A 243,793-nucleotide genomic window follows, 5' to 3' on the forward strand; every position below is an offset into this window, starting at 1 on the left:
AAATACTTCTCCTCTATACTAAATCCCTTAATGGTCTGGCCCCGCATTATCTACAGGAACTCCTTACTCCTTACAATCCGCCGCGTTCACTCCGCTCCCAAGACGCTGGCCTGTTATTAGTCCCGCGTATTAGAAAAAACTATGCAGGAGGAAGAGCGTTCTTTTATAAAGCTCCCCAACTTTGGAATAGCCTCCCTATTAATATACGGGACTCAGACACACTCTCAATCTTTAAATCTAGACTCAAAACATTTCTATTTGCTCAAGCTTTTGAGTAATGTCTAATTACAATTTTCTTCCTCTTACAGCTTATCCAGCAAATATAAACCCTGTCCTAATCATCTGCTTTCTCTTTCTCTCCCCATGTCCTGAGCTGCTGCTACCAGTGCCCATCCCACTCCAGCAGAGTTTTATAAAACCATTCTAACCCCTTTCTCTTCCCTCCCCTCTCTGTACTCTCTCTCTATCTTTCTCACATGTGCTGAGACGCCTGGCCGGCCGGTCTTCCTGGATGTGTCCGTCTGTGGTTCCAGCTTTCAGGAATCAGCCCTGTCCTTCTATTCATCAGAATTATTTCACAACCCTTCTAACTTTCTTCTTTCTCTACCTTTCCTTTATGTTTTCTCTATCTATCTCTTTTACATGTATGGAGATGCCCTGTTCCTGATGTTCCCAGCCTGGCTCTCCACTGCCCGCTGTGTTGTTCTCCGGCTCTGCAACCCTGCACTGATTAACATTAACACACTCAGTATCTGTTTCTGTATTAGCCATAGCTCTATAGTTTGTGCCCATCACATTCTTATATTCATAAATTAGTACCTGTTATATTAGCCATAGTTCACATTAATTCTCTGTACTGTTTTGTTCTGTTATTTGTTTGTTGTTTGTTTGTACTGAGCGGGTCAACCCGAGTAGGATGGGTTCCTCGGACTGAGTCTTGGTTCCTTCCAAGGTTTCTTCCTCTTAAAGGGAGTTTTTCCTTGCCACTGTGTCACCATAAAAATGGCATCTCTGTGGTGCTGCTCATAAGAGGCGTGGACCTGTTTTTTCAGTAAAGCTGCTTTGTGACAACCTTTGTTGTAAAAAGCGCTATACAAATAAAATTGAATTGAATTGAATTGAATTGAATAGTGCAGAAAAACGGGCCAAAGAGTCTGAAAGCGGAGAGAGTGCACATTTCTAGCGCAGAAAAACAGACCAAAGAGTCTAAAAGCGGAGAGAGTGCTCAGTTGTAGCGCAGAAAAAGGGCAAAAGAGTCTAAAGGTGGTCGTAATTAAGGAGTTTAATATTAAGAGACATCATGAAATTAAATATCAAGAAAAATCTTAGTTTACACACCACTGTCAAAGATAAAGATAGTAAGTCTAGTAAAATGGTGTGTAAATGAAGCAATCAGGAACAATGTATTATTTAAAGTGGTATATTTCATTATTTGTTTTATTACAGAGTCTGTGGCCCGTGACTTCAAATATATTTTCCTTCTGGCCCCCAACAAAAAAAGTTTGGACACCCCTGCCTTAAAGAGTCACTGACTGCTGACACTAACTGCACTGGTCGTTATTTAGTAAGACCTTTGATGTGAATTAAAATATTTCAGAATGAATGTGTAGCTGATAATTTTTTTTGTTATTTTAGTAATTTAAGTAATCAACTTAGGCTTAAATGATAAACAGCAAAGCTTCACAAACAAGACATCTGTCTTTGATTAAACAGTAACCAAGTATTTGACATCATTAGTCAATATTTGAGAAAATAAGAAATTACTTGGATTTTCTGTTCCTTGAACACCTGTTAATTTTCAGCTGGAGCAATAAGACAGTCTTGAGTTCAGTGATGAATGCAGTTGGAAAGTGTGTGTTATTGCAAAATCATTGTTTAATTGACTGATCACATCCCAATCGTGTTTGGACTTGAATTATACGTATTTGTGGAAAATTAGATTGTTACATTTTTTCCATTGTTGACCTGTCTGCCTGATGTTCTCTGTGAGTATTCCTGTAAAACTCTGCTCTATACAGAAATTTGAAGAAGTTTGGCTCCAGAAGTGAAGACTTTTTTTTTTACTCATAAGCCAGTGAACCTAAATGTTGAGCATCAAATCTTTTTGAAATACTGCAGCCATGTAATTCTCTATGTATGGACCCATAAACCACTGCATGAGTTCATATTTTCCTACAGTCTCCTACAGCATGAGCAGCAGTGAGTCTCTAGGTAGAATAATATAGCATAAAAAAAAACTCTTCCAGACATCCGTCTCCCCAGCCCCCTCTGTACTTTACATAGGAAAAGAGCTGATTGGAGCAGGGGGATAAGACGGTGGTGAAGGGGAGGAGGTAGTGGAATGCGCTCAGAGAAAGCTTCACCGTGACTGAAGAGAAACCAAATTAGATTACACAATTAACAAGCAAAACTCATTTTAAAAGCTGATTGACGAGAACTGATGAGATGAAGTTATTCAACAATGTGGTCAAGACTGAATGGAGGTGAAGAAAGCCGTGTTTTTCTATTTTCCATCATTTAAATGGTGGAGTAGTTTGGTAAGAAGTTGAAAAAGCTCCCATATTGAATACATCAAACATTTCCTTAAATGATACAGCTGCTACAGCTTTGCTGTTGAAACAGTTTGGAACAATAATGGAAATAATCAACTTATTCAAAAGTTTCAGGGGCTTTGTTTGCGCAAATGGTATGCTGTTTGTTTTATCTGAATATTCCTTATGCCTGGCCCATGCTAAAGGATTTTTTTTAAACTTTTAAACAACTTAATCAATGTTGGACGTGTGAGACACAATCTGCCCTGAAAGATTAAGCTTCTGAGACGATAGTTCTTATCCTCAAAACAGGGTGGTAGGTTCTCATGGTGGTAGATGTAAACAAACATGGCGGATGACAGAAGCCATTGCTATGCTAGAAAAGGATATGACTAAAACCATGGCTGAAAAAAGGAGTCAACAGGGTTTAAGCCAAATTAAATCCATCCTATATACTTTACATCTACTGTATATGAGTTGTAAATATTAAACATGTTTCAATTGTTCTGAAAGAAGATCAGAGGACTAAAGATTGGTATATAGAAACCACTCACTACAGGATCATCTGGAAAGATCTTTGTTTACAATCACCCTGAAATCAGGTGACTTTTTGTGATCGTCGAGAAGAGCAAATCAGCTTCAAAACTGGTGTGATTAACCTGAAGTGTGGGCCTGGTGTGAGTCAGGAGGGTTAAATGGGTGGATGTTGGCTGTGAATGCTTGCTGTGTTAATCACACCACTGAAAGCATATATAGATATTGCCCAATTTTATAAGCCTAATAAATGCTTCTCTGTTCAGAGCTCTGGCGAGAATAAGACTAGTTGAATATGTTCAGCTGTTTTTGGTAGACATTGATTTGGTAAAAACTCTGAGCCAAAAATGTAGTATAAAAATCAATACTTCTTAGCCTGATCAACACCATCGCCGCAGCAGGCTAAATATATTTGCACAGATTTGTAGGCTATTTCCAGGTACATAGCATATTTTGAGGCTGTGAGATGGAGTTATAGAGAGCTGCTATTTGAGCACAATGAGAAAACCTTTGTTAGAAAATGTTTTCAGGATGTTTCACTTATTTCTTTGATTAATTTGACCTTAGACGTTGTAAGATGTTAGCACTAGCACTAGGCTGGCATGTAAAGGCTAACATAGTCACACAAAGACTTTAGGGTTAGCTTTGCATCTTTGTCTGGATAGAGAGATTTCCACAAAGGCTCCTCGGGACAAAGAGAAAAACTATGCTTTCTAGAAATGTATAAAATGTCCTGTGTAGATGGGACCAAATGTACAGCTCTTGTTGAATTGTTTATATCCTAATTTACTTTTAAATTGAAAGCACTAGTGTTTATAAGTGGGAAGGGTAAAAATATTCAGAGAAATGGAACTATACATAGATATTGCCCAATTTTACTAGTGTCAATAAATGCGTCAATATTCAGAGCTCTGATTAGAATAAGACTTGTACACATTTTCAGCAGTTTTTTGGTAGAAAATGATTGTAAAACACTTTGAGCCCAAATTTAGTAAAACAACAATATTTCTCAGCCTGATCTATGGCTATAAAAATATTTTCCCCTATTTAAAGCTTTTTTTCTGGTACATATCGTTTAAAGAGAGCTGCTGTTTGAAAACAAAAATAACATTTTGTTAGAAAATGTTTTCAGGATGTTGCATTTATTTCTTTGATGAATTTGACAGTAGACTTTCTAAGATTTTTGCATCCCTGCTAATATGATGAACAGAGATATTTTCAGAAATCAGAGTCAGAGTCAAAGAGAAAAACCTATGATTTCTACATATGTATATAATATCTAGATATGTGTAAATAGGCCAAATGCACAGCTCTTGCTTATTTTCTCCATATCCTAATGAGAATTTATTTTATTATTTCCTAAATTGAAAGCAGTAGTGTACGTAAGTGGGGAGGGGACAAAATATCCAGACAAATGGAACAATACATAGATGTTGCCCAATTTTACTAGCCTAGTAAATGCGCCACTATTCAGAGCTCTGATTGGAATAAGACTTGTTCACATTTTCAGTTATTTCTTGGTAGACAATGATCGTAAAGCACTCTTCTCCGCACAATAAACATGGTAAATTCCTAAGTGCTCATGCTCAATAAAATACGTTTGTGGTCATGGATGGAAAAAGTTAAAACAAAAGAAATGAAAAATATTCTTATTGTTTTAATCTGCTCAGTAACAAATGATGTCATGATGGTGAGTTTACTCTTACTGCTAAAAATAGTCATTGCCTTGGGAGAAGCTATTTAACACAGGAACACTGTGCGGTCTGCGCGACAAAACATCCTCAGTCGTGGCACAGGGTTAAGTCTGAAGGGCCTTTACTGGGCCCAGATGTTCATATTTACAACCTCATTACGGATTCGTTTGAACTCAACATCTCTTCACAGATTAAACCCCATAAAACCGCAGGGCTGCTGTTTTCCACTGACAAACACACTACAAAAGAACATCACCCTGGGTAGTCAATTAATTAAATTAGATCAGTATTGTGTATTTCAATGTGTATCCATCCCTACCACCTTACATATCCGTGATAATGGAAACAACATGCTTTTAAAAACACTTTTCAATCATGTGATTGGTTAATTGTTACAGTCATTCAGTAAAGACTTCAGCTAGAACTCTAAAAAACTGTCTCTGTTTCTCTGCAGAGAAGATCCACATGTACTGTAGCCATACAGGACATGGCAATAGGGCTGTTAGAAATACTGTATTAATGCTTTGGGAGAGAACTGTATTCTCTATTGGACTTCTTGGATTTGTATGAACTGTTATACACTTTTACATCAATGCTGAACCTTTTATCCCATTTTTAAAATTGCACCTGGCACTCCGTGCTACTCAAACATGATAGAAGTTCATTTTCTAAACTTTAAAAGTCAGATGGTCCAGTGATCTCTTTAAAGATGATCTGCTATGAAAGCATTGAATTTCTGCTTATGCTCAAAAATATTCCATCTGGTAAACTTAAGCTGTACAAGACTGCCAGCTTCCTGCAGAGAAGAATGGATGAAACGTCCACTGCCCATGCTGACCCTTATCATCCATAGCCATGCTCAGGAGGGAAGTGCTCTGTTCTGTTGGAATGAAAGGGGTTTCCTACAGAGTGAAATATCTGCTGTGCAGGCCTGCTCCACCAAGAGATTCAACCTGAGACTAAGGACCCACCCAGGGGTATCCAGATGTTTTTAAAAACAGAGGATTTTGCTCTGTGTTTGGGTCTTTTGTCCACATGAATACAGCATTTAGGCTGTCTGCTGTTTGAGGTTTTTGAGAATGTTTTCCAGAATGGAATATTAGTATTTTAGTGTGGACAGTTTTTTTAATGCTGGCATCACAATGTTAACTAGCACATATTTGTTGCCAAACAAAGTTTACTATTTAATTATAAGACAAAAAAAATATTGGGCCTAAATTTAGATCATTCTCAGTCTCATCTGTAGTGTGAGGATGATTTGATGCAGAAAAAGGTAAAACACTTTTTTTTAAGCTTTTTTAAGTACTAAAGTTTTTTTTTCGCCTCATACAAATCAAGTGTTGAGTCTGTGTGTGATTTATAGAGAGCTGCTGTTTGAACACAGTGAGAAAATAGTCTGTTTTGGCTGTTACACTTGCTTCTTTAAAGAAGGTTGATGTCAAACTTTATAAGACCTTAGCACCCCTGCTAGATTGGCATGGCCAAACAAAAGTTTTGGGTCTTTTTCACATTCTTGTGCTAAAATATATTTTTTAATGCTCTTAAAGACGGTGAGAAAAACCTTATCTAAAATAAAGTCCAGATATGTGTAGATAGGACCTGAAGTGAGGCTCTTGCTGATTTGCTTAACATTGTAATTAAACTTATTTGCAGTATTTTCAAAACAGGTTGTTACTTCAATCCAAGTATTTTCTTGAATCAAATTTTACCTTGTCATTTTTTTTTTCAATAGTTTTAGACATATAAAATACACTCACTATCAAAGAGGTTGTTGCACCCAGTGTAATGCTATTTGGAACAAAAATAAATGTTACTTGGAGCAATAAATAATTAAGCATTTAGATGTGGGCAACTATGCTGGGTCATAATTATTGAGCTACACACACAGTACAGGGGTTGAACAATAAAACTGAAACACCTGGTTTTAGACCACAGTAATTTATTGTCCTGACGGACAGTTCTGGTGGAAACAGGAGAGTTGAGGTGCACATTAAATTCTGCTGTGATTTGGGCAGCCGTGGTTTTATGTTTTTTGAATACGGGTTTGTTTAGCACCCGAACATCCCTTTCAGACAGCTTTCTCTTGCGTCCACAGTTAATCCTGTTGGATGTGGTTCGTACTTCTTGGTGGTATGCTGACATTACCCTGGATACCGTGGCTCTTGATACATCACAAAGGCTTTCTGTCTTGGTCACAGATGCGCCATCAAGACATGCACCAACAATTTGTCCTCTTTTAAACTCTGGTATGTCACCCATAATGTTGTGTGCATTGCAATATTTTGAGCAAAACTGTGCTCTTACTCTGCTAATTGAACCTTCACACTCTGCTCTTACTGGTGCAATGTGCAATTAATGAAGATTGGCCACCAGGCTGATCCAATTTAATCATTAAACCTCCCACACTAAAATTACAGGTGTTTCAGTTTCATTGTTCAACCCCTGTAGTGTAAATAATGCATGTATAACACAACATGCCTGCCAGATTTCCTGATACAGAGTTGTAGAGGTTCCTAATGGTGTCCTGCAGTATTCCATCTCATGCTCATCTGTAATATTCACACGTTTACAGCAGATTTTGCAGGAGGGGTGGAGTGTTGATAGTAGAATGCACATGCGGATGTTATGTTACACCAAATGCCTCAGTGGTGAAGGAATGGCGGTGGGGTTCTGTAACAGTGTGTGGCTGCATTATTCAAGCCCCATCCATCTAAATTAGCATGACGCCTGTCTCGCAGCTAGCTTATGAGAAAAAGTCTGGGGAACAGCATTGATATAAATACTAGATCCAGACAGCGGTTCAAACCACATGGAAACGCTGTATGTTGCTTCAGAGCTGCTGCAGTGCATGCATTCATTACGCTGATTTATTGCTGTGTCATAGACTCTACACTCATTAGCATGCAGTAAGGTAATTAACATCTTAAAGAGCTGTAACACCTGTGTAAATGAGCTTTGTGTGCAGGACAGGAACTGAAAGTTCAGTTTAATAAAAATAATAAAAAATTGAGTGTTAAATGTACTGTTCATTCAAAATCTTCTTGACCTCTTTTTCTATCTCTAAATATGATACCAAATGACACCAACTACAAAGACATGAATATGGATGGTCATGTCTAAGGTTAATGGCTGGCAAAATAAACCGCATTCCGCAGGTTTGTCTCCCTAGCAAAGACCAAAGTGCACTAAATAACAGTGGTTTATTAGCTAGCCCATTCATGCTGCATCAGAGGTCTCTATATACCTCCCTACATTATCCTGAAAGAGTTCCAAATCTACCTCTGGAAGAAACATCAGCTTTTAGTCAGGAGCTTTACAGATCAGATTTCCATGGCTGAGCAGTCCCACGCAAGCTGAAAATCATGTGTGTGTGATGCCAATTATATATATATATATATAGACATTTTTACATAGAAAAACTAAAAGGTGCCTTATTCAAACATTCATAATATCTTTATTTTACAAGGTGTTTAAATATAGTTACTTACAAAAGTAAAGATAATACTGAATAAATACATTTCTTATCAACTTATTAGTTAACCTCACATTTTAAATAACATTTGCAGAACTATTTATATATTTAAAATACAGTCTTCTCTGTAGTACTCTGTAGCACATAGCTCTGTTTTCTTCTGTTCTTCCTCTGTTTCTGCCTTGTCTCCACCCAAGCCCTGCCTTGTCATTAGTGTTCCCAACTTTGTCTCATTTGTTACCCAGCACCCTCGTTATCTGCTCCAGGTGTTTCTTGTCTGTGTCTGTGTATATAGCCTCTTCTTTTGTCTAGTCTTGTGCATGTTGACACTTCATGATGGTTGTATGTTTGGCTTGTTTGTGATGTATGTAGTATTTGTTTCTTTTAGTTTCTAGCATTATTTTGTTAATACATATTATGCCATCTGCCTCTTAGCTCTACACTGTCTACAGTGTAGAGCTCCATCCAATTGTGATGTAGAACTTTTAATCCAACGTCAATATCTGACCTTACTAATGCTATTGGTGTTGATGGTCCATTGATGCAATAAAATCCTGACAGCTCCATGTTCTAGCATGTAGGTTCATCTAGTCTTTTTTTAAAAGAGTCGAAGCTTTTACTGCAGAAAAAGAAGAACAACTGTCCTCATTTAAACCCTCGATTTGGAAGAAACAATGGATGAAGCAGTGTAAACAAACAATGGGACATATAGGGCCAGATGTATTTACAAGTTCAGAGTCACAGTGCAACATGTTGTCACAATCTGTGTGAAATTAATATTCAGTTAACTAAAGCTGCATGCTAAAGGAAGTCTCTCAACAAAAATGGAAAAACACAGAGTTTTTGTTTGGGAGAGGCCTTATACTTGGGGACCAGATAAAGTGGACATTTTCTTTTATAAAAGTTTAACTAAGTTTTTAAATTCAACATTTCACAGTCCACAGTGTCACAGGTTTACCAGGATTCATAAATTATCATAGAAGGTATTACCACCCACAGTGGACAGTGCAGTAAGTGGTAATGATCGAGACCATTGGTGTCTGACTAAAGTTGTCAATGCAAACAGGTAATTCAGACATTCAGTGCACACACATGTCCCACAGTTCAGTGCAGCGATGAAACAAACAAAAAAGGCAGTTGATATAGAAAAATACACACTTGCTTGTGTGAAATGTGGAGCAGCACTGACTCTTTTGATGCGTAGTGGCCCAATTACAAATACACAAACTTGAATTAACATAAAAGGCTGCAGTTAAGAATCAAAGACATGTCATGCCGTGATCTATTGTCATACATGTGCAATGGATTAGATTAAAAGGTGCAAAGACATGCCAAGGCATCTGCTGAGCAATTTCAATTTTAGAGCATCAGTAACACCACATTCAGTTTAATCTCCCACAGAACAAAACAGAAGAAGCTGATGAGAGATGAACTGCATCGCTCTGAGACTAAATGAATGGGCAAACACGCCAAACAACGGCTGCGTGACTAGCTCTTAACAAACACAATGAGGAAAATACATAACGACATGTGTGTCTGTGCGCTTGCATATGTGCCAGCATGCATATAAGCATGTGCGCATTGTGTATTCGTGTGTGTGTGTATTCGTGTGTGTGTGTATATTTTTGTTTGTTTTGCACTTCAGAGAGCTGTGGTCTTGGTCCATTTAAGATATAATAACTGGGATTTACACAACTCAGACTAGGCAGTGCACTCTCACACATGGGACAATTCATTTGGGGTGGAGAGGATGCTTTGATCCCCCTGCCAGACAGCATGTACTGTACAAATGGCCTGCTGTTCTTCTGGAATGGACATGCAGTCATGTGGTCAAGTGTAAACCAGCACTGAGGATTCAGAGTGATCTATGAAGGTCTGCAGTTATCTATGTCATTTAACTGTCAGAGCTTTCTAAATTAAATTGGGTTTAAACAGATGCACTGCAGGGCAGGGTTGGGAGCCACTGATGCAGTAACAGTCTATTTACACTCCAATCTCATATAGATTGAGGACATGATATGGCAGTTTAACTGTGACACAGGAAAAAAAACAAATATAACTAGTATTCATATTTTCATATTTTGTAAGTTTTCATCTTACCTTCATATTAAGAACGATTATATGGTTATATGGTAAAAAGTCGTTGTTGCAAATGGATCCATTATCATAATACATTAAAAAGAAAAAAAAATCAATAATTTATTGTACATTTTGAGCCAAACTCCAGAATTGACAGTCACAAATATGATTTAATAAATGACAATATATTTCAATCCATAGAAGGAACTAAGCAAAAGTTTTAGGCACCAAAGCAAATTACACTAATCCATTTATCTCAGCAATATGAGTGTTTTTAACTGAAAAAAGCACCATATATGAATTAAACAGATGCAAATAAACATACATACTGTAAAACGTAACAAGGAATTCTCATTTTTAACTACGTATGTTACATCCTGTAAGCCAAGCTGAAGAACAAAATGTAGTTTCAGATTTCTCCTGGATGCTCCTCAGCCAGCATGTGTATATTATGTTCAGTTCCGTCAGCAGCTCACCTGATTTACCACATTTACCAATTTACCAAACCAGGTGTTGATTAATATGATGAGAACTAGAAATAACTCAGATGGGGAAATTAGGGGATGTTTTAAGGAAAAAAGTGCTGTAAAGTGCTCTGCTTTGTGTAAAACTGCTGTGTGTATTTATTGTAATGTTAGCGTTTTACTGAGCTAATAAACACTTACTGCCCAGATAAGAAGCTTTTTCTTTACTGAAATTCCCACAGGTACCTAAAACATTTGCACAATAGAGTAATGTATATCACACCTGGCACTAAAGGCACTCATATTCCTCCTTCACCTGTATCTACCTGTGATCCTCTATCCCAGGATTCCATTGCCCAGACTGCACCACCCTCACACTGATATCTTTAACGCACATCCTCACAAGACACATCACATGACACCTCCCAGACCACAATCACCAGAGTATTGATCACACTGTTAGCACACTTTTAGCCATGTAGGAGTGGCGTGCGTGTTGCTTGTGTTCAGCGTGTGTACACCCATGATTAATTAAGAGAATTAGTACATGCCTTTTGAGAGTTTGGAGCCATGCAAAGCATTTTTTTTTGTGCCTTCGCAATACACGATATAAAGACACTAGACGCGTCCTAAATCAAGCTGCACAATGCGAAAATTGACCTGTGTGCTCTATAGATCAGTAAAATTGGGCCAAATGACTTTGTGCCCATATTGACAATACAGTTCATGTCACAACTTAACTCTGGTCTGTCTTGTTACCTTCTTTTCTTGGTCCTTTCTGTTCTGCTTTCTAATCTCTCTGTCCTGGTTTACCTTGTTCTGTTTATATCATAGCTTGGATATAGTAGAATTTCTTTTGATGAATGTTATTTTGCTACCTAAAAACACATTATCTCATGTTAGGTCATACTTACACTCTGAGACGGTGTCTGTCTGAGCCATTGGATAGCTGCACATATCCTATGTGTATTGGCTGTGTGTGCGTTTGTTGTTGCATGATGAATAAGGTGGCTAGGTGTAAATGCGCTGAAGGTGACTGGAGACCTTCAGCCTCTCACTGACAGGCTTCATCAATTGAAATGAGTCATAGCAATGTTCCACTACATTTAAACCTCTGCGGTTTGCCCTCATCTGTCATTTCATTTTCCTCTTTCCTGAGTGCAGAGACAGCCTCAGGCAGGAGAAAACAGCGCTTCAGTAATGTATTAATGAGTAAAAGAAAGTGGCAGTAACTGCTACTGCCCAACCCAAAGCCACACGTACACACAGACTGCGGAACGCAGCGACATCTGCACCCAAAGTAAATCTTTCCTCTTTTATGTACATTTGTTCTAATTTCATATTTATTTGTTTCTGGGTTTCCTGGCTCCGGCTGCTCATCAAGAGTGCCATTTTATGTGGAAAAGTATATATCCTGGTTTTCACAGCTTTCATCACAATTAGTCATTTTATTTTCCCCTCGATTGCCTAATATCCATGATTGAGTTTAACTAGGCCTGTTGAGAGGGCCTGCTTTCCACTGCGGGCTGGAAGACTTTAGCTCAATAGTTAGCAGAGAAATTGCTCCACATGTTCACGGTACACTTAAAGATCTGCTGATTACTAATAGAGCCAGCATGTATTTTATGCTATTGACAAGCATGCTTGTTATTAACCCCCTAAACAAGCCTTTATTCAAACAAAGACATGACAAGAAGGCGTGAAACCAGTATATAATAAGTCAGATACATCCTTTCATGCAGAATTTAATATAAGTACCTTTAGCGTGCCTTTATACATGATTCCAATCCAAGACATGTGGTACTATTTATAGGATAAATTAATTATTTAAAAATGAAAAGCTCAAATACAGAATACATTCAAAAATATCAGTGCGGGTAATGGCTTACATAGCGTGGGTGATTGCAGTAGATCCACAGATCCGTAGATCCATAGGTCCTTTCAGGACAAAATTAGATATAAGATACATATTAAAATGAACTACTTGCAAGATTTAAGTTAATAAAATGTTGAATACTTGAGTACTTCTACTTAAAAAAAACTTAAGTCTTGGTTTCTAGTACTGTATATATGTTTGTATAACGTGAGTGGTTGGGTGATTAATAAGGTGGGCAGCTGTTGGACAGGAGGCAATTACTCTCAGAATTTTTAAGTTGGCAGCAGATCCTATTATTTTACAAAAAATAAAAACTCTTCAAATGTATACATTTACTTTGCCTTTCATTCATTTTAGCAACATTTTTGAAAGGGGGCTGGATTTGTTACATTTAACATCAGGCAGATGACTGATGACAAATGATTTTGACTATCATTTATTTTTCTCTTTCGCCTCTAATTTAATACAGAACCACCTGCTGAACTGTTGCAGTAGGTCCATAAATTCAAAGATCTACACCAATTTCATAATAATTCCAAATATTGCCTTTTTTGCTTAATTGCTAATAGGGATCAGAAATACCCATTTTTTGTTGGGGGAGTTGTGTTGTTCACCTGGATTACAGCATATGTTATATTTTGTCATAAAATCCAACACTAAAGTAAAGTAAGTAATATATGTTTTTTGTTGTTGTTGTTGTTGTTGTTGTTTAATAGTATTTTGATTTTTATTTTATTTTGTTATGACCATATTTGAACTAAACCACAAAAACTAAATATTAGCCCTCTTAATGTTAGTCAGTCCTCTATATACTATTAATTCATTGATACTAGTGGTTCTAGTGCCCGATGCAGTCCTCCAGGTGGACGGTCGTTTCCGGTTGAGAGTACGGTGTACGCTATTGGCTGCTGCTTCTCACCGGTGTGTGGATGAGTGTTGATGTGTAATAATGTGCTTGTGTGTAAAACGTGTAAATTGTAAAGCATTCTTGGTTTTCTAGAAAGATGCTATATAAGTTCATTCATTCGTTCACCCTGATAGTAGCAACAAATGTGCATCACATAGTACAAATGAACTGAAAATAAAATGGTATAAAACTATGTTTTAGTCTCTGTTCAGTCAGTGTGAATGTGTTTTGTGTGACAGTAGCAGTCTGGAATGAACATGTAGGCAATAAAAAATGTAACATAATAGCAAAAGTTAATATTTTATCATAATGAGCTATTAAAGAGGAAATTCCTATTTTAAATGTGCAATTTCTTATTATGTATTACTTATACATATTACCCTGAGTTGTGACTCAACTCAAAAGTCTAACCTTCATTTAAGTTGTCATTTAGGTAATAGATTAGGGCTTTTCTGGGGAAAAAAGATGTTTCTCATTGTCATATGTCTTCCAAAGAGCATTCACCAGAGTGTGTTATGTGTTCTGTGTCCCACAGGAAATCTTTCTGAAGGAAAAGTCACCTCCAGAGGCCGTTCTTCAGATAAAGCTGTTTGTTTTGGAACTTTGGTAAGAATTTTCAAATGCCACTCAGAGGCCAGATGCTTTATCTGATCTTTTTCTCATTCCTTTCCTTTTGTTTCTCAAATGCTTGTTGTGGTTTTAGAAGAAGAGCTCTGCAAGAACCACCGGTGAACCAGAATCCACACTCATGTGCACTGAATAGTTCAACTGAAAATTAATTTAATTAATTGATTGCACAATTTGCTGTGATTAACCACAATTATTCTTTGTGAACTGTTAACTATGTTTAAGAAGAGTCAACAACATCAATACAAAGTATGAAAAAAGAAGACGGAAAGATTCTCCTTATGAATCATATCGTACACCTTGCGCAAGGCGCATTGCTTATTGCTAACTTACACCCCATCAACAGTCTATTTTCATGCCTTGCATCTGCGCCATTAAAATAGCAAAGACACTTGTGAATATATCTACGCTGATGAACATGGTGGTCTGGAAGTGAGGTGTGTTCAAGTAAATTTATGGCGTATTGTTATCTTGTTGGTGGAAAACACAGGTGCCCTACTGACTGATTAACACCTTGACAACAGTTACCTGTCAGACTTTTTTTCCTATCTTGGCAATGCAGGTGTGCCACATGTGCTCATAATCGTAAACCCCCACTCATTACACACACAAGGACACACAGCAGCTAAAACTCAACTTTTACATTAATAATAAATAGAATACAAAAAATTAAATAGCAATGCTGTTCCCGTAAATTAGCAGCTCATCTACCTTCAAAGCGTAAAAGTGCATCTCAGTTTCCTCTGCTAAAAAGCGAGAAAGGGCTGCGCCATTCAAATGTCAATATGCCAAAGTATTGTAAGGTATCTTAAAGGGAATGGCAAGTGACCACCTGATTGATTTATTTCATATTATGCCCAATACACACCCATGATAAATTAAGAGAATTATTACAAGCCTTTTGCGTGTTTTGAGGTGCGCATGGTGTGAAATGATAACAGTTGTGGTGTGAAATGATAACAGTTGATAACAAGTGATGTAAACAAAGCATGGCTGTGTTAATGTTGACAACACTACTATTGAGTAGTATTACTGATTCAAATGTATATTTTCTTCAAGTTAATAATGAAAAGAAAAAAACTATACACTATTAGGTATACAAAAAAGATTTAAACATTCTTTTATGTGAGAAAGGATTTGTTATTTGACTAACGAACAGGCCAACAACACAAAGACTGTGTAACTCAGATGTCCTTTTGAAAAATGGATGTCTTTTCTCAGAGATAAACAGATCATGGGTCCTAAGCCTGAAACTCTCACATATGGCAGGCTCAAACATATACATTCTGTGCATTATATAAACACACAATTCCCCCAAATTAATTGCTAAGTGATTCTGTATTGGCTTCTAATTTCGTTCTTCTCATTGACATTTGCAAATACTTGTTTAAAGTGCAGAGAACAGCTCAAACCCCCCTTTCTTATTTAATACATTTTTAAATGACATTATAAGTGTGCTTTATGTTGCTCTGTTAGTAGTTTATGGCTTGCTGAGACTGAAAATTAAAAAAACAAGTTCTAATAGGGAACTAAATGTTCACTCACATTATAGAGTCATCAACATCTGCAGTCTGGTTGGTCCTAAATGTTTTTTTCAGCCTACTGGCATCAATCTGTCCGTCTAGAATGTCACTATTTACGTGAGCTAAGACGGAAGCCCCTTCTTAAAGAGGTAAAGCTTTCAGAGATTTCAAAACCCCAGGGGCCCTAAACCTTAGCCTTGTGCCACACCATTTGAGTTTTGTCAGAGTGTCCTCTCGAAGTTCATTGCCTGAGAAATGAACAAAAGCCACAGAGCCGATATTTATAGAAGCCCCTGCCCCATGCCATTCTCATTAAATAATTTTATGAGTAGAAAATAAAGCTGCTTTGTTTGAAATGCCTGTAGGGTTCTCACTGTTCTATTAGCCTCATCTTCAATCTTCCTAAACTCAGCAATGTAGCTTTGCTGTGTTCTCTTAACTCTCTTACTGTAGCTGCATGCATCAGATTCAAAACCCTGATGCTGCCCTACAAATCCAAACATGGACTAGCCAGTCTATATTTGATGGAAATGGTCAAAACAACATCTGTGTTGTGAAAAGACAGACATGAAGACTTTTGTGTGTCTTGCACCATGTTGGTAAACTGTACTTCCACTGGGTGTCCAAACAGCAGTCACTTGCTGTCTTTAAACACAGACTAAAGACCCATCCGAAAATTAGCACTTATCTTCCAGGAATCAATATGGACTTTTGTATTTATCAATATCTAAGCTTGATGTATCTTTTTGATTCTAGCTCAGAATTACTTCAAGTAAACAATGAAGTACTTTTGTCACATCTGCTAAATACCTTAAATATATGTGATTGTAGTTTCCATTCCATTTAGCCAATCATAAGTATTTTGCTGTTAAAACATATAAAACAATAAACCTCCCCAATGTCTACAGAAGGGAATCAACAGGTTGCAATTTTTTTGCCCAAAACTTTAACCTGACAGTGAGACTGAACTACACTTTATTTACTACACTGTATTGGGATTACACTGTGATCTCTGATGTAACATGACATAACAAACCTCAATATTATTTTTTTTTTTTGCTTCATATAAACACAACCACTGTTAAACGTATATGTCCTTAAGATTCTTTTATTTAAATTAAATGTAGTATTGTTCCTAAGTGGGGAAGGGACAAAATATTGTAAAAAAAAAAATGTATAGGTGTGTCTCTGCTAGTATTCCTGCATATAGCCTTATATATTCATTCTAAAAACAGTGTAGCCATGAGAGCTTTTGGGGTTTACCATGGTGCTGCTAATGGCACTGATAGAAGAGCTACTGCAAACATGGAGAACAGCACAGTTAGTCTTTATCTGCTCGTTCAATCACCGATAATGATAAAAAAAACACAGAATTTCTGTCATTGCTAAAATTACTTTAATGGTTCTTTGGTTAAAACTGTGGAGGAACCCCTCAAAATTATTTGAGATCCTTTAAAAAAGCTAAATATACTTGTACTTGATAATCATGTATACTGTTAAAAGAATACGTTCGTTGAAGTTTCTACAATTTAAAACTGTGGGGGAACCCCATACCATGCTTTGTGGAACTTCCTCAAAGCACCTTAAGAGGTTCCTCCACAGTTTTAGATTGTAGAAACCTCAAGAAACTTCTAAATTTAGTAGTGTACATGGTGACTAAGTTTCATTGGAATTTGTTGAGGAGTAAACTGGTTGACACCATTCCAAAAGTAATAGTAACTTCACCACTCTGCGGTTCAGCAGGTTTCCCACAGCGCAGCAGTCGTGCGGTGATTCACTTGCAGCGAGAAGTTAAAGAAAGAAATTCTCACACTCACTTAAAGCGCTGTTCTGCCTCCAGCACAAAGATGACTCATCTGCTTTTTTGGACAACTAAGGCAATAAAAATGACAGTTAGAATAATTGCGTCAAATGAGATTTTTAATATTAACCTATCCGACAGGATATCAGTGCATTTGTTTTTAATCTGTACTTGTACTGGAATCCATCTTAATAGATCAAATCAGAGGCTTTGGACTTGAAAAGTCATGCAATCAAAGAACCTCCATCTGAGGTCACAGAACGTTTAATCACACGTACAATACTGAGAGAGCTAAATACGTTTGTGACCGTGAGCACTCGCCAGTCATTTCCTGTAATATATTGATTGTCAGCTTTGGCAGCTTTTTATCCTTGGAGGAAGTTCTGATAAAGTGAAGAACTAATGGCCTGCAATCCTGAGGCTTGTCACTTTCAATTATGAAAGCTGTCAACACAGAGTATTCTGCTTATCAAATTTTACCAAGGCCAGATTACTAATATAAACACATGCAATTTGATCATTTTTTTCTCACACAAAAACGCACAGTTTAATATGTTTCCAAATAAAACAGACATTGACACCGAGTTAAGAGTGTCATTTGTCCATCTGCCTTTTCAGAAAACCAGCAGGTTTACTCATGTATGTGGGATGTTGTGTGATGCACAGTAGCGAATGCAGCTGGTCTGCTGATGTCTGCTTTCTTTCCTGGTGTTTGAAAAATGTAGAATTCCATGCACATCTGTACAGCTGGCTTACACTGTATATCTTAACTCAGAGTGTTTGATCTGTTGTTCTTTATTGAAAGGCGGGCAATAAAAAGTAAGTTAGCCATGGAGAGCTTCAACACATGTGGGACCACAAAGCATCCTTAAGATGCCAGCAAGCGCACAGGTGCACCAAGTAAGCTCAGACAAATAAAGACCGTAACTTATGCTCTTAACCTTAAGCCACAACCTTCTATTGTTTAAAATATATCATAGCCTTTTGGGTTATTATTCTTACCTATTTTCTGCATTGAATTATGATACAAAAATAATTATTCAGTAACTTATGAACCAATACAATAACTTATTCTATTCATTATCAATTATTTTCTATATAATCTAAATACAAAGTGAAAAATAAAGTGAAAATAAAACAAATTGCCTACAATTATTGTTATGTAATTATTAATGTTTATTGTAATTTTGTTTTATATATTTTTTTACAATCATTTGATTTTAATTAGCTTTATCTAGTCAGTACAGTAAGTGGATGTGGCCCTCGCTCGTCTTCCAAAGACATTTACTGTGGTATTTTCTTTTTATTATTATATTACTGATTTGGTCTTTTACAGTAAAAATCTAACCCTGGACTTTTGCATGCGAGTGTGGCTGTGACCCACTTTGAGAAATGATCATGAGCTGTAATTACAGGCTTCTTTTTTAAAGTAAAACTGATTGCAATAATTATATTTTCCATTCATCAACAATGCTATTCCGGCTCATCATTCACTATAATTTATGAGACGCTATAAGCTAAAGAAAAGATAAATGCTATTATAATGCTAATAATAGCATTATTCCATTATTTAGCCTATAGCTTATCATTCATAATAGTGAATGATGGGGTTGCATGTATAAAAACACATTTGAGCCATGAAAACCTTAAAGACACAGTTATTGCTGGGAAAATTATCAGGCAGAAAATAAAAGTTCTCCAAGGTCTGACATTATACACACTGGCTATTGTATCAGTTCTGCTCCAAACTATTAGTATCAGACAGCTGCTATTTTATTAAACCATGAAGTGACATCAGAAAACTATATTTTCAGAATATTTCAGAGTTGTCAGCTCTTTGATTAAGAGTAAACATTCCTTTTGGCCCGTCTGCGCTAGAGAATCATCGTCCGACCCTGTAGATTTCCTTTCTGTCACATGTGGTTAGAATTAGTGGACTGGCAGGACCCCCAATCTGGAATCTTCCTCTGGATGGATATAGCCAGGCAGACTTTTACTCATCCGCCGCTGACAGTTTTTAGTGGAAAATCTGTGTCCTGTTATCCTGTTAAACTGCTCACAAACCTGGAAAATTTTCTTTATTTGTGTGAGGAAAAACAAGTTGGTAGCTTGTCACCATTTTGAGGTTTAAGATTAGATTTACCACTGGCCACCCTGACTTACTCAAGCCATGATTCATTTATATTTAAATGTGCGTCTGTTTCAGAAGTGCAGTTTATGGAATATTCCATAAAATTTCCCAGATCTCATCAAACTTATTTGGAAGATACTGCTTGTGTCACAGGCAGGGAAAATATGAATTTATATATTTATATATGTATTCTTATATGTAGTGAAAACTTAACCTTGATATAGTGAAAATGTCATGTTTTTGGAGCCTGCTTTGTGTATCTTGTTGCATTTACAGTTTTTTTATTCCACTTTGTCTAAACTAAATACATTTTTAATTTTATGCATTTAAAAAAAATAATAATAATTTCTTATTTAATATTACACATTTGATTTTCGATCCAGGGCCATAATAGTCTGACTGCATTGTATTTTGAATGAAGTGGACAATGTTTTATAGTCCAACATTGCTAATATTGAAAAAATAGAAACCCACCAGTATAGATCACAGATGAATTAGATACAATCTAAAGACCCTCATGTTATATGAATTTTAAAATCAGCTCCAGAATAAACTTCCAGCAAGTTTCCAGGATAGACTTCTCCATTCTTATAAACAGAGTGACGGCATATGAGCCGAGATTTCTAGCTTTTCTTTTGTGTTGTGATTATACAAATACACACAATCAAAAGAGAAATGAAAGCGCAGCGTAAGTTCTACTATAGACTCTTATGCTACGTCACCTAATTACCTATCCAATCAGATGTTCTCTTCTGCCTTTAAATAACGATCACTCATTCAGTACCTTGCTGCCTTTCAGACGCTGTTGGTCGTTCTTCCCGTCCTCCTTCCCCGCCGCCTCCAGGTTGGTCCCGTTTGGTTGCCCGGGGGTTGGCTCCACCCCTGTCTCCAATGTACGACAGGATCTGCAGAGCCCAGACGTATCAAGTCCTGGGCCGATGACGGGGCCTACGCCAAAGGCTCTATTCGACGAAATTGTTTCTATATAACTTTCATGAAAATATACGTGTACCTGTTTTGCTTAAAAAATTGTTCAAACATTAAATAGTTCAACTAACAAATTTGCTTCCGGAGTCGTAATAGTAAAAATAATAAGAATTTCACATTCAGCTAGGCTTAGGGTAAAGTTTAAGTTTGGTAAAGATTAGCGTTTGGTTAAATTTGTGGAAATACTTATCTGTTCTGCATGTTTGTATAGGCATTTCACAGTTGGAGATGCCATTTCTAAAGATAATATTTGTGGCCACACCATTGTTTTACAAATGCTGAAATGAAACTCTTAAACAAGACATAATATGCAAAACTCACTTTTTGCATGCTTATGTATTTCCACTTGGGCCTTGACTGTTCCTATAAACACTCCAAGCATGAAAATAAAATCTATTAATACATTTTCTGTTAATCAATTAAAAGAGTTTGGTGTCAGAAATCATATGTTTCTTTGAGCTGGTTGAATGGTTCCAACTATAAGGAAACATGCATAGAACCACCCTGGCACCATCACTCACCCATCAACCCACACCAGAGCCCCACGTACTAGATCAGTTGAAGATCTGCTATTTTGGTCTGCTGATTGAGAATGTCGGACAGTGCGCAGCATGATTAGCTGGCAGACTTTGTCTGATGGAGGGATCTATACTGTTCTACTGTTCGTAGTAGGTCAGCAGATGAGGGAGATGTAAGTACTTTCAAATAATGGCTTTAGTGTTTCATTCGCAGTTAATCATGAAGTAGCTTGTTTGTGGTAAGCACTCAGCGTAAACACAGGGTGCGGCCAGCAACAGCTTATTTTCATAAAAGTGACAGAGCTAACATGACAGCTTATTCTGAAAGAGACTGAACTGGCAAGAATAGAGCTGGTGAGACTCTTTATTTGAGAATACTTTTGGACAAATAAATTCTTAAACAAAAAAAAACATAGACCTACTCTAACTTGTGTAAAAAGATAATATGGCAATATGTCCCATTTAAGACCCATGAATACAGATTAATGGGAAAAAGCAATCCTTTATAAAAAAAAAATACACAGAAATTAGATCACAACTACATTTTTTCTCATCAGTCCATTTTATTAATTTTACTCAGAAAAGCAAAACTAATAGAGTTCACTGATAAACATGAAAATAATCAACATTCCTGTCAAAATTTTAATTATTTTATTATATAACTATGGAAATGCTTATCATTGCTGGCACTAGGGCAAAAGCTAACATCTTAGCATGTTTACTGATGTGTTTAGCATGATGCACATGCACTGAGGCAGAACTTAAGCATGAATTGCAGCTTTATTGAAAAGAAACAAATCATTGCAGGACTAGACAGAGACACAAGAACACTCATCTGCTATTTATATATCAAAACATGAAATATGACATGGCCAAGTAACAGGCGGTCAAGGGAAGTCACAGAGGAGGCCAGAGCGAGAGCTAGGAAACAGTGTACAGACATTACAGTGAGGGTAATACATCACACAGTTGTCTGTCTGTATAATTATTAGATTTTTCATGCTGTTCCCCGATGATGCGTTGTGAGAAACCTCATTAAAAGCTTCTGCTGGGCATGAGGTCAAGGTTTTGATTGAAGTACACGGAAGCAGTGAAGGAGAATTACCTTCCAGAATTTGGGCAAATTGGAAACATGTTAGTGTAAATGAAGCCAAATCACATGCAGTCATTGTGTTTTACAAGTTACATAGTTCTAGAGTTTGTTTCTGACCAATTTGGTTTCCATGGAAAGAGCATTTTCTTTTTTTCCCCTGAAAAAGCGTATTATAGCTCAGTTTATGTGGAACCTCAGTCCCGCAGTTCAGGACCTCATACTGAGTTTCAATCTGTCTGTTCATTGCTTGATCAGAGAGCAACAACATTGTTGAGTTGAGGACATGAAGCCGCATAAAGATAACCCACACTCAGGCAAGCACATTAAAATGATTTCAGTTCGGCTATAAAACCACAGCTAGATAACACACATTTAGATAAGCACAGCAATACGATTTCTCTTGCTGCAGTTTCACTATGATTTAAACAGATGTTTGCTGCCTGCTCCAGAAGCGAAGCTGTAGGCCATGCCTGTCTTTTTAGCATTTATTTAACCCAAACGAAACTGAGACAATTCTTATGTAAGGTCTTCTCAATTCTTTTAATGAACAACCTGCCTAACATTATGTAGGTCAACCCTGACTTTGGTGCATTGCTATTTCAGGGGCAAAGGTACCTGGACGTGTTTAACGCTTCTCAACAGTGAAAACTGATCAGTTTTTTCACGCTTGTTTATTCTGTTTATTGTTGATGTAAAGTCTGCACTGCTGCAAACAGGCACATGCTATGGGTTTGTGCACTGCTGTGTGTCCATGTGTGTGTGTGTGTAACAAGAGGGAGTGTACACATGTTGGGGATGCGTCTGTGTTGACATTTTGCTGCCAAGGTAGCAATAAACGTCTCACTGTTTATGTCTGTCAAGATTGTTTTCAGCCAATGGTGGACCTGTGCTCCCGTTGCCAAGATAGCAATACACCTCATCAACACCTAATTTCGAGACCACTTTTCCTATCAGTGTAGATATATTCAAAAGCCCCTTTACTGTTTAAACAATATAGATGCAAGGCATGAAAATAGATTGTTGGCAGAGTGTCCAATAGCAATAAGCATCACGACCTGCCCTTGCGCAAGTTGTAAAATAGGGCCCATATTTCCATTTGGTAACATTGTTTGAACAGGGAGAGAGACAGAAATGAGCACCTGTGAGCAACAGTCCTCTCATCGGTGGAGAACTCAGTTACCCTTTTACTCAACATCAGGAGAGTGAACAGTGCTCCACCAGTGAAACTGCCACAACTAAATCCCTTTTATCTAAACAAATCACCAACACCCAAAACCCACAACCGCCAAGCATGCTGGGAGCTCCACTCTGAGCTTCTAAAGCATCTCCAACCGGCCCCAATACTCACTCTGCCACAATACAAACCACAGAATACAGAGAACACTGCAAAAAAAATGCTACAGTAAGTAATATAACTTACTTTTTTATATTTTTGTTGGTAAGAAAATTGTACTTTTTTTTTTTTGAGAGAGAGAGTTGGAGGTGCAGTGAGCTGTCTGGAGTAATTCCTCTTCTAGTCTAAAGCAGGATGAGTTAACCTCTGCTTTCTTTGGCTGCTTTCCTTTATGAAAAAAATCTATTCCCCACAAACACTTCAGCTTGTACTTTTTAGAAAAAAAATACAAAAATACCAAAGCTGATCTTTCAGTTGTCAAGGCTAAATTCAAGTTTGAGTTGTTTTAATGTACCATAGTGTGCAATTACATCACACTGATGCTATACGAGATTAATATTATGTAAGTGTTTCAAAGCTGAACTTTCTATTGTAAATGTGACTGACGTTTATAAGAGCACGGTGGCTTGCTATCAATATGCTAAGTTTCTTTTTTCACAAACTGGGATCCAAAAAGATCCTGCCTTTGTTTAAAATCGGAGAAAACAGACAGCACAGAGCCTTGTTCTTTAATCTAAAGCAAAACCATATTTGTTTTCTTGGACTTGAAGGATCTGAGCTGCTTTTCTTCTCCAGATCAAAGCCTTTTCGAGCTTCATCATAAGTGGGAACCGTAAAATTGTCCAAATATTGAGTGGTGTGAAAGATAAGGTAGATCCGAACACTGCATGGCAAGGAAGGATTCAGCATAGTCACGGCGAGTGGGCTTTGGTGGAATGTCCCAGAAGTGTAGGCCTCATAAAAGTATGTCATAAAAATGACATCAGTATTAAATGACGTCTTAAAAGTTGGATGCAAAGCTACAGGACATGGATGTTTAAAAGGCATGATGTAAAAGATGGAGTTTTTCCACAGGAGCCGAGGGATAGAGCTGCATTTTACTGACTGTTTTTGCCATGGAGACCACTGCTGGAAACAAAACCTTTTTCTTACAAAAAAGACTACAAAATCTTGCATTGTTTTGTTATAAGACATTGTTATAATTCTGTGTGTAAATCACTGTGCACATGTAACATATTGATATATTTACATATTTTACAGTGGTGTGCAAAAGTGTTTTTTCCTAAAATTAAACATTTCTACAATTTCTAACTATCTAGTATATTTGTATCGTATTTGTTGTTCCATGAGCCAGATACACGTGATGATGAATTTGTTTTTCACTCAATTTCCTTCAGTTTTTTCAAATATAATGTATAAATTAGTTTTTTTTGGTACTGCTTTAAAAGTAATGAACATGTATTTATTCAGACATCTATAGATTTTATCTGTTGACATTTAGTTGATAACTTTGTCAATTTTATTTACTGATATGTTCAGCACAGACGTGTTTCTGTTTTACAAAAGTTAAGAGGTTTACAAAAAGAAACAAAATGTAATTTATTTAATATCAATGTACTTAAAATGAGTACGTTTTAAAAATGTTGAAAAAGAGGGGAACATGAAATTTGTGATAAAGTGTGTCTTATATATACTGCCTTTTAAAGTATTTAATATCAAATTAAAATCAAATATTTGTTGTGATAAATATGCAGAAGTTGTTTTACTGTAATACTAATAATAAAAACAGTAATGTGATTATTACTGTGATAAAAAATACAGTATGTTTTGGTAGTGTAATTAAATGTACAGTATGCATTCTGTAGAATTCATTACATTAACTTACTAGCTAGTTTTCCATTTTCCAACACATTTTAAACTACTAAATGCAATTTCTTTATTGACTATTGAGTCATTTGTAATTTGCTGCTGAGTTGCTTGAATGGTGTATACTGATATGAAAGAATCTGCGTGATAGAAGACAGTATGATGGACAGTGCTCATATGAGACCAACTAATAAACCAATGAACAAATAACTAACAAAACAACAGCTTATTTTTTCTACCCACACAGATGATTAAGACCTGTCCACAAAGACTAATATGGTGCAGATATACTGACTTTAAGAGGGTTAATAATTATACCGTACCCATTACTTTGTAAGAATCTGTTTTTACTTCGATATTAATTATATTGTATTTGTAAGTTCTATTAAAATCCAAATTATATTGATCATTATATCATTCATAAAAGCAAAAAAAAGGAAAAATGTCTAAAGCAATGAATTTTTGTAGGCAATGAAAAATATGTGAGCTTTAAAATAGATGCATTTACTTCACCGTATTTTGCTTATTCTTAGTAAGCACATGCTTATATTATGTGTGTGATGCACCACTGCGCCACATAACCGCGAGTCACTTGGAATCTGAAGTGACTCATCTGAATAGAAAGGGAAAAGGCTCATGTTTTAATAGCCTCAATCTAAATGTGGTAACAAATTCCCCAAAGCATTTTCCATTACCTCTATATCAGGCAAATCTGTGTGATTTAACAAGACGTGCCCCGGTCCTTCCACTTGGCATAATGGGTGGAAAGAAACTCTACACTGGCAGGTTGTTAAAGAAAATTAAGAAATTCACGTCTAGACATGCATCAGCAGTTCACTGCGCGGAATGATTTCAGATTTCTTTTCGATGACAAAAGTGATCCGGATTTGATCATAGCTTTGGATTTTTCATTTCGTGAAAAATCGTCTAGGAATCACACCGTGACCTACATCCTCACTGCAACTGGTTCACAGCATTACGTCAAAGATGTACCCAACACCAGATGATGTAATGGGCTGAGCTGTCACAGTCAAAAACAAATGAGAAACAACAAAAAGTGTGGAAAATATAGACCTGTATTATAAGGTAGCATAAAGCTACAGTTTGGAATTAAGGGACTGACAGACTTGGCTGGAACTGATTATGTGCATCACCTGAGGTATCAGCATGATCATGTTGTATTGTGCTGTTGGCTGCATTAACAAAAACTTTGTATAAAGTTCTCTGCAGTTGAAAGGTGTACTGAGTCATCTAATTAGTTGTTAGGCAGCCGGCTAACTTAACTAGAGTGTGCTTTACATTGTTTACCCCCCTGGTGTTGGAGTGAGGGTGGATAAGAGCTCTGCCCATGGAGTACTGCCATTTTAAGGAGGATATAATGCTGCTCACTGAAGGTCACTTCATGCTCTGTCTCAACAAGCCTATAGCCTGGCATCACTACTCAACTACAATTACTACAATAATACAACTACTACAATTTTGGTTATATTCAAGTAACATTACATGACAATGTACATGTAGTGGGTTGTCATGGATGTTGAGGGATGAGAGGCTGAACGTGAGGGCAGGTATAAAGATTTATTTAAACAAACAAGAGTAAACTAAACGAAAAACAAAATGTAGGGTAACGTAAAACCAAATGTACAAGATTAAAAAAACTCAGCTAAACTACAAAGACAAGACTAAAGAAAACACAAAATGTCATTCTGGATAACAGCATCAACCAAATGCTATAAGTATATGTACAAATATATTTACAGAGTAATGAACTGTTGACAATGGCATGCAATGTACTGACAAGGTTACTGTAAAGTTTTATTGGAATTTATTTGGAAGGGTGGCTGTCCATTAAATGATGGTGTGTCCATTAAAACACAGGAAGATGAGCAGACTTCAACTGATGCAGTGTCTTTTACAATGATGCAGAGCAGATATTGGATGGATGGATGGATTGATGATCTAATACACAAACATTTTAAGATCAGTAAAACAATACAAACAGTGCAACAAAGGAACTACAAACCAAGTGAGCAAACAATAGAAACAATCACAATCAAAATGGACAAATTAACATAAATTAGTAATAAAGTAATAGATCAAAAACCTTAAACAAAAACACATTCAATGGAAGCCCACTCCTCATTCCAAACCATGCGAAACAGAGAAAATAAAAATGTCCGACAGCGATCTTTTAAACTCTGGGCCCCACCTTATCCCGCTGCAAAGGATTATGGTCTTTGTAGTTTTTTACCTGCTCCCAGGGAATTTCCAACAGTTACACTTCTGACCCTTTTTTTATGTGTTCCAACATCAATGAGACAATTTTAACGCTGTAGTAATAGTAAACTGCCATGCACCTAACACACAGACATGATATTAACTAAGGACTAAAATTATTTGCAAACTTCTTCATTCTACCTCCTTTACAAAACCATAAAAGACTCCTGTGTCCTGACTTCTGTTCTCTATGTGTTCTCATCTCATAAAAACCCTCACTTATATCAGATTCTGCAGTTTAATAAAATGGAGTTGCACTTTTGCCCTGAGCTGAAGATTAACTGGGGTACAGTCGTTCTTTTCTGAGCAGTGAAATGAAGATTAAGAAGATGTTCTGCTGTGTCCAGATTGATGGTGAGGTGTGAGAGGGTTCGAGCAGTGTTGGGGGGGGGGGGGGCAGCAGCCCCTCTCTTCATTTAAAACACTGCAAACATTTCCACTGACATCATGGCTGTTGGGAAAAGGTGAAGAGTGTAAATTAGCTTCTGCACCATGGCACAGGGACCCTGTCAGATCAGGATCACTTCTAGCCATAATTAACATCAGCTGCTGTACAGGCACCGCACAGTACATTACCTCTGTTCCAGTCCTACCTTCCCACCTTCTCCTTTTCACAGCTAATGAACATAAGTGTCTAATGTTCGCCCACATTATCAAATTAACCAGTTTCCATTTAACACTTTTCTCAGCACTGCTGTAAATGAGAGGTGTTATGCATCAGATCATTTCTGCTCCAAAACAAATCTTAACTAAGGTAAGAAAAATGTGTTACTTTTTTTCTTTAAACTTTTCTGTGTATGTGCTTTCTATAAATTACAACCCTAAATCTGAAAAAGAAAATGGCTTAGTGCAAATAAAAACAAGTGCAGTGTTTCTCACATTTAATTTACAAAAGCAGTATCCACAAAAAAAAAATATTGAGGAGAAAAGATAGGCAGAGCATCTCCAGTTTGTAACAAATGCATGAGAAAAATTGAAAACCAAAATAAGTTTTTGATATTTCTCCCGTTACAGGCCATATTATTTAATAATTATAAACAAGGGCACTAAAAGCTTAAACCAAACATCTGTGATCTCCATGATCTATTCTTCAGATGACACAGCATCAAGAACCTTCATTCAACAACAGCTAATGTAGTACTACATGAAATAACTTTAGCAAACCTTACTCAGAACTTTACTGTTCAAAGCAGAAGCCTTACGTTATCCATGTCCAAAATGGGTGTTGACTTCCCATGGCTTGGATGCATTTGGGATGGACTGTCACACAGCAGAAATGTGTATTGTGGTCAGATGAATCAGCATCGCAGGTTCTTTTATTGAAAGAAATAAACACCATGGGCTCAAGACCAAAGATAAAATGGACCATCCAGACTGTTCTCAGTTTCAAATACAAAAGCCAGAGTCTGTTATGGTGCAGGAATGGATGTATATTAACAAATGAAATTAAGCTGGCCAGATGAAACATCAAATATACTGGGTTTACACAAATTAAAATAAAATAAAAACTGTGTGTTCCACTATCCCAAATTATTCTGATTCTTTCAATATTTTACCCTCTGCAATGTTATCCAAGCAAGTCTCATCAAGAGAATTATAGGAAAGCTAAAATAACTGGGTAACACACTCTTTTTGTGGTCCTTTTGTAAATGTTTGATCAACTTTGAACAGAGTATCAGTAACACATTAACTATCAGTGCAGTAGCAGTAGTGAATCTTCTGAACACACTGAGGTAAATATCTTGAAGATGTACTGTTGAGGTATTACTCACATTTAGTAGATTCGCTGTTCATATGTTAGATGAAATGGCCATAATATGCTACTTTCTGTTTCAGAAACATAACCCTAACCTCAATCTCAGTCCAACAATACCTAATCATAACCATCACTCTGAACCTTGTTCTAAATTTAACCTCAATCTAAAACCTAGTTTGAACCTTAATCTAAATACAAGACCTAAATCTGCCCCCCCTATTCTCATCCTGGTGTCAGTAGCAGGTGTTTAACAGCTGGTTAGGAAAGTTTAGATGGTGTGTATTAGAGCTGTTACATGATCAGTAATTTCTCAGGTTAACATCAACAGATATTAAGATAAAGAGAAAAACAACAGAATTCTTCAGTAAAAGTCTCTTGATCATCTACTGAAAGTTCAGATGTTGCTTCATTACTGATATGTTGATGATAAGTTATTGAGAGTCTGATGAGTGTTTGTTTAATTGAGAAAGGTCCACTTAAAATAAAGTAGTTCAAAATAAAGTGGTCTGCAACCAGTATGATCATAAGGAGTCTGCTCTGATGGCATAGTTCAGATTTTTTTTTAAAAGAGAAAGAAATAATAATCTACATTAAATGCTGAAATTTAACATTCTGCAGGAAGGTCTCAAGAGAGAAGTTCCCTTCCTGTAATATTTGTGACAGAAGTAAACTTTAACTACGGTTTCCAAAGAAACGTTTTCTCAGACCTGTAAAGTTACGGAAGCCTGTAAAACCACACGCCTCCTCACAAATGTCACCTCGTTTTGTCTCACAGAGGTTCTGAGAGAGCATTAAAGACAAGTCCCTGTGCAGTTTCAATTGTTTCTGATGGCTGTTTATTGAATCCCACAGGACTGTATCAGGCACTGGCCTCCCCCTGTGCTGATCGCTGTGCTGTGCTGTGCCACAGATACCTGATCTGCCATTGCAGCTTCTGCCAAGTGCTCCCACATGAGCTTATCGAAAAGTTAACAAACTTTAAAATTTGACTCAATATCATCCAGGTGTGTCTCAAGAAGGTTCATTTTGCAGTAGAGATAAAATAATTGGGTTTAAAAAGAGCTGTATGTAATACTTTTTCATTATTTTTTGTGAGCATTTAATGTTAGAAGTAGCACAGTTGTACCATGCTCAAAATGTAAAAATATCATTAGACTACATTAAAATTGCAATTACAGTTAATATAAAAAGGTGGAAACTTTACAGGTGTGATGAACATAGCAGTTATTTCCACCTTTGCACCTTTGAGTCCGAATCATTTGACTTTAAGTATCTGCCGATATCGAGTCCTGATCCAATACTTTGGCAATGCAGTAAAAAAAAAAAAAAAAGAAAAAAAAACACATCCGAAATTGTCCCTTAAGTTTTTTTTTTTTTTTTATTGTTTTTGAAACAATGATCATTTTTGGCATAAAAATAAACAAGTACTAAATAGCCATATATGTCACGTCTCTAGGCTCTCCTCTCACACACCCGAACTCTATTTCCCAAAATCCCACTGGCGATGACGTCACCGTCAGCCGCTCACTCTCACCCAATCACGTTACGCTCCCCGTTCAGAGTCACCTGTATTCTGAGAAGTTCCGGTTCATAGTAATTCTAGGTTTTGTATATATAGGCTTCAGTCAGCGTCTGTCCTTTGTGAGGTATTGCCGACTCATGTTGCGTACTGAGCGTTATTCCAAACCCATTTCTGTCTGCCCTTTTGTTATGACCCTTTTTTCTGTATTACGGATTTTGCCTTTTGTCTTTGCCCTTATCGGATTTGTTGAATTATCGGACTGCCTATCTGGCTTTGGATCTTGGACTGTTTCCTGTACTACGATTCCTGCTTCCAGTGTGAGTGTTGTTCAACCTGTTCTCTGGCTGTGTTATTCTGTTTACAACTCTGTAAATAAACCCGTCTTTACCTTTTACTCGGCGTGCGTCGATCCTATCTGTCTGGCGTTACAATATAAATGATTTCCATTTAATTAGTCATCTTTTCTTAAATATACTAGCAAAAAATGTTTTTTTTTTGGAGGGAGAAAGTAATAATAATGTAATGTGCTTTAGTCCTAGCAGACTAGATTAAGACTAGCCTTTTTTCTGTATTATAATATCTATATTATAATATAGTGAAGTTTTGATGCTTTTCAAATTAGAATATTGTAATGTGCTGAGTTATTGAGTTTAACAGGGCTTTAATGGCAGAAATAAATGCTAGTATAGCTGCATATTTTGTTTTTTTTTTGTCTTTGTGTGTGTAAAAGAGAGAGAGATTGTCTGAGATTCTTCAGCACAGCGAGACTGTGTCGACAGTTTGGAGGAAAGTAGCAGATGGCTCGATAGGTAGCTTGTAGGACTAGCCGTTGTGCTAATCAACCATAAATCAGCGTTGATAATAGCATGAGCGGCCATAAACACACTCACAACTCAAAACACGAGGGTCATGTCGCTTGTCATGGGCATTCTTAACGCGTGTGTGCAACAGAGTCTATAGTGAACATGTGGAGTAACAACATAATGTTACATTTTTGATAAATTAATGATCCAGATCTTTTCTACACGATTCTCATCCTTTGAAAAAAATACATGATCAGCCCAGATTTCTGATCACGGGATCGGATTGGGGACATTAATAATTATATTAAAACATATATGTTTAATAAATGGAGTTGTGTACTCAAGAACAGCATAGCTCTGCTCAGAGAAATAAGCTCTATTTTAGCAAAATCTTCGTGAGGAGTTTTATGCGTTGTGTGATCTCTCTAGGTTAGGGATCATTTGTGCTATGTTGTGCCACATCAATAGGAAAGGACATTATGAGCAATAAACATAGTGAGAGCAGTGATTCTGGAACTCTGAAACGCTGGAGCTGTGTAGTGACCACTTGGCAGTAATTACTGAGGCCACTTGCCCACATCTCTCACCCACTGAGACAATACCACACATTTAGCGGCGTGAGATGTTTATTCTTTGGATAAATAACAGCTGAGAATGATTAAATTTAACGTGTGAACACCCACTGCCTTGTAAAAGCAGGCACCTGTCTTTAAAATGCAATGTTTTGTTTTGAGGTTTTCTTCAGGATTTGTTTATCTGCCATCTGACACATTAAATTACGTATGCATTAAATATACATATATAATGTTTAACAGTAAAAGGTAGCTGCGTGTGAAAATGAAGGTGATTTATGTTATCCCTGTAGAAGACTGATTATTGCTGTCATTTCTTTTTTCATTATTTAACTGCAATTATATCACAGTTAGTTTTGGCCCAACAATGTGATTGGCTGAGAGATGTTACAGGAGTGCCAGTATTGCACAATATCACACGCAAGCATTACCAATACAAAAACACCAGTCACAGCAAAGCAGCAAAGGTATAATTATACAAGTTGAAATCTGGCTAAATTAATTACATTTTTACATAGTAACACAACAACAGAAATGAAAACTAAAATGAAACACAGCATCCCAAATGGAACACCTGTTCATTTTACACAGAAACTGTGCATTTTAAAATACCGTGTTAGGTAATTAGGTATGTGGATTTTGTGGTTTGAAACACAGACATAAATCAGCCAATGAGAGGGAGCATTATCTGCTGCACCATTTAAAAACAGATCATTTGAATATAGTGTAAATAAATAGTAGTAAATTCTTAATTAATAGCTTTGGCAGTGTGTAAGACACCAGGTTAATAGAAACTGTGGCTGTTGCTTGTAACTCTGATGATTGGGAAACTATGAACTGTTCCTTGACTCTTCTGACTGAAGGGCAGAATCTGATTATATGTTACTTTAGCAGCAAGGTGTCTAATACAATGCAAAATCAACCTCAAAGAAAGAGCATAAACATTTTTTCTATTCTTGATCTATATTTTATATTCTTTCTATATACTTAAGGTTTGTACTAGCACCTTGGATATTGGCAATGATATGATAAAGATATATAGCCCTCCCTTGTGTGTATTTTTGCTTTATTCTATAATTGCATTACATTTACATTCTGTATAAGCAGGTCTCAATCGGCACTTCTTTGTTTTAGTGTCAACAAATGAGAACAAAACATCTGGAAATTAAACATTTCATAATTATTGAAAATGACACATCTCTATGGGCCCGTTTTCTGAGATCTATGGATAAGCCTACAAACTTGCACCCTGCAGCTTGATTTTGGCCGCGTTAGTGTGCCTTTGCTATCGTAACCACAGGATAAGTATGCGTTGCATGGTGTACTTTTCAGTTGGCAATATAACAATATGCGAGAAATGTACCTGAACACACATACATCACTTCCAGATTACCACGCCCATCGGCGTAGATACATTCACAAGGTGTGAAAAAGGACTATTGGCAGACTATACAGTAGAAATGAGCATTGCGATGTGACTTTCGTAAGATAGGGCCCTATATCTGTAACATAAATGCAATAAAAAAATAGTAAATGAAGCTTCCACACTTTCAACAGACGTCCTGTTTGTTTTAATGAGCTGCTTAGAGAAATAGTTCATCTAAAATCCACAGCATGCTTTTTGTTATGCTACTGTGAGCTGACGATACGTATGACTGGGTTAAGAAGGTGCTGAAGAGTTCTACTAAATCACAATCACCCGGAACAGCACAGCACTAATCACCACCATTACTTCTGAGCAGTCAAACTGTTATAGTCTATTGGGATATTAGATCATTTTCCATACGGTCACCCCCGCCCTCTCAGCTGCGGGCCTCAGCTATGGTGAAGACAGCAGTCTATTCTTCCTTCAGACTAAAGGATCTCTGGAGATAAGTAAGCTAAATAGCTCCCAAGATGTATCACATGCAGCATGCTTAACGCATAAGTTGTCAAGTAAGTAAAAAATGGATGCTCTTTATCAGTTTGATGCTTTCTTCACACTGGAAGACTTTTTCCTTCTGTTAGCCTCCCTCTGTGGGATGACGTCATGGTGGAGAAACAAGGAAAGTTCTGTCGGAAGCTCCGAGTTGGTCTATTATTTCCCACCCGGCAACACTTACTAATGGGAACCGAGTGTAGCCTCGAAACCAGACAAAGAGAGTGAGAGAGAGAGAGAGAAACGAATGCAACACCATGGGAGCCATAATTCCTGTGTAGTTAGAGAAAGAAGAAGGATGCAAGACAACTTAATCTACTACGCCTGCAATCCTGCTGTTGCTACGCTCAACACAGCGCCAGATATCACAAGATAAACATGTAACAGTGTCCATAGCGCTATATTCATCACGCCATTCGGGGTTAGTGTGTTAGTAATCCTTTTCCAAACATTTATACTGAAGTTAAAACTCCCTGGCAACGAGTGTATGAAACATGATGAAATCACCCAGATAAGCCCCCAGAAAGGGTTCCCCTTTCATCAGAACTAATCTTAATAACGAAGAGGAAAATTGTGCTGCTTACATGAATGCTCAAGCAATTCCACCGATTTTCATGATTTTCCGCAATCTGGAATGCTGTAATGGATCCAATCGGACACGAGTACTTTCCAAAATTGTAAGCCCGCTTCACTTCAAACAGCGTTGTGAACAACTAGGTCATGTTGCAATTGCTTAATCAGAATCATTATATCACCGATATGGCTTTTTGAAAGATAGCAACAAAGTCCTATTAGCACCTCAATTTCATTCACCATTCGGAACCAAGCAAACACACAACTCATCTGACCCATGAGAAATAGTGATACATTGGAAATTCACTAATGTAAAGCTGTTTATCAAGTAAACTGATAGTAGTTAAAGTATTTAAAGTAGATGTAGTATTTCTTCTGTGTGCAGTAATAGGTGAAAATTGTTTTTTTTCTTGCTCCTGGGCTCCTCCTACAGTCAGAAAGTGTAATTCGCAGTTTGAGCTAATAATAAAGGACACACTTTACACATGCTTTTCTGAACAAGCTAAAAGATACTTCACAGAAAGTAAAAGATTCATGCAGACTAAAATTTACAAAAATATGACAAAAATAAGATGCAGTTTTTGCTTCACCAAAGCTACATTCTCTGGAGATTGCAAAGAAAGTAAAAATTCAGTTACAGGCCAACAGGGACAACAGGGATTCCCTCGAGTTGAATAATGTAGGCTGGCTTCTCAGTGAAGAGTAAAAACATTAAAAAGTCCTGTCAAATTGATGAGACTAGGGAATACAACAAAATTAGATAAATAACATTTTAATGATTATATTTTTAAATATCTGTGCTGAAATATCTAACTTCTGCCTTTGAAAGAAGAAATACACATAGGCTTGAAGACCAGCTCCCACAGCATTAAGTAAACTGAAGCTAGGCCATGACAGTTTTACTGGGAAGCAATTCAAATGGGTGGTAGTTTCCATAAATAAGTCTGAAAGGCTAACCCATGGAAGCTTGCAGTGGTACAGTTTTATTTCTTGAGTGTTCTTAATTTATTACGGAATATTTGAGTGTTTGTGTGAAACTGTTTATGGTTGGAATGGATACAACTCTCTTTGTAGAGAAATGGATGTATAAAACTCTGATTCAACAGGTAGGTAGATGGTAAGTAATGGAATTCCCTGCAGTTGGGATTGAGGTAGATCAGCGAATTTCCTTGTGTTTTATTCTCTTCGCTTTTTGAGCCAAAAGGCAGAACATTCCAGAGAAACCACCTGTCAAAGTGCAACAACTTACGCTGAAAGCTTTCAAAACGGCACGATTCACAGGGTTTAGTAATTTACGAGAACGCTGTCACATGTATTTGAATCATCCCCTAATTTATTCTATGGAAAACTAGACTATTTAAATGTCTGATTCTCCTATAACACATCAGATCATCTGTATAGTCTAGAGTGTTACGAAGAGAGAGATCCATCACTGCAGGGCTGTGTTTGTGCTTTGATGTCTAAGTATGACTTCTCTTCATGACATCTCTTTTTGTGTGGAATTCTCAAAAGCTGTTTTTCAACTGGGACTGTTTACGTTAGAGCTCCACAGGAGACACACAGCGGAGACTGATGACACATCTGCTGCTCGATGAGCTCATCAACCATAAAACCCAGAAACCCCTCAAACACACTCATTAGCACAGAGCGGTAATCACACTGGCCTAAATGGCCATCCCATAGGTCCACTGATCATATATAAAACTAATTCAGAACAGGAACACTCAAAACAAAGACTGGTTCAGATATGAACTGTAGACAGCTGGCCTTATCCAGTATGTAGTAATCACCCCAATTATGTTTAAGCATAAATCAATCTAAAAATAAAACTAACATTGGGTGAAAATGTCTTTACAAACTTCTGAAAGGGTGTTACATGATGAATTTGCAATACATATTTAAATCACCAATTCGATCTGAGAAAAATGTCCAAGCAACATCATAGTCTCCACATGGGAGCAATATTGATGATAAGTCAGAGTTACCATCAGTGATATCAAAAGCATGCTGTAATTCCTTTCTCAGGTATTTTTCACATTTAGCCCACTAAATAAAGTAGTGAATTATTATTATTATTATTATTATTATTATTATTATTATTATTATTATTATTATGCTAGTACGTGTTTAAGTAAAAAAGCAACTGCAATCAAGATTTTACATATGAGCTGAATAGGTGTTCAAGTTGGACTGTGTACAAATCCTAATTTGCAGAAAGGCACAAACCACATTATAAAAATTGCATAACATGCACAGTCAGTTTAAACAAATGGTACATAACTGCTCTATCTGCGGGACTATCTGCTCACTGTAGACATTTGCTCATGACACTGCAATTGTGGGTTTCTTACCAGGTGATGAAACTTGCAGCAGTACAGACAAGGTAGACCAGTTCTATACTTAGTGCAATGAAATCTACCAGCATTTAATTAAAAAAAAGAATATATAATATAAAATATGTATTTTTTTTTTAATTGCAGCGCTTTCTCTCACTCTCGTCATTGGTCTGTCACTCTCTCTCTCTGTCTCTATCTCTCTGTTTGTATCTCGCTCCTCCAGCCTTCCACGCGCTCGTCAATGCCTGCTACGCGGCATTGCTATGCCTACCCCGCTCTGCTCCAATTCATCACGGGTAACGTCGCGCGGAAGCCAGTATGTTAACTATTCTCAGCCGGACACTACGTTGCACCAGCGAGAATACAGGAGGGAGGAACTTTCTCTCGTTGAGTTTCAAAAGAGAAAACAGATGTCACACAGTTTTCAATGGAAAACAAATTCCAACGTTCATTTACAGTGATGTCTGCCGTTCATGACACATAATGTGAACCAATTCACATTCAAGTTCTTTACTAAAAAATGTGTTGCGTTCAGTTCAACGTTCACGAAAAAATGAGCGTGTTCAACGGGCGCGTTCTTTTGAACTTTTGTTTGTACGTTTGTACACTGCATTCCTCTATCAAAGTGGCACTTTGAGACTGGTCAAAAAACAAAAAAACTACCCATTGCCTGCAGATTGCAATAAAAGTAAAAAAAAACATCTTACAGGACTACAGGGACAACAGGGATTCTCTCTAGTTGAATGATGTAGGTTGGCTACTTAGTAAAGAGTAAAAACATTAAAATGATCTAAGACTGAGGCCTGTCAAACTGATGAGACTAGGAAATACAATGAAATTGAATAATTAACATTTTAACAAATATATTTTAAAAATATCTGTGCTGAAATATGTAACTTTTGCCTTTGGAAGAAGAAATACACATAGTTTGAAGACCTGTTCCCACAGCATTAAGTAAACTAAAGTTAGGCCATGGCAGTTTTACTGGGAAGCAATTCATAATATACTCGGGAATAAACAACTAGGGAGTCGGCTAATGCGGCTCTGGCCGATTGTCATATTACATGTGGTGTTGGCACATGCAGTTCGGGCAGGGTGTTGGCACATGCTTGACCCAGATGCGATCAATGCAACTCAGGCTCAACATATAGAATTTTTGCTATCTGGGAAACTACTGACATAAATAACTTAATTGGGCCATAGATATAAAGGCATTTGAAATCTTAGAAATGTGAAAACCCCCTTTTTCCACAGGTTATGATAGATGACTTTGTTATGGGATGCATTTAAACTTGGGCTGTGTCCACCCTTCTTTTTATTGTAGATAAACTGCTATAAATCTCACTGTCACTAAGGCACACATATTAAACTAATCCTGTCCAAATGCTACTGAATCTAAGTGTATAGTGTGAAGGTCAGTATTTTAGATATATTGCGATTAGGGCTGTCCCTAACGATTATTTTTTAAACGATTATTCTAACGATTATTTTTTTCGATTAGTCGACTAATCTATTCATTGAGAAACATATTTAAATAATTATTTTACGTTTTAAAGCAAACGATAAATTACTATATTTATATATAATAACAACAACAACAACAACACAAGCCTACTAAACCAAACCCCACACTTATAATCACTTACATGTACAACACGTTTAGATCTATAACGCTAAAAATGGATAAGCTCCCATACACCACAACCGTGTGTTGCACTGTTTTCTGTGACCGCTAGATTTTGTGACCACGGGCAAGTAGTTCTCAGCAGACCGGTGCACTGGCCGATTCGAAACGTGTTCGTTTCTAATGTTTACCCCGACTGGCCAAAACGGTTCAGTTTAGGGCTGAGGGTAAGGTGTAGGTATAGAAAGCTTCCGTTTTGCCAATGAACGCTCATAACCGTGAGCACTGGTCACAAAATTCCGACGGTGACAGAAAACGGTGTAACACCGCAGCGCCGACGGCGCTAGCTAAAATAACTTAAGGCAGCTAGCTTAGCTAAACACCTGAACTTATGAATAATGCTACTGTTTCTGGAAACTGCGAAATGCCATGCACAAATATAAACCAAAAATGTATAATTTCTGCCTGTGGCAGGTTTAAAACCTTTGGTAGACAGCCTTAAGTCTTTTTAAGGACACCCGCGGAGACCCTGATGTAAACGGTAACTTACTGTGTGACCCTGTTGACATAGTGCTCCTGGATGTTTGCGCTTCAAGTGCTCCTTTTGCACATATGGCAGAGGACCACATTGTTGCCCTTTTGCGTGAAATGCTCCCAAACTTTAGATGCCCGCTGGCGTTTTTTTGTAGCTGGAGATTGCTCTCCGGAGTCCAAGCTCTCTAGAGCTTAGATTCTCTGCCCGAACCCGACATGACCCGAGGCCCGCCCGTAAATCCTACCCGGGCTCCAGAAAATAGTCCGAGATGTAGGCGTCTGTTTTTTAATTATATTTTTATTAAAAAAAAAAAAAAAACGAAAACTGAAAGTGAAACTAAACTAATTTATTTATAAGCGCTGTTTTCACTACCGCAGTTCTACAGCGGGGGTGTTGTGCCGATTCTGTCCGCGAAGCGGGAGTCAGATTCAGCAGAGAGTCGGATTCGGCACAAACGCGGCGGCACCTCGCGGTCCGCGGTGTTAGTTGTAAGCGCTCGCGCTAGCCGCAAAATACGGCAGAAAACACTGAGGGAGCTGCAGAATTATGAATGGGACTAGAATATGAGCACGAGGAGATCAAAGAGAACCTTCACCTGTGAGTAGAACAAGCAAATCTCTCTCTCTCTCTCTCTCTCTCTCTCTCTCTCTCTCGCACGTGAACTCCTCCGCGTTTGACTTGCAGAACTGTGTTTAGCTGTTCTTAAAAATCATTTTAATTAAATAATAGTTCTATGCTTCTATGTTACCGTGTTAATTAACATAATTCTGATCATATTTCGCTCATTAAAACAGCCCGAAAACAGCCAGTTGGAATTTTTGGGCCGATCTAACCTCTAATACTCTCCACAGGCGCCGCCATGTTTACGACGCGCCGACGCACGTTATGCAAATCGATGTATTTTTGTAATCGATGACGTCGATTATGTCGATGCGTCGCCCCAGCCCTAATTGCGATGAGGAAACTGGCCAAAGAAAGCTCACATTTTTAACAGTAACAGTATACATGATGAGCACACTCATGATTTGAGGACTATGGTACTTTTTCATCACATTTTAGTGAAGGACGTTTTACAGGCTTACTCATGAACATCAAAGTAAAAAAGCAGTTTCTCTTCCCTTCAAGAACGCAGGAGCAGGCCTCAGAAAGAACTCAGTTTCAGCAAGCATTTTGATTTGTGTTTATATCTGGAAAAAGTCTAGAAAAGTGAAACGGCCAAAACCTTGAAACACAACATCCTGACCCACACAGCCCTCTACCATAATCAATCATCGCTCGAATCCAGCCACAGCCATTCAGAAAGAGCACAGCCAGCATTCTTTCCTTAAAGAAAAACCAAGCGCATTGTCTACCAGTGATGAAGCTCTTTGGTGTTCCCCTCTGTAAATTACCGCGGTCAGGGGAGTCCGTTTCTTCCATAGGTCCTGCAGCAGAGATGACAAAAGCGTCTGTGTTGTGGCCTGGCGTCGTGCGTATTCATAAAACATGTAAGCCAAAGTAACACTCAATCTTTAACTCCTTTCCATGTCTACGACTATGATTCCCAGAACAACAAGGGTAAATTTCACAACGTTTAAAATATTTACTTGTGGTGCTCAAAAGTCGCCATTCAATTACTTGTACCGAGCGACAAGTGACTAAGACTGCTGAGGAAATATTAAAGACAAAGTTAGCCTTAAGATTGTGTGACAAGCTCCTGCCATTGCCATTTATTATACAAATCTTTGTTTTACTGCTGGTCTTAAGTGGTATTTCTATTCAAATGTGGGTTCAAAGTTAAATAGCTCAACGGCCGCAGAGCTCCAGGGAAGCTCAAAGAAATAGAAGCTCTAAACACTTTTGCAGCCCTATCAAAATGTTTGATAACTGTTGTGTGATAGAACATTGCATACTATTGCATTACTAAATAAATCGTGGCTTGTTACAATATGCACTCAAAAATATAAGTAAATAATGGTTGTTTTTTAATAACAACAGCAAGTTTATTAAAGGACCATGTTAGTAGTAACTATGTTGGTATGACATTATTGTTTTATTTATCAATTTATTTTTAACTATTTAAACCTCCTGTTGTGTTACAATGGTGCTTGAAAGTTTGCAAACATTTTAGTATTTTCTTGCCTTCATTGATGGAACAATCATTTTCTGAATTATATCAGATAATTCTGTCAGGTCAACTGTCCATACAGTAAAACTCAAGAGAAGGTTTTCTACCAAAGAATAAAGGAGAACTCCGGTGTAAAATGGACTTGTGGTGTAGTAAAACATGATAAAAAGTGCTTACCTTTGATGAATAGCACACCTCTGTTCTTCCACAGCGTTCTGAGATCCAGAAATTTTAACAGTTTGTCCAAATCAGAATGGTTGACACGGACATAATTTGCCTCGATAAATCGTTTTTTCTACCGTTATCCAGCTCAAAGTAGCTCATAACACTAGCTTCAGCTCCGTGCGCCGCCATATTTGTATTGATAGTGTCATAGACATATACAGACTCCGCATATTCTGCCTCCTGGCGCCAGCTGCTACGCTATGTGGAGTCTGTATATATTTATGTCTATGTTATTTTCAGTTCAGTGATGGTGGCGCTCGGAGCTAAAGCTAGTGTTATAGGATGTAAACTGATCAACAGTTACAGATTAATGTTTAGTTACAGTTATTGCTGTAAAAGGGGAAGTGGCACCAGATACTGAAAACAAGATTCCCGTGTTTTTGCCACTTTCAAATATGTAATATTGGATCGTTTTCAATAAATCTCAATAAATAAATGACCAAGTAGAATATGTTTGTCTCATTTGTTTAATTGTATTCTCTTTTTCTACTTTTAGAAACTGTGAGAAAATCTGATGATTTGGATTATATTTATTCAAAAAAAACATTCAAAAACAGCCACCACTTTATGTATAAAAGTTCTCTCATCTTGATGTCTCTAATCATCATGAGATGGCATGACTTCCATAAAGTTACATTAAACTAAATCACAGATAAAACCATTTCTAATCTAAAGCAGATAATAAATGGCTGCTTGTTCTAAGATAGTAAAACTATTTTGCTTCATATCACAACACAGTATTACTCAACACTGTTATATGTCCTTTTATAATTTAACAGAGAAAAAAGCATCACTATCTGCATTGTTTAGTGCCCCGCCTGATAATCACTGACTGACAATTATCTAACTCTCTCTATGAACATAATTGCATAAGACTCAGCCACATCAGGGGACTGGCCACACCATTGTGGTTGAGCAAGATGTTTTGTTTCGCTGCAGCTGGTTAATGTCTCAGTCATTGTGAACAGAACATCAGCCAGGTTTGTGAGACACTGGGAGGCACTCGAGTGCTGGGGGAACAGGCTGAAACTGTCATTTTAGTTGCATAAACACGTTGTTCCAATACCTCTCTGCTCCAATACCAAAATGGGAAGACATTTTCTGACTCACTGGACGGTCTCATACACATACCAGTCAGCTATTTGACATGGCCATGAACCACAGGCTTCCTGAAACCACTGGTGATTCACAGTGGGAAACGTTTGCTAGATGCAGCAAATATATTGTAGTTACTGTATAGTAAAGACCCCACACAAGCTGCTGGTCTGTGCAATTGGATAATGTTGCACACAGTGAGTTTCAGAATGGTTAATTACTTACAGGGAGAAAAAATATATATTATAGTAACAGAACATTTGTATAAATTACAGAAAATCAATTAGCACATTATTAGAATTACAGTCTAAACCATCTAAAAATATTAAAGATGTAGAGATGTTTATCTAGACAGTAATTGTATTTTTTATGTGAAACTACTGTACATATTTCCAAACTACTTTTTTACTTAATTTGTTCCCAATTTTAGTAAATTAGGACACCCAATTTAAAGCTTTATTTTTTTAACATATTGAAAGAGAGGCTTTTCTGAACAATATGAAAATATGGAGGCAATATACTGTAACAAAACCTACTAAACTGATATCAAAAAAACATTACATTTATTACAGCTTAAAATGCCTAAATCTGAATCAGGTGCAGCAAATCAGCTGCAAACGATTAAAACAAGAGGAGGTTAGAGAGTATTTTGGAGGAGCCTGTATCATTTAACCTAGGCCTGGACAATATTAGACAGGCGTTTTTTAGCGGCGTCAGTTCACAATCAGCCTCCGTAGCCGGGCTATGTCAGTGCGTGATGACGTAATCATACAGGCACGTAGCCAGATAGGCTAGGCTAGGCTAGGCCTGGGTTGGCTGTGCTCCGCTCCGCACCTAAAATCTCCCGCGATGAAGCGAAACCAACCCTAACCTAGCGGATCTCAGCTGCGCTCCGCCCCGCACCTAACATCTCTCGCGATGAAGCGAAACCGACCCTAACCGGACGGATCTCGGCTGCGCTCCGCCCCGCACCTAAAACCCACCCGCAATGAATCTCCACTGCGCTCCGGTCCGCACCTAAAACCTCCCGCAATGAAGCGAAACCGACCCTAACCCGCTCGGCTTTGGCGAGTATTCAACATTTTAGATGCAGAATGAGCACACCTGACGCTTCCACAAGTGACTAAACAGAAGAAATAATTGAGGGAGGCAGGTCTAATTGAGTGGTTCAGCTTTCAAAGGTCTGATAAACTTCAGACTTCAGCTTGCTCCAAATTGTGCCGGAGAGTGGAGCCGACTAGCAACGGTAATGCATCTGTTCGTCCACCTCAAGCAGTTTCACTACACACAATATCTTCCTTATTCTGGCTGAAGCACTTTTGTAATTTATGTTGTATCTAAGTTATTTATAGGTGATAAAGCCTATAGGTTTGCTTATTTAACGGGGATATCCTGTTCCTTTTATATATATAAAGGCTTTTTGTATTCCTTATCCTGGTTAAAGCACTTTTGTTTTGATCTGCTAAATTTGTTTACAAAAAAATAAGAAGCTCTGCCTCTGTTGTAATGTAAAGGTATTTATATTGGTAATATGTATATAGGTTATAGGTTTGTGTTTGACAGACATGTTTTTATTTTGCTAAATGCAAATAAAAGTGAGCATTGATTTATTCTGATAATTTTTATTTCTAAAGTATTATACAGTTTTTGTGAGAGGAGGCTTTAAAGACTTAAATACAAATTTTAGACAGTAGAGTACAGATTTCCATTGCAGGGATTCTTAGCCTTAGCCTTAGATTCTGAGGCCTTTAAAGTATTTATATCGATATAGAAATTATATTGTATCGACCGAAATTAAGGACTATATCGTGATATAAATTTTGGCCATATCGTCCAGCACTAATTTAACCCTCAGGCATTTAGTTTGTTGAGATCCGAGATGTTCTCTGATGCCTTCAAAAAGAAGACTGCAAATGAATTTGGTAAGAGATAAAAAAAAAATTCCATTCCACTGTAGATAAAATGATTTGCAAGTGTGGAACATTTAAAACAACCATTGCCAGGTCAGACTGTTCTAGCCAGTTCAGTCAGAATTCTCCAATACTCCTAAAACTTCTTCACATGATCTACCGGTAGCCAACAGCAGAGCTACAGTTGATGCCAAAATACACCATCTACCATCAAAAACACACCAAACAAGCTGGATTTTCTTGTGTAAAAAGGAAATTCTTACTGTCAAAAAAAATACACAGAGATTAAAGTTTGCCAGAGTACACCTAGACAAGACCAGCACTTCTGGAATAATGTGCTTTAAACAGTTGAATACACTGTTTCATTATTTGAGCACAGAGCATGTTTAGTACAAACCAAACACAGCATTTTAGCACTACAACACCACACCAGCATGACGCATGGAAGTGTCATGGTTTGGGGCTACTTTACTGCTGCAGAGCAAACACTTCATCATATAATCCACTATAAACTGTTCACTGAAAAAAAGGTAAAATATCTGCCCAAAAACTGAAGCTAGGGAGGTGGACCATGCAAAATGACAATGACCCAAAGCATTCCAGTAAATTCACAAAGAAATATCTGAAAAGAAAGAAATGGAGATATCTGAAATGGCCCCGCTATAGTTTAGACCATAATCCTGATACAGGCTGTACATGTTGAAGGAACTGTGCATCAAGCAGTAGGAAAACAGTCAAAGAATATTAGCAATTTATTTTATGTTTGTCTGTAGATATTGTTTATAAAAAAAAATAAAATATGTAAAAATGTATGTAAATATGCATATTTAAAAAATATGAAAAAATATGTACTACTCTTTTACAATGTTGGTACAAAATAATATTAAAATTGTATTGTCAGTATTGTAGGGAGCACAATTTAGAGCACAATTTAGTTAGTTTGATTTGTCAATGTTTTTAATGAATTTGACAAATAAACGTGACTGAAGTACAGTACTATACTATGGTCTATTATATACTATATGTTTGCTGAATCAGAATATTAGAGTTACACCAAATAAGAAGCTACAAACTTTTGGCTTCAAGTTGTTCACATAGTAAAAATGCAGGTGTGAGAATTAAATATAATTACTTATTTTTGCACTGGCCTTGAAGGGCTAAACCTTGAATAGTAAACTGAGTAAAAATGATCCATATAGGTCCACAAAGACAGACAGACACACAGTGCTGTTCAAATGGAGACTGAACATCAGTACTTGGAGTGTTACAGAAAGCTTTTCAGTGCAAGCATGGCGAAGTTCCAGTGACTACTGGGAAAGAATCTGAGGCTAGATTTAACTCACTGCCAGCGCTGCTGACATTCTTGCCGTACAGAGTAAGATCAGGGTTGAACTGGATTGTGCTGAATTTTTCCAATGCAGTGCCACACAAACAGTCTGCAGTAGTTCCCAGAGACATTTCTGCTGCTTATATACCATTATACCATGCTTATACCATAAGCAATTATATTATATTACTATTAATTATATAATCAATTATATTACTATATAATTATTAATATTATTATATTATATTATATTACTATTAATTATAATCAATTATATTACTATATAATTATTATTATATTATATCATTATTATATTATATTATATTATATTATTTCCCGTGTCTGCGGGTGCTCCGGTTTCCTCCCACAGTCCAAAGAAATTAGTTAAGGCTAATTAGATGTCGGATAAAAATTGCCCCTTAGGTGTGAGTGAATGTGTCTGTGTGTCTGTCTGTGTCTGTCTGCCCTGTGATGGATTGGCATCCTGTCCAGGGTGTATACTGCCTTCAGCCCGATGCCAGCTGGTATAGACTCCAGCCACCAAGCATCGACCCCCCCCCCCCCCCCCCCGCACCCCTTAACGGATAAAGCGGTTGACGAGTGAGTAAATGAGTGAATAAGTTAAATTATATTATATTATATTATATTATAATGCCAACTGTGGCTTGTAGTCTAACTGGGCAATCAAACCCACGAGTAAATTATTTAAATCCAGATTAGCGATGATAGAAGTCTTGACATTAATGCTGCAAGAAATGCAATCAGTCAATTCCTGCAGATGATGCTCACGGTCTAAGCAAAGCTGCAAAGTCACCAAGTTCATCTGGGCAAACTCTGGGGTGTATCAGCTCGCAAATATCAGTCAAAAGTTGGACACGTCTCATTCCATGTTTTTTTTTTTTACATTGCTGATTAATATTAAAACCATGAAAACTAATTGACGCAAATGGAATTAGTAGACAAAAAGGTGCATGGCTTTGACAATCCCCTGACATAAACCCAACTGAGATGGTGATTTAGGATGAGCTGGAGCTTCACAGTATAAAGTACAAAACATATTTCTGTTGGTTTAAAATGTAATATATATATATATATATATATATATATATATATATATATATATATATATATATATATACACACACACAGGAACATATGTATTATTATATTATTTTTATAATATTAAAAATTATAATAATAATAAATTAATATTACTATCAATATTACTGTTAATAATATTAGTATAATATCTATTAATATAATATATATTAACAATAATAGTTTTAAAAATGTAAAAAATAAGTTTAATGTTTTAAAATAGATTAGATTTTCGAGTATTTATTTAGTCATATGTATCTTTAGGAGTATAATGTTGTTAATTACAACACATTTCTACGTTTTTAGGGTGTAATAGTGAATAAATACTGCATATTGCAGTGTTGAATCGATATTTGTGGATCGATTGAGTACGCTGTTTCGGGGGAGGAGTCAACAAAGATGTTCTTTAACCTCGTTCGTTAATTTTCACGTTGCGAAGCTCTTTGGGAAACACTCGCAGAACTGGCTCGTTCTTTACTCACGTCATTCGTTAGTTCGTTCGTTATTCGCTAAGATTGATCGTTTTCGGGAAACCCACCCCTGACTAGTGGATTTATTAGTCAACTGTGAGCTTGCCAAACTTTAGTTTCACCTTCAGCCAGAGGAAAACCATTATTACAGGTCACAGTGTCAGCACTCCTCAATCTATCAGCACTGCAACTGCTCGTTTGAAGATCATCAGTTCTACAACAGTTTATTTACATTGGCTCCACAATAACCATAAATAACCTTTTTTGAATCATGTATAGAAAGAAGTCTCAGCTGTGACCACCTGCCATAGTGTAAATGTACAATTAAGAGTACAATGAAAAAAATGTCCCTAGTGGTGCAAAGGGAACAACAGCATCTTGGCATTTAGGTGATTAACAGCTTTATCACTGACACACCACTAAAGATATTTTTTACAATTGTCCTAACTCTCCTCACAGAGGCTTTGAAGTCAGATGTTTTGGTTCTGCCTTACTCTGAGTCCGTGCTTGTATTTCAGTTGCCTTGGCAGAAATCTGGATATCATTGTCTTTTAGTGCTGGTTTGATTTTTGAATGCAGAGTGATCTATTAGACGTTGAATCAATAGATGTTAACAAAAGTCATATGAGTCAAAAGTCACAATGGATTAGAATGATTTTATGAAAGATACTTTAACAACAGAAACCCTCTGAACTGTCCTACGAGCCGGTCTTTCTGAGTTGATGGGTTTTTTGTATTGTTTTTGATTCAAGGGACTGTGTGTTACCTTTGTTATCAAATGACTCAAAAAAATGTTTTAATTTTTTTTTGTTTGGGGTTTATGTCTGCATGATTGTGCCCTGTGCAGTTCCGAGGAGAAATGTGTTGTGCTAATGTAGCAGCAGTGATGTGCAGTAAGGCCTAACAATAGGTGCATGTAAATCATTACACAATATTTAATCAGGAAATATATATTATAGTTATTGTAAGTGTATGTATATTATATATTTCATAACTTAACTAAAATAAAAACAGCAACTTATTTTAGGCATTAGTCTGTGTTTTTCAGTTGCTATGGTACTCTTATCTTATCTGACTGACAGCAGTACTGACCAATCAAAACTGCCCCAATTGTGTCTGCATGGACCCTTCTCCTGATTTTTTTGAAGGGTGTAGTAATGAGTCTATTAGTAAAGTCGTAGGACAATCTAACCAATCAGATTCATGATTTTCACTACAGGGGCGGGGCCGTGGCTGTCTAACCCCTTCTCAGCCTTCTGATAAAGGGGCAACGCATTGCTTAGTCATAATACGATAAGCATGCTGGATTAGTTCGATAGTTAGCTAATATAAACTTTTTCATATGACTGTATATATATATATATATACAGACATATGAAAAAGTTTGGGCATCCCTATTAATCTTAATCATTATTAGTTCTAAATATTTGGGTGTTTGCAACAGCCATTTCAGCTGTTTGAGTTTGAAAGTTGGAGACTAAGAGCTCAAATAGACTACAAGACCGACCCAGAGATGCTACTTTTCTCCTGAACAGGTAAGCTAACTGGCTAGCTAATTTAATCAGGTAATTTATTATCACCACTAGAGTTGCTTACTAGGGACTAGAGCTGTCTTTCACGCGGCCGACCGTGGCGCTCCCTCGAGCCGATCGTGGTGGTCCCTCGAGCCGATCGTGGTGGTCCCTCACGTGGGGCACAGCCGACCACAGCGCTCCCTCGCGCCAATCGTGGTGCTCCCTCTCGCCGATCGTGGTGCTCCCTCACGCCGATTGTGGTGCTCCCTCACGCCGATCGTGGTGCTCCCTCACGCCGATTGTGGTGCTCCCTCACACCGATCGTGGTGCTCCCTCACGTGGGGCACAGCCGACCACAGCGCTCCCTCGCGCTGATCGTGGTGCTCCCTCATGTGGGGCACAGCCAACCACAGCGCTCCCTCACACGGGGCACAGCCGATCGTGGATCGTGGTGCTCCCTCACGCGGGGCGCAGCCGTCGCGGCGCTTCCTCACGCGGGGCACAGCCGACCACAGCACTCCCTTGCGCCAATCGTGGTGGTCCCTGACGCGGGGCACAGCCGACTGCATCACTCTCTCGCGACGATCGTGGTGCTCCCTCACGCGGGGCACAGCCAACTGCAGCACTCCCTTGCGGCGATTGTGGTGCTCCTCACGTGGGGCACAGCCGACCACAGCGCTCCCTCACACGGGGCACAGCCGATCGTGGATCGCGGCGCTCCCTCACGCGGGGCACAGCCGACCACAGCACTCCCTCGAGCCGATCGTCGTGCTCCCTCGAGCCGAACGTGGTGCTCCCTCACGCCGAATGTGGTGCTCCCTCACGTGGGGCACAGCCGACCACAGCGCTCCCTCGTGCTGATCGTGGTGCTCCCTCATGTGGGGCACAGCCAACCACAGCGCTCCCTCACACGGGGCAAAGCCGATCGTGGATCGTGGTGCTCCCTCACGCGGGGCACAGCTGTCGCGGCGCTCCCTCACGCGGGGCACAGCCGATCGCAGCACTCCCTTGCGCCGATCGTGGTGGTCCCTGACGCGGGGCACAGCCGACTGCATAACTCTCTTGCGCCGATCGTGGTGCTCCCTCACGCGGGGCACAGCCGACCGCGGCGCTCCCTCGCGCCGGGCACAGCCAACCGCAGCACTCCTTTGCGGCGATCGTGGCGCTCCTCACGTGGGGCACAGCCGACCACAGCGCTCCCTCGCACGTGGCACAGCCCCGTCGACCGAGTCGCTCCCTCGTGTAACATACATTCAAAATAACGCTATATACAGGTAATAGAGGAATTTATAATTGCTGTATTTTTCGTCTCTCTTCTCGCTTGTACTCTGTTCTCTGCCTCTCCTACTAGTCTAAATTTTGTGTAGATTGTGTAGATTCAGCCTGCTGAATTTGGCAACCCGAGGTAGTGAGTTTCATGGCTGGGGAGGGGTGGGGGGTGCAGAATACTCTCTGTGGTGTTTTGAAATTGGACCGCTGTAGCCATTTCACACACTGGCTCTCAGTTTCTACAGAATGTACCTTTAATTATATGCATTTTTAAACAAATGTCTTCATTATTATTTACAACACTTTTGTAATGATTAGTAATGTCTTTACTAGTGTCAATTAATAATTAGTTGACTTAACATTACTTAATAATTGAATAGTGTTTATAACTTCATAAGTACGGTTGTTTAAGTTCATTTAGTTTTTATCCTTGGTGGATCCTCTGGGCATTACATGTGCAATAAAAAACATACATATTTTAAAATTTGAAATGAGTAATTTGTATGTAATTCGTGCAATATGACAGTTTTAAAAAAATGACTTTTAACGGTTCAGCTTACATGCCATTTACATTTTTTTTCTAAAAACGTTTTTAAATGTTTAGAAATACATGTTTTGTCTATCATCACACTTAAGAATTACAATAGAAATGTATTACTTTTAAAGTACAAGAAAAGTATATATTATGTTACCTCATGAAGTAAATGTGAAACAGGATTTTGTACTTATTGTATTCTTTTAGAACTCTTAATAAACTTATTTTTCTTTATGTTATCCATAGCAATAATCATATGTGAGCCCTTGCTGTTAGTAAGCAGCGCTGTATATCTCACTGCCTTAAGTGGAAGCAGAGTCTGAATCACTTGATTGGAGTATTTGTATTCTAATCTGAAGTGTGTGTAGGCAGTCTGAGCAGGAGGTGACAAATTGCTAACAGTGAAAAGGCTATAAACAAAGCATGAGGTCAGATGAGCTCCATCATGGAGGAAATGATCAAACCTGTGTTTCCAAAAGAGGGAGACCAAAAGATATTGAGTGATTTCATGCATTAGACAATGTGTAGATCCAGCATATTCATTCAGAAAGCACAAATTAATACTGCAAAACTGAGACTGTCTAAAGCTGTTTTCATATCTGAAATCCAGAGCTTTGTAAGTTAAAAACAGTTGGTCCGGTTAGTTTTGGTTTCACACTGCAGTTTAGAAAGCAGACTAAAGAACTTTACTACATTCCATCATCATCAGCTATGTGGGCTTTGTATATACTTTACATTGATTGCTTTGTAGAATATGGTCAGTTCTGTGAGTTGCTTTTCCAGGTGTTCTGCTGGATTTTACCTCTGCCAGAATTTGACTCCCCCTTGGGGGTACTTGCCTCCCAAAGCAGAATGAGTATCCACCTTATTCTACCACGCTCACTTTCTAGAGTTTGATTTTTTCCGCATTTGTGTCAGAATATCCGGTCAGAATATTTAACCTTATTTACAGATAGCTCTCTAGCTAGTTATGCTAACTTTTATCCACTGCCTTTCAGGGAAGAGGAGACGTGTGGTGTTCTTAAATAAGCTAAATTTAACACATTTACACAAAGTCCAAAGTCTGTGGAGGAAAACTCAGTTCTGAAGCTCCGGTAAAGTGGACGGGGTCGGTGCTGAGAGTGCACGGGCACAGAGGGTTTTATATTATGGGTAAACCTCACAGCGCACGCGCTTTACCAGAGCTTCAGAACCGAGAATCCATTTCTCTGGGTTAGGATGTTCTGGTGTTGGTTTATCCTCTATAAAATAGTTTGAGCAGACGTATGGGCATATGGTTGAATGTTTTAAATTTAGCAGTCAAATGTAGACACAGCTTCACAGCAACTGTGAGAAAGAAATGACAATTTATTGGGTTTTATTGTTTAACTTTATATTTTATTTTTACTAAAACAGGTTAAACAGGACCCGCAGTGGAGTCTGAACTAGTATTATGCCAGTTAGGTTAAGTTATACGTTAAAAAGCCAGTCCTCATGGTTTGGCCGACTGCTAGGAATGATTTAGGTAAAAAGTATATAGTTAGCTTTTTTGCTTTGTTTTTTAGATAAAAATGTATGGTGTTTAGTTTATGAAGCTTCTGTTTATCATATTAACATGTTAAAGCTAAACTGCTAAACTCTTGCTGGTTTAACATTAGCTAACCTAGCTAGTTAGCATGGAAGGTAGTCAACAAATTGAAATTTTTGTGTTAGCGGTTGTGGAACAGACAGCGTGGATGTGTTAAAAAAAAATAACAGGTTAAGAGCTATAAGATTTCTTGGTTAACAATATAAAAGGTTGTATGGGAGATGGTATTTGGGTGAGTGTTTGAAAGGGATTGTTTTAACTGAAACTCTGGTCTCTGTCAAATATTTTTATACAGAAGTGGCATTAAATTATAATTTAAAGATAATTAAATATGAAACAGTTGACTTTTCTACCTGGGATAGTCTTTTTTACTGTTAATTTAATCAAAACATAATGTTTGTATATATTAATCATTTCAACCTTAATTAGTCTTCCAACCAACGTCTTTTCAACCACTGGAAAAATAATTTTTTTCACCTTCCACTTTCAACGTTAATTACACATTGTAAATGCGTCTTCAAACCATCGTCTTTTCAAACACTGGTAAAAGATGTCTTTTCACCCTTCACTTTCAAGCTCAATGAAACAGAGTTAACAAACAGCTTGGACGTTTTTTCAACATCTCTTCAACAACACGGTGTGGGGGGTTAGTGTGTCTGTAGTTATATGTGTGTGTGGTCTACTGGGAGCAGTACTGGTTGTATGTGAGCCATGCTGGTTATACAGTTTAACAGAAGCAGGAAAAAAGTAACTACCAGACACTTAAGGAGCTCCCAGTGGTGTCAGAGTGTCCTTAATTGGGTGGGTGTTGCTGTCTATCATGGATGAAAGTTCAGCCATCATCCTCCTCTCTACTACCTCACTCTACCACCAATTTTAGGGGACACCCAAGAGAGAGCTGCCCTTTTTCAATATATCTCTATGTCTCAGAGGCCACCATACTGTTGTATAAAAGGTATTGATGGGCTACTAAACAGCTAATCTGCTGTATTAGCCATAATCTGTGTGCACAGAGCCACTTTTGTATTTTTTTTTTTGGTGGTGGACCCAATCTCAACCTAACCGTGTAACCTCAGTAAAAACCCCAGCGATACAACTGGCTGTACCTGATCCATTCATTAAAAAGACAAACACACTATCATGTTAGCATGACTGTTTTGCTATGGAAGGACAGTTAGTCCAGTAATATCCAGACAGCAGCCTTCCTGTGGTCAGAATCTGAACAGCGATGAATGAGGTACAGGGGGCTGATAAACTGTGCCGAAACAGATGGATTACAGTCTGTAACTCTACACCTATGTGGTGGAGCTTCTGTGGATATATAATAGGTGGAGCAAATAAGGACACTGAGTAGAAGTTGAAAGAAGGGATTTTTTTAGTAAACAGTGAGGATATCTTAACTTTTGAAACCTGGCCCATATGGCCTATATGTGGCCCCATTCTACAATTCCTTGCCCTCAAAAGAGCCCATGGGAATGTTTGTGTAGCAAACCCTAAGTGGGAAGATGTAAAAAAAAGTTTCTTACAGCACTCTGTCCATAACTTTAACTCATGAAGTCCCTAAGTGACATATACTACACATCCTAAATGCAGGAAAGTTATGTGAATGTGTGACCATGTAACCTCATTTACAGAATGCAGGTGTACTTAGTGCTTGAAAAGCAAACTTTAAAGATGTATTTTATGTTCCAATGTATTTAACAATTCAAATACTCTGATAAAAGGTTATACATTACATATAACTACAGATCTACCAGGAACACTCCAGATGGTGTGACATGGACTTGAAATGGAATGGGATGAAGTGAGACCTCTATTTACCCCCAGCGTTCTGAAATACAGTGCTTTTAACCAATGCTTCCAGCAGGCAAACAGTCCTAGCAATAGGGGCATAGCATTGCCCATGCAAAGAAATCACTATTTGTACACCATTAACAAGCTCAAAATAGCTCCACATTTCATTGGAAGAATTCTGAGGATAAATTCTCAGTATGTTGAAGTAGTTCTCTGGGTGCCACCATCTTGAAATTAAGTCACGATAAATTGACTGACAACCACAAATTAATAGGTAGGATGTGGCATTTTGTGGAAATGCATAATTATTATAGAGATATTTTTAGAATTCATGCATTTCTATTTAAAGCTTGTTAATGGTGTACAAATAGTGATTTCTTTGCATGGGCAATGCTATGCCCCTATCACTAGCAAGCCTTTCTAGAGAATTATGTTTCACTACACCCTAAGACATTGCACACCAGAATTCTCCTTTAACAATCAAACTGGAGTCGGTGGGAAACAGAATGGTGGCTGCAAACAGAGAAGAGTGTGTAAGTAAAAGGTCTTATAAAGTCAGAAGGAAACTAGTGATTGTTTGAGGGACGATTGACAAGTGGTCAAGTTTCCTGCTAGAACTAGCATTGAAGCTTCATTTCTGAGCCCATTTCTAGAACACAGTAATGTTATGAAATGACTTGTTGGTGTTTACAGTGGGATTTTAAAATTTCTGAAACAGTTTTTGGTTAGTAGAACATTTTCTGAATGTTACAGTTAATTTGTCAAGTTCTCATGATTTTTTAAAATTATTATTTATTGTTTGTAAACATTGTGATAATAGTGATGTAACATTACATGTGTTAATGTTTTCATTTTAGTTTCCAGAGTTTCCATAATGTTGATATTTTTGTTGAAATACAGGGCTTTTTCAGACTATTCCTCCAACAGGCAAACAATGCTAGTGAAAGGGCCATAGATTAGTCCTTATAATATTTCTGTGGCCGGATTATTATTTGAAGCAAACCATTATTATATCACACATTTTCAGAACATTTCTGGAACAAACCAGTGCAGCAAAGCCTTCCTGGGGCAGTGACTTTGTCAGACTTTGGTGTACACTGGCGTCGTGCTCTGATGCACAGCAGCCGCCATCATCACCTGGCAGTTTTGTACCAAAAAACTACAAACACAGACTAAATCAAAACACTATTAGGAAATCAAAAATTAGGCGCACTTTGTAAAAACTGGACTACCTTTTTCCCTCTTAGCCACTATGACCTCACACGAGCAGTTCAGTAATTAACTTAACTGGAGAAGGAATATGTTTCTCTCCAGTCATTAATCAACTTGGCTTTCTCAGCCACCCTTTCTCCAATGTCAACATGAGCCCAGGCCTTATCCTTCACTCCATTAGCCTCATAGCTATGCTGGACACTGCTACTGGTTTTCTGGTGGTGAGTCCCTGCACTTTGGCAGTTAGACTCTGGCTGAGGAAATAAGAGGAGGCCCATGCTGCAAAAGCACGGGGAGCTACTGTAGCTTTCCCTCTGCAGATTTTTCCTCTCTCCGTCTGCACAACTGGCTTTCATTTAGCAGCCGCCATAGAGTAAACCAAACCCAATCGTATTTTAGAAACCGTGGGTCACTGTTTGAACACATCAGTGGAGAAGTATCTCACAGACATCGTCGGTATTGCGGTTTTGACGTTCGTCAGAATTGACATGGAATTCAAATCTGTTTACAAATACAACCACCATTATGGCCATGCTTATATGGAAGCCAGGTGCTACATTTCTTTCCATGCCAACGTCTGGAGATGCCTACTGGAATATGCCATGTTATTTTTTTTCCCTTTTCCAGAGCCAAACCAGCTATGAGATTGCATCCACATGCTTGGAGTGAATGGAGCAGAAGTGAATGGAAGGTGAAAGTGAAAGGCTGAACGGCAGTAAGGCACTACTGCTTGGCCCCTGTGTATTAAATATCAGCCCAACGGAACGGCACACGTCAGTAAGACGAATGCAAATCAGCACCAGCCGCAATGAGTCATCCAGTCCATGACTTCTCTGTGTTTTCTGGAGACATGGGGCAAATTAATTTATCCAATTATCATTTTTTTTTTATTGAAATATAGCAATATATATGTTCATGTGTTTCAAATCAATAGGTGGATGCACCTTGAAACATTATGTTAGGCACTGTACTTTATCTTTTTTATGGAGCAACTGAAAGGACATATGGTGTATTTTTTCAAAGTGAAAGGGACATGGCTTTTAGTTTCAAGGGCACACCTGGTAGTATCTAAGGCTCACTGCATATTATCTGATGCTCACCACAAGGTAGCTGATGCTCACTTTACTTTCTTGTAAAAAAAAATGCTAAAGCTCACAGGTCCAACTGGATAAAAGTCCAAAAACTGTTTAAAATGTTAAAAGTAAGGACCTTACAGAGGAGTTGCCGGCACGCCTGGAGGTAAAATCTAGTTTTTGGGTGGAGGGTGGATAAGAGAGAACTGCTGCTCAAAATCTAAACCCAGTATAACTTTAAAAATCCATAATAAACATGTAAACATATCTGTATGTTTCTGCTTATATAGATCAGCATTTTTAACAACAACAGAAATATTAAATAAAATCTCCAACAAGGGTGCAGCGACACTGCACTGCAGACAACAGGGACAATTTCTGTAAAAATTAAGCTTTTAATTCTCAAAATGTGTACACGACTAGAGCAGAAATTATATTGTTCATTCATGCCAAATATGAATATTCTGTTTAACAGAAACTTCACGGTAAAATTTTGTCTCAGGGCTGCAGCATGCACAACAGGTTCAGAAGACCAGACCAGCAATCTTCCAGTTACAAGGTCTTTTCTGTAGCCTTCAGGCCACGACTGCCTTCTCTGTAAAGCACTGTGATGTAGCAGAATAGAAGAAAATCTTATTACAGATGGAAAACTGAAGCTGAATGTCAGGGTTGACCCAGGCAGAGAGACGAGGAGGCGGACGTATACACAGGTAGGGCGAAATTTATTAAATAAATATAAATAAACAAGTAAACAAGAAACAAAGAAAAACAAGAAACAGAGGCGAGCTAAAACTAACAAACAAACAAGAGGTACTAAAGATAAACAAACGGGGAGACTATAAAACTAGGCAGGATAAACTAAAACAGGGCAAGGGAATAAACTAGGGAAAACACAGGGAACTAGAAAATAACAGAATAAACAGGAAGATAAATATAAACTACAAACAAATAGGGAGGCTGACAAAAACAAACGAGGAAAACAATAAGGAACTAAACTAGATAGATAATAACTAACAAACAAAGCGGGAGTAGATAAACAAAGAAATAAACTAATAACTAAAGCTAGACAGGGCAAGGATAATTACAAGGATTAAACTAAGATAGACACGGAGAGAAACACTGAGAGAAACACTGAGAGAAACACTGAGAGAAACTCTGGGAACACGGGAAGACAAACGACAGGAGACAGTGCAGTGCAGTCTCATGCAGCGTCAGGTGTGAGTAGCGCGGGGAGCGCTGGTTCGCCGGTGAAAGCTGGCGCGGGGAAAGTCTTTGACCGCGGCTGGCTCGCCGCGCAGGGGGGCGGTTCTGCTGCTACCGCGGGAATCACGAGCTGCGGTTCGGCTGCCACCGCGAAAGACACAGGGCACGGATCGGCAGCTACCGCGGGAGGAAGTAGCGGCTGGCGGGCTGGTGCAGGAGGGCAGTCCTCAAACTCCTCTTCACTGGACGCAGGTGTGAGGAGATCGGAGTAGTCCCAGGAATAGGACTCCTCACAGCCTGCATCCATGCCACCCCCGTCCTCGTCGGGGCGAGGATCGAGGCTGACCGCACACAGCCCAAGCGCCCCCCCAAGAAAATCCTCCCCGGAAACGGGCTTCTCCTCCGGCTGGCGGGACCCCTTAAAACGTCTACCCCGAGGCCTGCGGCGTCCTTGGGGCCTCGGGGATTCCAACGCCGGGGTCCCGAATGGAGCATGGCGGATCGCCATCCTGGAGCCAGTCCACGGGCTACCATTGTGGGTCTCGGTGGGCGCCACTGAAGCTGGGCTGACGGGCTCCAACCCGAGGAAAGGCGCCGGGAGCGGGTCATCGCCCCGGATTCGCTCGGCGAGGAGGCGGAGAAACTCCAGGTCCGCCTTCCGAGCAGCATGCCACTGGTTTACGTCCATTTGGTCGGTCTTTTTGTCAGGGTTGACCCAGGCAGAGAGACGAGGAGGCGGACGTATACACAGGTAGGGCGAAATTTATTAAATAAATATAAATAAACAAGTAAACAAGAAACAAAGAAAAACAAGAAACAGAGGCGAGCTAAAACTAACAAACAAACAAGAGGTACTAAAGATAAACAAACGGGGAGACTATAAAACTAGGCAGGATAAACTAAAACAGGGCAAGGGAATAAACTAGGGAAAACACAGGGAACTAGAAAATAACAGAATAAACAGGAAGATAAATATAAACTACAAACAAATAGGGAGGCTGACAAAAACAAACGAGGAAAACAATAAGGAACTAAACTAGATAGATAATAACTAACAAACAAAGCGGGAGTAGATAAACAAAGAAATAAACTAATAACTAAAGCTAGACAGGGCAAGGATAATTACAAGGATTAAACTAAGATAGACACGGAGAGAAACACTGAGAGAAACACTGAGAGAAACTCTGAGAGAAACTCTGAGAGAGAGAAACACTGAGAGAAACTCTGGGAACACGGGAAGACAAACGACAGGAGACAGTGCAAAGACCGACAGAGGACAAGTGACAGAGGAAGTCTATTTAACTAAAACAGGAAACACACTGGGAGTGGAAACACCTGGGGAAGGGGTGGAGCTACAAATGAGACATGAGGTAATGGAAAATCACAGGCAGAACACAGGGGCACGGGTCACGTGGGACAACACAGGCACGAGGACAGACAGGAAACAGGGCCAGGCGTGACACTGAAAGCTGTTTTTTGTTTTATTTTAAAATTTAATAGAACACTCTTATCCCTAATAATCAATACAGATATGTTCATTCTTTCTTTCTTTTTTTTAGTAGAGACGTTTATTGGCAAAAACATTGTAAAACAATATACATCATGATACAGGGGTTACAATTTAATATATTATGTTTTAAATAAGATAGTGTGATACTGTAAGCAAGCTTATATATTTTGATCGTTTCAAAATTAAAATTAAATCAAAATTAAGGAATATTGTCATATATAAAACAAACCATCACATCTATAATATCTGCAAAGAAATATCGTTTATGTAATCGTAAAGGTCAGATCTAAAGACAGATGAGTATAACACCACCCTCCACATACGAGTGTGTGTAAATTATACTTTGGCTTTGTATGAACTGTAAAGTATTCAGATGCACATACATTTTTGTGACTACATGTTTATATATTTTTTAAAAAGATTAAAAACAAACCAACCATTTAAGAAGTGAATAAATAAATCTATCTATCTATTAAACCATTTATCAAAATAAATGAGCAAACATTGTATAGTGTATTCACTTTTATACTATATTTTCTGTCTTTCGAAAAAAAAAAAATCAGCATGACTCTTCTCTGGCCTCACACTGTGTGATGACGTTATGTATGCATAACAATGGGGGGTAGCTTCAAAGGGTCCACATGTGGGATTAACAAAATCAGGAGAAATACTGTATATATTCATCACACAGGTGGTCATTCAAGTCAAAGTCATTCTATTCAGAATTCTTTTGTAGAAGCCATAGGGAACACTGTATATTTAGTTCACAGTACGTCTACATTTTTGGTACAGCATATGCATAATACAATATGGTGAAACTGAGAACATTCAGATGGAATAAATCATCTCTCATCTTTTCTTATGTAACTGATACATGATATTAACACACTAGCTTTACAGAACTGTGCAGGCACTGGGAAATATATAAGGCCTTGAAAAGTGCTCAGTATATGGGTATTCCCCCACTGCTTACTTCACTTTACAGCATATTGTTTGGTTTGGCAACAGATAGGCATCAATCATGGTGTGTCTGGGTTACCCACAGACTCCATTTCTGCAATACTGAAATGATTGAAGACTAAGTAGCAGCCATTTGACCTTGCACAATCGTACTTGATACCAATAATATGTTCCATGCTTGTGATTCTACTCTTCAAGGGATTTCAACTATTGTTCTCTGGATGCACTTTGGAGATGTAGTTTTTTCACGGCCCTTGAGATGAGAAAAGGGTCCCGACTGCAGGATTTGGCTGCACTAGACTTCATCTCAATCTCAGTTCATCTCCCACTCCAGCAGTCATGTGATCAGCCATGTACCATGAGATATCCAACTGTGGAATAAATCACAAGTACAGTTTTAGTGCACTTCTTAGTTTGGCAAGTAGTGCAAAACATTGTCTCTGTTGGTGTCAGTGATGCAGATTAGAAAACTTGGCGTATTTATAAACAGGTCATTACAATCTGAAAGGAAAGCATTTTCCTTAAACTAAACTAAACTTAGTTCAACTTAGTTCATATATATTTAGTATGTACTGCCAAATGTAACTTTCACCAATAAAAATGATTAGTTATAATAACTTTTTTTGCCCAATGTTCACTGTTTCCGTCAGGGCCGGAGTGGGCCCCTTTTTCAGCCCGCGAGTTTCATGCCCAAATCTGGCCCACTTTTTCCATGGAGCAGGAATTTTAATAAATGAAACAGCAGCTAGCTCTTACAATGCCTTTTTATTGCATATAAGTACAAGTATATGTTGGTAAGTTAACAGAACACCCTTCACTTAAACATGTTTCATTCAAATTTAAATCAGATAAAGATTTAAAAGGTAAAAAAAAAAAATATTTTATGAATTAATATTACTTAGAAGCCTTTACAAAATTAATTGAAAACACTTAAAATTATTTAATTGAACATGTAATGGTCAAAATATGGTATGGTTTTTAGGCGTTTCAGATTTTCTATTTATTTTTTTTTATTTTCAGATCCATAAAATGAAATATTTATATGGATGAAGTGGTTTTGCAGCTCTGTATTTTGTTTTAAAGTGTTTATTTTCACCATGTAAAATTATAAACTGCTCCCTTTCACTGGTTAGATATTATAGAGATTTAAACCTGTAATGGTACTTTCTTTCTCCAAAGGACTGGAAACTTTATAAGAATAAAAACTACTTATTTTCTAACTTATTTTGCAGTAAAGAAGGTGTATATTCTACTCCTAAAGAAGAGATATTGTGTACTGTTGTGTTGAGTGTCGGGTAACAAGCCCCCACCTCAAGACAGGAGTGTGAGGTGAGTGCGGGGTGGGGGCTGGGGTCTGAGCGCGCGGCTGATCAAAGAGCCTGTTTTTAAAGCTTTGCTAAAAAGTACAAGCACTTTTTCGGCTCTAATTCAGGAACCTTACATCCTAAAAAGGTTCACTGTTCCGTAATTCTGAGGTTTAGGCGGTTCGAATGATGTATATGTCTGCATTGGATTAAATATAATACGTACAAAACACGCAAATATGGAAATTATGAATCATAATTCTAATAAACAAGGCATATTTCGCCCTAAATGTTTATTTCCTGAAAGGATATACAGCTAAGACAACTGAAAAGCAGGATAGATAACTGAAAAGCAGAGATTCTAGATTCCAGGGCGTGTTAAGAGGTTAATGATGTGTATTGGGCTCTACAAAATAAACTATGCTAAATCGACATTGCAAATGTTGCGCAATAGCTGACAATTCAAGATTATTGCCATATCGCTGTTTACTGGCTGCAGCTGGAGTCTGTCCTCTGGAAAACACGTTTGTTAATTTTGTACATTTGGCAGCTTCTTCGTCCATCATCTTTCTTTTTTTTATCTGGCCCTTTTTCGACTCCACCTGACCTCTTCTTACCCTCCATCAAAGTCGACTGACGCTTCGTGCTATTCTGTTGCTATATTTTATTTTATCACTCCAGAAAAGACCACTTGTGGACGCAACCAACTCAAACATTTGGGAGGGGAGAATTACTTCAGATGGTTAAACCCATCTAATCTACTGTGAAGTAGGGGCTGTGCTGTCAGATGAATAGAGAATGCATACGTAGTTGAATGGAAATGAATGCATGAATAAGATCAGAGAAGTGACAGATATGTGTCAAAATTATTTTTTCCGTCCAAGCGGCCCAAACTCGAGATTGATATGAGCCGGACCATCGGGAATCCTCCCGAATCTCCCGATTAGCCACTCCGGGCCTGGTTTCCGTTGAGAAAATAAACCAATTGACGTGCTATTATTAAATAAATATATACTCTTATATAGGATTAAGAGAGTTTTCATAACTGCATATTTAATCTAATCTTGGTGCTCAGGTAAGAATACAGTAATCACACTCAGTTACGAGCCAGAACAACCATACAGAGGGGAGGGTATCTCGATGATGTCTTAAATAACCTCTGGAGCGGTTTGTTTCTGTTGAGAATGTCATCTGACCTAATTATCAGGTGTACTCTGTTATCTCTAAAATAATATAGCATATCTACAGCTATAATCAAATGCCATATCTGCTGTTGCTCTGTGCTAAACTGCTGTGAGATATGCATTAGTCCAGAACACAGGACCTTCTTCCTGTACTTACTTTCCTGCTCCTGCCCCAGACAGATCTGACCAATAAGCAGAGAGTGAAGTGGAAGAAGGATTGTTTGATAACTTTGACTCAGTTCTTTGATGCAGAGATGCTGTTTTAGCATGGGGATGACCTCTAAATAATAACTGGGCCCTTGGGGTGGGCGATATGGCCCTAAAATTATATTGCGATATTTCATGGCATTTTCGCAGTAACAATACTCTTGGCGATATGACAAAACACTGAATTAAAAAAATAATTTCAAGAATACACTACGGCACCAAAATTACAAAAAAAATAAATACATTTATTACTGCATACGATATGATATATGGCACACCCCTAACTGAGATATAAAAAAAATTGCAATGGAAATCACTGATCCAGAATGTCATGATACTAATCATACTAATAATGCACTCCAAATATCTCTATATATCCAGGATTAAAGTAAAATGGTTGATACTGGACAGATATGATCTGTCTCTATTAGATATATAATGGGCAATGAGAACAGTGTGAATTTTTCTTTTGCTAAAAACAGCAAAAATGTAGTTCCCTGATGTGATAATTAGGGGTGGGTGATATGGCACGATATTATAGGGTATAATATTGTTCACGATATTTAAAAATGTTAGAGGCAGTAATGACTGTTTCAACAGTTGTGATGGAGTTGGAGATCTGATTGTCCAGTTCCAGTTTGCTAACCCAGTGCTCCAGGATACTTGTACCACACAAGTTTATGCATAGCAGAGCACCACATTGTTGGGCCTCTACCCAAAATACTCCAAAATACATTCTTTAGATGTATGTGAACAAGCCTTTCCGATAGTTATGCATTTTTAAAATTCTGTGTAAACAATGTTACCTGTTTTGGCTAATTCTGAATATGCCATCAGCTTGTGAATATTCTGGAAAAGGTTGAATAAAGCAGAGAGAACTCTGAGAACTTTGGGCTGGAGTTCAGACAGCTTCTGCTTGTAGTAGGAAGCCAGTTCCCACTCTTTGATAAGTAAGTGGAGACAGAGAGGAGGGATAAGAGTGAAAAGGGAGAAGACGGGGCGGTGGAGGATTGTAAAGGCTTGATTGAAGACATGTAATCAAGGTAGATTGTATTTATAGGAGGTTAGATTTGGAATACCGGCCCGAGCCGATGCTCCTCCTCCTGAACGTTTTTATTTAATAACACCAATGAACACTTTTTAGTGTGGTAGTGTGTGGTTTGGGACTGGGAGCCTGTTTTCACTGTGTGCGGCCACATATTAGCAACTGTAGCTAATATGGTAATACTTGATAGTGTTGCAAATTAGAAAAAGGGTGAGAATGGATTTCACATCACTGTTGTTGTAATGTTTTGCCTACTGTGACAACGTCTGCTTCAGAAAGTGTGAAAACGATCTATTTTTCCTGGCTGTCCTCGAAAAACTCGCTGTGGTCAGTGAAAAGTCTGGACTGAGCCTTGAGATTTATTTCCTTTTGTTTTCACTTCTTACACAGCAGACTGCAATTTATTCCAAAGTTCAGCAGCAATACAGCTTCTCTCACAGAGGAGAGGCATTGTAGAAGCAGGAACTAACTGCATCATGTTCAGCTGTGTACGGATATCATTTTAAGGGGCTGGCTTCATGTCTAATTATCCTTTAAGTGAAGGCTGTGTGGCCCGCGGTCTCTCACGTGTACACACCACTGGTTTGCATTAGCACAATGTGCCTGACCGCCTCCGCCGACCGGTCGGCAGAACGCAGGACGGCTTCAGCTTCATGTGCTGCCTGTTTATGTCTGTGCCACGAGCGACTGAACACTGGAAGCTGTTCAGCTGGACACAGCGGCAACAGCACGAGCAGCACTCACAAAAAAAAAAAAACTACAGCCAGCAGCAACAGGAGAGGGTAAAGCCATGCTATTCATCCTGCTTACTCTGCATAAAAAAGACACTTAACTTGTGATTCAATTGCAAAGATAACCTGAGTTAATCTAAACTGCTGAGGTGCTAAAAACGTAGTCTGTTGACTTCCTCACATGAGCTTCAATTTCTATATTACTGACTATTTACAGTGCTGTAAAAAGTATTTGCGCACGTACAGATTTCTTTTGTTTTTGCATTTTTATCATACTTACATACTTTTTCAGATGAACCTAGCTAATTTTAATATCAGACAAAGATAACATAAGTAAATATAAAAAGCACTTTTTAAACGATAATTTCATTTATTAAGGGACAAAAATCTATCCAAACCAACCTGGCCGTTTGTGAAAAAGTATTTTCCCCTAAATCCAATAACTTGGCTGTGCCACCCTTGACTGCAACAACGGCATGCCACAGCATGTCAATCAGACTTTGATTAGGTCACTCCAAAACCATTTAGTTTTTTAGACATTCAGAGTTGGACTTGGTTGTCTGCTTCAGATCATTGTTGTAACACTCGGATGAGGATTAAAGATGAAAATGCAGAGTTTATTAACAAAAGTCCACGAGGCAAAATCAGAGTCAGACAGGCAAGTGGTCGAAACCAGAAAATACATACAATGTACCAGATAAACGCCTTTGTGTTCTTTTCAGGGCAGCAGTGGTTTCTGCCTTAGAACTCTCCCATAGATACTATTTTTGCCAAGTTTGTTCTTATTATTAAATAACTAATACTGACTTTAACTACGGCATGTGAGACCTGCAGTTCTTTTTATGTTGTTCTGGGTTCTTTTGGGACCTCTTGGATGAGTTGTTCATGCCCTTTTGGAGAAATGTTGTGATTAGGGCAAATACTTTTCCACATAGGGTCAGGTTGGTTTAGACTAGCTTTTTAATGATTTTTTTCCCTTAATAAATAAAATCATCATTTAAAAAATGCATTTTATGTTTACTTTATTTTATATATTTAGTAAAATTTTATATTTTACTTTGTTTTTGTCTGATATTAAAGATTTTTGATAATCTGAAAAATGTAAGTATCACAAAAAAAAGCAAAAACAAAAGACATTTTTAAAGGGGAAATACTTTTTCATAGCACTGTAATGGCATTTCTTTCAGGCACACATGTCTGTAGAAAGACATTTAGGGTTATTAAGAACTATATATTTGTGTTGTTTCCTTTAATGAAAAAAAAAATAGATTTATCAGAATAATTATTGCAATTGATCACACAGGCCTCTTCTTCTAAATAATATTTTAATGTAAATAAAAAAAATAATGTAAGAATACAAATCTGAAAAAAGTTATTAAAAGTATTAATCACAACAATATTCCGTAATATAAGTATGAATAAAACATTTAAATTATAGTATTTTCCTATATTTTTGGGAGGGAGACAAAATATTAGTGCAGTGTTTTATGCTAATATTACAAGATTACTAAAAGACTACAGCCTTTTGTACGTTATTATAATAGGGTAGGGAATTGATGCTTTTAAATAAGAACCTTCTAATATGAGTGTGGGGGGAGGTTATAATCCATATTTCAGCATAAATATGAATAATTCCGTATTAATGATGTGTTAATATGTTAACATTAACTGAACTACTTAATATCAAACCATGTTTTAAACTGGAATCCAATGATGAAACCCAGAACTGAGCCCTGAGCCTGAAGCTTTTACAGAGTTACCCCAGCTAGTAATGTTAACACAGTAGTTAATGGTGCTATCTGCCAACAGGGGTTGCTGTATTTAATTAAATCCTGTATTTATAAGTAAGCTTAATGACTGCCTGAAACCACTGAGAACATTCTTGTGGGAGACCATATATTCAAAATGAAATGTTAGATAAAACGAACCATTTCTATTAACAATGAAAAGTCCTTGGCTGCTAGACATGGATGAGGTTGAGGTTTGCCCTCTGGAAAAATGACTGTGTTGCCCATTGTCCCAGAGCAGGTTTCCACAAGGTCCAGACCCCTAATAAAGCTTCGCCAAGGAAGATAGTCGCCAAGTTTTCATCAAGCTGTCAAATTAAATTCAAGCAAATAATCTCGCAATAAATGTTGTGAATTAAGCTAAGTTTCCTGCTACTCTGCAATATGAATAAAGCTCTCTACGTCACATTGTAAAACACTGGTAAGAGTTATGGGGTGATCTTTAATGTTGAGCAGTTATATTTTATTTTATGGCTGTATTTTACACCGCTGAAGCACAGCGACAATGGTTAATATAATAATCATCTGCAACACTGTTTTATGCTTTTACTGTCGAATATCACCATGAAGAATTTTGAACATATGTTTTAATTTTATGTACCAGTCAGTCCACTGGTGCCTGGAGTCTTCTGTCAGGCTTAGTTTCTATGGCGATGTAAAAATGAAAACACATGATCAGTGATATGACCTTATAATTCGCATTCATACATGTCCTGCAAATGTCTTGACATCATCATTATCCATGGATAGACTTTGAAGAAGGATCAACAGAGTGATCAAGACTTAAAGGGGAAAGAAGGGGAGATGTTTTCTGAGAGCATGAGGAAAAGAAAAATACTGAGGATCAAAGACTCAAAACAAGATGTTCTCTAAGGACGTGGAAAGAACCATTAAAAGGAACAGGAACCCACAGGTTTAGGGCGTGTCAGTGTGTCTAATTGCCACTTGCCATTTCCGTTTAGACCCAGGAGCGCACTGAATTTGGTGCATTGCTATTTCAGGGGTGAGGCTACCTGGACGTATCTAACAGAGTTCTCATCAGAAGAAACTGACCTGCTCATTCCTTTTATTTCTGTTTATAATAAAAAAGGATAGTCTACAATTACAAATACATATATCACCAGCATAGGTATTTGTGCTCATATGCCCAACATGAGAAAGAAGACAAATATGCATTTTGTCCATAATTTGAAATAGTTTGAAAATGCAGTGATGGTGAACATTTCTTGTGGAGTGCATTATTTATCAGGTAATTTTACCTCAATTTTTTCTTACTAATTGAGCTGTGCTTAAAAAGTAAGAAACAAAAATGAATGGTCTTATGGGTGAATACTGATTTTGGTATTGCATTGTTGGCAACCAGACAGAGATGTGACTGTCGTGATGTTGGTTGTATTGGTGATTGTATGGGATGCAATTTTGGGTTGCCAAAAAAAAAATCCCATGGTGAGATAGTAAAGTATAAGAAAGGACAGAACAGGCTCCTGCAGTGACAGAGGGGTCAGAATGATAGATTTAATGACACACCAGTAATGGCCAGCTTATTGTACTGACTGTTCTAAAATATTTCCTAAATAACTGTATTTACGAGGTCAAAAATATTATTAATGCATGACATGACATTTACGAGTAGTTTGGTTTCCAGTGCAGACCAGAAACATCAGCACAGCATGAGGTTAAACTGGATTCATTTAGTGTTTCATTGTGCTGTAAATAAAAATGTTAGTTTGACTTAATAATGGCATTATTATTTAAAGTGTCCTGTACAGATCACATTTATTCCAAAAGAAAGGAATGTCTTCTCTGTTTTTCCTCTGTATGATCTGTTCATAATATTATAAAGGATGACAGCCTTACAGTGATAGTTTATGAGTTTTATTAAAGGGAATTAAACACACAGTGCAAAGGCAGAGCAAAGAAGCCGACCTGCCTAAATCTGAGCTCTACCACCGATCTCAGTGAGCACACCGTCACTGTATGAGCTTTAAAAAATATATATATATAATGTTACAAAAGATAAATAAAATGAACTATAATGCACATATGCTCTCACGTTTATCTTACTTTGTTTTATAAGGACAGAGAAATTTAATAACATTTTATGGTTTTCACATCCCATGACCATTTCTTTTAGTGCTTTTAATTTTTACAAATGCAAAAGACAGATGGCATTTTTAACTGATGTGGGAAAAATTAAATCCATCTCTGTTTTGTTCTAAAGAAAATGCTTTCATGGCAAAATATTAGGATTAGTTTTGAACCTGGGGTTAATTCAAACCATCTTTCAGCTCATGAGGTGTGTTTATTTGCTGGCTTTGGTCAATTATGTTTTGTCTACACTGCTTTGTTTTCATGCCATCCAAAGTCACAGTCAAAGCAAATTACTGTGAGATTTACGTTTAGCCTCCAGCTGACCTCTGCCATCCGTTAGGGACTCGAGTTGAGGGCCTGAAGCAGAGGCAATCAGAGAAGAACTGCAAGTTTAATTTTATGCCAGGACTCATTTATCATCCTTTAGTCATAGACACACTTAAAGAGCACCACTTCAGCAGAACCTCTTTAAGAATACCTGAATCACTTCTCATTGGTTAAGCTGACGTTACACTACACGACTGATTAGCCTGATTTTAACCCCAGTTTCCAGTTTGGAGAGTCTAGTCATGTAGTGCTATTCGGCTCCATTCTGCAGACTGGGAGCTGACAGTTGGAGTAAAAATCGTGTCGTGTATGATGGGCTGAGATTTGATTTTTAGCCTCAACATCGCATCCGGCTTTTTTGTTTTTTACTTGATTTGGGGCAGAATCTTGTTAGTAGTGTAAACTCTTCACCAACTCCAGTCTGAGCCCACTCCTTCAGCAGCCAATATAAACGGACCTTAAAAAGTACAGGGGTTCAACAATGAAACTGTGAGAGTTGGGAGGTTTCATGGCTAAATTGGAGCAGCCTGGTGGCCAAACTTCATTAATTGCACATTGCAGCAGTAAGAGCAGAGTGTAAAGGTTCAATTAGCAGGGTAAGAGCACAGTTTTGCTCGAAATATTGCAATGCACACAACATTATAGGTGACATACCAGAATTCAAAAGAGGACAAATTGTTGATGCACGTCTTGCTGGTGCATCTGTGACCAAGACAGCAAGTCTTTGTGACGTATCAAGAGCCACAGTATCCAGGGTAATGTCAGCATACCACCAAGAAGGACCAACCACATCCAACAGGATTAACTGTGGACGCAAGAGGAAGCTGTCTGAAAGGGATGTTCGGGTGCTAACCCGGATTGCATCCAAAAAACATAAAACCACGGCTGCCCAAATCACGGCAGAATTCAATGTGCACCTTAACTCTCTTGTTTCCACCAGAACTGTCCGTCGCCACAAAAAATTATTATGGTCTAAAACCAACACTTTACCCAACAACCTTTTTTATTTTATTTTTTTGTTCTCTTCTTTACAACTTGCAGCACAAACAACGACTGCAGCAAAGTTGTGCACATCCATGTTGGCATCTGAATCTCCTAGGTAAGGGTAGTCACATGCACGCAGGCGAGTGCTGTCAGGTGCTGTAGTGTATCATGCCTAGTTTTGTAGTATGTTCTCTGTATAGATCCAGATTCTAAAAAAAATCAACATCAAACAGTTGTGTAGTGTAATATGTCTAGTCTGTTTATAAACTTTAAAAGTCATGTAGTGTATACAATGCTTTGGTTTTGTTGAATTTCTTAAAAGTAACTTCTCCAATACTATTTGACTTGTTATACTAAAGTGGAAATTTAAATATGCAGTACAGGCCAAAAGTTTGGACACACCTTCTCTTTTTCAGTGTGTTTTCTTTATTTTCATGACTGTTTACATTGTAGATTCTCACTGAAGGCATCAAAACTGTGAATGAACACATGTGAACTTATGTACTTAACAAAAAAAGGTGAAAACTATTCTATCTATTCTAGTTTCTTCAAAATAGTCACCCTTTGCTCTGATTACTGCTTTGCACACTCTTGGCATCATTCTCTCAATGAACTTTAAGAGGTAGTCACCTGAAATGGTTTTCCTACAGTCTTGAAGGAAGGAGTTCCAAGAGGTGTTTAGCACTTGTTGCCCCTTTGCCTTCATTCTGTGGTCCAGCTCACCCCAAACCATCTGGATTGGGTTCAGGTCCGGTGACTGTGTAGGCCAGGTCATTTTTTGTTGAGTAGATAAAATTCCACATGTGTTTATTCATAGTTTTGATGCCTTCAGTGAGAATCTACAATGTAAATAGTCATGAAAATAAAGAAAACACATTGAAAAAGAGAAGGTGTGTGTGCAAACTTTTGGCCTGTACTGTATGTATTTATACAATTTATACAAATATACTGTATATTTATTCTGTTTGTAAATGTTTGATGTTCTTAAATCCATTGCATTCGAAATGATGTCTACATTATACAATTATACTGACATGCAGAGGAGTGTGTAGATCAGTAACTCTATGGACTACAGCTCAGTGATCTGCCCTGATGGATGCAGTAGGTTTGGCGGCTCTCAAGTGAATGAAACTCTAGGCTTTTTTCCATTGATGGCAATGAATGGGAGTGAAGTGGAGGAACAAGGGATAAAAAATAAAACAAGTAAACGAGTGAATTTGTTCCAAAATGATGTCTATCGTGCAAGCGGAATTCGGATGTTTTTGCAAAGTTTTTTTTACAAAAATCGTCAAACCATCAAAAAGCTGTATACAAACCCACAGCATGCAATCAGACCAAACATTCTCGAGTTGAAACTGTGTCGATATGTCAAAAACTGTGTGGTGTGTTATGCAGTGAATATCCGGGGAAAAAAATGAAAGGAAAAGGAGAAGGATATAATTCTGATAACAGTATAGTAGTTTACCACAATTGTACCGATTGTTAAGTGGTGTGAATTATATAATGGGTATTGACAAAATATGATCACTGTACATTACTTTTAGTATTATTCAATCATTATTTTGCACATCTTGAGTCGTCTTATGTTAAATTGAACATTTTCTGGATGGAATCATTTCCAGTTCACACTCTAGCAGGTGTGGAGGTCTCTCTGTGGTGTAAAGCTCAGTGTTATGGGTTTAAGGTATAATTCCCGCAGGCGAGTTGGGTTACAGGCTTTCAGCACTGTGTGAAATGAGAGTGCAATCAGATGCTCTAACACACACGAGGTCGTGACCTCGGTCAGGGTGTTTATTTTTGTGGTTTTCTGCTGGGGGACTGGATTTCGGTCCCACAAACATGCTGAATCCTGTTCACAGCACATAGTGAATAGGATTATCTCAGTTTAAGTGAAAATATCAATTGCCAGTATTTTATACATTGCCAGAATATTGTGTGTGCACTGAATGAATGTACAAACCAAGTTAGAACAAGAACAGTATAGAAATGCATAATTAATTGCAGGCAAAATAAACACAATAAACACAATAAACAAAATAAACACAAAATATTTCATGTTTTTCAGCTAATGCAACCTTGGTAATTTTTTAATATACATCCATTCCTGCATTTCAGACCTGCGACACATTACAAAAAATTTGTGACAGTAAACCCTTTTTCACTTGTTCATGTTGTAATTCCTTCCTACAATATTAAAAAAATGTTTCTCACTAACAATATAACTATAAAGTTTTCCAGATTTTATTTTATCCCTTTCTTCCAACAAACATGTGTTAAGATGTGCAACAGTATGAGAAAGTTGTAAATTCTATATAGTTAAACCATTCTATGTGAGGGTCTGTATGAAAAAAAGCATAGAAAAAGATCTCACTGAAATCATTCATGCTGCCATCATAACCCCATGCCATAAAATACCCTGGTTTTTAAATTTGTTGCTGATAACAGTCTGGATGGCCCTTTCTATCTAAGTGTAGTCTCATGGTGTACATGGTCTCTTTTAAACAAAAAGGTCTGAAATACTGAACTGTTTTATCACAGTACATGTTTCAATTATGAGTTGGCCAATCCCAGATGCCTCAGAGTCATAGGAAGTCGACGCCGCTTCTGAACATGGTTAACATAAAGCTTTTGTTTTGCACAGTGGAATAGTGGAATTTGTTAATAAATAATTATCAAAGCTTTGCCAAAGTAATCATTTGCCCATGTAGTTCTTTTAGCTACTGTGGAGTAACAGTTCTTAAGTGATCGGAGCTAGTGTTCAGCTTAGGCTTGCGCCCTTGTCATTTACTATGTTTTATAAAGGAGGAAACACGTCAATCCCTTCCAATCCTTCTTTGATAAAGATTGCTTTTAAATATTTCATTAATTTGTTTTATGAATTTATTACAAACTACAGATCTTCTGCCCATCTTTGCTTTTCAAAGACTCAGGCTATTGTGGACACTGCTTATGTACCAAATGATGAATACAATCACCATTTTAACAACTTTTGTTGAGAATGTGTTGCATGTACATTAACAAATGAAATCAAGATGAACAAACTAAATTTTACATACCTTGTGTATTGTTTTGGGTATTTTTTGTTTGGTGTTTTTCTAATTTGGGGTTGTATTTTTTCCAGGAAAATTAAATCACAGTGAGCATTTGTATGTTGGTCTGATTGGGCTTACATAAGTTTATGTAAAATAATCACACAAATAAAATGAGCCCAGGAAGGGATTTAGAAATGATCCCAAAACAATTGCAAATCAGCCATTCTGCTATCCAATTGTATTTTTTTTTTTTCATTAAGTAGAGAACATTTAAAACAACTGCTAATATAGCCAGGTCAGGCTGTCCTAGCAAGTTCAGCCCAAGAACAGAGCGTAATATGTGTAAACAAATTTAAATCATACAGTTTTTTATTTGTTTTTTATAATCAGTGTAATACAAAATAGAAAATTACACTTTTCGCCTGTGTAACCTTCATGGAACCACTGCCGCTTATTATGGTTAATTCACAATAATCACCTGGTCTCCATCAGCTCATTACTAAAAAGCAACTTGGGCAAACACAGCTAATCTATGTGATCATATCGATATGTCGTTAATGTGGAAAGTCTGCTTCCCACACAGAAACTGACCTCATTCCAGAGGGTCTAGGATCATTTGGAGGCAACAGCCTGCGTCTCATTTGGAAAAAGTCTGCTCAGACACACCAGGAAGTTCAGCTTCTCCAGGGTGTCAAATCCATCCCCTCACCAGGACAACCAGTGATGTTGTTAATGCGGAGCCAGTTGGCATGGTTACTGAATTTCAGCCCAGTTTTGGATGATTCACAGACCCGCACGCCTCCCGAAAGCTTCCAGAAGGAGAAACGCACACATAAAGGCTTCTTTATACTCGTACTGTACTGAGTATTGAGGCGTTCCCCATTTTTTAGACTTCAGCTCCTCTAGGAAATCCATCAGTGCAAGAAACAGAGCTAGGGCTTATGAAATTCCAGAAGGAAATCCCTTCCCACATTACAAAAAGCATCCTCCCAGCAGGCCGAGTGTGTCTGCATGCATCAGGAAATGTCCACACATTCAAACTCAACCTGCTAATAGTCAGTAATGATGCCTTGGAGGGACTTTATAATGAGGATTTACAAAATCCCCACACGTAAGCTGCAATTTACAGTATTGTGTTTCTGAACACAAGAGAATACATCAATTTACATGCGTAAAAAGGCTGCAGGTGTTGCTGATGGTGCTCTGGTGGTCACACATGCATGCAAGAATTAACTTGTACAATAAAGATGCACTTAACAGACCTCTGAAGTTGGAACTTAATGCCCTTGCTCTTGGTCTCAAATGGATTATATATAACAAAATGGAAATTTGGAAATTACAGATGTCTAGCCTTGCTGTACAAAAATGTTAAAAACTCAACACCTTCATTAAAAAGCTTAAAATTAAGATTTCTCAAATTTACCCTAACCTAGGAAAAGTTGCTTCAACACTAAAGCCAAACATATCTCTCCACCAAAATCCACCAGTTGTGACACAGGTTGTTGGTTCAAGACCAGAAAGGTTATGCAGCCAGAATGTCACCAGTTTTTCAGGCCGAGAATCTGTGAGTCTGCACTTTAAACTTATGGTTCCATTTAAGATTTTGGCACCAGTAGAGGCAACAGTCAACCTTAGCATTAGATAAAGTGTACAAGCCTACTTAAGACAAGAGGGGGACCTAAGGGAAACAACTACACACTGACAGTGTGTGTTACTGACAGAAAATCACACCTTATGCAAATATATACATACATAACCATGGGAGGATTTTGAAGATTTTTACTCATACACCGATGTACTGTCCAATACATTAGACACACCCTACAGACCATCATATCAGAAAGAACTCCTAAAATGATCAGTGTGTTCTCTTTGCCTTTCTGTAGATTCCACAATATGGCCACCAATCCTGCACTGTCAGAAAAGGTTTTTTTTAAGATACAGACAGTGTAAATCATTGTTGTCCAATGAAGAACATGTATCTTCAAAACAGCAACTTTACAGAAAAGAGGTACAAGCTTCTTAACGTTCAATGGAAGTCAACCTAAAAATATCATTTATATGTTAATTTCAAGTAATTTTTTGACAATTTATATTGGTTCATTCATCAAGAGACAAACACAAAGTTTAAGGGACATTATGTAGTAAACTAAACATCAACAAAATGGAGATACATGTTTTTCATTGGACAGCGACGAAATGGACTTTTAAAGGTGTAACAGCTTCATTATATACACTTTTTTAAGGTGCAAGCTTTTTAATAAATAAACTGTTTTTATGCAACCAAATAAAAATAAGTCTGTAAAGAAAAATGATAAAATATTATTACGTAACTACAGGTGCTAATGATGTACCCTGATGCACCCGAGTGACAGATCAGTTCATTTTTCTGTGAGTGCTCTTTTTCTTAGCTACACTGAGTTTTGTGGGTGATGATGGAAGGCTCAGAAGATTGGAAAGCTGCTTCAAATTTGCTGTAGCATCATAGGTCACATTGCTGGAGCAGTGGAGTACGCATGGCTGCATTTCAGAGCGTCTTTGTTTTAAAAACATGTCACAATAAGATCCTCAGTGAACAAAGGCAGAAGCTATAAGATACTACCAGAAGCTGCCTTGGGTCCAGCCACACTGTTTCTCTTCTGCTCTCCAGGCGCAAAAAGGCCCACGGCCTGGAAGCATTGTGCCTTCCCCACACCTGCCAGGGTGAAAATGGCACGTAAAAACCTAAACAGCCTGTGGAAATGGCAGAAGTGCTGCAGTGTGAAAATGCACGGAGCTGCATGTAGTTATCCCCAGCTGTGCCCTTATGAGGAGCAATCCACGGGCCAAGACACGGGGTACAGAGGAGTCGAGCATTTATCTTCAGGGACATGAGACAGTAAACAAACACATAAAAACAGTCTAGCATGGCTGGCAAAGCTGACTGGTTAAAGAGCGTGATCATGTGGCCTTGAGCTTTTTAAGAGTTCTGGGGTTTGGGCCGTGACCTCAGACCAGACTGCAGTGTTGATGATTCTTGGCTCGACTCTTCAAGCTAATTTTCATAAAGTAATAACGTATCACCAGAAAAACTGACTGATGCACAGATGGTATATTTACACAGGCTGAACGTTGGCCTCAGTCAGAGTTTTATAGACATAAACGATTCTTGTTCTCAGCAAGAGTCACGTTAAGAGGCTGGGTTTCAAACCCATGTCTGAATGTTAATGGTTAAGACTTCACTTTTTAATCAAGACATGTTTTGTCAATGTTTTCTTAACATGTTCTAAATTACAAGTGTCCAGTTCTAGTGCTGGAGGATCCACTTCCAAGCTGCTCAAATCTTCACTTGGCTCTTAAAGTGTTCTCACACTTTATGCTGTCAGCAACACACTCGCCCCACAAATGTGAGTACTTAACAAAGTATGGATTTATAAGGTATAAAGCAGGAGCAATTCTAGAATCAGAGGTTTAGGAGTGGCAAGCACCCAATGAACCCACTTACACCGCTCCTTTAAAAAACTTAACAAAACTACATGAAGAGATTTCCAAGGAGGGGTGAGTGTGTCATATTAGAGGGAATAGAATAATTTACTTATGTACAGGGAACAGATGTGTTACTTTCATTTTGAACATCTTTTCATCACATAAGAAGATAAAACTGTTGGGCCACATTTTTACATATTTCTATCAAACATCCTTACCAGAGCTGCATTCTCCATTTTGCTAGAATTTCCCACGCCCTCCGACTGGAATAAGAAAGAAACTCAGAGGATTTGGGCAGGAGTTCGGGGCAGCTTTGCTGGAAAAGCGTGAAGCTGGAGCCCCCCCACAAGAAGAGATATGGGGAGAAAAATGGGAGGAGGAAAGAAGGAGGAAGATGGGGAGGAGGTGGGTGCGAGGTTGTTTGATATGCAGAGAGCAAGTGAGGGTTTATATAGGGCAGAGAGTGGGAGGAGTAAGGGCGTGGATCAAACTCTCAAAATTAAGTTATATTTATAACTCCATTATCTGGTCCAAATAAAGTTGCTAAAATCGCGAAGCTACTCAAAACTCAGTGTGGATTTTTCAGGGCATCTGCTCACAACCATCATTTATGTTTACCTTATTCTCTCATCTGAAACTGAAACTGAATCTGGCTCTTTATACAACCCAATATCCTTCACTGACTGGCTGAACACATACACACACACACACACACACACACACAGGATGTATCAGCAGTGGGACATCACTGTAAAAAGAGTTGCTTATTGTTGTGTGTGTGTGCATGCCCCCGCTGCGTAATCAGTGTAGAGAAAGTGGATTATCTTCCGCGTGGTAAGGGGAGACTACAGTATTTCAACTCTTTTTAAATGTTGTTTAATGATCTACTTTCTGCTTTCACTTTTGAGGAGTTGGGACTCTTTTTATGGGTGCATAATGCCTCTTAAAAAGTGCTTGTGATTAATCTATCACACATACAACCCAACACACAGATCTGGGCACGGGTAGCTTCCACGGGTAGCTTCGGACTGCACCACAGTCAGCTTAATGTGAACCATAGACCACCAATTTCAGAAGGACTAGACTCCTAGGAGCAGCTTTTACACTTGATCAAACATACCAAACCCAATTCCTGAAAAAAGTTTAGTGTAAAAAAATGATCCTATCATTCAGATACTCTATAAGCTTTATTAATTTAGATCTCATAAAGTTAGTACATGTGTAAGATATTTTATACATATTTACAGCTCTCATACACTAGTGTCTCCTACACTGACGTGTGCTCCAAAAGCATTACCAAACAGCGTTGCTAAAGTTACATTAATGTGGCTCATCTCCTATATGAAGTTTCTAAAAGTTATTTTATTCATTTAAGGATTAAGTCCCATCTTTCAACAGGAAGAGCCAATCAGCTTGTTGATTGTATTGCAAGTGGAGGAGTGTCAGCAATTCCCCTCTTGAGAAGATCTGCACAAGTGCGGAGCCACAAGTAAAAAAAAATATGTTTCTGTGTGCACTATAGAGCCAAACGCTACAAAATGGTTTTCTGTGATTTCTTCCATTTAGAGAAGTTTGGTTTCTCCCCTCACTCACTCATTCATCGTCAACCGCTTTATCTGTCAAGGGTCGAAGGGGGGGCTGGAGCCTTTTCAAGCCGGCATCGGGCAGAAGGCAGGATACACCTTGGAGAGGCTGCCAATCCATCACAGGGCAGACAGACACAGACAGACACAGACACATCCACTCACACACTCACACCTAGGGGGCAATTTTTATCCGACACCCAATCAGCCTGAACGCGGAAACTGGAGCACCCGGAGTAAACCCATGCAGACACAGGGAGAATGTGCAAACTCCGGGAATCGAACCCAGGCCTTCTTGCTGAGAGGCAACAGCGCTACCCACTGCACCACCGCACCTGGTTTCTCCCCATTTAAACTGATAGGAGAGTGTGTGGAGTGGACCAGTGGCTTTGCAAAGATGGGCGTAGAGTGAACTCACTTGCCTTTCCGCACATCCTTTGTAGTGGTTGAGTTTTTTCATCTCCACACAATCACCAAAACAGTTCCCCTGACATCCTCTGAACTCTGCATCTTGCATTCGCAGACTGAGTCTGTGGTTCTCCACCCAAAAAAATAGAAACAGTTTCTGCAAACACATCAAATACAGCGGTTAAACATCAGCATATGGCATAAAACAGGAAAAGGCTAAATTGCCATTTTGCCGGAATAAGTACCATAAATTAATGAATTCCACACTATACTATTTATCTATAGAATTTAAACATTTAGCAATTTAAACATTTTACACATATGTTCCTTTTTTTTTACTTTAAACTGAATCCACAAACATTATTACATAAGACACTGTTAGTCCCCCACATGCCATCAAACTAGCTTTGACATCTAAAGCATGGACTTTCATGTGCATTTTTTGTGGAGAACTTGCACAAGACAGTACCAAGAAATCCTTCAAGATCTGAAAGCTATAACAATTGGAGCAGCTGTGGATCAGATTTGTTGTTCCAGCACATGCCACAGATGTTTTATCAGATTAAAATCTGGAGAGATTTGGAGAACAGAGCAACACTCTCAACTCTTCCTCAAACCAAATGCTGCTCAAACCACAGCTGGACAGTATGTGCAGTGTGGCAGGATCACTGTCCTGCTGAAAGATGAAAGATTAAATGCTCAGACACAGTTTTCCATCAGCTTATCTTCCTGCCACAGTGTGTTCTGTTGCCATCATTACAAAAAGTAAAGATATACGAACATACTCAAAAACTTTGAACCAGCTAGGCCACTTTCTTTACCTCAATGAGAAACAGGCGTTAGCATTAGCACTGCTTCACTAACTTTGAGCGGGGGGTATGCACTAGTTTTGGCACATTTCAGTTGTAACCATCATTTTACATTCCTGCAACTTCTGCCAGATAGAACTGCTTTTATTACGTATTAATGAATTTTGGGCACCTAACACCCTGTCGTTGGGTACTGACCACTCCTACTATCCACCCTTTCTTTCAAGGACAACTTGCCAAAATCATCTCCTGCATCCAAAACATCAACGATGAGACCCAACAGTTCAGTGTTCTAACATATCCTAGATCAGTGTGAGTGTTTACAATGTTTTGGCTCATCAGCAGGGTTTAAGTTACAGGGGGATTGATTTGGACTGACTTCATTAGGACTTGAATCCTGCAAAATGAGTAAAAACAGTAGTTTGGCTAACTCAAAAACAATTTTATCCCCCTTACCTAAATGTTAAATATTACAATAAATGTAAGTAAAATGTAATTAAAATGATGTAAGTAAATGCAGTATACACAGTGCCTGGAAGAATATGGTAATAAGATTTCCAACACTCAATAAAGTGGATCACATCCCACCATAGTTAGTTTCATCTTTCATCTGCCAGTCATATTATTGGTCACATGTTTTTCATCTTCATTAGGGTAGCACCTGCACAAGCCACAGCACTACAGGTAAGTAGCTGCTATTTAGCTTACTTAATTACACTTTAATACACTACTGCCTTGAAGAGCTGTTTTTAGGTGCTTTTCAGCTTTTAAGGTGGATCAGAACATTCACAAACAAATCCATGTTGGTAAGTATAAATATATATAAGTAGAAATATATAAAACTCATAAAGCATTTAACATTTTCAGCTTTTAAAATTCCATTTTAAGGTGGAAGGGAAATAAACATGAAACTAAAAGTTTTAATTTAACAAGTACATGCCTATGTATGTGGTAGCAACCAAATGAATGAGGTGTTTTTGTGAGATTGATTAGCTGGTTATTTTGATCTATAATATATTGCACATAAATCCTGACTGTAAATATTATTGCGTGCTATGTGCCACATTATGTGGTGTATAGGATTTATCAGATAATTGTCATTGTGTACTTTGCACCCTGCTCATCAGTGTGTGTATATTTCATATTTTTACCTCCATACTTCTGCTTATAATCTTATGGATCTCTGATCATTTCTGGGTTATAGGATAGTCTTTGTTTTCATGCATATAAATAGAATAATTCTGTGTGCTCACATAGGAGTAATTAGGTTGTGAACTCTTAGATAAACGTACGCTTTTACGGGAGTGTGAACTTGGGAGAAGCCAATCGGATGTTTTTCATTCCACCTCGCTGTCCGCTCGTGTCGCACGCCAACTCTCACAGACACACATGTGTTCTCAATGAAGAGATTGAGTTGGTCATTTGTTTATATACATGGAATCCTTTGATGTGGCAGATGATAGCTTATTCCAAACACTTTTTCAATTTAAAAAAAGAAAGACATTTTATGTCTGTAATCAATACAGAGGAGCATTTCCTGTAATAAGGAGAAACGCCTGCCGCATCAAGGACCTGCAGTGTTACTGACCTGAACATGTTTTGAGATGCTGACAACCATGGCTGCTTATTAGTCACTACTCTCTCACACACACACACACACACACAAGTACAGTTCACCACGATTGTAACCACTTGTTCAAACACACATTTCTTAATCTAGTTCTTCTGGGACCGTGTTTTAATTTTATCTGGTTTAGTACAGACTATTTGTGGTCAGCTTGTGGTAGTGTGGGGCTATCTTTACAATATGGTAGAACACACCTATACCGGTCACTTTCACCCTTTCACCAGACACCCTCTGGGACATTTCTAAAGGTTTCTAGCCTGTCATAAAGCTACTGACTACTTTATCAGTAATTCAGTGATAAATGTGACTGCCTCTGACCTGTACTACATTCATCTGTGGTCTGAGGTCAGGTCTCCATTCACCCAGACGCTTCATTAATCCCTGTTTGTGCACGCTCTTAGATTGAAGTTTGCAGCTGAAGAAACCTCCCTGTGTCACATAGCAATCTACCCAGCTTTCCTTCAGCTACTCTTACCACAGCGCATCCAGACACATCCATCATGATGGAGCAACAGGCACCTCATTTATCACTGGCAGTGAAGAAAAGAATCCACGTGTTGTGGAAAACCAAGGAGCAAGCAGCAGGCATCTATGCACGAAATAAATAAATGACGTCAAATAAATTGTTTATGACAGTTGTTCTCAAGCTAGTGGTACATGAAGCATCTGTAGATGACCTCAGAAAATCTGCTGCACACACAAAAATAGTAAGAATTGAAATCCTGAAATTTTCCCTGTAATTTTTCTAACATTAAATTTATTTGTTTTTAATGATTAATCCATTAGACCAAGGGAGTCAAATTTAAGCATATGAACAGATATATTGAAAAATCATAAACCGTTCTGGGGGCTAGAAAAAGTATGTTTTTATTTTATTTTGCTATATTACCCGAATTGTAGATCTTTTAAATGTATCTATTGCTTGAACGAGACACTTATCATCTTTTCTTTGCTGAAAGTTTATTCTGCTTCTCTCTCTTACGGGAAGAACTCGCATTTTTTGGAAATAACTTGAGGGGTCTGAAATGTTGCCAAATCTAGTGCCAAAATAACTATGGGCTAATTTATACTTCTGTGTTGGACGTACGGCATAGCCTACTCCGAACCTACACTGTAACCGCTTAACCTATGCAGTAGCCTAACGCACACCTCCCCAGAAATTTAACTGTGTAAAGTGGACAGCAGTAGCTGTGATTGGTCCATTGAGCTAAGTTGGCATCACTGGGTGTAACCACTGTTGTTGGGAAGAGATGGTAGGAGCATGCACCCAGGTAACAAAGAACATTATTAGAACATTTAGCAATGTTTTACAAATGTTCCAAGGAGCTTAGCCTGTAATGTTACAGAAAAAAAAATCAGAAAATGTGTGACATAATAATAATCTGCATTTCAACGGTATTAGAACGTTTCCCATAATATGTTCACATTTAGATGAATACTAAGATTATAAAAATGTTAAAAGTAACAATTTAAAATTAAAACATTGACACATGAACATTTAAAAACGTTGAAACTATGAACTATGTTCTAAGGACATTCAGAAAACGTATAAAATTCTAAAAAGATAAATGTAATGTTCAGAAAAGACTTTATGCTAAACAAAAATTGTTAGCTGGGCATTAACTTGCATTGCATGATGGGGACTGTAGTGCAGTGGATTGTGAAACGAGCCAATATGAAAAAAATACCAAATAATTTTGCAGGCTGGACAAGATTTTGACGCAGGTTAAATGTGGCCTGCAAGCCTGTTGTTTAGCGTATGGATATTAGACCCTGTATGTAAACCCACACTTCAGATTAACACTTTCACCACTACAGCACTATAATTGTTATTATCAGTTTTACAGGCCCCATCATAGCCCCCTGTGGAACTCCAGAATTTCATGCATTAAAATTAATAGCTAAATACTCAACCTAGAGTTTACAGGCATGCAATGTATACACTGTAGTCCACAATACTGTGTTCCTGTTGTTTTTTGGTCTCAAAAGGCATACTGCACTGACCCAAAATAATAATCAAACATACTACTATGTTATCTTGCAGATTGCAAATGTGGGAAAATTCCGCCCTAACTGGGGAAAACATGTATGATGTATGGTGGTTTAATTTAACATGTTGTATATAAGAGTGTGTGTGTATATGTGGCATGTGTTCCTTGTAGGTGGTACTTGGAAGTTTTGGTTTGTTCATGGGTGGAACGTGGTCTCAAACGATAGATAACCACTGGTTTATAGTCATTAATGACGATTTCACTATGTGCTCCTCAGTGATGTCATTTGTTTTAAGAGAACTAGGCGTCATTATTTTGTGATTTGGAAAGAAAGGAAAGTGCTAATTCTGGCCACAAGAGGCGTACGTGTTCTGAGCAAGAGATTACACTTTCTGCCATTTTATTAAAAACCCCTCCCTTGTTTCTCTGACTTGCTGGAACACAGTGAGGGACTGTGGTCCAGCTGTTGCTTTGGCTGGATATTTTTGAGTGTTGGACTTATTCTAAACTTTGCAGTGACACTGATGTGTGTGAAAACCAGCCACACCACAGTGCACTTGTACCGGCACCACACACTGTCCACCTTTTAGATAATAACTGGACAGCTGTGTACTATGACTATAATAAAGACAAAGAAAAAAATATATATAAAATGATGTAAATATGTACGCAGACATGACAAAAGTTACTTTAAAGAAATTAGAACCATGTCCCATTTTCCCATGGAAGCTAAAGAACTCTATAAATAGCTAAACTTAAGACACACCTTAACATAAACCTAAACTTAACCTACACCTCCACCTCAACCCAAACCTCAGCCTAAATCTAAACTTAACCAACACCTCAACTTAATCCTAAAACTAAACTTAATCTACACCTCAACCTTAACTTACCCTTAACTTACACCTCAACCTACACTTCAGCTTCAATCTAAACCTAACCCACACCTCAACTTAAACCTACGACTAAACTTAATTTACACCTCCACCTCAACCTACACTTCATCTTAAATCTAAACTTAACCCACCACTTCACCTTAACCTAAACCTCCTGCATTGAATATGGATGTGATTTGTCTGCTCACACAAACAATTCTACTCTGTTCACAATCATTACCACTCACTGCACTGTCCACTGTGGGTGGTATTCACAGTACCCATGTGACACTGTGGATTGAGAAATATTATAAGCTCACACAACTTTGGAAAAGTAAAGTCCCATCAGTTTGGTACCCACTAGCCCGCGTTCAACCTCTCTCACAAGGTGTGGGTGTTCCCAAGCCTTCCTCTGAAGTAACTACTTTTGTTTTGACAGGACATTAAATAAATAATAGAGTTAAATGTAGAATGACGTTTGTTTCAATCAATTTTGACAAAACCTGAATGTTCTTGATTTGTAACTTCTCCTCCTAGTCCACACGGCACAGAGCTGAATTTCAGAACCCCTTAAGTAGGATGGAGTAGAAGTCTCAGTCTGGGCACAGAATGCTGAACACAATGCAAATCTGTTTTTGGAAAAACATTGTCTCCCTCAGTCTGCTCTCAATGCTCTGTAACAGAACTGGCTGCTGGTACAGTCAGCAGGAGAAGGCTCGTGGTTGTTGCCCAGCATCCAGAGATCAGCAGTGTGAAGAGGAAACGCAGTGGCTCCTTGAGGAGCACCTCCTATTGTGTAAACGTCCGTCACAGCCAGGCTCTCCCTCTGCCTCCTCTATTATTTCCATGATGTAACGCTTGGCAGGGGACGTGCCATGAGTTTATAGTTCTGCTAAGGGCCCAGAAAGAAGAGGGAAAAACTATATATTGTACTTTGCTGGGTATTAGAAGCAGCGGTGCGCACGTGTTGAAAACTTTCCTCATGTGACTTTTACTGCTGTGTCTGATAGACTGCGCCGGCCGCCTGCACAGTCTCACTGCAGGATTCTGAACAACTGATCACCCACAGTCTGAACACACATGACCTGCCTATAGCTCCCCTGTGACTTCTCCTATCCAGTCTGGACTCCAGAAGTATTTGCACTTATATGAGTAAAAACCATCTCAGAATGTATATGCTGTGTACTAAACCTCATCTATACCTCAGCCTAAACTTAACCTACACCTCAATTTAACCTTAACCTAAACTTAACCATAACTTCCACTTCAACCTAAACCTACACCTCAGCCTAAATCTAAACTTAAGACACATCTTAACCTGAGGCTCAACTTAACCTCCACCTCAACCTGAACCTCAACCTACACCTCAGCCTAAATCTAAACTTAACCTACTCCTCAACTTAAATTTAAGCCTAAACTTAACCTTAACCTACACCTCAGACTAAATCTAAACTTAACCTACTCCTCAACTTAAATTTAAGCCTAAACTTAACCTTAACCTACACCTCAGACTAAATCTAAACTTAACCTACACCTCAAATTAACTTTAAGCCTAAACTTAATCTTAACCTACACCTCAACCTAAACCTACACCTCAGACTAAATCTAAACTTAACCCACACCTCAAATTAAATTTAAGCCTAAACTTAACCTTAACCTACACCTCAGACTAAATCTAAACTTAACCTACACCTCAACTTAAATTTAAGCCTAAACTTAATCTTAACCTACACCTCAACCTAGACCTCAGCCTAAATCTAAACTTAACCCACACCTCACCTTAAATTAAAGCCTAAAGTTAACGTTAACCTACACCTCAACCTAAACCTACACCTAAGCCTAAATCTAAACTTTACCCACACCTTAACTTAAATTTAAGCCTAAACTTAACCTTAACCTACACCTCAACCTAAACCCACACCTCAGCTTACACTACGCCTTCACCACTTTCGCAACCTAAACTTAACCTACACTTCCACCTCAACCCACAGCTCAACCTAACCCTAATCTACACCTTAACCTACACTTTACCTTACCCTGCGTTCACACTGGAACGCGATGAGTCGCTTTTGTCATCTTACGTTTGTCGCTTGTGGGCGTGTCTAGCTTAACACATGCGTGTATCATGGTCCAGCTTCAGACAAGAAAAAAGGCACAAAAAAATTTTATTCCTTCAACGGCCCTAAATTTTTTTTATTAATTGTGTGTTTGTATTAAATACGTATTTGTTAACTAAATTACAATGTGATAGGTCCAAAGAAAATCTAGAAGCCAATTGGGTTAGAATGACGCTTCACCGCGTCATAATTCTTTTGCATGAAGTTGAGAAAATTTCAACTCCGTGTCACTTGTCTCTCTGCCGCTTTGTTGCCTCTCGCGCGTTGCGGTAACAAATCACAAATGCCCTGCCATAGGAAATGAATGGTTGCCTGTCGCGTTGTTGCTTTCCAGTGTGAACACAAGGTTAACCTCAACGTGACCCTTAACCCAAACCTAACCTACACCTCAACCTAATAGTAAACTTAACCTACACATCCACATAAACCTAAAGTGAACACCTCTATGGCGTCACATCAATGTCAAAAGTCGAGGGCGCAAAAAAAACAGGGAAAAAATTACCAACGTGTTTTAAAATTTTGCGTGTGTAAATTAACTTCTTGTGAGCACAAATGTAAAACTAGCGAGCAAAAAAAAAAGGGAGTTGTGTGCACTCTGAAGAAAATGTTGCTCTCGAGCTTCATTTTTCTCCTCTCGGGTGCTTTATTTCCTCGCACGCTCTGTGAATTACCTGCTGCAGCAGTTTGTGCTCGACTGAGTGTTTTGCGCTTGATTTTTGAAAGGGCTGGTTTTGATAGTTTGGGGTCGGGGCCAGGGTCGCCTCCCTCAGCGAATGCTATTGGCTGAAATCTTCAGGGTTCGTGACGGACCGCCTACCTCCACAAGCCGGAGGAGGGCGAAGAATGAAGGACGGCAGGAGAGTTAGCTAGCTGGCTATGCTAACATCCAAACAGCGCACACGCAAAATGCTAAAACACGCTGGTTAATTTTTTTCACCTTTTTGAATTGTTTATTTTTTTCACCGTTTTGCGCCCTCGACTTTTGACATTAATGTGACACCATACACCTCAGTCACAACCTCAGTTGTAACTGACACGTCAACCTAAACTTAAGCTTCACCCACTGCACTTCAACCTAAATGTAAACTCAATCTACAATTGAAAGGGCAATGGGGTTAAGTAGCAGTGGATAAACCTCACAGCACTCCCACTTTACCGGAGTTTCAGAACTGAGAACACCTGAGTTAGGTGTTGAGATGTTCTGGTGTTGGTTTATGCTCTATAAAGGTTAGGTAAGCTAGTTAGCCAACCGAACCAGTTAGCTTTTTGCTACTGTTATAACTGACATAAATGAGCGACGCAATTTAGCTTCAAAATGTGCTTAGCGCTAGCTACTTAGCTACTCATAGGAGCTAAAACAATCTACCTGAAACGTTCATACATTTACATTTAAGAAGTAGTTAGCTACTTGGCTAAAGTGATATCAGCACGCAATATACCCACATGTTCATACTGATCTCTTATAGTAAGAAATAGAACCTCGTGGACACAAATGTATCTGCTTTTTTATTAACTCCCTAAGTGACATACTGGACATCTTGAGAGCATCACAGGACACCGTGTGAATGTGTGATCATCTGACCCTTTTCACATAATACTAGGTGTGCTGGGTTAGTGCTGGAGATAAAACTAAATCTTTTTAAAAGTGTATTTGGTTTTTCATTCTGTAACACTAGTTCTGAAAGCATTTCTACAACAAAATGTTAGCTTAAAATACAAGTTAACCTTAAAACATACCTAGGCATGTGCTATTGTATAACAATAGGAAATAAATGCATAAATTAATTAAACTGATTTAATTTACAAGAAAATCTAGAGATAAGCCGTTTATTCATATTATTATCTCTACTCTGTTCTCTGGCTGTATTGGTATTGTTGTAGAAATGAAAATGAAAGGTGGGTCAACACCCACCTATCTTCCGGGGTACAACTCCCCTGCGTGTTCGTTTGATAGAGAGAGTCAGACAGGTGGAGTGAAGTTGAAAGCAAACCAAGTATTTATTACAAAGTACTGGATCCAGGAGAACATACAAAACCAATTATTAGCTGTCTCAGTATAAGTTCTGACCCCCCTCTAATCTGACTCCATGTTTATACCCTAAATGACGTGAAACCTGCTGATGAGGCGTTGCTAAAATCATCTCATGTTAGTATGCATATTTTCACGTGTTAGTGTTCAAGTTTCACAGGTCTGACCGGACCACTAATGTTTGGCCTTGATTGTATCCAGCCGGACAGTGTGGTATTGTTTTAAGAATTGACTGGGTCCAGTCAGACAGTGTGATATTGTTTCAGTAATTAGACAGTGCGCGCGTCCTCCCGCTTTAGTAGGTGAAGGACTTTGCACGCACAGAGAGAAAGGCCGCACTGTTCGTCCCGAAGCCTCCTTTGTATCAATTTAGTCCGTACAGAGTGCACTAGCTGATGATTGATGGCCGTTAGTCAGAGACATGCAGTAAACGAAATGCTTCAAGCATGAGCTACACAAGTCTTCACAATAAATCTCATATGTTATATGTTAATGTGTTAGTGGCGCGTGGTTAGACCGCCATATAATAGACCCTATGTGTTAGTAAACGCCTTATGTATCGTGTGGGTTAATTTGTCATAATAAAGTCTGTGTTAGTCACATGCCTGATCAAACAATGTTTTACTATATATGTAAAGAATATATTGTGATTATTGGTTAATCTTCTATATAAATGCGTGTAAAATACACTGTGAGTAATACAAATGATCAAATACAATGTGAGTATTGGTTATGCATATAGAATACAAGGTTTCACACAATGATTATGTAATTATAGATACTAAGATAAGTAATCATAATTGAAAGATATTTGTCAATACACCCAAAGTATAATAAACAGTTACTCTTCAGTATTTATAGATACAATCCGTACAGTAGTTATCATTTACAGGCATCCTTTACATGTGCTAGCTAATGCCATGGCTATTACCATTCGTATAATCACACAACACACTACGGATTTAAAAACTCTTATAATTCTTCAGAAGTGTAAAATCAAAACGTCACACATGTCCTCACATTCCCAAGCTCACACCCATACCTGATTTCATTGGCCACTGAAGGTTTGGTGCTTGAGAGTGCATTTCTGGGGTTTGGAGGTGCGTGTGCACAGTGAAGCCCCTGTTGCACACAGACAGTCTTGGAAGCATCGCTTAAAGGGATTGACCCGTGGATGTTCCCCAAGGATGTTTTGGATTTTCTCCACCAGAGATCACGTCTCAGTTTGCATTCCTCTGCAGGGCATGTCTGGATTACAGGATGACTTCAAAGGCTAAGTTTTGATAACGGTTAAGCTTAGTGTTGTCTGTCAATCACTGCCCCCACCACCCGTCCCGCTGACGTTAACAGAGCATGTGCGCACAGTGAGCTCCTCTAAATCACTGACAGCGACACCCCAAGAATGTGCCTGATACCTCCAGAGACTCACATGCTTTACTAAATCCACTAAATGCACTGAATAGCCTTGCTGCTATAGAGTGAACCTTTCACTATTTAATCAGTTTCTACATTAATCTAATCTGAACTGTGATCTTCATTTGTCTCAACTAGATAAAGAAATAAGTTAATGATAAAAATGTATTTAGTTTTTACACAAAACATAAAGCATATTTTGCTAATTTAAATAATACCCTATTTACATCTGGTCACTGACTAGTATCTTATCTATTTTATCCTGGTAAGATTTTAACCACATGTACAGTGGTTTGCAAAAGTATTCCTACCCCTTGAATTTTTCCACATGTTGTCACTTACAACCACAAACTTGCTGAACACACCATCTCCACTTTAAAACGTGGTGGTGGCAGCATCATGCTGTGGTTATATTTTTCTTCAGCAGGGACAGGAAAGCTGGTCAGAGTTTATGGGAGGATAGATGGGGTTAAATATAAGGAAATCTTCAAAAAAAAAAAAAAAAAAAAAAACTATGTGGATGCTGCCAAAGACTTGAGACTGGGAAGTAGATTCACCTTCCAGCAAGACAGTAACCTAAACATACAGCCAGAGCTACAGTGGAATGGTTTGGATTTAAAAATATATTTGTGTGTTAGAATGGCCAAGTTAAAGTCCAAACCTTAATACCCTTGAACTTCTATGGCAAGACTTGAAAATTACTGTTCACAGACGCTCTCCATCCAGCCTGGCTGAACCTGGGCTTGAGCTATTTTGCAAAGAAAAATGGGCAAAAGTCTCTAGATACACAAAGCTGGTAGAGACAAACCCACAATATGTAATATCTCTTAAAGTCTTAATAAAATATATTTAAGTGTGTGGTTAAAAGGTGACAAAGTGGGGAAAAGTTTGGTATGAGTACTTTTTTAAGCCACTGTGTTTAAACTTGGTACACAAATGCGTTGTCACATTTTAGACTGAAATCTGTTGTGTGGGACAGAATATGCAAATACACTCATTCCGTGCAATTATAACTGTTGGTAGTGGGAGAGGATTTGTTTGTTGAATGAGTTTTGGAAAGATGAATGTGTTTACACTGATATAATATGATTCAGATGCATCTCACTCTACCTCTTGAAGTGGTCAGAGTGATCAGATTTTTTAATGCATTTTGTGTGTGTTTACACTTGCATTTTTATGTGGCTTGACCTTTAGATATAATTGTGTTACTCAAGACACAAAGAGTCCTTCCAGAACAAGTTCCAAAATTACCCATTTTTTCTGTCTCCGTGTCCTGCATTTGTCCCTTTTGATTCCTGTCTGTTGTGGGTATACTGTTTAAACTGTCTGTGAGCACTCTAGTTAATCCCCTCTAGTTAACCCAACCCTGTCAATGCCAGCTGCTGTGTCTGTTAGCACTGCAGCTCCATCCCTGCCGAGTGCAGCTGTTAGCATTGCAGCTAACCCACTCCATCCCTGCCGAATGTGTTTTTTAGCAATTTGACTGACCTGCTCCAACATTGCAGATCCTGACTGCTTTTGCACCAGGAGTGGCATAAAGTTATCCATGCATGAAAACTATGATTAAAAAACAGGGTTATTCCACCAAATATTGATTTCTGAACTCATAAAACTTTATGAATATGAACTTGTTTTCTTTGCATTATTTAAGTTCTGAAAGCTCTGCATCTTTTTTATTATTTCAGCCATTTCTCATTTTCTGCAAATAAATGCTCTAAATGACATTATTTTTATTGTAGTTTATAGAAAAAAACAACAATGTTCATTTTACTCAAACAAAAACCTAGCAAAATCAGAGAAACTGATTCAGAAACTGAAGTGGTCTCTTAATTTTTTCAGAGCTGTATTTGTGTGAAGAAGTAAGTTAACTTGAGAATATTTAAGGAGGTAATTGAAGTCAGGAATCCAATTACCTTAGTAGACTGTGACCTTGTTCTTAATGTAAGTTTTTCATAAAAACAAAACTGACACCAAGTTATATTTTCAGTAGTTTTATTGAAAAATGCCTCCTCTGTTTCAGAAATAAATAAGAAAATAAGGCTGTGGAATTCACAATTTGCAGTTTTAAACATGAAGCAGCAATACTATATCCATAGTCTTGCACACAAATGCCAACTGCGATTGATACTGATAAAACAACAATGACAACAACTATATTCTGATTTTAAAAAGAAAAAAAAATGAAAACCGACAAATGTACTAAATATACACCACAGACATGCAATTCCACTTTTGGTAAAATCAGCTGTGAGTTGATACTAGGAAACTGATAAATGTTTGATTTAGGATAAAGTAATGGAGGCCATGTGTTACCATACTGCAGATGATGACAAAAACGAACATTTCTCAGGAGATGAAAGCTCATAAAATGAATGACTGATGCATATGAGAGTGTGTATAAGACACTCGTTATGATCCGTGATGAATAAAGCATTTCGTGAATGTAAATTTAAAAGCATGGGTGAGTGTAAAGGCCTTCCTGTGGCAAGCGTGTAACTACCAGCATCACTGCTGAGATTTAGCATAAGTGACACATTAATAACTCTAATGTTGTAAGTATTTAATGAAGCAGATATTTTACAAGCACACGAGGGGAGCAGATAAAGAGCAAGTTGGCCAAAAACTCTGGATTTCGTCACTTGCAACCTACCCTGCTGTATCCACACATACTTTTTTATGGTTTAAAAAAAAAAACATAAAAAAAAATATAGAACCAAAAAACAGAAATGAGAAAAATGTACCTCTGTAATATCAAGTGTCATAGATCTTCATAGTGGCATTTGTGAAAGCAACTTTACATATATGCAAAGGATTTTTTTATAGTTGTTTAGGATTTTATCCATCTTGACTGTCTTCTGGATAGCGATCTCTTGCGGCGTTCGTTGGGTGAAAGCTCATAGTCTTCCTCAGGTATTGGGACTACATGCAGTTGGGGCTCACGTGGAAGCGGCTCTGCTTGGAAATATGGTTGTGGCCAGTTGAGCATGGGAGTAACATTACACTCAAAGTCAACAAAGCAAAAAGAGCAAAACGAGCATTGTGTTACGTCTGTCAGTGCTGTAATGCCACAACCACTAAACTAAAACCACAGCAGAGACGTGTGGGAAGGGAAAAACGTGAGTTAGAAGAGACTGATAGAGAGTAGAAGTTAACAGCTCAGCACTTTTCCTCTACTCTGAGACACTGGTAAAACTTAATTTAACTGAGATCGTCAAAAATCAAGTAAAACCCTATTGTGGCTGGATTAGTTTTTCCAGAAGCCTCTGTGCAGTGTAAGAGTGTAAAAGTTCATGTCTGCGTTATTCCAGTCATTATAATATAATACATTGCAGTGTGTATTAACAGGTTTTACATGTTTGCATGAGGTGGACTGGAACAGGACTAATATTATTGGGAGAACCTCTTTACAGAAGTTCATCTATACTGTAACACCTATGCACACACTGCAGATTCATACTGGATTTAAACCACTCTACAGATATTTCCTTTTAGACTGTAATGCCTAATCACACCGTGCAGATTCATACTGGATTAAAATCCATGGTCTCCTTGGTCAGCACTTCAAGTACTTCCCCTGGAAAAACTAATCCAGCTTGAAGAGGGCCGGTCCTCATGTAACACAAATGAGCTACAGCTGGCTGTAAGAAAGCAATTTCAGCTAAAAAAGAGAATAAGATCATTTCAAAAAGTACATCTGTGTGTACAAATAGGGATTTTTTTTAAACCTCCAGGGTCACTTATACAAAAAGGCACATGCTTCAAATCACCCCTGAGCAAGTCTGAGGGTACAATTAAGGCACATAGTATAAAACAAAGAGGCATTCATGTTGGCATTCAGCAAACAGCAGGATACAATGCACAAGCTCACTATTGGTGTTAAAAACTAATTTAGTGGATTTGGGTCCATTTACAAGGCACAATTAGTTTATTTACAGATAAAAATGAAAGTTAACAGGTTAAATAACTGTCATTTTGGCTACAAATCCTCTTGGTTAGTAAGTGGTGGTGTTGTTGCTGCTGCTGTTGTAGTTTTTGCATCATGCTGCTCCACCTGCCTGTCTGCTGTTTGACTTCAAGGTGCAGACAGGCCACTACGTTGCTGCCATCACCCGCTGCTTTGGAGGTTTTAATTGCTGTGAATTGTTGTTAGTACCAGTCCACTATTTGTTTGTTTTTTTTCTTTGTTGCATGTGTTTGTTTCTCTTTTTTCTATTGTTTTCAATAGTGTTCGTTAGTCGCTTCCTTGGTGGTTATCCTCAGAATTCATCAACATGTACGAGCACAAAGCTCAGAATCAGGCCTTTCTCACGATTTCAGCGTGAAAAGCAGCACAGGCGCTTTAGAATGCTTATGAACCTGAAACGGGTCAGAGAGGGTGTTAGAGTTCAGGAAAATACATCATCAGGGTTCCATACACTGCAAAAAAATGATTTGGCAAGCCAGCTTGCAAATGAAGCTGTTTTATAAATAGGCAATATATATGCAGTACTTCCCATCATGGGATTGCTGTAAAAAATATAATAATTTTATATGGCCACTGTTAAGCCCTTAACACATACTGTTCCCTAGGCACTGTATCGATGGCTGCCCACCGCTCTGGGCCTGTGTGTTCACTTTAAGTCACTGAGTGTGGGTGTTCACTAGTGTGTGTGTGTGTTTACTGTACAGATGGGTTAAAGGGGGAGGCCACATTCCATCTGTGCTTCCAGCACAATTATGGTAAATATGGTTATCTTGTCTTGTCATAGTCTGAGAAAGCACATGCTAGCCTTAGTGCAACAGGGATAACTTAGCTAGTGCGAGGGGATTGGAAACGCCTAAATGGGTAGACATTGGGAAAAGTCCCCTTACTTGGAAACAATTTGTATAATTACAACAAATGCATAATGAAAAATATTAGAGATATGTTACATTTAAGATGCTTTTGCTTGCCAAAATGACATTTTTTTTGCAGTGTATTCCTGATGCTTGTATGCTATGTTAAAAACAACCACTACTGTAACTACAAGGTAGATAGTGCTATTCATGCACTATTCTAATACATGCCATAAATGTTATTAGCAGTGTTTTTTTTTGTGTCATGCAACAGGCACTTCTATGAGGAAGTGTACATACCTCTGTATCCCTGTCCATTGTAGGGGATACCTACACACTGGGAGGAGTCACAGTACCCAGGAGGACCAGGTGGGCCCCTGGGGCCAGGGACACCATTACGGCCAGGAGGCCCGCGAGGGCCTGAAGCTCCGCTAGGGCCTGTAGGGCCTGTTCTAGACTCACCTGGAAGGCCTAAAGGAGGTGGGGGTAAGAACAATTTAGAAAACTTAACTGACATTGCTGTTTAAATCTAGTGGATCTGGATTTGGCCAGAACTGAGAGGTACCTAACAAGTCAGCAAAAACACAAGAGAAAGAGGTTTAAAACTGGAAGAGAAAAGACTTATGCTATTTTTTCAGTCACTATTATGTAACTGTGAAAGCTCACTCAGGGTCATACCTTTGGGATGTAAAATAAATCTGTCTGGGCTAAAAGACAACGAGAACCACACGGTTTTAAAAGACCCAGAAAAAAACAAGCTCCTGATAGTGACCCAGAGCTTTCACTTTGTCAGTTTACATTATAAAATGAAAGAAAAGAAAAAAGAAAAAAAGACTTGTGATAACTACACTGACAGCTATTTAAAGTTATGTGAACAAATCAGACATGTGTCTAGTGTATGTGGGCTTGTGTGTGTGTGTGTACGTGTGTATGCATGCATGTGTGAGAAAGAAAAATCATACCAGGTGGTCCAGGCATGCCTCTCTGTCCTCTCTCTCCAACCCCAGGACTTCCTCTCTCACCCTTTTCTCCAGATGGGCCTGAGCGCACATACACAAATACCAGCATGAGAACAAAGACAAACCTCAAGAAAACACACAACAAAAGGACACCCAAAAAGCCAACCACATGTGTACACCTAAAATGCACTGATGCATTAATGAGAAACCTGTGGAAAGATCGCAATGATAGATGTAGAAAAGGACTCAATAAAGAGAAGCATCACAAGAGTTGTCTCTGCTGTTTTGAGCAAAAGCAGGAACCCTTTCATAATGTTACCATGGACTCAATGGAATCAAAAGAAAGCGGCAATTCTATACTGCATATCTATACTGTTTAGTCCTCTTTAATCAGTGTATAACGAACATGGAGGCACTGGGAAGTTTGACCCTAGTTTTTGGGCCACATTCCTTATCTGTGCATCTGTACTGGTGCTAGGCTTATGGAACTACAAACAGGAAGGATGTTAAACATAGCTAATTCTTCAGTACTGATTAAATGAGTACCTAACTCTAACCATATATCACCTATTTCTCCCTTTTGGTAGAAATCTATTATTTGTTTTACTATTGTAAGTTATTTTATTAAGTGTCTTCATGAATGATAAAATAAATAAGACACAAAATACACTGTGGATGTCCACTTGCAAGCTCCTCCCACCAATAATATAAGATACTCACTCTTAGGTTAACACATTAGTTTACGTTACAGGATACAAAATATCTTGTAGTGAACAAGAACCATGTTTATTTGTGTCAGGCTAAATATTAGGTCTGAAAGGTAGCTCTTTATTACATCTAGTGCTCAAAGCTGGTCAATTTAAGTAAACTGATTTAAATACACCTAATGCAAGTATGCATGTATGACTATAATATCATCATCTGTTTTCTTTATTGAAGATATGACAAATCTCAAGCTATTCACTCACTCAGGTTGCTGAGGTTCAGACTTCCAGTGAAGATATCCTTAAATGTGTTCACTATATGTGACACTTGATTTAAAAGCTCACTTGCTGTTAGGGTAAAGTGTGAGGAAAAAGAAAGGCAGACTGGCAGTGGCCATTAGCTTCATGCATGACCAGCATGAGAAAACATGTCCCTGTTTTCCAACCACAGTGGCTATAGTTGTATGAAGGGACATAGCACTAGTGGGGGTCTTGCCTGAAGTAACTTGACTAATTCATCAGTTGGTCAATAAGTGGTTGATATGATACAAAACAATGTCCTTTTTCCAAACTCATGCAAAACAAAATTCTTGAACTTTAGATTATGCCAGTCACAATGTAAATACTATGGAGTCAATTAAGCACAGAGAGTTCCATGTTTACTTATGACATTCATAACCTTTCTTTTTATGTCAAAGTTTACATAGGCTAGGCAAAGGCTACATAGTTAGGAGTGGTTTACTGGTTGCGTCTAACACACAGAAAGCAAATTAAAGTAAACACACCTCTGTCTCCCTGTCGGCCAGGTAATCCTGGGGTTCCTGGGAAGCCGCTTCGGCCTATCCTTCCAGGCTCTCCACGTACCCCTTGATGACCAGGTGGCCCTGGTGGTCCTGAGGGTCCGGGACTGTTACTACGCATGTCGCTGGGAATCTGGTTCAGCATGTCACTGACACGACTCATCTGACCTGAGAAAATTACACCAGTGACAAATAAACAGTTACTACAGTGCAGAAGGTTAGTGAAAGATTGATTGTGAAATGATACATATTGAATACACAAAGCTGATGATTGTACTTCTGCAAGCGCAATCTGTTTGGCTTTGTGGTAGAGCCAGACAATGCAAAAATGCATCAGTGTAAATAAAGCTTACTGTTGACTAGCTGTTCACAGACTTGTCTGGCAATGGAACGCATCATGCCCTGAGAGGCAAGATCACCCTGAGAGAAATAACATAAGAAATCAATTAAGCGCTTCTTCAAAATCCTCACAAGCAATTAAAATTAAAGCAGGGCATATATTGAAACCATAACTCACTCTTTCACCCTTGTCTCCCTTCAGACCAGAGGGTCCCTGTGTAAATAATAAAAAAATATATTCATTGTACATACATATCACCACATTTCCCCAAGCTATTATTGTGCTATTCATTTAAGTAGGAACAATCCATTCACTCACAATGAGCAGCAACAGCTCGAAGAGCTACTGTTCGAAACTCAGAGAGCTAATGAAATGTCTATGTTATGCCTGCTGTCTGTTTTTGGGGTGAACAAGGCCAACAAGAGATTGTTGCATCTCTGACAGCATAATGTTACACTGGAATGCGACTGGTTTCATCATTGCATTCCACAGTGCTAAGATATGTTTTGCAAGCAAAAGATAACTCTACAGTTCAGTAAGGATCTGGGTTAACACACCTAGTGCTCTATTTGTTATTACATTTGGGTTTAAAATGAGCTTCTTGTCAAAGCATACTTACTGGAACACCATTTTCACCAGACTTTCCAGGCTGTCCTGAAGGGCCTTGCATTCCAGGAGGTCCAGGTGGTCCCTAGCAATCACACCAATATAAGTAATGAGCCACAAAATTCATACTTGATGGTGATGCAAATAGGTTCAAGTTCAGTCAAGTTGCAAGTCTGACTAGGTTGGGCAATATGCTTATCGGTTATTGTTATCATGATAAATTATATCATTATACACACTTCATAATCTTGGGTACAGTGAGTTCTTTGGTGAATGCATGACCTGCAGAGAACCATGTAGGTTCATTAATATCAGCTCATAATATCATTACATTGTTTTGACAGACTGTTTGATTTGACCCTCCTATTTCCTGTTCCAAATAATAAAAACTAAATATGTTAAAAAAAATAAATGAATAAAATCACTGTATTGAACTATGGCAGTACTTTTTAATTTGCAGCTTGTTTGCAATCTAGAAATAAAAATACATGCTTGTGATTAAGAATGTACAATCGCTCCAATATTATATACTATACTCTGTGACCAGTTATTATTTACTTTGCTCTATAACAAGGCCAAAGATTCTGAATGTGTGTGAACCTACCATTGTTCCTTGTGGTCCTCTGGGTCCAGCAGTTCCCTCTTTTCCTGGAGGTCCCTGGATTGAATACACACACATATCAGATTTAGAGTTCTTTACTAAAGGTTTATCTGCTGATGCATTGTGATTTACTACGTGCATGCACTCACCCTCACACCAGGAGGTCCCATAGGTCCGACAGCACCAGCCGGACCAGGAGGACCCTGGGAAAAAGAGAAAGAGTTGAACAGTTAAAAGACAGACACTGCACACTTCTAGCCCACAACAGCATTAGCTCAATTATCTTTCACGAAGCAACTCACACTAGATTGTTACGCAAGAATTTCCTTCCGTGTTTAAAACAGTAAATCTTTATTTTGAGTTCACTTTTAAAAGGCCTCGGCATCTCACTCCTTCGTTTTTTTTTTACTCTCCCCTCATCAATCCCCTCCTGCCTTTGATGCCTTGGAATAAGATTTACAGGCAACATAATATATTCCAGATCCATTTTACTAGCCATTATGAACCTGGCCTGCGAACTCTGCAAGTCATTAAATGCATGTTGCTATAGCATCTGCTCCAGAACACTCACCTGCAATGCAGTGCCCAATACTGGTCATTAACACTGTGATTTTTAACTCCAGTCTCTCAATATATCAGCTACAAAATGTACAAAGTTTTGGCTTTTATTTTGTGCCTTTAAAGCTTGTTTCTTTGCTAATCTTTGATTGTCTATTTATCAAAATGTTCTCATATGATTAGGCTCGGGGTAAAGATAGCATTTGCATATCATACTATTTTGTGTGTAGAATGTAAGAAGCATAATAATTTTATGTAACTATGTTAGGATTTACATTTTTATCTAGTGAATAAACTTTCAGAGGCACAGTACCTTGTACATGCGTTGTAATCCACATCTATCTACTTGTATCTGGCATTCAGCCTCACTAAATATCCACTTATCTGCATGGCAGCAAGCAGCATTCAATATCATTAGTGCACTCGGCCCACACATGTTCTAAATAAAAACAACCCAACAAAACTGCAGGAAAGCACAGAGCCAGACACATTACAACAATTAATATTGCGCTCAGCTAATCTGCATTTTCACTCAGATGAAATCTAAGCCTATTGTTCACTTCACTGCTCCCTTCAAGCATCTCCTGCGCAGATACAATCTGGCTTTGCCATATGGAGACAGTCCAGAGTAGTAGCATGGGCCTACACAATAAGAATAATCCCCCAGTTCTCCTTTCCAAGCCGCAAAAACCTCCCTGAGCCAAAAGAGCACTCACTTTTTGCCCAGGTAGTCCAGCATCACCAGGATCACCTTTCGGTCCTGGACGGCCCTGTGGAAAATAGAAGGAAATCTTGAAGTAAAAAAAAAACAAATAAAAGTTTTTTGCCCATTTAAGCGAATGGAGGAGGATGTGTACTGTCTTCCTGCTGGAAACCCGACACATCGATCAAGTCTGCAGAGCAGGATTTGTGAGTGGGTTTTTGGGAAAGTGTTTGCTCCATGCTGCTTGACCAAAAAAGGACAGAAGAATGAACGGAAGCAGCTGAAGGGAGAAAGAAAAGAAACTGTACGTAATTGAGTTAAGGATTAGTTACTTCAAAAGTTCTCCGATATCGAGTGCAAATTTTCACAGACGTGGAAGAATGCAGGATGCTGAACCTGCTGACATAATTACTGTTCAGCTACAGCTCCTGGGAAAATAAATGGTCAGAGTAATCCCTGTTTGGTGTACAGAGGCACTCCGAGATTTACGACTGGCTACTGAGAACTGGCGGAGTGCAGAGACAGCGGATAAGGAAGGAGATGTTAAGCAGAAAGAGTTAGGAGGGAGACTTACGGCCTCTCCTGGCATGGAAAGTCCACTGGGTCCCTGGGGTCCGGGAAGACCCATTGGTCCTTGTGGTCCCATTTCTCCACGAGGTCCAATTGGACCCTACAGAAACACACAATGACAGTTTTAGTTGATTATTATTTTTTATTAGGGTTTATTAGGAGTTTTGTTTTATATGCATGTGCAGATTACAATAAATAAACAAATAACAGACTTTACAACTATTTAGTAATTAATTAATCAGAATATATTGCAAAGTAGAAGTTTAAATTAAGTTTAAAAAAGTGAATGAAATTTTTAATTATACTTTGCCCTTCACACAATATTGTGTACTGCTATTGCTGTGGACAGTCAACTCTAATGACCTCATCCATATCTGCACACACTGCACATATACACTGCACACTGCACTGTATATATAATCCCTTAGCCTTCAGTTAATGATATCCTAGTTTTTTCTATTAATACTCCATATATTATAACCTGAATATGAGTACAGTATGTTTCTATTTTGTTCAATTTTAATTTGTGTGTATATGTATGTAAGCTGCCAAAACATTCTTATTTCTCCTTCGGGATTAATAATACCTTGACTTATAGTGTCTTAATATAGCAAACAAAAATCAGAATCACCACATGACTCATTAGTACTCACAGAGAGGAAGTCATGGGTATGTGGTACTTACAGACTGGCCTTGTTCTCCTTTTTCTCCTCGAGGTCCCTTGCTACCAGGTGCGCCCTAAAAAAATTAAAATGTTAGAAGAAATCACAAACAATATATTCTACTTCCTCAGACAATCAGCTTGATTTGTAAACACAATAAGAATAACACGAATGGAAAGTTTAGTAGATTAAAATAGTTAATTAGCCTCAAAACAAGTTGAGGAATTAGGTATACTTTTGAAACTCTGTTTCGGAATTTGGACTCTTTACCCTTCAAAATGCCTTTCCTGTAAGGGTATCTTCCTAAACTGGTGGGCTTGGGTATGGGTCCTCACTGAAACATGCATCATACATTGTACTATCACCAAGCACTTTTTAGAAACGCCATACTAATACTGGGTGGGGGCTCCTTTGGTCTCAAAACAGCTTCAATTCTGTCCAATTCTCTATTGATTGGATTCCACAAGCTGTTGATATTCTGTCCCATGTTGACATGACTGCATTCGAGCAATGAATGACTGGTATTATTGGGCCCAAGAAAACATTCACCACACCCTTCCACCATCTTCATCAGGCTAGACTGCAGATAAAAGATCAGGTTGGCTCCATATATTTACAATGTTGGTACCAAATTCTGAAATCTTCTTCTGTTTTCTGTAAGCCTCAACCAAAACTAACATTCATCAGACCAGGGAACGTTTCTCCAGTCTTCAACTGTCCAGATTGGTGACATGGATTCTGCTGTTGTAGTCCATCCACAAGGTTTTTTTGTGCATTCTGAGATGTGAATATCGTTACTGTCCTATGAAAAACACTTATCTCCACTTTTGCTGATTTTTTGTTAACTACATAATTTGAACAGACAAACTGACCCTTACACTGTGCCAGAATTTCTTGATGAAAGGACCAAAAAATAAATCTACAAAATGACTTCAAATAAACTCTTTTTACATTGACTTCCATTGAAAGTTTACAAGGTTTTTTCTCTCTCCTGTAAAGTTGCTGTTTTGGAGATAAGTGTTTTTCATTGGACAGTAACAATATGCTCATCACAATTATGCAAAGTGATTATTGAGTTACTATAGCTTTGCTGGCAGCATGAACCAATCTGGGTTTTCTCTGTTGGTCTCAGTAACAAAGCTTTTTTTGTTCACAAAACGGCTTTTTAACCTTCTGTGCCAATTGCAGTCACTGTTGGGTGCTAGAAGATCTGCAGTTACAGAAACACTCAAATCAACCTGTCTTGTACAAACAATCAAACTACAATTTCAGTTTCATCACTGAGATCATTTTTTTAATTTATTCTGATGCTTGAACATTACATGAAGCTGATTCACATATCTACACAATTTTATACACTGCACTGCTGCCACATGATTGGATGATTAGGTAGTTGCATGTATAAGTAGGTGCACAGATGTTCCTAATAAAGTGCTAAGCTGTTTTTTTTGTATAAACTTACCTAATAATTCAAAGTACTTACTGGGAAAAAGGCTCCAGTGAGATGGAAAGGGGAAGTGCATATTTTAGACAATTACAATAACACTTCAAAAGCTCTTACCACAGGTCCCTGCGTTCCAGGAGGTCCTGAGCTGTCTGAGGTGCATGTGCAGGCATTGGGAAGAGGTGGACACTTGGCCTCATCTCTCTGAAATATAAACAGGTAGTGCAAGAGCTTAGAAGAGATAAGATCCTCAGTCCCTTTATGGCCTTGGGGGGAAAACTCATTCAGAATGTCTGAAATAACCAGGCAAAGCATGCAACTGTCACCAGAGTAAACAAACCCTTACCTATACCTCTCTCAGTTGTTAGCAAACATCATTATATCTTTCTAATACTGGATAGAGCCATGTTGAAAGGCCATGTGTAAAATGGCATTTGTTGTCTATCTAGCATTGATAGCATCATTGTTAGCTATATTCATTTCTGCTTGTGCTCTCATTTTCTTGTCAATAAAGCTGTATTTGTTTGCCTGTAGAGTTTCATGACAGCAAGCTTCAGTTAACTTTAAAGCCATAAATGCCCTTAAAGCATGGGTCAGTGTAGCTACAAAGCTACAGCAGGTGAAGATATAATACAATGCACTGTTCATGTGGTATTTATTGTTCCCTGCCAGAGCAAAACAACTGCTACTGCTTAAAATATATCAGTTCTGCAAATTAAGAGAATTTTAAAAAACTGTTTTTTACAGACTAAAGCCTGTTATTGATGACAGAAGTACTGCCCGCAGCACAGCCTGGACTGGATTAAGTGCAAACTATGTGATGTGCAGGCAGACTTTTTGCTGACAGCCTTTTGACAGGGTGGTACAAGTTTGTGATTCATGTGGTGCTCCTACAGGCTGCCTTTTTTAGAAGGCCATGAGTGCACTTTTAAGACGTTCCCCTGTGATCAGATACTAGGACACACTACTGAGCCTCATCACTCTTAAAGAGAAGGAGGAGGAGGAAAAGAGCAAATCAGTGACACATTCATCAACCATAGGCTGTTTTGAAGCTGCAGCTGGACTGGTTTAACAAAGTTCTTGTCCTTCAGCTGTCCGGAGCCCCTAATCACAACCAAAGCACTACAACCTTATGCCTTCAAAAGACTCACTTTTGCTCCCAGATTTAAAAAAGCTGTCCTTTTATAGCTACACATCCTGACCAGCAACCTTGTCTTTCTTTTTGCATAAACTCTTTCTTCTTGCATTTTATTCAAAGTGCTTAATCCACTGGAACCCACGCAAGCATGTAGTGGCACGGCAACCCTTCCTAAGGGTAGACGTGATTCTAAAAATATATACAACAAACTACACAACAAATATAGAAAAAAAAGATTATGCACATAATTTGTAAAAAAAATGCCTACCACACAGTAAAACTGGGTAAACCAGGACCCAGTTTCAGCACAGGAAAAATTGGGTTCAAATGCAGAGCGGCAGATGTTCATATAAGAGTTCTGTTCTTCTACACTACTTCCGTACTGATTATGTCAGAATGTCCTTCAGCAAGGATTACTCGACAAAAGCAAGGGTTAAAAACATATGGCTTATGGCTCACAGGATGTTAACACACAATCACACTCATGTCATACACACAGACAGCAAGTGCAGCTTGACAAAGACCACCCAGAAACAACTCATGTGAACACTGCTCTGTGTGAATATGCAGATAAAAGCGTTTAACATAGAGGTAAGCTGCTGTTTAGGACATAGTATGTTTTTTAGATGCCTCTTACCATTGAAGGAAGGTCGCAACATCTGTCCCGACTCGTCCAGCCCAGGCTACAGATAATATCGAACATCTGGATCTGGAACTGTGTAACACAAAATGAAAAATGTTGCTGAACTTGTCTTTGATGGAACGTTTAAGCAAAAAATTGAAAGCAACAATAAATGAAGAACATCAGATGAAGATTATTGACACATGCATCACAGCAGAAAAATAAATCAGAGAGTTACAAATTTCAGGTCAGAACATTATGTAAACATAAGTGGTAATATGACTGATTGGTCTGGCCAAAGAAAATAAATACGCACAGAGTTGTGCTGCAACATTGTACTTACTGTTGCCGATTCCCCTTTAGAGCCAATGGATTTGGACATTTTTCCTAGTACTTGATAACCATCTGCGGATGTATTGCCAGCTTCCTTAATTTCCTTCTCAGCCACTTCCTTGCAGTCTACGTTCAGTCTGACACTCTTGGAGGAGACGAGGATGTGAAGCTAGATAAAAACAGGATTGTGAAATTAAATGTTAGAAAAGAGTCACAGTGTCTGTCCAATACTCCACTAATCCTTATGCAATCTAAATGTTAGCAATTTCTCCATTGTGTGTTGCTAAACTCAAAACCTTAACTTAAGCTTTTCCTTTAGTGCATCCGTCTATAGAGAAACTGAATGTGGGATGGCACTGGATGCCACATTAAGAACTAATGACAATGAACAATATTAAGTATTGTAATATTAAAGTTAAAAAATAAATATGAGAAATTCAATTCTGTTCAACTTCATTTTGAGGGGCTGTCTTTTAACCACCCAACTGTACAAAACAGTGAAAATGAAAATACACATATTCAAGTATGGAATAAAACTAGGTCCAAACATCAGTGGTCGTTTTTAATCCAGTGCTATTTAAGTCCCATGCAATCTGTACACCGTCTGGATAACTGATGCCCAGTTACCCTTGGCTCAGCTACCCCGCGTTGGCACATCCTGTCAATTCAGGTGTAGCTATCTAACTACAATACTATCTAGACTACTAGCTGGTGTATATACAGGGCTGATTAGGTAGAATTTGGGACACAGCACTAAACCAACAGCACCATTGCTTGGTGTTTTGCTGCTATTCAAACACAACCAGCTTTAATCTCTATTGTAGTAGCTGACTGTCACACAACTGGACAATTGAATAAAAGACAAAAACATTTTACAGACAAAATGATACATCATTCGAAAATCATATACACTGTTCCATTTGAGATTATAAATGATGCTATTTGGGCGTAAGTAATAAACATAACGCAAAAAGTAAGAATTGCAAACAAAGAAAAAATCGACTACATTTGCAGTAAGAAAAAAAACGAATTATTTGCCCAACGTTTGCTTTAAAGATGTCTCTTGAGAACTGCATTCCACAGCATCAGCATAAACCAAACTGTGTTCATTTCCAGGTTAAGATCGTTTAGGATTAGGTTGAAGATGATTATGGAAAACATTTTCTCCTTCATTCTCTGCACACCCTCTGTTTCTGTTAAAGCTCAACAGCAAAGCTGTGATCCTGTTCACTCTGGCAGCTGCAACTGCCTCTTACAAAAACATTGCGATTTTAAGCACTTGGCACGAGGGAAGGCTTCTGGTCAACATCCCAGGAAGTGAATGGCTGACCACTGTTTGGATGAACAGGGACGGTGATGCTACAGAGTTCAGTCTGAAAGCAAGAGTGGAGATGTATCATTTGGGAACAAGGGGCGAACGAGGTAAAGAGAGTGAGCAGTGAGTAAATGGTGAGCGAGAGAATAAATTGGACCTAATAGGATGAACCCACTGTCTCTGGTTGAGAGTCAGAGAGTCTGTGAGAAACCTTACTCAGCAGAAGCTCAGACCCAGCTCTGCTTCATTTCCACCTCAAGCCGACATGACAAATGGAGCATGACATCATCCAGGATGCACTGCCAAATGTGTTCTCAAGCTTTTTGTCATTTGGATTGCTTACAAAACCTATGCTGCAGACCGGAGTGGAACCCTTTTTTTGACAGATTTTTGATAGTATCTTTAAAGACTATTTACATAGACAAAATTGTATCACCACATGTATTGAGGGCAAAAACTTGTGGAGTATCATGGAATATCTGCAACTGGTCAAACTGTTCAACTGTGTATTTCAGCCAATATTAGAATTACTATTAGTAAACATTACATTGTACAGCCCTCTACTGCTCCAATGAGAATTATTAAGAAATCCCCAATCACCGTAAGAGGACAGCACTTGAGAATGCTGTTCACTTTGAACAATCTAAGAAAATATTTAGAAATTCTGACAAAGTATTGTTGCTTTTGCCATGTTGTAATGGCCAATTAATGTTTAGCATGTTCTTGGGTTCAACTCCTTATCTAAGTAAGTTTTCCATGGGTGGAGTTTCCATGTTCTCCTCGTGAGAAGACTCCAGGTAATATGGACATCAGGTAAATTGGATACTCTAAATTGTCCTGGTAAGTGTGTGTGTAAGTATGCATATTTGTGAGTGTGTGTATGACTGTATGCCCAGATATGGATTGAGTTCGCCCCTTAGTGCCTGATGCAGATCTCCACCTCCAGGTGAATGGTTGTTTCCGGTTGAGCGTATGCTATACACGATTGGCTGATGCTTCTCACCATTGGCTGATTGGCTGTGTGAGTGCTGAGTGTAAATCGTTGTGTGTAAAATGTGATTGTAAAGCATCCTTGGGTTTTTAGAAAGGCGCTTTAACTTCAATACGGTGTAACTTTAGTAATTTATTCATTCATCATTCATGTTTCATGGAAGCTAAAGAATGCTGGACTGACTAGTGGATATGCTCATGGGGCCCTTTTCAATTAATGTGGATTTGATTTCTGCCAAATCAATTGCCGCACTGCACTGAGGTATACTATGAGGTACACATGACACTGTGGAATGACTAATGTTAAACGCCCACACAACTTGGAAATAAATTTCCCATCCATCTAACACCCTGACTTCACTCAAATATATGGTCACTCACAAGATAGCACCTCACAACTTACAGATGTTGGCGTTCCCAAGTAGTCCACTCAGGTAAAACTTTGATCAATTCAGTGCTGCTATCCCATGAGTTTGTGGCATGTGAATGTAGTTGTCTGTTAAGGCTCTCATTTGATTTTTTTTTAACATTACAAACAAAACAATACATGGGCACCTCTTTGGCTACCACTATTTAAGCAATATGATGCATACTACTATCTCTCATTGCCTGGCCATCTTTACAGACATTAGTCTGTCTGTTTTAGTACTCAACCACCCAGACCATTTATATACAGCAGTGTCTAGATTCTGCTCTCTGATCAGAGAAATGGAAGCTCTATGCAGTGGCTGATATATCTTACTGTAAGTAACGTAAAACCTCACTAATTAGAAACATGACACACTACAGTAATTGGAAACATAAAAGACACACTGTGCCATCATTTCTTTCCCACATGATTACTATTGAGACAATAATGGCTTTCCCATAAAATGCCGTCAAGAAAGTTTCTGTGACTCTTGCCAAATTTCATTACTATCAATCAATTTTATGAAGCATCCCAAATCCACACAGCATAGACACTAATATTGCCTTACCATCCCAGTCTTGTATTACATGTTTAATATTGTATTTTTAACTGAAATAAACAATGAGTAATGACTTAGCATAGCCATTAGAAGTTAACGCCACTGCTCAACTAAAAATAGATAAGTTATAATGAATGACTGCAGATTAACATACAATAACTATTGTATTATAGACTGAATAGTATAGAGAAAGTACAGAGAATGATAAAGAGTGTCCGAGTTCAGAGGAGAAAAGTACAGTCATATGAAAAAGTTCGGGCACTGTCCCTGTGGACTTCCATTTCCTTACTATGTTCCTCACAGTGGAAACTGACAGGTTAAATCTCTGAGACAACTTTTTGTATCCTTCCCCTGAACAACTATGTTGAACAATCTTTGTTTTTAGATCATTTGAGAGTTGTTTTGATGAGCCTATGATGCCACTCTTCAGAGGAGATTCAAATAGGAGAACAACTTGCAATTGGCCACCTTAAATACCTTTTCTCATGATTGGATACACCTGGCTATGAAGTTCAAAGCTCAATGAGGTTACCAAACCAATTTTGTGCTTCAGTAAGTCAGTAAAAAGTAGTTAGAAGTATTTAAATCAATAAAATGATAAGGGTGCCCATACTTTTGCACCGGTCAAATGTTGGTTTAATGCATATTGCACATTTTCTGTTAGTACAATAAACCTCATTTTAATCCTGAAATATTACTGTGTCCATCAATTATTAAATATATCAAACTGAAATGGCTGTTGCAAACACCCAAATATTTAGAACTAAAAATGATTAAGATTAATAGGGGTGCCCAAACTTTTTCATATGACTGTAAGATTGAAAACAGTGTGTGACCTATGAGGTGGGCAGTACTATGTATCATTCTGCAACCAGCCAGCAGAGGCACTAGACCTGTGTTGAAAAGACCTGTCTTGTTGGTTATAACCAACTCAGTTTTAGGCCCAGTAGACATTCTGGGAATCTGGAGGATCTAATACCCGATGGATTTCTGCAGCACTTAAGTTTGCTATCAACAAAAGATCCAAAAGAGCAGCTTAGTTCTCTTTTTTATCTACTCCAAAAGACAAACAATGAATTAAAGCCTGTTTTTAAAAACTGCTCTAATATTCAAGATGCACAAAACTCACTACACAACAATTTCATACAGTGAGCCAGAGGCAGTTAATCAAAAGAGGGAGTAAATGCATAGGCCAGACCTAAGCCATCTAAATCATGTTTGTTTATCCAGCACGCACTGGCAGCATTTTAATGGTTTACTAGTGCAGAGAAATACTTCTTAAGTAACAGTGAAAAACTAAAGCAGGCCAGTCCCCATTTGCTTGATCATTTTCATCATCTTCGTCTTTGTTTATTGATTGATGTTCTTCTCCAGAGAGAACAGATCTAAAGCATAACATACAGTTTTAACATTCTTGTTTACTCCCAATAAAAAAGGATGCGAAATTAAATTTAAGGTCTTCAGGAACTGTCACACATTCTAAGCACACAGAGAAATGCTGTAGCAATAATTCAGCAGAAATTGTTAATTTCCTGCTTACCACAAAAAAAACAATTAACCATGACATGTTTGGTGGATAAAGGCTGCTTCTTAGGTTTTGTAATCTAGCTATGAGGTCAATCTAGCCAATTAGCATGGAGCAAACATCTTCCCAACATGACCACATACTTGTCATTTCGAATAGACATGCTTCTGTGGTTTCAGATACTGGAGTGGTGGACAGTGTAAATAAAGCTTTTCTGTCACTAAGATTTTTTTGAGAAATCTTTCATTTGTTGGCTTTTCAACTAGTTTCTAAAGACTGTCTCAACAAGAAAATACAGTTTACACACAAGTGACAGCTTGAGACACAGTCAGGATGCAGTCCAGAGAGAGAGATCGACATTAAGCTGAGGGATGATCAATGGAGAGAGACGGACAGAGAAAGAGAGATGCTGAAAAACACTTCTACTCCACATCCTTGCCTAGCATTTCTCTAGATTTCCGATGTAATTGTTTAATGGCTAATGCAGCAACATTTTCCAGCCCTTACGCCAGAGAACAACTTCATCATGTTTTTAACAGCCTCCCCAGACACACTTATAGATTCTTGTGAAAATGAGACCTCACTAGTTCTCAGCATTACTCCCAGTTACTCTACTGGGACAGGAGATTCACTGTTATAAATTGCTTTTGACTATCGTTACTTTCAGACATTTTGTTCCTAAAGATGAGATGTTGAGTCCTTGACTTTACATCTTAGAGAGATTCTCAGAGACACTCTCTATTCTACAGCATCCACATAAAGCTTAACATATTCCACACCTTACGCAAAATATAAATGACATGAACAGACTAAGAAACTTCCAGAGCACTGACCATATGCACTCCAGACACTGAACCTTCCATAAAACTCTTCTATGAAGCTCAAATTTTTATATAGTGCATCAATTTATATAAATCTAGCAATGAGACATTTACTAGCAGAAAACATCCAAATAACATTCTCTGTTTATACCCCATTGTCCTTTACCAGTATGGTTGAGATTAGGTTTACTTAAAAACCAGATAAGAATTTTGCCTTATTCAGAAATCACACACATTTGCTTGGATCCATGAATAAAAATCAATGCTTCAGAACATCAGCAGCCAAGAGTCACTTAAAGTGTGGACAGTTGCTGAACAATTGGACAGTTGCAGGCCTGTAGCCTTTCCAAAAAGCCACAGGCCAATTCAACAAACCTCTGGAATGCAGCTACATATCCTTACTATGTGTTCATGATGTTGTTGTACTTGTAAGTTCAAACTCATTCATTCACAGAAGTCATACATATGTGACTAAAACCTCCTTCAGGCTTGTAGTTCTTGTTTTGCAGTTGAGTCATGCATTTCAGAGACAAATCCAATATGAACAGTTCCATGTGTAACTGCTATGCTCAACAATATATCATCTTCTGCTACTGCCATTTTTAGCTTAATGCTTTGATATATAATACATTTTTAGATTGCAATGATAACTACAATTTATTTGTTGTTTAAGGGGTGTGTTGACTGTATGCAGCTAACAAGCTACTGCAAGTTTATGAGACATCAATGGTCAGCATGACTGACATAGAAACTTACAATAATAATATTATTATAATAAATTAGTGCAATCAATGTTGCCCTGATACCATGATATACTTGGAAAATACTGATACTAAATCATATCAGTGGCACACAGCACTATTCATTTCCCTTATGACTAAATGACCTTGAGACGGAGTTATCCAAAATTCCCTTTATGGCAGCATCTGACTCCTTTAAATAACACATCAGGTAACACAGCTTCCACTAAAGGACAGACATCTGCTAAAGAACAGACATTACTTTGAATCACCTGTAATAATACCATCTGGAATGTCCGCTATTTCAAAACCGCATACATCCGCAGGTCACTGAATGCCAATAGGTACAACTGGAAAATTCTTTTGATTGATGTGCCACACCCCGACCTGCCAAGGCATTACTTTATGTACCAAATCACAGGGTCCCATAGGGCCTATAGAGTAAAAACACACAGCAGTGTGTTTACCTTGTGGAAGCTTCCATGGAAGATTTTCTTCACTTGATGATTGTCAAATGTGGCCTTCTGTATCTCTCCCCGCGTGTCCTTGTTATAAAATGCTACAGTCTGGCTGGAGGCTGCACAGAGAGAGTGAGAGAGAGAGAGAGAGAGAGAGAGTGTCAGATAGGCCTCCAGGTCCTTATTAGACTCATTGTCACGCAAAGATTCTTAAACCAGAACCAGCACAAACACACTTATCAGTCGAAACAGCCATGAAACTCCACACAACAAATACTAACTACATTCAGAACACCAGGGGCTAAGACTAGACTTACAGGAGGCAAGTTAGCTCAAGGTTACTTTCTAAGTGGGACAATAGACATAAGGACAGACTTTACTGAAGTCTGTATTGAGTTTTATTTATTGTATTTTTTTTTTCCTTTAAAAATGTAAATGTAACCTTTATTTATATAAATAATTACATTTAAAGATTATTGAAAAACAACGGTAACTAGACATTGTTATCTCTACACCCTTTGGATTAACGTCTTCAAGCATTTCCACTCATCAGGGCTACTAAGTTTATGAAATGATGTTCAGACTTACGATCAATGGTGACGCCAACCTCAGGTTTGTGGTTCTTGTCTGAGACCTGCCAGATGTCAAAGGCCTGTTTTGGTGAGTCAGGGAGAAGTCGGAACATCAAGATGATGGTGTAAGCTGCAGGCAGACCATCAGGATGGATGTCTCTGTAAAATTCAAAAATTAGTTAGTTTTTGTGGACCATAGTACATAAATACCTGCTGATATCCTATTGAGCCCCAAGCCTTTTTTGGAGTAGAATAATGGCACGCTCTTCACAGGTTCCCATTGGGGGGTTTGAAATCAAACCTGGCATGTCAGTGTAACCGGATATAAATGATGTTGTAGTTTGTATGGTAAAAAGATTACTGAATGGATTATAATGCTTTTTGGAACATGTGGCTGAACAGAGGTCCAAAACTCCAGTCTTTAAGGAAAACAGAGCTCCAGGGCAGGTCATATTCTTTTACAAATGTCATGTCCTGTCAGGATAGCTCTAGGCACTTGACTTAACAGCATGCTGTAAATCCACTGAACCAGTCTAGATGACAGCGGGGTCTGACTGTCTGGTTAAGAAAGACAGGGCAAGATGCATCATGTCAGACCAAAGTAGCAAAACTCAAAAAGCCTGACTCCATAACTCTTTAATTGCATACTTTTCACAACAAATTATATTTACAGAAGCAAAACCAATTACCAATTGCTGGTGCCTCATCATAAAAAACAACAAATCATATTTGTGTCTATAATTGCTTTAATCTGTCTGCAATTCCTTTGAGTGCTATCCATCATTTAAATTTGGGATTATTATCCAGCAGGTACAATAATTGCATATTCAGCTAATGCCATAAAAAACAATATATATATATATATATATATTCTAGAAAACATACCATACACTGCCAAACCAGAGAAGCATATCAATTTAAGCTTACATAATCTAGGATTATTTAAGAAAGCAGGTGTTCACTGCACAATTCTCAGTGGTGAGGTTTATATATAGAAGTATATATAACCATTACGTTCAGTCCATAACCAAAACAATAAACACCCAGCCTGTTTTGGCTGTAGGGGTATATATATATATATATATATATATATATATATATATATATATATATATATATAACTATGCATCAAAATTAAAAAAATGTGTGGTATCACAATGCAAACAAATCACATCAATAAATCATAGACAGAAGTCTTACAGAAAGAGAGATATAAAAGGCAAATATCTATTTAAGCCCTAGTCTTACTAGTATATTAATTGAGAACATACCGGTAAATAAATGTTTCTTCACTATTTAAATATATATTACACAAATATTGAATTTTAACCATTTAAAATTGGAAAAAAACAACAAACTAATGATTTTTCATTAATCCCTTCTTTAAATGCAGGGGAACCTATAGACAAATCAATTAAAGGACAGCAGGTCCACAAGACTCACACTGAAGGTTGACTGAGGAATGCGTCTTTGTGAAGCCTGTAGGCTGTGTAGCTGTTGAAGGAACCTGGCTCCATGGACACTCCCTTGGTAGAAGCGTACATCTTTTCAGTCAGATTGAAAGCCTCCAGCATTCTGAAACCTGAGAGGATACATGAAGATCTCAATTTTTATAAACTGTTCACTACATATTATCTATAAATAAAATATAGATTTAATTCTCAGTTCAATCTCAGCAATGTTGGTGTATATATATGAAAAAATAATAATTTCTCAATTAGAGTTAATGTTTTGTGTTGACCTTAAGCTTGCAGATAGAACTTCTTATTTACTTAAGTGGAGGGAGATAAACAGATAACCAGAAAATGAATCATATTTACCTGGCGATGTAAAGCCATTCACGAAGATCAAAGGACAAGCTGTAAAAAGAAAAAAATATTATACATTATAACAAATGCTTAATGTGAAACAATGCACATATTATTTCATTTCTAACGCTGAGGTATGATTAAAGTTTTGATTTTATATGTTAAAATCACTATATATACAAATGTATGTAGACACCCCTTCTGAAGAATGTAATTAGCTCTTTTCTGCTGACACAGATGTATAAATGCTCACACATAATTTCTGTAAAGTAGTGTCTTAAAGTAGTACTGAAAAATAGAATAGGACTCTCTGGAGTAGATAAACATGAACCTAATGCCTCCATTCTTAATGTCAGATATGAGCTAAAGTGAAATAAAGTCCTCGAGCATTGAGCTGTGAAGCAGTGAAACTGGGGTCTCTTATATGAAGGTGCTCAATCCAATATATTTGGGATAAGTAACAGACAGTGTTATCTCCACTCACAGGATGATGCAGTCTCACAGATGAAGGTGACCAGATTCTCTTGTATCGTGGCAAAGGCATCAAAATCATCCACAACAAAGATGTGTCGTTCACTTGGCTTGCTTCCAATGTCCTGGAGTTCAGCATAGTCCACATCAGCCACGCCGACCACAAACACACTGTAACCTAAAAAGGGAAGATGGATTAAACTCTCAACTCAGATCAACTTTACACTCAGATCTTTGTCACTCAATCTTCCAGGCTTTAAGGCTCACATTCATGTCTGTGTTACATGTTTTAGAATAAGTGGGAATGAAAGGGCCCACAAATTATTTTTTAATTTATACATGTCACATAAAAAATCCTCACTAAACTTGGACCACAAAACATGGACCAAAGCAAAAACAAACTGTCTCAAATCAAATCTTAAAATAAAAAAAAAAAATCTAAAAATCAATTTTTCTTATAGTTCTGCATTCTTGAGTTTAACAATTGTGTATATCAGGGTTCATACACGTTTTAACCAATAAGTTTCCATGACTATATGATTTTTAAAACTCCAGTACAGACATGGACAATACAACTACAAATCAACTAAAGCTATAATCAAAACTGAGTATAATAGGTCTAAAATGAATCTTATAAAATGCTGACACACAATCTTTAATAATAAAATGTGTGTCAGATCCTGAGAGCTTCATTGTGTAGGACTAAGTTACTGAATTAACTCTGAGCTGTTGATTTGTTCAAAATAGATTTTCTCCATCGATAAACTGATGGCTTTTCCAAAACTTTCTTGGAAATTTCTATTTTCAAATTCCATAACAGGTTTTTCATGATCGTACAAACCCTGGTATGTGTTTTTGAAAGATCTTTGATTAAAATGAAGAGGACATTTTGAGCATACATCTTTGTACTTAAAAAAACTAAGCCATTATGTTATAAAACAGTAAAAAGACCCTACCAGCATGCTGCAGCTTGGCAGCATTTTTCTTCACTTCATCCTGAGAGCGTCCATCAGTAACTGCAACCACAACCTTAGGGACATTCCTCCTCATTCCATTGTCTGAAGCAAACACCTTTTCGTGTACATGTTTCAGAGCAATGCCTGGATATCAAAGTCAGAAACAGACAATTAGTAGCTAGTAAAAAAAAAAAAAATTGTCACCAATCAAAATTTAAAAAGCATTTTGATTTTGATGTGCATTATCCAACATTTACTTCTTATGTAGCATTACAAGTCATTCAGTACCAGCAGAAATTTATGCTGAAAAAAAAAACATGCAGTACATGCAGATAAAGTGTGACTTGATGGATGTTGGGGGATAGAACACCTGTTTTTGTGTTTCCTCCTTTGTAGTTGATGAGTTGTGTGGCTGCCAGCGCAGTGCCCTTGTCATTGTAAGTGTTGAGCTTGTACTCTGTCTTGGCATCATCACTGTACTGCACGAAAGACACCTGTTTCCCCGATCACAAGATCACAAGGAGAAGATTAGACACCATCAATGCAAACGTATAAAACTGAGCAAGCTGCACTTTATTATTAACCTGTGTTACTCATTTTCCAATTGTAATTAATGGTTTATTAATTGACTAATTATGTAATAACATTTAAACTGTACTGCAGAACAGTAATAACTCTAGACACAGAGGGATCATTAAAAACAAGAGCAAAGGGCTTTCATGCTGACACATTCCTGATTGAGCTTGGGAAAGAATGCATTGCATTGTTTCAAGTTGAAGACTTCATATTAAATTCACCAAGTCCATACCTGCATTCCTGATGGCCCGATAACATCAAAGGCTCCCATGATACTGAAGACGAACTTTAGCACTTTGTGGAAGCTATCTTCACCAATACTCCACGATCCATCAATGAGGAACACCACATCTGCCTTGGCACCTTTGCAGACTACAGCAGAAAAACAACAGATTTGAGTGCCATGACTTCCCCCTCAGGCGTCCTCATGAAGACCAGCGCAAAGCATGGGCTTCTAATTAGAGTCAGCCAGTCAACAAAAGTTGCAGGGGGGAAAAAAGACCTTCAGAATTACACAAACAAAACCACTGACATAATGAACCTATACGTTGCAATTACTGCTTTAATTGATCACACTTTCCTGCGAAAATAAACAAACGCGAGGGAAACATTTGGTGACCAGAAGGGTAGAGAATGAGCTGAATTTAATGGCTTTTTTCAATCAAAGAGAAGCTTGGCAACGTTTTAAGATAATGTTGTATTGTGGAGCAGCTCAGCATCTGCAGTTTCCCATGCACACTCTCCAGAAAGAAAGACGGATTTTCAGTGGTTTGAAACTGTGATCTTCCAAGGACACAGCGCTTCTCTTGTCTCACTCAGCACCTGAACTGGATCTGCGGTCGTATGTAAAAAGGAAACAGACGTGGTCCATAGCACATGGCTAAATGCTGGAATGATTCTGATTTAGTAAAGAAAATGAATGTGAAGAGAGTCCAGAGTAGAGCTGGCATTCATTCAGCTCTTGTGAAAAAGCTTGGAGTTCTACTTTTCTACTTTTATTGGACTGGAACTGCTGTACAGGGCAAATAAATCGATACTGATTTTACCTGATATTTGTCCAAGATCCTTTAACTCTGTGTTTTTCCAGACTTGTAGATAAACACTCCCTACAGACACTTTAAATATCCAGGTCACTTATAGTAATCAATTCACTGTCAATCACTCTGACTATATATTAAAAGACTATCTATTCCAGTGATTCCCAGCCTCCAAATGTTAGTGTTTACCCTGCTACTAACACACCTGATCCAGCTAATTATCAAATTAACAAGCCCTTCCAGAGCTGATAGTGGTGTGTTATAGCAGAAAACCACAGAAATGTGCAGGGCATGAGGTCGGCTAGATCCAGGGTCTAATTAAAGTGATTGATTTGCTGTCTGTCAAAGTATAACACATCCAAACAGTGACTCTGAGTCAAGCACGGCATCTGGATGAACATTTGATTACCTTTGCTTAAATTGCATTTATCTACATTGGCCACAGAACAGCTGGAACTGACCGTGTTCCAACTCAACATATGGTATATTCAGACCACTGCAGAAAATATATCAAGATTGCAGTCAAATAGAGGCAGGCCCATAAGAATCCACTAGGAATTTTAAGCACAAAAGCACTCTTAAAGTGTTTTTCAAGCACTTTAATAAAAAGAAAACTGCATCATGCACTTTATTAAACTAAATTACAGCAATCTTTTACATAGCCCCATTTAGGAATACTTATAAACAGAAATATTTGACTGGACTGACAGAAGACACTTTAAAAGTCTGCTCAGATTTAGAACCCTTATGTAGCAGCAGAAGAAAAGAAAGGGTTCAACTTCTCAAGTCATTCCACCCCATCTGCCCAACACAGTGGAGAACCTGGTATGGCACTGGTATACACCAGAGGCAAAATGTAGAATTTTGGCAAAAGCTCCTTTCTCTTTTCTCAACCAACAATAAAATATTTTGCCATGTTTAAGCTGGGTCACACTGGTGCTTTCTGGAAAAAAACTCTGGACTTTCTGGATCTCCAAGCTGTCTATCATCCCATACAGGCCAGTTTCATGCAGAATTTTTTGGGATGTTGCACCTTTAATCTAGTCTCTCTCTAAACTCAATAGTGATTACTGATCTCTGTAACTTCCCTCACATGTCTAGAAAGTGGCTGGTTTATTTGATGCAGATCCAACTTCCTCACAATTGATCCAGCAGTACGCAATGGAACATCCAAACACGTGGATATTATTAGAGCGAATTCTTTTTTTTTTTGTTTTTTTCTTTTACACGTTTTTACCATTTTAACACATTTTCCCTCAGATTTACAGTCTGTCATGATACCTTCTAATGAAGGGCAATATCTTTGATCTGGGTAAACATGGAGCTTCTACAGAACAGGGGTTATATAATTAATGTTTTTGTCACTTTAAATACAAGAAAATATGGACCTGTGTCAGGCTACAGATGTTGGTTTAGATTTATGGTATCTGAGTAGGTAACACCACTTCCCTTCACATATTATGCTCAGGTTAATCCCCCCCCCTCTCCAAATACTTTACTGTGATGTTATTCAGAAGAGCCTGAGATTTTTGGGATTTTACACATTTTAGAAAGCACTTACCTGCCCAGCCAGGAGGAATGGTGGGTGGAGGTGGAGGAGTTGGGGGCAGGGTTGGCACAGGTGTTGGTTTGACCACTGTGAGAGATATAGCCAGTTAGATTACCAGATAACTTAACCAGAATGTATATGTTATTGCTGGAAAAAAAACCAATATATTTCTTACATGTGCGTTCTTTAGTGCTGACTCCAGGTCCTTCAAGGTTCGGAGTCTGTACAAACACAGTGGCATTGTACAGTGAGTCTGGACTTAGGCCATCAAAGCAGTAGTGACTCTGAGCTGCCGTGATGGTGATCTCCTGCTGTCCTTTGGCTGCCGCTGCAAGAGAATATTGAATAAAAACTGTGATGCACTGATTATAGAGCATACTGCATAGAACAGCATTTTTGGACCAATAGTGAAAATCAATACCAAATAATTTACACCACTTAATGCAAATAACAAGCATCCATCACCTGCCAGAGTATTGCATATTTCTAGATTCAACACAGGCAACACACAGGATTATATCTGAATATGGCCTAATGCTGTGCCGAACAACTTCTGATGCCATATGTTTTCTGAAGCCAAGGACATCCTAAACCTTTCTTGTGGATTATTTTTGTAACTCCTGCAATGAAATGGCATGAAATGCCAAACAACAGCTGATTGAGACTTGGGCCTTGTTCTTTCATTATTAATCCAAGACCTCTGTGGTAAACTAATTTCCTCCTTCTCAAAGTCCTCTTGGCATGTTTCTGTGTCTCGGTGAAACTGCTAGCACATTGTTTACTTCTTAGAAACTTGGCAAAAGGGGCACTGGCTAACAAGCTAATAACTACCATGAACACTTATAGATGCTCCAACATCCTGTCTTTAACAGCTACACTTAATCTATGTGTGAATATAAACCAGATGGATGTAAAAAGAAAAAAAGAAGCAATCAAAGATTCATCCAGATTAGTTAAAAAGCTGGTGGTCACTTGCATTCTTTGTTATACATCCGGTTAGAACATAAGCGGACAAAAACGCTCAAGATAAACAATCAGTCTAGACTTGCTCAGAGTCACTGACATGTTGTCATCCCTCAAGACTAATGAACGATGCAGCAAACAGAATGAAGTCTGCTCTAGTTTCTATAGCAATGACCAAAAACAACTTCAGCTATTTAGACAAACAAAGGAGAAGGAGGAGGTAAATGAACTTTTCATGTAGGATTAATCTGACTCACGATCGAGAGGGTTCAGTTTAATCCTGTAGGAAGTAGCAGCTCTGTGAGGCGTCCACTTGATGCAGAATTTGTCATGGCCAACATCGTACGATTCCAGGTTGGTCACATTGAGGTATACTGAAGAAAAAAGGAAACAATAGAAACAGTCAGGGACTGGGTACAATCACTCCACAAACATGAACAGGAAATTCATATGCTGATCATTATCTATGCTACCCTGAAAAATTATCTTCTACAATTATTAATCCAAAGTGACGTATAAGTAAATCTCAAATCTCGCATTTGATTGACATTAGTGTAATATTGGAACAGCTGCCCCATTGTTTTTTTCAGGATGATAAATGCAATTGCTCTATAGCTCTTGCTATAAACCTCTGTTGTTTTAATTGCAAAAAAATCTTGATTGGGTTTTTTCTTAATTCTTCTTAAATTAAATTCTAACTGTTGGTGTTTCCAATTGTACATTGCACACAAATGTAATAGATCCCGTTTACACTGAGTCACTTTGTGTCTTGAAAATCAGAACTGTGTCTAGATAAGGCAAATCTACATGAAAAATGCTACTTTTAAAACTGATCCACTCAAACCACTTCAGCAGGTGGTCTGAGAGGTATTTGTGCCACACTATAGCAGTGTAAAACAAATTCATCTCCTCAAGACCCCAAATTCCTTCCAGTACAACAGAAGCACCAGAAATAATTGCTGTTCAACCTGTGAATTGTATTATTTCATCCCACACAGCATTCAGATTTCAGTCTGCCTAACTGGAGACACATATGGCTTCCAATTGCAATTGCATTTAGCAAAAAACCTATCAGAATACAATCTGGATACATGTCACATAAAGAAACCACGTAGAAACAGGGTCAATGCACTTACTTATACAGTACAAGGTAAATAAACAGAAAGACTTATAAAAGACAGATAAATCTAAATAATAAACCATAATGTAACCTATGAGAGTAAAAATAAAAAACTTACATGTTGTTCCCTGTCCCATTAGCGCTTTACTAAGACCAGCATCGTACTGAGCAAACACTTTCACATCATATGTCGTTCCAGGGAGCAGGTTGTGAAGAGTGTAGGAGGTAACGTCCCCAACAAACACCTCCAAGGACTCATCTGTATCTGAGAAACAAATGTCAACAATGTTGTTAATAACAAATAAATATGTTAATAGTTTAAAATGAGGCATAATTATAGTGCATGTATGGTTATTTGATGTCACCTGAATTACAGTTTTAACATAAAGTTGAATACAGAAAATAAAAGTTTTTCCTTTACTAATACCATGAAATATTTGGCTGATTATTTTAATTGTTCAGAATTATATATTATATTATATATTATATTATATATATTATATTATATAACACGCATTTGAATCAGCATACTGTATGATTAATGAATCCTATAGTAAACATTTTTGGCATAGAGACAGTGAGTAACAGTGCGTACCTGTAGGCTGGTAGACCAGTTTGTAGCCCATCACTGGAGCTGGAGCAGGGTCCCAGGCCACACGGAAGCGGGTGTACCATTCATCAGAAATACGCAGATTTCTGGGCTCCAAAAGGCCAACTGTAGACAGTAAATTACACAATACCAGTTACTCATCAAACTCACACTAAAGAGTTGCTTCCAAAGGTTAAAGCAATCCTTGTTGGCATGGTTCTGCTGAGACTGCTACTGAATGCCCATCTATGTGTTTATCCTGCCATTATGAGTAATATGCACATTTAGTTTGGGGTTTATTTTTGCTGAGGCTTAGCTAATGTAGCTGGGTAGTGGGAAGCTCAACAGTTTACTCATGGAGCAAATCCCATCCTAACTGCTAGGAACACTGCCAAAATATATACAACAAAAACTACCTCAGATTGTGGGCTAGCAATCAAAAAGTGGGTTCTATTCTGCCAGCTGATTTCAAAACCTTTTCATAGAACACAAACAAACTGATTAACTGCAGATACACAGATATAAACTATTCAAAATTAACAGAAAAACTCTGATGTGGGTGAGAAGTGAAGTACATATAGACAGTGCTCTATTCAATATGCACTACTTACGTGTTTTCCCATTTCCAGCTAGAGAGCCTCCTGCTCCGTCCGCATAAATGGCCTGCACTGTGATGTTGTAGGGGGTTTCAGGGAGCAGGTTTTGGAGCATGGCATTGTTTCTGTTTCCAGGAACAACAGTCTGTAGATAGAATCAGCAGTTGTATGGATTTCCCTTTAACTCACTGACTTTAGGTATAATAATAAAAATGAATAATAAAATAATGCATATGCTTCAAAACAGGTCTTTGTGGCATGCTACCCTTCTTGCACAAGTTCCAAAGCTCAAAGCTTGAAAAGGAAAAGTGGAAACTATTAGAGTAAGACATGAGTCACCAGAGCACTTCTGATTGAACCCTAATAACGATTTCCTTCAACAGTCACTTGAACATGAATCAGTTAATATCCCCCTTTTAACTGGAGCTTCGAACAGGTGCTGGCAGAACAAGTATGACATAATTCCAGCTGGTCTGATCGCCCAGTAATGAACGGTCTCTTCTCACACTTCCACTGCAGTAACATTAATGCCATTTTAGCATAGAAGTGCGCAGATGGATCAAGTGAACAAATAAACATTAATCCAGTAATAATGTGCTAATGTTAATCTGAAAAATGCATGTGAAAGTTTACAAATACATAACTGACTATGTTTTTTCTGAAAGCACTCTGCATGAAGTTTTCATTATCTAAAGTCTAAAACATTATCTGATAAAAAAAAGCAGCAGCTCCCATCCCTGGTTCTGGTGTTGTCCTGAGCTGAATGTACGAATGTTTCCTTGCTCATATCTGGTATAACAAATGAACTAGTGGAATGAGTTGATGTACCAAATGCACTAGCAGTATAATATTTTAAAAATGTAATCCAAGTAATGTGTTATATTTAGTAAAATGATCATTATTTGTTAAGTGCACTTCATCCAAATAAATAGAATTGAAAAGTAAGCTAAATACAAACATTGATCACTTTTATGTCATAAACCAGAAAACATCAAAATGAGCATGTTAAAAAGTGTGTTCCAATTTATTTAGCCAGTTTGTAGCCTTCATCAGGCAACATAAATACACACAGCCTGGACCAATTAAATAATGCCACCTAGATTTAAGTAAGTAAATTGATCTTGGGTTGATGCTGCAGTTGGTCTGCAGGTCTGGGTTCAGCAACAGTATGTGCTGAAAGAATGAGGTCAGCTGACTACCTGAATATACTGAATATAGACCAGGTTATTCCATCAATGGATTTTTTCTTCACTGATGATACGTTCATATTCCAAGATGACATTGTCAGGATTTATGGGGCTGGAATTGTGAAAGAGTGATTCAGGGAGCATGAGATCATCATTTTCACACATGGATTGTTCCCCACAGAGTCCAGACCTTAATTCTATTAAGAATCTTTGGGATGTGCCGGAGAAGACTTTGTGCAGTGGTCAGACTTTACCATCATCAGTGCTGCAAGATCTTGGTGAAAAATTAATGCAACACTGGATTAAAATAAATCTTGTGACTTTGCAGAAGTTTATTGTAACAGTGCCACAGTGAATGTGTGCTGCAATCAAAGCTGAAGACGCTCCAAACAAATATTAGAGTGTGTGACCTATTTTTTGGTAGGGACTTTTTTTTCGACCAGGCAGTTTATATAATAAACCCTTCTTCATTCATTTCCAAATAAGAAAACAAATGAAATGTCCTGTACTCACAAACTCAGTGATGGGGTCTCCAGTCAATGGGGCATAAGCAATCTTGTACTGCTGTACAGGACCTTCAGCGTGGTCCCAGCCGATACTAAGAGTACTGGTGGTGGCATCAAACACACGCATGTTCCTAGGTCCGGCCCGTGGCACTGAAAAAAATGGTCAGATTGCTTACTGTCTATACAAGACTATACATTCTGAGTCAATTATCTGTTAACAAAGTTGAATGAAAGTGAATGCATTATTAAAAGAAAAATAAACTCTCTATACTATTCCTATGATACATGAGACAAGTAGAGGGTGATATGGATTATACTGCTGGCCTACATTATAATATAATCTATTTGAACAAATTAAACCTTGAATGAGTGCCAGTAACAGGATTGAGTTTTAGTAACAGGAATAATGTTTTGGTCATAAATATCAATTATTTGAACATGCAGTCAACCATTTATTTAAAATAAAGACGTTCTTTAAAGAACTTCAAAGGAGTTAGTGGACTTGCTTTTAAACATTTTTTTTAAATGTCACATGAGTTTTGTAAAAATCTTCTAGTTAGAAACCTTGTAAAATAAATAAGTAAAGCTGCATGAGTTTGACCAGCACATGTTTTAAATAGTTAAATACATGTTTTATTAGATAAGAAAAGATAAAAAAATAAGTTTAATTTGGAAAAGTTACAACAAGCAAATGGCACCCATTTGCTCGAATGGCTCATATATTAATTGTTTATAGGAAAAGTTACTCGTTCAAGCCGCAACTGGGATGCACACACAGGATTTCAGATGTGACAATGCTCTCATGCATTCCAGAACGTCCTCATAAGTGTTAGTGAGTGTGTTTACATTCAGTGTAACTGGTGTGATGGTAAAGATTTAGCTCACATGTTTTTCCATTTCCTTTGACTTGTGGTCCTTCTCCATCTGCATAAACCGCCAAGACATTCACAGAGTATGGCGTGTCAGGGATGAGCTGATCCAGAAATGCGTTGTTGATGTTGCCTGGAACCAAAACCTGCGTAGACGATCATCATCCAGAGAACATGCAGATGAGTAGGTTTAAAAGTGTGTCCTATTTTACTCAATCAGTTCTGTAGCCTTCACTAATCTGGCAACACAAATATACATAATGACCTCACTGTTAAACCCCTGTTTAGATTAGTGGAGCAAGATAACATTTCCAAATAGACACGTAATGCAAACAAAAGCTCTCGTGGGTTAAATGCTAAATAAATACTTTCTCTTCTGCGTAACTGCCTGAAGCACTGAGGGTCCATCTCCTGAGCAAGTCTAAACACATTCCCTGTGTTAAACGGCTGTGCAGAATCTTGTCTTTTACCTGTCAAAACGCAGGAGGATTTTCACACAATCTGATGGGTATCTGTTTATCTTTGGATCATTACATCACAGCGAACCCAGGTGTGAGTTAGACCAGTGACAGCCCTTAACTCAGTATTGGCTTCAGAATGGGGTGACTGAACTAACTGAATCAGGATTAAAAACCCAATAAGAACAGTCTGGGAGAGAACACTGACCACTGGCCTTACCCTTGTTGTAACAAGGTGATTCACTTTTTTTGGTTAATTTAAGGAACCGCATGAATCAATATGCAATTCTTATGATTCTTATTGAAAAAGGCCAATAAACCCAGTCCCAAAATTTCACAGCAGACTGTAGGAAGATCATCAACATCTCTTGCAGATGTCTCTGGGACATGCATTTGTAATCCAGTTGAAAGAATTCACAGAATATTCTTTACATAATATATGTATATGTAATATATATATCTTTACTTAATCTCCCCAAACCCATGTACATTATGTTAAAGGCTAAATGGCCAAAATTACACAATGGCTGGGCATCTGGGGAACTAATAAAATGGCAATGTAAGAGCATGAAGGGAAGCAGGGTTATTTTAAAGGCATTTGTTGTGAAAAAGAGACATGGACAAGGAAGATTTATATTAAAAATGCAACACTATATTTTTATAATTTGGTTGAAGTGAGACAAAATTTGTTCATTGATTGTTAAAGAGCCATTGTCAATATAGATTATTCTAGGCCCTATTTTAGCAATCTATATGCAAGCCAACAAAAACGCACCGTGCAGCTTGATCTATGGCATGTCAGTATATATTTGGTAGCGTGAGGACACAAAAATAAGCCTTCTGCAAAAGACAATGTGAAATAAACCAATTAGTGTCACTTGACATTCCCTTTAAGAGCCAGGTGTGCTGTGACTTTGGCAGATTGGTATTGTAACAGCGCAGCACTTCTTAACAGAGGAAACATTTGGTTTGTGCACTACTGCTTGTCTTTGTGTGTGTGTGTAGCAAGCGGGTGTACGTGCGGTGGATGTGGGTGTCCTACTCATGATTATATTACAGCTATGGAACAGAGCAAAGAGTAGAGACAAGTAAAAAAAAAAAGCACTGGTGTTTGGATTGAAGCTTTGTGTGTATGTGCACTGAAGCATGAGTGGGGAAACAAGACAGACATTGAGACTCACAAACTCAGATGGTCGGACTCCACTAAGAGGCGCGTAGACAACCTTGTACTGCTGCACCTGGCCTGAGGCAGGTTCCCAGCGCACATTTAGGCTGTTGGGGGTGGGGTTGTAAACCTGGATGTTCCTGGGTGGGGTACGAGGAACTGCAGGAGAGAACGACAGAAAGGAAACAGGATGTGGAATCAGTCATTAAGGGGGAAACCACAAAAATGCTCATTCCAAGCTAGGAATTTAAAGGATAAAATTTGGATGTTTAGCATCCAGTGCCGTTTCCTTTTAAAGAGGAGGTAGCTCTATAAAGTTGAGGAATAAGTGCTGAGCTAAGCAGCACAGAAAAGAAGCACAGCAGTTTTTTATGGTGTACAGGCTGGGAAACACAGAGAGGTGGGGGTGCACTTGGGCATCACTCTAAATACATTAAACTAAATACACCCTTAAAACTGAAGCAGATGTAGTCTCTTATTTGATAGCTCAACAGAGAAATTCTAAACCCTCAAAACCTTGTTGTTAGAACAATTGTCTTACTGTTGCCTCTCGCATTGGGATGCATTCCAGTAACGCATGAGGGCAAAATAAAATCTAAGGCTACTATACCACAGGACTGCCAAATGTTCGTATTGTATTATACAACATAAACTGAGTGCATTAAAACCTTCCTGATTGCTGCTGAGATGTATCAAGCATCAGGAGATTATATATTGTCATAAATCATCAGGCTGTAATTGCAATAACAGACTTGAGGAGGGAAACCCAAAAAATGCATAGTTTCCTTTACTTCTTGCACAGCTCAGCAGGGCGGTGCAGAGAACTGGGGAGTCATTTAATGCCATAAGCTTCACAGCCTTTACACTCCAGTGAAGATCAGTGTTTTCTGCATAGACCATCTGCTCAGTAAGCACTGCATGCTATCCCAGAGAAAAATAAGACCAAACAAGGTCTGGGGGATACTCATGGATACTCATCATAGTCAAAAAGAGATTCATTTCCTTAATCAGGATACAAACAGCTGCAAATAACACAGAAGAACTTGAGCTTCTCCTAGAATACTCACGTGTCTTTCCCTTCTCTGAAAGCCGGAGGCCCTCTCCCTCAGGATACACTGGAGCTACAGTTACAGTGTAGACTGTATCTGACAGGAGGTTCCTCAGAATAGTGTTGGTCGTGCCCCCAGACACTTGCTCCTGTCAACGTACAAGTGAAAGACAGAATAAGAGAACAAGGTCTAGTTAAGCTTTATTGTCATTCCCATTAAAGCCAAGTACAGTGAAAAAAGTGATGCACTTAACTCACTTGATTTTAGTGTTCATAATTTCCTCATGAATAAAATGTATCACCACAATTATTTGCCACCTGCCTCAGACTAGCAGCTAACTCAGACTGGTTGCTCACTAACTAGGCATTTTCCAACTATAGATACAGCTCTGGAAAGAAAATAATAGATTACTTAAAAATGATGAGTTTATTTTATTTTATTTATTTTATACAAATTGAAAACATCTGGAATATAATCAAGAGGAAGATGGATGATCACAAGCCATCAATCCACCAAGATGAACTGCTTGAATTTTTGCACCAGGAGTGGCATAAAGTTATCCAAAAGCAGTGTGTAAGACTGGTGGAGGAGAACATGCCAAGACGCATGAAAACTGTGATTAAAAACAGGGTTATTCCACCAAATATTGATTTCTGAACTCTTAAAACTTTATGAATATGAACTTGTTTTCTTTGCATTATTTGGGGTCTGAAAGCTCTGCATTTTTTGTTATTTCAGCCATTTCTCATTTTCTGCAAATAAATGCTCTAAATGACAATATTTTTATTTGGAATTTGGGAGAAATGTTGTCTGTAGTTTACAGAATGAAACAACAATGTTTATTTTACTCAAACATATACCTATAAATAGCAAAATTAGAGAAACTGATTCAGAAACTGAAGTGGTCTCATGTGGATGTATAATGTCTTTTTAACATGCATTTATAAGTTGTGTGACCAGAGGAGGATGGGTCCCCCCTTACATACTAGCCTTGACAGTACATGGTACATGTAAGCCTTGGTAATTCCCATTATTTCTTTCTTTTCCAGCTCTGAGGGAGTTTTTCTGTGTTGTATTTTCAATGTTTTGTCTGATCTGCCGCCCTGCTTTCACGTTTTTGTAAAACTGCTTTGTGACATCACTTGTGAATGTCACTAGTATAACACTAATAGCACTATTTTATTTAATTATTGAAAAAATACACATTCACATTAAGTACCGTAATGTGAAGAATAAGAAACAAAATGTACTTAATTTGGATCAACAGAGCCCCAACAAATATAGACTATAGAACAAGACAAACTTCAGACAAACTTTAGACTACAAACTTCAGACACTTATACACTCATATACAACATATTAATACACTAAAAGGTGCAAGCACAAACACACAGGGTTATGATTAACTTAATATAAGCAGACAGTTGTACTCCTATCTCACCATGTCTTCAGCCCCTCCGGAAGCAGGGACGTAGAAGAGTCTGTATTGGCGCACATTTCCTTCAGCAGGTTCCCAGCGCACCCGCAGTGAGCTAGTGGTTGGATCAGTCACCTGCAGGTTCTTCACCCCACCCAAAGGCTCTGCCAACAAGAAAACAATAAAGAGGGAATCAAAAACACTGGTTCAAATCCTATATAACCATCATTGCCAATTAAAAGCTTGGGACACATTAATATATTTTTGCACTCTATCAAAGAAAGCAGAAAGATTCATTTTATTATGGGTTATTATGGTTGTTCCAAAACATATGATGGCCAGTGTACAGGTATTTTAAAATGGACTATTAATGTATTTGTTTTGACTGGTACTGACTTGTCTTTCCATTCGCTGACTGTCTTTTTCCTTCCATGTCTGGATACACTGGCACCACGGAGACCTTGTACTCTGTGTCTGGTTGCAGGTTCCTCAAAATTGTGTTGGTTGATACTCCAGACACTTGAGTCTGAAAAAAAGATTAAGCGATTAAATGACAATTTGTCACAGCTGCATAACCTGATGTCTCACTCAAACCAATTAAAAAGAAGGAAAAAAAAAACATGAATGGAGATCTTCAAACTTCTAATTATGTAACAGTATTTTTGCAGGTGCTGTACAGTTTTATTTTCAGACTGTATTTTTTTGTTGTTTTTACTGTTGCAGGTTATTCTAAAACTAGAACTAGAAACATCCTGTAGTTAGTGTCTGTACCATGCTCTCAGTGCCTCCTGCAGCAGGAACGTAATATACGTTGTACTGGCGGACATCTCCGTCGGCTGCGTCCCAGCGCACCCTCAAAGAGTTAACAGTCGGATCTGTCACTTGAAGGTTCTTCACCGTCCCCAAGGGCTCTAGAAAATATGTGGATCAAACCACAATTAACAAAGACCTCCTATAAATCTCTAGTACAAGCTGAGTTCCAATATTATCAGACTTACTTGTCTTCCCATTTTCAGACTGACGTTTGCCCTCCACATCTTTCTCATATATGGGTAGCAATGAGACTTTGTACACAGTGTTGGGATTTAGATTACGTAAGATAGTTGTGGTGGTACTGCCAGAAACTTGTTCCTGAAAACAAAAAAAAATAAAGACTTTTATTTTTCAAATAACCTTTTTTTCAAAATAACGTTAACAAGCAGTGAAGCATTCAGTTCAAAACATAATTTGTCTGAAATTGGCCACATATGAAAGATTAAAGGAAGCAATTACTTTACAACAGACAGGACAGTCAAAAAAACTGAATGTAAGTTGTACCATTTTCTCCTCTGTTCCTGGCTGTGGCACGTAAAAGACCTTGTAGTTACGAGGGTTTCCATCAGCATGATCCCAGCGTACTGTCAAGGTGCTGGAAGTTGGATCTGTTACCTTTAGATTCTGAACTCCACCCAGGGGTTCTAATAAGAAGAACAACAATTATGATATTCCATCCATCCAACCATTGTCAATATCTGTCAGGGATGAAGGGGGGGCTAAAGCGTATCTCAGCCAGCATCAGGTGAAAGGCATTATACACCCTGTACAGGCCGCCAATCCAACGCAGACATTATAACAATGTCTAAGATAATTTGTCTATCACAAATACCTTATTAAGAAGTAAACTAAAGTAACAAAAAAACTAATGACTGATATTTTCATATTCAAAACTCACAATCAACAGACACAGAAGGACTGTTGCCAAAAATGAGTAAGCAAAAGTACATATCAAGTTATAAAACAGATAATCAGAAATTAGTAACCTCTACAAAAAGTCACACAGCATGTACGATTAAAGACATAATGCTCTTTTGCACATTATCTTTATGTGTGATCTATGTTACCTATTTACACATGAAAAGACACTTCCTCATGTACAGTGTTTAAACATCACCATTTTTGCAATTTGAAATTACTATCAAAACAATTTAATTTAGTTTCTCATGATTTTTTTTCTTTCTCCAATAAAAGTCATTGTTCTAGAAACATATCATTTAGACAGTTGTGTTCTTATGACATATCAACAAACTCTCTTTGCAGACCCAAGACTTACTTGTCCTTCCGTTTTCTGATAAACGATTGCCTTCCATCTCATGGTAAACGGGCACCACAGTGACAGTGTACTCTGTATCAGGCTCCAGATTTTTAAGTATGGTGCTGGTTGTGGTCCCAGACACTTCTTCCTGTTCACACACAGTGGAGGTACAAAAACAATGAGACGCAGCTTTATTTATTTATTTGTTAATGAAACCCAAATGAGCCGTGTTGTTGCTTTAAGTAAATATTTAAAAAAGAATTTTCACAAAAGTAGGATTGAAGAACAGAGATTTATTGTGTTAGAGAGTTTCCTAACACCCCAGATGACTAAAAACGTGAAATGTTTGAAATGATTCTGACCCTGTTCTCTGACAGAAAAATACAAATGGCATTATTAGGCTTCCTCACCACATCTTGTTCTCCACCAGCTGCCGGTGCGTAGATGACAATGTACTCTCTCACAGTGCCCTCAGCCGGGTCCCAGCGAACATTAAGAGTTTTTATGGTTGGATCTGTAACCCGCAGGTTCCTTACACTACCCAGAGGTTCTGCAAAAAAAAAAATGCCAAAGTTTTAGATTCAACTGCATACTGTTGCCTTTATTAAACATTCTAACTTATTGTATTCATTTGCTTGTTTTTATGTAACATTTTGAGAAAATGATAATTAGTTTATAGCTATTAGGGGTCAGCAGTGTACAAATTATATTTTTAGTGTAACATTATCACTACCAAACTTTAAAGTTACCAAACATTATTTGGATTAACAGTAATGAGAAAACATGCACAGGAGAGTGTGCACACATGCCTGGAGTGGTGAGCAGCCGCTGCTGGCACACCTGGTGAGTAATGAGGGTTAAGGGCCTTGCTCAAGGACCCAGCAGTGGCAGATTTGCAAACCTAAATATCAAGCCCACAATTGTTTGATTAATAACCGAGTGCCTTAGAGAACTACTGAGCCATGACTGCCTCACCCCCGCTGACACTGCTACATTATAAATGCTTTTATTGACTCCGGCTACTCACTTGTCTTCCCTTTCTCAGAAAGTCGTGGGCCATCTCCTTCAGCATAAACTGGCAACACCGTAACCGTGTAGAAAGTGTCTGGCTTCAGGCTTTTCATCACCAAAGTTGTAGTACTTTCAGACACTTGTTCCTGTGAAGGAACACAAGACACAAGACAATAAAATTTTTCTGACATAAAATGTCAAATTTAGAAATGAAAAAACTCCCTCTAAGAATTTTACATCACACCACCTTCAAATGACAATTCTAGACAGGTAAAGAACACAAAGCTTTGAGGATCCTTTTCTTAAATGGCAAGTAAAAATTATTTAATATTGAAGCAAATTTTGAGATTGCACGCTATGCTATTTCAGGCTGTTTATTCCACTCCATGAAAGATAGGCTCTGATCTGACCCTCTTGAGTCATAAAACCTCAGTGAGCTTTTTTATCTCTCTGAAGAAACACCTTTTCCATAATAACAAGTTCTTCTATTAATCATTCACATAAAATTTTACCATGAGTTCAGGTCCCCCATCTGTGGGAACATAGATGACTTTGTATCCCTGAACATTCCCATCAGCAGCCTCCCATCTAGCTGTAAGAGTGGTGAAGGTGGCATCAGTGAGCCGGAGGTTCCTCACTCCACCAAGAGGCACTGAGAACAAACAGTGACATGACAAGAACAAGAAGGGTTAATGTTAGAAACATAGATAAGAACTACAGAAGATCTGAATCTATGAGTAAAGTGACTCAAGAACATTGGATAATGTCCAAATAAGCTACTGTGACTAGAAAAACTCCAACAAATTTTAAATCTTTTGAGATGTAATATAACTGGAGGACACATTTTAGTAAAGTACTGATATCAGAAATCATTCTGTCTGATTTACATGGAACAGGAGATCATAACAGTAGAACCATGTATACTTGGTGTAAATTCTGTTTTATCCAAACCATCTTACCCAAATATACTTTAATGAATATAAAGTGTGAGAAGTATTGTCATTAGTTAGCGGATTTACTAAAAACAATTATTTTTTTCTTCCTTAAAACATTTTAACATACACACACCAGATACATTTAAAGGTCTTATTTCATCGTTTTTTTTTTCCCTCATTAACATTGTGGTGGTCTCTACTATGAATGAATGCCATGTGAGCTCCAGTGCTCCTGCTTTAGGCTCTGCAGGGGCGGTCACAAGCTGGGCGATCCAAATTTAAGGGGTTGAAGTCAGTTCGGTGGCTTTTCCTGATTTACTCATTTTTCTGTCTCTTTTCTTTTATTGGCTAATGCAGAAAATGCTTTTAGTTTACTGTGGGAGAACTGACTTGAGTTATAACTTGAGATGGTGTCTAAAGCTGATTGACTCACAGGTTTTTCCATTCTCAGACTGGCGTCTACCCTCAGTAGCTGGGTACACTGGCACCAAGGATACGGTGTACACCGTATTTGGCTGAAGGTTCCTCAGTACAATGCTGGTTGTGGTCCCAGGAACTTGTTCCTATTTAAACAGAAGAAAAATATTGTGAAGATGACTTTGCATTTCCTTTTTAATTTAAAGTGTATGACTACTTTGATATTCTGGGAAGAAGAAAGCCATTCAACATTTCAACATCTCCAAGAAGTCTCTTTTTAATGACTTAATCACGCTTTTTAAATGCATCAATGTCCCATGACACTGCACGTTATTTTTCCACCTTTGTAACAGTTGTTAGCTGTTCTGGATAACAATGGCTTCCAAATACCATAAATGTAAAAGTTAAATCTTGAGTAATGTATATAATACATATACATGTACATAAATGCCTCTTTTAAAAGTCTCACATAATTTAAAACAGGTTATATCAGAATTGGTGGAACTTGCAGGCTCTATCTGGATACCCAGTGTAACACCTTAGCCCATGTCTGTCTTCTGTTTCTCCCTCGTTTGGTCTCTTGTGCTCCTGCCCCTGTTCCCAGCCATGTGCTTGTGTTGTTGTTTTTGTACCTGTCTCCACCATAGCTCCGCCCCAGCCCTGCCCTAGCTATTAGTGTTCTCACCTGTGTCCTGTCTGTAACCCCGCCCCCTCGTCATCCAAGCCCAGGTGTTTCTCACTCTCCTCCTGTATTTAAGCCCCTTTGTTTGAATGTTCAGTGTCGAGTCTTTTGTATCCTTTGTATCTTTTGCATCCTTGCATCCTTAGTCCGTAGGTATCCTTGTTGCCCGTATGTATCCTAGTCTTAGTTTCTTAGTCTGAGTTTCTTAGTTTGATTTATCCTTGCCTTGTTCTTTGTTAGTTTGTTTGCTGTCCGTTATCAGGTTTGTTTCATGTCTCTTGATGTATTTTTATCATCTGTCAGTGCTCTATGTGTTCCCCAGTTTCCTCAGTCCTGTTTTCAGTTTATTCCCTGTGTATTTTGTATTTGTTTTCTTTAATAAATCCCTTTTTGTTTGCATTTGCGTCCGCCTCCGAGTCCTCCCTGCACCCGCACCTGACAGAAGGATCGACCAAAAAATGGATGCAGCAAACAAGTGGACCGGCTCCAGGTTGGCGATCCGCCATGCACCATGTGGGACCCCGGCGTTGGAATCCCCGAGGCCTAAAGGACGCTACAGGCCTCGGGGTAGACGTTCTAAGGGGTCCCGCCAGCAGGAAGAGGATCCCTTTACTGGGGAGGATTTTCTTGGGGGGGCGCTACGGGTTGGTGCGTTGAGCCTCGGGTCTCATCCCGTGTTTGGCAGTAGCCATGAGTACCCGAGGCAAGTGGCGCGCAGCCCGTGGGACTACCTGGGATGTGCGCCCAGTAGCTCCGAGGAGGAGGAGGAGCTCTACCCCGCACCAGCCCGTACTCCATTGCCGTTTCCCCCAGGGGCTGTACTCTACCCGGCTCTCGGCCGCAAAGCTCCTAAGGCCGTCTCGACTCCCGTGATGCCCGCGGCTGAATCACTGCACCCCGTGAAGCTCGAGGCTGAAACGCCGCGCTCCGAGAAGCTCACGGCTGAGGCTCCGTGCTCCAAGACCCCCGCGGCTCATCCGCGCTCCGAGAAGCTCGCGGCTGAGGCTCCGCGCTCCGAGACCCCCGCGGCTCATCCGCTCCCCGAGACTTCAGCGGTGGCCGCGCCGCTCCCCGAGAAAGCGCCGGCGGCAGCGCCGCTCTCTGAAGCTCCGGCTAAGCTAGCTAGCCTGCTAGCTCCACCGCGCTCTTCAGCCCAGCCGGCTTCCAGCTCTCCAGCCCGGCCGGCTTCCAGCTCTATAGCCCGGCCGGCTTCCAGCTCTCCAGCCCGGCCGGCTTCCAGCTCTCAAGCCCGGCCGGCTTCCAGCTCTCAAGCCCCACCTGCTTCCAGCTCTCCAGCCCGGCCGGATTCCTGGTTTTCGACTCCTGCTGCAGAAGCAAGCTCCGGTCCGGTTTCTACAGCCTCGCCCACTGCTGAATCTGCGGTTCCAGTCCGGATCTTGGCGGCAGCCGCACTCTCAGCTCCTGCTGCAGCGGCTTCTTCGCCAGCTGTGCCAGCCGCTTTCAAGCCCGCGGTGGCAGCCGCTTCCACATTAGCAGGAACCGCCGCCTCTGTTTCAGCGCTGCCCGCGGCTCCGGCCGCCTCTGTTTCAGAGCTGCCCGTGGCTCCGGCCGCCTCTGTTTCAGCGCTGCCCGCGGCTCCGCCCGCCTCTGTTTCAGTGCTGCCCGCGGCTCCGGCCGCCTCTGACTCTGTGCCCGCGGCTCCGGCCGCCTCAGACTCTGTGCCCGCTGCCACCCCAGTTCACGTGCCTGGGCTGCCCGCCTCTGCTCCTGTGCCTACTCCCAGGTCACGAGCTCCTAGGATCGCCGCGCCTGCTCAAGCTGCACCCGCCGCGCCTGCTCAAGCTGCACCCGCCGCGCCTGCTCAAGCTGCACCCGCTGCCCCAGCTCAAGCACCAGCAGCACCCGCTGCCCCAGCTCAAGCACCAGCAGCACCCGCTGCCCCAGCTCAAGCACCAGCAGCACCCGCTGCCCCAGCTCCAGCACCAGCAGCTCCCGCTGCTACAGCCTCAGCTCCAGCACCAGCAGTGCCTGCCACCCACGTGGTACCCACTGCCTTTGACCCTGTGCCCACGGCTCCGGCCATCTCTGATCCTGTGCCCACTCCTAGAACTTTGTACACCCCCAAGCCAACTCCCAGAACAATGTTTGGTCCCAAGCCCCGTGTTTCCAGGCCTGTCCCGAGGCCTCCTGACTTTGCCCCCAGTACTGTGCCCAGGCTGTCCCCACAGACTTTTGTTAGTCCTGGGCACCCTCCTGTGTATCTGGTCCCCGTGTCTCTCCCTGTTTTGGTCCCTGTCTCAGTTTGTGTCCCTGTACCCATCTCAGTCTCTGTTTCTGTTCCTGTCCCCGTCACCATGTTCGTGTCTGTCCCTGTCAATGTATTTGTCCCAGTTCCCCTGTCCAGTTTTGTCCGGTCCCCGTCTTCTGTTCGGTCTGCTGCCCAGTCTCAGTCCCTGTCTAGTGCCCAGCCCCCTGTCCAGTCTCAGCCCCGTGTCCAGTCTTTTGTCCAGTCTAAGCCCACTGTCCAGTCTGTGTTTCAACCCCCTGTCCAGTCTCAGCCCTCTGTCCAGTCTTTTGTCCAGTCCGTGCCCCATGTCCAGTCTAGGTTCCCTGTCCAGTCCCAGTCTCCGTTCCCTGTCCAGTCTCTGTCTCATGTCCAGTCCCCGGTCAGTCCCTGTGTCCAGTCCCCTGTTCAGCCATGTGTCCTGTCCCCATCCCAGTCTGCATTCCAGTCTCCGTCCCATGTCAAGTTCCCTGCCCGGTCTCCGTCTCCTGTCCAGTTTCCATTCCCTGTCCAGTCCTCTGTCCAGTCTCCGTTCGTGTCCCTTGTCCAGCCTCTGTTCCCTCTCTCTCGGAGCCTCTGGTAGTGGCGCCATTGAGGGGGGGTAATGTAACACCTTAGCCCATGTCTGTCTTCTGTTTCTCCCTCGTTTGGTCTCTTGTGCTCCTGCCCCTGTTTTCCTGTCAAGTGTTCCCAGCCATGTGCTTGTGTTGTTGTTTTTGTACCTGTCTCCACCATAGCTCCGCCCCAGCCCTGCCCTAGCTATTAGTGTTCTCACCTGTGTCCTGTCTGTAACCCCGCCCCCTCGTCATCCAAGCCCAGGTGTTTCTCACTCTCCTCCTGTATTTAAGCCCCTTTGTTTGAATGTTCAGTGTCGAGTCTTTTGTATCCTTGCATCCTTAGTCCGTAGGTATCCTTGTTGCCCGTATGTATCCTAGTCTTAGTTTCTTAGTCTGAGTTTCTTAGTTTGATTTATCCTTGCCTTGTTCTTTGTTAGTTTGTTTGCTGTCCGTGATCAGGTTTGTTTCATGTCTCTTGATGTATGCTTATCATCTGTCAGTGCTCTATGTGTTCCCCAGTTTCCTCAGTCCTGTTTTCAGTTTATTCCCTGTGTATTTTGTATTTGTTTTCTTTAATAAATCCCTTTTTGTTTGCATTTGCGTCCGCCTCCGCGTCCCCCCTGCACCCGCACCTGACACCCAGGCCAGAGTCTGGTATGCATTTGTGTTGTTTTTCATACATGAATCCAGGAGAAACAGTTCAAATTAACATCATGTTTATCCAAATAAACCAACAAAACTGAAAGCAGATAGATCTTGAGTGACCCTACCATTTCTTCAGTGCCTCCGGCTGCGGGGACAAAGAAGATTTTGTACTGGCGCACAGCTCCATCAGCAGGTTCCCACTTCACATTGAGAGAGGTCATGGTGGGGTCAGTGACTCTTAGATTCTTCACTCCACCCAAGGGTCCTACAAAGGAGAAGCACATTTTTATGTTTTACACATCAAAACCTGCTTAAAATTTTATATTTTATGTTGTCCTGACACAGATTTAATGATCCAATGCTTTGTATTTTTAACAAGCTGTATCTTCAATATGCATATGAAACTTTAAATCATATTCAGCCAATTTGTTTGGGACAAAATGACCCTTCAAACAGAGATTTTTTTTTCCAAATGCAAATGTACGTATATCCCTTGTTAAAAATGATGATGGCAAAAATATTACCATAGTTTAATGTGGAGTTTCAATGTTTTATGAGAATTTTCTTCATGACAAGCATAAATATACCAGTAGTACTTCGTCTCAGTAGCTAGCTTGCAGAGTTTGCAGTATTTAAGGTGGAACTGAAAAATAAAACAAATGAAAGCTAATAAAAGCTAATTTCTGGACCACCTGCCCCCTTTCTGGACACATACGGTGCCAAGTTTTACTAGTTAACCAGCAGCAGCTAGGTTGCTGAACTTTAGTGCTGCACTGCTTTAGCTATATCTGTATCAGGTTCTTGAAGGGTTGTCCCAATTCGTAGGGGGAGGATTTCAACCTTTCCCCTTGTAACTCTGTTTCAATGAGAATGGTTAAACTCAAAAAGAAAAATGTGATTGGGTCAAAATTAAATGACTTAAAACAATGCTTTACTTTAAACACACATTAGCACAATTTCCGTGTGTGATGTTTTTTTTTTTAATGGAGCTATGAGACCAGGAAGTAATGGATGCTTACATACATCAATCACACTTGCAGTTTCAAGGTGATTTTTTTTTTTAATAAAATGAACACTTACTTGTCTTTCCATTTTCTGACATCCTCTTTCCTTCGCCCTCAGCATACACTGGGTAGACAGTGACAGTGTAGAGTGTGTCAGACTGCAGGCCTCTCAGAACTGTGTTGGTGGTGGTCCCGGATACCTGCTCCTGTTTATTTGATGCAAAACTAATGTCAGTCCATCTAATCTTTAGCATGAATGGCTAGCACACTGACACTTTGCATTGCCAAGATAATATGACAAACATGTGAGAACAAACATTTATGTATGTATGTATGTACACAATTTCCACAGTAATCATTCCCAGAGAGAGCAAGGCCAATTATTCTCTCTCAGGGCTCTGGTAGCTGATGGCAAGCTACATAGACAGGATTCGAACCGGCGATCTCCTGATCATAATCATTCACATTTTAATAGAAATGGGCCAATTTGACAAAAAAATAGATGTAAATAATATTTCTATTTTTTTCTAGATAAATCCAAACCATAAAACACTGCGTGGATGAGAAGAGCAGCAATTGAAAAGGGCAGAAATGCTACTAAATACAAAATAATATTTATAATTTTTGCAGTTAATACAGAAAGTGCACAAGAGTACGAGGTGTATGAGAAGCAGGAAGCTAAAAGTCCTACCAGTCCTACCATGCTCTCAGCACCACCGGCTGCAGGAACATAAAGGACTTTGTATTCTTTCACTTTTCCTTCTGCCGGCTCCCAGCGTACATTCAGTGTGGTCATGGTGGGATTTAGAACCTGGAGGTTCCTCACTCCACCTAATGGCTCTGTGAGGACACAATTATCAGCATTTAGAATAATGCAGTCTGATTCTTATTCCTCTACAACTGAAATTATATCTGTCTGGCATCACTTTTAATAAAAGTGTGGCCAAAAGTCAAGACAAATAGCCTCTTAAATCACACTAACACCTTGGGAGGTTTCCTTCAGACACTTACTTGTCTTTCCTTGGCCAGATATGTCCCGGATCTCTCCGCTGCCATAGACGGCAGCGACGGTGATGGAATAAGGAGTGTCAGGAGTGAGCTTCTGAAGAATAACACTGTTCTTCTTTCCCCCAACTTGGGTCTGTTAGGAATAGATGTCAGCAGTAAGGCTCTTTGTTTGTTTTAAACAAATGAGAGAAAAAAAACCCTCTCAAAGTTTACCGGATACTCATGTCATCAGCGTAACCATTAGTTGACATGTAACACCATTTCAACTCCAGTGCCAAGCGCTTTTCACAGCAAGTCCTCTGGATTGACTCCAAGTCATCAAACTCAGCATTGCATTGTTAGCCAAACATGCCCAGTGCAATTTCACAGATCCTATTTCAGTCTTGACTTTTATGAATACAGGGAGTACAAAGCACAGTTCCTCCCAAAGCAGAGGAATTCTCTTAAACTCACAGCTGAGCGGCCATATCCTCACCATATCCGTCAACCCATTACACTTCCCTACCCAGTCATAAAGAAATTATGGGAGGTATTTCCCAATGGTCAATATTTCCTCCTCCGCATTTATGGCCTTAACAACTGTAAACACAGTGAAAATATGTTCCACATATCATGGAACTATGCTTATAAATCAGTAAATGTACATTTACAAAACTGTAAATGCAAGTTAACATTCCACTGTGTCTTTTAATGACATTTTCTTCACTGACAGTTGCTTTAACCCTACGTTTAACACACAACTGTAAGCTTATGTGATCTAAAACTGCTGCTGCACAGTAAAATGCAGTTAAATGGGTCTGCATTATTAAAGCTACTGTCTCCGCCATATCCTAAACACAGTAGGCTATCTTAGGTTGATAAATTTTCATTTTCTGTAGATTGCAGGTACAGTTCAGTCTGGTTCAGATGACACTTAATGATTTATATTAATCTCACTTGTCCCTGACCCATTTTTTGTTTAGGTTAATAATAAACTGAATTTTTTATTTACGATACCTACAGTATATCCTTATCCTGATGGCTAAATTGTACTGTGTCATTTTTACCATTCTGCATTCTGCTTCTTTAAAGATTAAAATCTGCTACTGATACATGAGGCTTTCTAACTCCCGATGTCAAACTTTGTTAGTATAAAAGGTCATCGGTTTCAGACACTGACAAAGTGTGTGTTAAATTCTGTCAAAAAGCAACAATAAATTATTCCAGAAATGTTTTTTTTTGTTTTGTTTTTTTCCACAAAGCAATGTCCATAAGGGATGTCAATTAAGTTATCACTGAGGAATGTCTGGCAGTGATGTGCAAACCTTCTCTGACCTAACAAACAGGCTGTGGGACAATGTCATAATCTAAATATTAAATTAATGATGTGAGAGAAGACAAATGGCCTGCCATTTTCTTCCTCTCTTTGTGAAGTGTACATCACTGCCATTTATTGAGTAATGTGTCAGAAACGTGTTTCTCCAGCTGTTATAAAGCTCTGTCGGGAAAGTGTTTATATCTAACTGTCTGTGGATTGTCTGTATTTATTTAACCCTATATTGTAAAGTTTTTTTTTGGTTTCGGCTTTGAGAAATATGCAGCAAAATGTAATAATATAAATTGAATAAAGAGTGTTATCCTCAGAGAATGCCTATTTACTAGTATTTAATATGCAGTTTCTATGCATGGCACAATTCATGTTCATACACTCATGCTTCTAAAACAAATGCTTCTATATAACTGATGTTGCTACAGTACAGCAGTACAGAAAGTGCTCTAAGCATTGCTGATGAGGTTACAATAGTTAACAGCGCTCGGACAACAGAAGCGACACATATTACACATTCAACATTAACAGTATATTGGAGATGTTTTTGTCCATGTGTTCTAAAGTGTGTTGAGAGGGGTAGCTTATGGTGAGACAATTCAGATTGAGAAGCTGTTCCTGTCTTGCTTCCAGCTTTCCAGTGGGTTTCCTAGTGTAATTAATAACATAAGGACTAAGAAGTTTATAAAACGTATATCGTGTTACTAATGTGGAAAGTTCTGCTGGGCGTAATCGAGTGAGCTAAACAGGCCCATTAGCTTCTGGTTGTAAAGATTTGCATGGCACTGAGGGGGGCTGGTGGTGGTTGAGGTTACTGGGTGTAGTCAGACTTACAGACAAAGTTTTTCCACCAGCCACTGGCTGGAAGTTGATTTTGTAGTTCTGCACGGGGCCTGGGGCGTGATCCCACTTTACAGTCAGCGTGGTGGTGGTGGCATTGAACACCTGCAGGTTCTGAGGAGGTCCGATGGGAGCTGGTAGCAGATACAACATTAAATTAGTCAAGTCTTTGTGCAGTGAGAGATGAATTGGCTGGGCTGTTATATATTAGGCACTGCTACATTAGCTTAATCAATCCTTGAAGCTGGATGGAGAATGGTTGTGATGAAGACAAAACATGATTCACAATATGAACACATTGCAGCCGGGCAGGTTATGTATGCACATGCATATGTAATGACAATACAGCCTAACGACACCAGCAACTCAGGACACTGATGACAAATGATATTAATGAGACATGATGGGTGACAAAAACGACAAATGACATGAATGATGAATAGTCGATGGTTCTGGAAGAATGTTTGCTGCAGATCTGTGACCACACTTTTCTTTTGCATTTGCAGCAGTGGGTTCTGAAATGCACATGCATTTTTTTTTAAAGTGTGTTTTCATCAACACTTTCATCACAATCACTAGCAACACAAGTACATGTTTTACACAATGGCAACATTTCTTCTTGTTTAAAACAACATACCAGGAGTACTGATCTTTGACACTAGAAAAGACGTCAAGAGAACAAAAGAACATTATTTCAGTTTGCTCCATGGATCGTTATTTCAGTGGAAAATCTTACGATATTTTCAAGGTGAGAAATGTGTGAGTGTATCTGCAGGACTGCATGTACTCTGTGTTTTGTTTCTCTGTGTGTTTATGTGCCTTACATGTGCGTTCACTGCCCATCAAATCCTCGCTCTCAGACTCATCTGGGTAAATGGCTGTGATTGTAACATCATACAGAGTGTCCGGGTTCAGCTCAGTGAGGACACGAGTGGTTTCTTCATTGGACAAGATATCCTTCAGAGAGACCATAGAAATCCATCTTACATTCAAAATCAGACTCAAAAACACTACTAGGTTTGACAACCAACCAAATAAACATGTAACACATTTGTTTTACACATTTTACATTTTATACAGTGTTAGCATCATACACGTATGTATATAAGATTATGTAAAACTGGCTTAAGTGGCTTAATGAAAGGTATAATGATTTAGGCATGCAGTTAAGCTAAGGTACTAGATTCAAGATTTCATTCAGTGATGGATAAAGAAAATGGAAAGCATGGAGCTTGGGAAGGTGGGGTGTTTATAAAGATAAGTAAGCTAGTAAATTTCTCATATATTCTGTTTCAAACAGACTCAGTTGGTAAAGATTTACTGTATATACTGAAATATCCATCTCTGTCTGTCCACTTCTAATGAACTATATATTAAAAAAAAAACATTGCAAAACCTTTGCCAAGAATTCATTTAATCTATATGTAAGGTATTATTTGCTAATGTACATGAACCCTGCCGGGATCTTGCTGTGTATTAAGCTATTAAAGTGTACAAATAAAAAAAAACATTCTTACAAATGTTTTTACAAAAAATTTCACATGCAATTTTGGTGTACTAAAATAGTTATCTACTGCCATGTTATATCAAAATAAGCAAATTAAAATGTTACCACACTACCTCAACATGACTTCACAGCTACTGCTATGTACCGCATGCTTTCCAACTGCACTACTGGACCTCAAGAGTTACTGTTTTAGGGTAGCTTAAGTAAACTTACATATTGGAAGTTGTTCTCTCCTTTCTTGGTCCAGCCAACTCGATACAAGGCTACATCTGGGGCTCCGTGTTCCCATGTGACTCTGAATGATGTCTGTGTCACCTCAGAAAAACGCAAGTTCTTTGGGGCAGGAACCACATCTGTGTGGACAGAGTACATGGTTACAGACATGATTGGCATCAGCTAGTCATGGACAGTCAGGTCATCAGTGAGATGCTAACCCATGTTTTTCGATATCAGGCCAAAATGCTGTTTGTTAGCCCTGATGTGCTTGTGTGTAAAGTGAAGAGGAGATTGTACCAGGGTGAAAATAAAAGAAAAGAAAAAAGGTTTTCTATAAACACCGCCCCATGCAATGACTGCTAAAAGGAATATGCACGTTTGCATTGCCTGGCGTTGAAGTGGCAAAACACATGGGAGGCATTCAGATAGCAGGGTTGACTGAAGTGCTGAAATGTCTTATAAACATCATCCAGTTCTACCCTAAGGGGACGTTTTTTGGGCAGATGCCGTCATACACATGCAGAGGCAGTATTTAGCTAGAGGCAGATATGCATTTTGAGTATTTGAAAATATTTATAGTGGCAGGTAGGTCATGACAAGCAGTAAACAAATCTTTACAATGCTTGGAGTTCAGGGAACCTTTAATGTGAACAACAATAAAGCTATACTACCAATTATTAAAAACATACACATTTTTTAAATGTACAACCAAAACATGTACAATAAAAAAAATATTGTTGACCTGTAATCTCGCTGCCAATCATTGTGCTTCCTGGACCTTCATCATAAACGGGAGTCACAGCAACATCGTATTCGGTTTGAGAACGAAGGCCAGTGAGAAGCAGGGTTGTGATATCACCCATAACCTCATCCTGTTGATTAGACCCAAAACAAATCAACCTAACATAGAATGTGCAACAGACAAAATACAAAATGCTGAAACAGTTCTCTAATTCGATATACTGTTCTGAAACAGGAATAAAATGCAAATAATTATGCATACACATTTGAGAGTTTTGTTGGCCGATCAGTTCTTTGTTAGGCAGCCTTATTAAGAACAAGGTCAATTAAGTTAAAATCATATACTGTATTTCTCCACAATGGAAATGTTATCAAGACAGGCCTGTTGATTTGTTGTTTAGATTACATTAACACATTTAGACACCAAACATGCTCTCTACTCTCTAGAGTAGAATATAAAATGTATCTTGTATGTCCACTGACACGGACATGGAGTCCCAGGCATATATTCAGATTGTGAAGCAATTCTTTATGTTCACAGATATCAGAGGTTGCCTAGACTCAACTCTGAATATTTTGCATGTCTATTTGATGTCCTAGTCAGACGATCTAAATTTAAACAGGTTTTGTACAGACAAAAAAACATGCTACTGATTGACATGATCCAGCATGATTTGAACATCTTTCTCACATGGCACGTTTGCTGACAAATAGAGAAAACGTAAAACATTTTCTGGACAAACTATGACTTAGAATCTGCACTTTTCACAACTTTAAAAGAAGTTTAGAACTAGTAAAGAACTGGTTAAGGCTGTTAACTGGTAAGTTCCTTCAGTCTCTTAGGTCGTACGTTTTGCTTAATTTTAACTGGTATCTTCTGTCTGCCAGAATAAGCCACAGCTTTCCCTTCTCCCTATCCCAGCAACATAAAGCAGTGATTCTTCACTGCTGACTCTTCTTCCCCCGTTTGTATGGCATTTCCTTATAGCTTGGCTTTGGCTTTTCTAATCTTGAGATTCTTTATGAGTGTTGAAATCTTTACTCATAATCTTATATACAGTGTTATTCCAGTTCCATTCCCTTAAGCATTGTAAGCAAACAAACTGGGCATTTATACAACATGTGTGAACTATCATCTGTTTCTGTTTATATCATTAATTGCTGTCCTTGCAAAGGTGCAAAAAGGTACAGAAAAAAACATGTAATATTGAATACCTCTTTCACATCTCCACCCTCAGGCTTGTAGGTGATCATGTACTTTCTGACATTTCCTGGAGCTGCATCCCAGAATAAACGGAAGGAGCTGTGGGTCACATCTGTGATCCGCAACTTACCCGCAGGAGGCAGAGGTACTGAAAGAAAGAGAGACGGATGAGACAGAGGTTTAGAGAGAGACAAATGAGTAAAATATACAGAGCAAAAGAAGGAAGAGAATGAAACTTTTGGCCGGAAGAGTAGGCTGACGTACAGGTAACTCCCTGGTCCGTGAGGGGATCGCTGGCTGCTTCCCCATGAAGGGCAAACAGGGAAAGTGTGTAGGCTGTGTTGGGGACCAGCTGTAGCAGCTGGACATCGTTCACATCTGCCTGAACTCTCATCTGCAGAAGAGAGAGTGAGAAAGAGAGTCAGAGACAGAGACAGAGAGATTTAGACGGAGGCCGGATGTTTGGGGTAAAAGCACAAACAGACAGCAGTTGTAAAGCAGACGTTTTGAACACCTGGTCAAAAGTGTATAGAAACACCACAGTTGTTTCCTAAGGTATGTCTGCTTTGCAATGACTGACTTCACTTCTGGGGCTATTTCTGGCAGCGCTAATTCATACGGCCCACAAAAGAAGAGGATCAGAAAAAAATACGGAGCATCTGTTCAAATTCTGTTTGGTTCATATCATCTCAATGACTTCAGGGGGGAAATTGGGCCTCATGCAGCCAACATGAGCTAATCCTTGCCATTACCTTCTCAAGTCCAGAAAGTCTGCTTTTTGTAGACCTTGCCTGAACAGCACTGTAAAAAGCGCGGCTTCCTGATTTTCTGCGATCGCTGCGTTTTGCCATCTGGAGTGTGTGAGGGGTCTTTGGCAGAAGCCCTGATCTACACACTACACCACTACACACTCTCAAGGCCTCGTAAAGTAGAAGTGGAAAGGCAGAGTAAGCATATGTACGTGGCTCATGGTCACTCACCTCTTTCTCTACGGTGGGCACAGTGGCGTTGATGGCGCTGTACAGCAGCATGTAGCCGGTGGCACCGGCCGCCTTCTCCCACTTCACACGCATGCTGGTCAAAGCCTCGTCATACACAGTCATGCGCTTCACTGCAGGCAGGGGCACTGTGGAATCAAGAGAAAATGTAGTTGATACACCTGAATAACTGTACTATACTCAACTGCCTCAGACCTGGACAGCTATCATATCAATTGTTGACAATTGTATAAGGCCAGAGCGGGACATCTGTACCATCTTATAACTAAACCATAGCTTAGAGTTTGTGGGGGAGCATAAAGTAATATACTACAATTATAGCTGCTGAACTGTACTGTGAGAATATAGACTATATGGCTATTGGTATTGCTGCACATTAAAGGAACACCAATCAACTATTGTAAAGTGCAGAACTGGAAACTGGATTTAAGGTCCAGATTTAAAGACCTCTGCTAGAGTGTCAACAAATTCAACAATACTCTTTTTGTTAAGTTATGGTTATGACTGTAAAATAAAAATGATGAGAAAAACACTGAATTGAATGAAGATTGATTACCATAACAATAAAAGGTGACTCATCTCCACTTCAGCACTTAAGCTAATTAAAAAGCTCTATGCTTATTAAAACTTTAAAAGCATTTTAGTTAACCCCATTCATTTTTACAGTATGGAGAACTAAAACTAAGAATTGTGGGAAATCAAAAAGAGGAGGAAAAGGAATAAACAGAGTCTGGCTGCTTAAAAAAAAGGACATTCATCTTAGATATCAGATTAGACACTTGTTGACAACACTGTTCTGAAAGAGAGTTTTTAGTATTTCTTTCATCTATTAGTCTCATAATCCATATCTAATGTTTTTACTCTGTGTGAAGAGGCTGGGAACCACAGCTTAATGGAAATCCACAAAGAAAGTTATTACCAGGCCACATCACACCCTTCCACAGGCGGGCAGAAATACTGCCACACATTACAAGCAGTGGTCACTCAGGGGACCGACGATCCAAGCTGAAGTGTTAGCTTAAGTTGTCAATAAAGAAAGCCACAATGACTAAGAAAACATCTGATACTTCCAAGTGGCTCAAGACAAAACGGTGAAAGAGATTTTTTATGATACTGAGAAAGGTCTTAATAGTTAAGATATTCAAAAAAAAAATTGCATAAACCAGAAAATGAGGGAGGGTAATAAAAACGCTTGGGGTATTTAACATCGCATAAATTCACCTAAGTTTTCTTTATCAGTAAATAACTAGACCAAAAGTACAACACTGGGCTGGACTCCTGGATGAAGATAAATGTTTTCTGTAGCTCCCTAATTTTCCAGCTGCTGAATCTGTGAGTTAAAGCAACAGCACTGAAATTAAACAATGAGTGAAACCATTTGTGTTACTTCAGAAGAACAGCTCTATAGAAGTGTCACTCTGACATTACAGCCAGTAACTGTTCTTCATCAGCCCTCCAAAATAAGGATGATGGTCAGAATCTGCAGAGCTCTAGAGCACAGGAAGTGATATCAGATTTAATTTACTGTAAGTGAGAAATGTTGGAGAGCAGAGAAGGGGGTTAACATCTGTATGACTTACAGGTGGTTTCTGTGCCTTTGAGAGGCTCACTGCTTTCCTCTCCAATCACAGAGAAGACGTTGACAACGTACTCAGTCATGGGGGTCAGGTTAGTCAGCACGAGAGTGTTCTCCTCCCCATCCACATACATCTGTGAAAAATTAAAATGAAGAAACCTGTCATCTTTTGTCTCCATGTATATAATGAAAGAAAGAAGATTGGGAAAGATAACAACGTGACCAAAAAACAACCTCATGGAGCAGAACTGCCATCTGGAAATTGGACATATGTGGAATCAGTGTGATACTTAAAAGCTCCAATTATTTCCAGCCTGGGAAGACTGAAATTTGATGTTCCTGTAGACCTCCCATATGCAGTATGAATTTGAGCTATTACATAACAGTAGCTGTTTCCACTGTAAGAGATCCAGTAAAGTGTAAAACTGATGTGTAGCCACTTATGTAAGATTTAACTGGAAGCACCACACAGGACTTGTGCCCTGCTTCGAAACTTTATTTTTATGTTTCTTGAGCTTATGGAAACCTATGGTATGTGAGGGTGGAAAAAGGATTATCTTTTTTTACATGAATATGATGGAAACAATATGCTCTCTTCTAGCCCCCATGTCATATATGCAATAATTCCTTATTTTGTTTATGATCTGTATTATTGTTTTATCTCCTATGATACACATAAGCAGAGAAAACTACTGATTCTTCACTTTATACATATATGTATTTATACATATAAATACAATATATATATATATATATATACACAATTAATGTATATCTGCATCTTTTTTATCAGGCTTGAATGTAAATTATTAACACCAGTCAATCACTTCTAATGATTAAAGTGTGCACAGTTTAGATAAGGTTTTAAAGTGGGAAAGATACTCTGTGATGTAACTCTTACCACTTCAGTTTTGCCTCCAGCTAGTGGGACATATTCAATGCGGAATCTCTCCACAGGCTCATCGGGAGGCATCCAGGTGGCCCGGAATGAGTAGTGGGTCACCTCTGAAGTCACTAGGTCTGTTGGTGTCCCTGGGCCTCCTCCTGTTTTTTGAGCAATAGAAATTTTGGTTTGTCAAACAGCTCTCAGTCTAAGAAATACACAAGCTGCAAATCTACCTCAGGCATATTAGATTCTTAAAAAGGCTAAGAGGGCCATATATCAGCAGCCTCTATGAAAGGCTGCTTCAGAATACACTACAACCCTGTACTTTGTGTTAAATCACTGTTATCCTCCAGGGAGGACTGAAGCTCGACCTACAGTCTCTATGACAGAGTTATGACAATGTTATGCATTCAGCGAAATCTATTTCAAAAAGAAAGAACCTGGCAAAAAGGATCAGGAAACGACATCCGCAAGGGTTGGCACACACTTGAGAAGGGGTGTTAAGCCAAGCCATGCAACTCTGATTAATATTTTTTGCCTCCCCTATAGTCTTACTCTGGTTATAGCACTACAGCAGAAGATCATTTGCAGCCTCTGCTTTAAGAGCACAATCCAGTCACTGTTTGGCATTCCGACACACTATAATAATATCACTATCAACAGACTGTGGAATGTGGGGGGAAAGTAGGACCATAGCCTTTCATTGGAAAAAATGTCTATTTCTTAATTGGATGTGATGACATGTAGAAAGTCATGATCTAATTTCAAAAGTAGTTTTTTTTTGGCATGTCACATATGAATAATTTTCTGTTGATATGTTAATAACAGTCTCTTTTATTCTAATTCAAACCAAGAGAGCTGTCTTTATTCATGAATTGGCAAGAGATCATTTCACATCATAATTACAACATGAATATCAAACAAATCCATGGAAAACAAGCATAACAAGGCTTGCCACATATGTTTTATTATGATGCATGATTCGTGTAGAAGTTACCTGGTCCTTTGACACTGTTACAGAGATTCACTGTAAGATCATCCACAATGTCCAGCAGGAAGGAGAAATCGTTTACGTTGTACATGTGGATTTCATCCGGGTCAGAAGCAATGGACCTCAACTCATTCTCATCAGCATTCTTCACACCTAAATGTTGAACACAACACAGTATCTAATGCTCTTTTATTCTTTTATTAAGGTTAAATAGCAAATTGTCCAGATTGCAGGTTTACAGTTATCTTGCCACTTTTGTGTGTTAAAAGCAATTAATTAATTAAGCATTAATAAAATCCAGGCTTTAACTGGACTGGCTGTTCCTTTTTGTTAAACATATAGAGTAACTGTGTCATGATTTATTTCTGTAAGAACAGAAGTATACAATCACCAAAGTGAATTTGGTATTAATAAACGCTGAATCATAAAAAGTTACACACCAACGGCATAAAGCTCGATGCCCTCACTCCGCAGACTCTGGGAGCTGAGTATAATCTCATCCTGAGATTTGCCGTCAGTAATAAGGACGCCGATCTTACGCGAGTCAGGCCGGAGACCAACATTTGGTTTGAAGTTGTTCTGCAGGATGTAGCTCAAGGCCAGACCTAGCGAGGATAAAAGGAAAATTAGCAACACTTTAAACAACATATTTGGTGTAAAATGTAATTACAAAAAGACTGAGACACACACAGCAGTCATCTGCCAAAACTTCTAAGAGCAAATAAAATAAAACTAAACTTTATAAATCTTCATCAACAGTCTTCAACACAATAGGTGTCCTTCAGTATTTAAGTAATGAATAATAATTGCACAAAAGGATCCAGAATGACTATTAAACACTAAAAGTGGCTAATGTACAGAAAGGTTTAATACCTGTCATAGTATTTCCGCCTTTGTAAGGTAGGTTGGCCACAGCTGCCAGTAGGGATTCGCGGGTTGGATGTGCATTGAGGTGCCATTCAGTCTTGGGGTCTCCACTGTACTGAGCCAAACCTGAAAATCAGACAGAGGGGATTTGATTTCTTCACACATTCATGGGAAGGACCACAGCAAATTCCAGGTAATAACTCAATTTGGGGCCCAGACAACTTTCACATCTGGTGTCCAGAAATATTACTGTCTTTGCCATAAACCATTTTTTTACTATTCCTCTAAAGTCAAAAGGACACAAACCCAACTTTCTGAAATGTGTGAGACTGTTCTCTTCCATTCACACATTGTTCTAGAACATTCTTATTACTTTCACACTGTTTTATTATGTTTGAATTTAAAATTACTATAAAATTACTTTTGATTTGATTTGATAAAACTCAGCTGACCCAGTAAGTGCTCAAAGTTAGGATCATGGCTAGGTTTAAGATCACAGTAAGAGATTAGAAAAGCTTGGGTAAAATTTAATTGTAAAGTGATTTATCTGAATTTAATAGCTATTCAGTTGAATTTGAATTTTAAGCTTGAGTATTGTCTTGCATGGTTAAACAAACAAATAAATGTTCAATTCATAATATTAAATAATATTTTTCTATAATGTTCTGCCTTCATTTAAAGTTTTGCTAATTTTTGCTCACTTTAAAATATCACAATTTTAAAAACAATTTTAAAACACATCATACAAAAAGGTACCAGAAGCTGAATAAGTCTTACCAATCTGAACCTTGTCAGGGCCAATGTCGAAGACTCCCACCATACGAGCGATGAACGAACGGATGGTCTTAAAGTTTACGCGGCCAATACTCCAGGATCCATCCACAAGCAGGATTATATCAGCTTTGGCTGAAGTTTTACACTGCGCATCTGGAAGGTGAAAGACACCAGTCACACAGAGACAGGAAGCAGAGTGGTAGCTTCTACAAGATCCAATTGAATGATAAAAGTCAGACTTATTTATAGGAAAAACTAAATGTGAGTAAAAAAAGACAAAACAACAACATCCAGCATCGTCACACAAAATAAAAATATCACAAGTTCACATTTTTTATTTATTTCTTTTCTTGAAGAATTAATTGACAGTTTGTACAAAGATTTATGTCTTTTCTGTTCCCCCCACATCTTCCTCTGCTGGATCCAAAGTCTCTTCTGGCGTCAGGCCCTGGAGGCCATTTCTGCTGGGGTCACAATCTCCAAACAGAAGAGAGCCTCTCCATACGAGATATACGAGCAAAGCCCTTGTCTGAGTTATGGTGCATTCCTCCTTCATAGGTTTTTTCCTTTTTTTTTTTTTTTCATGGCTCCAGACACCTGCAAATTGGTGCAAGAAATTCCACTTTGTTGGCGACTCTATGTGCTGTCTCTGCAATTGAAAACAGTTATATGAAGCTGAATAATCCATCACTTAATTCAGCAAGAAAAACAGAAGTCTGCTCGATGGGTGGTGGTTCCAGGTAAGAATATCCTGATCAGTTCTATTGTTCCCCATTTAATGCATTTAATTAAGTATGATCATCCAATGTGATGAGGTAGTATGATTTATGCTATACTGCAAGACTACTTTGATATTTCTTTATTTACACTTTTTAACCAGAACTGTATGATATTGGAAAACTGACTATAAAATTGTTTATACTCTGCAATATATATTGCAATATTAAATTTTGCTAGACATTGCCAGAAGTCAACAACCCAAAATGCTATGATATTAAATTGAAAAATTAAATAAAATTTACCTTACATTCCAGTGCATGCCCTGCAATATTAATATATATATATATATATATATATATATATATATATATATATATATATATATATTACTGCACAAGCTCACTTTGCCATGAGGATGGTAAAACGATAGTTCTAACACTTTTTTCTTCCTTATTCCTAATGGTTTATGTAGCTTATTAGTTTCTATTTTTGAACATTTTAAAGCTAACCACCAGCAGATGTTTGTTGAGAAATGGTGGCCTTGAAAAATAAAATTATTTTTACAGCATTAGTTTGTATAGTAGTCTGTGTAGTCTGTATTAAAGCAGCACAGTGTTACATTCAACACTGGAACAATAGCCGTGCTTAAACCCTGCTGTTTGCTGTTTGTTCTAAACAGGTTATGAGGGTTTTATAACAATAGGGTTCCAGAAGGACTAATAAAAAAGAAAAATGCACTGCAGTGTTTCTTGGTTGATCATTAAACACTAAACACCAGATAACTCCTGCAGAGGTCTGTTTCCACCAATTTAGCAACTTTCTTCTAGACATAGCTGTGGCAGCTCTTGAGCTGAGGCGTCAGATTCATACATTATGGGGCATAAGGGCGCCATAGCCGTTCTTTATAACGGGAGGAATTTATGTCTAGGGTCGGCGTATCTCTAGGCTCTCATAGCAGTACCATAACATTTTCCTTGCTGCATGCTGGGCTGGGGACCACTGGCAAAAAAAAAAATCCCTCCCTCTTGCTCTCCCCCTCTTTCGCCACCTCTCTCCCTCTCTACTCCTTACTGAGAGCAGAGATTTTTTCCACCATGCCTTCTACTAGCAGAGAAGAACTAAAGAATGAAGTGAGTGAGGGAAAAACAAAATGCTGGCACATTAGGAGGCGTTAAAGTATGTGGAGCCGACACAGATGCTACATTCCTAATGCTTAGTTGTTTGCTGTGGAACAATTATGGCCGTCCTGTTATCCATGCTTAAATGTGCTGCAGCTGATCAATCAGTTGCGAATAGATAGATAAAAAAAATGTAATCATTTTTATAAATCAGAGAAACACATCATCAATACAAAACAAATGATGCAATCAGTGAGTTAATATTACTGGTGCTTGTAGTTTTTTCTTAATTATTATAGACATAATGAGTACTTTGTGTTCCACAAGTGATTTTCTGGTGTGTTTGTTTGTGTGTTATAACAATAAGAGAATGTTAGCCAAACTGCTAGTCAGAAGCTTTGAGACTTTGAGAAGATTTTCCCCTCTTCTAAAACTGTTGGTTTTTAATTTTCAATTAAGGTAAATTTGCAAAGGTTTTGTTAACATACAACAATTTATTTCCCTTGATATCAAGGGTAAGTTTGTGCAAGTAATAAATTATAAAGTTATAATAAGTTGAGTTCTGAGAGTCTTTCCCCAGAGTGTAAAGTAAAATAATATTTATTACACTGTTATTACAAACTGGAAAAGTCTTTGTGTCTATCTTACGCAACATTTAGAATGAATGAGCTTAAATGAGCAGGTCAGTTTCCTCTTCTAAGAAGTGTTGGATACATCCAGGTAGCTGTGCAAAGTCAGAGCCCACCAGGCTCTTAAAGGGAATGGCAAGTGATACACTGATTGGATTATTTCACAGTATGCCTAAAACACACTCATGATTAATTCTATGATTAATTAAGATTTTGAGCTGCACAAGGTGTATTTCTACCATCGCTATGATAGCAAACAAACACTCATACACCCTAAGTCAAGCTGCACAGTGCACGGTTGACAGCTCGCCTGTAGATAACTAAAATAAGGCCCTGTGTGTCTATTTGTAAGACTCATGTAATAGGTAATAATAGGTATGCTGTGCAGTTCACATGTAAAAATCCCTGTATTTGGTTCCGTTAAAGAGGTTTTACCAGGAGGGTCCATGGGTGGTGGTTCAGGTGGGTCAACAAGGGTGGTCATCTCTTCTCCTGCCAATGGCAAACTCTGGCCTCCATCAAACATTCCAAACACTGCCACCGAGTACTTAGTTCCTGCTCTGCGAAAAAAAAGACAAAACAAAACATAATAATAATATTAGAAACATTAGAAAAGTAGATCTGGGTTAATTTGACCAAAGAATAAATTTTGTGTAACTTAATTTATTACATATATATTACAGTCAAATTGAAAAGAAGAAAGAAGCCTAACCATCTGGTACAGAAAACAGTTGAATATATTAAATTAACAAGCCAAAAGTTCCAACTGGGAGCAGTGTTTTCCTCCCTACCTGAGCTCTTCTAGGACGACTGTGTTGTCGTAGGGTCCAACTTGCATCTCTTCCAGGAATAACTCATTATCAATAGGGTGAAAAGAGACCTTGTACCCTCGAACATTACCGGGTGCAGGGTCCCATGTAACACGGAAACTAGTCTTAGTTGGTTCTGATGTCTGCAAGTTTCTTGGCGCTTTGTAAGGAGACACTGCATGAGAACAGAGACACAATAGCATCAATCAGAGAGAGTGTCAATGATTAAAAGTCCCACATAAACTTTTTAAACAACATCAAGGACAAATTTACCCTGATCCTCAAAAACAACAAACAAAAAAGCAACATGTGTCCAATTAAATATGTTTAATTAAATATGTTGCTGTTCTTTCATTTTTGCACTGCAGCTACTAAGCCAACATAGTAGTAGTAAGTAGTAGTAGAAGAAGACCATACACTACCCGATAATAATACACATAGTGCATGGCTTAATCACATACTTGTTGTGTTAGCTAAACTAGGTTGAGTTACATGCAGCCAGTGTGGTAAATGGACTTGGGTTGTAGTGAAACATGATAACAAGTAAGCATTTCAATAGCCCACCTCTGTTCTCCTCCAGCACTCCTAAATACACGCTTTTAGCCGATGCTTTCAACTGGCTTACAAAGCTAATGATAGGGGCATAGCCTTACCCATACCAAAAATGGTGTAAAGGTGTAAAAATATTTATTTCTTTGCATGGACAACACTATGTTCCTATTGCTAGCATTGTAAACCTGTAAGGAGCATCGGCAAAAAGTGCTGTATTTCAGAAGGCTGGAAGTAAACAAAGGTGGACTTTTCAACAATTCAAGTTAATAATCGTTAATGTTTATATATATAATGTTTCACTACATTTTAGTTCATTTCACGCTAGATTTCTCCAATAAGCCACTCATGTAATGATCTATTCATGCATTACATGATATATAAGCTACATTACCCGCTAACTACTTTGATGACGATGGCTAGCTGTGTAAATTATATCTATTAAAGAATCACCACTGTTAACACAATGCATCTATTGAATACATATTCTATCATATCTAGTCCTATCATTACTTGTTATTAAAAAAAAAAAAGAAAAAAAAAAAAAAAAAAAAACAAGTCATTGCAAACATAACTTGAGTCAACTAAATGTATATTCAAGACAGTGTATGTCACACTCTGTCAGCAGTGCAAAACATACAGGCATTGTTAATGACCCCCACAACAAAAGTAATAGCACAGATATGTGACTCATTGGCTGTGAATTATGGGCCAAACGTACGTGTGGTTCCTACTCCTTGCCTTGCTTTGCCTTCTCCTCGCTTGTAGATGGGGTGGACGGTGATGTCATAGGTGGTCATGGGCTGCAGTCGCTTCAGGAATGCTGTGGTTGTGTTATGTGGCACTTTAATGGTCATCTCCTTGCCGCCTAACTGGGGCGAGTACGTCACCCTGTAGCTCAGCACTCTTCCTGGCGCAGCCCTCCACCTCACTTTCATTGTCTTCTCAGTCTCATCGAACACCGTCAGTGCTTTGGCAGCAGCAGAAGCTGGAGGCAGAGAAACAGGAATAATGTAAAATGAAATGTTTTTATTTAAAGTGAGCAAATGGCAACACATTTTAAAAAAGGCAATGCCTAAAGTTCCCTTAAATGCCCTTAAGGTCAAGAAAGGTAATTTGTGCTTTAAGACACCCCTTAAGGACATGCTTTACACATGCATTTTTGGACGAACTGAAAGACACCAAACTGAAATATTATGTGAGGCCGAAAGCTAGTACAGGATTTTATATGAATATATTTTGAGTTACAGTGCATTATGCACTTCTCACAAGCGACCTCCTGCCCATTCACCAGTTACACAGTGCAGACACCAGAATGCCAAGACAAGAGTGAAAATAATATAGATCCATTATTCTTCTTCATACAAGTTAGTGGAGCATAATTATAAAAAATATTATGGAAAACAATTTTGAAGTGGTTAATTTCAAAAGGAAAATAAGAGAGGATATGGTAGATATAAAACCACAACACAAAGCAAAAAAAAAAGGAAAAACTTTCTCGAGTCTATTGGAGCTGTGTCAAATTCCTCCCTTATGCAAGTTTCCGTTCTATGTGTTCCCCTGTGTGTTCGTGAGGAACTGGAAAAGGCGCATGCTCTTTAACTAAGCATGTCCAAAGTCTGTTAGCCACTGTCTCAGACATAAGGCCCAAATTACAGACTGCTGTGCACAGATGCATGGCTTTAAAAGTCCTTTACTCCATTTCTGTGATGCTATCCCCCACCCCTGACAAACCCCCCCTTCCCCCAATCATCTCATTTTTTCCACTGAGGAGCAATCATCACGGCACAGACTGCAACCCTATTTTATAGCAAAATCTAGAATGTGAAAGCACCACCATATGTACGTTCTGTGCAGAAAAAAACTTTGATCAATATGTGTATACAATTATTCTGGTAGTCTGTGTGTGGGACGTTTAGGAGTACATTGGGCATAGTGGTGTCTGGTCTAGACACACGTAAAAAGCTCATGAGTTTATACTTGCCAAATAGAACAGGTTTTTTTTATGAGTGACTGCCTACTAATTTATATTTTGTTCTAAATTCAAGCATATTTCTCTGCAAATCCCCCACATGAAAGGATCTTTGGAAGTGTCAACAGAACAACAGACACCACTGTTCAAGTTAGTTTATTTCCTGTTTGTTTCAGGCTATTTTTATGTATAATATATAATACATACCATCAGTGGTCTCCTCTCCGACTAGTGGCTCTCCCTCTCCGAGGCCATAGGAGGCGAAGACAGACACCTGGTAACGTGTCTCTGAGCTCAGGCCCTCCAGCAGAGTGCTGGTCACATCTCCAGGAACCATCTTCTCTCCAGATTCATCACTGAACTGGGACTTCCAGCGAACACGGTATTGTCTTACCCGCCCCGGGGCGGCAGACCAAGACACCATAAAGCTGCTGTCTGTCACGTCACTGGTTATCAGGTCTCTGGGGGAGCCCAATTCTGTGTAGAGAAAAAAAAACATATGATAAATAAAATATACATACCTTTCTAAAAACTATAAAAGTTTTATTTAAGAAAGAACATGTTTGGTGATGTTTAGTTTTGCACTGGAGCTAAGTGGCTAATGTAGAAAATTAATAATGCAAGCTTGTCCCTCACCAATTAGTATAAACAAGTAAATCCAAATGACAAACCTGTGCGTTATGACATAATTTACCCAACATTTTTGTATGTCTAGAATGATAGTGATTCTAAAGTTTCTTTCTCTTTATCAACACAAAAAATACACTAACAAAAATTAATCAAAGCTTTTAGAACAGAGCTCATATATTCTGATAATCAATGTAATATCAACTGATCTGGTAAACAGGATTCTGGATGTTTTTTTTTTTCCCCAAAACATCTGCTCTACATATTCAGTATATGGTGTAATGAACATTACTGGAAACTCAGGGTGTGTGGCCTCACGGTATGACATCAGTTAAAAGCTAAATTGAACAAGGGCTTTTCCTCATTATGTACAGGAACTTGTTTCTATGCACCTTATTATTCTATTTATACACTAATTTCTACACAAAAGTTCATAAATGGATGTAATGCTGATTGACTTCAACTGGCTACAGAGGATTTACACACGCTACAGACATTTACAATTGACTATAGAGAATTTGCATTCTACTATGAAGTAAAATTACAATTAAAAATTATATTTATACAGTTTTAAAAGAGACTTGTGTACCACTACTTAACATCAACACTCTCCCAAAGATTTTATTTTCCATGTTGATCATTAGTGAGCTAAAGTATGACGTATACCAAAGCAATAGCTTCAATATGTTCTCATATAAGTGGCTAAAAGACTTGCCTGAAAATACAGCCAAATTAACAGAAGGTTTTCTCTTTCGAAGATTCTTTTTTTTTATCTTCCATTTCTTATTTGTGATTCAGATAAAAAAATACTACTATACACAAAAACATGACTTTTCATCAGTTTATCAAGATGAACATATGTCTTCTTTAATACCAAAAATAGATGGAAATGAGCATGTACTCTTTTTTCGTTGTATTATGAGAGCTACAGAGTTTAAGCCTTAAAGCATGTGTTTCATTTTATAGATCAGCGAGAAAGCTATATCTGATTTTAAACCAAGTCTTTCCAACTGCAATGCCAAAAATAATCTATCACCAGTGTTGGGAGTAACGGCGTTAAAACTAACGGCGTTACTTTTTTCAGTAACGAGTAATCTAACTAATTACTATGACTGTAACTATAACGCCGTTACCATTTCCGACACCCCGTTACTGCACGTTACTTTAGCAGCTCTATGAACTTTTTTTTTTACTTCGCTTTGCCCTGGTTAACCCTTCCTCTGTCCGGTGAACTTGAGCTTCTGGCCGCTGTGCCTGTAGGTTTACGTGGTTTGGCGTGGTGAAGTGAGGCACAATTGTGACGATTTGCGTGCTCTAATCAATTCAGTGATTGCCGTGGACAGCCCAAGTTCCGAATTAAGGACGTTAAGCTCTTTTTAGCTGCTCCGGTTTTTGTGGTGCTGCTGCTTTCTCCCTTTTGGTGAAGTTGTTATATTAATACCATTTTAACGGGCATTAAATTGTTGTTTTTGTCCATTATTTTGTTTTATATATACATATTTCTTTTGAGTGTGGCTTGGTTTGTTTAATTTCATCCTCAGACGCGTTTTTCCGCTTTTTTCAGTATTACAAGTTTTAGTAATTTTCTTTGGCTGTGTGGAGAATTTCGTTTTATTTTTTTGAAATTTGTTAGATTATATTTTTGTCAACATTTTGGGTTTATTTTCGTTTGTTATTTTTCTAATAATAATAGTAAATGCATAATTGATTTCCTTTTTTTTGACGGGCGAATAATAAAAAGTAACGCAATAGTTACTTTTACTGGTAACTAATTACTTTTATAGTGGAGTAACTCCGTTAGTAACTCAGTTACTTTTTTGGAGAAGTAACGAGTAACTATAACTAATTACTTTTTCAAAGTAACGTGCCCAACACTGTCTATCACACACAATATTTCCTATAAGCCATCATTCCTGCACTGGTGAAAATTCATTTCCTTATTTCAACAGAAGCACAAGCAGACTCAAGCACTGCTGCCATCTTACAGGCTCTCAGATGCATACAATGTGTGTTTGGAGGCATTAAGATGTATGGAATATGCCACACAAAATTCCTGAAATGTCTGCATTTGGCACAACTGAGCAAAACAGCCATTTATTTAAACACTTTTTCTGTTTGATGCATACTAATACTTTCCCTAAATGGGTAGTAAAGTGTCTTGGCTGATGTGGGTAATGTGGTATGTAGAAAATACATAAAGTGGTCAAACAGCAGGGTTGATGAAGTACATCTTAAATTAAAGTAACTTCATACATGAACAAGCTTTTCTATATGGCCATGAAATGTCCAGTGGATTACTGTGTCCTGCTTTGGACAAGCCGCCTCCACCAAAAAGTCAAGCTGTTCCAGAAGTGAATTCTGGAATGCAAATAAAGTCTTTGTAGCAAAAGTAGTTTTTTGAAGTCCACCCACATAAGATGACCATAGGAAAGGTCAAGTGCTGAAAAAGCATGCAGTATGGGCTTTAATTACGTCATCAAGGTTAAGAGCCAGAGAGTAAAGCCCAGCTTGAACATATTATGCGCTTTGACAAATGCCAGGGATTGAAGGGTCATCCTTGGCTGAGTATCCTCAGGTGCTGTGGAAAACCCTGTTGGAGGGACCCACCTTTTGCCTCCCCTTCACAGATTTAGACTGATTTTCTTTCCACAGCCCTCTCTTTCCCTCCTAATCTGTCTCCTTTTCACTGTTTGAAACTGGCTGTCCAAAACAAAGAGGGAAATAGTCAGGATTCCCTTTGGAATAACCTCCCCTGCTTGCTTTGAAATGTTCCACAGGTAACGCGTTCCATGTGTGTCCCTTTTGTGCCCCTAATACAATAACTTCTCCATTTCTCTTGATTTTATGTAATTTTCTGCGAGCATGAAATCAAATTGAATATCTCTTTTTTAAGTGGTTTTCACTGAACAGTGACAGAAGGGAGCTCATTTCAGGTTCTTCTGTATTGTGGTGGTCTCCTTTGTGAAACTTTAGCAGAATATTTTTTAGCTTTAAACTTACAAGACTAGTAGTTCAGAAAACTTTAGAAAGGTGAAGTGATTAAAGTTATATAAAAAGCTTTGGATTTTTTTAAATACATTTTGTACCAATGTAAGACTTGTATTACTTATGTTGAGAAAACTAAAAATTTCAAGGCACCTTACTGCACTACATTTTTGAATTTAGAGCAATTCAAACTTGTAAGATTTGAAGTGCCGCCAGTTGTGCTAACTAGAAATCTGATGTCGTGACCAACACCAGAATTGCTCAAAAGACCCTGTTTAATTGGAGAGTCAAAATGAGCATGTGCAGAGTAGTTGGCTTAGCCTAAACAAGGGTTCAACTACAGTTTGCAATTCTTGCCAACACAGATTGTTTAGTTAGACAAAGTTTTAACAAGAAATCTAATAATGCTAGTTGAGTCAATTCGTTTGCAATAGTTTGCAATGGAATTCAATGTTTTTTGTTCAGTTGACTCAAAAATCTCTGAAAAGTTTTGTTTTAGTCCAAAATAATTTCTATACATGGGAAATAGACCCAACAGAAACCCTTACATTAAGGGATCTAGCACAAAATGTGAAAATACTTACAATATAATACAAGTTTTGCCTTTCTTGAGTTAGGCTCCTAAGAGGATTTCTAAAGTCTCTCTGCATCTAGACTGATTTGGCAATTATCTGCCCATTTTTAGCAAGGTGAGGACAGACGTACTGAGAAAAAGGCCTCCCATCCCACAGGGCAAGTACTTACGGGAGTTGTTAAGTGCGTCTTGCCAAGACAGCATGAATAGCTCCAAAGAGCACTAATATCCTTGCAGTCTGCACATGTCCAGTAAGGATGCCTGCTGTCCTCCTTTCAGCGAGCCTTAACACACCCAGGGATCAAAGGTCAAAGCCCTGCCAAACGCCCACTATTATCCAAACATCTAGGGAGGACTGAAGTACGTCACGGGGTCTGCTTCTTTCTCCAAGTTAGGCGTAGAAGCTTGCCTTTTTAAAGCATCTCTAAAGCAACCGAAGTTGTTCTCGTTGCACTTCTACTACATCTCAGTTCCAGCAGCTGCATGTTTACTGGATTGTGTAAGCATCTGTGAGGGCGGCCAGCCCGGCGCTTTCTCAGCATTTGTCAATGAATGGAGGAAGACAGTAATATCACACATATGTCATAATCAAAGGGCTTTTGATGGCCACTGGTTCAGTTGATTCCACAAAAGGTCAGAATGTCAACGACTGAGCAATCAGGAGGAGCCAAAGGACTAATTTGCTGCATTTCAGGCAAGTCCTCACAAGGTAATAGTGTACCAGGGAGAAAATGACTCATAACCACAAACCATCCCCCTCATCACCACTACCATCACTCCACACACACTCCACACAAGACCAGGCCAGACCAAATTCCCAATCCACCCAAACCAGAGTTCAGCCATGGGTGCAGCACAAGCAGGGGCAATGAGTGCAAATTTGTACTACAGGACATCTGGCTCTCAACCAAACCACCCCCATGCACAGTTAGTCTCTATCCAGCCAAGATTCACAAACAGAACATTTGGAAAAATTCTAGTTCTTCTTCACCCTAAATGTGGTCATCTTTCAGTAAAGACATGTTTGGTGTTAAAATCTGCAGTGCTAATGCAGAGAAACAGAAGTAATAGAAGCTCATGGGCACCGCTTAGCACACTGTGCAAACTGCTCCAGATCTTCACATCTTTATACATTTGTCTCAAACCACTTCAGACACTGTTGCTTTACATGACAAACAGCCTATAACCACCACTGTCAATCAACCTCTTAACCCTCTGCCCACACTGACCCTGTCTGTCAGCTATGAAACTTGACTCAATCCGCATTCACCACAGCCTTCATCCCCCACCATGGTTCACTGACCCCACACGCTAGCAGCAGGGCTAAGTAAGACAAGTTCAGATTTGTTTCTGGTTATTTGATTAAGCAGATCCAGTAGCAGAGTTTCTTGGGGTGAGCTCCCACGTGCCTAACCTGAGGTCTAGCCCCCGGAGAGAGCTCTGCCATGGCGCCTCCAAATGGCTTAGGCTATTTGTTACTGCTGTCTAACAGAGGGTCAAGGCACTGCAACTGACCTGGGCCTCTGAAGCAAAGCAAACAAGCAAAGGTTTATCTTGTAAAAGAAAAAAAGGAAACTCTAGCACATACTATAACAATATTGAATTTAATTGAAGAGCTGAGGCCTTACAAGACTTGACTGTCTATAGGTAGGGGCAGATTGAAAGAATATGGGAGAATATGAAACTATTCTGATGTGTAATGGATATTATGTAGCCTATGCAATAAGAATTTGATTTGAGATTAGTATTATTATTGTAATTCAAATCTATAAGCCACATTTGCTTGTCTTTGTGAAACAAATGAAAATTTAGCTTTAGCAAAGCTTTACTGATACTCTATAGATTAAGAATCAATTATCCATTCAACACAAAAAACAACTTATTTCCATTATTTATTTTGAGTGAAAGGTATTTTTCTTTTAGTATCATAAAAAGAAGAAGTAAGCCATCCACTCTATGATAATTTCGGCTAATTTTTCTTTGCACACCAGAGTATCAGAATGATTTAGAATGCACATATGTCCCTATAAGTTCCTAACAAAAGTAGCAAACATGTCCTGAATAAAATCAACTACAAGGAGAAACTTGCATGAATTTGACTTTTACAAACACAACCATCTCCACTCACCTTCCAGTGTGGTGCCGGTGCCTTCCAGTGGCTGACCGAGGCCAGAGGAGTATTGAGCTCTGACTGCCAGCTGGTATTCAGTGTCTGGTTGCAAGTTTTTGAGCACAGTTTCGGTGTTCCCTCCGCTCACTGTTACTTCTTTCATCTCTCCTCCTGAAGTAGGCCGATAGGACACCACATACCGCTGTACCTGGCCTGGAGCAGCCTCCCAGGTCACACGCATGGAGGACAGTGTCTCATCAAACACTTGCAGGTTCCGTGGAGAGCCTCGCACTGCAGGTCACCAACAGCAAACATTATGCACTGCCTTTTATGTTTTACAAAACAGAACTGGAGTTAAAGTGCTATTTGAATAGATAGGGTCACCTCAAATAGTCTATAGACACAGAGTTAATGTAAGGTATTGTAAGGTATTATTACATTTTGAAAACTAATGAAAATGTCATGCAGATTTGCAAGATGGACACAAGAGCTATATTGGTGGAGCTACTCAAAGAGAGTTAACCTAGTTCTACAATTAGATAAGATCAGAATGTCTCCTTGAATGTTCTGCACATTTCTAGTAAAAACAATCCAGAGAAAAGCTGTTTATTCATGTCAAAAAGCGGAAATTTTGAGGAAGCAGGAAAAGCAAACTAAAAACGTTTTCCTTCATTTGTGATATGGGAAATGTCTAAACATTATGAAATGTGATTTGGATGAACTGTTCAGCATAGTCATGCCCAGGGATATGTCCGCTGCCTCTAATAGAAGCTGAAAGTTTCACAGCTGCATTGGGGAAAGCGGTCTGTTAGGAGCAGCTGGACCATAGATGCTAACTGCGTCGGTTTGTGATAGCAGTTGTTTGGAATTCTGTCGCCTTGGAGAATGGAAATCACTTTTGTTTATTTCCGTCAGTTTCCCCTGTCTTGGCTCCTGTGTTAGAGAGTGTAATCATTTCCTGGGTAACATTTCATCACCTGGAGCCACCCACAGAGGGACATCTTTACCCGTATGAGTTGCGTCTTGTTTTCCACAGCCAAACATCCCACACTTGACATAAACACTTGTGCTCAATTCTCTCTCAAAGACTTAATGACATCAGCAGGGTTAGATCAGCTAAGCGCTAATTTATAGGGTTTAGGCCGCAAGGGCTGCACAGTATAGATCAAATGCTAGAATTGGGATTACGCTATTACAGATGTAACTATGAAACTAGTATTAAAAATGTGGCAGTAAAAACTGACTTTTATTTTTATTGGACTATTTAAATACTTAAAACTACACTTCAACACAGAATAACATTTGTATTTTGGAGTATCCAACAATATTAATATTTCCACTGCCATAATAACTATCAATCTCAAATGTTATGTAGCTATTAGCGACAGTGCAAACAGTTGTGCTTTATGTTCCTTGTAAAAATTCCCAACTTCAGAAGTTCACATTTCCCTCCTGAGGCCTTAATGACAGTGTGGTTAAAACTGCAGGCACATAAAATCATTACGAGGGGAAAATACACATCATCTCTCACACTGTGCCACTCACCTTCTTTAGTCGTGCCATCGATGTGCATCTTTGCCCCAGTGCCTGATGGGTATTCAGCTGCCACACTCACTCTGTAGGTGGTGATGGGGAAAAGCTGTTGCAGGACGATGCTGGTTTCACTGCCCGCTGTGGCCGCCTCCAGCATTGCACTGTCACCTCTGACTGGCACATAGGTGAGTCTATATCTGACCACTGGGCCTGGAGCAGCAGCCCATGACACACGCAAACTGTCTGTGGTCTCCTCAGACACTCGGAGGTTACGCACAGTTCCTTGTTCTACAATAAAAAAATAATAAATTCATTTAAAAGTGAAAACTAATGTGTTTAATACTAACAGCTTGAGCTATAGATATACAAAATTAAAATCTTAACAGGTTTATTTGGCAATAAAATTAAGAAGTAATAAATTAATGTCCACTGGCACTTAAGTCCCGACACGTCCTATTCTATTTAATGGAGAGAGCCACCGCATGACGCGGTGCATGCTGGTTTGCGTTGAATGCAGCCCTGCCCTCCAGCCAAAAAGTCATCAGAGCTTAGCAAGATATAGGTTCGATGCAGAAGTGTAAATTTTCCTTTTTGTGTCAAATGTGCATCTACTTGCATGCTTCTCATTAGACATCCTTAATCTAATAGCACTAACGATTCTGTGCCAAAGCTTAGAAATAAGTAAAAGAGATACAAAAAGGACTAACCTTCTAGTGTAGTCTCAAATCCAGAGATAGGAAAGCTCTCTCCTTTATCATAGTGGGCAGACACGTTGACCTCATACTTCGTGACGGGGGTGAGATGTAATAACGTTGTTGTTGTGGTGTCTCCAGGTACTGAAACAGAGATGTACGCTGCACTTGGATCCTCAGCAGGCTTATACTGGACCAGATAGGACTCAACATTGACCGCATCTGTGGCCCATGTGGCCCGGAAGCTTCTGGACGTAATTTCAGAAAAGCTCAGGGAGTTGGGTGAAATCAATCCTGGAACACAACGACAGTTCACAAAATTAGGGCTCATTGAAAATGTCACATGTAACCACGATTCTTAAGCCAGCCCTTATTGAGCTGTATTTGCCATGAATGGCTATTACATAAGAATTATGTAATGCTTAGCCAAAACGTCTGCTAGTTGCACAATATGCTGGCATAGAACAACACGTACTGATGCCTATAATGCAGACTGACTAAGTCTGGCAAAAACACTGCGATATGCATTAACTGCATCGGCCCTGAAAAGGTCTTTACATTTGTGTAGCACATTCCAAGCAAGTCAGAAAGCATACAAAAGAATTGAAAATTGGGAGCATCTTGAGATGCTTATGGTAAAACACATAATTATTAACATATAGCTTAAATCTTTCTAAAATTCTCCTTATAAATGTTGATAAGAGTAAAACACCATAGAAAAAGTTGGGAAGTAGCACACATGTTGCTACTTTACGTATGGTCAAATCAATAGTGAAAAACAATCGTAGAAATATAGCCTTAAAGAGCAGCTAAATCATTTTTATTGTCTTCTTTATTTTACTGTAAATATTGTAATATGTTCCAACAAGTTAACATGATTCACTGGGGTCTTATTACTAGGTTTTGTGACACTGTTTTAATATAAATTCCTCAAGGATTTGCACCATCGCTCCCCTTCTCTGATCTAAAACTGCCCTGTTTAGAACACACAGTCTGAGTTTTTTTTTTATATTGAGATTCTTTTAAGTGATACTCCTCTCCTCAGCTACACAAATTATAGACTTTGCTTCTAAGTATTTGTTATCTCTCTTTGCAATAGCTAACTAACATTTTATTCAACTTTTATACTTACATCTTCTACAATCAATCTACATTCATGATACAGTCCAGTTTCTTTCTCTATTGTCTTCAGTCAAATACTTTGGCACTCAGGTCTACCTTTTGAAACTCTTTGCAAAGGTAGATGTGATCAGTTGAGGGTGGTATAAACAGTAATGAAACAGTTAGCGGCTTAGAAAACAAAGATTTAGCATTTCAAAATAGGTTTGTTTTAAGGCTTAAAATAAATAATGTGTCAATATATCTTGTATTGTGCAACCCTGTGTCAGTATAATGACAATAAATCTGAACTAAATTAAACTGGATTTAATTAAAACATATATTTCCCTGCATGTCTTTTGTCTTCCTGGGGTTCCACAACATCAGCTCCCATACAGAAAAATTACTGCACAACAGAACGGAAACAACTAAAACACCCCCAGGGGAACTTACTTTTTCTGTTGATGTTTACCAGCTCTTGCTCAATGCGCAGACATATAGACTGTGTCAGTTCTTTGGAAATCCTTTGGAAGGCATCAAAGTCCTCAACAGTGTAGACATGGGTTTCTGCAGGAGGGTTTGCAATGGCTTCCAGTTCTGACCTCACCGCATCCTTCACTCCAACAGCAAATATCTCCACATCACTGTTCCTCAGTTTGGTGGCTGGATCTTTGAAAGCATCTGAAGATTTTCCATCAGTGATGAGGATCGTCACTCGAGGAACGTTAGTACGAGCTCCTCGGTTTGAGATAAAGATCTTCTCTCTCACGTAGGTCATGGCTTTGCCGGTATTGGTGGAACCACCTCTGTATGGAAAGGTCCTCACCGCTTTAACCACTGCACTGTGATCATGATGTGTGTTCAGGTAAAACTCAGTGTGGGGGTCCCTGCTGTACTGCACCAGGCTGATCTGAACCTTGTTTGGCCCAATGTCGAAAGAGTTGACCAGGACCTCCAAGAACTCTCTCACTTTTGCAAAATTGGCCAGGCCTATACTGTATGAGCCATCAACCAGAAGGACGACATCAGCCTGAACATCTACTCCAAGAGAACATTCTGAAAAGATAAACAGACAAGTACAAAGCTCTTGGTTAACAGCCTGATGATATTTTAAATGAAGCATGTTCAAATACTTCAATACATCCAACACTGCCAGTCAAAGGTATTTAACATTTTGTTATATCATATAATGGCTATTTTAATCAGCATGTTTTAACACAGTTTTGTTACGAATCTTGTAAATGTCCTTACATTTCTGACAGGCAGAATAGCTAATGGCTGAACCTGAGGTGCAGAAGCTAACTACATTATCTCACCCTCTACTCACCTAACGAGACTTTGATAGGCTGAGTCTTTTGCATGGCTGTGACCGGCTCACTGGGGGTCAGGCCCTTCAAGGCGAACAGGCTGATTTCATACTCGGTTTCTGGGGTCAAACCTCTCACGTTCACAGAGGTTTGAGTGGGTCCAACATAAAGGTCCTGCCGTGTGCTACCCGCAAGCATGGGAAGCAGCTGTATCTTATATCCTGTCACTTCGCCCAGAGAAGCATCCCACGTCACTCGCATAGACTTAGAGGCCACCTCTGTCACCTGCAGGTTTGAGGCTGGTTCCACCACTACACCAGCAGGAAAAGAGGAAAAATTCAAATATTTCAATAACTGACATTCACATTCATAATGTATCTTAACAAAAGTCAAAAGTTACATTAAGAGTAAATAATTAGGGGCTGATCAATATAAGAAGTTGTTGTTATTAAAAAAAGCATACAATCTGCCCATAAAGACAGCACTTTACTATTTACATAGCAGTTAAAAAACACTATTTTCATTCTTCTCATGTGTTTTCTAATGTACTGTTTTGATTGTTACCTTCTTCGCCACTGGCCAGTGAGCTTAACTGCTCCTCTACTCCAGCGCAAACTTGTGTGGTGAGGGATTTCTGTACATTCTTAATCAGATCAAAGTTGGGAACAGTGTAGACATGTGTGTTGTACGGAGTGGAAGCCATTTGCCTTAACTCTTCCTCATCCGCCTCTTTGATCCCTGATTGGCAAAGGGGAAAAAACATGTTAAACATTAAATGTATGGCTCATGGTGCCTTTTAAACATAAGAAAAAAATAAAAAAACGACCTTAATTTTTATCTTTTGCCAAAGGCAGGAAGTTTACTCATTTATGGTCAAAGTCAATACCTTTAAATCCTAAACAGTTCTTATAAAATCTACTGCAACATGCGAAAACAATCAAAAACGACGAATGCTCATTCTTTCAGGTTCTGCGGCTGTGAATAATGCTTCAAAGCAGTTGTACTCTATAAACATAAGAACGTAGCACACGCTTATCATTTCCTACTTTTTAAAACAAATCCAGCTGGATTCACAGTGTACCATTCAGTCTTTTTGAAATAAAGAGCTGAAGGTCAGTTCAGTGGAAAACATCTGAAGGGAGCTATTTTTCCTGAGGCGGAAACTATGATAGTGCTGAGAATAACGTCTGCAGAATCCATTTGATTAGTCTTTGACTGCTTGTGGTTTTTCACGATTTGTGAGTCCTGAGGAAAATGGAATATCAGAATGATCTGAGAAACTATACAATAAAAACCAATGAGGTGAGCTTTAACATGGAGTTTCTTCTCCCACATACCTAGGGTAAATATCTCTACCCCACTGTCCCTCAGTTTCTTTGCGTAGTTCTCAACAGGGTCTTCTGATTTTCCATCTGTGATCACCACAAGAACCTTGGGGTATCCTTTCCTGGTGCCAGCTGTTTCAGTGAAAATATTTTTGTGCAGATAGTCCAAGGCATCACCTACATAGTTGTCACCAAACAAGATGAAATAAGCATTAATAAAATTAGGCTTTACAGTTTGTTTCCTTATATAGTCAAATTTGTTTGCAAATCTATCTCTACTGATACAATATGACACTGGTATTTGTATGCTGATTAATACAGGACCATGTACAGAATAATAGGAAAAAAACATACAAAGTCCAATCTAACTGTTGAAATGGAAAGAAGACAAATTCAATGGTGCCACATTTCTGTTGAGCAGTTTTAGCTGTTTGGACCGCTGAAAAGCTTCACTGCTCAAAACGAATGAACCATCAAAATCAGATATGAAATGCAATATCAGTTGAAGAGAGGGGAGCAGAGTTTGGCTTTTACTGCTGAGTGTTTGGCTGGGACTCTTCATCAGCAACGATGAGCTTAAATCAGACTGACAGCAGTGGTGACTTAGTATTACACAACGCAGTCTGTCTGATAGCACAGACAAAACTCACGTTGCGTGTGTGCTTTATGCATGTGTTACCATATGTGCGTGTAGTTGTAAAGATGTATATTTGATTTGACAATATTTGGTGAAGTCTTCAGTCTTTTTACATCAGTGTTTCATAAATGAAATGGAACACACTTCCGTATTTAGGATAGAATCTGACAGAATAATTGGCTCTGCTGGCTCAAGGGCCCAGTGAATATTCACACAGGCAATGTTGGCCAAGTTCAGATGACATGCATGGCCATGCATAATTGAGTACATGAATAAGTGTGTGTGTGTGTGTGTGTGTTAAGTACCTGTCATGGTGTCTCCTCCTTTGTAAGGTAAACTGCTGATGGCTCGGAGGAGCTCTGCCCGTCTGAGATACTGACTGAGGGTGAATTCTGTGCGGGTGTCTGAGCTGTACTGAACCACACCCACTCTGCTTTTGTCTTCCCCAATATCAAAAGCTCCTGTCACAGCTGAGATGAAGCTCCGAATGTGCTTGAAATTCTCTCGTCCCACACTCCAAGAGCCATCCACCAGGAAGACAAGGTCTGCCATCGCACTGGTTGAGCATTCTGTAAAAAAAACAGCAGTCATGATGTTAAATTGCAAAGAAACATACTGTTGTATGTCAGTCGTACTGTATAGTAAACTCTGTTATCATATAGGAAATACACTGTACTGATATTGTAACAGTGTTTTTTGGCAATATTGAACAATGTATATATATTTGCATTCAGTATCAGTAATTGTGGCACTGCATTACACAGTCTCCACAGTATAAACTCTGACTGACCTTTACAAAACAAACATGTTGTGACATGAGAAGTGTGTTTTAAGATAGTTACAGGTCTCAGAAGACTAATTTGAATAAAGACATCTCCAAGAGGCAAATGGAAAAGCAAATTCAGCAATGCATGAAAGGTTTCAGCCTTTTTCCCTGCTTATAAAATAGCCTAAATCTCCATCTGTAAAACTAAAAAAAAAGTTGGCGCTTTGCAGCTGAGCTGCACTGCTACGAGCAAGGTAAATCAATCACTTTCATGCTACTGGAAGCTCTCCTTTGGAGAAATAAGGGTGCCTTAGCTCAAACTCCAAGCACTCAGGTGACAATGTGCCATGAAAAAGGTTGTTCCTTGTAATTACTGTGTATGCACATGTTACTATACACAAACCTGTTAGTGACTATACACGTTTCAGTGTCTAAAATAAAGGTGATAAATTACACTTACTATGGTTAACCACTTTACTGAAGCTCAGTGATTACCTGTTCAGCAGAAACATAGCCAGCTCGCCTGTTTCCATGGCAGCAGCTCACTGTTTACATGCTGCTGTTTATACCTGGCAACCCTGAGTGTGGAAATGGGAGTGGGGGAATGGCAGTGGGCACACATCCCACACAGATATCAGCAATGTACTGCACATTTCAAATAAAAAATCCAGTCTGAAGCTCTGCTGATGAGAGCTGTAGGTGATTTAACTCAGCATGTTTTCTTAAAATCTGATTATACGTCCTGATCATATTATGCATTACTACAGAAAATATAGTCCTTTATGGTCCTTTTGCTAAACTATTACTTTAAATGTACTTAATCAAGACACTTGACTTGACTTGACAGCGGGAGTGGTTGAGGGATTCCTTCTACCTCGGCAGAGAATGCAGAAGTGAAGGATTCTTTAAGGAGGAGAGCACAGTGTTCTCATAAAGTGTAAGGAGAAGCCTTGCACTTCTGTCCGTGTTTTTAGCAGCTTATCTTTTCATAGGCCAGGCAAGAGAGGCCCACCAACTCAGACACTTAGTGAGTCACTGCATCATACAGGGCTAACATGCTTCAAGTTAACAGCACTCATAAAAAAGGATTAAAAACACTGAATCATTTCTAATGGCCACAGACAAATAAAATGAGCCCTTAGGCTGAGGGAGGCAATGGCAGGGGGAGCAGAGACAGAAATAGCAGAGGAAAGAGAGAAAAAAAGAGTGAAAAAGTGAAATGTACTTACTGACTGCATCAGAAACCTGTGGTCTTCTGGGACCTCCTTCAGACCCACTTGACTGGACTATGAACAAAATGAAGAATTAATCATTAATCATTAATCATTAATTCCCTACATTAAAATAGAGAACAGCAGAGTGAAAATGAATTTCATTATGTTGGTAATTGGTTGTCAGGTCAGCAAACAACATAGCTCATTACTTGTAATCTGTCCAGAGATGGGTAAACTCTCTTCTGATCCATAATATGAAGATATTGTTACTACATAATCCACATCAGGGGTTAAATCTTTGATGGATGTTTTTGTTGCAGTGGCAGGGAGTGTAAAGTCTTTCACAGGTTCATCTATGCAACAAGCAGACAGAAAAAGAACAGAGATCATGTAAATGATAGTTCTTAATACACAGTTACACAAATAATTTGTTCATAAGCAGTTTCTAAGCAGTTTAATACTAAGTATAAAATAATCATAATAAATTAATGAAGAAATATGTATGTGTTGTATTTAAATACTGTTTTTCAGGACAAAGGAGACTGAATTGTATCCAGCTTTTTAACCCAACTACTAATGCTCTGAAAATGGACTCTCACCCAAAGCGAAGGTTCAGAAGTGATCACCTACCTGTATTCGATGCCACTTGAATTCTAAAGCCCTCTATTCTTGTCATGGGCAGCCTCCATGTCATCTGTACTGTGTTCTCATTTAAAATTTTAAACCTTAAATCTGATGGAGGGACAACTGCAAAAAGAGTAGAACATTCAAGTCAATGTTGAGACCAAGTTGAAGAAAATGTATTTCTAGTATAATGTAAAAAAATAAGATCCCCAACAATCAACACTTTGCTTTGGAAGTTGGCATGATCATTGTTGGGAGAAAAGCCACAGCAAGACTGAACAAACCAAAACAAAAAACAAGAAATAACGCCATTTTGGATCAAAATGACATCTGTTTGAGCTGTCTGACCGCAGAAGGGCCATAGACTTACTCAAGCACAGACACAGACCAAAACGAGTGATCCACAAAGACCTAAAGAGTGCCAAGTTCTTCACAGTATGCATGCAGTCACAGCAGCCAGTCCAACACAGCTGAACTTACTGTGGTGAACTGCTGGAGGACTGTTTCCAATGAAACATATTTGGATATTGATTGTACAATGGAGGAGTGTCATTTGGAAACAACATGTCAGATCATATTGAACATAGCGTTGACTAGAGTGACAATCCATTGCAAACCTCATAAAAGAATACACAACGCCAGTGGTGACACTTGTGTACATTCTTTTTCAGAGTTAATGTAAATGAAATAACTTGAAGATAACACAAGAAGTGACTGGTACAATATTAAAATAAGACGAAGAAAACGAACAGAAACAAACAAAAAGGATCTAGGTGAAACGGGTTGTTGGTCACATTGAGCAGACTGCAGTAGAGTCTGTCCAATGCACATGTACATGAAAAGTTGTTTGCAACAACTTGTAAGTTCCATGTACAAGACGAACTACATGAAAAACATTGTTTTGAAATATTTTAAAATGATATTCTTGGTGTGTAGAGTGATGTCATTGTACTCTGAGGGGTATAATTGGCAGTTATAATAGTGTGTTGGCTTGTGTGTGCATGTGTGTCAAGAATATCACAATAAAATATTTTGTGAAGCCATGGCTCCAGCCAAATACTGGCAGGAGCCACAGCTTGACCAGGGCAGGGACATTTGAAAAACAAAATCCACCAACCTGGTTGACCAACTGAACTTTGATGCTGGCTTCCATTTTGTGATTCCAATTGGGCCCCAAATTCCCAACCCCTAGATTTCGCTTCTCACAGACACTCACTTATTACAGGCCATCTGTCTGAACGCAGCTGATCGACATTTTGGAACATCAGGTGATCCGAATCTGATCATTTGGCTGATTTAGTAATATGTAATTTTGCATGCTACCAGCTGATCTACATAAAAGCAGTTTTGTAAAAAAGTTATATACAGCTTTACTAAAGGAACTGCGTTAACAAACATACTGCAATGACAAACAATGAGTGATAAGTTGTAGATACGAATTTGCAGTAATTCATGGTGGCTAATCACATCCATCCATGATTGGCAACATTAGTCTTTGTGTATATTTTTTAGATGACATGCATATCAGCTAGTTGTGTCATGACATTCTCTAACATTTTGCTTATTTTATCAAAAGTATTTACTCTGACCTGTACAATCAGTAACGTCTAAACATAATGCTCAAATGGTCAGAATTGAAAAAAGTCTTAAAATAACTGATTTCAATAAAAATGAGCAAGTAGCAGAAGTATTTAACCTCACAGTTTAGATAAAAAATGCAGTTCACCTTTTCGGGTAATAGTGTTTGTTGTGTTTGCTGAACTAGTGCTCTGATTCTTCCAATTACTTTTCCAAGTACTTTTATTTTATTAAAGACGGTATACGTTTTTAAATGTTTCATGTTTTATCTGCTCAACTTTGTTTTATTTGGTAACAAACATCTTTTCCTGCATTTTAGGCCTGCAACAGTTTTCAAAAAGCTGGGATGGGGCAATTTAGGGAAGATAATGAGGCTAAAAAACAATGTGATTTCAAACAGGCGGTGTAAACAGGTGATTGTAATCACAATTTAGGCAACCACATGGGCAAGAAATACAGTATGAGTTACATTTACAAACACTATTTATTATTTTACTGTGTGAAGCAGAAGCCTTATGTTAACCATGTCCACAACAGATATCGACTTTTCGGGGCTCTGAGGCATCTGGGATGAACCATCCCACAGTACAAATGTGTATTGTGATCAATAAAAAAAATCTGTATTCCAGGTTTTCTAATAGAAATGGACACTGTGCTCTGGACCAAATTGGACCAAGACTAAAAAGACCATACAAGCTGTTGGGCAACAAAAAGCCACGGTCTGTCTTGGAGTTGCACGGTTTGTCAGTACACTTCTATGGATGAAGCATTAATGTAGAAGTATTTTGACACATGCAACAATTCAATCTATTCCTGGGATATTTTTGCATTTTCCAACAAGACAATGCAAAACCTCATGCTGCACATATGCTGCAGCCAAGAATTGGGAATGGGTACACAATGCATGTCTTGACCTGTCCCCTTGGGGAACATGTGTAATAATTGAAAACAAAAATGTGACATCACAAATAAACAAGGGCCTGGTACTGTTGCTTAAACTTAAAACATGTTTGCAGGAAGAATATTTCAAGTGATGTTATCCAGACAAAACATATCATATTTTAGGGCAATACTCTACTATTTACACTATACCCCCTTTAAATAAAAGTAAAAGTACATAGAAAAGTAATTGAAAGATAGACTGGATTTGATTTTTGCATTTCGCATACCCTTCATTTTTTTCATATGTAAATCTGAGCTGTTAATCAGAACAATGTCATGTTATGTTTAAATCTCTGCTACAGTTTACCAGCAATTTTAGGAAATGTAGCTCTGTGTTAAAGGTTCCTTCTGTGTTCTGCTGTAAAAGTCCTCTAGACATACATGGAGGACATTTGTGCTGCCACACTGTGCTTACTTTCAAACATTGCACAAGAAACCAAGAAAGTGTAGTGAAACATGAAATGTGAAACGTTTCCTTATGATACATTTTCCCATTTGTTTTTGCAGCTCTAAATCATATATCTAAATAATATGCACAATGCATTTATAGGCCTTCTCTTCACCACCACTTCATCTATTCTCCTTTAACCCCAAAAGTAATGTCAGTAACCCATGAATTATACCTAAACAAATGTAAATTACATCAACTTTTCAATCAACTTTAGAACTTACTAGCAGACACATTTTTTTTGTGAAATTTTGAGAAATGCCACAGCACTCTCTTTTCTGTGAAAAAGACTTGATTTGTGAAAGTCATATTTTGTCTGTCTGTTCCCCGAGAAAGGAGCAAGATGAAGGGGAAAGTTGGCCTCAGGACTGAGCTCAAAAAGATGAAAGCAGTAAAATGTTCCATCCGTCTTTCCACTAAACACCAGCAATGCCATACTTTGTACTTCTAAACTCTGCTGTGATAAAGTGCAGTCACAGCTTAAATCTTTTCCTTTATTTCTATAAACAACTTTAATAAGTATTACACCACATGATATAAATTAACTGCACTGAGTTACACAACATACGCTGTCCCTTGTTACTAATACTATTTTAAAACTATTAATATATATTAAAACTTTTAAAACTATTACAACTATTTTATTAAAATAAATAAGGATTTATCATCAAGTTCAGTCAATATGTTGCATCTTTTTTCTTGTACACATTTTTAATATCTTTTTTGCTTTTGTAAAGTCATATCCAATAATAGTACCTCTCTCCACCTAGTGGTTACAACTATACATTACAAATGAAACCCCAAATTCTGGATACAGATTTACTTAACACCACAGCTGGCTGAACAGTGGTACTACATGTCTGATTACTTCTCTGCCTAAGTGTGTTGTTTCATTGCCATAGGTCTTCTTTTCTCTAAATAAGATTGTAGATTGTTGATGTATGCAATTCATGCACACATAACAAATATAGACAAAAAATATATTTTCAACAATAAATACATACAGTTATTTCTATACGACAAACATAAAAATACATTAAGTAGCAATAATAAATAAATAACAAAGAATATATATTTTTTTTATTTTCAGAAAGGGAAAGTTCATATTACAGAGAGAGAGAAAATATATAGAGAGACAGAGAGATAAAAAGAAAGAAGAGAGAAGAAGAGGAGTGAGGAGTGAGAGAAAAAGAAAAGGAGTAAGAATGAAGACGGAAAGACAAAGAGGGTCAGAGAGAAAAAGCAGGAGCAATGACAGCAAGATTGAAAAAGAGAGAAAAAAATGCAAGTTAGAAAGAGAATGGAAAAAGAGAGAGAGAGAAAGAGAGAGTGTGTGTGAGAGAGAGAGAGAGAGAGAGGGGGGAGAAAGAGGGAGAGAAAAAATGGATTGAGAAAGTTAAAGAAAATGAGAGTGAGAAAAAAGGTGAGTGAGAGAATGTATGGAGAGAAAATGAGACAGCAGGAAAGAGTAAGAGTGAGGTGGTTTGCTTTACCTTGGGCTTTGACAGATGACAGCAGTGCCAGTGTGATGAAGGCAGACACCACACTCGCCCTCATCTTTATCATCACCATCTGTGCCTCAGCAGCACATGAATGACCTATAAGATAAACACACCATTACACACGGTCACACTGAGAGTTAATACTGGGATTTTTCATGCCCAATCCTGAGTACCCACTGCCTGCCCTGTTTTAACTATTCCTTGCCCCAGCATGCCTGATCCAGATCATCCACTAATTATTAAGCCCTTTGTGAGCTGGATCAGGAGCGCTGGAGGCTGAGTGTACCTGAAAGTGTGCAGGGCGGTAAATTCTCGGATCCGAGACTCAACACTATGAAGCAGGCTAGATGGAAAATTACACTCTCTCTCTCAATCAATGAATGTTCCCCAAACTATCCAACTCTTACATTCACATACACATCCCCTACTTTTCTACCTTTCTTAAAGTTTTTCTCTCATGAAGCGCTTTTTTCTGTGCATTTATAGTGTGCTTTCTCTATATGTATATTTCATTAAATCAGTAATTTCCCGTCCGATCATTGTGTTCCTTCATCCAATATTTTTTCCAATTCCATTTTCTAACGCACCTGAGGCAGCTAATCTGCATCCATCTATATTCCCTTCCTATCTGCTTAGAACTTTAAAAAAAAAAAAATTATTAAAAATGTAGACTGCAATACAGGCAATACCTATAGTAAACCAGCAAGTAGCAGAAAAAGCCAGAAAACACAACCTGCCTTTAAACTAAGATAAACAAAATATCTATCTAATTTCAGCTTTCAAAAAAGGTCATAGATAGCTGACAGATCCCATTTAGTGATTTCTTAGTGATCAGTTCTATTCAAAAAACAAGTTGGACAAATGTAGCTTACAAAGTCAACTACAAGTCGCTCAAGTCATACTAGAAAATTGAGAGCATGTCCTTAATATATTTTAAAGACATTAGTCCTTAATAACCACACATTTAATCTAACCAAATAACGATCAATAATCTTTAAAAAGCTTTACATTTTACATCTCTGACATAATATCAGCTCTTAGATTTGCTTCAACACTTACCTAATCCCAGAGAGTGTCCAAACAAAGAATAATCACTAACACATAACAAAATCTCTCAAAATCAAGATGATGCTGACCTGATGTTACAGCCCCTTTCTGTGTCACTTTAATGTTACTGTGAGAAGGTGCAGATTTCTGCGGAGATGCCCCGGCTGCAGTGTGATGATTTCTGGAGGAGGAGCTGGGGGGTTCGTCCCGGGACGTCCCAGATAGGAAGCCTCTTTCCAAATGGGCAGAATCTCTCCACAATCTGCTACTTAATAGGGGGCTGTGCCCCAACTCCTGTTTCACTAGTGTGAGCTCTTACGACATCCAGTGGTTTGTGGAGAGCTGCCATGGATTGATAGACTTTGTAACGGCCTGGAGTATGGAGGGGGTGGGGTGGGAGGGGGGGATACACTTCTGGAAACTTTAGCTGCATTCCTGTGGAGTGATGGTCATCTGCGTGTGTGCGTTCGTCCCATGCAGGTCATCTGGAGGAATGAAAGTTCGAGTTATTCTAGAATGCAGACACCCTGATTGCACGCACGCACACACACACACACACATCACTGGACATCTGTAAACATCATCGTCACAAGGAAAGTAAGAAAGAAAAATCTCTAGAAGATCATTACTTGATCTTCCATGATAGGAATTAATGGAAAAACTATTAATATTAATTAGATTTTCACTTTAGACACATAAAAATAAAGAATGTAGGCCAGACAATAATAACTTATTTAAACTAATTTTTAAGATAACTTTAATAATTTCTTTACAAATGTGAGTATAAAAGTGTAAAAAAATGTATCTAGTGAACAATAACGAAATACACCGTCTAGTTTAGGCTCGCATCTGTAACAACGGTCTATATAGAATTCTGTGGTGGCGGCGCCCTCTAGTGGCCATTCAGATAAGTACAGATACTTGAACAAAAGGTATGCATGTATTAAATATGCTGCTTGACACTACACATAAATATTAACATTGAAACAGCCTATTAGGTTAGGTAAGTTTTTTAAAAAGTAAAAACACGTTTTCTAAATTATACACATTCGCCTTCGTGTTATAAAAAGTGCTAGGATAAAAAATAGAGTTTTTTTTTTTTTTTTTTTTTTTGTCACAATCTCACTGGGGGTTAATACTGGGATGTTTTATGCCCAATCCTGAGTACCCACTGCCTGCTCTGTTTTAACTATTCCTTGCATTTTATTCCTTAACATTTTCATTGTGTGCTTTTTCTCTCCTCACATCTTCTCACGTATTCTCTCTCTCTCTCTCTCTCTCTCTCTCTCTCTCTCTCTCTCTCTCTCTCTCTCTTTGAAGTTTTCTCTATATTTTATTTAATCAGTGTTTTGTACATTACATCAGTTTCTGGTCAAATTTGGTGCATTCCCAGTATTTTCAAGAGAAATAATACAAATAGATACAACACAAAATACACATAATGATATGCCCTAATTCACTGCCTTCACCTGCTACACCAAACGTTATACACGTTAACATTAATACAGTTGGTTAACTCAATAAGTGTAGTTTTACAAGCTAGTAGCTAAGCTAACTAACCTTGATAACCCTAGTTAACCTAACTAACTAGGTTAGGTAAGTTCATTTATAAAACAATTTTAAATGTTTATATGTTACACATTAATATATTTGGTTAACTCAATAAGTATGCTTTTAGCTAGTTAGTTAGCTAAGCTAACTTACTAGGTTAACTAACCTGACTAGTTCAGCTACTTAAAGGCACTAGAACTTTCCTCAGCTGAGGCCCGAGGCTGCTAAACTAACGTCTGACTGACGCTTCTATTAGGAAACATTTTTTCGTTGCTAAATTACCACAAAATATGTTTAAAATGAATAAATTAATATTATTCCAAAACTGTCAGACTCTAAGTGCAGTTTTTTTATATATGTTAATATACATTAGTTATGTAAATATATTATGTTAATACATAAGAGTAAAACGATCTGTTGTCATTATTTCGTAAACTTTTTAAAGGTTAACCATTTTGACATGAATAGTTACATTTTTGGTGTTAAGTTTATCTTGTGTGGCTGAAAACTTCTCGTCACGCATAACACGCCACACCTCGCTCGTAGCATTATCTTTCCCGTATAATAAACTCCTTGTACATCGCCCCCCGAGGTGCCCCGCTGTTGTTAACTGTGGGTGAAGGGCATCATCACTCAGCAGTCAATAAATTAAGATAGCCAGCAGCCAATCAGAAAATAGCATCACTGTATCCGGGTAAAATTTACGTGATCGCGCCAATAACCGTGCAAAACAGACCGACTGGATTTTGTATTTCCTAATAGAAAATTAGCACCTTACTCATAATGAGAGTTGATGTTCAGAAATATTGTGTCCAGCTAAAACATTAACTATCAATATGACCAGAGTCTCTTAATGCCTGTTTTAAGAGTGTTGCAAACATGAGTGGTATCTCAATGTGATATTTTTTTATCCCTTCCTTTACTAGGTACTTGCCAAAATTAAAAAAAAAAAAAAAAAAAAAACAGTGCACAGACATACCTCACCCACACCACCCCTGCCCTTCTTGAGAAAATCTCACTCTAAACTGACTTCAAAACTTGAGTCCTTTTGCTATAACTATAATTAAAATTACCCACATTTTTCCTAAAGTTAAAAAGTTACCACGAAGCTGATGTCTTTATTAATCTTCACTAATATTCAGCTTCAAATAATAGTGAAATGCAACTGAAATGTCTCGTCATATTCACTTCATTATTATAAATATCCTGCATTTATTATTAGACAAACTGATTTAAGCATGTTTTCAAATCAGTCACTGAATAGTTCAAAAAAGACAAGTACTTTTAAACTCATTCATTATTGTACTGAGTAACATAGAAATGTGTGGTTTAAGAGACAGATGGAAAAAAGACACTCAATCAGCACAGCAAAGACTGAAAAGAAAACTAATTTGATAAAAAGAAATGACACTCAGAAGGCTGATCATCAAAGGAGGCAGACTTTATTGTTCACCACTACACACAAGTAGACTGGTCCCATTATGAAAAGAATAAATACACTCCATGAAAATACATCCCTATATGCCATACACATTAGACATGGAACTCCAGAAGAAAGAAATCCAGGAGATTGGAATCATTCCTTCTTCTGAGGAAGTGCTGCCTTTCCCAGCTCATACAGTACAAATAAGGTTCCTATAAGAGAAACACATATATCACAAGAAACAGGTTAAATCAACATGTATTCATGCAGAACCAAAGCATTTAGTTTAGTTTTTCATAAGATATTTTTTATCCAATTAACAATTGATTTATCGAAAAATAGTTGCAGTTCTATATCACACAGTGAGTGTCTATACTTTGGCAACAGCAGGACATATGGACAATTTCTCTGTCTGCATTTTTTAAATATAATTTAGTATCTCTGGCACATTCTCCCCAGTAGTGCTGATAGGTTGCCATTTTTCCACTTACCCATAACAGTTAGGCCCATGGTGGCTCGATACAGGACGGCATCACTTGCTCCACCCTTCAAGTGAACTGGCAGCCCATTATCTGCCTGAAGAGCATCAAACAAAACAAAAACAAAATTTTTAATGTAGAATAGAACAATCCAGAAAATAGTAGCTGCTGTTTTTCTATAGTAAAAGAAACACCATCAGGATGGGTTGCATAGGGCTGGGACCATGTATATATTTTTAGGTATAACTGTCGATAACAGCAAAAAAAAATATTACTATATGTTTAGTTTTGATTTCCTCATCTTGTACGCCTGATAACTGTGTCTGCTGATCCAATATTCAGGACTAATTATCTCATATTTTGTGCTGATTTCTGATTTTTACCAAACTGTGTCCCAGCCATATTTTTGACACATATATAAGCATGAATTAGATTGTTCTGCAGTGTTTTAATGTCAGCTACTGCTACTTCTGCTTCATGTATGATATTAAAACAAAGCTATTAGTTTCTCAAATCAACAGATCATGCAGAGGTTAGTGCATTAATGCCTTGTTCAGACAAGACATACTTATCTGTCCTGCTATGTGTGTAGACTCATTTCAAGTGTAATAGACCTAGGTATGAAGTAAACACAAACACGGTATTCTATTGAACACTTTACTACATTACTAATGATCTGCATGACTGTATGATATGTGACAAGCATTTGGCAGTTTAGTGTAAATCTGTAAAACACCTGAGAAAATGAGCAAACACAAAGGGAACCCTGACTGTTATGAAATTCCTAAATATGATATGGTCTCCAAATACATTTAAATATACTTAAAATATTATTACGAAAACACTAAACATTCAGATGCAGTGTTAACACTCAAGTTCTTTGCAATCACTGAAGATTCTGGTAACCAATGCTCTTTTAATTAACACTGTAATACAGTACCCATACTTTCACAATTGTACAGTCTCTGCTCTTCTAATTGAAATAGATCTTGTTTTTACACCCATGGAAACAGCAAGGAGTGAAAAAAGAAGACAGAATGACAGTATACAAGTCTTTCAGTTAGTTAAGAGTCTTTGGCATAATTAGTATTTCTTAGAAAACAACAATACAGTGGAAAAAGGCAGTCATTTCCTTTAACATTTGCATTCAGCCAGAATTGTATGTTTTTCATTGGTGAGGAGAGACTAACAATTACCTGGAACAATTTTTGCTTCTGTGGGACCTGGTTCTCCACCTGCCTCCGTGCGGTGGTGGTGAGGGTCCGCCGCGCCACCTGCTGCAACACACAGAACAATCTAGTTTAAGGAAATTCAGAGGGCTATGAGAATCACTTTGGGCCCAAGCGCCCAAAGAAACCCACAAATTTGAGTAATTTCCTTGTTAAAAATGATAACCACTAGTTATATTCCCATACTCAAATGTGGAGTATTAGTGTTTTATAATCATTTTGTTCATAACAAGCATAAAAAATATCTAGCTTATATCCAGTTATTCTTAGTAGCTAGCTAGCTAACTTAGCTAATGTTTCTGCTCTGCCAATGAAACAATAGCTTAGCCCTGCTCACCGTGCTGGAAACAAAACGGCACTAGAGCCAAAGAATAAATATACTAGACAGTAGACAATTACTAAATTTAATTTTAATATAGATTTTATATTATAGAGTCTTCCTTTGAGTGTGTAACAGACAGAAAACAGCATAATTATTATTTATATTTGTCCATCACTGGCACAAAATTCAGGTCTCAAAGAGATTAAAGAATCTACAAGTATAAAACATATTTTGATTTGTTTAACCATTTTTGTTAACAAAATAATTCTGCATGTGCTCTCGTATAGCTTTAATGTCTTTAATACTAAATTAAACATGTAAAAAAAATCATAAAAAGAAAGAGAACACACACTGAATGAGAAAAGATGCGTCCAAACTAGGGGTGTGCCATATCGTATTGTACGCAATAATATCGCCAACATAATATCGCCATGAACAATAATACACCCTAAAACATGGTGCCACATCACCCAACCCTGATCATCACATCAGGGTACTACTTTTTTGCAAAAGAAAAAACACACTGTTCTCAGTTCCTATTATATATCTACTAGAGACAGATTATATCTGTCCAGTATCACTTAGTTTACTTGTCCTGGATATATGGAGATATATGGAGTGCATTATTAGTATCTTGATATTCATGATCATTGACTTCTGTTACAAATCTGATAAAATTCTTGTATTTTTTAATAGCTCATTTGGGGTGTGCCATATCATATTGTATACACTAATAAAATGTTATTTTCATTTTGTTGCAGTTGTGTATTCTTGAGTTTTTTTATTTTTATTTAGTGTTTTGTTATATCACCAAGAGTATTGTTATTGCAAAATACCATGAAATATAATACCATGAAATTATTTATCCATCACCCACCCCTAACCACTACTACAACCTATATCTGTATCAGGTGAAGGAAGTGTAGTCCCAATTCATAGGTGGAGGATTTCACCTTTTCCTCTTGTGTAAAAAAAAAAAAAGAAAAAAGAAAGAAAAATGGAATTTGGCCCAAGAGTGTGCAGATCTGTCCTTAAAGATAAGTGTGGCTATTTAGAATAACATAAAAAAGATATTCTGGGTGTTTAACACTTTTGTTTACAAAATAACCCCACGTGTGTTTCTGTATAGCTTTAATATAGTCTTCAATATTATACATACAATGTAAAACATCATAAAAGGGAAGAAAACACATTGAATGAGAAGAGAAGTGTGCCAATTTTTTACTGGTACAGTATATTATTTAGTTAGTAAGTTTAGTTAGCCTAAGAAACTAAAGCTAGCCAGTTCTTGTAAGTTAAACTTTAGCTACTGTTTGTCTGTGCGTGTTTGTGTAATTCAGCTCTATTAGTGTAACCGTTAATCTGAGTTACACCTGACCTACAAACCAGAGGCGGCAAACCGGTACTAACCAGCAGATTACAAGCTCCAGTCCTAATCAGCCCAAACTACCTGCACACATGTATCTACTGCAGACTGGTGACCGTGTCCGGATTCTACACTAAACGTTACATTAACCTGGGTTTAGTTAGTTAACGTTAGTTAGTCAGTAGGACATTTTGCCGGTTAACGCCAACCTGACCAAACCACACTAAAACAGCAGATAATTAATCTACCATTCAGAATTAAAACATGATAGAAAAATCAGATAAACACTGCGGACACGTGTTAAACACAGAGCAGCGGCTCGATAACGAGCAGCGGCTCTGTACAATGAGTTTACCTCACCATAAGATGCGCCTTCATCCTCCTGCTGCTGAATCTGACGAGCCAAGGACACTGAAGAGAAACAGGAGCAGAGCTGAGCTTTACCATCGGAGCTGCTGCCTCCGCTGGTCTGGAGAAGAAGACCAGAAAACACTTCTCACATTTTTTTGATCTGAGCTTCTGAAATTTATTTTTAAATTTAAAAAACTGTGCATGTTTCTAACTGTGTTTATTGATAACTGATCATTTACTATTATACCACAGTTAGTTCTGACCCTGCAATGTGATTGGCTGAGAGGCGTTTTAGGAGTGACATTATCAGCCGGTAATGCACTGTAACCTAAACTCTCTACGTATTAGTCTGCTACATACAGTTAACCTAACAACGATGCAGCGCTTACAAAACAAATATAAACCAAATGCGATGTCATTTCTACACCACTGGGAGCCACTGTGGTGCAGATAACAAGACGAACCAGAACATGGTCTCCATCTTGATAGCAATCATATTTTGTGTCTGATAAAAGGGGACCCCTTATACTGTATGTAATGTATCCAGAATAGAATGATAAACACATTTATTGAAACAAACAAAGCAAACAAGAGATGGGTTCAATTGTATTTGTTTATTTCATCAGGAATGAAAGACACAGCTCCACTGAAGAAACCAAAAGAGTCAAGTAAGCTAAGGCATGTCTAAAGTGCAAATAACGGCTGAAAATATTATAGACAGGATGACTTGTGACAGATAAAATAAAAGACACACAGCAAATCTCCAAAACTGATTTAAAAAAAGAAAAAGACATGTAGTACACGTAGCTGCATTTGAATAATGCAAACAATGTGCAGACCTAACATGAAGGTGATGAAGTCTGCAATGCTCCAACACACCCCTGTGGAAGTCGGCTTGGCAGGACAAACTCAGCTCAACCTGAGGATTTCTCAATAGGAACAGTCCTTATCCTCCTCTTATTGACCTATCCATGAAAAACATGAAATCACTGTTTAGAGAGAACAGTCATTATGTCACTAAAACCTGTGAATCGATCAGTCATTTTTTTATATTCATTATACACCTGGGAAACTGTGTGTTGTACTGACCACTTCAATGGTAAATCTGTCCTCTAAATTGGTGGAGGCAAAAATCTTTGTAAGCAAAGGTCGCAAGTAGTCATACATCTAGTTAAACAAGCCTGAACATTTAATGTCAGGTGTCTAACATCACTTTCTTTAGGCAGCAAGACTCGGGCAAGAATTAGACTGAAATCAGCTTGAAATCAGACTGAAAGTAAAGCTTATATACATTCATCCAGTTATTTCAAACGCAATCCTCAAGTAAAAGTCTGCAATGCTACACTTGTTCGTATTTAAATATATACACTTCAGTTAAAGCACTTAAAGCCATTAAGAGACAGCCCGTAGAATCATCTTCAACACACAGAAACAACGTAATAAAAAGTATACCTTAACTTACCTCAGAACATTCTTATCTCAAAAAATAAATAGAAAATTCACACCTTGCTGCAAGCCATCTCATTTAAACACAGCATACACATCAACCCTCCAAAGTGCTGCCAGTATCTGTGCGACTACATGCATACTATTCAAATACACAAAAGACACACACATAGACAAGCCTTGACAGTAAGCAGGTGGCCTTCACCATGCATGTGACTGAGGGCGGGTGGAGGGCATGCAGTTGTAGTTAATTTGGAATGTCAGAGCTGTTGTTTCGATTTCCGTATTTGTGGTGGATGAAAAGGAGGACCACTCCAAGGAAGAAGCAGACAGAGCCCACAGTGATGTAAGCAATGCCCAGGAAGGGGTTTTTCCCTCCCATCCACGAGATGGTGCTCAGGATCATGCGCTTACGGCCCTCAAAGCTGTTCACAGGATAATCTGAGATAAACTGGTTAAAGAACATAAACAACAGCAACCAAACCTGCAATGAAATTAAAAGTGCTGAAAGAGTTGCCCATTGGGCGTATGCCAGAAGGCCATTGTTTGCTTTCTGTTTATTTGTTTTCTGCTAACTACAATATTTCACTATGCTGAACTAAATTTGATCATAAATTGGTAATACAACATGGTATGATTAGGGGTGTGCCATATAATATAGTACGCAATAATATCGCCAAAAAGTAAGACAATCACATTACTAAAAGCAGTCTATTTTGTATATATATTTTGCTATTTATTTTAGTTGTTTGTTTGCAAAATATTATTTTGTTACAATATTATTATTTTACACAACATCTGAGACTTCGGTATGAAATGAAAATGAAAACGTTTTTCCATATCGCCATGAATTTCGTTTTCACAAATATACCCTGAAATATTGTAATATTTGATTGCCATATTGCACAGGCTTAGGTATGGATATTAATACTTTACTCTAAGTATCCAATATTGAACATGTCTACATCTACATTGTTTACATTTCTAGTATGAGTGTGTTTTCTAATTAATTTAATAAAATCATTAGTACTGTTATTCTCAATTCTGATTCCTATACAAAAATACTTTTTTTAACAATTAGTTTTTGTTTCTCCTAAATACTTTTATTTTTTAAGGCCTCAGGGCTTTTAAATTGTTTATTTTTAATAAATTCTCACAGCAGCCTGTGCATGATGTATGAAGTTGCACAATCAAAGGGGTAACATTCTTCACCATCTGCAGCACGCCCAACAGAACAGCAGAGCATTAGACAGGAATGGTATGCTAAAAGGATACTGTAAACAACTTCTAGGGTGTAGTTGCCCCTGGGTAGTGTGGGTGTCATGTTGTTCTTCTTTTGGATAATGCGATAGAGTTTCCTGAAAGTGGGCAGGGCAGCTGTTCGCATCCAAACGATGAAGTCTTCATTAATGAAGCCGTTGTTCTCTGGGTCACTGTCCAGCTCGTACACTGGGTTGCGCCAGTTGACTGGCTTTGTGCTGACTGGAAAAGAAATATTTGTGTTACAGTTGCGAAGGTGCATAAAATTAATCAGTGCACACATACTAAGTGTTAGTCCTTAAAAGCCCTGAACTTGCACTTCTACTTTATCTGTAATATAAACTTTACCTTGGAAAACAGCTGTAAGGTTGGCATTACTGCCACCAGGGTTCCTGAATTTTACATGCTTATCTGTCCACCACGCAATTCCCTTCTTCATTAATGGAATTAGGGTCTGGGTTCCATTGGGATCGATGTAGTACAATTCTAGCGTGTCTATAGGATTTGGAGAAAATCACTGAAGTACACTTAGAAAAACGTTGTGTGCAAAAATGTTTTGTGCAAACACTTGAGTTTATTGATGTAAGAGTCAAGAGTTCTTCAGACTTACCATTAAACATGCTGTTAGCAATAGCACCACATGGGGCAATGGGCTTGTTTTCATTTAGGCGATATGGCTCACATTCTTTACTGGGATACTGTAATTAATTAAAAAATTATTTGTTTCAGATTAAAGATGGCAATTTACTTACATCCAAACTATACATCAAAAGCAAAATTACTAATTAATATTAAGTAATCTTTTAATTTACAAAAGTTGTAGTTCTATGGGAAAAGATTATTGAACAGCTTCACATTAAGCCATACCTTCAGTGATGAGAGGTCTCCATTCAGCTGACTGTCATCTCTAGATTTAACATAGCGGCGATGGTTTTGGTAGAAGTTTGACAGCCCATAGTACATAAAAACATTGCTCTAGGGATTTAAAGTAAAACAAAAACCATTACATTTGTGTTTTGTATTATTTAATCAAATGTAAATGTTTCACATTTGTGTGTTTCTTTTAACACACAAATGTAAGATTTAGATTGTCTCTCTGCGTAAAGTGAGCGATATCACATACTCTGCCTTAAGCTGGCTTTAACTGAACAATGGTATACGTCATGAAATGCAGCAATGTCTCTAAGTTTCTAAATATTGGACAAATCCAGTGTTTGGTGGCCTTAACCATAAAAACCACAGTGTATTTATAAAGGTCATATTCAGAGACTAAAATGAATACTGGAAGATATAGAGCACAATGACTTAGGTCCTAGATAAAGTTTCTTGCTGCGAAAATGCAGTGTCTCTCTAAGAGGACTTCTATATTGTGCTGCAACCTAACACAGAAGTGACAGAAGTTCCATCACTGAAAGCACATTTCCCCACACAGCTGATATCAACTAAGCTGGTAAGGATTAGGTCAAGCTGTGTGCTTACCTCAAATGGCTGCTCAAGAGTAAAGGGCAGTGTGCACCTGCACGGCGTCGAGCTGTTCCAGCTGTAGTTCTGAGCGCAATTGTAGCACGGACTCCATGAATCTGTCCCGGTGTAATCGATCTGTTAAAAGCGAAAGAAAATCAATGAAGCTCCATTTTAACCTCATGAAGAGCTTTGTAATGATCTGAAATCTTACCTATTCTGCTTAGTCATTATGACCTCTTAAGTTAGGACTAAATTTAGACATTTTCCAACCTCTGATCATCCCTTATTCAGGCTGTGTTATTATTGTTTATTTAAGTAAATTAGTTCTGTCATAAATGGCTGGCCAGTATCACCTCATTTAAAACATAGTCAAAATAGAAACACACACATCACAAATTCAATAATGCCAAAGAAGCTGCCTTTGCAGTAGTTTTCACATACAATCTTTATAACCAGACAGTTAACAGTGCATATGTATGCTTGTAAAGAGAACCATTCCAGGTCCATAATTATCGATTAATCTATATATAAAATAAGGAATTACAGATCCTATTCTAAAAGACAGGACTAATGAGTTCCTAATAAACAATATCATAACTAGGGATGAGTGACACAGCTTTAAAATACGATTATGGTGTTTCAGGATATTCTTGGTGACATGACAAAACCTTAAATATACTACTGCAACAAATTAATAACACATTTTAAAGTACTATTTAGTAGAAAATTAAGAGTAACTTACCAGGACCCTGATTTTGTGTAAAATAATAATGCAACAAAAAAAGTATAACAAAAATAAAGCAATGCAACAACAGCACAAAACTAAGGTTCTAGCATATTTAGTGCATGTCAACGGCAAACAATATAAAGTAAATAGCAAAAATAACCTAATTAAGGATGGTGTTTATTTTAACACTTTGTGTTTAGTTTCAGTTTATTCTTATTTGATTATTTACTTATACAATCACTGCTTTATTTTATTTGGTTTGGTTGGTTTAAATTAAAGAGATTTATCATTTAGTTACAATGTAAAGTTGTGTTGGACAGGAAATGCTAGCTAGGTTATTTGTAGAGCACAGGGTTGAGTCTCTTATATTAGTACATAGTTCACATTCCTCAGTAAAGAGGAGGGAAGGGACAGTGTTGTCTGGTGATAAACTGATAAACTGGGTTAAGTAACCCAGGTTAACTAACTCTTAACAGTGAGCTGTTATGAGTTATTAGTGTTGTGTACTAGGCTGTGTTGGGCTGTTGTTTTCTATGCTGTGTTAAAGCTGCTCCAGTACCTCGAACTCCTTGATGTTGTTGGAGGTGACGAACAGGCCGATGCCGATAGGGATGAAGATGAGGCCGATAATAAAGAAGGCCGGCAGCACGGTGCCCGCGGTGAGGATGGGCTGCCAGGCGGGCAGGCGCTGCTGTTTGAAGGCGGTGTTGTCGGGCTTCTTTCCACTGTTTGCGTTGCCCGCGGGTCCCGGAGCCCCGGCGCGTTGCCCGTCCTCTTCCTTAGCGCTGTAGCTGGACGCCATCGCTGCTGCTGCTGTTAGTTACTGTAGACCAACCGCGAACAGCGGCGGAGTTTGCGGCTCTGACCCCGCTACCGGCCTGTGCTGCTCACTCACACGGCTGTTACACAGCCCGGCCCCTGCTCTGAGCCCGGCTGAGGGGTTTAAACCGCGGTTACGGAGAGATCCCCGGTCTGAGCCCTGTTTAATCCCGGCAGCGTCTTCACGGAAGTTTTGACAGCAGCTCTTCCGCGGTGCGTGGTGACGTCACCCGACTGGCGGAGATTTAAAGTTAAAGTCCTCTAAAACTAAATTTCACACAAAACAAATAAAATAAAAATCTCATACAATACAATTTCATATTCACAAAGTGAAAACCGAATTTTATACATTTTTTATATGTTCCATTTGTTCTAAAAGAGTCACTAAACCATTCCATTAATAGCTGAAATGTGTTCCTTTGAAGTAATGGTCCTGCTTAAATGTCCTATACACCTTTTCTAACTTATAAATATAGCCATCTATAAAATCAGCTTAATCATAACTAATTCATTTAAAAAATAGTTCACACATTTGTTTAAGCATTAGTGGATCTTTTTTTCTTCTTACCAAACCATCATACTATCAAACCATCATACATCAAAACATCATTTCTAAGTAAAATGTGTAATTCAACATGAAAATATCTCCCTGCTGAAAATGTCTAAATCTAAATTACTGTGTTCTGATTGTTTAAACATGGTCTTCAAAAGTCCATTTACATTTACATTTATGGCATTTACAAGAGACTTACAAGGTTATTCCAATAACAGAGGTGGTCCAATATAGTGTTAGGACTCTTGTCCAAGGACTCTTATTGGTGTAGAACAGCATAGTCACCCAGACCAAAAATTAAACCCCAGTCTTCCACATGATGTGGTAGCTCACAAGCAGGGGGTGGTGTTATCCACTGTACTACACCAACCAGCCAATCAGCCATCTAACACCTATAGAAATTTAGTCTTAAAACACTTTAATTGTGTTTTAAATAAGATATTTAATAAGTCTGCCACAGATGGATTAAAGGTGGAAGACACATTCCATTCCACAAGCATATCAAACACAAGTACAGAGGTCCCACCTGTCAGAAATTCAGGGAGTCTCCCACATTTTAATAGGGACTCCCTGATATACAGTATCCCTCATCTTTTAGAACGAATGAGAGACTATTTGCAAATGTCTGTAGAATTGTGATATCCATATATTCATTTATATTATATAACTTACGTCTACAGTGCAGTGCAATATGTCTATAGTTTATGTTATTGTGTATATTGTTTAAGTTAAATGTATATTTTTATTTTATTTTACATATTCTACTCTGTGTTGTAAATATTGTTCTCTGCATGCTGTGGGAACTCGCACCCAAGTTTTTCACTCACATGTACTCTGTGATGTGACAATAAATCTGATTTGATCTGATTTTGAGAGAGTGTGTGTAGGGGGGTCTTGACATATGTTATATTCTCTTTTTTCTCCCTTACTCTTTCACTCTTCCACTCTGCTAAACAGTAAAAACACAAATATTTTACACCTCAGACAGGTTGACACAATGTACATGTTTATTGAGACCCTTATTCCAGTAAGTGCTTCTCCACTCATATACAGTTTATTTAGTGCAGATTATCTTAGAGAACTTAATTGAACATAATATACCACACATTACAATCACTACACTGAAGTCATTAGAGGTTATTATCAGCATAATTATTACTAGATGCAAAATCACAACAAGTGGGTTTGGTTGTTTTGGCTACATATACTCACTTTTAAAAGTGGAACACCACTGATTTCTTTAATTCCAGCTAAGAAAAACAATAAGTTCCATGAATTTGGGGTGAAATGCTCCACATCTTCAGCATCATATTTTAATATCAGAAGACATATGTAGGTTCACAGCTTGTAAGTATTTGGATAGTAAATAAAATTGGTATTTTTTGTATTGTACACATGGTGTCCCCTGCTTCCTCTGACTTACATTGTCAAGAAATCAAATGTAAAAGGTGAACAGGGTCCCACAACCAGCAGGGGGCTCCACAAGTATGTATTATTTATAAATGTGATTGATTGGACTTTCTATATATTTAATAGCCTGTATATATTTATTATATATTTATGGTTTTATTGTATCTACTATAGTTATTATAGTTATTATTATATCCTGATCAGAAATAATAAAGCATTGCCTGTGGTGTGTAGCCTGCCCTATACATTCTTATAAAAGAGGTTCTTTAAAAGTTCATTAGTAAAGGTAAGAGTTCTGTGTAGCACTGCAACACTCAAAGGAGGTTCTTTGCATCTTAGAACATGTATTTTGGCTCATGTTAAAGTGACCCTTGATTGTATTCTATGAACCCCACTTTAGAAATCAGGGCTACATAAATTTATTCAAATGTAAAGGACTTTTCTGCCCATACATTTGCTAGAAGCAACAGCAGTTAATTTTTTTTTGTTCATTATTGTGGTATTTTCCTCTGACACTGATATAAAGCACTTCATATAACTATCAGAAATAAAGTTTTATATTGCAGTTAAACATTTAAGCAATCTATTCTATACAGATAAATACACTCATACACAATCAAAGAGATTGTAGGGGTCCTAATAACTCAAATAAATCAGTACACCTGCAAGCAGTCTTAACAGATGGTCATGTAGTAGAAAAAAACTGAACAGATCATTGATGATAACAGGTCAAAGGAAGTGCATTAGACCCATTATTTCCTGTATCTCAGTCTCATACAGTTGAAGACTTGAAGTCTTATCTTGGGATATATGGCTGAACACTGGCCAGTGTGCTCATGGCAAGACAATGTGACTTATACAGGGGTTGGACAATGAAACTGAAACACCTGGTTTTAGACTACAATAATTTACTGTCCAGACAGATAGTCCTGGTGGAAACAGGAGAGTTTAGGTGCACATTGAATTCTGCCGTGATTTGGGCAGCCGTGGTTTTATGTTTTTTGGATACAATCCGGGTTAGCACTCGAACATCCCTTTCAGACAGCTCCCTTTTGCCTCCACAGTTAATCCTGTTGGATGTGGTTGGTCCTTCTTGGTGGTATGCTGACATTACCCTGGATATCGTGGCTCTTGATATATCACAAAGCTTCCTGTCTTGGTCACAGATGCGTCAGCAAGACGTGCACCAACAATTTGTCCTCTTTTGGACTCTGGTATGTCATGTCACCCATAATGTTGTGTGCATTACAATATTTTGAGCAAAACTGCTCTTACCCTGCTAATTGAACCTTCACACTCTGCTCTTACTGGTGCAATGTGCAATTAATGATGACTGACCACTAGGCTAATCCAATTTAGCCATGAAACCTCCCACACTAAAATGACAGGTGTTTCAGTTTCATTGTCCAACCACTGTAAGTGTGTGAGCAAGGCTGGTAGTGGGTACCAGATTGATGAAAGATTCTATTTATGAAGTTGTAAGGACATTTAACACTACTTAATCCTAGATCAACAGCTAGAATTGTGACTACTCACATATCTTGAATTTCCATGGGGCATAGGCAGAACTTTTTTCTTTTTGTTGTTTTAGATGTGTAGGTATTAATTTAGCCCCTAAATCCATACAAGAATTTCATAATGTTAAATTATAAGCAGCATTTTTAACACAATACAATAGCAATACAATAGTGTATTATGAGCGCTGCTTCAGATTCTTGTGCATATCACCAACATACATTTCACCAACATACACATTCTTGAACTTCCTGTTGTAGCTGGGCTCCAGAGGTTAAATATCAGAGCAGCTCTGGTGTCGACCCTTCTGTCAGCGGACTGAGCTGACGGGAAAGCTCCGTATCTGAGCTGTGGAGGTGCTGAGCTGTGTACTGTGCTGCGGCCCTTAGCACTAAACCACAGGCTCAGCGGGGCTCAATAGTCATGTGGAGCACAACATTTTCTGTGGGTGAAAACAAGGAAAGTGAGCAGGCATCCTAAAATCCAGCCTTGACCTGTTTTTAACTTGCTGAAAGATACTTGGAAGAACCACTGATAGTTCTGGAATAGTCTAAATCCTTGTTGCTTGTTAGGTGTAAATAATGAGTGAAAGGATAATAGAAAGATGATTTTTTTTTACTGAAGTATATTACTGAGGCTTGTCTTTGCTTCCTTTTTAAGTTTAAGGCTATACATTGTTTTATATTACTGTTTAACAGAAGAGCACTTTAATTCCAGTGAAACCTTAGTTTCAGTGCTAAAAGAAGCTGGATAAACCAGGGCTCCAGACTAATTTTTTCACAACCATCCCAGAGCTTTGTCATCCGCCCCAAACTGAAAATCACCCAAGTAGTTGTCCTACTTCTATAATGTCATCTGTTGTTTTTCTTCATGTGTCTCAGTTTTTTTTCCCCAATAATACTTACCTTTGACGGTGAAAGAGCTAGCGCTTAGTGCGGTTAGCGACTGATGCTAATGCTGCTCCAGCAGTGCCAGCCAGGGTTTTAAGCAGGCTACAGTCCGATATACTCACCTCTGGGTGGTAAACTAGCGCTGCAGTAAGCAGCTAATGCTAATACTGCTCCAGCCTCAGTGCTGGAGAAACTCAACTGAAACTCCTCTATAAAGCTGTACTTCAGCAGAGTGGCTTTACTGCTTCTTACAACCTGACTGCTAAAATTTATAGAAGGTGCACTAAATTATAAGATGCATTGTGGATTTTCGGGAAAATTCAAGGATTTAAGTGCACCTTCTGATGCAAAAAATAAGGTAAACAATCATTTTTATGCTGACAGGCGCAGTGGGATCAGTAAACAAAGTATTAGGAAAACACCCTTGTGGCATGGTGGGCAGTGTTGTCACCTCACAACAAGATGGCCTGGGTTCAATTCTCTGCTGGGGCAACTGGGGTCTTCTTGTATGGAGTTTGCACATCCTTCCTGCTATGCCTGAGTGGGTTTCCTCCAGGTGCTCTGGTTAACTTCCATAGTTTAAATATTTTCAGGTGAAATGGAGGTGTTAAAAATTGCCCATACATTTAAGTGTCGGTCTGTTTGTCTGTCTGCCCTTTGATGGACTGGCGTCCTGTCCATGGTGTATCCAGCCTTCTGACAATGGCTGCTGAGATTGGCTCCAGCTCCCCACAACCCAGAATGGATCAAGAGAGTTTGACGATAAATAAAAACAATGTCCCCAAAGTGTCCTAAAAGAGCTGTAATCTCGTCCCATGTGCTATTTTTATAGTTCCTAGGACGGTGTTAGTCTGGAGCCCTGTAAAATGTAAAAAATATCCACCACTCAAAATTCAAGCAGGCCTCATTTTTGGGCTTTACTACTTTAGTTCTTCAACTTTCTATTTGTTTTCTCTTTAGCAGAGTTCCTGAGTATGGGTTAATACTACTGTACACAGCTTCTGACTAAAGGCTTGTCAAAGCAATACAGACGTTTACGCACTTAAACCCAGAAAAATCAATTAGGAGCTACATGTTAATGAATAAAATAAAACAGAGAAATAAGTACCTAAGGTACACTGATATACTGGAGTAGACACAGTTGTGTTATCATTGAAAAAAATATATAAATCAATCAACAGTTTACTTTGCGTCTAGGACACAATCACCTGTGACAAATTGACTCTTAGGAAATTTAAAGGTGGTGCAAATCAGATTTTTAGCGATTAACATAATGTCTATTAGCACATCATTGGTGGTACTTATTTTAACATCATATACATTTCATATTAAATTCTCTTTAAATGAATTGCTCATGTTAATCAAATATGAATGAGTACATCAAAAAATTTACAAACAGTATTTGGACTGCACGTGTTGACAGAAGCAGCATAACATATATTTTTAATACATGTAGAACCTGTCATTCATATTTTTTGAAGTGTTTACAGATTTAGTGTGTGTTTGAATCATGAGCAGCCTTCTGTTGATCAAACAGCCAGAGCTTGTTAATGGATGGGGGTTAAGGAATAATGAAATGAGGAAATGATTAGAATAAAATTAGTCAGAGAAACTAGAAGCTTTTACAGTTTCTTCATCTACATTTGTCCATTTTTAATTTGCATTATTAAACTATTCAGTAAGTAGTTTTGGGGAAAAAGCCCTGTCTCAGGAACAAAACCAAAGACCATATCCTATATATATATATATACACACATCTTTGTGAGGGCAGCACTCAGACGTGTTAGATGTTTAAACCACATTTGGACCTCATACATTTTACTTGTTTGACTTACTATAGTCATTTTTTAATCCCATTTTCTTTCCAGTTTACAAGGCAATTACCCAACCCACTCATTAGGATTCCCCCTATCACTAGGGACAGAAGAAAAGCGCAGTGACTCTGTTCCGATATATCAGCTCACAGATGCCCTGTGCTGCAGACATCACCCTTTGGAGTGACCAAGACCAATTGTGCTCTCTCGAATCTCGAAGCTGGAATGCTCAGAGCTCTTAATATTAATACAGTTTGAAAATATTAGCTGGACAGTTAATGATAAACCAATACAAATAGTCCACACTTCCGTATTACATTCCAAAATCTTACTGCATTTATATAAATAGCAGTTTTCTTGTAAAGCTTCTGGGTTGGAGAAATATAAGCATGTTTGTGAAAATACTAAAACAGATTAATTTCAATGCATTACTTATTTTGCTGCCTCACTGTAAAAACTCATTCTGCTTCTCTAAGCTGCATCAGAAAGAAACAGGAGATGAATCCAGCATGGCTGCAGCTGAATGAGACTGATACTGAGCTGTTGTTGCTCAGCCCCCACACCACACTTATTTATCTGGCTCCCAGATGCCTCCAGTTCAATACAAGAGAAACCCAGGACTTTTTCTATATTCACATCTCCGGTGTTGTGTTCCTGTAACTCAGCAGACATTGTGTCATCATGGACCCGTGCCTTATTACTGACACACGCACTGGAAGAGGGACATCATTTTCCAATTAGGTTTTTGGCAGAAGAGCGTGACTTTCAGAACAGTCCAAATGTGATGAAATGAATAATTCCAGCACAACAGATGTTTGCATCTAACGTAATGGTCAGACAATGTGGGCTTCTAGAACTGTCTTCTATTGGCCCCGGTGGAGAGACTTTTTTTATATACACTCCACAACCACAAGAGGGAGCAAGACAGCCAAGAGATTATCCAGGTCTTCATCATTAATCTATTTTATCTAGTGGGATGCTAATAAAGAAACATATCGTTTTTCTGTCCTCTTTATCTTAAAATCTAACAACAATTAGTGATAACGAGACAATAATATAATTACAATAACACAGTGAAACGTAACAACCTCTCCTTTTATAGAAAGTAATTGATATCTTGTGAGCAAAGACTGGTTCTAGATTTTTCCTGGACTATCAAAACTTAAAGTTGTACACCTTTAGTTCTGGTTATATATGCCAACAACAGATATTTGTTGTAAATAAATATTGACTTGGCAACTTAACCTTTATGGCAGCTGTCATGACAAATCATATCATCATTTATGTCATGATGTTCAGTTAACACCATGGGCCCTATTTTAGCGATCTATAGGCGAGCTGTGAATCACGCAGCTCGATTTAGAGTGCCTCAGCATTTCTTTGCTATGGTAACAACGCCAAAACTACACCTTTATCTGCTTAAAACACTCAAAAGGCTATTTTTCTTAATTAATCATGAGTTTGTTTTGCGCGAAAATGCAGCTCTGGAACAAAATAACAGACCACTTAAAAATGAGTTTCTTTAAATTTAACCAAATTAAAAAAACCTCTGGAATATAATCAAGAGGATGATGGATGATCACAAGCTATCAATCCAAGCTGAACTGCTTGATTTTTTTTTTTCACCAGGAGTGGCATGAAATTATCCAAAAGCAGTGTGTAAGACTGGTGGAGGAGAACATGCCAAGATGCATGAAAACTGTGATTAAAAAGGGTTCTTCCACCAAATATTGATTTCTGATCTCCTAAAACTTTATGAAAATGAACTTGTTTTCTTTGCATTATTTGAGGTCTAAAAGCTTTGCATCGTTTTTTTTTTATTTCAGCCATTTCTCATTTTTTTGCAAATAAATGCACTAAATGACAATTATTTTTATTTGGAATTTTGGAGAAATGTTGTCTGTAGTTTATAGAATAAAACAACAATGTTTACTTTAGCAAAATCAGAGAAACTGACTGAGAAACTGAAGTGTTCTCTTATTTTTTTTCCAGAGCTGTATGTGTCAATATAATACTATTTATTTCATAAAACTACTGGCAGATACTGCTCATGGACACTCCAGTATTGATTTATTGGTTATTTAAAGCTAAAGCATGTATTAAATCCAGCAGTATGTGCATTGCTTCTTTTTGTTTTTCTGGGTTTTTTTTTTTTTAGATTTGGACACATTTGGTTACTGATGATTGGCTAATCATCAGCGGTTGATGTCTACTGAAGCATCTTCTACTGTAGTTACATTGCTTATGCAGACATGCACGCTGTTTGTACAGATGAGTCTATTAAATACAGCATTATGGATTACATCATGTTACACTTTATGGAGGTTTCCTGATGCACATTCTCTTCTTCTACACAGATCATCCGATAATCTAATATGAAAGCAGCATAATGAAAAAAAGCCAATGTAGCAAAAATCAGGGTTGAAAAACATTCATTTATTTTCTCTTGATGTGGGTGAATCAAAGACAACAAATTTTATTAAATATTATAGACATATTCTCTTGGAAACCTCCACAAGCAACTGCCATATCAAACAAAACATGAGTGAAATGATAAATGAAGACAGTTTAAGATAGAAACCCAGCGAAGGGGTTAGTAACGTAGTGCTGTAGCAGATAAGAAAGATGACGCATTCAAGCCAACCAAAACGTGCAGACGTGTCACTCAATCTGCTGAAATTTCACAAGTATACACATCATTTATTTACAAGACAAACATTAGAACAGTTATGTTTATCATAAACAGTGATGAAGATGATAGTGTCTGTCTGCATTTCTTTTACAATTCTACCTTCTATGATAGTCAGTGGTGTATCTCAGTTCTGTGGCAGATTTACATGTGGCCGTTTTGTGACTATCAGAAAGTGCTGGGCCCTCAGCACTTGCCACCTGTCGTAGATACAGCGCTGAACACTGCAGATTTCCTCAGTTCAATTTTCATTGACTGGCTTTCAGCTCGAGACTCTATCCTGGACACTGCGGCAAGGCCCACAACCGCTTTGCCTGTTTTCATACCTTTTGACATAGGGATTCGCGTGGCTGCTGACCGAGTTGACTGCACATCCGTCCCGGACTGGTGACAGGAAAATTGGGAAAGAAAGAGGAAAGAAGTGGTTGAATAGGAGACAAGATAATAATAATTATAATATTTAAGCCCTTCAGACGAATAACCATGAATAAACTATTTTTATTTATTTTTTAAATGCTTCATGGATTAAGAAATTTAGAAAAGCCTAAATGAACACATATATTAGTTCTTTAATGTAAAAAAATAAATAATATATATATATATATATATATATATATATATATATATATATATATATATATATATATATATATATATATGAAAGAATTGATTTCCCCCAAAAGGAAGAATAAGTTTATATATGATTATTCCTTGAAAGGCCTAATTTGTTTATATTTATTAAACACAACCAGCTATTACCACATAAATCTACACAATATTTTTATAGAGAATTAATTAATTAATAGTAAACAGGTATTAAAGATGGCAAGCCCTTTCAGTGTTAATAAAATGTTCTCACTATAAAACAATGTAAATTAATTTGATAATACCATCCAATTATAAATTCCAGAATGACCCAGGTCTCTGGAAAGGGATGATCATCCACTACATTACACTGCCAAAATGTTATCATGTGAAAACTTCTTAAATCTAGTCAACACTTTACTTGAACCCTGCTATTAAAAAACAACATTGACACAATCGTGCAATGAACGCCATGACATAAACATGTCATAACTATATCCAGTAATATAACAGAGTTTTCATTACATATGTTGACATATTTGTGGACAGCCCTTCTTAAATTCATTTGCACACATACAAATGCACACACTCATACACACTCACACACACTGCTAAAAGCCCCCCCCCCCCCCCCCCCCTTCACAGAGCTGTGAAGAAGGAACTGTGTTCTCTATATTCAAATACTTTTGAGGGGATGAGGATTCATACAACATCCTGAACTCACTAATGCACTTGTCACAAGCAATCAGTTCCTCACAGTGATGCTCCATACTAGAATTAAAATTGCTCCAACAGAAGCAGAATAAACTCCTTTTATTACCTTCAATTTTATAATAAACAATGAATGAGGAGGGGTCTCTATATTTCCAACTTTTTGGCATCACAATTACTTGTAATGGTTATGTAACACTGTGATATTACTGGACAAAATCTGGTTTCAAGAGTGTTATTAAAATATTAGAAAATTATTCATATTGTTTCTATACATATTTGAAGATTTTTTATCATTTAATATAGAGAAATTGTCTAAGATAATTTATTAGTTAATCTTTTTCAAAAGTATTACAACACTCCCATAATGAAATATATTAAATACACTGACTAGATTCTAGATGTTGACACTTACCAGGATATCATTTTTGCAGTGTATTAAAGGCATTAGATTTGCAATACTTTACAATAGAATATTTTAGGCAAGCAGTAGTTTAAACACAATGTGACCTCATTTCAAAATGCTAACAAGTGATTGTAACCTAGAAATACGATCCACATTTATTGATGTACTGTATGCACAAATATAATACACTATTATTTCACTTTTAAGGACACTTTGGAATTAGCTAGCCGTGTGTGTTTTAGTAGAGGGTCTCATTCTGCCAGGATATGCATGTTAGCTCACATCTGGTCACACAAGTACAGGAGCTATTTATTGCTAAGTGCTGGGCAAATAGTTCAGGGTCATTTGATAACAGGTTAAATATGAGGGAATGTGAGGGGCTTGGTCAGTTGGTGCCAGGTGAAACTGAGGAAATCTGAAGAAACTGGGACGACCTCAGTCTGGTGGGCTTGGAATATGAGCTCATTCCAGTGTTAGTTAATGGTCATTAACGTTATTAGGAAATGTATTTGACCATTCTATACCTGGATAGAGAGCTATCTAGGGAGCAGACGCCCCCTGATATCATTTTGAAACATTTCAGAAGCAACTGTAATGCAGAAGATTGCACATGGTTATGTTGTTTAGGGTCAGAAATTCACACAGATTCATTAATGAATTGCCAAAAACTAAACAGTAAATGATGCTAAAGCCACTCACCACAGACTGTGTGGGTCTGGAGGGAGCAGAAGTGATGGGGGTGATGGTGATGCTGCTCGTCATTTTGCCGGAAGTGGTTTTCCCAATGGATGTGGAGGTCTGTTGAGGTGAGCGCAGGACAGTTCCAGTAGAGCCGTTGGTGTCCTTGCTCTCTGCGCTCAGACTGATAGGCCTCATTGTGAGACTGTGTGCACTACTGCTGACATCCGGAGTCCGTTTGAACTGGGGACCCAAGTGAATGTGAATTTTGTTGTCGTCTGTCGTTATGATGTTGCTGCTGTTGGAGTTGTATTTGCGGATGGGCGTCGGCACCGTCTGCTTCTCTGGTGTCAATTTAAACATGGCCCGACCCATGGTCATCTCCTGGGGCTCTGGAGAGACACATGCCTGGACTACTGGGGTGGTGCTGACTGTGATGACTGAGACTGGAGAGGTTGAGGGGTCAGAGTATGAGCCATTGCTTCCTTCTGGAGACTTGGCCCTGGAAATGGTAGTAATGGTCACTGGAGACTTGGTCCTCTCCAGTCCACATGATGCTGCACTATGAGTACTCTTTTGTGACACAGTAGTGGGCTTAGGAACTATGGTGATCCTAGGCTTCTGCAGGCCTAAAGTGGGGATGATGGTAGTGCTTGAGAAGAAGTCTTCAGCACGAGGGCTGGTGATCTCTAATGTCGCAGTGCTGTTGTGATGATCTGGAGTCACTCTAATATGCAACGGCTGCCCTGGTTTTTGAGACATGGTCAGCTCAGGTGATGCATCTCCATTAACCTTATGGGTTCCCTTGTCGCCATCATGAGCAACAGAAATTCCATCCTTCTTCTTCATCCAGGGAATCCACGATTTTCTCATACTCAGGTCTGTGGCTGCTGGAGGATAGCGATCAAGCACTGCTGGTTTCTTGAGGCCTTTCTGCCTCAGGTTGCTCATCACATGATTTTCCTCCAGAACAGATTTCCTTATGAATACCGCTGGAGTTTCCTCTTCAACAACTTCATTACTTTCTGCATCTGTCTGCACAGCTGTTGACGTAAGGGGAACGTCCACCATCCTTCTTCCATTCAGGCTAGGCCGCAGGGCTCGACTGTAGCGCTTGGTCACCTCCAGCTCCTTCGTGAGGTTCAGGATTTGCTGGCTCATGTTTTTCTTTCTCTCCTCTTCGTCAATTAGCCTCTGCTGCAGAACTGTGTAATCAACCTGAAGCTGAGATAGCTGATCCTCTGTGTTCATCAGTTCATGAATCTTCTCCTTGAGGGCCAAGACATCTGCCTGCAAATCTCTGGTTCTGGCTTCCTCCATCTTGCACCTCAATCTTAGCTCAGCTTCTTGGCTCATAGCCTCCCCTTTTTCTATAGCCTTGTTCCTGGCAATCTGCATCTTCATTTCCTCTAGGAGCTGGGAGAGGGCATTGGCTTTGTCTTGCTCTGTTCTGAACTTCTTTTCAAGCATGTCGTACTCATCCTCAGTCTTCATTAAATCACCTTCCACAACTTCAAGCTGCTTCAGACGGTTCTTCAGCCTCTCAATCTCGTCTGTTAACTCTTTAACCTTGTTGTCCTCGTCAGAAAAACTTGCTTTGTCAAACTTAGCTCTACTCCTCAAGGATTTTCTTTCAGACTCTTCCAAGCAATCCATTCGTTTCTGCATTAGGTTGACCTTTGCACTGAGGTCCTTTCGATTCTCCTCTGCACTTGCAAGTCTCGTCCTCAGGTCCTCTTTCTCCTTCGTAAGAGTCGATACCTTTGTCTCCATTTCAGATTTCAGCTTCAAAAGCTTTTTGCTTTCTTCAATCAGTTTCTCTGTTACTTCCATGACCTTGCATTGCTCAGCCTTAAACATCCTGCTCATGTCTTCGCTTTTTTGCTCCTCTTGTTTGATTCTCTCTGCCATGTTTTTCCTCTCATCTACTAATATTACAGTAAACGATTTCAGCTTTGTTAAATCATCCTTTAGACTAACTTCAGCCTTTTCCAACCTTGACTCCGAGCACTCCAGCTCTTTAACACGATTTTTAACTGTTTCAAGCTCCTTGGCTAAGTTCTTTGTCAGATTCTTCTCACGTTCTAGGTTTGTGTGTAGTAGGGCACACTCTGATTTGCTTACATTAAAAGCTCCCTCAAGTTTCTCCAGGTCCACCATCCTTTTCTGTAGCTTTTCGATTTCGAGTTTCAGTTCTCGACTGTGATTCTCCTCGTCTTGGAGTTTTTGTCTCAGCTCCTTGCACTGCACTTCTGTTTTTGTGATCTCTTCATCTTTCCCCTCCATCTCTAGCACCCTCTTGCGCAGGTTCTCCAGTTCTGCCATTAGACTTGAGTTTCCACATTCTCCCCTGCTGATCTTGTCCCTGAGCTCTTGTAAATCTTCCTCAGATTTCTGCAAGGCTTTGTTGCTCTCCTCCAGCTCCTCAATCCTCCGCGATACACTTGCCAGCTTCAGTCGCAACTGCCGGCTCTGGGTCTCCTGACTGGACAGCTTTGTGGTCATGTCCTCGTGTTCCTGAGCGAACTTAGCAGCCTTCTGCTCTAGCTCCACCTCCAAGTTCTTAATCCTCTGATTGTCCTCTTTGGATTTGTTGGAGCTGCTCTCAAGATGTTGCTCTCTGTCTTGCAGCTTTTTGTTGAGGTCCAGGATTTTCTGGCTTTGCTGATCGATCTGTTCAATGTGGAGCTGCCTCTCATCCACCAGCATCAGTGCAAAAGACTTCAGCTTCACCAGCTCTTCTCTAACTTTCTCCAGACGCCTGCTGTGGTCCTTGTCTTTACGGGCTTGGTACGCCTTCTCCTGCTCTAGGAGTCTTTTCAGTCTGGTGGACATACAAGAGTAGAAAATAGAAAATAGAAAATCAGTTTGACAGTTGGTTAAAAAGTCAGCAATTGCAAAAGGAAAGCACTGTCCAGTGGTTGATATAACAGACCTAAGGGTCAAAGCTATGAATATGACATCATATACATGCATAGCCACATACAAAGCTGATACATGCCAAGTAAAACTTTATGCCAAACTTCTGTGATTCATTACTTTGAAATTATTGTCCGCAAAACATTAAAGTTCAGAAAAAACTACCTGAAATAAAGCAGAAACAGAATAGCTTCAACTGCTGATTAGATACAAAGTAGAAAAACTAGGGAGGGGGGCATGGTATCAAAGAACAAGGGAGGGGAGCTGATCCTGAGCCCTCATATGATTGACTCTGACAACAGATTACTGTGCCTCACATGCTTGCATAATCACAGTATTGTAGGACTCTACAAGTACAAGTACAAATTGACCAAAACACGCAAAAAAAAAGCTGTGTAAACCATTAAAGGTATCTACTGTATGTCTTGCTGTCAAAAACACTTCCTAAAAACTAACCAGCCGTGATGCTGGTAAATGTTTACACCATTCAGCTCTGCGGGAGTCCTGCATGTCAGCACAACAAGTTCACTAAAATTGAACCAGACAACATTAGACTTCAAAACTTACAGTAAAAATTAAAACATTAATATGTTGTCTATGTTACTCAATATTTCAAACAAATTGTACAAAATACCCTGACCCATAATATCTGCAGCAAATCCGAGTCCAGCCTTGATGGAGCTCGTTCATAAACATCCCTCCTTCTCTAAACAGAGTTCACTCACCCTGTAGCTGGGAAGTGTTCCAGTTAAGTCCATGCCATGCAGCATGTTTTGCACTATGCATGTCGTCGTGAGCCGCTAAGAAACCTCTCGGGTCGGGTAAGGGCCCCAATCCCTGCCGAATTAGCCATCACATTCCAAACATGTCACGGGTGCACAATGAAAGGTGAAGGCTGTGTAAAAAGGCACAGCTCCACTTGCTGGTGATATCATCCTCCCATATAAGGCACAGGATTGTTCTGCCCTTGTTTGGGCAGAGAAGGAGGCGTCTGAGCCGAGGGGGCACGGCTTAATTCCCCACAAGCCTCTCTTCACTCGTTTTTCACTGTTTGCTCATAGAGAAGTCAGGATGTTGTTTTAGGAAATGGACAGAAAAACAAGGGGCTGAAGTAGCAAACTGCTTTAAGATCTCAGAGGGGTTCACACTCCGTGCCACACAGATCACCCCGATCCAGCTTCCAGCATGACCTAAATATTTCCCTCCGCTCCTGCAACCAAGTGTTGCCATGGGAACTGGACAACAATGCAAAAGAAAAAGTTTTGTTTTGTTGGGGAACAATGCCAGAGCTGCTGGCTTTTCCCCTGTCGTCCAGGAATGCCACAAAAGGGAGTTTTTTTTCTGAATTGTCTGCACAAGAATAGCAGAATGCGTACAGAAAATAAGCAGAATGTGCATTCTTTAAATAAAAAAATAAACAGATTTTATTGCAGGATGTTTATAAATTATTAACATAAGTCTGCATTATTTAGTTTAAGATAAATGTTTGCAAATGCACAGTTTTTCTTTCTTTCAATGGCCAAAGAGACAGCTTATGAAAAAGACATTTTCATAGTGGCTGTAGCAGCTAGAGCTTGGTTTAAGTGCTTTTTTGCTTGGTTATATATACAGTAGTTATTCTCTATTAGAGAGATGGTGTTCTTTGTGGTTGCTTAAAGAAAAGAGCTTCAATATTATTTTTCCTAAAAGTGTACAGGTAGAACGTTGTTGAAATGTCTAAAATCATGTGAATGCAAAAATGACATCACTGCTTCTGCACTGGTTCTTAGTTTTCTGGAACTAATACGCCTTTAGACATACAAGCTAATTTGAGAGAGCTTAGAAGATTAAGAGATTTGCTCAAATGTTACATTTTAAATCGATTATTAATTCAGTGGAGCCAAAAGTACCAAAACATCATATAATCTGCTGAGGACTCTCAACAGCCTGGACGATTTGTCTGAAGACACGTACTGGGCCCTATTGTAAGGTTCTATAGAACGAGCACAGCGCAGCTTAATTTATGTTGGGTCAATTTCTGTTTGGGATCGTAAGGATACAAACAATATGCCTTGCGTGGCTCGAAATGCGCAAAAGGTATGTATTAATTCTCTTAATTAATCATGGGTGTGTTTTGGGCGTAAAGTGAAATAAATCAGTGTGTCACTTGCCACTTTAAGAGCCAGATGCACCGGGTCCGGGCAGGTACAGATTTAACTTTGAAATAACCACAGCTTCGCGGGTGGGTGGGTGCTGTACTCTGCGGATATGGGTGGGTGCGGGTCTCAAAAAACGGACCCGTGCAGGACTCTGGCACAAGCAGGTCCAATTTGTGTTCTGCAGAACGAGCATTTATCACGCGAGGTGTATGTGTGCTGAGTGTGCACGGCACACCTGTGTAAGTAAGATAGATACGGACGTCTGACTTTTCTTCTGCCAAGATAAAAAACACGCCAGAAATGTACCTGAACACACCTCACTTCCAGACCGCCACTCTCATTGGCGTAGATATATTCTTTAACCCCATCACTATTTTAACAGTGCAGGCACAAGAATGAAAATAGACTGTTGACGGAGTGTAAAATAGCAATAAGCATCGCAACACACTTTGCGCAGGGTGTAAGACAAGACCCATTGCGCTGATCAACTTGCAGTACAATAGGAAAGTTTAGCTAAGTCGGCTCTTTAAACTTTATACTAAGTCAGGAATGTACAGGGGTTGGACAATGAAACTGAAACACCTGGTTTTAGACCACAATAATGTATTGTGGTAACGAACAGTTCTGGTTGAAACAGGAGGGTTGAAGTGCACATTGAATTCTGCCGTGATTTGGGCAGCCGTGGTTTTATGTTTTTTGGATAAAATCCATGTTAGCACCCGAACATCCCTTTCAGACAGCTTCCTCTTGCATCCACAGTTAATCCTGTTGGATGTGGCTGGTCCTTCTTGGTGGTATGCTGACATTACCCTGGATATCGTGGCTCTTGATACATCACAAAGACTTGCTGTCTTGGTCACAGATGCGGCAGCAAGACGTGCACCATCAATTTGTCCTCTTTTGAACTCTGGTATGTCACCCATAATGTTGTTCATTGCAGTATTTTGAGCAAAACTGTGCTCTTACCCTGCTAATTGAACCTTCACACTCTGCTCTTAGTGGTGCAATGTGCAGTTAATGAAGATTGGCCACCAGGCTGCTCCAATTTAGCCATGAAACCTCCCACACTAAAATGACAGGTGTTTCAGTTTCACTGTCCAACCACTGTATCTTAGAGACAAATTGTTACCATTAGAAGAAACTGTTTTGGATGGTCAAGAACAATTCAATAACCACTAAAGCACAGGCCTGGAAGCTGATGAAACATCACCAATCTAGTTTTAAACAAGTTGTCCTTAGATTGAGAGGCTTCTGTTTAAAAAACAAACCCCTGCTCCAACATCTTTAAGCTGGACTAAAGTTTTCAGCTGCAGATGCTTTTTTATTTACGCTTTTAAATAAATCAAATGTAAACAGACTAGGCTGTGTTTTTCACTCTTCGAATGTTGGTGAGCCTGTGTCCACTGCAGCCTCAGCTTTCTGTACTTGACGGACAGAATTAGAACCCAATGTGATTGTCTTCCTCTGTTGTAACAATTTGCAGCAAGGTTGTACATATTGTGCATGGTACAGTAGCCTTTCTGTCAGCTCAAACTTGTTTGACCATTATCTGTTAATTTCTCAAAACATTTTGGAAAGTTTGCAGAACTGTTGCTGTCACTGAATGTTTGCACGTTACTGCACCATTCTGAGTAAACTATAGATACTGTTAAGCATGTTCATCCCAGTAGATCAGACGTTTTAGAAATTCTGAAACCTAGCATGATTGTCTAGTTAGATAACTGTATGAACTGGTAGGTGCACAAGTGCATTTATATTTATTTATTAAAAAAAATAAAGATATCATTTAAGAAGTTTATTCAATGCTAAAAATTCATCCCTGATGTCAATAATAATAATAATCTCTTGTGCCGATAGACTACGGTTCCAAAGAAAACACTCACCTACATGCTCTTCAAACTTCAACTCCAAACGTAAATTTCTCTCTCAAAAAACTTAAATGAGAGAGGACAGTAAGAGCTCCACTCATGAAACTGCCAACACAATAGATTTTATTGTTCCGGGGGGCATTCCCCTTAGCGCCCTGTTGTCCAATCACAGGTGCTGCATGGCTGGTATGACATCACCTGGGATGAATTTCTGAGATGAGAGGATTGGGGAGGAATGTGCTTACACGTTGCTGAAAGACTTGTGCTCAGAGCAGACATGAGGGATATGTGAAGAGGGTCAAGCGGTGCAAGCTACTGCCAGACACTGACTGTGGCACTAGATCATTAACGCCATAAGTGCTTTAATTTTATATTTATAATGGCAAAGGTGAAGCAAATATAGACTGATATATAACACTATTGGAACAAAATGTCCTGTTAACAAATCAAATAAGCAACAAAAAATGTTTTGAACTGCTTAAATTTATCAAATGCAATTTTGATTAAATTTTGCTTAAATCTTAGTACTAAGTTGCTCAGATTTAAGTACAATTTACTAACGAAAGGATGAAAGCCTTAATGAAAGATGGACAAAATAGTTTTTATTACAGTCTTTTGTTTGTGTATAAAAAAAATTATATGACAGAGCAGCTTGATGTTATGAAATATAATATGATTATATTGAGAGGTAATACGCTTAATTTAAAATGTTATATTTTTTGTCATACATTTTTAGATTACAGGTTAATTCTTGGAATTTACAACCAGTCTAAAGTTTTAATGCATTAAGCCAGTAAGAGTTTAAATGATGTATTTTAGAACATCCAGAAAGTTTTAGAATATAAAAAATATATAAAACAAATAAAAAATGTAAAATATGTCAAAAGGTTCTCTAAAATATAAATATTCATGTATGTAAGTATGTGACAAAAAATAAAATATAAAAAAATACTCTGATGCCGTTTTGCTGTTTTTTCCCTATATACATCCCTTTTGCCTTCAAATGTACGATTTCATTTTGCAGAGTACTTGTGGACCAAATGCTAACCACTGCTATGGATCAAAGCTGCCCACAGCAGCCCAATTGCATTTTTTAAACACTGTAACCAAAACTGAGAAAGATGAAGAGATTATAGCCCAACATTTTCCTCATCTGCTGACTCTCCATTGATAATAGGTACAGATCCCTCTGTCAGAAAAAGTCTACTGGCTAATCCTGCTGTGTACTGTCTGAGGTTCTCAATCAAATTGACAGAATGTGGGGAGGGGCTCTGGTGGGGGTTGAAAGGTAAGGGGTGGAGCCAGGGTGTTTCTTCCTTATTGTGACATTAAGGGTGAGGATCAGGGTTTAAGTTTAGAGCTGCATTTAACTGCATTTCATAGATATTTTTGGTGAATATTAGTTAAAAGTAGCTAATTATCTACAAAATCCTATTTTAGAATTATTTTTTACATAATCATTACCAGTAAATATATATGTTGTAGACCTTTTCTGTTCATTCAGGAAAAGTTCAGACAATGTAAAGGACACTGTGTACTTCAAAATTTTAATAACCTGAAATACCCAGATGATACTCTCTATATGTTTAAAAGCACAGATTGTAAATTCATTTAACTTTATTGTTTTTAGTTTGTTTGTCTCTACTTTCTCCAGACAGGCAGTTTTAACAGGGAATCAGTAAATCAGCATGAGGTCATCTTATGTCATCTTCAGCCCACGTTCGATAGACCGTGTAACCACAGGCTGCTCTACTTACAGCACATATAAACAACATGGGTCCGTGAATGCACACAAACACTGAGCATGTCGAACTGAGGGTCAGTTTTATGTTGAAATCTGAACATTATTTTATTAATAATGTTATTATTTCACTGGTCAGTCTGAGGGCCATTATGAACACTGAACAGAATATCAGGTTAAGCAGGGCTTTATGTAAAGTTCTTGGCCAGACGCGGGAAGTATTTTGAAGTTTTATAGCATGTGAAAAGCAGCTGCATGCGTGTCAGAGCTTTGTTTCTTTAGCAAGCAGGGTCCCCATGTCAACTCTCCATAAATGTCTAAGGGCCATGAGTGCCCTTGGTTTGAGTGAAGTGCCCTTTTAATGTGAGCAACAAACATTTTATAACATGGGCATGTGGTGGAAGCTTAACGTATTTTTTGTGTCACTGCACTTTCCAAGAACTGCAATGAATGCAGCCGCACATATACTGGATAATTAGATTAAGCTGTAACAGTAAATTATTTCTAAGCTCTTAATGAACAAAAGACTATAAACAGTTTTTTGAAGGGCAGCTAATTTGTCTTATTGCTCTGAATCTACACTCCATCGGTACATGATAGAAGGTCTATACATTATCTTTTGTAACCATTGATGTTTTATTTGTTCTGCTTGATGAAATGTGGGGACAAAAAGTTATCTGTTCCAATACTTATGCTCACAAGAAAAATGGGTGGGTTCATACAGAAGGTTCTATGGTCTGAACTGTGTGTCAGATCCTGATGTAAATAAAATCTGAAATGTTGATCTTTTGTCTTATATTAATCTTTTAATGTCAAATTCAAATGTTTTCAGTCTACACCAGAAATAAAAAGATCGGCTTCATTGTTTCAATATTTTTGCAGGGGACTGTACCTCTGGGGGTGATGACCACCTTACTCTGATTTGTATACTTTCTTCCCACTGTCTTTAAAAGATGTACATTAGCTTTTTTCCATTCATTCTTTACTGCTGCCCACACATCTTTTATAATGGTTGGAGTTTTTATTCTCCACAAATTCTTCACAGTCCCAGCTCTATAAACACAGATATGCGGAGAGAAGAACTGATTGATCAAAATCAGTGTATGAAGAAAGCATCTGAGCAGCTCTCTCTGTTTTTCAATGTATAGCATTTCTGCCCTCCAGGAGGAATCTGGTGCCCCATAGAACACAGTTGATGATGTAAATGGTAGAAAATGTGTGATTTATGTAGATGTAGTGACCTATTCGTTTCCGCTCAGTGAGAATTCAGTTGTGCATAGCTGCGAACGCTCCAGCATCTTGATTCCCCTACTGGCCCCCCAAACACACACTGCATACACCTGATCACTATCATCTCCTGTAGAGGCCGTATCAGATGGGTCTCATACATTAACTATGCACCTGTTCTGACTTGCTGAACCTTTTTGAAGGCATAACAAAAGAGCTGTGATGCTTTATGAAGACTTTACTCAGGCATGCGTTCTACTCATGCAGCAAATAAACACAAAACAAGCAGTAAAAATCACAGATTACTGGTGTTTGAAAAACCTAACCTTCTTAGACAGACTGATCAGTATTACTTGGGATAATATTGAATATATATAATATTGAAATTAGTTAATATAATTGAGTGGAAAATACAGTTTCTACACTTTTTAATCCAGGCCACCTATGTGTTTGTATACTTGAATATGAACTAATACACCCATGGTGGACATAATTAATTTTTTTAGTAATTTTTTAAACTGTTCTTTTTCGAGGGAAGAATGAAATACAGCATACATATTTAATAGAAACAACAACAATATGGAATTTTAAGGTGTTTCTAAAATGTAAAAAAAAGTCTGATCAAATTTCCTCATTTGAGGAAAAGTTTATTTAGTTCATTTAGTCTTGTTATTTTTTTACAAGAAAGGACATGTAGACCAAAATCTGTTAACACAGAATGATAACATATGTGAATTGTAGTATGTACTCTTTTATTGACATTAAATAGTAAACAACTCAGGACTATACTACACAATTTTTGTTGCATTTTATTTCTGTTTTATGAGTTTTATTTATCCCAAGGATTCAACTGTTCACTGTGCAATGTGTTGTATACCTACATTTAAATTAAATTAAATAACTTATGAACCTGGTCCTATAATCTTGGTTTTCCTATTTAGCTTTTGAATACATTTATTAAGTATTTATTAAGTCAGTTTTTTTTAAAGGGGGCACATTATACCTCTTTTTACACAAGTTAGAAGGGTCTATGGGCTATGCAAAACATGTTCATAAAGTTCTTTGCACAGAATCACTCTCACACATTCTTGTCGGTTTCTGTCTCTTTTAGAATGAGCCGTTTAAGGGCTCTGTCACTTCTATGCACATAAGCTGCACATAATATGCACATAAGTGTTTTACCACACATTAGTGTTGGCTTGTGCTAAATGGCAGCTCACCCAAGGAGCGTGTGGAGCAGAATAGCTGAACTCCCTCATCTGCAGACTTGTCACGCACAGTAGGAACAGATTCCTCTGTCAGACGAAGTCTGCTGGCTAATTCTGCTGTGTACTGTCTGAGCTTCTCAACCAAAATGATCAACTGATCTAGTGGGTGGGTGACATCACAATAAGAGAGCCATACTGACACCCACCAAACTATTTAAAAGAAAACAGATGGATGGATATATTTGCGTTTGGAGTGCAGAAATACAAAAGCATACAAAAAGTGTTCAATTTAACAGGAGCTTACCAAAAATTATACATTGTAAATAAACTACCTCTCAGAAATCATAGTAAAATACCACATAAAAACCAACTCTTTTAAAATTGTTGTTTGTTATGGACATTGTTGCAGTAAAAGCATTTTTACAGCAGGTCTGTTACAGCTTACAGTTTCTTGTCTTACTGTTTTTGTCTTCTGTTGTTGTTTATTTTTCTGTATTTGGACGCTAATCACACCAAAAGAAAGTTCTATACAGCTTTATAAGTTTGGCAGTAAATATTGAATATTAATATGAAAAGCACAAGCTCTATAATCTCGCATTACTGTCTGCACTAATTGGCTATGGACCAGTGGCCTCCGTGCCGTGACATCTCATTTAGCCAAGAGTTGTTAAAGAAGCTGTCCCCCTCCCGCTCTGGGGCTGCCTGTGGTGGCGTTTGCCCTTGGGTGGCCTCTTCATCGTTTTAGTGAGTCCTTTTAGTTCTTTCTCTAATCAGAGGGGCTTTAGGGGGGCCCACTGTGGAGCTCCTTCTGCTTCATATTTCGCTGTGTGGGGGTCTTTGTGTAAATGGACTAACGCTGAACTGGAGCTGCATTATGTACATTGATTGAATTCAAATCATCATGCATTCATCATTTACACTTGAATAAATATGTTCTATCAGTTATTAGCAAACTGTTTAGGTGTAATATATGTATATTTCTTTCATGTGGAAATGATGCACATTAAAATGTCTTTTTAAATGGGTTGTATTCTTTAGAGCACCTAGTGCGTATGTGTGTGTGTGTGTGTGTGTGTGTGTGTGTGTGTGTATAATAATTCTATTATTCTTTTTTCTTTATTTTCATGGATATTGTGGAACTTCCTGACAAGATGACTTTGAAAGTACATAAACTTTTTGCAAATTATAGGGAATTATTTAGCTAATTTGAGGTTGATAAATGTCCTAATGTGTTCTATATATTCCTAATATAATATCAGAATCATTTTTGGTGCATTGTTGAACCATGTACCACAGATTTTACATTAAGAACCCTTTAAGGGCCATATATAAATTTAAAGCAATAGTTATTGGAGGCTACGTTCACATTATAGGCTAAAGTGATTCAAATCAGATATTGCGTGTTGTGGTCAGGAGCACAAACCTGCTGGTCTGAAACATCTGAAACACAGCTTTTACCAGGTTGTGTTCAGACACACACACAGTGCTCACCTCTCGCGCTCCTGTTCCAGCAGGTTGGTGAAGTCATCGCTCTTGTTCATGAAGTCAATATGTTTGCGTTTTTCGCTCTCCAGCTCGTTGACAGTACGGCGGTGGCACTTCTCGGCCAGCAGCAGCTGCTCCAGCATGCGTCTGTATGTCTCTCGGTGCTTTCCCTCCAGACGGTCCAGCTACACCCACACACACACACACACACACACAACATTTAAGAAACATCTTAGCTTTAACACAGCATGACACCCATCAGTGTAAAAGATGACAAGAACATCAGCACCTGTAGAACTTTCATGTCCCAACTCATACGAATCACACAGAATCACACAACAGGAATGACTTGTTTTTGTATTTTATTCTCCCTCAGAGATTTAATCTTATTATCAGCCAGGATTTTAATCTCAAAAGCATTTTAATTACCTGACTTAATTAGGATTCTTTTTTACTATTTCACTATTTATTGAATTTTAAACTTTAGCCTTAAATCTAGGGATGTTGAGAAAAAAAAACTGCTGCTTATATTCAAGTTTATGATAGCAGCATCTACTCCATGATGAATATCAAAAAGTTACTCTCCATATATGGATGTATTGATGAAAAATTACATTCTCAGTTACATGGGTCCTTTTTTTTAATTCAATAATTTAGTTTTTTTTCCCCTATATTCTCCCTAATTAACCCACTCACTTACTTAAGTTGAGTAATTACCTGTTCAGCAGAAAGATCAGCATGCCATTTTTCATTGCTGCAGCTCACTGTTTACATGTTACTGTATATACCTGCCAACCATGAGTGTAGATACGGGACTGGGGGAGTGGCAGTAGGCAGATTCGGAGGCTAAATCCCACACGAGATGTACTGCACAGTTCAAATAAAAAAATAGTGGCTGAGGCTATGCTGTCAATAGATGCCAGAGCAACTTAGCAAGTTTCCTTAATATCTGAAGACACATTCTGATTAGGTTATCACCTATGTTAAAAAAAATCATATCATACTTTAAGGCCCTTTAATGATTACACTCCTCCTATTATTTGAAATGTTCACATCATTAGGAAGTTAAGGATAAGTGCATGCCAACTGAGATAAAATAATCCATCATCCATCCAAGTCATCCATCACCTCTTTATAAACTTCCGCCAATGCAGCATCATTAGGCACCGGATATCCAGCCCTGATTCATCAGCACACTGTGCCAGCCTGCATTAATGCCCATCTACTTATTCAAAGTGACTCCGGCTGCTGATGGCAACCAGCATGATCCTGGATTTGAACTTACGATCCTCTGCCCACAGTGTCAGCAACTTATTCAGCTCAGCCACTCAGAGCCAACACAGACCCTTAAACACTTCTGATTTTGCTGTACAAGTCATACTATAAATGTCACTGTGCTTAAATAGGGCTTGTATTTAAATGCATCTAAACACATTTAGCAAAAATCATCTCTAACCTCCATCATAGGGATTTCATACACATCATCCTGGGCCATCCTGTCACAGGTCAGCTGACAGTCTCTTTGCAGGGCCTGTAGGGGTTTGATCGAGACTGCGGAGCCGTAATGAGCCTCCAGAGCCTCGGGGCGCTTCTGCTCCGTCTTCAGCATGTGAATAATGTCCTCACGTGCCTGCCGAGTCAAGCCAACAGAGTCATCTTTACAATCATTAGACAGTCCCAACAGTATAATAATCACATCAAATGCTTGGATGATTCAGCAGTAGTGTCAGTACATAATGGTGTCCAGCCCTCTGTAAGAAAATGCATTATTTTACAGCATCCACAAGAGGGAGCCATACACATTAAGACCAATTTACCACATATTAAAGCTGTTTAACAAAAAAAAAAAACAATTGGGCAAAACTAGCTTTCTGTTTTACTTTCATTCACTGGCTACTTTTATATCTTTTCTAACTTGTCCTTCTGCTTTCTGACCACTTTGTTAGAAACACAGACATCCTTGATGCACTAAGCAGGTGTACAAGATCTGTATAGATCTGCTGTTGTACAGTCTGTACCCCATACATAATTGGCCACAGGAGCACTGTTGAACCAATATTACTCTTAAAATATTCTTCTCTTATTATTATTCTCAGAACAGCAGCGTCACTGACGTGCTAGGGTGCTGTTTAGGGGTGTGCCATATCATATTGTATGCAATAATATCACAATAAATTCTGACACAAAAAATATACATTTTTAAATTATATTTAAATCGGAAAGAGTACGAGAATCACATGATGCTCATGATGTTGCACTTAAATATCTGCATTTTTTCATTAATTTAATGCATCTCAAAAATATATATTTACAACATCTATCTATCTATCTATCTATCTATCTATATATGTCTAACTGATATCAGCAGTACAGTACATTTTAATGTTGGTTTTTCCTTAATGATTTTATTTTACACAGTTTCTATATCGTATTTTTCCCACTATAAGGCTACACCAGAATGTAAGGCACATTTTAAGAAACACTATAAGGAACGTTTAATTTAGCAGCTCTCACTGCTTGGTGGTGGTGGTGGTGGTGAGGGGGCAGCTAACTAAGTTAAGTAAGGCTAAGCTCAGTAAACAAAACTGTTAATTTTTTATCTTTTATTTTCAGTAAGCTTAGATTAACAAATGCATAAAAAAACAAAAGCTGGAGCATTAGCATTAGCAACACACTAAACACGCAGGCAGCAGTACGATAACACTCACCTTTGAATGGTGAAAGAGCTAACGCTTAGCGCTGCGATTAGCAGCTAATGCTAATGCTGCTCAAGCAGTGCTAGCAGGGGTTAGCAGCAGGTTACAGTGCTATATACTCCCCTCTGAACGGGGAAATAGCGGTTAGCAGCTAGCGCTAATGTTACTCCAGTTCTGTATAATGCTGCACTTCAGCGAAGTGGCTTTACTGCTCTTTACAACCTGACTGGTAAAATCCATACTTAAGGCTCACTAGATTATAGGGCTCATTGAGGATTTTTTGAAAAAATTAAAGAATTTTAAGTGTGCCTTATAGTGTGAAAAATAGGGTATTGTTTGTATGCAATGAAAGTGTTAAAAACAAGCAGCAATTATGCACCTTTGCTCCCAAAAAAAGATTGCAGAAATCTCTATAAATATGCATGATTGTGCAAATTGGAAACTCTAGCACTAGCATCCTGCCATCTAAACCCCACTACTGTCATTACATTATGTGGTCATCTTTGGCATTCAATGCTATTACAAAAGAACTGGTGAAGAAATTGAGGAAATCTGTGAGGAAATACAGCTGACAGGAGTCTGTAGAGAATTTATCTGCTTATTAAAACTGGGGTATGGTTGATGTATCCAGGTGCTACACTTGGTTATGTAAATGTTTTTAAATAATTTCAAATTAACATTTACTATTGTGTCCTATTTTTGTGACATAAAGCATTGAGCTCATCAGTGTCATGTTTCTGTACATAGACCTATGTAAATTATATTCAGTGAAAACTCTGGTGATCCAAATGTCTTTCTTCCATGACTTCTTATGATCTGTAGTCACCAAGTACTTCATTAGGAATACCTATTAATGAATGCAGTTATCTAATCACTCAATTCTGTGGCAGCATGAGAGTTTACAAATCACATAGGAGCTGTACACATCAACCATAAGAATGAGAAGAAATGTAATGTCAGTCATTTTGAGAGTGGCATGATTGTTAGTTTCAGTTGAGCCAGATCGAATATATTTAGAACTGCTGATCTGCTGGGATTTACAGAGTCTCCAGAGTTTACTCAGAATGATGTAATAAAGAAAGGCATCCAGTAAGAGTCAGTTCTGCAGATGGAAATGCCTTGTGGAGTGGAGAGGTCAGTGGAGAAATGCCAGAATGCTTTAAGCTGCCAGAAAGGCAATAGTAACTGCAGATACCCACTCTTGTATAATTGTTTTGAGGAGGAACGCATCACAAATGGCACAACAAGAACAGAATTTTCTCATTTCTGATAAGACAGATAGATGTTATGGTCAAAATTTGTGGAACAGGTAGTGGAATAGTGTGTGGTAGGGTTTCTTGGCACACCTTGGGCATTTAAAACAAATCAATCATTGCTTGAACACCACAACCTTGTTAAAGTATTATTACTGACCCTGTATATCCCTTCGTGACCAAAATGTCAGTGGTCTTTAGTGGTCTTTCTAGTGACTGAATCTGAATCCAGTAGAACACCTTCAGGATGTGATAGAACGTGAGATTTGCAGCATGAAGGTATTCCTGGAAGTTATGCAGGAATTGAAGATATGTAAATACAGTATGTAAGCATGGAATGTAAACAAGATATGTAAAATGGACCAGAATTTCAAAGGATTTTTTCCAATTCCAATTTGGTGGAATCCACAAAGAAAGCCACAAATAATTAAATCATTGCTCTGAGAGCATAGGGAGGTCCAAGCCAATATAATTACATCTCCAAATGTTCCTAATGAAGCATTTAGTGAGTGTACATAACACATAATACATGACAATAAGCCACTTAAGGAGGACTAGTAGTGTCTTACCTGTACCTCTCCCTCCATGATGCTGAGAAGCTGGACCAGATCTTCTTTAGAGAGCTCCATCAGTCCTGCCTTTCTCTTACACTTCTCTGAGGGTTTCTGTGCTCTCTTCACTGTTGCAGGGACCACATTCTCATCCTTTCTTTCCACGTCCTTCTCCATCTGAGCAGTGGGGGTCTTCTTCATCAACTCCTGTATGCTCTCCCTTTGCTCCTTGTCTTTGTGGAAGCTTTTCCCAGGCTGTTTGACCTGCAGGTGCCCACCGTCCGGAGCTTCCATTCCACTCGTCCTGGACCTCATTCTGACAAACAGACAGAGACAGAACTGTCATCAGCTATTATACACCACTTTTACTTGTACACTGTGGTATCCCTTATGGAATATATTAATAGTATTTTTAAAGTTTCATAGGGGTTCCTATAAGAATTGGGATTAGGGCTGCACAATATATTGTTTTAGCCTCGTCATCACAATGTAGGTGTAATAAGGACATTGCAGGATGTGCAATGTCATGTACATAAGACCCGTTTAAATAAAAACATTTAGAGAATATAATATATAATATAGTGTATGTTTTATTGGCGATTCATACTGCCTGTCAAGTGTTTGTAACCTATTTATGAATGCATTTCTTAAAGCATGTATTAGCCATTAGTAACAAGTCCCCCTGTTATAGTTTGTGTGTTCGTATGGATAATTTATTATTGATGCATTGGTCAATGTGTAAATGGCTAAAATACTGGTGTAGTTCTTTCTTGTGGCGTTACTGAGGTCAGCAAAAAGTTATTGCATTCATGTCTATTTCATCTACAATAGGACAATAACTTAATTATTATGATAGGCCTAATTCACGCTTTTTATATTTTCCATGATATATTTACCTAGGATCTGCCTTGTATTGTTATTTTACTCCAATCTTGGATATATGGTGTGCATTATTTTCATCATAACAAGTTGGATCACAGACTTCTGGTGAAATCTAGTGACAATTCCTGTATTGTTTATTACTGCAATTCATACTGAAGGAGGGGAAATCAATTGGAATGCCAGTCTAGTAATGTGCAGCTCTACTTGGGATAGTCAACAATTTAGTAGACAAGACATTTCTGGTTCTTAAAACTGTGATTCTTACTTGTGTAATGTTTTAATAAGAAATATGAGGAGCTTTTGGAGGCAATAACAACTATAGAGTTTTGAAGCCATTCACCACCACTGTTCAGTCTTGGTAAGTTTCCCTAAAATAATTTGTTTATTTGTGTTCACAATTTGGAGGCCAATTATCCAACCTATTTATTAGGACTCCTTCTATCAACAGTAATGCCCCAAACACTAGGAGAATGAAGTCTGTCTTGTGCCTCCTCTAAAATATGTGAAGTCAGCCACTCACCACATCTTTTCAACTTCTGCTGAGGCAGCATTACTGTGCCAAAAGTGCTTGGAGGAAAGTGCCAGACCCCATCTCTGATACATCAGCTGATAGATGCCTGTGCTGACCAACACATCACACTAGGGGTGATGAGGGAAGAGAGTGCCACCCCTCACCACCCACAGAGAGCATGCCCAAGAGTGTTCTCCCTGGCTCTGGCTGCTGATTGCCAGCAGCAAGATCCTGGATTCTATCCAATTATTAAAATAAAGAGTTTTACACCAAACCACTCTCACTGAATTTTGGGCTCCTCTGAAAGTCACGAGATATAGAGTAATGTAACATCTAGCAATGTAAAACGCATTACACATTAAATTCTGTACAAGCTGAGAGACACACAAATATTACTTTTTAGGTGTTTTAAATGCATTTCTATTATTTAGTATGTAACTGCTGTGTAAGATCTATAGTTATAGTTATGTCTGTACAGGGGGCTTAACTTTTTAGCTGCAGCACTACTGTTTATTTAGTCTAAGAACCACACTGTCGACACTTAATCTGTAAAAAATCCAAGGTAACAACTTTAATGCCGGCCTGTGTAAAGACTAAAGCAGCTGTGTGATTTGACATCACCGGGTAACACAGAGCGTGTTAGAGTAACTTGAGCTTTTGGCAATCAGTGGCGGTGCTCTGTGCTGAGCTAATGCGAGGGCCATGAGGTCACCGCAGTGATTAAGAAACACACCCGTGCCTCAGAGTCTATTTATCTGCTGATGGCATTTTAAACCAAAGGCCAAAGGTAAACTGAACAGTCAGACCCTTCAGCAGCGACGGTCCAGCCTAAATGAGCTCATCTGTTTACATCAGCTTACTTTCAGCCTCTCACTCAAACGTCAACTGAAGCAAACAGCTGTTTCACCTCACTGACTGGTGTGAAACTCAAAGAACTTCTCATCTGGGGCGGCCAGAAAAGGTACTGAGCAGGGCCAAAGCAAACCAGTCACCAAGTCTACGACAAAGCCAGAGCTTTTGCCTTGATATCTACTCAGATTCAATATTTCAGCCATGAAAGACTAGGCTGCAAAACCACACTGCCTGTAATAAAGTGACCAAAATAATCAGTGTCATCAGGAAAATTACAGGCATGCTTCATCAGAAATGCCTTGAAACATATTATGATTTGATTTATCCAGATTTGACATCCTCCACTGTTATTCAGGCTTGTGGAAATGTGTATTAGTGAAGAGATTTTTCCTCTTTTAGACTTTTGACATTTATGACCAAGTACAAATTTTCATGATATAATAATGCACACTGCATTATACAGTATAAATACTTAAGTTTATACACTATGTAAAATCTAAAACATATATTAAACATTATAGATGTTGCACATTTTTTTAACATGCAACATGATCAACATGATGAACATACATATCTCTCCAAGTTCCTCTATGCTGTCATGTATCATTTCCATCAATCGTATTCATTATGCTATTGTCTTTTTTAATCTTTTATGTACTTTACTTGTGTCACCGGGGAAAGGACGCACACCAAATGACAAAAGAACTTTTTTTCGTGGGGTATTTTATTCTGATTAAATTGAAATAGTACTCAACACAATAAAAATAAAAATGAATACACTGTAAAAACCCTAACTAAGAACACAGTACAGTATTTGGTAGTGGCACTAATTACAGAAAATAGATAAATAACATTAATACCACCTTAATACCATTAACAGAGCTCTTTTAATATTTGTTTTTAAGCTCACCTCGATTTACTCAGCTTTACTCAACAAGATTTGAGCATTTCTTTAAGAGAACTTGGACAAACAGCTTCTCTTATTTCATTAGGATGGCTCTGGATGGATCCTAAAATGGAGCACCACCATTCACTGCAGCTTGAGCCTCCTTCTCTACCATGCTCTTAGCTCCTCCCTTTCCTCTCTCAGGGTGACAACACTTCTGATTGTGTTTCTTAAAGTTACAGACACACATTTTAAAGGTGTATTCTCAATTCACCACCTGGCTACACTTGTCTTTAATATGTGTTTTTTTATTAGGTTATTCAGGCCCCTATATCTCTTTATTGAGTTTGATATATACATAAAAACTAAAGAATGAAACCATCCCCCAACTAAACTTCATTTGCTCTAGTAATTCTGTGATTCTGGGTCCAGATACACTGTAGCAGAGCTCCTAGAACTAAAAGCTTAGCAGCGTGTGCACTCATCCCCACGTCTAATTTGTTTTCCTTCGCAGTAAATCTACATTAGCCCGGTTTCTCGTGTTCCCAGGCACTGGGGCACCGCAGTGATTTGTGAGGGGGATTTCCCCCAGAGAGAGAGAGAGAGAGAGAGAGAGAGAGAGAGAGAGAGAGCAAGTGAGAGAGAGACAGACAGAGAGAGAGAGTTCACAGTGAGTAAATGCAGAGCTAGCGCAGCTTTATGTAATCTCTGCAATAAGCTGTAGTATGACATCAGGATTTTTGATCAACAGCAAATCCACCACACCTCCCTGATGATCTCACACACTGACCTCTGACCACATCAGCCAAGATTCCACAACTGCACTCAGCGTGTAAGGCAGATCAGCTCAAACTCACTCATACACTCATCATACACCCATCCTACCCATCACACAATCACAAGCAATGAGGGGGGAAACTTCAGTCACATGTTGACTTTCAAAAGCCAACATTTTAGCTAGAAAAAGAAAATAGTTGTTACAATTAATAACAAAAAAACACAACAAACATTATTGTAGTAAATAAAAAAAAATTGTTTCCAAACGTATGTGTGTTGAAAGTAACTTTGAAAGTAATCTTTAATAAGTAAATCTTTAATAGTTCATTAATCTGCCAAAAATAAGTTGAGTTTATATCTCAATTAATATATATATATATATATATATATATTTTTTTTTGGCAGTTTTACATTGCATATATGCAGCTGAGAAAATATGGTGTTAAGAGTTTGTGTACACGGCATTATGAGAGTCATAGTGAATTTACTGCTGTAGTCACTGTCAGGAAGAAAAAATGCAGTAAGACTTTTAAGTAAGCCCTCTGCCATTAATGTCAAGTACTTCATCAACAATTTAAAAGGTATAGTGCCAAAATTGTGCCCATTACCCCAGAGCAGCAGAAAAGCTACACTCATTACTTTAATGCCATTCTCCCACAACTCACAACAGCATCAGTTTCAATACAACATCAACTACAGAGCCTTTCTTTAAACTGATTTTTTTTACAGGCTAATGAAAAAAGTTCATTATTTAAAGCCAGCTGGCAATCTTTAACACAGGCTATTTTGTAAAATACCTGCAGCTAAAAGTGACAACAAAAATTATGTACAAAAGACTCACACTATTACTCTCAGCCCAGAGACTCAAGAATCAACTCTGACACAAGCTTAAGGCAGATCTTAAAATCACACCATAAATACATAAGACCTGACATGAATATGCACCTATAGATTAGAGATTCAACTCTGACGCATGCTGCTGACTTAAAATACAACTCAGACTCACAGCCTAGAGACTCATGACTCAACTCGGACTTCAGACCACAAAGGCTCAAGACTCGACTGAGTCTTACATTCAAGAAATTTAAGTCTCAACTTGGACTCACTTCTCAGATACTCAAGACTCAACTCAGACTCACATTCCCCACTTTAAGTTAAACTCAGACTCACATTCCAGATCTAAAAAACGTAAAACTGACTTATGTCCCAGAGACTCAAGACTTGACTCAGACTCACACCCCAGAGATTCAAGACTTAACTCAGACTCACATTTCAGAATTGAGCCTCAAGTCAGGCTCACACCCCAGAAACTCAAGACTCGACTTAGACTCATACCTCAGAGACTCAAACTTAAAAGTGACTTATGCCCCAGAGACTCAAGACTTGACTCAGACTTTAAACCTCAGAGACAAACTAAAAACAGACTTACACCACAGAGACTCAAGATTCAACATAGATTCACACTTTAGATATTCAAGACTCAACTCAGACTCACATTTCAGAACTGAACCTTAAGTCAGGCTCACACAAGATATTTAAAATGGGCTTAGACCCCAGAGTCTCAAAACTGGACATGAACTCACATGAGTCTTGAGTTCTAGAGACACGCACCCCAAAGATTCAAGACTTGATTCTGACTCACATGTTAATATTAAATACACAATTTCTGCATGCACATTTAAGATGCAAAGCACTGATTATAATCAGCTAAATCAAAACTAGACAGCAAAACTGTGTCACAGACTGTTATATAGGAATTTATATCAATTAATCTAATCAGTTTAATTCAGTACATTTATCGGTGCACAAGGGATTAAATTACCTTCTTAAAGACTCAGGGTATCATTTGCTGTCATTACTCTAATTCACCTGCAGTCTGGTCTGTCTCCGGGACGTGTTGTGATTAGATGTGCATGACGCAGCCCTGCTCTGGCTTCCAGCACAGACTGTGTCTGTACAGAAACCCTGTAGAAACACAACATCTAGCCAAAGTGCTAGTCGATGTACAATGCCCATCATTACTTTCAAAAGCTAAACCCTTAAATTTCTACATATTGACCTCATTACAAATAACACAGGTCAAATCTATATTTGTTCTAATTTTCAGAAAGCTATATAGAATCAGTAATAACACAGTATGCATATCTTTACTGTAACATTATTTCATAAATATTGAATATTAGTGAACCTACATATAAAACTTATACATCTATAAGACCATTTGTAACTTGCTATATATTTAATTACTAATCTGACCTTGAGAATAGAGCTTTAAGCTTATCGTGAATTTCACACGTACTCTACCATCAATTCAGAGTGAAGTGCTGGCGTCCTGCTGTAAGAGTATGTGACCTGGGCTGCAGCGTGGAGCCTTGGTCCATTGTTTCCATTATCAAACCAAGTCATACTCATGGTTTCCACTGCACGGGAGCCATGCCTTGCCTTGTTTGGATGCTGACCTGAGGCCTGCCGGCATTCAAGTGCTTTTACTTGTCTCTGTAACATGATGGAATCACGAGCATGCTGCTCTACAGGGATGTGCTAATAGGAAGGCTTGTGATTGGCCACTGCAGTCATTATCTATAGTCATTAATGGTATGTTCTCCTGAGGCATCGTATGCTGGGAGAATCTACTTCCAACTATGACAACACCGTCATCCTGATACATCCAAATCTTTGCCGACTTGATTAACGACAGGCTTACGTATTGCCTAAACCGGAGCAGGTTATTTGGCAAGCAGCTTTATGAACGTTTCTGGTAAGTGTAGTTCACACAAATGCTTGAGTGGATTGAGCCTGGGGGAAGAGCCCTGGCCCATAACTTCCCTCACACGGTCGTGGGCTCACTGATGAAACCGGCGTCTGACTCAGGAAAAAAAAATGCTGGCAATGGCTTGAGAGCTGCTAGTTTACTGTTCGGGTTATTAATAGTCATTAGAGGGGAACAGCCAGACCTCTCCTGTGGGTGCTGTCTTCATTTTGAATGTCAATTTGATTTGTGCAAAAAGTCCTGTGGTCGGGATAAAATACGCCGGCCTGCTGTTTACACAAAGATCAAGTATCAGATAACTTTATACGAGCAAGCGTTCAAAACAGCAACACTTGTTATGTTTACTCAAGCAACAGCATTGCATTAGAATGCTGCTGTGGTCTGGCTATTTAGTTGAGCTCATATACTATTACACTAAGACTCATCATACAGTCTTGCCTCAACTTTTGTTTATCAGAAGACTCATAATGTAGAAAGTCTCAGTAGAACAATATCAAGGATTTAGTTCTTTAGTTTATCTCTATGAAACAAAAAAAAAAACATTTAAGAAGTTTTGTGGTGTTACATCTCTAAAGTTCAGATCAGCATTGACTTGTCACTTTAAACTCAGACGACCTCTACAGAATTCTAAATTAGGGTAGGTATATACATGGCGAGCTGACTTTGGCTGACAGCTTTGATTTATTTATGGTAATTGCAAAAATTGTATATGTGCAGTATGAGTGTAGTCCTGTAATATTTACCCCAATTCTGATGGTCATTCTACTCTTGAGACCTATACATTTACATTTTCAGCACTGGCAGATTCGTCCAGCATGACTTACAGTGTGACTTACATTTAAACAGTGATTTACGGGTATGGGATACCACTCCAATAGTTAACCTACTCTTACAGTTAGTCCTTGTCTGACAGTTATCTTGCTCGCCCATTTATTATAGATGTTGCACTATTTACAGTTATGTTAATCCTTCTAGTTACCCCTACCCTTATAGCTACCCCAATCCACTCTGATTGTGAGTAATTGTGTGCCATTTTAAATAAGTTGTTCTTAATAATTTGCCTGGTAAAATGAAAAAAAAAAAGATTATATAAAAAAAATAAAAATCTTAACGTCACTAATTCCCTCTTAAGAGACCATTCTTATAGTCCCTCAGCTCCTGATAGTTACTCAACTCCATAAAGTTCTGACTGCTCATAAATCCAACAATTACCCAACTAATAGTTACCGCACTTCAAATAGTCAGCCCAATCTTGTAGTCACCCCACTCCTGTAGTTACCCCACTTAGAATAGTTACCCCACTCCTGTGGACACCCCACTACTGTAGTTACCCCATTTAGAATGGCCAACCTACTACTGTAGTTACCCCACTTAGAATATTCACCCCGCTTCTGTAGTCACCCCACTACTGTAGTTACCCCACTTAGATAATACACCCCACTCCTATAGACACCCCATTTAGAATAGTCACCCCACTACTGTAGTTACCACTAGAGATGGGACGATCGATCAGCAGTGTATCGGTATCGGCCGATTTTCAGCCAAAATACGGTATCGGCGATCGGCAGATATTCCTCTGATTTTAGCCAATACGATTCAGGAGTTTAGGGTTAAGCAGTTTATCAGAGCTGTGTGTGGATAACCGGTGAAACTGCTCGCTTACAGGAAGCTGCAGTTCCTCATCCAACCACTAGCCGGAGCTGCAGCAGGAGCCCTGCTGTCTTCTCTACCCACTCAGTGCTACAGCCCAGCCACGGGCTACACATTACAGACTCAGCTCAGCCTGGAGTGTTTTTACAGTTTCTGTAGTTCATATATGTTGGACCAATTCTGCCATGTAGTGAAAAGAAAACCTCACTAACTGGATAATACCGCTCTCTACAGTTCATCTTTCAGCCCAGTCAGTGTGTCATGGAGCTAGTTAGCTCACAAGCTAACAGCAGCTAACCTCAGGAGCATCAGTCACGGAGCAAGGTTAGCTAACAACAGCAGGGGCTTATAGTCAGTGTTTTTAGAGCTGAATATGCAGAAGTTTTCGCTCCTCACTGCAGTTTCTGTGTGCTCACACTCCAGCTCCTCCACTACGTATTGGTTTATACTGGACGCGCTGAGGAAGCCACATCTCTGCTCAGATAAAATTAAAGGCACGTTGCAGTTTGCGCGCTGCTCACCTCAGGTAAGACTGCAGAAGGCTACTGAAGACTATTAAAGTCTATTAGAGGTTATTGAAAGGGTTATGGGGGACAGAAATCAGAACAGGCTGATTAGATAAGTAATTAACTGCGGAGAATACACAGCGCTGTCAAAGTTTCGTAAAATAAAAAAAGTCTTCTTCCGTGTTGTACTGTTTATTAACATCATTAGAACAGATTTCGCTCATTCCAGCTATTTGGGAATTTAGTTAAAAGCTCTGTTTTATTGCTGTAACATTACTTACTAAAAATGTGGAGTTTAAATCAGGTCCGCGCTTGTAATAACAGTCTATGAGGGCGGGCAGAGTTAGGCTGAATTTTGAAGCATTAGATTACTGTTGTTCTTAATAAAATAATATATTATTAGTTATATATTAACAGTAAATATTAGCTATTTTAGGCAGTAAGCTGACTCCGAAAAACAGGCTGTGAGGTGGCTGATGTTGTGACGCATTCCTGCGGTATTGGCATATAAATATAAAAATTCTGGTGTCTTATAAATATTTACACATAATTTATGTCTCTCCTGAAAAGCGCTTATTTTGGTCAGTAACACTCTTCTGTTTATTTACTATCAGCATAAATTACCAGTGTTTGCTTAGGTGTGGATGTAATTAGGGGAATCTGGATCTGTATATCGGTATCGGCGATCGGCCGATCGAGATGAAAGACGATTGGCGATCGGAATCGGCCCCAAAAACCCTGATCGGTCTATCTCTAGTTACTACACTTACAATAGTCACCCCACTACTGTACTCACCCCACTTACAAATATCACCCCACTACTGTACTCACCCCACTTACAAATATCACCCCACTCCTATAGACAGCCCACTTAGAATAGTCACCCCACTACTGTACTCACCCTACTTACAATACTCACCCCACTACTGTTCTCACCCCACTTACATAAGTCACCCCACTCCTATAGACACCCCACTTAGAATAGTCACCCCACAACTGTACTCACCCCACTTACAATAGTCACCCCACTACTGTACTCACCCTACTTACAATAGTCACCCCACTACTGTAGTTACCACACTTACAATAGTCACCCCACTCCTTCAGACACCCACTTAGAATTGTCACCTCACTACTTCTGATTTTTATCTTACGGTTATGTCGCTCCTGATGGTCACCCTACTCTTAATGGTTACACCACTTCTGACAGTTACCCCAATCCTAATAGTTACTTCAGACTGTGGAGACACATCACTCCTGAAATTACTCTACTTAGAATAGCAGCCCAACTCCTGTAGGTACCCCACTTCAAATAGTCACCCCATTCCTGAAATGACTGCACTTAGAATAGTCACCCCACTCCTGAAGTTACCCTGCTTCAAATACTCACAACATTCCTGTAGCTACCCCACTCCTGAAAGGAACCTGGGTTGCTTCCATCGCTTCTTGAGTGTGTACTTTTTATAGGTACTTATTTAAGATATTTATAGAAAGGCCTCCACTTGTGTTTGCTGAAAATTCTATCACTTGATCAGTTATCTGCACTGAAACACCTGCCAAGGTATCAGTTTCATTCCACAGCTGCATGGAACCCACTATTACAACCACTTGTGAGCTGCTCTGCAGGCTGGGGTTTGCTATAGAGCACATGTGTCAAACACAAGGCCCGCGGGCCAAATGTGGCCCGCCACGTCTTTTTATGTGGCCCGCGAGAGCTTGTAAGATCTTAGTGTCTATAATAAATAAGTCAGAAGCGTTCTTTGACCAAAAAATACATTTCCCACAATGCTTGTCGATTGTATTACCCGCAAAGTTACGGCTTACTGCCACTACACGGCAGTGTAGTCATTGATGTGGAAACCCTGCCGGAGGGAAGGTGTAACTTCGCGGGTGGAATTGAGACATATAAATGTTTATCCCATAATGTCCAGAAAAAGAGAAGTTGATGCAGACGGACGGCTGTGCTTCAAGGCGAAAGACCGGTATGCCTTTTGTGTTACGAAGAGTGTTACTGACCAAAATAAACGCTTTTTAGGAGAGATATAAGTTCTGTGTAAACATTTATAAGACAATAGCTGACAAAATCTGTTTTAATGACGTTAATAAACATCACTGTGACAGCGCTAGTCGCAGTTTCACCGCAGCAAAGTACGAGGACGTGAATCACTTATCTAACCAGCCTTTACTGATTTCTGCCCTCAATAACCCTTTCAATAACCTCCAATAGCCTTTAATAGTCTTCAGTAGCCTTCAACAGTCTAACCTTGCAGCCGTGGTGTGTCCACTAAACTCCGTAGTTATAAACATCCTGAGGTTAGCAGCGCGATAACTGACCTGTTTATAATGTAATCCCAGCAGTGACTCATGCTCTAAACGGCTGCTGTTAGCTGATTGGGCTGAAAGATGAACTGTAGAGAGCTGTATTATTCGGTTACAAAAATCTTTATTTCATACACAGAAGAACTTAAAAATTGTAAAAACGCTCCAGACTGGCTGAGCTGAGCCCTGTAGCCCGTGGCTGGGCTGTAGCTCTGACTCAGTAAAGACTGCGGACTTGTGGTGCTGCTGCTGCAGCTCCCACTAGTGGTTGGATGAGGAACTGCTAAATCTGAGGAAATGCTATGTTCTTAACAGCTCACAATTTGATTTTATATTTATTAAGCCTTATTTCAGTTAATAATTTCAAAGTTAATATAACTTGATGTCATTTCTATTCACTTGAATAGTTTGGTTCTTGATTGATGGAGTTTTTGGATTTCATGACATGACAAATTAAAAGGATTTATGTTAATAGAGCAACAAGCAAACATTTTTTCCATGCAACTTTAATATTTGATTGAATAAATAATATATTGAGAGTTATTTAACATTAAGGAGTAATTACATTCATTTACATATATTACATTTGGTTACATTTTATTACATTTATAAGTTACATCTGGCCCTCGGAGGACAGCCAATATGCCAATGTGGCCCTCGGCCAAAATGAGTTTGACACCCCTGCTATAGAGGCTGAACCTGGTATACACACACTGCACTTGCAATAATGAATTCCCAGCATTCTTAGGGTATTTTTTGTAGCAAGGCATTCTGCACAGACAGACGCAAAGAAACATTTATTTATAGACGAGGATCCTGATAGACCTTGAGTGTACAGACACATATATATATCCACACACAAACATACACATGCCTCGTTGGCATGGCAGTGGAGCTAAACTGGGGACACAAAGACTGGCTTTTGCCAGCCAGGCATTGCTGCTGTAATTGCTGTGGGATATAAACAGTCATATGGCCACAGTATTTTGTCTTCTCCTGGGTGTTAGTTCCCACCTGCCACCCTCTCTCAGGCTGCCCTTCCACACACGTCAGATATGTGCTGAAAGGGCCAGCGTTTCGTACACTGAGAAAGATTCACGACTGCTTCACATTCTCTTTTCCAAATCCCATTAGAAGCCTGTTTATGGATGTTATATAACGTCTGAGGGGGAGAACACTCAGACACAGATAGTGGACTCTGCTTAAGGGCCTAATGAAGAAATACACTAACGCATTCTTGCCATCTCATCCCTTTTGGACGGAGCCGGAAAGCTATCTAGTTAACTGCAGTAAAACAAGGTAGTGACAGGTGGTGGCAGTTGTCCAACCATAAACCCCCCCACCCCACCAACCACCACCACCGCCATGATTCCCTGGTCCTTGAAGAAAATGCCTGAGAACAGGATTTGGCCATGCAGAGACAAGAGGAATGTGACTAAATAAGGGAAAAGCTAAAGGATGAGGCCTGCACTCAGGACTCTTTTTTGGTAAGGCCTTAGCATTAAATGTTAGCATTAGATGTCAGCTCTCTTTTCAGCTAGGCACATCCTCACTGTTAAAGGTACTGTATTTTTCGCACTAGAAAGCAATTTTTTTGGTCTATTTTCATACATAAAGTGCACCAGATTATGAGGCGCATTTTATGCAACACTAGTAACTAGTAGTAGGAAGAGGGGTGTCACCAAGTTTTCCTTCAAAAATCAGCATGCCTGCATAGGGTGGCAAGTCGTGTAACGCTAAGCTAAGTTAAGTAAACAAAACTGTAATTCTTTAAAAAAAACATTCAGTCAGACAAGTCAATCGAGCACTGGATGTAAATCTACACAGATTTCTCTCCTGAAAAGTTTATTTGGGTGAGTAAAGCGCTTCCATTTATTTACTGTAAGCTTAGATTTACAGATTACCACTAAAGCTGAGCTGGACCATTAGCATTAGCCACCACCCGACAACGCTACACTGAGGAACCCTGAGTTTTACGGTAAGCCAGGGCAATATTAGCTAGCGGTTTGTCTCACATAGATTGTTTAAACACGGTAAACACACAGGCTACAGTTCCATAATACCCACCTCTGTACAGCAGAAGAGCTAGAGCTTTGCCTTATAGTGTGAAAATACGGTAAGGTATGGTATGATTCTTGAACTTTTTAAGGTCCTTTAATGTAAAACTGTGAAGGAACCCCTTAAGGTACTTTGAGGAATATTAATTAAATCTTAATGTGCTTCAAGGAACAGTTGCTTCATATGAACCTTTTTGGATTGTTTAAGGTGTTCCTCAGACTTTTTTAAAATTAAAGATCCCCTTAAAGATACTCAGGAAACTGCTAACTAATGCTTTTAGCAGTGTACTGATTTACTGCTGCCATTCACACAACTTCAAGTTTCACAAGACACAAAAGCAGCAAATTATGCAAAACCATAACAATTTAATGCACATCAAAAAGAGTATTTACTTAACTATGCTGTACTGCAGTGAGGGCTTGTTTTAGTTAGTTTATACATTGTTTGGGTTTCTCAAATGCTGGATTGGTCACAGTGTATTGGATTCCCACTCCTGAGGAGACTAGTGTTACATAAGGCCGTAGGATCATGAGAAGGTCAGGACAGTAATTGTGGACTGTAACTTCACTCCTCCTCCTAAAAAAAGGTGGCAGCAGTTTTTCTTCTCGCTCAGACACACCTAGGGTGTTTCTCCAGACTGACCTTCCATGACCCCTGACCAGAGCATGGTGAATGCGCACACACACTTTGGGTTTGAATAAAAGTTGGCAAACGCTTCCACTTTTCAACAATACTACTACTACAGTTGATAATAGAATATCTAAGAATAACAACAACAAAAAAATAATGCAACCTATCTAGAATTACATATTCTTTCATGCACTCTGCATGGCTGGGTTTTGAGGTGCAGTGTTAAGATGTGAGGAGGCTCTATGTGAGGACATTCTGCAGGAGCATCTGTTGCCACTCATGGCAAAGGCTTCCAACTGGCATTTTTCAGCAGGATAATGCTTACCTGCAAAACAGCAACCTATGAGTGTGCAGGATCTACAGACCCAGCTTCAACATCGTTGGGCAAATGTGTCGCTGGATGCTATAGAGAAACTATACGCATCCATGCCCAAACATATGTCATCTTGTATTTGTATATATATATCACTGTTACATTCACACATATAAAGTTATAAAGTTTTATTCTGTTCCAACAACTTCTTTATGGTGCATTATTTTTGTCAAAGAGTGTGTGTGTCTTCATCACACACTGAACGCAGTCAACCCACGTTTATCCCGATACATTTCGGTATTCGGGACTTCACAGTGTGAGTGGGATGTTTTCCACCTCGTCTGCTATTAATACATAGCGTGTACAATGCAGCTGACGCACTGATCCTGAACTGTCACGTGTGAGTCCAGGTTGCAGTCTGCGGAGCTTGATGATAAATACAGCACTCTCATTCATGCAGCTAATTACTTCCTAACCATCTGTTCTGAGCTAGCGTCACATAGCGCATAGTATCTTTAGCAGCAGTGGGGTATGTCACACCACACTTTGAGGTTTGATGTCTATAAATGCAAAGTGTGGAATGTTAATATTAAGACATTTAAAGCTGTTTAATACAGGGAGCTGCAGGGATACAGGCTACTGGTTAGCATGGTGCTAACTTAGAGTGACCATATTTTTTTTTTAACACGACACTGAAAACATGAGTGTCTAAGTATCTGTAAAATCATGCAGCTATGTTTCTGAACATTAATACAAAAACATTTACTCATTTACTAGAGCCATTAAACAGCCTTAATATATTACTAAATCAGCTCCTTTCAAATGAACTTGTGTGTCCTAAAATAGTAAAAAAGTAAACATCAAAACAGTATTACAATTACTATCTTTGAAATATTTTATTTTTCTATTTCAGGCCATTGCAAAGATATTACGGTAATAATTGCATGAAGAAAAAGTGATTTTTGACTTTTGATTTAGCGTAAAGAAATGCAATCATGGTGGTGAGAAGGCAGTGCTTAAACTGACAACCTTTCAGCTGTAAAAAAAAAAAAAAAAAAAAAAAACAGAATTTGTGGCAACTGTTTTGAAACTGATGTGAAATCCCAGAAATTGATGTGAAATCCCAGAAATTGTACACATTACAGAAAAACTGTTAGGGCATATTTCTCTCATCCCAAAAAGAGAACAAGTCTTTACACACTTTCTTCAAATCATGAGGAGATTTTATGAATTGAAGCAAAAATTGCTTTTACCAGCACAGAATCCATTCTGGCCTGTGCTTTTCTTTCAGCAAGCATCATAGCTTCAGTGTAAAACCATGGTTCTCAAGTCTCACACATTGGGCATTGAGCTTATGTAGTTAAGATAATTACAGTGTAGGTAATCAGCACTGTCTCCAGTTTATAATCTTTCTTTTTTTTTCAATTTTTCCCATTTTCTCCCCAATTTACACAGCCAATTATCCAACCCACTCATTAGGACTCCCCCTATCACTAGTAATGCCCCAACACACCAGGAGGGTGAAGACTAGCACATGCTTCCTCCGATACATGTGAAGTCAGCCACAATGCAGCATTACCAAGCAGCCAGCGCGCTTGGAGGAAAGCGCAGCGGCTCGGCTCCGGTACATCTCACAGACGCCCTATGCTGCAGACATCACCATAGGAGTGATGTGGGGAGAGAGCACCATCTACCCACCCAGAGGGAGCAGGGCCAATTTTGCTCCCCCTAACGCCGTCAGCTTGATGGCAAAGCTGCATGAGCTGGGGTTCGAACCTGCGACCTCCCGCTCGTAGTGGCAGCGCTTTAGACCGCTGGACCACTCTGCGCCCCAGTTTATAATCTTAACTATTACTAAGTTGGACCAGAGTCTGTGAGTTTATGTAGCAACTTTAATCTTGAGTCCTTGCTAATTTTAAAATCAAAACAAGGCAAAATCTGCCACTAATGCTTACAACACACAACACCAATCATAACCCCCACCACGCCCCCCTCAACACTCCTTTGCGCCAACCAACACCAACCCTGCCCTTCCCGACAAAATCTCACTCTGAACTGACTTTAAAACTTGAGAGCCTTGGTAAAACTGGTAAAAACTTCAAACACTGAACATGAAACTTGGCAGATCGACTACATTTGTTTGGAAGGAAAAAATCCACAATCTTCTTGGTCCTAGCTTAGCATTACACAGTGTAAAGATCAGATTTCTGCCGCAGTCTTCTCTTTAGCCCACAGATTTAACAGTTACTGTAGTCTAAGAGTGACTTTCTTCTGGAGTCCATCTGAGCCTTGCTCGCGACAAACGTGACCCCATTACAGGTCACCTTACACGGGGAGCTGGACCAACTGAAGCTCCAGTGTGGATATAAAAATAGAGATCATAAAAGCCGGCCCGGACGAATGCTCCTTCCAAAAAAGCCTCCCGAGAGACGTCTCTCATGCACTGTAATTCCTCACAGTCAGAGAAGGGAACATGGCTAAAGAATGCAGTAATTGTATAATAATTTGTATCGCTGCGTTTCATCATCACGTGGGGGAGGAGGAAGCATTGGCTAATGCTAAAGCACGGGCTAATGAGATGACGGTGACAGATGAGTGAAAGCGAGTGATAAGTTTTGAGGTTTTATCTTCATGAGCGTGTTCAGCAGAGGCGGCCGTGTCCAAAAGAGTGACATCACTTGCCAGATGTACTGCTCGAACAACCTCGTCTCAAATGCCTTTCTGCTGGGATGGAGATGAGATCACTTCCCTCATAAAGTAAATGGAGAGCGAGGGAAAAAAAGAGAGAGATAGAGGAAGAAAGAGCGAGCCAATTTCTCCTGTTATCTCGTCACATTCTTTCGCCTCACATTTAGGTCAATGTCTTATGTCAGCAAATATCTGAAAAATTCTACACAAAAACATCTGAGGGGTATTCAAAGCTGCAAAGCAGCAGGTCAATTGTTTCAATAAAAGCCAGTAAAGTCAGGCTAAAAAATTTAAAACATGTTTATGTTTAAAACATAAAATAAAAAGTTAAAAGCTATAAAAAAAAGTGTTGAGAAATCTACTGGAACTAAAATATAAACACTGTCCTTCAAAAATCTTGTATATCTATTTGATTATATATTTGTGTGACATAATGTGGTGGTTGTTCTTTACATTTTCTTTACATATAAATAAAATAAAAATGTCATGTAAAATTAATGATTGCATAAATAGTGACTGACCTTATTTATTAAAGGTACATACTACATTTGGTGCTAGTATATTAATAAAGTCCTGGACCAGACACTGGTTTATCAGTATTCCCAGGAACAAAAACACCAATAAGACCAAAGAACACTCCACACAACTATAATAGAGGAAGTCAAGGGGATACAAAAACACTCACTAAACCTCCCCTGGAGTTCAGTTAAATCCTTCATTACAAAAAATGGCACAGGCCAATCTGGCAAGAACAACTGTTCTCACAAAATGAGTGAACAAGCAATAAGAAGACTACAAAGTAGGGAGGCCAAACAAGTTTTTGTCCTATTTTATCTAAATTATATTAATCATGATTTTATTTACAACAGCAATAAAACTTTAAAAACAAGGGGTGGTTACTTTTTAAAAACACTGTACATTTGGATGAAGTGAAAAAACGTCACGTCACGTTTTATCAGAACATCTGAACACAGAAAATAAACAACAAATAAAAAAACAAACAACAACACAAAAATAATACTAGCAGATGATTACTTTATAGGTTTGTTGTGTTGTATTTTTAACATTTAACTGAAGTTTTTGTTCCAAAACTCTATATAAGCTTTGTAGTTTATTAATTGTTACACATGAATTTTAATAAAAATGTTCCCATCTCTGTCAGGAAAAAACATATTATCATATATTACCGAAATCATGGGCTCTATTTTTGCGATCTATAGGCGAGCCATCAATCATGCACAGTGCAACTTGAGATAGGTTGTGTCAGTGTGTCTTTGCTATTGTAACAACAGGAAAAGTACACATTGCGTGGCTCAAAACGAGTAAAAAGCATAAACTGATTTTCTATATGAATTTCTAAATTAATCAGCATGTCACTTGCCATTCTCTTTAAGATCCAGGTGCGCTCTGACTTCGGCGGATTTACATTTTAATGGTGCAGTGCCTTTTTGCTTCTCAGCAGAGGAAACTGATCTGCTTGTTAATGCTGTGAAGGTGTGTGAGTAGCAAGCAGCAATGTTATTTTATTTAGTATTGTAGATGTTGTAGATGTAATATTGTAAATGGTGATGCACCTGCTTTGCCAAGATAGCAATGATCGTCTGATAGCTGACTGTTGTCTAGGTTTTAATCAGTCACCTGTGTTTTCCGTTGCCAAGACCGAAATGCGTGAAAATAGACTGTTGGTGGGGTGTAAAGTAGCAATGAGCATCCAGATGCGCCTTGCACAAGATGTAAGATAGGACCCCATGTGTGTGTAAAGTTCACAACTCTCAACATGTTGTTGCACAAAATCGAAAAAATATATATATATTAATGAGAATGGCTTTTTATATTTAGGACAGAATCATTTGATATGCGGGTGGTCTGTTGGCTTCCTCAGTGATATTCTGAACAGAGTTAGAGAAAGCAAAACTCTAAACAAACACAAGCCATCTCTATTCTGTCTGTGTTTTGTTGCCGTGGCGACAGCGCAGGCTGCTGTTTCTCCCTCTCACCGAGATGTTTGAGCTGAAATAGTCCGCTGATCTCATGGCCCATGCCTTATCGCTGAGGCCTCGGCCACAACTCTGCGGCTTAAAAAGAAACAGTCTGTTAGTCATTCCTGCGGCCAGCAAAGAGAGGCGTTTAAGACGTCCGTCACTTTTTAAAACCGGACAGAGGGGTGCCAGCAGGGTCAGTGAACTTGGCATGGCTGTGTAAACATTAAGCAACACATCAGTGGTCTAACGAGGAGCGGGTGGTTATTGAAGGACGTAATTATACTAATACACCACGTGAACACGTTATTTTTTTTAAGAGACTACAGAGAAAACACAAAGTTAAAAAAGAGCAAAACTTCTATGTAACTTTCCCACAATGAAATACGCCTTCTGAGGCCTTTTCAGTGAAGAAAAGCAGAGAAAGCTCCACTTAAAAGCAAAGATATTTTGATGGATTTATGAGCCTGTCAGAGAGAAGAGTATTTTATATGCAGACAGAAGAGTGCCTCTGTGTGAACTTACCCACAAAGAGCAAAGAACTGATGCTGCAGAAATCTGAGAAGCTTTATCCTAAGTGACTTCTAATATATTTATCAAAGTAATAAATGGGGAGTAAATGCAGTATGTATCTTAACTACATTTAAATGAAAAGAAATCTAGAGTTTATCCCTCACACATTATTCTCTATGTTATTCTCCCTGTTTTCTACACAAACTATATGTTAAATTGTATTTTAAAATAAGCTGTACATAAATGTACAATGTAACAAAATCCACGTTGTCTATTCTTTATATGCCATATATATATGAAAATATATCTTTATTATTTATTACATTTTTATTTAATGCATTTGGAAAGTCTTCAGACCGTTTTGTTTTGTCACATTTATTATGTTGCAGCCTTGTGTTAAAATAAGTGGTCTCAATAGATAAAAAAAATCAAATTAATAATAATAAGCTTTTGATAATAGATATTTAAAGGTGAGAATCGTAAAAGAATCAGAATCAGAAAAGAATCAGTGTTAGAAACACTTAGAGTTGTATATGCCAATTTCTTTAAAAATAATTGTAATAATAACAATATTCTGTAACTAAATCATAGATTAAATGATGATTACTTTTTTGGAAAGGAAACAGTATTCATGGTGTAGTGTGCAGACTAGACTATTTTCTACGGTATTATAATATCTCAGGGTAGTTTTGATGCTTTTTTAAACTAAAATATTGTGATTTTCTTGAGATGCTGAGTTTTAACTGAGAGTTTTAATGGAGAAAATAAACACTAGTGTAGCTCCATATTCCACACCTTTAACAGCTTGAAAACAGAAAACGCGAGAGAGCATAAACTCCAGCATAAATAAAAGATAATCTACCTTCTGAACTGAATATTTTTTAATATCACTAAATACAACTGCTAATGCTCATCAGGCTCTATCAATTTTGGCACATGCTTAATTTGACATCCCTAGGTAAAATAAAGAAAAAAATCTAGTTTGTCCTCATCATTCTGCACATACTAACCCACAATCCCCCTGAATACCTTTAGAAATACTAAGCTGAATCACCTTTTGGTTGCACTTACAGCCTCCAGTCTTCTTGTGTAAGATGCCACAAGTGTTTTCTACACCTGGATTTGGGGATGTTCTTCCATTATTCCCTATAGAATGTCTCAAGCTCCATCAGGTTGGATGGGAAGCATCAGTCCATATCCATTTTGAGGTCTCTCCAGAGATGTTCAATTGTGTTTAAGTCAAAGCTCTGGCTGGGCCACTCAAGGACATTCATAGAGCTGTCCCTAAACCCCTCCTGTGTTGTCTTGGCTGTGTGTTTAGAGTCATTATCTTGTTGAAAGGTAAACCTTCAGCCAAGTACTTTGCTCCATTCAGCTTTCCCTTAACCCTGACCAGTCTCCCGGTCCAAGCTGCTGGGTTTGTGGTGTGTCCTTCCAAATCACGTCCAATCAGCTGTATTTACTACAGGTGGACCCCAATCAAGGAGCAGAAACATCTTAAAGACAATCAAGAGAAATAGGAAGTTCCCAGAGCTAAATTCCAAGTGTCATATCAAAGGGTCTCCATAATTATATCCAAGCAAAAGTTCAGTTTTTCTATTTCAATACAATAAAATTCTGTTTTCGGTAGAGTATTAGGTAGAGAATGATGGGGAAAGACGTGAAAGTGAAAAGGTCTGAAGACTTTCTGAATCTCTCTCTCTCTTTCTTTCTCTCGCTCTTTCTGTCTCTCTCTCTCTCTCTCTCTCTCTCTCTCTCTCTGGAGAGGAGTAATGTGTCTGGTTCCTCAGCACGCTTCTTTCACTCCATGAACTGAAATGTTTGGACAGTTTTCCGAGTCCAGGGAGCTTGTTGAGTCGCAGTGTCTGAAAGGCTGAGTTATGACTGCATCACTTTATCATTTACACTCTCCCCCATGTGTTGCAATGAGGTCGAATGCTAACCTTTCCCCTAACTCTCCCGGCTATGCTGAGACTGCTATGCTGCGAAATGTAATCAATAAAAGAAATCTAATGAGTACCTTCCTCAACAGAGTGCTAGCTGGAAACTGACGCTTGCAAAAAGCATTTTCTAAATCCAATTAATTGGATTTTGGAGTAGTTCATTAAAGTTCATTAAACTATTTCATTAAAGTTAGATACATAAAGTATAATCAGGAAAATAACTAAGTGGAAAGTACACTTTATCTCACGTTATCTTAAACCCAGGGAAAGTACAAATATCAAAAGTACCAGAAAATAACTTAAATATATTTACTAATGTCTGTAGGCTTCTTGAAACTGAACATCATTATAAGTTTTGTTGCTAACTATCATGCTTATACTTCTTTTTTAAGCTTAATAAAGGTATATTATATACCTCATTCTGGATTTTTTTTTTTGCTGTAGTATCAAGGCAGATACAGCCAAGCTCTTACATTGTTTAGGCCTTTAGAAAATGATCTTGGGAATATGTCACTGACTGTGAATGTGAGCTGTAATGTGAGCAGTTTTCATTCAGTTGGTAGAAATGGAAAACAGTAGTGGCTGTGGCTACTCAAAAACTGCTCTAAAAAAGTCAACTCTAAAGAGTCAGGTCATACTGTAATGCCTGTTACAACATTAGCTTAGCACTAACATACTAGTAGAATGCCAAATAGCATTTTTGTACTTTCAGATGTTAAAATTTAAACCCAAACTGAAGGCCTAAATCCAATAATCACAGTTTACCAAAGGTAGAACTGCGTAACTTCGACTGTGGTAACTGTGGTAAAACATCTCTTAGCATAGGAACTTAATTGTGTTCTTAAATACTCTGTTCTTCTCTTTATGGATAATTTTGACCTAAAAAAGAACTCTTAAAATCGCCTTATGCACGAATTCTACAGTATCAAGGTTGGAGCAGTATTAGCATAAGCCACTAACAGCAGCTCTAGATCTTTCTCCATTCAGAGGTGAGTATATCGAGCTATAGTCTGTGTGTTTACAGTGTTATAACAAGCTACGTGGGACAGAGGTGCTACCTGATATCGCCCTAGACTGTCGGGTGGCATTTACTAGTGCTAAGCGCTGCTAACCATACTAAAATACTACCATGCTAAAATACTGGAAATCTACTGAAATAAACAGAAGTGCTTTACTCACCCAATTTAACAGTTTTCAGGAGAGAAATCTGTGTAGATTAACATTTAGCATTCTTTTGATTTTGAAAGATTTGTTTTTTTTGAATTACAGTTTTGTTTACTTAGGAAGGAAACATGGCAACACCCTCGTTCTTTACTAGTGTCACTTAAAACGTATAAAATTGCCTTATATTCCGGAGCACCTTTTGTCTGAGAATAGACCAGAAAATAGACATTTATTGATAGTGCGCCTTAAAGTTCGTAAAATGTCTCTGTCTATATCGTGCAATACTACTGAAGGAGTAGGGATCCATTTTAGTCCTAAACCTACATTTTCAGAGGAGTGAACTACAGGGAACAACACAACAGAAGCAACAAAAAAAATGAATTAGGAGATAAATGAGTAAATGACTAATAAATAAAACTGTCCTGATGAGAACATAGCATCCTGTCCTCATCCATATAGTGGAGTAAAAACAGAGGAATTATCTCTTGACAAACACTCAGAAACACTAAAATCTATTAAAAGTGGTTCTAGTGGAATAGAGTAAATGGAACTTCTTACAAGCACCTCTGGGTGTAACCCTTAAACATGAAGAGTGAGTAAGTTTAAGTACAAGTTTAAGTAAATCCCTTATATCCCCTATTTTATGACAGAAGCCATAACCCTGAACTCTAAATGACTCTCCACTCAGAATTCCCTAAAAGTAACTCAAACGGATCTCACACCTATGACTCAACGTGCACATGGTACACATTTAAGCGATTATCCTTCCCATAAACGTGAATCAGTCATAAAGAAATAAAGTATAAACTGTGGATCCCAGTAGACAAACTTGCTTACATTTAAAACTAACGAAAGCTTCTTGGCTGTTAGTGAAGGTCCTTTTAAAATGTCCGCATTTAAAATGTTGTTCAATATAAAATATCAATACGTAACATATATAAACACTTTCTTAAACATCATTTAGAGAAACTAAAAGCAAATCTTCTATGGTACCTTTTCTGAGTGGAAGTTAAAGGTGCCCAGTATGACAATATTAGATAGTATTGTGATCCATTCTGTTATCAGGACGCACAGTATTTTACAGTACTTTTCTAAGCATTATGTGGATATTGCCAATACTTAAAACACTGATCAATTGCATGTTTTATTACAAAGAGTGTAATTAGTCCTGTTTAATTAGATAAAGTGCAGTAAATACTGAATAAAAATCACTGTATTATGTATGGGAGAGTATTTAAATAGTAGTTTTAAGAAGCCGCTGCTGTAGAATTTTATTATTGTCTTTAATCATGTATGTATAATGACAAGTACTGTGTATCAAGAAAATGACTTTAAATCATGATGTAACCATGTATGACCCAGCCCTATTGTAAAAGACATATAGGAATGAAACAATAGTTCATTTCAATTGAATTTTAAACTATATACATTTTAAAATTAAGTTAAAGTTAGGTTAAAGAGTCAATCTCTTTTTTACACAATTAAGTATTCTGCAAGTATTTGTTTTTATAAACCATAAACTTCCAAAGCAGTACAGTCATAATTTGATAACTATAATATGCCTATTTTTGTGATGTCAAAAATATATACATTTATATATTAAAAATATTTAGTTCAGAGCAGTTTATAAAAAGTGTTTCAGCTTGGACTGATTTTAGAATGAGGCACATACACACATAGCGGGCAATCAGAACAGAGGTCATTCATTTATGTCAGCCAAATATCAAATATTAAACTAATCAATTTAATAGAATATACAGTATATGGCCTTTTAAATTACCTAATTATATTTTAACGTTTTTTTAATGTTCTGAAATAAACTACAATCTATATATAATTTAGTGTACACAAACAATTCATTTTAACATACATTCAGTGATCAAACAATCCTCTTCATTCTTTTTTTTTGTATTTCTGAATAATTATTTTAAATTATATTAATTTGATTTGTTTTGAATGTCTCTTATATATGCTAACAATAAATAAATAAAAACGTATTTTTACCAGATAAAGTTAGTTGTTTTAGGCAGAACAGATGAAAAGTGTTACGGTATCCTGATTCATACACTGACTGTTAATCAGCATTACTAACAGGAGCTGAGGAAACAGAACAGGGTCCTACCTCTACACAGCAGGTCCTGAGTGCAGTGAGGACTTCAACAATACAAATAGAATCCTTGGAAATGACCGCTCCTTCTTCTCGCTTTAGACTGACCACCCAGAAAGAGACACCATTACCAGGAGACCCTTCCCTGCTCCCTGCTCTCTCTCTCTCTCTCTCTCTCTCTCTTCTTCCCTTTCTTCACCTCCTGCCTGCTCTTCCTGTCCCGGCAGCGTGATTGTGTGAAGTGTGTATTTTGTCCTCTCCTGAAGTCTGTGAGCCAGCAGGGAGACTCTGACATGCTCAGAGGAGGAGGAGAGAGGAGAGAGGGAGTGGAGAGAGAGAGAAAGAGAGGGAGGGCGAGAAAATGAGAGAGAGAGACCAATGAGGAGAAAGAAGTGGTCAGATTCTCTATCACTGACTCCTGTTTAAAAAGTGAAGTTTTCCTCAGTTCTGCTCACTCATTATGAGTGGATGTGGGGATGTGTGGTGGGTATCTATTGGTCCACCACTCACATAAATCTAACATAGTGAAGGTCAATGGTCTCCTTACATTGGTCCACAGTATTTTTTTATGCCCATCATCCATCTCACTGTTTAGGTTACCACACCTTTTTGACTGATGTGTTTAAATAATCTCTGGTCTGAATGGCTGCCCAGTATTATGTCACATTCAAAAAGCAGATTGGTTTGAAACACTCCCTATTAGTTTAGTGCAGTTTAATTTTTTCTATTGTTGATCTCTGTTTTTGCTCTGCTTTTAGCTTCTTGACACAATGTGAGTCAGGTAGTTGTTGTTTATATTGTGCCCATTTTTTTTTATAAATTGATGTAAAAGCACAAAAATATATGAATGAAAGTTTTATTAATGACTTAAGTTAATGTCTTCCAATAAAAATAAAAGTATTCTTCACCAAAATGCAACAATATGTGGATTTAAAAAGAAACTCCACTTGAGGGCACCAGAGTGTATCACTCAAAAAGCTAACTTTAACTTAACCTGACATTTTTCAATGCATTTATTCAGAGTATTAAATAGATAATAAGTCTACTCCCCCCAGCTCCAATTTATTTCCAATTTATTCACACTTAGCTTCTTATTCTTTTTTGGGGATTACTTGGTTTTGTCAACACATTTATCTCTTAGTTTTTGCATGAATTTATAGTGTTGTTTTTATGTTATTTTATATTAAAACAATTTAAAAACTTTACATTGTACCCTTTTTTATTTTCTCTGCTGACAGAAGCTGGTTGAACTATGGATTTCCTTGGCAGGTCTTGAATTCACTCAGAACTAAAGCAGTTCTTTAAGTTGCTGCTTTACTTCTCCTACATAAAGTTCTTGTGATATGTTCTTAAACTTCCTTTGCAGTCATTATTTCACAGAATGAATAATATCTTTGGTTTGGGTCACTCCACACACCACTGCTCTTTTCCATGTCGCTGCAGGCTCTGCAGTGCTGTGTATGGAGCAGAGTTCGAGCTATATTTAAGCCAGCCTCTCTCAGTCACTCATCGCCTCTAGCAGCTGAAGAGATTGCGGCAGACGTTTCCAAACC

At 38.4% G+C, this 243,793-nt stretch overlaps 4 protein-coding genes across 14 annotated transcripts; all 4 read right to left on the bottom strand.

Moving 5' to 3' along the window:
- Positions 1–91,046: 91,046 nt before the first annotated feature.
- col12a1b (collagen, type XII, alpha 1b) lies at positions 91,047–177,228 on the bottom strand. 7 transcript variants are annotated; one of them, XM_022684633.2, is made up of 78 exons: positions 177,008–177,228; positions 175,863–175,967; positions 171,408–171,524; positions 170,987–171,130; positions 170,793–170,849; positions 169,103–169,366; positions 168,173–168,337; positions 167,400–167,573; positions 166,856–167,146; positions 165,982–166,584; positions 164,446–164,724; positions 163,751–164,026; positions 162,224–162,496; positions 156,117–156,386; positions 154,659–154,925; positions 153,371–153,563; positions 153,015–153,139; positions 150,116–150,265; positions 149,345–149,464; positions 148,912–149,076; positions 148,478–148,624; positions 147,496–147,638; positions 146,599–146,728; positions 145,001–145,146; positions 144,285–144,414; positions 144,032–144,168; positions 142,818–142,947; positions 142,073–142,212; positions 141,177–141,309; positions 140,990–141,010; positions 140,347–140,486; positions 138,210–138,339; positions 137,899–138,038; positions 137,275–137,404; positions 136,320–136,459; positions 132,082–132,211; positions 131,226–131,365; positions 130,730–130,859; positions 130,113–130,252; positions 129,721–129,850; positions 128,949–129,088; positions 128,630–128,762; positions 128,403–128,542; positions 128,028–128,157; positions 127,656–127,795; positions 126,233–126,362; positions 125,182–125,324; positions 123,559–123,688; positions 122,681–122,823; positions 120,996–121,125; positions 120,391–120,510; positions 119,914–120,060; positions 118,933–119,049; positions 117,888–118,040; positions 117,725–117,799; positions 115,359–115,498; positions 114,921–115,044; positions 114,551–114,694; positions 113,608–113,772; positions 113,136–113,174; positions 112,759–112,897; positions 111,332–111,474; positions 110,753–110,862; positions 103,937–104,095; positions 103,609–103,686; positions 101,951–102,037; positions 100,412–100,465; positions 99,732–99,827; positions 99,171–99,224; positions 98,046–98,099; positions 97,900–97,953; positions 97,309–97,380; positions 96,867–96,902; positions 96,703–96,769; positions 96,335–96,517; positions 94,849–94,926; positions 94,187–94,357; positions 91,047–92,023 (listed from the first exon to the last, which is right to left on the bottom strand). In XM_022684633.2, the coding sequence occupies exons 2-78, from the start codon at positions 175,939–175,941 to the stop codon at positions 91,899–91,901; spliced, it is 10,962 nt and encodes a 3,653-aa protein (XP_022540354.2). In that variant the 5' UTR covers positions 175,942–175,967; positions 177,008–177,228; the 3' UTR covers positions 91,047–91,898. The 7 variants fall into 7 exon arrangements, with proteins under 7 accessions (XP_022540354.2, XP_022540350.2, XP_049340738.1 ...); XM_022684629.2 differs by having other exon boundaries at positions 137,890–138,038; XM_049484781.1 differs by having other exon boundaries at positions 91,047–93,427; positions 137,890–138,038.
- A 2,667-nt stretch (positions 177,229–179,895) lies between these two features.
- On the bottom strand, positions 179,896–183,748 carry LOC103037425 (cytochrome c oxidase subunit 7A2, mitochondrial). The gene is made up of 4 exons (XM_049484809.1): positions 183,646–183,748; positions 181,568–181,654; positions 180,384–180,468; positions 179,896–180,104 (listed from the first exon to the last, which is right to left on the bottom strand). Exons 1-4 carry the CDS (start codon positions 183,733–183,735, stop codon positions 180,046–180,048), a joined length of 321 nt encoding a protein of 106 aa, XP_049340766.1. The 5' UTR covers positions 183,736–183,748; the 3' UTR covers positions 179,896–180,045.
- Positions 183,749–184,234: 486 nt separating this feature from the next.
- On the bottom strand, positions 184,235–189,568 carry LOC103037759 (cell cycle control protein 50A). Its single transcript, XM_007255453.4, has 7 exons — positions 189,096–189,568; positions 187,825–187,944; positions 187,213–187,320; positions 186,956–187,043; positions 186,694–186,840; positions 186,361–186,567; positions 184,235–185,526 (listed from the first exon to the last, which is right to left on the bottom strand). Exons 1-7 carry the CDS (start codon positions 189,336–189,338, stop codon positions 185,333–185,335), a joined length of 1,107 nt encoding a protein of 368 aa, XP_007255515.2. The 5' UTR covers positions 189,339–189,568; the 3' UTR covers positions 184,235–185,332.
- A 1,329-nt stretch (positions 189,569–190,897) lies between these two features.
- On the bottom strand, positions 190,898–242,574 carry LOC103038070 (filamin-A-interacting protein 1). Of its 5 annotated transcripts, XM_007255455.4 has the most exons (8): positions 242,256–242,574; positions 217,711–218,008; positions 214,649–214,822; positions 213,199–213,377; positions 200,628–203,430; positions 200,453–200,517; positions 198,553–198,610; positions 190,898–193,275 (listed from the first exon to the last, which is right to left on the bottom strand). In XM_007255455.4, the coding sequence occupies exons 2-8, from the start codon at positions 218,005–218,007 to the stop codon at positions 193,255–193,257; spliced, it is 3,597 nt and encodes a 1,198-aa protein (XP_007255517.3). In that variant the 5' UTR covers position 218,008; positions 242,256–242,574; the 3' UTR covers positions 190,898–193,254. The 5 variants fall into 5 exon arrangements, with proteins under 5 accessions (XP_007255517.3, XP_007255518.3, XP_007255516.3 ...); XM_007255456.4 differs by lacking the exon at positions 200,453–200,517 and having other exon boundaries at positions 242,256–242,573; XM_049484822.1 differs by lacking the exon at positions 190,898–193,275 and having other exon boundaries at positions 198,430–198,610; positions 242,256–242,573.
- Between the last annotated feature and the right edge of the window lie 1,219 nt (positions 242,575–243,793).

This window comes from Astyanax mexicanus, chromosome 1, assembly GCF_023375975.1.
Source record: "Astyanax mexicanus isolate ESR-SI-001 chromosome 1, AstMex3_surface, whole genome shotgun sequence".
NCBI classification, from domain to species: domain Eukaryota; kingdom Metazoa; phylum Chordata; class Actinopteri; order Characiformes; family Acestrorhamphidae; genus Astyanax; species Astyanax mexicanus.

Coding starts and splice junctions, on each gene's coding strand:
- col12a1b (XM_022684629.2), bottom strand. CDS start 175,941: ATGGTGATGATAAAGATGAGGGCGAGTGTGGTGTCTGCCTTCATCACA. Junction 171,131..171,407: donor TCAAGTGGCATCGAATACAG/GTAGGTGATCAC, acceptor CTTGTTGCATAG/ATGAACCTGTGAAAGACTTT. Junction 128,763..128,948: donor CAGGAACAGAGGAGAAAATG/GTACAACTTACA, acceptor TTTTGTTTTCAG/GAACAAGTTTCTGGCAGTAC.
- LOC103037425 (XM_049484809.1), bottom strand. CDS start 183,735: ATGGTAAAGCTCAGCTCTGCTCCTGTTTCTCTTCAGTGTCCTTGGCTC. Junction 181,655..183,645: donor TGAAGGCGCATCTTATGGTG/AGGTAAACTCAT, acceptor TTGTTCTGTGTG/TTGCAGCAGGTGGCGCGGCG. Junction 180,469..181,567: donor AGAAGCAAAAATTGTTCCAG/GTAATTGTTAGT, acceptor GATGCTCTTCAG/GCAGATAATGGGCTGCCAGT.
- LOC103037759 (XM_007255453.4), bottom strand. CDS start 189,338: ATGGCGTCCAGCTACAGCGCTAAGGAAGAGGACGGGCAACGCGCCGGG. Junction 187,321..187,824: donor CTCTTGAGCAGCCATTTGAG/GTAAGCACACAG, acceptor TTAAATCCCTAG/AGCAATGTTTTTATGTACTA. Junction 185,527..186,360: donor CACCCTAGAAGTTGTTTACA/GTATCCTTTTAG, acceptor AGTTTATCTCAG/ATTATCCTGTGAACAGCTTT.
- LOC103038070 (XM_007255454.4), bottom strand. CDS start 218,007: ATGAGGTCCAGGACGAGTGGAATGGAAGCTCCGGACGGTGGGCACCTG. Junction 214,823..217,710: donor TCATGGAGGGAGAGGTACAG/GTAAGACACTAC, acceptor TTGACTCGGCAG/GCACGTGAGGACATTATTCA. Junction 203,431..213,198: donor CTGGAACAGGAGCGCGAGAG/GTGAGCACTGTG, acceptor TATGTCCACCAG/ACTGAAAAGACTCCTAGAGC.